The sequence below is a fragment of the Drosophila navojoa genome, chromosome X, assembly GCF_054131105.1.
Source record: "Drosophila navojoa isolate 15081-1374.11 chromosome X, UAZ_NAV_1.0, whole genome shotgun sequence".
Classification (NCBI taxonomy): domain Eukaryota; kingdom Metazoa; phylum Arthropoda; class Insecta; order Diptera; family Drosophilidae; genus Drosophila; species Drosophila navojoa.
Window position 1 is genome coordinate 9,329,719 of NC_142895.1, and position 282,525 is coordinate 9,612,243.

The 282,525-nt window shown below is 41.0% G+C and overlaps 28 protein-coding genes and 1 long non-coding RNA gene across 53 annotated transcripts; 15 read left to right on the forward strand and 14 right to left on the reverse strand.

Annotated features, from left to right (window-relative positions):
• Positions 1-8,881: 8,881 nt before the first annotated feature.
• LOC149090584 (uncharacterized) lies at positions 8,882-14,252 on the forward strand. The gene is made up of 2 exons (XM_089263729.1): positions 8,882-9,861; positions 11,034-14,252. Exons 1-2 carry the CDS (start codon positions 9,502-9,504, stop codon positions 13,383-13,385), a joined length of 2,712 nt encoding a protein of 903 aa, XP_089119855.1. The 5' UTR covers positions 8,882-9,501; the 3' UTR covers positions 13,386-14,252.
• Positions 14,253-14,331: 79 nt separating this feature from the next.
• On the reverse strand, positions 14,332-17,938 carry su(f) (cleavage stimulation factor subunit su(f)). The gene is made up of 9 exons (XM_018109609.3): positions 17,548-17,938; positions 17,166-17,488; positions 16,827-17,102; positions 16,458-16,761; positions 15,908-16,099; positions 15,280-15,693; positions 15,107-15,214; positions 14,749-15,040; positions 14,332-14,676 (listed from the first exon to the last, which is right to left on the reverse strand). Exons 1-9 carry the CDS (start codon positions 17,581-17,583, stop codon positions 14,429-14,431), a joined length of 2,193 nt encoding a protein of 730 aa, XP_017965098.1. The 5' UTR covers positions 17,584-17,938; the 3' UTR covers positions 14,332-14,428.
• Positions 17,939-21,824: 3,886 nt separating this feature from the next.
• On the forward strand, positions 21,825-25,425 carry LOC108657150 (uncharacterized). Its single transcript, XM_089263475.1, has 3 exons — positions 21,825-22,739; positions 24,389-24,474; positions 24,535-25,425. The coding sequence occupies exons 1-3, from the start codon at positions 22,378-22,380 to the stop codon at positions 25,416-25,418; spliced, it is 1,332 nt and encodes a 443-aa protein (XP_089119601.1). The 5' UTR covers positions 21,825-22,377; the 3' UTR covers positions 25,419-25,425.
• Positions 25,426-25,450: 25 nt separating this feature from the next.
• LOC108657149 (uncharacterized) lies at positions 25,451-31,749 on the forward strand. 2 transcript variants are annotated; one of them, XM_030387261.2, is made up of 3 exons: positions 25,451-26,323; positions 28,450-28,652; positions 28,776-30,241. In XM_030387261.2, the coding sequence occupies exons 1-3, from the start codon at positions 25,723-25,725 to the stop codon at positions 28,842-28,844; spliced, it is 873 nt and encodes a 290-aa protein (XP_030243121.1). In that variant the 5' UTR covers positions 25,451-25,722; the 3' UTR covers positions 28,845-30,241. The 2 variants fall into 2 exon arrangements, with proteins under 2 accessions (XP_030243121.1, XP_030243120.1); XM_030387260.2 differs by lacking the exon at positions 28,776-30,241 and adding an exon at positions 31,573-31,749 and having other exon boundaries at positions 25,453-26,323.
• On the reverse strand, positions 31,382-32,637 carry LOC108657151 (uncharacterized). The gene is made up of 2 exons (XM_089263021.1): positions 32,377-32,637; positions 31,382-31,855 (listed from the first exon to the last, which is right to left on the reverse strand). The coding sequence occupies exons 1-2, from the start codon at positions 32,635-32,637 to the stop codon at positions 31,706-31,708; spliced, it is 411 nt and encodes a 136-aa protein (XP_089119147.1). The 3' UTR covers positions 31,382-31,705.
• A 59-nt stretch (positions 32,638-32,696) lies between these two features.
• Positions 32,697-34,703, reverse strand: LOC108657144 (uncharacterized). Its single transcript, XM_018109610.3, has 2 exons — positions 33,859-34,703; positions 32,697-33,795 (listed from the first exon to the last, which is right to left on the reverse strand). The coding sequence occupies exons 1-2, from the start codon at positions 34,596-34,598 to the stop codon at positions 33,060-33,062; spliced, it is 1,476 nt and encodes a 491-aa protein (XP_017965099.1). The 5' UTR covers positions 34,599-34,703; the 3' UTR covers positions 32,697-33,059.
• A 303-nt stretch (positions 34,704-35,006) lies between these two features.
• On the forward strand, positions 35,007-38,579 carry BTBD9 (BTB (POZ) domain containing 9). 3 transcript variants are annotated; one of them, XM_089264115.1, is made up of 6 exons: positions 35,007-35,339; positions 35,420-36,152; positions 36,209-36,847; positions 36,906-37,352; positions 37,413-37,545; positions 37,799-38,579. In XM_089264115.1, exons 2-6 carry the CDS (start codon positions 35,538-35,540, stop codon positions 37,915-37,917), a joined length of 1,953 nt encoding a protein of 650 aa, XP_089120241.1. In that variant the 5' UTR covers positions 35,007-35,339; positions 35,420-35,537; the 3' UTR covers positions 37,918-38,579. The 3 variants fall into 3 exon arrangements, with proteins under 3 accessions (XP_089120241.1, XP_089120240.1, XP_017965097.1); XM_089264114.1 differs by having other exon boundaries at positions 37,413-38,579; XM_018109608.3 differs by having other exon boundaries at positions 35,423-36,152; positions 37,413-38,579.
• Positions 38,580-38,636: 57 nt separating this feature from the next.
• Positions 38,637-42,119, forward strand: LOC108657147 (carnosine N-methyltransferase unmet). Of its 2 annotated transcripts, none has more exons than XM_018109616.3 (5): positions 38,637-38,961; positions 39,232-39,475; positions 40,197-40,396; positions 40,566-40,964; positions 41,298-42,119. In XM_018109616.3, exons 1-5 carry the CDS (start codon positions 38,822-38,824, stop codon positions 41,668-41,670), a joined length of 1,356 nt encoding a protein of 451 aa, XP_017965105.1. In that variant the 5' UTR covers positions 38,637-38,821; the 3' UTR covers positions 41,671-42,119. The 2 variants fall into 2 exon arrangements, with proteins under 2 accessions (XP_017965105.1, XP_017965106.1); XM_018109617.3 differs by having other exon boundaries at positions 38,639-38,961; positions 40,278-40,396.
• On the reverse strand, positions 41,948-44,044 carry LOC108657145 (protein SMG9). The gene is made up of 2 exons (XM_018109611.3): positions 43,873-44,044; positions 41,948-43,807 (listed from the first exon to the last, which is right to left on the reverse strand). The coding sequence occupies exons 1-2, from the start codon at positions 43,909-43,911 to the stop codon at positions 42,455-42,457; spliced, it is 1,392 nt and encodes a 463-aa protein (XP_017965100.1). The 5' UTR covers positions 43,912-44,044; the 3' UTR covers positions 41,948-42,454.
• Positions 44,045-44,314: 270 nt separating this feature from the next.
• Positions 44,315-45,457, forward strand: LOC108657148 (protein KTI12 homolog). Its single transcript, XM_018109618.3, has 3 exons — positions 44,315-44,658; positions 44,733-45,076; positions 45,133-45,457. Exons 1-3 carry the CDS (start codon positions 44,394-44,396, stop codon positions 45,418-45,420), a joined length of 897 nt encoding a protein of 298 aa, XP_017965107.1. The 5' UTR covers positions 44,315-44,393; the 3' UTR covers positions 45,421-45,457.
• Positions 45,458-45,851: 394 nt separating this feature from the next.
• Tis11 (Tis11 zinc finger protein) lies at positions 45,852-67,509 on the forward strand. Of its 4 annotated transcripts, none has more exons than XM_018109613.3 (4): positions 45,852-46,008; positions 47,385-47,958; positions 63,452-63,831; positions 64,871-67,509. In XM_018109613.3, exons 2-4 carry the CDS (start codon positions 47,872-47,874, stop codon positions 65,760-65,762), a joined length of 1,359 nt encoding a protein of 452 aa, XP_017965102.1. In that variant the 5' UTR covers positions 45,852-46,008; positions 47,385-47,871; the 3' UTR covers positions 65,763-67,509. The 4 variants fall into 4 exon arrangements, with proteins under 4 accessions (XP_017965102.1, XP_089120242.1, XP_017965104.1 ...); XM_089264116.1 differs by having other exon boundaries at positions 47,461-47,958; XM_018109615.3 differs by having other exon boundaries at positions 45,853-46,008; positions 47,542-47,958.
• Positions 67,510-71,500: 3,991 nt separating this feature from the next.
• On the reverse strand, positions 71,501-126,856 carry mew (multiple edematous wings). 3 transcript variants are annotated; one of them, XM_089264111.1, is made up of 9 exons: positions 126,264-126,856; positions 81,246-81,373; positions 80,245-80,268; positions 76,154-76,251; positions 75,948-76,081; positions 73,400-74,781; positions 73,101-73,243; positions 71,972-73,027; positions 71,501-71,897 (listed from the first exon to the last, which is right to left on the reverse strand). In XM_089264111.1, the coding sequence occupies exons 1-9, from the start codon at positions 126,452-126,454 to the stop codon at positions 71,658-71,660; spliced, it is 3,396 nt and encodes a 1,131-aa protein (XP_089120237.1). In that variant the 5' UTR covers positions 126,455-126,856; the 3' UTR covers positions 71,501-71,657. The 3 variants fall into 3 exon arrangements, with proteins under 3 accessions (XP_089120237.1, XP_089120238.1, XP_089120239.1); XM_089264112.1 differs by lacking the exon at positions 80,245-80,268; XM_089264113.1 differs by lacking the exon at positions 126,264-126,856 and having other exon boundaries at positions 80,238-80,268; positions 81,246-81,347.
• Positions 126,857-127,846: 990 nt separating this feature from the next.
• On the forward strand, positions 127,847-131,878 carry comt (comatose). The gene is made up of 6 exons (XM_018109975.3): positions 127,847-128,150; positions 128,215-128,303; positions 128,384-128,602; positions 128,994-130,622; positions 130,679-130,837; positions 130,911-131,878. The coding sequence occupies exons 1-6, from the start codon at positions 128,142-128,144 to the stop codon at positions 131,041-131,043; spliced, it is 2,238 nt and encodes a 745-aa protein (XP_017965464.1). The 5' UTR covers positions 127,847-128,141; the 3' UTR covers positions 131,044-131,878.
• Positions 131,879-132,248: 370 nt separating this feature from the next.
• Positions 132,249-136,664, reverse strand: LOC108655685 (centrosome-associated protein Alms1a). The gene is made up of 5 exons (XM_089265127.1): positions 135,133-136,664; positions 134,053-135,071; positions 132,768-133,542; positions 132,546-132,694; positions 132,249-132,474 (listed from the first exon to the last, which is right to left on the reverse strand). The coding sequence occupies exons 1-5, from the start codon at positions 136,517-136,519 to the stop codon at positions 132,412-132,414; spliced, it is 3,393 nt and encodes a 1,130-aa protein (XP_089121253.1). The 5' UTR covers positions 136,520-136,664; the 3' UTR covers positions 132,249-132,411.
• Positions 136,665-137,175: 511 nt separating this feature from the next.
• On the reverse strand, positions 137,176-140,220 carry Usp30 (ubiquitin specific protease 30). Its single transcript, XM_018109190.3, has 4 exons — positions 139,836-140,220; positions 138,410-139,728; positions 138,146-138,348; positions 137,176-138,041 (listed from the first exon to the last, which is right to left on the reverse strand). The coding sequence occupies exons 1-4, from the start codon at positions 139,915-139,917 to the stop codon at positions 137,936-137,938; spliced, it is 1,710 nt and encodes a 569-aa protein (XP_017964679.1). The 5' UTR covers positions 139,918-140,220; the 3' UTR covers positions 137,176-137,935.
• A 368-nt stretch (positions 140,221-140,588) lies between these two features.
• Positions 140,589-145,365, forward strand: LOC108656864 (T-complex protein 11-like protein 1). 2 transcript variants are annotated; one of them, XM_089265128.1, is made up of 6 exons: positions 140,589-140,873; positions 141,556-142,284; positions 142,348-142,832; positions 143,221-143,524; positions 143,601-143,767; positions 144,198-145,365. In XM_089265128.1, the coding sequence occupies exons 2-6, from the start codon at positions 142,037-142,039 to the stop codon at positions 144,464-144,466; spliced, it is 1,473 nt and encodes a 490-aa protein (XP_089121254.1). In that variant the 5' UTR covers positions 140,589-140,873; positions 141,556-142,036; the 3' UTR covers positions 144,467-145,365. The 2 variants fall into 2 exon arrangements, with proteins under 2 accessions (XP_089121254.1, XP_017964681.1); XM_018109192.3 differs by having other exon boundaries at positions 141,710-142,284.
• Positions 145,366-151,544: 6,179 nt separating this feature from the next.
• On the reverse strand, positions 151,545-156,018 carry Lsd-2 (Lipid storage droplet-2). Of its 4 annotated transcripts, XM_018109197.3 has the most exons (5): positions 155,520-156,018; positions 153,762-154,199; positions 153,289-153,336; positions 152,694-152,866; positions 151,545-152,489 (listed from the first exon to the last, which is right to left on the reverse strand). In XM_018109197.3, exons 1-5 carry the CDS (start codon positions 155,731-155,733, stop codon positions 152,346-152,348), a joined length of 1,017 nt encoding a protein of 338 aa, XP_017964686.1. In that variant the 5' UTR covers positions 155,734-156,018; the 3' UTR covers positions 151,545-152,345. The 4 variants fall into 4 exon arrangements, with proteins under 4 accessions (XP_017964686.1, XP_017964687.1, XP_017964684.1 ...); XM_018109198.3 differs by lacking the exon at positions 153,289-153,336 and having other exon boundaries at positions 155,520-156,017; XM_018109195.3 differs by lacking the exon at positions 152,694-152,866 and having other exon boundaries at positions 155,520-156,017.
• Positions 156,019-156,129: 111 nt separating this feature from the next.
• LOC149090585 (uncharacterized) lies at positions 156,130-157,650 on the forward strand. Of its 2 annotated transcripts, none has more exons than XR_016197359.1 (3): positions 156,130-156,737; positions 156,810-157,184; positions 157,289-157,650. It is a non-coding gene; the product is annotated as an uncharacterized LOC149090585 (long non-coding RNA). The 2 variants fall into 2 exon arrangements; XR_016197358.1 differs by having other exon boundaries at positions 156,810-157,180.
• Positions 157,651-161,346: 3,696 nt separating this feature from the next.
• Positions 161,347-163,255, forward strand: LOC108656869 (microsomal glutathione S-transferase 1). The gene is made up of 2 exons (XM_018109201.3): positions 161,347-162,308; positions 163,003-163,255. Exons 1-2 carry the CDS (start codon positions 162,082-162,084, stop codon positions 163,253-163,255), a joined length of 480 nt encoding a protein of 159 aa, XP_017964690.1. The 5' UTR covers positions 161,347-162,081.
• A 245-nt stretch (positions 163,256-163,500) lies between these two features.
• On the forward strand, positions 163,501-165,789 carry LOC108656868 (microsomal glutathione S-transferase 1). Of its 2 annotated transcripts, XM_018109199.3 has the most exons (4): positions 163,504-163,696; positions 163,770-163,805; positions 164,329-164,408; positions 164,475-165,789. In XM_018109199.3, exons 1-4 carry the CDS (start codon positions 163,532-163,534, stop codon positions 164,725-164,727), a joined length of 534 nt encoding a protein of 177 aa, XP_017964688.1. In that variant the 5' UTR covers positions 163,504-163,531; the 3' UTR covers positions 164,728-165,789. The 2 variants fall into 2 exon arrangements, with proteins under 2 accessions (XP_017964689.1, XP_017964688.1); XM_018109200.3 differs by lacking the exon at positions 163,770-163,805 and having other exon boundaries at positions 163,501-163,696.
• Positions 165,255-165,787, reverse strand: Cox17 (Cytochrome c oxidase copper chaperone COX17). Its single transcript, XM_018109203.2, has 2 exons — positions 165,613-165,787; positions 165,255-165,520 (listed from the first exon to the last, which is right to left on the reverse strand). The coding sequence occupies exons 1-2, from the start codon at positions 165,756-165,758 to the stop codon at positions 165,436-165,438; spliced, it is 231 nt and encodes a 76-aa protein (XP_017964692.1). The 5' UTR covers positions 165,759-165,787; the 3' UTR covers positions 165,255-165,435.
• Positions 165,790-166,405: 616 nt separating the features above from the next.
• LOC108655686 (translation machinery-associated protein 16 homolog) lies at positions 166,406-167,093 on the reverse strand. The gene is made up of 2 exons (XM_018107465.3): positions 166,693-167,093; positions 166,406-166,627 (listed from the first exon to the last, which is right to left on the reverse strand). Exons 1-2 carry the CDS (start codon positions 166,931-166,933, stop codon positions 166,458-166,460), a joined length of 411 nt encoding a protein of 136 aa, XP_017962954.3. The 5' UTR covers positions 166,934-167,093; the 3' UTR covers positions 166,406-166,457.
• Positions 167,094-167,653: 560 nt separating this feature from the next.
• Positions 167,654-170,709, forward strand: Dbct (Dihydrolipoamide branched chain transacylase E2). The gene is made up of 5 exons (XM_018109194.3): positions 167,654-167,809; positions 167,877-167,983; positions 168,803-169,462; positions 169,573-169,971; positions 170,034-170,709. Exons 2-5 carry the CDS (start codon positions 167,909-167,911, stop codon positions 170,265-170,267), a joined length of 1,368 nt encoding a protein of 455 aa, XP_017964683.2. The 5' UTR covers positions 167,654-167,809; positions 167,877-167,908; the 3' UTR covers positions 170,268-170,709.
• Positions 170,710-171,407: 698 nt separating this feature from the next.
• Rab3-GEF (Rab3 GDP-GTP exchange factor) lies at positions 171,408-207,762 on the forward strand. 8 transcript variants are annotated; one of them, XM_018109180.3, is made up of 23 exons: positions 171,409-171,780; positions 181,303-181,467; positions 182,420-182,823; positions 182,943-183,462; positions 183,795-184,156; positions 184,458-184,584; positions 186,382-186,414; positions 187,155-187,249; positions 187,339-188,446; positions 188,570-188,773; positions 189,038-189,088; positions 189,681-190,047; positions 190,115-190,500; positions 190,707-191,177; positions 191,906-192,022; positions 192,290-192,547; positions 192,610-192,849; positions 192,961-193,233; positions 193,298-193,465; positions 197,646-197,654; positions 202,194-202,266; positions 202,337-202,383; positions 203,814-204,142. In XM_018109180.3, the coding sequence occupies exons 2-23, from the start codon at positions 181,345-181,347 to the stop codon at positions 204,042-204,044; spliced, it is 5,667 nt and encodes a 1,888-aa protein (XP_017964669.1). In that variant the 5' UTR covers positions 171,409-171,780; positions 181,303-181,344; the 3' UTR covers positions 204,045-204,142. The 8 variants fall into 8 exon arrangements, with proteins under 8 accessions (XP_089120218.1, XP_089120219.1, XP_017964676.1 ...); XM_018109182.3 differs by having other exon boundaries at positions 182,967-183,462; XM_089264092.1 differs by lacking the exons at positions 197,646-197,654; positions 203,814-204,142 and adding an exon at positions 205,071-207,762 and having other exon boundaries at positions 171,408-171,780; positions 193,298-193,474.
• On the reverse strand, positions 183,662-185,384 carry LOC108656870 (tubulin-specific chaperone A). The gene has a single exon (XM_018109202.3). The coding sequence runs from the start codon at positions 185,170-185,172 to the stop codon at positions 184,744-184,746; it is 429 nt and encodes a 142-aa protein (XP_017964691.1). The 5' UTR covers positions 185,173-185,384; the 3' UTR covers positions 183,662-184,743.
• A 1,727-nt stretch (positions 207,763-209,489) lies between the features above and the next one.
• Positions 209,490-212,471, reverse strand: Cyp4s3 (Cytochrome P450 4s3). The gene is made up of 4 exons (XM_018109191.3): positions 212,148-212,471; positions 211,608-212,061; positions 209,817-210,532; positions 209,490-209,748 (listed from the first exon to the last, which is right to left on the reverse strand). Exons 1-4 carry the CDS (start codon positions 212,296-212,298, stop codon positions 209,582-209,584), a joined length of 1,488 nt encoding a protein of 495 aa, XP_017964680.1. The 5' UTR covers positions 212,299-212,471; the 3' UTR covers positions 209,490-209,581.
• Positions 212,472-228,455: 15,984 nt separating this feature from the next.
• drd (drop dead) lies at positions 228,456-239,534 on the forward strand. The gene is made up of 9 exons (XM_018107588.3): positions 228,456-229,231; positions 234,708-234,854; positions 235,654-235,907; positions 236,971-237,259; positions 237,330-237,675; positions 237,777-238,139; positions 238,241-238,557; positions 238,626-238,774; positions 238,845-239,534. The coding sequence occupies exons 1-9, from the start codon at positions 228,742-228,744 to the stop codon at positions 239,088-239,090; spliced, it is 2,601 nt and encodes an 866-aa protein (XP_017963077.1). The 5' UTR covers positions 228,456-228,741; the 3' UTR covers positions 239,091-239,534.
• Positions 239,535-241,164: 1,630 nt separating this feature from the next.
• Positions 241,165-241,925, reverse strand: RpL37a (ribosomal protein L37a). Its single transcript, XM_018107642.3, has 3 exons — positions 241,783-241,925; positions 241,449-241,584; positions 241,165-241,376 (listed from the first exon to the last, which is right to left on the reverse strand). The coding sequence occupies exons 1-3, from the start codon at positions 241,783-241,785 to the stop codon at positions 241,234-241,236; spliced, it is 282 nt and encodes a 93-aa protein (XP_017963131.1). The 5' UTR covers positions 241,786-241,925; the 3' UTR covers positions 241,165-241,233.
• A 191-nt stretch (positions 241,926-242,116) lies between these two features.
• LOC108655778 (uncharacterized) lies at positions 242,117-273,084 on the reverse strand. Of its 3 annotated transcripts, XM_018107576.3 has the most exons (12): positions 272,696-273,055; positions 272,039-272,411; positions 254,915-255,091; positions 250,550-250,762; positions 248,564-249,382; positions 248,323-248,502; positions 247,658-248,053; positions 247,111-247,594; positions 245,375-245,881; positions 244,241-244,342; positions 244,019-244,177; positions 242,117-243,452 (listed from the first exon to the last, which is right to left on the reverse strand). In XM_018107576.3, exons 2-12 carry the CDS (start codon positions 272,139-272,141, stop codon positions 243,239-243,241), a joined length of 3,354 nt encoding a protein of 1,117 aa, XP_017963065.1. In that variant the 5' UTR covers positions 272,142-272,411; positions 272,696-273,055; the 3' UTR covers positions 242,117-243,238. The 3 variants fall into 3 exon arrangements, 2 of the variants coding, with proteins under 2 accessions (XP_017963065.1, XP_017963064.1); XM_018107575.3 differs by lacking the exon at positions 245,375-245,881 and having other exon boundaries at positions 272,696-273,029; XR_016197356.1 differs by lacking the exon at positions 242,117-243,452 and having other exon boundaries at positions 244,160-244,177; positions 245,045-245,881; positions 272,696-273,084.
• Positions 273,085-282,525: the final 9,441 nt, after the last annotated feature.

The following is a 282,525-nucleotide window of genomic DNA, read 5'->3' on the forward strand; positions in this document are numbered from 1 at the left end:
ATACATATATAGATATGTCATATGGCACTCCATGGATCAGTGTGAAATGAGCCTTTAGTCTCTAGGCGAAATCTTTACTATAACCAAATCAGATCAAATCAATCTGCTACTCATATATGTACATATATTATTTCAATACAATCCTACACCATTTACAAGGTGAAATAATCTCAAGTCTCAACTGTTTGCATTGAATGCTTCACCTTAAGGCATGCAATAGCGCAAGTGCTCAGAGCTAAAGTGTATTTCAAATAGAAACAAAGCAACAACAAGAGCAACAATAGCTGAAGTAGGCGACAACAATAACTGCGAATGAGCTAAGTGAGAGCGATGGACAGAGAGAGAGAGGGGGAAAGAGAAAGAGAGACAGAAGAGGAGAGAGAGCGAGAGAGAGCTCAAGCTGACTGCAGCTTGGGGCTTCTTTTGGCTAATGCCAAGTGGCAAACGTTTTGGCCAAGACATGGCCAACTTTTTGCCAAGTCACCAGCGAAAGTTGCCACACAACACACACACACACACACACACACACACATGCACTCGTACACACATTCGCACGCAAGTTGCAATTGTAAAATGTTTTTTAATTTGACCAAAAATACTTTTGCAATAGTCACGAACAAAACAAAAAATACAAAATAAATAAAAATAAAACAAAGCAAAAAGACACAAAACTTGCCAGCCAAACATTTTGACGCTCATATCAAGCACTCTATGCGGGGGCGTGGCAGGGGCGTCAGTTGCTGAATGCAACTTGGGCGACAATGGGCGTGCCGGGCAGCGAACAACACAAAAACACGCACACAAATAAAGACAACAACGAAAACAAAGCGAAGCCGAAATGCTCTAACACGCAAGCTAAGGGAAGGAAGGAGACTTATAGAGATAGCATTATATAGAGTAGATCCGATTGGATGCGAATCGAATATATGTAGATTAAGTGTAGTTCGCTAGGAATATCTTAAATAACTGGAAGGTTTTATACGTACTTTAAGTTTTATGTTATAGATAGAGAAAGGCTAGAATTATGTTATAGAGTTGATTTCAATGAAGATCTTGTTTTTTGGCAAGAGTTCGTATGGAAACTATATGATATAGTAGTTCCGATATATGATATATGTATGATATAGTTCGAATTATGTGTATAGATTTATGTTATATGTAGTATCGATTAAGTATATAGAGATCATTTCCACAAGTTTACCATAAAAACATAAGTTTTGTTCAAGAAAGATCTTAAGTTATAGATATAATGCGGTTATAGATATAATCAGGTCCATAGATTTAATGTGAGTATAAAGATAAACCAGCTTCAGCTATGCAAAATGACTAAAAGTCTTATCAAATCCAATCATTGATTATTATGCTTCGACCTTCTGCAACCTATACCCTAGCATAGTCAATATACCCAATCCATTTCACAATCATGCAAAGGTAAAAACTTATGCAGCCAAAAACTTCAAATGCGAAAAACTGCAAAGCGGACAAAACTGGACAAGGCGCACCGAGTGGGCGGCTGGGGTTGGTCAACGAAAGATGGGGGCGTGGCGGCCACAAAAGCAACCAAAAGTTAACAACAGTGTCTAGGCAGCATGACATGCAGCAAGTTCGGCTATAACAATAAAAATTGCACGTTTCGCTTCGCAGCGAAAGCAGAGAGGGAGAGGGAGCGACAAAGAGGGAAAGAGAGGGCGATGAAGAGCGGGTGTGGAGGGAAGGGGGATTGGGTAACTGCACAGCTGGACATGGCATATCAAAAAATATGTATCCTTGCAACAAGAGCCGGCTAATGTTTATGTATAGAGCAGCAACCAAAAACTTTTCGTTGTTATTTTCAACTTAATGAAAATGTAAGATACACACACACACACACACACACACACACACGCTCACATGCATATGTATGTAGGCAGCAGAGTATACAAAAAGGAAGGTACTCCACGGGAACTCAGTGCAGCGCTCGGATAACGGAGGGAACATGAAGACGTGGCTGCAGCGTGTGCAGTTGCAGATAAACTGGTCAAGTGTTTGCTCTTTAAATTCTCGCCCACAGCTGCAAGATGAGTATATTGGCTTATTGCAATGTTTGGTGGGCCCTAAATATGAGCGTTTGTTGGAGAAGCCCAAAAAACTTGGAGTATATGTAGAGTAGAGCAGGAGTATAAGCGGAGTATAGATAAAGCATAAGCAAAGTATATGGATGGTATATGAAAAAGAGAATAAGGGAAGAGTAGATGTAGAGTAGAGGTAGAGTAGAGGTAGAGTAGAGGCAGGTTAGAGGTCGAGTAAAGGCAGAATAAGTAGTATAGAAGTAGAGTGGAAGTAGTGTGGAAATATAGTATAAGTTGAGGTAATATATAGTATAATTAAAGTAGTAGAGTAGATAAAGTAGAGGCAGGTTAAATGTTCAGTAGAGTATAAGTAGTGTAGAAGTAGAGCGGAAGTAGTGTGGAAATAGTGTACAAGTAGAGTAGAAGTAGAGGTAATGTAGAGTATAATTTAAGTAGTAGAGCTGAGGTAGAGACTTCGCATAAGAGTATAAGCAAAGTATTAGAATAGAGTAGAGTAGAAGTGGAGGCAGAGTAGATGTAGAGGCGTAGCTAATGTAGAGGCAGAGTAGAAGAGAAGTTTGCTAGGGGTAACATAGAAGAAAAGTACAAGTTGAATAGAAATAGAGCAGAGGTAGAACATAAGCAGAGTAATGAAGAGTATAGGTAGAAATTAAGTAAAGTTAGGAAGAATACAAGTATAATATATAAATATTAAGAAACGGAGTCTAGCAAAGTGTTCTAAGCTTCCCTTTAAACAGAACTTGTTTTACCTTTAAACAGAATTTCTTCGTTCATAGCAATGGTAATAATCAATAGTTGTATTTAATTTTAAACGAGTATCAGGCAGTCGGGCCGCATGCGATATTCGTATTCCCTGCTGTTCGTTGTCTTCATTTTCGTTGGGTAGAAAAGGCAGAGCATCGTTATGGCGTGCCTGAAAGTTGCTTTTCAATACATTCACTGCAAATAAACGCTTTTCACTTTTCTATTAAATTCAGTGGAATGTGCTTCAGCGTGTTTTTTTTTAATAAAATATATATGTACACGTAATATATATAGAGAATTTACAACCAACTCTGATCTGCGCTTGAGGTGGAGCAGTTCAAGTGAATGGAATGGGCTAAAACTGTGTTAAAATTTATAAATAGAACAAATTTGCATATAACGTGGAATAATTGAAATTCTGATTAAACTAGATCTATATTAAAGGTATATTAAAGATAATCTACACAAATATCTCCAAGCTTAAAGCGAAATAATTTAAGACAATAGAGAATTGTTTTTATAGAACATTTATTCTTAGATGTATCAATAAGTGAGAATAATTCTCACTTTAGCTCTTCTAAGCATAGAGGTCACAAGCCTACGAAACAAAGTTGATGAAATCAAATAAATAAATAAAACTCTGGCGCATAAATTTAAAAAGTTTAACCAAAGTTGGCTAAAATTGAACTTAAACCGCAAAAGCTTTTAAATTAAATTAAACATAAATATACCTATACATATATAAGTATATATACTCTGTATATACAAATAATAAATTGCGCGGCTAGCCATATAAATTGTTAAATAAATAAATCTAAAAGTTATCTAAGCGTGTCCAAATTCGATTTACAGCTGCAATGAGCGCGACGTCTGCTCGCAATAAAAACAACAAACACAACAAAAAAATGTAAAAAAAAAGTAGAAATAAATAAAAATGTAAAAAAACGGAAATGTAAGCGAAAAAATGTGAAAAAATGTGACAAAATGTAAGCGAATATTGAATGCTCTAATACTGAGGCTTTAGCAAGTATTTATAAGAGGGACAGAGAGAGAGAAAGAGAGAGAAAGAGAGAGAAAAGATCTTTTTGATTATATAATTAGGTGATCTGCTTAAAAAAGTCTGCTTTAAGTAAACTGTAAAAATAATTCACTGATATATTCGACTCTTCTCATACCCTTAGCCGATTCACCTAATTTCATCTTACATACATACATATATGCCATCTACATCAATAAAGAGCAATTATTCTAAAATTTATCTTCAGAGCTCCTATCAGAAAGAGTATTCTCTGATATTTAAACATTTTAATGTCCCAATTTCTATATTAAATACGAACGTAGGTAGCTTCATTCTATCAGCGCTTTAATTGTTTCTGTTTGTCATTTGCAGTTCTGTTATTTTTACCTTCTTTTTCGCCCCCCTCCCATCATATAGAGTACATATATATTTTTACACATTTTTTGCCGCCTTTGCATTGAACATCGAAGATTTATATGTTGGGATTTTTTTATGAATTATTTAAATAAACTGCGAACATCTATCTAGCAAATATTCGCATTGTTTCTGTCGGATATTGAAAAATTGATGGATCCGACAGTTGCCATTCGAATTACAGCTTGTTAATTTCTTAACACAACAAATATTGCAGAGCGGTAACTTTTGAATTTTAAATCTGAAGAGACGTAAAGCGGTTGAAGTTAGAAATTAATTACAGATTGATAAAAGAGATCGGTTTTTGATATATGTATATATAAATTAAGGGAGTAAACTAGGGACTAAACCAAGAACGCTGATAGTTTTACAAAACAAAAGGATTTGAAAGAAACGTGAATATTTGAAGCCTCGGAGTAAATTTTAAATTGATTTATTTTGTAGACAAATTTAAATCATATCAAATAGAAAGAAAATAAAAAAAAAATATATATATATATAAAAAAAATATAAGATAATATATATATATATATATACTATGAATAAATATTAACACTAATTTACGAAAGGAAATTTGTAAATATTTAGAAGGAAAATAGTAGCATACATTTAACCGCCATGATGTCCTCAGCAGCTGCGCTGCCTGCCAACTGACTAGGACACGAAGCGTGCTGCTTTGCAAGAGCCGATGGCTATTCAACACGATAGTGGTGGGTTTAACTGTGGTGAATTGGCTGCAATCGTTGAATGATTGCAGCGTGTGGTTTTTTTGGTTGGTTGATGTCGGCTAGGGAGACGAAAGGAGTTAGTGAGAGAGAGAGAGAGGGAGAGAGAGAGAGAGTGAGTGAGCGAGAGAGAGAGAGAGACTAGTAGGCGCACGTAGCAAACGGCGGCTGTTATTGTTATTGTTGTTGTAGCTATGGTAAAGCTGCTGTTGTTGCTGCGGGCTGCTGTCTGGACGGTTGTTTGCTATTTGTTGTTGTTGCTGCTGCTTGTTTGCCGGTGATTGTTTGTCTATTTATATGCTCATTATGTTTTCGCGCTTGTTTTACCAAGCGCAATGTGCGACAACAGCAGCAGTAACAACAACAACAACAACAACAATAAGAAAGCAAGTCCTTTGAATAATGTGCGGCCATATATTGTGGCAAGCAGCGCCATTGTAGTGGCGTGAGAGAAAGAGGCAGAGAGAGAGGAGCTGGGGAGAAAGGATTGGTTCTTTTGCTGGCAGCTTCCTGGTTTGCTGTCCAAAAGATACAAAAGTGAAAAAACACAACACACACACACACACACAACGGAGCGTCACAATTTGCCAGAAAACTCTTCTTCTTTTCATTTTTTGGCAAAAGTTCAAGCCATTTTTTATACCCTGTAGAAAAAGGAAACCAAAAAAAAAGAACATGCAAAAAAAGTTTGAGATATGGACACATTAAGTTCCGCAAATGTTGGCAACTGTAGCAGGCAGCTCTTAACTGATCAGTTTCACATACACACGGAGTGCGGTGTATGCCCAATTTGAAGAGCACATTTACCTATACTAGGCAAGGGACCCAAGGAACTCGGTCTGTGTGACAGCTAGAGCGTTCTAATTTTGTATGTGTTTGGTTTGATCTGTATTGATAGATATGCTTATAAATTTATATAAGAAATTTATGATTTTCACTTAAAAGTCATAAAGTTTCACCATAATATATTTACCATTGACTTTTGTTTATAGGGTATTCACCTATGTAGTCTTGCGGATTATCTTTCATCAGCTTTAACTTGTTTTTCTGCATCTCCATCAAATCGGTTGTCGATCCCATTAATTTTGTCCCCCATTTCGCACTTTTTGCATTCATCACTTGAAGAAAGAGTAATTATACAGTTAGCTGTGAGTCACAAGAAAGAGGGTGTGGCAAATTACACTGATTTTCAGACGGAAAGCAAAACAAAAACATATGATTAAAGAGTGAAAAGTTAGAAAACACATATATATGTATATATATTCTATATATACATACACATATACATATATATATAATAGATAGTTTTCGTAACGCCACAGAATTTTCAGCTGACCCCGCCCAACGCCCACACGTCCTCTTCCTGTTAGTGTAACATTTTGCTCCTCCATTTTTCCACTGCGGTTTTACTTCATAAACAATTTGTTCATATGTGCTATATGTGTATGCGTGCATATATATTATATGATATACATATATAAACAAATCTTTTTTTCCTAGCTTTTGGTTTTTTTTTTTTTTTGGTAATATTTCGCTTGCACTTCATCATTTTGTTGGCTTTTGTTTGCATTTTCCGTTTTATTTGCCGGAATTACAGTTTCTGATGGGGACACATGACGTCACATGGTAAACCTATTGGGTACAGTTAGCTGGGGCAGGGGCATAGCCAGCAGGAAGAGGTAAGGGATTTTTTGGACACATGCTTTTACAAAGGATCAACTTTTTCTGGGGCTACGGCGGAAAGTCAACGTGTCTGCCAGTTGTATTTGCAAGTATGCGTGATGTGTGTGTGTGCTGTTATTGTTAGTAAGTGTATGTGTGTATGTGTGTGTGTGTTGGGCAAGGCCAGCTGCAGTGCCATGTTTCATGCTTTTAACCATGGCTAGCGGCTAATGTGAGTGTGTGTGTGTGTGTGTGTGTACGTTTGCCACATGCGTTTTGTTTATTTACACATACACACAACAACAGCACACACAGACATACACACACACTCACACAATCAGTTGACAGCGCGAAAGTTGCAGCCAAAGCTCCCTTGGGCCGTGTTTATCTTGCGCTTACACCGAATATTCCCTTAAACTTCGCTTCAGTCGCTACACTGAGAGAAAATGAAAATATAACAATATGTACATATATGTATATTATTAAATAAAATATTTGTAAAGCGATTATAAAGTTTCGCAATAGCGAGCAAGGTCTACAAACATTTTTGTCGACCTTATCTATTAATACTCATTCAATTTTTCTATTAATTTTTTCTGTCAGTGTACGTGCTTTAATAAATGAATTTACTCTGCCTAAAATGAACTCCAAACTATATTCTATACGTAAACAAACCTAAATTACCTATTTTTTCAATATAAAAAATATATTATTTTAAAACAGTCACGAACATTTCATTAGGCGCATCTTAAGTATTTTACAATTATATTTAAAGAGCATGCTCAATTCGACTTGAATTAGCTCATTTCCTTGTCATTATTTTTCCATCCCTTTTTTTCCCCCTTTTTTTTTTGCCTTTGTTTTGCTCTGTTGCAGTTTTTCCGTACTCTTTGGCCCCCAAAGCATTTTATTGCCATTGCACGCGCGCACAGTTTCCATTTTCATGCAATTTGTCTCGAGGTCTGGTTTTTGGAGCTCACTGGAACCGGTCTCCAGTGGCAAAATAATAATAATTATAACTATAGTGACACGACGAAGACAATGCGAAATCATATAGCCCTTGTTTGGGTCCCAGATGTATGCCTATCTGGTTTTATTATTTTATTATTTGCAAATAAGCTCTGAATTTCCTCATGGGGTAACTCGTATCACTTCAACAGCGCACAACCTCTTCTTGCCCCGCTCACTAGCGGCGATCATGACGTCGAATTGTTCTAACTGGGTGTAACTGGTCGACCTTAAAGAAAGAGGGAGAGAGAAAGAGCGAGAGCGCTCAAGAATGTTGTGTTTCGTTCAGTTTACACAAACACATATCGACATCTTGCAGTTGAGTCTATCAGGCCCGACTTGCATCGAACAAAAGTAGAGAGTGAGAGCATGAGAGGCAGATGAGAGCGCAAAAGAATCCAAAGTGCTTCGTCAAGTCTACCGGTTAATATCTATTTCTCTTACACACATTGAATGCATGTGTGCGTATGCGTGCGCGTGCCCATTATTATTTGAAGTATCCTCATTGTCAATGACCAGGGCATGACACTGTCCTTTTGCACGATGATTAAGCTGATTTAAATTGATTTCTTTATGTTGTTTATTCTTTATTTATTTTTGCTATGCAAACAGGTTACTGGTTCTTTCTTAACGTTAATTAACATTCTTCTGTTAAAGACAAATATACATACATACATACAATGTATGTATATTGCTGTCAGTGCTTGCCAGCCCTGGTTCACACACCCCCATTCTCTCATTGCAATGACATTTTAGAATGGAACACACAAGAAGCTCAGCCAAGAGAAGGAAACACGAAGCGCGCTTAGCTAACAGACAATTGGCCGGCAACAATGAGTTTAGTGAATATAAATAAATACAAATGTAAATTGCTGCTCCGGTTCCCAAGCTGCACACATACATACATATAGACACCCACACACTTAGACGCGTGTGAGCAATGCGCGCAGCCGCACAGTGGCTTCAATTGTTTGGACTCTGCCTCTCACTCAGCTGTTGCGTTGTCATGTTTACGTTTTTCTCAACTACCCTGTGGCTATAGAGCATGTGTGTGGCCGGGTATGTTGCCCTAACAAATGTTTGTCGCAGCTATAGTATATGATGCTTAAATATTTTTGTATGTTGTAAAACTATATCTGATAATAATCGATATATATAGAGAATTTATCACTAATAATAGGTGATGTATCTTGCTTTTTCTATTTAGCTTAAGGTACATATGTTCACAGGGCATTTGGCAGTCGGGCAGCCATATGCATGCTTGCCTGCTTACACTTACCTGTTGCCCGAGCGCACTTACACACACGCACACACACACATACACGCAGACAAGCGGCACTTGCAAAGAGAAAACGCAAAGCAAAGCAAGCAACAAGCTAAGCGAACCAAAACCAAGAGCCAAGTTTGTTATTTTGTTTTAGATACATACATATGTGTATGCGAGAGTGTGTGTGTGTGTGTGTTTGTGTACATATGTATATACGTGTGCATACATATTTTGTTGCCCCAGCAACAAAGAATGGCATGTACGACGCTGCCTACGTGTGGGTATGTGTATTTCTGTTTGTGTGTGTGTGTGTATGTGTGTATATATATGTGCGAGATGGCTCGCAACGGGTTTGTTGGCCCGAGTCTTTAGCTCTTTGGCTCTTTGGCTCTTTGGCTCTTTGGCGGTTGTCATTTTTCACATAGTCAGAGGCGAAGAAGCTGCGCAGTCGCAAACGCTAAGCAACAAGTGCGCCGAATCGCAAGCTGGCTTAAAAAGTGACAGTAAATTTAGTTGGCCAACAGCGATAACAACAACAACAATAAGAACTACATTGATAACAGCCATAACAATAGGAATTGGGGCCAGCAATCGATGACTCCATCAGTTGCTGTTGCAGCTGAGGAGCCGCGTCAGCGATGCGGCACTGTCTACACCTGGAACTGCGCCGGTGAGCTATACGGCATCGAGTGTGAACTGTGCGAGGAGCGGCCACTCTGTGCCCTGGACGAGTTCGCCGAGCACATGGAACTATGGCACTCCGATTGGCAGGAGGCGCCCGTTGACGAGCTCATGCTGGAGGTCTTGGCCGAGCAGTCAAGCGGCGGCGAGGAGGTCAACGAACTCAAACAACAACTGGTCCAAGAGCTGAACGCACTGGACACCGCACAGCCGACGCAGCAGCAGCAGCAGCAGCAGCAACAGCTGATCGATCACAGCAAATTCGATACGAATGTGAGTAGAGAGATTGCGAGTGATATTTGTTTACATATTAATGTGCATACATATATGTAAAGGTGTATAAGTATGAATCAGTTGACAATCTAATTAAATCAATATAATAAGTAATATAATATATAAAGTTCACATAAAAGCAAACCAATAGAAAACCCCATATACTCCATATATGCATAAATATACAGAGCATTTATATATCTTAATTTGATATTAAATCATTACTATTCAATATATACATACATATATCAACATTTTTACCTAGATAAAGTTTGAGTTATCTTCGTAAACAAATCAAAAAGTTATCCATAAAAACAAATTAAATAATTCCATAAATATTCAAAAATTGTGGTTTATTTATTATCATGCTTTTATTTATCATGACCCCTTCAATGCAATACCAATTACTTATTAGACGATCCTAAAAGTATTCTAAAAAACTTTGCTTTGTAAACTTAGCATAAAATCATACTGTAAAGGCAAAGACTTCTTATATGTATACATATATACTTACATACATATCAAGGCATTAAATACTTACATATATACAATATATACTTCTAAACCTACAAGTGCCAGCATATAACAAGATTTATAGCTAGGAAAACGTACAGAACAGAGAGCCTATTTCAAGTTTACAGAGCATATCGAAGAAATCCAAACAGAATTCCAAGAAATTTATATACTAAAAGACAAACAACTAATTTAAGCAATCTATCTCCCAGACCATAAAAAACTGTAAATAGAACCGCAAGGAATTATCGAGAATTTCAATCAAACTCCACTGAAAACTATTAACATTAATCCAAACCTGTTAACCATAAGACAAGCTGAATAACAAGATGAAAGTCAAGCTGAAATTCAGCTGAAAGCCTAGCTGAAAGTCTAGCTGAAATTCAAGCTGATTAAAGTCAAGATGAAATTTAAGCTGAAGTGAATGAACCGCTATAGCGCGCTAGCCGAAGTATTTGACAACTTATTTGGCTTGGTTCAGCTTTGCGTTTAGCGGTTTTTAGCTAGCTTCTGAAACGATTTATGTAGTAGTTCCCGCGAAAGTACCTATCCTAATCCCATTCCGATCTTTCTAGTTATTTTCTTAAGCGTCGCGTCCCCCTCTCTCTCTCTCTCTCTCTGGCAAAAACCATCTCTCACTGTTTTCCTCTCGTCAGCAGCCCGCCTTGCCCATAGGGGAGCCACCGAAGCTGACGAGTCAGCACGTGAAGAAACTGATCGAGCTTTATCAGTCGCATCCCCGGCTCTGGGATCAATCGCATCCCGAGTTTCGGGATGTGGATCGCGGCCGGGAGTCGTGGCATGAGATAACCGATGCATGGAGTGCGCATTGCGGCCGTAGCTTCACCGTAACGGACGTACGCATACGGATCTCGACGCTGTGCCAGCGATTCCTCAAGCAGCGCGAGCGTCTGGCCGCCGAGGGCGAGCTGGAGGATTGCGCCAAGTTCGTGCACTACGATCAGCTGCGCTTCCTGTGCGAGCAGCAGTCGCTGCTCAATCGCCAGGAGCACATTGCCCATGAGAACCGCAAGCTGCTGGAGATATACGAACACTATCCCATACTCTGGCACAATGCCCACAAGAGGCTGCGCTGCACGGAGACGGTGCGGAAGCGACACGAGGCACACCGCGGACTGCAGCTGGCTCTGCGTATGTGCGGAGTGAAGCTCTCCGGGATTGCCATGCAGCGACGTCTGCTGTCGCTGCGCAAACGCTACCGGCTGGAGAAGATCAGGTATCTGCACAGCATCGTCGAGGGCAAGCAGGCGGAGTTCGTGTCCACCTTTGAGCACTATGCGGAAATGGAGTTCCTGCACAAGCACATCGATCCGTATGTGTGTGCGGCCTGTGGCAAGATCTTTGAGAACCTGGTGAGCCATCAGGCCCATGTCCAGGGCAGCTGTGAGGAGCAGCCGCTGAAGGAGACGCCGCCGAAAGCGCAGCAGGAGTGCCAGCAACAGCTGGAGAAAGATAAAGAATCGGAGCCATTGGAATTAGTGGAGCAAGTGCAGCCAGTGGATCAGCCGCTGGAGGAGCTGAGCATGCCTAGCCTGGCTGCTGCGGTCCTCCAGCCCGACTATCCTCGCGAGGAGCTCACAGAGACCTCCTCCGAAGAGAGCCCCAGCTCGACGTCGCTGCAGCTGCGCATGCGGCTGAGCGTGGAGCTGACGCACAAGCTCATCGAACTCTATCGCCAGCATCCGAATCTCTGGGATCCCAATCATCTGGACTATCATACAAGGAAGCTGCGCCGCCAGGCCTGGCACAGCATTGCGGCTCAATTGAATGCAGTTAGCGCAGGAACTGCAGCAGGAGCTGTAGCTGGAGCTGCATCGGGAAGGCGCTTCAGTTGGCAAATGCTGCATCGCAAGCTCACGGACTATATCAAGTACTATAGGCGGGAGCGCCAACGCGAGGCTCTGGCTGTGGAGGGCGAGGGCGCGGGCACACGCTGGGGCTTCTACGAGGCGTTCAGCTTCCTGGACGATGTGGTGCCCATCAATCGTGTGCTCCAGAAATCGCTGCAGCAGCGCGACAGCAATCTGAAGATCATTCAGGTCTACCAGAGCTACGAACAGCTGTGGTGCACCACCCACCCGGACTATACGAAGCGCAAGCAACGGCTGCGGCATCTGGAATCGCTGTGCACGCGTCTCCAGGAGGAATGCAATCTGCAGATCACCGTGGAGCGTCTGAAGAGTCGCCTCATCGAGTTCCGTTGCCAGTACAGGCAGTGCAAGGAGGCGCGGCAGGAGGCACAGAGGCGCGGCGAATCATGGCTGCCCAGCTACGAGTACTACGCTCCGCTCCAGTTCCTGGAGCTGCACGTCTCGCCCTTCGGCTGCGGCCAGTGCTCGGCGAGCTTCAAGCGGCGCAGTGATTACCTGCGACATCAGCATAATGTCCATGAGGAGCAGCTGCAGCCGGAGCAGCTGCGTCAGCGACGTCGCACCAAATGCTCCGGCGGCTCAACTGTCAACAATCCACTGGAGCACATCTGCCACATCTGCGCCATGAAGTTCTCGCTGCGCAGCAGCCTCCAGGCGCACCTGCGGCGCCATCTGGGCCAGCGCACGCACTGCTGCAGCGAGTGCCCCAAGAAGTTCTTCAACTCGACCTCGCTGCGTGTGCATCAGCGCAGCCACACCAAGGAGCTGCCCTACGTGTGCGAGCACTGTGCCCGGGGATTCGTGAACGCCAGCAAATTGAATCAGCATGTCAAGCGGCATACGGAGAAGCGGGACTATCCCTGCAATCGCTGCGACAAGGCCTTCTATACGGCCCACGAGCGGGATCGGCATCTGCGCGCCCATCTGAACATCCGGGACAAGGTGTGTCCCTACTGTGGGCGTGCCTTTGTCGTGGGCAGCGCCTATTACGCCCACCTGAATCTGCATCGCGGCGAGAAGCGGTACAGCTGCACCGGCTGCGGGCAGAGATTCGCCCAGTACGCTGGACTCTACAAGCATCGGAAGCGCTGTAAACCTGGCGAAGGAGAGGCAAAATGAATCATTAAGAACTCATTCATTCAATCAGTTGATGATCACTGAAACATTGAATACTCACTCATGTCCATTCATGTCCAAGTATGGCAAGCACTCTAAATCTGAGATGATGGGAAGTGAATCATTGAGTAATCATTCAGCCTGTGCGCCTGCACAAGTGTTGAAAGTGAATTATCGAAAGTCGAAGACGAATCATGCATTCAGATTCAATCAGCTCAGATGATTGACTGTGAATCATTATTGCATTCACTTGCATGATTGCAGAATTATCGCGAAGGCACTGTGGAATATTCACTCATGCACATTCACTCTTACTAATTCACTTACTCTGTGCCTAAGAAGAAATGAATGATAGCTCATATACATACTCATACTCATTCCATTCACATTTTATAGTTGTAGCTAGCAAATTGTTAATCCATGTTTGTTTTTTTTTTTAGTCGTAGTACCTGTAAATTACTCATTCAGTTCTTTGTGCCCTTTCTGATTCGTAATCTCATCTGTTCCTTTTGCATGCCGAAACACTCACTCATACATTCACTTTACTATACCAATTCCATGTTAATCTTATTTCGTTATAGTTATAATTTTTGTTGCTTTAGCTATTATGTTATAAGTTGTAGTACCTATTCCAATAATTCATTTAGAAAACTTAAAATATATTCCTCATAACACTCGTTTTAGTTTTCTTAATTTGCGAACCTTTTCTTTCTTTCATCTCTTTCACCCGTGAAACATATACGAATGCGAGCACAAACTGAACTTTGAAATGAATATGTCTTACATATAAATATACATTTACTACATACATATACATATTCATATACATATTCAAATATTTTCCAATTTCTCAATTAACTCAAATGCTTTCCTAAGACAATCTTTTATATTATATATATATTTATAAAGATGCTTTAAGTGCATATCTACATATATAGGCAAATCGCAATTGTAGATATTTCCTTGATATTATTATTTTCAAAGTGAATGGAATATGTGAAAAACAAAAATCGATTAAAATAAAGAGCGCCATTGCTATAAATAATTCAATTGGACTTGGCGAATCGCTTCAGTTGCCGCAATCGATAAATATCGTTCGTCGGTGGCACCGATGTCTGCAGCTCATCGTCGCTATCGTCGCCACCGGGCAGCAGGCGGCGTCGCCGGGGCGTGTTCGCGGTCACACTGTGCTGCACACCCGTATACGTGCTGGTGTCCACGATCCAGTGCACCGATTTGGCCAAATCGAAGATCTTGGGCGTTAAATCGTTATCGCCATTCGGTTGTGGAGCCGCTGAAATAATAGAACAGACATGATCAGCTATTTAGCTCTGTGTGGCAGTCATTTCAATGTCTTGACACCTACATTCTGGTAAATTGAGGCGCATAAAGATATCGAAGAGCAGCTCCACACTGACAAATGGACCCCGAAAACTATTCGGGGGCGGCAGGGAGGCGCAGAGCGCTGCCAGTGCTGGCGGCTGTGGAAAGACGCCGCCGGCCAGCGGATGGGCGCCGGGATGGGCGCACGATCGAGGCTTGTATGGTATCATCTGTGAAAAGTCTGGACGTGGCAGCGGCTGCGCCGCCTCGCCATCCATATCCCCGTCGCCATTCCCGGTAACAGAGCCCACCTTATTCAAAATGATGCCAACGTTCTATAAAGTGGAGCAAAGGAAGTTTATAAAATCCATTTGCAAATGGAAACAATAAGTCAGCTTTACCTCAGCATAGCCAATGGACTTGAGTTCGCTGCTGGTGCAAGGATATAGATCAAGGAACTTGTAGCGATCCACTAGCTGTGCCGTTTCCTTGCCTTCGTATTCTTTCAGCTGTGACGGAATTGCAGAGGAATACGTTTTAATAACTATATTCGAGTATTAATGGATGCACTCACATTTTCAAAGACCGCACTGCGTCTTCGTTCCACTTTGAGAATGCTGGACAGATCGCCGATGTTCGACTCGAATTCAAGGAACCGATTCCAGACCTCCACACTCTTGTGGGGCGACAGACCGCCGGAGCTCAGGACACGCTCGAATAGCACACGCGTGTTGTTGTCCTCGTTCAAGTGGGAGAGGTAGTCGATGTAGCACATCACGTACTCGGGACTGCCGCCGAATCGTTTCAGACCCAGCTCGAAGATGCGAAATGCAATCTCCTTGTCCTTGGAACAGTAGTACTCCATTAAAGCGGCCGCCACAAATATGTGATAGCGCGACCGAACGTCCTCGCGGGCTTTCTTAAAAATGCTACGAGCCGATTTGATGCCCTCAGCGCGACGAGCGAACTTCATGTACTGCACATAAACCTGGATGTATGGGATGTGATATATGTTATATACATTGGCATATAGATAGATACATAAGAGGAATGCATAAATATGAAACGAAGCTGAAAAAATTTAATAATCTTAGCATAAGAATAAAATATGGTATGAATTAATTAATAATTAATATATTCTGCATTAGAAAAACCCAGTCAAGCAGCGATCAAATCGATCAAATCGCTTCGTATTGCCTTACCAACGTGGGATCGATGTCTGGCAGGGTGAGCAGCTTGTTGTACATGGTGTGCACCTTCTCGTACTTGAGCCGACCCTCCTCGAAGTCCGCGTAGGCGAAATAGAGCAGAGCATTGCGATTGAGCACACCATTGATGGAGCGTTCCAGTATGTTGGCGCATTCGTCTGCAAAGATCTTAGCTGCTTGCACATCCTAGATAGAAGGAAAATTTTAGAAATGCATATATGTCAATTATTTGATATAGTTTCTATATGGAGTTATAGTTCTATTGAGGTTTTTCTATAAGTTTAGGTGGGGTCGGGTTGAGTAAAACGCGTGCGGCCAAAGCCAAGGGCAAAGCGGCAAGTGCACAATGGATTACCAAAAGAAAGTAGAAGGTAATTGTGTTTCGGTTGCCACAGTTGCCACGTGCCGCTTTACCCAAGGGGCGACACTTCACATAGAGGCAACAAAGAGACAGAATTTCGATTTTTTGCTTTGTTTCTATTTGCAACATTTGCGACAAATTGCAGCATCTGTTGATTCTTGTGTTCAATATACGTCTACGCACGCCTTTCTCGGTGAGAGCGCGTGCACTAGTGTCCAGGAACTGCGATGCCTGATGCCAAACAGCTGGATGATGTGTCAGCACCAGCAAACACTGCTCTGTGGCAAACATCACGCGTCGAGTGACGAGCGCCGTGTCCTCTGTGCGCAATGGATTTGACTTCTCATAGGTAATGAAACGTTTCCACAGCTCCACTTGTTTAGTCTCTTCTTTGGTCAGTGTCGGCGGCACAGCGGGCAGGTTGCGATTGAGCCCTTTTGTATGAAATTCCAACTCTTTCGCCACACGACGTGCGTTCATGTAGTCCCTAAAGAGGATAGAGATCGAGCATTAAGATCATATATTAAGACATTAGTCAAGCCATCGACGCACTTTGACCGTTCTAAGCTCATTTTCTCTGATATTATCGGATTGATGTTCTGCTCAAAAGCAATATAATCTTTCCAAAGCTGCTCGATTCCCACTATGGGCGTCACCACCGCCTTTTGATATACACGACGAACAGCTGTGATCTTTTGATTCTCCGCATAGTTGCCAACAGCTTCCACACCACGCAAAAAGTAAATATAATCCTGCCAAATGCTAAACGAATGCAGGTCCATGCCAATCTTTTCCAAAGCAAAATCATATGCTTGAGCCATTTTTTCTCTGCAAAGAGAGATAACGAAGATTAATATTTGGAACAGTATATTGAAATGTATTAAAGCTTACTTGTGGGTGCTGAGACCCGCTTTGGTCTCTTTGACATATGTCAGGTAGAGTTTCCACAGATCAATGTTGAGAATTTTGACCAGACAACGCTGGAAGAGCTTCTCCACTCTCTCGTAGTATCGGCTGCGCATCTCCATTTCAATATAGAGCTTCCAGTAACGCGCTGTTGTGGGAAAAACATTCACCAGGGATTCGTAGAGGCTGCGTACCTCGTGAATGGGCCGAGTCTGTGCCTCGCGAAGCATCACGGACCACGATTCGATGTCGTATGGCCGCAGCTCGACGACTTGCTGGGCGCGCACCAATCGTTCCATACCCCATTCCTGCATAAATGTTGTTGCTGCATTAGTTTCAACTTAAATTGATTTATTTATCCACTTACTATATCAATTTTGATTAAATCCCTTGCAGATGTCATGGTGACAATTCAGATTTTTTTTTTAGATGCCGGCGTTTTGACTTACTTCGTTAGCTTGCTTCAATTGACACTATACACTATACAAATTTTTATTTCAGTAAAATGTTATCAAATTATTTTCTGTATGGCATATTTCCCTAATGGAAATATGTCAACATTTCCTACAATAATATAATGCGGCTTCCTAAAATCCTAAAACTAAGGTGTTGTAGTGCGCTGAACTAGTTCAGGTTGGTGAACTTTAATTTTGCCACAGCTACAAATGCGGTTAAATAATGAATTGATATATACAGCAATTTAATGATATATATTATTATGCCAACAAATGAAACAATAATATAAATATGTTATACAAAAAATTAAAAAAGTTTGATATCATGCAACCATACAAGTAGTACATATGAACCGAAAAAATGCTAAAATCTAGTGAGCTATAAGAAAAAGAACTAACGCAAATGCTCAAAATTGCGCAATATTTCGATAGTTGTTTCGATGTTTCGATAATTTTTATTACCTCTCTTTTTAAAAAATTAACCACCTCCAATTTACAATAGACATCGAATAAAATAAAAAGCATCGAATTTATTGTATAAGATTAACAGATTCAAATGCTGTTAAATTAATTATAGTTCACATGACAAAATATTTCCATACATTTTACGCAATATTTAAATGCTAATGTAGGCACATTAGGGAAACAGCTTGTTGGATTTCTTATGTGGCGGGAACTCAGAACGCACACGTTACAAAAATGTGATGCGCTGCCATACTGCTCGAGCAAATCTATCGGTTTGCATATAAAGTTGGAAGTGTATCGATTTCCAGCGATGCATCGAAAGAAAATATCAAATAACAAAACCAAACGAAACAATCAAGCGTGGCAATCAAACGAAACGAAACGCATTTAACTGCAGACATACAATGCAAATAAAAAATTAACTAAGAATAATTCAAAAAGTTAAATCTGAAAATTGCGGAACAGCCGTTAAATAAAAATGGCTGTGAACGTCAAGTGATAAATTAAAAAAATATTATGCACTAATTGCAAGTGACAGTTTTAACTGCCAAACGGATAAAGAGAGAGTGTACAGACACACATACACATACGTACAAACACATACAAACAAACAAACAAATACACACGGATACGACCAGCTGTTGTGTTGAACAACGACAAAAAGAGGTTAACAATAGCGGTACATTTATTTGCTTGGTAAGCAATCAATAAGGTTTATTTGCGCTTATTTGTTTTGCTATTACACATATATACACTTACTTATACATATCTAAATATATACATATATATTGTTACGCTTTCAATTGTTTCATTAATTATGCGATTGAAATGCATTTGAATAAATTATTCAATGGCTGCAATCATTGTTCATTTATGTCAAGTCCAACACCGAGTTGAAGTGCCCGCTGCCAGTTTCCTGTTGATGGATTTATGTGTGCCTAATTGTTGTTTTTGTTTGTGCTTGTGTGTGCTTGTTTCCTGCATAGCGCCCGCAGTTTATTGACCGTGCAAAGTAAAAAAAAAAAAAAAAAGAACATTAATACATACATACGTATGTGTATTAAGTGCGCACTGGCTGTCTTTGCCTGTGAGTGCCCGTGTGTGTGTGTTTGGGTGATAAGGCATAATAAGTGTGTCACACAGACACAGCGACTAAAACACGGCTTTTGTGTCAAAGTGGGGCAAAAACCTTTGCTGATTGTGATTGTATTTGCTTATGAACAAATACACGTAAAGTCAAATACGTACGTGTGTGTGAAAGGAAGAAAGCTCACGTATGCATGCCTAATACCAACACATACACACTGCCATGCACTTAGCTGTCAGTGTCATTTGACGAAACTTGCTCTCGCTCTCGCTCACTCTCAGGCGCGTTCACTTTCTTGCCTGTCTTGTCTCCTTGTTGCTCTCTATACTGGCTGCTCGTTGCACATGATGACAGCTTTTAACGGTTGTTTTAATTGTGTGCATAGTTTTAAGGCATTTAAGTGGCCATTGCCTACATTCAGGCGCAACATACGCCACCATAGACGTTTATGTATATACATATATGTATATATGTATGTATATTTGCATGCGCATGGATGTGTACGCATGTGGTTAGCGGCTTCTCATCTCCCCCTCCCACTTCCCCCAGCCAACACGCTTGTCAGTGCGAGCAAATAAACATGGCAATTACTCGCAATGGTTACAGCTACGCACACACCAACACACCCACTCACACACGCACACTTAACTAGCAGCGCCTCCTGGCGGATTTGTACGAAGAGCTTGGGGTTTTTCTTGTTGCTTTTTTTAACTGACCGCCCTACCGCCGCTCCACCGTTTTCGCCTGGTCGCCTCGTTAAGGGGCAGCGCAAATTGCTTTCAGTTTTTAATGGCTCGTCTGCAGCAATTACTCATATAATTTCCACAAAGTAGAACACTGCCGGTTCGCGACAGACGGGAAGAGGGGAGCGATGCCGGGGGCATGATTTCTTTGCTGATTGATTAACAAATCGCCAAACCGAAACTGGCAAACGACAGCTGAACAATAGAACGTGCCACACTGCCACATTGCCACGTTCAGCGGCTACATTGTTCACTTTATTTTCCACACACATACACACACTCACACACACATATATATATGTATATATACTTGAATGTCTGGAGCTTTTTGCATTGCATGCTTTCATATCATCATCGAAATCCTAAATTAATCATTCAATCGCATTAGTTGCCCTACAATTCTATATTGCTTATACGTACGAATGTATATATGGAGTACTCTAGCATGATGGGTCTTACTCAAGTGCTCACAGTCGTAATCAATCATTAAATGTTGACTTAAATATATATGTGAAGTCTTACATGTTAACTTTAGTGCTAGTTTGTGGACTAACAAAATGGTAAGAGTTTCGTTTAATACAACTGTTAAGAATTGTTTTCTATTTAGTCAAGTAAAATATTCTAATTGATCTTACTGTTAATAGTTATCAGAGAGTCTTCATGTTAGCTACATTTGATCAACAGACCATGTAAAGATATTTATAAGTAACTGTTAACATAAATGTAAGCCTACAGTCCATTGGAGATTATACTTTACGCGCTGTTAGCTATTCTAGAGTTAGAAATGGAAGTAAAATTCTTTAAATGCCAACACAATACTTTACTCAACTGTCAACAGCATTAAAGCAATTTAGTTAACCTCAAAAACTGAATGCTTCAACATATAAGAAGCGAATCATCATCATTTACAAAAAGTTATCAGAACTCATATTCGTATAAATATTGACGCAAGGCCCTAATGAAGCGCGAATGTAACACGCACAGAGCCGTTTCCTATTATACATATTTTACATATACATACATACAAATATATATACACGCATATATATACATAGTAATGTCTTTAAATTGTAATTAGAGTCGATTTTGAAATACCAAATGAAATTTCATACGCTTGTTATCAGCTGTTGGCTCAATTAAGTCGAGGCCAACGATTGATTGAAACGCCTGCCCGGGTTCGCGCACTTCAAAGTTCTCGGTCACAACACAAACATCATGCCTATATACACTTGTATATAGCAGATCGGGCATTAGCTAACGATTCATAGTAGCGCAACTGAAGTGCAGAATTGCCCAAACGTTAAATTTGCTTTTTATGTATAGCTGTTGTGTTTGTTGACAATATTTGTTTTGCATTTGAATAACATTGTTTGGCTTATTGTTGCTGACGCCAGTAACATGCAAATCGGCCCAGTGACGTGGTGGGGTCTATAGCGATTGGGATTGGAGGATGTACCAGTTACAATAGTTAACGACATGAAAACGACTAATTTGACTATTGGCAACAGCACAGGCTGAACACGCCCTAGACAACTGCTCGCATACCCAGTACTTGGACGAAGCACATCCCAGGAGTCTATCAACATTGCCAAGTCTTACGAATATCTAGTAAAACTATATATAGCTTTACTATATTTCAGTATCTGAAAGAAGTATTAATTAATATGAAGACTTCGGTTCTGTTAGTAGCATGTTCCGAAAACCGATCCATATGATTACTTGATTACTCTAAGTGAATCCAAACTAAAACATTATTATTGATTTTTCGATAACATCATCTAAATCGTTAATGAAAATCTATCGAGCTGAAATTCAACCAGGCCGAACAAACCTTATCGTACATTCATAAAGTGAAACTCAATTCCTGAGTTGTTTTTCCTTGTTGATGCAAAGGTCATTTGATTTCACATTTCGATAAATATCGATTGAAAACTATGCCTTGCTTATGAGCTTGTACTATGATTGTCGTATACATGTTAATATCAGGTTTACATAGTATCAAGTAGCCAAGCAATTACACCCCAAAGAAATTGTGGCCCGGGGCCGTCTGACTACTTGGCATGGAGGTTTACTCCAACCCAATCGCCCCATTGCCAACTGACGTGATAACAAATAACCGCAAATTGTTGCCAGACGGAAATACTGATTTTTGTTTTGTATCCAATCAATGTATAGACAAATGTTTGTACATAATTTCAAGGGACCCCCGCTCCAACCGTTGGAGCGTCAACCCCGCCGCTCCCACTCCTCCCCGAAAGCACTCTGAACTCCTGCTTGACTTAGGAAACTTAAGGCTATGATTAGTTGTTCCATCAATGTCAAGTCTGTAGTTGGCTTCGTTGCCTGCGACCAAACGGTTGAGCCCGCGCTCGATTCTCCATAGATTACATAGAAACACACAAACCTATATAGAGTGTAACAGTGTATAGCGCATAATTCATAGTTCCATGTCCGACTTGGGTGTTGTGGGTCAGCCGCTGCGCGTGGGCTGTAAATTTGAGCCTCGCCTGAGCATGCGACGCATCTACAACAAGAAGTGCTTTCGCGTCGAGCGCTATCAGCATGAGGTGGCCAATCATTATCGCGACATACAGCTGCAACAGAGCCCCACGTGGCAGCACAAACAGCAGCCAGGCGACCGTCCCCACTTGCCCCAGCCAAAGTATCGCCCACGCACTCGACTACGTCCGCTGGCTCCAATGACCGTCAGCACTTCTAGTGTCCAATTTCGTTGCGAACTACCCATCCATGTGCAATACTATCCCAGGTGTGTGTGTGTGTGTGTATGTGTATGTATGAGTGGCTATGTGTCTGCTGATGACATATAAAAATTGTGTAAGCGTGTAGCTTTTTAGACTCGTATAGCAAACTCTGGTGCTATCATAACCATGCGGCATTGCGATTGACGTGAAATTTCCGACACATCTTCAGCTTGAGTTTGCGCCACCCAACCCAACTATCCAAAGCGGCCAACAACCTCCCCCGCCCAACAGATCCGACCCTTGACCGGCTAGCCTGACGTCAGTGACAGCGACTTGATAAGGCATATTGTGTGGTTTTTTCGCTTAGTGGGCTCGCCAGTTAGTTGACAATTGCCCACTTGGGCTTTTCCGCATGCAAATGCAGATAGGGAAAAAATAGAACTTGCGCACATTCACTTGGGGGCTGTATCTAGCGGGATTATGTCATATATATTAAGCGTTAGGTCTCCTCAACTCTTATCAATTGGTTTTATATAGACAAATTATAAGGGAAATTCCCTGTTAACAATCCATCAGCTGGACTAATCAAAATACACCTACTAAACAGAGACAAGTGAGGAGAGAAACGCCCTTTTCTCCAGCCACATAAACTAGAGTTTATTTATTGACATTTAATTATACCCTGGGCTTGCATATAGCTAGAAAAGAACATAAAGTGTATCCCATAAAAACCGTGGAGGCTAGCATTGAGTAGGGAGGGGCAAAGATAATTTGGTTAGGGTAAAATGAATGTAAAGGAATATTATAATACCAGCTAATACAGGTATATTTAGTTAAGTATCAGTGATGGCTCAGACCGTCGACAAGAGACAGAACTGTATGGCTTGCCAATTGTATAAGTGTCAGAGTCAGCAACCAAGGACTAAGCAATAGATAATCACTGGTATTAAATGAAAGAAAACTAAATATATTAAGTATTACCTTACCAGACTGAGGCTTTAAGTCTTACGACCTAAGCCTCTCAGACCAGAGGTCTGCCTGGTGGCATCAGTTGAGTCATTTGACATATTTATTATTTGCTTAATTCACTGAGTTCAAATCTGTCTGGGTGCTATATTCCAGAAGGTATAGAGACATTGATTTTCTCGCAGCTGCTGGGATTTGGCATTGGCATTTCTTGTTCACGTAATCGCACGCAGAGCCAAAGAGCTTAGCTGGCGAATAAGCAAGTACAGTCCCATCAATCATATTGTTTTGCTTTCATTTTCATTTTCTATTGATTTTATGAAACAAGCAGCTTTAGCATTCAGCTGAGCCCCTTTGCACAAAGCTAATTCCGTCATGGGTTCACAACGAGTGCCGCATCATCAGAAAGGAAAAATACAAGAAAAAGGAGCTGCTTCCGCATCGCACTTAACCTAACTTGTTGACATTGCCTATATTAACGATAACGATAACGATAAGTAAATAATAGTCAAGTGGAGCTGGGCGGTGGAAATCGTTATTTGATTATATTAGAGCCAGACCGAGACCCATCAACTGACCCTCGGTGTGCACCTCGTTTTGCTTTATTATCATATTAGCCAGACCCTTTCACTGACCCCACTGGCCTCACCCTCCCACACTTTATTTACCTAGTTCATTGTTGTTTGCCTGTTTGCTTTGTGTTCGTACGAGTGAATACGTTTAATGCTTGGCATTGTTGTAATTAATGTTTACATCAGCCCCAGCCGCTAACCTGCTTGCCTAATTACAGATCGGGCATTACGTATGCGCCCCGTGGCCGGCAAACAATTTGCACGGCGTTGCCACCCGTCGAAATCTACAACGACACAGTGCAACGTATCAGAAGCGCCCAAAGCTGCGACCAACTGAAGGCGTTCGTTCATCGGCAGCTTAACTGACGCAGTGGCGCCGCCAAACGGGGCCGTATACCACCTGAAAGGGGCACGAGGACAAGAGACAATGATGGTAGCCAAGGCAGCGCACGCAGCAGCAGCAGTCGCAGCAGCAGCAGCAACAATTATGAGCAGCATGTACTAAATATTAATACGAGGGAAAGCCTACAACGGCAGCAGCAGCAGCAGCAGGCGAAGCAGAGGCAGCGACGTCGACGCATAGATCTGTACACGTATTTGCAGCTGGCGAGCAGCTACTACGAACGGGGGTTGCAAGCGAATATCAAGTACCTGCAATCGATTGGCCAACGTAATGCAATAAAGCAACAGCAACGGCAGCAGCAGTTGCAGTTACAGTCACAGCCACAGCAGCAGCAGCAGCAGCAACAGCGCCACAAGCAACGACGTCACTCATTGGAAGCCTGGCCGCGACGGCAGCAAGCAGCAGTCGAGCAGCCGCAACAGTTGAGCACGCTTTTGAATAGTTTGCAGCAGGGTGAGCGTTGCCAGACATCGGTGCAGGAGCAGGGCTCGAGCACCGACGCCATTCGAGTGCGTATAACGACCGGGCAACGCAACGTAACGGACATGTGCGATTTTGCCAGGCAGAGTGGTGAAGATAACAGCAACAATAAAAGCAGCAACAACAACAACAGCAGCAACAGCAGCAATAATAGTTTTCACGTGACGGCTATCGATCAACAGCAACAGCATCGAAAGCTGTATGAAATAATCGATAACTTGAGCCAACTGCGCTTGTGCGATAACAGTCTGCCGCTCATTACGCTTACCGACTGTACGCAACAGGTGGCGCTGTATGGCGGCAGCTTTGAAATAGCCGGCAGTTGCCCAATGCAAATACCCAACGAAGCCAGACCACCAACATAATAGAATACTCGAAAACATCGGCAGCAACAACACCAACAATAACAAGTGCAATTAGTTGCCAGAACAAACAACAAAGCAAACAAACAAACGAGCTGCAAAATATATTCTGGAACAAAGCAAAGCAGCGCGCACGTCATCGGAAATCATTTCGTTTCGTTTTTCATCAATTTGTATTTTGTTTTCTGCGTGTGTTTTTATGTGCAAACAACAACGAACCGCAACAGCGACAGCAGTTGTAGGCAGCTTATAACAAAAAGATATATATAAAACGGCTTTTAAGCCAAACTATTACGTATTACGAACAATGGTTGCGGCTGTTGCCGACGTACTAACAGCAGAAGCAGCAACAACAGCAACAGCAACAGCTACAGCAACTACAACGCCGACGTTAGCAGCAACAGCGACGTTAGAGAACGGCAATAGCAGCGACGTACAATTTGCAGCATTAACGGCCGCAAGTGCCAGCGGTTCACAAGCAGCGACCTCCAATTCAAATAGCAAGAATAACAACTGCAACAACAACAGCAACAACGGCAATCGCAACAGCATCAGTATTCATATTGATAAGCACGACGACAACAACAGCAGCAACAATATCAACAACACCAACACCAACGCCAACACCAAAAACAACAACAACATGTCCGATGCAAACGTTGCCGATGCCGCCAAAGCAACTGGCACAACAGCAACGCCAACAACGCCCACAACAACAGCAACAACAATAACAGCTGCAGCAACTACAAAAAGTGCCGTTAGCCAACGCAATGTGGACATCAAAATTGAAAAGTCAAGCAACATGGAAGCCGCCACACAGCAGCTAAGCAAAAAGGTGCTCAAACTCGATTTGGGCGCCAAAAATTTGGATGAATATTCGCTGAAATCGCCAAAATCCCCCATTGCAGGTAAGTTTCATATGTGTGCATAAACGAAAATAAAAGACAACAACAAAAAGCGAGCCCAGCCCCACCTAATGGACAGATAAGTTCTCAGTAAAAAACAAATATATACATATACATATACCAAAAAAAAGAAATAGTAATAAAAAAACAAACAAACAAACAAATAAACAGGGTAGCCCAGCCCAATAGAAAATGAATTTTAAATACGCACATGAGCAACAAGCTGTACAGTGAACACTGCGTAAGCTGAATTAAATAACTAAAGTGTAAAGTTTCTGGTGCATCTTATCAGGCAGTAGAGAAGATCTCTGAAAATCAGAAATATAAATTGAAAGTAAGTCTGAAAACATATCAATTTTCCAGTTACAGTAAAAGCAGCTTATATATTTATGATACCTTAAATAAAACCTGTCCAAAAACTCTTTAAAAAAAAATCGCTGAATGCTATAAATATGGATTTATAGCCCAGAAAACTTCTAATTACAAAGCCAATTCTTAACTTTTTCTTAGACTTTTTTATGTGCCTTGTAAAGTTCATGTTAAAGAAGACACAGTCATCAGTTGAACCTTGTAAGAGTCCAAGTAAATGTTAGCTTTATAGAAGTATTTCAAACATTGATCTAGAATTTAGAATTATATATCGATAATTAGTAAACTACAATTGCCGAAAATCTATAGATTGCTTTTTTAAGCAAATTTGTTATGAGATGACATAGTAGTAGAGAACAGTTACAACTACAATAGGAACAACTACAATAGCTGTGCCTTGTACTAACGGAAATAAAAGCATCGGCTCATACATAAACTATATAAATACCTACTCACAGTGTATAGCTATTGGATATCATATACATACATACCTCTATATATGTACATATGCCTAATTCAATGGGAGCCGATTGCAAAGCATTTCAATTAATTGTGCCGCTTGAAATTGCTTTTAGCCAGTTGCTACTGTAGCTGAAGGGAGGGTACTCGAATGTCATGCGGCTTGAATTGATATTTCCATGAAAACTGATCTAAAACAAACAAACACACACACACATATATGATATAAGCACACACACATATACATATGCTATATATAAATATGCTGTTTATATATATGTATTTCCGTATAACTACGTCTGGCCACAAGCCGCATGCGAAAATTAATCTGAGCTACAGAAGCCTCAACTTGAGGTCTTTCGGTTAACTACAAACTGTAGACAGTGTCCATTTATGTATTTATTAATTTGGATACCCTGCAAGCCATAGCACGCTGAGCACATCGTTACTGGCTGATTGAATGTGACAGTTGGAGAAAATTTAAGGCGTAAAAAATATTTATTTATTTCAATTTCAATTAAGTTTTATAGCTGAACAGTGAATGAAGGTTAAATGATGAATATATGTATGTGCACATATACATATGGATAAATATCAATTTATCTGTATTGTTTACAATATAACTGGAAGTCTTGAAAAGCTGCCTATGCCAACATTGGCTTGTGATCTAGATCCAAATCAACATTGTACCAGAAAACATAAGCAAATCGATAATTATCGATTGAAGGTTAATAGGTTTGTTAAATATAAGAGAGAGAAAGAGGAAGAGAGAGAGATAGAGAGAGAGGGAAGACTACACTTGTTCAATGATTAAGCTGAAGTATAGAAATATATTTTAAAATATATACTTTTACTATCGGTAAAAATCGATGTATTGATTTTGATTGCTGAAACTGTGCTGAAAGTTCGCATGGCTAAAGATACCAATAGGTTAGCTCATAGCAGCTACCTAAGTATATACAGCTCTGGAGCTCTGCTTCATATACATTTCAAGATTGGCATTAAGCGTAGCTCGAAGATTATTAGAGTCCTATAAAATCATATCAAACTAGAAATTTAGACTCATGTGATATAACTTATTGTTGAGCCCGCCTAAGAAGCTCAGAGTAGAGTCTTTTATCAACACAAATTCAATTGCTTAAGACAGCAATAGGGAAATACTTAGCAAATAGATCTAATTATGGGTAACTATTAATCGGGCACTGCCGGCTAGATCAAGCTCACGCTTGTTTTAACGATTGTGTTGCCTTATCGCAATTATTATTACTAATATAAAAATGATGATGATGATTTATTCACAGCACGTTTGCCGCATCAAACATCATTGACGTCATCGGTGGACGTTGAGGATCGCAAGACATTACGAGAGGCCTTATATCAGGGTATATTCCATCGACATCGCCGCACCATATTCGCGGTGGGCAGCTTTCTGCGAATGCTACGAAGCCGTAACTCCCAGTACAATACCATTCGAAGCTCGTCGGAGGGCGAGGATATCGATGAGGTTAGATAAGAATATATATATATATATGTGTATTTTAAAATATATATATGTATATATACATATATACTATTATAATGCAATATGCATAATCATGCCTAATCTGTCATGCATCATAATGTGTAGTGTAACGGCCAGAGACAACAACTAAACACAACTACAACAACTATAACAACAGCAACAACAACCACTTGAACATCATGAATAACAACAACAACGACAATCTGGATTATTATTATGGAATCTGCTTTTTAGATGGAACGTAGTGCCAGCCAATCGCAGATCATGTCGTTCTCCATTTTCGTCAATATTCATCTTTTTTTTTTTTTTAATGTAATAATATACGTATATGATATGGGATGAGGGTGGGGGCTGACTGATCCATGATTGATCCCTGCAGAGCATCGCACGTCTTTTTTTTTTTTTTTTTTTTTTGTACTTAGCAAATATATATTCACATTACATTAGTGCATATATAGCTAAAAAGTCTTTCATTTCTTATAAGCATCGATCTGTCATTACATTCCCCTATTCGTATGTCCTACATTGTATACAGAAACCTGCGAACCAATATTGCTCCAAACGATAATTTTGTAAACTACAAGCCATTACAAAATTTTGAATAGATCTTTTTAGTTTTAAGTATAAATGAAAAAAAAAAAAAAATTTAATTTTAATTAATATTTTTTTTTAAGTTAAACTTTTGTGCCTAAACTTATTTAAAATTATTAAGCATGTTTTTCTTTTTTTTTTAACAAAAAAAAAAATATTCATATATGTATGTCTATTAAAATTACTCGAAATATCAGACTTGAAAGCCAAAAAAGGGTTCGCAGGGGCAGCTGTACTTAATTTAAGACACAATTCATCGTCATTCCACGCCTCCTCATTTTAGAAGTACTTGTTAAACCAAAGTAAGGCAAGATCGAAAAGAAGCAAAAAAAAAATATATAAATATAAAATAAATAAAAATCAGCCCAAAAAAAAAAAAAAAGAAGCAACCATAAGACTAGCCACAAAATGTTGTGTTTAGCATTTAGACAGAGAAAAAAAATTAACGTGCGACAATTTTATTGTGAAATGCCATATTAGTTTGCACCTAATTATAAAAAAAAAAAAAAATTATATATATATATACATGTACATATATAAGTATATATATGGATATATATACATAGAGCATGCGAGAGTTGTTTGAAGACTTAGTTCTGTAACTTATCAGACTGCCCTCGCATGTTGCATTCAAGCATTCCAAATCTACATCAAATCAAAGAGCTTCAGAGTTCACATCGATCCCCATTCCTCATTCAACTCCTTTGCCTTTTTCAACCCTTTCTGCAAGCAAACGGATCTGAAAGACGCCTTATATTAAAAAAAAAAATAAATAAATACAAATAAAAAACCATAAAAAAAAATACAACAAAAACAATTACAAATAAAATTATAAAAGAAAAAATAATAGTTAATTCTAGTATTTAGAATCTTTTTTTTATGAAGTAAGCTAAAATGTGAAACTTGAGCTAAATGGAGCGTTAATATCTATGTACTATATGTATGTAATACTGTAATACTGTCGAAATGAAAAAAGAAAACACAAATCTGTTATACCGTACAACTGTAATATTGTCTGTAACTGTAAACTCGATATCAATTCGATTGCCATCGATAAATTAGCTTAGAAAATTTGCAGAGAGCTAGAGCACGAAATTTTATAATTTTTGTTTTTTTTTTTTTTTTTCAATTATATATGCATACATACATATATGTATAGTCAGTCTGATCATATCTGCCCAAGCACATATCTTTAGCTTTTTTTCACAGAGGCTTGTATAGGCAAGCTTAGATCAAATTTCCATTTCCATTCATCATATAATTTATAGACTTAACCTAAAACTTTGCCTTTCATTATTTTGGTACAGTTGCTACCTGTTTCCTCTTGCCAGAGTTGCCACACATACATCGAAGCAATAGACCAAATAGACCAATTCTAGTATTACTAGATCACACGCCTAACCAGACCAAAGCAAAAATGAACAACAATTTCTGGCTTTCTATAGCGAAAGTGGACCAAAAAAAAATAGAACATATAGAATATAGCAAGCAATAGAACTCAAATTTGCTTAAATATAAAATAGTATTAGGATTTTTTTTTCCATTATTATAATTATAATTTGTAGCTTAGTGTAATGCTCTCTGTAAGTATATTTCGGCATCGGCTAGCCAGATGTTAGCTTTGTTTTTTAATTAGATTCTACTAATTTGTGTTTGTTGAATATTAAAGTCGGTTTTCATTGCAAAAGGGAACAAAACAAATATTGAGAGAAAAACATAAAATAATAAATCAATGTAAACTTTTATGCAACAAGTTGATATACACATGATATGTATAGAGATATACGTATATTTATAGCTCTACATATGTATGTGTTTCAAAGCAAATGAAAGAGAGAAGCCTAGTTATAGTTCCACAGAAACTAATGTATACCTCTTGATTTGCAGTAAACAAGCTATACGTGCGTCTAAGTATCTTTGATATGATATATGATATATGATACATATATACACACACATGTGTATGTGTATGTGTGTGTATATGTATTTTAGAGCATTTTTGTTTAGTGCTAGAGAAAATTTAATGTTTAAAGAGATTTTGTACAGCGATCTATACACATACATATATATATACCCCATGTATACCCTATAAATAACACACACCCCAGACAAAACAAAAATTAAACTGTTGGAAATTGTTTGATAATTACAAATTTCATATGCTACATAGTTTATATATATATATATATTATTACATTATTCATTATTATTATTATTATTATTTTTTTTTTTTTTTTCGAATAAAAATCCAAAGAAATTGCATTTGATTTTGGTATTTTTTACTATCCTCTTCTTCTTCGACTTTTTCCAGTTTCTCAAGTCGCGTCGTCTTTTTAAGCTGCCTCATCTCTTCGATCGCTAACGATCGCAACGAACCACGCAGACTCTCGGATATATCGAACTGCATGCCTAACCTATAAGAAAAATGCATACATATATATTTATTATAACTGAAGCATATAATAAACTTTATATCGGGCAATGAAAACGAAGTTAATGAACTTACCCGGTCGCAACCAAGCTGGCAGCACAGGCATTGGAAGTTGTCCTCCAGCTGCTAGAGGATTAGTGGCTTGACCCAAACTTGATATGAACTGAAAATTTGTCAAAAAGTTTCATCTTAATTCAAAAAAAAAAACTACTAAATCTAAGTCTAACCTAGCCTTCCTAGCAACGTTCATATATACATATACATATAAGTATATACATATATAGATATATGTATATGTACATAGAGCATGCAAGAGTTGTGTGAAGACTTGGCAGACAAAACCTGACTTAGTTCTGTAACTTAACAGACTGCCCTCGCATGTTGCATTCAAATTTTACTTAGCCGTACTGAACTCAACAATAGTGACGTTCGTATCCAATGCTATCTGATAACGGTAAGTATGTGACTCAAATTTGACAGTAGTCAACCAGAGCACAACACTAACTATGGTTAGTGGTGGCACAAATCAGAGCTCTTAGTGATGTCAAATTTTAACAGTCTGTCAACAAAACTGAATGCAATGAAAAAGGTTCTTTTAACAGTGGCTGTTAGCTAAGTAAAAATGTTAGCTTTCTGTTGAGTCTATCATGCTGTAGCTGAACATTCCTTGGCAGTCCAACTCACCTGTTGTGGACTGGCGTCCACCACGTAGGTGCCATCGTTGATCGCCTTTTGAATGGTGGCCCGAAGAGCAGCGACTTCCTCAATCTTTTGCGGCGTCACATTCACCTTGGCCGCCTGCGCAGAGGGCAGCAAATCGGGCCGCATTAGCCACACCGGCTGCACCACCTGGCGACGCAGCCTAGCAGCAGAAACCAAGGATTGATCGCTGCAGCAGCTGCTGCAGCAGATTGTAAAAATGATAATGATGGTACGCGCGCGCATTTCGGACTATTTCGAGCTGCAGTCGAGTTGCAGCATTTAAAATACAAAACTGATGTGCATTTTGATGAGGAAGTAATATTGTTGCTTGTATTTCAGTGTTGGCAGTTGAGCACACGCTAAAACGTGCCGCAAGTAGAACAATATATAAAACAAAACTGGACAAAACACAAAAGGTGGATAAAATAAACAATTTCGGCTGTGAGTGTGTGTGTGTGTGATAATTGGGTGCGACATTTGGGCCAAAAAATTATTCAATATGTATACATATGTTGTTTCAGTTTTTAGTTTGTTTTGTATACAAACGAACTTAGTTTAAGAATAGAGTGCATATAAAGACAGACACAGACATAGACAGAGAGAGAGAGAGAGAGAGAGAGAGAGAGAGAGAGCCAGCAAGCAATCATTGTAGTAACTCTTCTCTTTCAGATTTGCGCAGTCGTCAGATCGGCAGCTGAATCTAGCGGCTCGTCTTTGATATGCACATCATCATCCTCCTGGTCCTCCTTGCTGTTCTCGTGCAACAGCACATATTCCCGCGAGCTAAAGCCAAACTTGATGACATCCTTTTCCATTAGCTCATAGTATTTGCGTGAATCGATTTTCTTATTGTTGAGAAACGTGCCGTTTGCTGAGTCCAGGTCAATAAGATAGAGGCGCACCCGTTTGCCTGTGCTGCCGTCGTCGCGCTCGAAGGGCACCAGGCGATATTGCAGAGCCGCATGCTGCTTGCTGCAACTGGGATGATCGACAGCCAAATCGACTACCTTGCGATCGCGTCCCACCAGAAAACAGCTCTGCCTATGTATGTGCAATGTGGGCAGCGCCGTTTCTCCTTTGAATGGATATAGACGCCACAGACGCTTCGGTTTACGTGCCTCGGGTGGCTCTGAGTATTTAACAACAACACCGTTCACTTTATTCGTATCTTCAGTCAGGGCACCGCTTAGTCCAAAATTGGGTTTCTCCTTATCAATGGGTTCGGCTTCATTGGATGCCGGCGGCTTGTCCTTGTCGCTCGGCTTGCCCCATTCGAAATGCTCGTCGTCGCGATTGCGATTATCATTGCGTGATCGTTGTTGCTGTCGCCGTGGTCCACCTGCGCCGCCTCTGTAGCCACGATCCCTCGGACTACGACTGCGACTGTGACTCCTGCTGCGACTGCAATGGTCAGAAGTCAAGCTTAGACTGTCGACCCTATAGCAATAAAACTCATTTACTTACCGACGTCCATCGGCGGACGAGCGACGTGGTCGTTCTCCCCTTCGCTCATTACTACGCGTACGCTGCTGCGGCTGCTGGCGGCGATCCTTGCTGCGCTCTCGATCTCGTCCTCGCTCTCTGTCCCGTTCCCGTTCCCTCTCACGACCGCGTCGCATTTGATTGTCACGCTCACGATCTCGTTCTCTATCCCGCTCCCTATCTCGCTCTCTTTCCCTATCTCTGTCCCTTTCACGCACGCGCTCTCGCTCACGCTCGCCATCGCGACTGCGACTACGTTTGCGACTCTTGTTTATGTTTTTGCTGGAACTATGGCGCTCTGGACTATCCCATTTGGAACGCTGCTCTTGCACTTTATTCTCCAGTGTAACGGGCTCTCGTTGCTGTTGTTGTTGTTGCTGCTGTGGCTGTTTCTCCTTTGCGTCTTTGCTCAGCTTAGATTTTTTGGCGCGTTTATTTTCATGGGAGGATTTGGAAGAGTCGCTGCTACTACTGCTGCTGCTGCTGCCACTGTTACTACTGCTGCTACCGCTGCTGTCTGAGGAGCTCGAGCTAGAGCTATCGCGCGTTCTTCTTTGCTTACGCGTTTTGCTCTTTTTCCGGCTTGCCGCATCCCCACGCTTCTTAATGGTCTTTGATTTTGCGGACTTGTTTGTGGTGTCGTCATCGTTGCTGTTTGAGTGTACTTCATTATCGCTGCGCGCGGCACGCTCCTTGCTACGCGCCTTGCCTACTTTCACCATATTGACTACGAAAATACCCTAATGCGGCTTATCATTCGAAAAAAAATAACAAACACATTAGAAATTATGCTAGCGATGGCACTCTGCTAATAGGCGGCTCTTAACAGCTGTTTTGTAGTCGACACATTTAGCGCTGAGTCGATGATTATTCGAACGTTTTGTCATCGACTACACGCTTATGACAAATTTATATATGTATTCGTAGTTAATTAGTATCCCTGTTACATTATAATCTGGTTATTATATCGTGTTATTACGTAGCTCATTTCCTAATTTTTTTTTCAAATCTAAATTTAACATTCAAACAAACCCATTACTAGTTTTTAATTTCGATAATTTTGTCTGTTAATATCAGCAACTTAGGCGATGTTAACGGCTGTTTTATTGTTATCGATAGCTAGCCACCGATAAGTGCCTACACTCATCTCAACTTCACTAATTCTTGCAACTAGAAAACATTGACAAATTGCGACAACATAATTGGATTAACAAAGCAGCCGGAATCCTTGCACGTACTTATTTTATAATAAGACGCTTGCCTACTTCGGAGAAATTCAGATGCCAAAGAGTACTGTGCATGGTCAGACAATAAAAAAACGGTACCCAACGAGTACCAAACAAAAAACCTCCGAACAAATAATCCCACACACAGAAGCAAGAGAGGAAGAATCATTTGTTAAGCAGAGTCGCCGAAATTGCAAGCTCTTGCCAAAAAATTAAACAAGCAAACAATAGTACAAAGTAGGTACTCAATATTATCAGTCCACAGCTTATTTTAATAAAGCTATTAATTATCCTTTAAATTCTCTGTAATTTATTAGTAGTTTATTAATATATAAACAAACTAAAAAGAAAAGCAGCACTCACACACCCGCACGTATACAAACACACACACGCGTACACATACGCACACAACAAAATTTATTTAGTTATACAAGAATGAGCAGCCAGGGGCATCACAAAATGCATGGTGGAATCGGATGCAATAGTATGGCAACACTGGCCAATGACAACACCAGTACAGATACTACCACAATAACGGAATACACAGATGAAGTAGATCTGGGGGACCGTTTCTCAGCAGATATAGCCCGGCTCTGCATGAACGAACGTTATGCCGACGTCGAGTTCCTTGTAGAGGAACAACAGTTGCCAGCACATAGAGCCATATTGGCAGCACGAAGCGATTATTTTCGTGCCCTACTCTATGGAGGCATGTCGGAGGCGTCACAGCGACAAATTGCAATGGAAGTGCCGCTGGAGCCGTTTAAAGTGCTTTTGCGTTACATTTACTCCGGCACCCTGTCGTTATCCAGCTTGGATGAAGACGCTATCATCGGTGTGCTAGGCATGGCCAATCAGTACGGGTTTCAGGATCTGGAAATGGCCATATCGAAATATCTACGTAGATATTTGGCTTTGAACAATGTCTGCATGATTTTGGATGCAGCACGGCTCTACAATCTCGAGGAACTCACACAGGTCTGTCTCATGTTTATGGATCGCAATGCCGTCGATCTGCTGCAGCACGATAGCTTCAAAATGCTCTCAAGGGTGAGCGACAAGCAACAACAATTGACATCCTCTATCTAATACAAAATTTCCCATAGGAATCGTTAGAGGAAATACTGCGTCGTGATTGCTTCTTTGCGCCAGAGGTGCAAATATTTTTAGCCGTCTGGAAATGGAGTCGCTATAATCCGAATATTGATATCAAGACGGTTGTCTCCTTGGTGCGGCTGCCACTCATGAATCTGGAGCATTTGCTACAAGTTGTCCGCCCATCTGGAATTTTGGATCCAGATAAAATTCTGGATGCCATCGATGAACTGAGCACCTCCAAGACTTTGCCCTATCGTGCAGCCCTCTGGCCGGAGGAGAATGTGGCAACAGCCAAATTTTCAGCACATTGCATTCATGGCGAATGCCGTTCGTCTTTGTTAGATGGCGACGTCACCTCGTATGACATGGAGCACGGTTATACCCGCCACTGCATCACAGATAGCAGCGATACGGGCATTGTAGTTGAGCTGGGCACCATGTGCATGATCAATCATATACGCATGCTGCTCTGGGATCGCGATAGTCGCGCTTACTCCTACTTTGTAGAGGTGTCCGGCAATCAACAGCACTGGGAACGCGTGATTGATTACAGCGAATACCATTGCCGTTCCTGGCAGTTTCTATACTTTGAGGCACGTCCACTGCGCTACATACGTATTGTGGGCACACAGAATACAGTGAATCGGGTGAGCTGTTATTGTTGCATTGTTTGGCATTCAAAATTTCTTTACAAATGGATTTCAGGTATTCCACGTGGTTGGCCTAGAGGCCATGCACACAACGAATTTTCCCAAAATCGTTGATGGCTTTGTTGCGCCCAAGGCGAATGTGGCCACCATTGATATGAGCGCCATTGTCACCGACGGAGTTAGCCGCACACGGAATGCATTGATTAACGGCGACTTCTCGCGCTACGATTGGGACTCGGGCTATACATGCCATCAGCTGGGCAGCGGCGAGATTGTTGTGCGTCTGGGTCAACCATATTATATCGGATCGATGCGTTTGCTGTTGTGGGATTGCGATGATCGTACCTATAGTTTCTACATTGAGACATCAACGAATCGCAAGAATTGGCAGATGGTCGTCGATAAGCGGAACGAGAAGGCGCGCTCCTGGCAAAACTTTCATTTCACACCACGACCCATTGTCTTCATACGAATCGTGGGCACTCGTAATACGGCAAATGAGGCGCGTCCAACAAAAGTTGAGAATACTTAAGGTAAAGATTAATGAATGTATACTTCACAGATATTCCATTGCGTGCACCTGGAATGCCCCAGTCAGGACAAGAGCTTTTTGAAAAAGATAGCTGAACAGGAAAAGGAGCGCGAACGTGCAGAGACTTTTGAGCAGCAACTAAAAGCAGACGATGACATTGCGAGTACGTCCCGTGCGGCTGCGGCGTTGTCTTTGTCGGTCACCCTAACAGCTGCCAGTCCAAATAGCATGACACACTGGTCACGCCTTTCAGCAGTCAACACCAATTCCTCCGCTACAAGTCTGTCAAGCGGCATGGACTTGCATTGCGAATCTTTTGACAATCTGTCCACATCGGCCACAGGATCCGCAACGACAACGCCATCAACGCCAACAACCAGCACACTGATGGCTGAGCTATCACATCTCTCTCCTAGATCACTATCTCCACCAAAACAGCAGCGTGAAAAGCCGAGGGAAAAGGAGCTGGGACGGGAGACCGAGCAGGAACGAGGTAGTGAGGAGCCTGCAGCATCGCTCGTTCAGCTGGTCTTAGAAGACGTTAAGCAACCAGCATCGACATCGGCAAATGAAAAGTAAAAACTGGGATTTTTTTTTTTTTTAATACAGATATACACATATATCTCAACTCAAAATACTCCTGTGGTCAAAAGAGCTGTTAATTACTTAAATTTGTACAAGCAAGCACTTACCAATTATTTATCACAAGCTATTCAATTTAACTGTAAGCAATAGCTATAATTAATACAAATACTACAAGTATGTACAAGTATGTATTTAAGTATACATGTATATATCAATTTATATGTGCATACACATATAGACTTGAATATATATGTGGGTATGAGTACATATGCACTTATTCACATATATATATATGTATATAGATATCAATCATGATAAAAGACAGCAAACCTCAACATATGGCATCATCCAAGTACCCTTCCAATCACAATTGACAATTGCTTGTACAAATGACTATTCCTTATAAACATATTTATTCTAAATAATTTCGTTGATGCGGTTTTGTTGGAATGCTTGCGCATTGCGTTTAATCCAAAAACTAAAATACAAAAAAAAAAAAGGATTGATGTCTGGTTCATTCTGTCTGAAACGTACTATTTATTAACAACATAAATATTTTGTTACATTTGTGTGAAGCACGCAATAAATTTATAACAGGCATGTTTTTTCAAATTGTTTCTTTTTTATTTAAAACGAAAGGGAAATTTTTTTCAATCGAAAAATTTTTTAAATTCAGCTATAACCGGCGATAGCTTAGTGCAGTATCGATAATTCCAGGGCAATGCAATGACACGATAGTCGTTGATCAACACTAGGTGCTCGATAGCCTGTACATAAAGTCGATAAGTTGCCTTAAGTACTTATTGGCATTTAAGCGCTCATAAATTTGTTCATTTACCATATTTATTGCGGCCATGAGCGACATGGTGCCATCGCTGCCATTTCCCATGCATCCCAAAATGCATGAGGATCAGACACTGGCATTTACCGCCAAAGAGGACGAGGAGGAACGGCGCCACATACAGAAAGTGCAGAATGCCTTTCAGTACTACAGGTGGGTCTTCATGCAATTGTAAACAAACGGTATAAATGCCCAAAGTGCCAATGCAAATTACCCGCACACTCACACACTCAAAACATGGGGAGAAGTGTACATGAATGTGCATGTTTAACAGCTGATAACGAAAATCAATTTAAGCGGTTTGACATGTGCCAACGTACGTACGTGTGTGTGTGTGTGTGTGTGTGTGTTTGTGTGCTTACATGTGTATGTAGAACATCTGCTCTAATCATCAACTTTACTACCACCCGCATTACAAAATAGACGTTACGCCTACATAAGGGTTAACAAAACGGAAGCTTACCTGAACAGCTTGTCCGCTGAAGATCAGCGCCTGCTCAGCAAATATCGTTCGCATTTGGACAACGTGCGGAGCTGCATCGACTGCAATCAATCTGTGATCTGTGAGATCTTGCGCGATCGCGTTCTCTATCCCACAAGCGATGGCGACACGGACATAGAGCTGGATGAGGCGCCCGACCATGTGCGACATGGTGACATGGATCAAGTGAGTGTTGTTCCAAAATCTATAGCTTCTCTAATTGCATGTCTATATCTACTCTTCTTCTGCCTATGCACAGTGGTACAAAAACAGATTTAGGCCATCCATTAGACTAGTTTTTTAGCTTATTCTCTAAAGGGTCTTTGGGCTATGTATACATATTACAAGGCTAGGCAATCGGCTCAAATTTAGAAATCATATACATATGTACATATGTATATCATATCGTATATTTTCATATTCAGTAATTATAGATTTTTTTTCTTAGAGAAGACTGTAATATACATATTTTCATAGTAGAAAATTGTCTACATGTATCTCAAAAATATTAATGAAGTATATTTAAAAATTGATTTATTGATAAATATTACTTATCGATCAGATTCTATATAAATATGAACATTTTCACACAGCGTATAGAAGATAGATCCATAGGCAGAAATCATCTTCGTATATTTTATATAAAATGCTCTCAATAAATTCGAGTTTAGAGTTGTCTTTTGGAATAGACTAGATCTGATAGATAAGATTATCATACTTGGTTTACTATTTTGAAGACAGGCATAATATATAATAATATTTGATATGATACCTTCCCCTCTTGAATATGTCCTTCAGAGAGCAACAGAGCCTAACCACACGCATTGATTGACAATTTGCATTTTTTTGGTTTTTATTAAAGAAATAAACGATAAACTGTACACAACAAAATCTATCTATATCTTAGACTAATTTTCTTGTTGATGGTCATGATGATGATGTTGTTGTTGCTGATGATGTTGATGTTGAACCTCTAAAAATTTTAAAGGCCCAATCCACATTGAAGCTGATCGCACGTGACTGGAGCGCCGAATGTGCCATAGAACGTGAGCAATCCTACAAGCCGATCATCGACAGCATCGAGGAGTATTACAAGCCATCCGATTAGTGAGTATTCGCTATGATAATTGTAGATGATACAAATGTTTTATATATAGGAAATGTTAACTGGTTGAGTCAGCCCTCTACAATAATAGTAATAGTATAGGTAGTTTAGTGATGATATAGTTTTATACATTCATATATAAATCTCTCTCTGTCTCTCTCGTCCCTACAGTAAACTGAATGAGATTAAGATCCTGGTGCCTGGCGCTGGCCTGGGCAGGCTCACCTATGAGCTGGCCTGCCGTGGCTACGCCTGCGAGGGCAACGAGTTCTCCTACTTCATGCTGATCGCATCCAATTTCGTGCTCAATCTGTGCGACTACGAGAACAAGCACGTGCTCTATCCCTGGGTGCATCAGTACGTGAACAATATGCGACGCGCCGATCAGGTGGCCTCTGTGCGCTTCCCCGACGTGTGCCCGGTCAGGAATCCTCCCAAGGGCAATATTGAGATGGCAGCCGGAGATTTTCTGGAGGTCTATAAATCGCCGAATGCATACAATTGTGTGGCAACATGTTTCTTTATCGATTGTGCCAACAATGTTATCGATTTTGTACGCACAATTTACAAGTGAGTTGATGAGCCCTGTTGTTGAAATCTTAAAGGGTTTAACAAAGGTCTACAAGTCTGAAAAGCTGACTCGATTGATTGACTAATCGTTTGATTCATCAGTTCTGCAAAGGTTTCGGAACAATACAATTAATTGATCGATTAAGGAATTACTCGATTGACTCATCTGCTCGCCCATAGAAACATGGCATGAGACATAGACCTTAAATAGAGCAAATTTTTTACCTTTTGTGTAACTTCCGATTTGTTATATCAATTTTGATGAAGTTCAGCTAGATCTTTGTGAATAGCTTAAGAACCCCTATTGATACTTTTGTATATTTCTTCCTGCAGGATTCTAGTGCCTGGCGGCATTTGGGTGAATCTGGGACCGCTGCTCTACCACTACAGCGACATCAATGGCCAGAACAGCATTGAGCCAACGTACGAGGATCTGATCATCATTATGGAGAGCATCGGATTTGACATATTGAGCTCGCGCAGTGGTATACGCACCAAATACGCACAGAATCCGCAGTCGATGAAGCAAAGCGAATATCAGAGCTTGTTCTGGGTCTGTCGCAAGCCGCCCAAAGACTACATGAAAGCACAGCAAACGTCGGAGGCGAGGGAGCGCGACAACAAGGAGCCCCCGGATCTGATTGTCAACCAAAGCAGCGACCACGATGTCGATCTAGAGACTGAGGTGCAACCAAAGCAAACGTGATATCACACACACAGACACATCTGACGAAACATCAACAGCCACGCCCACCGCGCCTACAAATATATATATATATATATATATATATATATAGTATATAACGAGAAAACTACACAAAAGTAGCACAAATAATAATAAAAAATCAGTCAACGAATTTCAAGTGCAAGACCAAAAAACAAAACATAATCTAATATTTAAAAGAAGCAGCAGCTGAGCCGGATTTATAGAACTGTACTAGATATATAACTATAGCTAGAATCTCTACTTCATGCAATCTGTGTAAGCCTTACAAATTTATTCAAAATGTATTCTAAATTAATGATGATATGGAAGTATTTACAAAAGTTTATATATATATGAGCTGACCTGTTCAATCTACTTAAATACCAACTGTAAATCCTTCTATGTCTGACTCCAAAGAGTTCGTTAAATTTATTAAACATACACGTTCTGATTAATATTCTTTAGTTCTTTTGATCTGATCTTGTGTAGGTATTCACTTTTCCATTATATGACTAAATTTTAATACCTCTACACAGCCCACCAGAAATAGCAGTCATACGCTTAATTTAGTTAGTATTTATATATAAATCGATAATTATCGATACATGTACTCTATGTGTATATGCGAGTATATACAAATGATACATCTAACATATATGTAAGTATGTCTAGTAGTCGTAAATGAATGCAGCTCTCTCTTTCTGTCTCCTTCTCCGTCTCTGTTCCTGTCTCTTTCTGTTGCCTGCTCATGCCATCCCGCGCTAATACATGAGCCAATTACAGTTCAGGTAGATTCGCTGCGCCAATTGGAGTCGGGTCGCCACTTGGGCCGCAGTTCGAGATGACACAGCTTGATCTCCGCAAAGATCTGCTCGAAGTGCTGGCCGTCCGTGGCACAGATCTTCGCCGTCTCGGTGAACAGCTCGTACCAAAGCGACTCCGAAAAGTCGTTGCTCTGGCACATGGACGTACGCACGGTAGTGAACACACGATCACGGAATTGACGAACCACCTCCGACGCAGCCGCATGGTGGGCAACAGCCGCATTGCCGCTCAGCTCGGGAAGGAGAAAGCTGTTGAGGACACGCGCCTCGCCGCGCCCCCGGTGGATGGGCAGTCCAGTGCTCTCGAAGAGCAGCGCCAGCTGCTTGTCCAGCTGGTCGCGTCGAGCCGGCTCATAATCCTGGCGCTTGGCGCGCGTCCGCACAAATATCAGTTGTGGCAGATAGTCACGCACGTAGCCTTTGTAGGGAGCGCGTGGACGCAGCCGCAAGGCGGCGTGCAGCAAACGCAGCTGCTCCAGGCTCAGCTCGTCCAAGGCTAGCAACAGGACATGGCAAACGCTGAGCAGGTGCATCGTAGTGGCCAGTGTCTGTAGATCTAAGTGGTCAGCGTCCTTGGACGTGGTGCCAGCCAGCATCGGCGCCGTATCCAGCAGCACAAACCGCTCCCGTGTGATGAAGAACTGCAGACTCTCGGTGCGTGGATTCAGCACCTGCTTGGAGCTGTTCGGCGACTGGTGCTGACGTTGGTGTTGGTGTTGGTGCTGATGTTGGCGGTGCGATTGGCTCTGCTGACTGGACCCATGTCGGGTGGAAAATATGCACTCGTCCGCTTCTGGAGCGAAAATATGCTGGTAGTAATCGTAGTCGTTAGCACGCTCGCTGGCCAGAAGATTGAGCAGCGTGGACTTGCCGACGCCCTGGGCGCCCAGCACGCCGATGACAGCGAAGTCCGTGTTGGTTTTGTGGAAGAACTTGTGTGCATTGGAATTAAAGACGCCGCTGGAGACGTACAGCGGCGCCGATCGTGTCATTTGGGTTGGCAACGATGAGTCCTGGCTGAAAGTGGGGGTGCCATTTGTCTTCTCTTTGGCCGCCGTTGAGCTGCTGCTCAGCGTAGAAGTGACATTGGTCGAAGGCGGATTGCAGCCTTGTTGCGCTGCATCGCTGCGATTAATGATGATCGTTCGAATGGATGTGGGAAGTTCGTTGTAGCTGCCACTGCTGCTGCTGCCCGGATTCGAATCGCCCTCCTTTTTCAATAAGATTTTCGTCAGGACGAGGGGCGTGCGCAAGTCCTCACGACGTGCAATCGTCACCGGCGTTGTTGTTGGAGGACCCTGACGTCCATCTTCCTATTAACAAATTAACAAGACAAGAAATTAACTTCAACAACTACTGAAACTTTCGATATACTCACGCGTTTTTTGTTGCGAAAGCGTCTGCGGTTCTCGGTCATGCCGCAAGCCCTAAACGTGCAGCACACAGTGGAGCAAAAATGTTGGATGCAGTGCAGCAAAGAGGAATCTGAATAACAATTGGAGCCTCGTATGTGCTCAGCTGTGCGTTTGTTTTTCTGAAATCCAGTACTGAGCAACACTGGAAATATATTGATATCGAAAGAACGATAGTTGCCGCTGCATTCAAAATGTTTGCACTAATAAAAATTATAAGACATAAAACAAACCAAATTTATTTTGTTAATAAAAAAAATTAATAAATAATACAACATTGGTATGTATACAAAAGACCATATTTGCAGGCACGCAGTAAATTTGCAATACAAATTGATATTTCGCCAAAACGATAAGCCGATTGCCATATCGATAATAGACAACAGCTTAATCGATGGCTGTCACACCATGTTCAGGCATTGCTCGACATTAGCAGGAGCAGGCATAAGTTGAATTTCAGAGAATGCAATAAATACAAGTTTCAATAATGCCAATTATTGTAATATCTGGCCTACCCGCAAGCGGCAAGTCGTCAAGAGCCCGCGAACTACAAAATTACTTTCTAAGCAGGAACAAAAAGGTCCATCTGATTAGTGAGAATGTGGCAGTGCCTAAAGCGCTCTTCGAGAAGAACGCATATTTTGCCGATTCGCAAAAGGAGAAGATCGTGCGCAGTGACCTTAAATCGGAAGCGTCCCGGCAGCTGAACAAGGAGGACCTTATCATACTCGATGCTTGCAACTATATTAAGGGTGAGCAGAGGACTTGCGTTTGACATTTGGCATTGGTCAACTGAATTGATATATTTTGTTGTATTTTTTGGCAGGCTATCGTTATGAGATATTCTGCATGACCAAGGCTGCTAGGACGACACAGTGCACCCTGTTCACGTGTATACCGAAGGAGCAGGCTTGGAGCTTCAATATACAGCGCACGGATCCGGATGTGCTGACTGATTCAGCCAACGAGCCTCTGTTGAACAACTCGAATATTCCGTATACCCGCGAGATTTTCGATGCGCTCTGCATGCGCTACGAGGAACCGCATGGCAACAACCGGTGGGACAGTCACTTGTTTGTGGTCTTACCAGAGGATATACTCAACTTTGAGAGCATCTACAAGTCGCTCTATGAGACACGCCCCTTGCCGCCAAATCAAAGCACACAAAACGTAAGCAGGCGAAATTTTATTTATTGATTACCTTTTGACTTCATTATATGTTTCAGGCGCCTTTGGGCGCAACGAACTACCTGTTCGAGGTGGATACTATATTGCAGCACATTATTCAGGAGATACTGGGTGCTGCCAAAGTTGGCGCATTTGGCCAACTGTGCATCCAGGGCAGCACAACCAAGGTTAAGGTATCAACGACTATGAATGCGATGCGGTTGAATCGATTGCGGCAGCAGTTTATTTCAAGTAGATGCAGGGGCAACCAGACGACACCGGCACCATTGGATCAGGTGCCGCAACTTTTTGTGCAGTTCATCAATGCCAATACAACTGGTTGTTAAATTATAAATAAATTATTTTAATAGTTTTTTTTTTAAATTTGGCGCATTTTATTTTATGTTAAACAGTGGCCACCCTCTGTGCTGACAGTGCCATTTTAAGTACACTTAACATTAAACGGGCAATACAGCTATCAGCCACATCAGTATTGTTCACAATTAAAGTTAGGTTAACTCTAACAACATGGCCGCCATACATTTTTTTGACACTTACATGATTAGACAAGCTTCAACATGCATTTATATTAACATTTGTCTTTATTTGACTTGATCGCTTAGCCATTAGTAGTCGATTTTCGATAACATGCCCAATTTGAGTTTAAAAGACCGTAAACAGTTCACATTGAGTATAACAGAAGTAAATCGATACTCGCGCTTAGGATCGCTGCAATTATCGATATTGCTGATGCTGCCATCGTTGGTCTATCACCCCTACTGTGGGATAACAGTTCATATTTGTAACATTCATTATTGAGAGCGGACGTGTTTTTTGTTTGCTGCACAGAAACAGAAGCAAAGCGTGCAAGGATATTTGAAACTCTCGTAATTTAAGTTAATATCTGTGCACTCGTCAACGGGATCAGCAGCAAAGTAAGCTACAAGTGTGCGATTGTGCTGTGCTCAGTAAATCAAATTGTATATGATTTATTTTTATTTTGTTTTTTTTTGTTTGTCATAGTTTAAATATTTGAATCAAAGTAGGCGGTGTTAAGCGTTTGTTATTAAACGTTTTTTTTTTTATAATTTTTCTAAAAAATAGTTCTTAAAAAAAAAAAAAAGTAAAAACAAACCAATTAAACACAGCATCAGTGCAATTTTGGTAGCGAATTGCTTTATTTTAAAAATATATATTTTCCTCGTTTTGTTTTTGTTGTTATTGTTGGTTTTGCATGCAATCAAATACTGAATTGGATTTGGAGTGCGTGTGTGTGTGAGCGTGTGAGGAGTGCGCGTGTTTTTGTAACTTTGGTACAAGCGCGCGAATTTCAAAGCGTTCAATGTCTATGTTCGTCTCTGTTTGGACCTCGGCGACAAACGCAAAATTTAGTTTCAAATAAGCGCGCACAAAACAAGCACACGAGGAACAATTCGAATCGGGTAAGGCTATACTAAAATCCCGCTGTTCTATACGATGTGTGTGAGTGAGTGAGTGAGTGTGTGTCTGTGTGTGTGTGTGTATGTGTGTATGACGAAGAGGACATGCATAAAATTGAAATGAAATCAACGACATAACAAAGTCTGCCTGCGTTTGTTCTGCTTGCGCAGCTACAAAATTACACAAAAACACACTCACACACACTTACACGCGACACACAAAGACAGCAACAGACATGTGATTTGAGCTGAAATACGACCACCACTAGACACTCGGCATACAAGCGCATATATATATATATATATATATATATATATAAGTAAAGAATACGATCGGGCAGCGACGACGACAACAAGCTTATCTCTAGCTGTTGCGGCGGCGAGAACGAAAACGAAGACGATAAAAGCAAAACAAACAACAACAACAGCAGTAGAAGCAGCAATCGGCTGTTTTGGAACTAAAAGAAACACACATATTAATATATACATATATATATATAGTACGCATATGTATGTATAAGAAGGGACAAAGCAAACGCGATGTATTTTAAAGTCTCTTCTACTCGTTAAACGCTTAACACATGTGCGTGAAAATCCTTTTTCCTTTTATTTTTGGTTACGGAAAGAGAGCAGCGTTCGTAAAAGTACACACATACGCACATACACATGCAGTGCACGTGTAGCTGTTTTGTTTTTTTTTTTTTTTTTTTTTGTGCCTGCCTGCTCCGCGAGTCGAACAAAATACTTACACACACACACATATGTTTACATACATACATGTATGTATGTACATATATACGATTCCGGAGTGTAGAATTCTTTCTAACGCGCTTCTTTTTTTTTTATTACTTTTCGTATCTCCTTCCTTTCAGCTTGTTGATTGAAATGCAACACGCGCAACGCAATACCAATTCCAACAACAACAAAAACGAACTGTAATTTAACTAGCAATTATCAAAATTTATAAGAAGCCATAAGTACAACAGAATTAATTAATAATCCAAAAATCATTACCAATCGTTTAACTAGTGCAACCAATACAACCAAATCAAAAACTAAAATTCTAAACGGAATATTGTTAAATTCATACAATTTTCAAACCAACAACAGTCAGCGAAAATATAAGAATTATAAATTTAAAGCAACACAGCAATATCAAGCGTCCAGCAAGTAATAACAACAAGAAGAGAACAAGAAGGAGAAGTCGAAGCAAAGATAAAGAATTTGTTTTTGCGTTGTCCAGTGAAATAAAAGAGAGGAGAGCGCACGCTGAAGTAGCAGGGAGAGTGAGAGAGAGAGAAGTGCTGAGTGGGAGAGTGAGTGAGCGAGCGAGCGGAACAACTGTAAACGGCTACGAAAATGTCTGCGACAATTGTGCAAAAATCAACTGGAACTGCAAATATCGGCAATGCACACTATTTCGAATGCGATGAAATATTCCAAGGGGTAAGTCTCCACAAATCTGTACACTCTACAAAGAAAACAATAGAACAGAACAAACGAAGAAATAAAAAAAAAACTGTTCAGGATTTTCACGCAAAACCCAATTTGTGCTCAATCGGAGCGTTTGTTGTTATTCTCTAATACACACACATATAGACATCCGTATACACTCATAAGAATTTGCAATTCATTTCCGTTCCGTTCCGTTACATATTTCACTTTTCCTTTTGCTTTATTTTTACGTGCATCTGTATTTGTTTATTATACGCTGATTCATAATTATTTAGGCCCAACTATTTTACATTTCAAATGCAAAAAATGCAAAAATGTAAAAAATTTTGATAAGACAGAGCGGAGTACATTTAGTTCGTGTTAGTAACTAAGTGAACAGGTGGCAATTTTCCAGTCTTCCAGTCCTGTCTCTGACTGTATAACACATTAAGCATTGCCGTCATCAGACAGCATCAGAAAAACACCCAAAAACAACAAAAAACAAAAGCTAATGATCAAATGTATGTATTTAAGTCTCTGCGACGTCGGCGCCGGCATCGACGCCAGCGCCAGTCATAGCAGCAGCAGCTGTTGTTATTATTTTGTTGGTCGCTGATCGACAACAAATTCGATTAAGTCCGTAAGTTCCGGGTTTGGATTTTCGTTTAGTGATTTTTATTTTTATTTCTTGCCTTTTGCTTTTAAGCTCAGAGGCTGAGCTCTGAACAAAAAAAAAAAAAAAAAAAAAAAAAAAAAAAAAAAACAACACCAACAACAAAAAGAGCTTCAAGTTTAAAGTTATTCGCCTCAACTCGATTGCGGTTACGTGCACAGTTGATACCATAAACAGGGCGAATTGGTGGTGAGCTTGAAGCGGGGGAGGGGGAGTTGTGCTAGCTTTTATTTTGCTGCGTACAAAAAGAAAAAAAAATATGTACATAAAAAAGAATCAAAAACAAATAAATAAGTAAAATAAAAACACGAGTGCAGTGCCGGACGGGTCAAGTAGAACTCAACTACATACATACATATGTACACATGTGAACAACAAGCACTCACACAGACATTTGTCACAGGTTGATGTCCGACAAAAGTTGCAAGTTCTTGTTTTTGTTTTTTGCTTTTCGTATGCGATTGGCCGAACTTTGCTAGCGCACGCAAGAATTATAGTTGGTGCTATCGATGATTGAGCGATTACCCGCGATTGCTATATATTGCAATTCCAATGGAAATTTATTTCGATTTCGGTTTTCATAATCGCAATCGCCTGGCACATTACGCAGCAGTTTTTTTTTTTTTTTGCTGCTGTTGTTGTATTGTTCAACTGCATCAGTCGGTAGAGGCAAGTGGGCAATAGCAGCAAATTGCTGCCGAAAGCGAAAGGGCGCAACTCACTCAAATATACACATATACATACACATGTATGCGCGCACACACTCACACACACATACACACACACACACACACACACACACACATAACTGAAACTGAGACTGCTGCAACAAGCGATCAGAGGTACTCCGGCTGCGTTTGTGCTTTTGTTTTTCTTTCGATCGCTGCTTCTGTTTGTTGCTTGGCCAGGCGACAAGTTTGTCAGCAACGATATCAACGAAATTCGCTTGAGCGGAGCAAGACAAACACGTTTTGCGGTAGTTTTCGTTACGTTACGGGCCAACAAAGATGCTTTGAAAAATGCATACATACATATGTTGTTATAATGTATGCCCATATGTATGTTGCTTAACGCCATACAATGGACTAACAATATACATATGTATGTATGATTATAAGTATTTGTTGGTGATTTGCTATAAGTTTTTGTAATTAAGTGATTGACTTGGAATTGAGGTTATGCTGAAAATGTTTAACCTAGTTTGCAGTTAAAGGGCATCTACTAGTTCGACAATTTTTACTTCTTTTTCCATTTGCATATTGAGGTTGTGTTTTTGTCTGTGCGCAGAAAACGCGTTTACTTCTTTCTATTTTATTTTACTTTTTTAAAATATTTTTCTTCGTCAGGTGGATGAAGCTGCTGCTCAACTGAAATTCACTTTTTCGCATAACTTTTGATTTCGTCGTCGTTGTCTCGTTGTTGTTACTTTTATTATGAAATTTATATGCACGGCTCTATGTTGTTGTTGTTGGCTGGCTGCCTGCTTGCTTGGCTGGTTAATTTGTTTTTGTTTTTGTTGCTGCCGTTTGCGCCCAAAAGCAAAAATGCTTAGTTTGTTATATCAAACTCCTCAGCGCTTCGTAATCATATTACGTTTCATTTCCACATACATTCACACTCACACAAGCACAGGGCAAGCAGGGACGAAACTAAATGCAATGAAATGGGATGGGATGGGACGAGACGAAACGAGACGGGGCACTCAGCTAGCTTGTCAGTTAGTCAGTCCATGCAGCGACCACTTTTTACGAATATAATTCCATTTCCTGCCAAGGCGATAACAAACGCCGTCGCGGCCGCTGCACTGTCGACACACACACATACACACATGTATGCACAGCATACAGTATGTATATGTATGCAGGCATAAACTAAAAATATGTGTGTTTTGTATGTCCCGGCGTCGTCGCCATTGCTGGTAGAGAGGCGACTACCTACCTAAGCAGATGAAGAAGCAGCAGCGGCAGCAACAGCAACAGAATAAGAGGAGGCGAAGGGCATTTTCAGCCTGGAACGTCAATTTATTTCATGCGCTGCGATTGAATACGGTTCGATTAATATGCAGGTCCAGACCTCAGTTCAAGTTGCGTGTGTGTGTGTTGGAGTTGGGCTCACCCGCACACACACACACAGACGCGCATTCGCACACAACAGATCACAGGCGCAGCAACATGTTGCCAAAGTTGCCGCCATATGCAAGTTGCCGAATGTGCAAGCTCTGAGTGAATATGCATACATATGTATGTATGTACATTATTTGTACACATGTGTGTGTGCGTGTTATTTTTTTCTGTTGTATTTCGCTGTTTTGTGTTTGAATGCAAGTTAAACAGAAATACAAATTATAAATAAATTATTTGCGTGCCAGCTACTGACGTTTGCTGCTTATTATTATTATCGTTGTTCAAGTTGTAAAATAAAATAAAAATAAAAAATATAATAAATGAACGGGCAAACGAGCTGAGCGAAATAAATAAATAAATACATGCATACATATGTATGAGCTTGTACGGGTGTGTATGTGTGTATCAATGCTGTGTGTGTGTATCAATACTGTGAACGTCTCTGCTTTTGTCTGCCTGTCTGTCCGTCAGCCAGTGTTGCTGAGTGAGTGTGTGCACTCGTGCGATGTCGTCGCTCATCGTTCGCTATCTCCCACACCAGCAGCAGCAGCAGCAACAACTAAAACAGCTACATATGTATGTATGAGCTCCAGTTGCCTTCTCGCTCACACGCTCTCATGCCGCGCTTATTGAGCGAGAGGAGCCAAGCAAGCGCCTGCTGGCCTGCCATCCATCCATCTATCCACTTCATATTCTATTGTCATTGCCTGTTGCCGTTATTGTTGTTGTTGCTATTGCTGTTATTGTAATCTTAAAAATTGTCTTCATATGCGCTTCACGATGATCATGTTGTAGTTGTTGCCTTGCTAATGGCCGCTCAATTGAGTGCCAAAGTACATACATACATACATACATACAAACGTATGAGCATGCATGTACATATATGCGCATGCGTGTATGTGTGCGTGTCTCTGTTATTTCTTGCGGTGGGGTCGCCGCGGTTTGTTGGGCGCCTTCAGGGACGGACAGACATGGATGGAGAGAGAAGGAGGGGGCCTACGAAAATTGATCGAATCTTTAGCTTAAATGTCATTAACTTGCAAATACTTTGTGGGGGTCAAGCGTTAATGTACGACTACTTTACATACAAAACAAACCGTTTACCGTATTATGCATGCATATGTTTATGTTGTGAGTCGCCCTCTCTCTCTTTAGCTAGTCCCAGTAATCGCTGAGGTTAAGGTTAACTACGGGTTGATTACTTTGGCAATACATTTAAATTAATCTAGAGCTGAACGCAATTGCATTGAAAAATAAATAATAATAAAAGCCGTATACAACAAAAATCGAAATCAATATAATGTATGTAAATGTAAAACTTTAAAAAGCTTTGCCAAGCCTTGCTTTAGTTGCGTCTGTTGCCTTCAACATAACCTCAAATGAAACTGAGTTAACCTCAAAATTAAGTTGTATTGGTTTGTTTTTATTAAACTAAATATTAAAGTTGAGCTGTAAGCAAAGTTTCAAATTAGCATGCTTTGCTTGTATATCTGTACATATGAATAATATATAACGTATATTTATTCAGTTGGATTTGATGAAATTGTTTTTAAACAACGTTTGTCTCTGTTTGGGTAATATGAAAATTGAAATTTAATTTTTGTGAAAGCAGAGTATATGATTTAAATACATACATACATACATGTGATGTTTCTATGTATGTATCAATGAATCATTTAGTACTCACATATACATGTACGTATGTATGTATGCAGGTACATGTTAGATATACATACATATGAACTGTATATGATGTTAATATCTCCATCAATCACTCAGTCAGCATCTAGTCAATCAGCTACCAAAATATTGTTTTATATAGGGCTTTTTTTTTTTTAAATATACATATGGACATACGTGTATACATGTATGCATCGTGGCCCCCGTGCTTAAAAATGTGACCCGGTTTGTATTGTGTGACGCTGTTTATACAGTTTTTTTTTTATTATTAATTTTTTTAGGGTTTTTTTCCGCTGCAATTATGAATTATCATTACAATATGCGAGTATTTATTATGATTATTATTAACGTTTTTTTTCCCTCTGTTGAGGAAAATGTTTTCGAATTAAATGCGGGCTGCACACAATGTTCCGCAAGGGGTGGGGGTGGCGGTGGCGGGGGTTGAATTGTCAGACCCTAAAACCCAGGCAATATATTTATTTTATTTTTGCTTGCAACATCATTTTTTTATTTTATTTTTTTTGTATTTATTTTGTTTTGTATTTTTCTTTTGCTCGTCATTCGATTCGCTTGCCAATCCATAAAAAACAAAGACTGTAAGAAAGAAAAGAAGAAGAAAGAAAAGACAAAAAAAAAAAAACAAAGAAAACAACAACAACGAAAAATCCAATCGCAATCGAATTCGAATCGAATCTATTATATAATGAAGTTGCCGTCTCTTTGCGCAGACGTCGACAGCGACAGCGACGTCGACGGTGACGGCGATGGCGGCAGCGTCTCTGCGGTCGCCGTTTGTTTAGTAGATTTCCATTCACATTCACTGTCGCTTTTTGATTACTTGTTGTTGCTGGTATAGTTGTAGTTGTCGTTGAATGTTTTGCTTTCGTGCGGGCAATCGTCGTCTGCTCTTTCAACTGGTTTTACAGGACGAATAACAGCGATCGAGCGAGAGAGCGAGTGAGAAAGATCTTTTTATGAGAGTGCGTGTATGACTCTGGCGATTGTTGCGTTCTAAACAGCAACCCTTGTTATTGCTCCTTCTCCCCGCCTCCCCGCCTCCCCTCCTCCCACACACATATACGCACTCGTACTCCTATTGTAACTGAGCTCTAGACGTTTTGCCGTTGATTTTGTTTGCCGCTCACGAACGAATCAAATCCGAACCTCCTAAAGACCCGCAGCCGTTTGTGGCTGTTGTTGTTGTGTTCGCCTCTCTTCCCCCGCTTCGTAAACCGCGTTCGGCTGCCCGAGCGACCCGACCACGTGTTCAACATATTCTCAACATGTTGGCCCCGACTTCAAACTCGCCTGCGTTTGTTTGCCTCGAGCGCTGCCCTACACACACTACCCTTCTTCCTCTCTTTCTCTCGCGCTATGGCTGCATAGCCTGTTTTAGCACTTTTGTTGCTGTTAATTTTTATGGTTTTGCCTTTTGCTTAGTTCTCGCTGTTGTTGTTTAAGATTTTTGTTGCTGTGGCGAGTAATCAAATTCCCTCTGTGTGTGTGTCTGTGAACACATGCATTGGCGCGTAGGTAAAGGAGCTGCTGCGGGGGCAGGAAGAATTAACGCTCAAAACCGTACTAACGAATGCGTGTGTGTTTGTGTGTGCAAGCAGCTGCTGATAGTGCATAAATGACGCCGTTTCTTTTTACCCCATCTTGCCTATCCCTAACTCTCAGCCAACCCCCTGTGGGTACTCCAGCCACCCCCACACACACCTCTCTCTCTCTCTCTCTAACACACACACACCCGTTGTCAAGTGCTCAGTTGAATGCGATCCAAATGATTTCTGTATGTATTTACATACATACTTGTTATTGTTTCATTCTTTTACATATGCATATGTGTGTATGTGTGAGCGCATATTGCACTCTATCGAATTTCAATCAAAGCGGAAAACGAAACCACTTGAAGCTGCACTCCAGATGTATGTACATACATACATACATATATAACTGTAATACTTCATTTCTATTTTTACATTTATTAACATGTACTTATTTTTATTTCATTAACATGAACTAAATAAATAATAACTTGAGTGAAGCAAAATGAAAAAGTAAATTAAAATTTTAAAATAATTTAATTAAAAAAATCACTTAAATTTACAACCAAATTTATACTACCATTTGTTTGTTTGTAGTTTGTCTTCTTCCAACTTTCAAGTCTTATCGTCCTTTTGCGCTTCTTGATAAAGTTTCGTTTACTCTATACCCATACGTGTGTATGTGTGTGCTTGTGTTTGTGTTGCTGATCTCGTTGTGTCTTTCCCTGTCCTTTCCTTTCACTCTGCTGCTGTCGCTGGTGCTACCGCTGCTGCTGCTTCTTCTATTTCGCTCACTGTTCAGCGCACAGTCCAACAACAACGACAAACAAGCGAGTGAAAAAAAGAACAGAAAAAAAAGATTATTATTATATGAACTAACTAACCCAATAATAAGTATTCTTATCGAATTAAATCACACATACATATGTGTATTTATATATATACACACAGAGAAAGAGAGAGAGAGAGTGAGAGAGATACTTGTGTGTGTGTTGTTTTGTCCATATGTACGCGTGTGTTAAACAAAAAAGTGTCAGCAAGGGGTCTCGGCGTTGGCAGATAGGCAGATAAAGATAGATAGTGCGGAGCGGCCTAACAGCAAAGGAAGAGAGAGCAAAGAGCGAGGAAGTTTGGAGAGTTTTAATGTGACAACAAGACAGACCAACGACAAAACAAAAACAACAATAGGCGGCAGAGCAACATGTGCACATGTTTTGCTGTTGTCCTCTTCATTATTATTTTCTTGTAAAGCATTTATTTTGTTGTTTGTATGCACTTTGACAGGGAGCGAAAGAGACAGTCGCAATGAGTTTAAGTGCACCCTGAGCGTAAGTGAGCGTAGCCTATGACAGATCAGACGCAACACACACAAGCATAAGCACACATGCACACATGTGCACATGTCGAAAGTGTTGTTGTTGCTCTGGTTTGTTGCTGATAAGCACTAAGAACTTTGATATAGAACAACAGAAAACAACAACACATGACAGGAGTAAATAAAAAAGGTCAGATTAAGCAGAAAGTGAGAGAGGAGGGAGAGCGAGCAAGTACGTGAGGCAAAGCATGTTGTAATGAGAGCCAATAAGCATAGCTTAAACTAATTTATAAGAGAGACACTTATACAGAGCCAAATATAGCCAGAGAGAGAGAGAGAGAGAGAGAGAGAGAGAGAGAGAGAGAGAGAGAAGGAAAGAGCGTAGTAGAAGGAATCTTAGCTTAACGAATTAACATACGGCAAGCATAAGTGACGTATGTATGAGACTTGAGAGAGCAAATGTCAGGCAAAAGTAATTAAATGAAAACAAAAGCAAAAATGCAACAAGAACCGTTTCTGGTTTTCTTTTTTCTCTTTCTTTCTTTCTGCATTTGCATTTGTCGATATGCGAGTAACAAATACCCTGTTTATTGAATATGCAAACAAATGTAATAAAAACAACTATTCAATTGCATAGCTGATTTTTAAGGCTCAAAGTCAACTTTGCAATTAAATATGTTTATAAATTTATTTTGTTTTATTTTGTTGATATAGGAATATGATATTTTCTGAATTTAAATGTCTTCTGTCGATCGAATTATGAATATGCTCGTTAAGAAAGGGGATACACAGGGAAGGGGGAGATTGACACTTGGCTTAGCGTCTGTTATTGAGTTTTTATTTTCGAAGTGGAAGTCGAATTCGATGGCGATGTCGATGTCGATAATGCTGATGTCGTAAATATATGTACATATATATATATATGTGTGTCTGTATATATTCAAAAATGTGTAGCAATTGATGTACATATGTATGTGTGTGCCTGTATTCAGAAAAAAAACAAACAAAATATGTAAGCACGCACTGAGTGAGGCCCCCCGATAAGGTTTGACACCACACTGATAGCCAACGGACAGCAGCAACAGCAACAGCATCGAGCAGCGTTTTGAAGAGGTGTAGGGAGGGAGAAGGGTAGATGAAGGAGAAGAATTCAACTAAGCAAAGTCAACAAGAAATTGATTCTTTGATCGAAAGTAAATAAGGCATATATGTATGTATGTATAAGACAAAAAACACGTGCATGTGCATATGTACGGTGAGACGTCGCTAAGACGAACAGAAGAGATTGTGTGATATAGTAATCCCCAAGTAAAGCTATCCATACATACGGTTGTTAAATACACAACATCTTATATACAAACAAATATGTATATTTGTATATCTGTCGCTCTTATCAGTTTCGTAAAATACATACCTCAATATGATGTATGTATACAACCCAAAAGAAAAGACATGATCTTCTCCATTTTATCATCATCGTCACTTTTGTAGTACATGCGATTAAAGACATTGTCTGGAGCAGATAGAGATGTATGTATGTATGTATGTACATATATAAACTAAAATTATATTTAAAGTAGTAGCTGAGTGAGCACAGTTTTGTTTAAGCATTTTATCTCCTTATCAGATATGAACAAGCATTTTTATTATATTCAAACGGAAACAATTAAAAACTAGCATAAGTTTTAATGCTGTTGTTGTTCATCATATCGAGATGGGACTGTGACTTAAAGAAGAAAAATAAAAATAAAACTTTTCCATGCACAAGATCTGTGATTGATACAGTTTGACAATTTGCATTCCATTTGAAATGCAACTAACCTATATACATAAATACATACGCATACGCACACGCACACGCACACGGACACGGACACGCAGCTATTAGTGTGCAAATCAAATTGACATTTCTTTCCATGCCATTCACACACAGACGCATGCATACGACGTAAAATTCCATTTTTAATTTGGCCTCATTTCGCGTGCCCTTTTTGTTTGCTTCCTTGCTTTCCAGTTTTCAGCTTTTAGTTCCACTCTACACACATACACACACACACACACACTCCATTTACTCACGCAATTTGCAATTTCGATTATAACTTCCAACTCGGAAACTGCAATCGATTGCATAACATTTCCATGTAACTTTGTTTGCTGTGGCTGCTCGCGTGTGTGTGTTGAGTGAGAGAGCAATGGAGAGAAGTGAAGCGGGAGCGGGAGAGTTTTGCAGCAATCCATGCTTGGTTAGCCTCCGGTTTTTAATTGTCTTTGGTTTTTCGGTTTTGACAATTGCAACATTTTTATGTCACTGCCTCTGTGTGTGTGAGTGTATGTGTGTGAGTGGAGGGCAAACCCAAATAGCTAAATGCGAAATCTGCGCAAACGCAACGCTCTGCATTGCGACAGCTCTGTCAGCAGAGCAGCAGCCGCAACAACAGCTCCGGCAGCAGCAGAACGAACAATAACGAAACGTATATTATTATTTAATTTATTTTTGGGTATGAAAACCCTTCGACTTCGACTTTGTGTGGCGGATTTGCTTTTTGTTTTTGTTTCACTTTATTTATTTCTTGTTGGGTTTTTTTTTTTTTTTTTAATGGTTGTTGTGCTCCGAATTTAGCAAGGCCAAGTTGTGTTTTTGTTGTTGCTGCTGCTGCTGCTGCTGCCGTTGCTGCCTGCTTAATGTTTGTGAAGTTTTCTTTTATTGTATTTTATTATGTGTTGTGTTATTATTATGTATTGTGTATTTCGTGAATGTGTGTGTGTGTGTGTTCATGTGTTTTGGAGCCGGCTCGAACAACGACATGGAAAGAGGAAGCCAAGTAAAGTCGACGTCGACGTCGGCGTCAACGATTGGCAATGAAACGAAACTGGCACGACGCGCTGCCAGCAGCGACGCATGCGTTGACGCGTCTTCGCGTCATTGCTTAACATTTGCCTCTCGCTTCCACGCATGCGCGCCAAGCGCTTTTGCTTTTCTGCTTTGCCTATGTGTGTTTACGTATGTATGTGTGTGCGCGCTTACCAAATATTAACAGCGGACGCACAATGAAAACGACACGAAAATGTGAAATGCTTAATTCGACCTAGACCTCAATCGATGGTTGGGCCAAGTTGGTCGCCCTACCTATAGCCTGCCCCCCTCCCCCCCTCTCTTTCTCTTTCTATCTCTCTGTCTTTTCGCCGCCCTTTCGCGCTTGCTGCGCATTTTTTTGTTTGTTACATCTTGCGTTGCAGCCTTTGGCAACATTATGTAAATAATAACGTGGCAATAGCTGCTGTTGTTGTTGTTGTCGTCTGGTTGGTTTACTTTTTTTTGTGTGCATTTTGATTTGGTTTTTTTTTTTTTCTTATTTTTGCTTGGGTTTTTCTTTGACGAAACTTAACGACAAAGCTTGACTCGCATATGCATGTATGCATGTGTGTGTGTGTGTGCATTGCGAAATGTATGCTTACAGTTAGCCAAAATGCTCAAACTCTTGCACTCTCTCACACACATTTAAGTGTGTGTGTGTGTGTGTGTGTGTGTGTGTGTGTGTGTGTGTGTGTGTGTGTGAGCATATGCCTTTATATGTACGTACATATGTATGTATATGCAATATGCATATGCATTGCTTCATTCTCTACTCTTTGGCGATCCTGTTCTCTATAGCACACATACACACACACACACATGCTTGCATGCACACGTACATTTGCAAACGTCACGTCGCATTGTGTGCTTTATCAGTGAGTTGAATTATATTTGACTTGCAAGTTTCTGTGTATATATACATACACACATACATATGTACATATGTGTGTGTGTTTTGTGTGTGCATTGATTACTCGCCAACTGGATGGATGACAGCAGCCCGAGACGACTTAGAAACAGTAAACAACAACAGCAACAATAACAATAATAACAACAACTGCGATTGGACCCAACGACCGACTGTCGATTGATTGAGCAACGTGCCCATATCTCGGTACCGCCTTCATCTCTGCCCTTCTCCTGCCCCCAGTTGAATGCTATGTCATTCCCCACATTTCCAACCCCCACTAAATTGCTGACCAGCTGCTTTTGTTGCTTAGGGGTAAAGCTGCTGCACTGATAGGCAGAAAAAGAGAAGGAGTAGGAGGGGGCGAGGGATAAACAAACGATGGAGCTGCTGGCTGCGTCGACGTCGATGTCGCTGCGAGCGTCCGACTGGGTGCCCCATGTGTTAATTACCAAGTCAAATTTGCCTTGCGACAATTAAAACGATCGAATGAGGGAGACAATAGAAGGGAGTGGAGAGTTGAGAGTGGAGAGTATGAAACAAGGAGCAGAGAGCAGGGAATAGTGAATAGGGAGTAGAGAGTGGAAAGTGGAGAGCCAGCTCAATGGAGTATTATTATATGGTGTACTTTGTGAAAGGAGTGCAGAGACTGGAGACTAGAATGACAAATTGAAGCGATAAGAGATGGAAGAAGTGAGTCGTGTGAGTGAGGCAAAACAATGGCTTCGATTACTGTCAGCTGAGTGGAAACTTTTTGCAAACTTGCGTTTATCGATTAATTCGATTTGCGATTGCCATCGACTTGTGTCGACCTTTAATGCTTTGATTCTTCTGAAAAAGCCCTCACATTTTAATTGAAATTCTTAGAACTTGATTTTCCCATTATTTTCAATCTTTATCCGCTAAATTTGTCGCTGCTGTTGCGGCTGCTGCTGTTGCTTTTGCTTTTCAGTTAAATTTCCAGTTTTGACAGCTACTCGTAACTAATTGTTAATGTTATTCCCCCGCCCCTTTCCAGTAGTCTATCTCTGTATATAAACATGTAAATGAATATAGTATATAAGCGCCATTAGCTTCTCTCCCCCTCTACGCTGCCACGCCCCCCGATTCCCTTTCAGCTTTGTTTAGTTACCTGTTCGTGCAGGTTGTTGTTGCTGTTGGTTTTACCTTAACAATATAAATAACACCTATAATAACTATGTATTCATTTTCAATTCGCAGTTCGTGTTTATGCATGTGTGTATGTGTGTGTGTCGGTGTGGACACCCGCATTCCACCCCCTAACGGCCCCTTGGCCGCCTTCTACCTGTTCCATTAGCTTTGATCTGTGTGCGCAGAATAAAGCGCGAATCTCTTGCCCTCTCGCTCTAACACACACTCACTCTCCACGCGATGCTACGCTTGTATTGGTGTTAGCTCATCGAGGTTATGGATATTGCGTCGTCGACGTCGACGTCGACGTCGCTGCTGTCGTCGTCGTTGTTGTTTTTGCTGCTGCTGTTATAAACCAGTTAGTCAGTCAGGCAGTCTTCAGCATCACACAGACACACACCTGGCTACACATCTGTGTGTGTGTGTGTGTGTGTGTGTGTGCGAACGTGTTTACGAGACAACAACAACAGCAAAGGTAACAGCAGCCAAACCAAGCCAAGTCAATCCAAGCCACAAAGGCAGCAACAACGAAATCTTACCTAACAGCGTCCAATACATATTTTCATATTTAAATACAAACAAACACACGCACATATATATTTAAATATATATTGTAATCGTATCTGTTATTTGTTATGCTAAAAAAAAAAAACAATCATAAAATGTCAATTTGGGAGTTGATGTGCTAAATTGAACCGGAACTTCGTCAAGCTCTCTCACAGCGCAAGCAACACAAAGTGAGAAAACAAAAAACAAATGAAGCAGAATCAAGGCAAGGTCTTAGCAGCAATAAAAGCTCTCAGCTACACAGCAGCAAGCGCAACATGTCTACAAAGCAAATGTTGCCAACGGCATACACACACACACACAACATATACATATATGCATGCACACAGCGTAGAAGCCCGCAGACTGCAAAGAAAAGTAAACTTATTTTCATTTTCAAATGAAAGGGAAATTCTCACCTAGATGAAAGATGTGGCGAGCAGCACACACACATACACGGACGGGCAGACAGACAGACAGAAAACTTGCCTAACCGAAGACACACGCACACACACATTCACAGCGAATGCGTATATAGCGCAAAAAGCAAAAGCAAAAACCACAGCAGCAACAAGCAAGAGTGGCTCAGTTGACGTCGCAGTCGCAGTCGCAGCGGCGCTCTGATCTATTTGTCTGCTTTTTATTGTATAGGCCGGCCACACAGCCTAAGCGTTCGCTGATTGCCGAATTGGGCGCAGGGTATGCGGGCATGGCGGGCCGTGCTCTGTACTCCTGTTTATCTTGTCTTTTGTGCACACACACATATGTATGTATATCGATATAAATATATATATACACAGGCGCACACATGCAGAGCTGAATGCGCGGCCAACTTGAAGTTGTTTTTGAACACGTTTAAGCGTCGCGACGTCGGCGTCAGCGTCGCGCTGCCCCCCCGCTTCCACTCACAAGCGTTTGCCTGTTTCAATGCGTGTGTGTGTGTGGTACTTTATGCAAGCAAAGCTTTAAGAGGCCGCAAATGATGCCGTAAGCGCGAAGTTGGTCATAACAGTCGTAAAAGTTTGCTAACTTGTTGCGCAGACTTGTTGCTGAAGCAGCGTTGCCAGATAGCAAGCCAGCCAGGCAACCAGTCAGCCAGCTGAGCCGCAACATCGCCTTCAATCCAATAAAAGTCAAGTCGAAGACGAAACAATTGATTCCCAATTTCGCGAATAGATAATATTATTTATAAACTACATGATTCAGGGCAAGCGATAAGCTATCTATGCAATCAGTAAGAAACACTCGAGAGTCAACAGAGGCCTCTGATTACACGTATCAACGAGAAGCGTGTAACGCGATCTGCAAAGTGCAAGGCAATTGTCAACGGTCTGGCAACGCTCATCGCGCAAGCCCTCTGGCCGCGCACGCGTCGCAAGCGTCCATGCTGCATGCGAGTGTATGTGTGTGTCTTAAGTGGCAACCAGTTTGGCTAGTTGTTGCTGTTTTATATTTATTTTTTTCCTTAACAACGGCTGCTGGGTTCCAAAAATTAAGTCTTGCTTTTGTTGTTGTTTTTTTGGCCGCGACGGCGTCTTCGTTTGCTTTGCTTTTGGGCCGTTTGCTGCTACGCTGTGTTTGGTGTTCGTGTTTGAGTGCGAGATCGTGTTTGAGTTCGTGTGCGTGCGTTTGTGTGTGTGTATTTTTGTTGGCTTGAACTTGAGCTCTATACATATGTAATTGGCGCTGTTGTTTGTTGTTGTTGTTGTTAGTTGTTGGAAGCCCCTCTCTCTTTCGCTCAGACGAGCTTGCGTGCGTGTGTATGTGTGTATTGGTGTTGGTTGGTTGGTTGGTTGGTTGCATAACGTGTTACAGCATCGCACGAAAATGAACATCAGCAACAACAACAATGGCAATAACAATTCAGAAAGAAAGACGGCAAGAAGAAGAAAAGATGGAAAGAAAAAAAACTGAAACTGATGACGACACACGCCAAGTCTGCGAGAGCGAGTGGGTTGTCTTGCGCGCGCCATACGAAGAGGGGAAAAGAGCAGGAGAGCGAGCGAGAGAGCGGCAAACGGGCAATGCCGCATTGAGCAGCTGGAGAGCTTGCGGCACCGTCGCAGCCGCCATGCCATGTCCATGTCCGTGTGCGTGTTGTTACTGTTGCCATTGTTGTTGTTGTGGTATTGGTTAATGGCTGGAAAATTACATATGGACATATATACAAATGTATAAAAACAACATTTTGGCTGCCATTTATTTATTTATTATTTTATGCATATACATATAATTATATATGTATTAGTTTTTGCAATATCATTACCATTACAAGTGACTGCTGCCGCGGCAGTCCAAAATTAATTTTAGACGTTAACGCAGACGTCGATGCCGACGGCAACGCCGACAGCGACGCTGACGGCAACAGCTAGACAATCAGCAATTGAGCGAGCGCCTTTTGCTTTTGCTTTTGCTTTTGCTTTTGCTCTTTACTCTTTACACTTTACTTATAGGTCAAGTTAAAAGTAAAAGTATTATGTGTGTGCGTCTCTGCCGCCGCTCTGCTTGCTGCGCTCTGTCGTCTCCTTTGCGCACATTTGCTATATTTTGCCGTTGTCTTTGGGCAAAATGTGCGCCCATTTACATGTAGGAGAGACAGAGAGTGAGGTAGACAGAGACAGCGAGAAAGAGAGAGACGCTACGCGCTGGCTTATGCGAAAGCTCGGTTGATATTAATTGTTTGCTTGTTTGCCTCTGTCTTATTGCAGGTTGTCAGTGATATGCAGCAACAGCAGCAGCAACAGCATTCGGATCACATCCTGGATGCCAGCATGGATCAGCACGTAAGCGATAAGGAGCTGCTTCATCATCAGCAGCAGCAACAACAGCTACAGCAGCAGCAGCATCAACAGCTCCTGCAGCAGCATCATCGCCTACATGGACCGTTAACTCGCACCATCTCACAGCCGGCTCAGCGTCTCAGCCAGTTGGCTCAGCAGCAGCAGCAGCAACAGCAGCACCAGCCGCCGGCAGTCGCATCACTGGTGACCACCCTCATTGAGAATCTGAGCAACATATCGTTGCACCGTAAATTGGAGCGCACACAGTCGGAGCCGTTGCCACCCCAGCAGCCAATGAATACATCGCGGTAAGTTGAGCGACAAAAAAACAGTTGCAATTGAACTTGTTGCACATCGAACTTAATCCTGCCGACCCGTACGTTGCATTGCAGTGTGTGTGAAAGTGTTGCAAGAGAGTTTCCAGGTCAACAATAACTTTGAACTGTGCTCAATATAATGAATGTGTGCATCAATATATAGTGTCAAGAGAATTGTGATCAATTACAAAATATATTTATATACAAATATTAGTACTTGGCAGCCCTTAAAAAGCACGCGGCGAGGCTCGATTGTATCCTGTAGTGTGGACAAGTGAACGACGCAACATGTTTGAGGCGAAGTTCGGCTCGCTGCAAAGCATAAAAGATCATCAAAGCAGTGTTGGCAGAATTTCAAAGTTAAATTAGCTAAATTAACTAAATGTCTACAAAAGAAGCTACCTGTAGCTTGAAATTGGCTAATCGGCAACACTAATAGGCAGAATGCAGGCAAACGCAACATGCTTGAGCAGCAAATCGAGCTTTGGTCGATGAAAAAACATTCACAGTGCTGGCAACATTTCATATATTAAAATAGCTAAATGAACACAGAGGAAAAATTATAAAATTCAAATTATAATAAGCATTATCAGCTATAGAAAAAATGTGTTATAATAGAGAAAATGGCTAAATTATATAGGCACAATGTTAATTTACATCAAAAGAAAGCTAGTTTCGGCTATTTTAATGGTAAACAGAACCTTGATGCAGCTGGAAATTGGCTAATGGGCAACACTAATGGAAAGAATGCTGGCGAACGCAACATGTATGCGATCAGTTCGTCTCACTCGCACTCTCGTTCAAGTTCAATTGAACTTGTGTGTTTTGCAACTCGAAATAAAAGCGAGCAATTAGCACGGCGCCATTCGAGCGAATTCAAGTGCAAGTGTGTGTGTGTGTGTGTGTGTGTGTTATTTGAGCTGTCGCATTTAAACACGCAACGTGTGGGTGGCAGGCGAAAGTTGAATTTGAAATTGCAAGTTATATATGCTATAATTCTCCCTCTCTCCCTTTCTCTCTCGCCCTCTAGTTACAAGACGGAATTGTGCCGTCCCTATGAGGAGGCTGGCGAATGCAAATACGGCGAAAAATGTCAATTCGCCCATGGCTACCACGAGTTGCGCAATTTGCAGCGTCATCCCAAGTACAAGACCGAATATTGTCGCACCTTTCACAGCGTTGGCTTCTGTCCTTATGGGCCACGCTGTCACTTTGTGCACAATGCGGATGAAGCGCGTGCGCAGCAGCAACAGCAGCAACAACAACAGCAGCAGCAGCAGCAGCAGGCTGGCAAGACGTTCCAGAAGCCAACGCAACTCTCCAATGGCAACACCATTACTAACAACAACAACAACAACACAAACATTACTCAATACTTTTTACCGCTAAGTCCGCCGCTGAGCATGAGCACCGGCTCGGATCGCGAATCGCCGACCGGTTCGCTGTCGCTCTCGCCCACAAATTCGCTAACAAATTTTCCATTCCACGATGCGGCCGCCTATTTGAGCATGCCCAATGCATGCAACGGCGGCACCAATGCCAATGGGCATGCCTCATCGGCCTCGTCCACATCGTCGGCGTGCGGCTTGGCACCGGCCACGCCACCCGATAGCCCGAATGCGCCCATTTCGCCGGTGCATACGCCGCCGCCGCCGACGTCGCAGTCGGTGCAGCAGTTCGAGCGCAACACTAATAACAACAACAACAACAACAACAACAACTGCAACAATAATAATAGCAAGGGCAGCAACAACAAACAGCTGCTGCAGAAGAGCATCAGTTCGCCGCTGCAACACGAGGAGGCGCCACGACTGCCCGTCTTCAATCGCTTGAGTTCCACAACGGCTCCAGCCACAATTCTAATGCAAAAATCTCAGTCTATTAATCGATATCCGATCATTCCTCAAGAGAACTTCTTGTAAATTTCAACATTTCAAATTCTAATTTATCCCACTTCACTCTCCACGCCCCCCCCCCCCCCCCCCCCCCACACACACACATATACAGACACACATGCATCCCCTCTCCCTTTCTTTAGCCTATTCTCCTTCTTTGACTTTCTCCCATTCTCGCTCTTACTCTCAGTCACTTTCTGTTTTGTCTGTCTGTCCTCTCGCAAATCTATTGCCCCGACGACAAAATATATATACATATATATATATATATCTATCCATATATGTCTATGTGTGTATGTATCGTTATCACTGTATGTATGTATGTATATGTGTACATATCTATATAACAGTATGTATATCTCTATATACATATCTTTATATACATATGTATGTATGTATATGTGTACATACATATGCAATGATAATTTCTTTCAAAATACTGGACCATATGAATACCAACAACAACAACAACAACAACAAGAACAAGACGAATAGAGAATGATAAAAAGAACACGGACTGTACATTCACAAATTTTAACATAAAATATTTACAACCCCGTCCCGCCCCTGTATTTACTGCCCCTATCCCCGTCCCCCAATTTTCCCGTCAATACGATCGGCCCTCAGAGGGTGTTGCTGAGTGGGCGTGGTTGCTCAAATACAATGTGGACATCCACACGCATCTGTCGATACCTATATATCGATACTTATTGACTGCGTCACACCGCACGCCATATGCCGAACCACCCCCATCCCCCATACCCCATCCATGCACAATGCACTCGTCGCACTTTTGTTTAATATTTATAAATGCAACAAATTCTTAGTTAAGCAACATTCACAAAAAGAGTCAGCGCCCGACTATCGATAGCAATCGATAACACGTGGTGCGTGCGCGCGTCTTCCAAACACTAATACAAACAAACAAAAAGCTAGAAAACAACAAAAAAAAAAAAAGAACACAAAAGACAAAATACACACATACACACAATGAAAGGGAATACAAAAAAAAAAATCGAAAACTTTAATTTATTACTAAATTGTATGTAATAAACCAATGTTGTGTACATATATATGTATATCATCTATATATATACCTAAACCCATACATATATGTATATATATCTATCCATATATATATATATATATATCTGTATACATATCTATTGTGAACTGAGCTGCATGCTCTATCGATAGCCGATAGCGATAATAACTATGAGATATATACATATATATATAATATGTGTTATTCCACGAGAGTTGATTTGATATACCTCCAAAACAAACAAATTTTTTTGAAGTTTTTTTGCCGTAAATCTGTAATTTTTTATTTGAATTTTATTTTTTAATTTTAATTTTTATTTAATTTTTTTTGTAAAGAGAAAAACATAATTTATTTTTTCATATATAAATATTTACATACAAACAATTAATGTTAATAATTTATGAAACCAACACACACACACATACGAACATACATACATTTCTTTGACCATTGATAATTTTATTTAATATTGCCCCCAAATATGCGAAAGATCTGCATGTATCGATGCATCGATATCGATAACGATAACAACGATATCCGGATGCTTAAGCATTTGGAACGAATACATTAAATTTATGAATCATGTATAAACAGAGAAAGACATAAATATATATAAATATATTTTTATATATATATAGTTTATTTTTTTTATATTTATTTTACGTACAATTTTTTCTTCTGGGTGCAGTTAAAAAAAAACCAACTATATATATTTATAAATACATATATTTATATGTATAGAAAAAAAAATTAAACTACCTTGAAGTAAGCGATAAAGAGATAAACGATAAGCCGATAAACTGTCTACCCGGCGAGCGATAACTATCGCAAGGCAAAAGCTGTAAAAGAAAACAAAAATCAGGGCAGCCCGTCGTTTATCACTTTTCCTTTTAACTTCAACTTATTTTCAACAAATTTATATATAAATTTAAATCATAAAACGAAAAAAAAACTGAGTACAGTGTTAATTAATAATTCATTATATAATTAAGTGCGTTTTATTTTATTTTACTTTTTGCAAATTTTTTGCATGAGAAAGAAAAGAAATGAAAATGTTCTTTAAGCCCTAACTTAAAATCAATTAATTAAATTAAATTATATTATTTAATTTTTGTAAACATTTTTTACGAGTTGCCTTCAAACTTTAGATATAAAAATACAACTATATATATAAATATATATATATATTGTAATATGCCGATCTACATGAACTGTAAAAAAACTACAATTAGTTTATAGAAGCGTAAAAAAACAACTAAAAAAAGATACACTTATTTAATTAATTTTCCTTTATTTATTATAATTGTTTTATTTTTTTTTTTATCATTATTTATGTCAAAGTGAAGAAGAAGAATTAAAGAAATAGAAAAACAACTTGAAAATGGATGTAAATCAAATTCTCAAAGTGCCTTAAAACTAAAAAATAAATACTAAAAAAATATAAATAAATAAAAAACACAAAAAAAAAAATTAACAAACGAGACAAAGTTAAAGCAACAAGTGCAAGCAGCATATTTATTATTTATTATTATTATTATTATTTTATTATATTTGCATTATTATTATTTTTATATAAATATTTGATATATTTTTTGGTATGTATTTAAATATGAAAAAGGTTACGTTTACATTCTATCTCTTATATACTTATACTATATACATATACTATATATTAATAACAAATACATATTTCTATTTAATATTTTATGCATTTAAGTTTTGGTTCTTGAAAACAAAAACAATTTAAGTACATTTGCTCTTCCCTTTCGCAACGAAAACAAAAAATGTAATATCAAAATTCTGTAAACAATGTCTTCCCTTACACATTGATCGATAACGATAGAACATAGACATATCGTTCTATTGCTTTCCTCACAATGCCAGTTACATTTTTGTTATAAATAAATATAAATTTTTTTCTCGTTTTTATTATATATAAATATATTTAACATGTACAAAAAAAAAAAAAAAAAAAAACTACAACGAAAAAGACAAAAAACTGTATCAAAAATTTGTTTAAAAGGAAAAAAAAACATTTCTAACTGTACTCCATGAATTTTGTTAATGTTGCAACAGTTGCTTCCATTGAACACTAATTTTGTGTGCGTATTCTTATTTAGTTAAATAATTAAATTACAATTATGTGAAGTGAAAACAAAAAAACAATTTAGTTTATGGCGAATTTTAAGTTTCGTAAGCAAGCAAAAATAAAAACCGTTATAAAAAAAACAAAACCAATTTGGATTTTAATCTGGGGGAAAGTGACGACGACGAGGCACGAAAATGCCTGTCGATAGATGGCGCCAATTCAACTTGGCAGTTGGACGAAATTGGAAAATTGCAGCTTTGGGCTGGAATGGATGCGTATTATTGCAGAAAATAGTTTCTTGAATGAATCCTTGAGGCTTTGGAAAATAGAGTCACTGCAGTTTGCCGGGAACGTCCTATGTTCATTTTATATATGAAAATTGTAAGCCTTAATAAGACAAAGCATATATAACTGGTGGGCTTCAATGTATATTTTAATAAGAAAAAATGGCACATCAATGTTAATAGCTTTAATTATATTGAATGTTATCTTCCGCTTGCAACTGAGCATTACAGAAAATCCTCTAGAGGTCTGCGCTATTTTTGATCTATGAAGTCAATTTTCAACAACATTCAAATCATCTCAAATGGCAAATTATTCGGTTGGGCCAAGTCCAAGCGGCTGCTTATCGAAGCTCACAAGTTGCAGTAATGCAAAAGACGTAGCATACTTTTGGGCGGCACCAGAAATTTAGTGACCGCATTTGCGCATAGATGGCGCTACTCCTGATATGATCGTCAATTGTATAAATAACACATTGCGTTTGCTTTAAATGGTGTGTTTAAATTTATTTCAATAAAATTATTGAAGCTATTTACAATTATCGAGCAGTGGAAAGAAATTTATGATTAAAAAAAAAAAAAATTATTATATACAGCTACAAAATATATAATATATATAATATAATAATAATATATATATAAAATAATATACGAATTCTTAGCATTACATGAACTTAATCGAAAATTTTAAAAATATATATATATACCCGGAAGGCGCTTTAACCGTATAAGCTCGCTCATATAAATTTGTCTGCGGACCAGAACTTTCGTCGCAATAACCGTACGGAGTAATTATACCCGGATTCTACTTTATATTTATATGTTTATATGTATATACATATCGCTAATATTATAGCTTAATATATTCTATGCACTTTGGAACATAAACATATGTTTCTCCAATTACAAAAAATTCCTAAATATAAAATTTTTTTAAAGGCATTTTTTCGTTTTTTTTCGGTTAGGTTATGCTTACGGTTTAGAGAATAAAAACAATTTTCGAATGGGGCGAATTGCACTACATATTTGCATAGGCTCAAGAAATGCTCGTATTTGATCGTACATCTCTGTAGTTTGGCATGAATATAAATTTAATACTTTTATAAGTTCAAATAGGATTGGTTTTCGAGAATTTGGAAGCTGGTATTTTAACTAATTTTTTTGTTATTATTTTTTTTTTGTAACGTACTTTCTGGCAGTGATAGTAGTTTCGAGTGGTTAAATTATGGGGTTTAGGTTGGGTATATTTTTGTTTTGTTTTTGCTTTTCGTTTCTCCTTTGAAATAATTTGGAATTATTTTACGTTTCTTACACCTAATCTTCACCTTCACTTAGAGACGAACTTAAGCATTATATAAATAACAATTATGGTACAAAAAGCTGGACTCCTCCCCAAATACACAGGTGTGTGTTCGTAGCATGTTATCAACAAGAGCGGGACGCAGTGAAAGGGCAGGGGGAAAACAGAAGAACGAGGTAACTCTCTGTGGCTAGACCTTCACTCAGGCATCGGTAATATGGTCGACAGCTGTGTGTGTTGCCCGGTCGCGTGGACTGCACCAGTGCAAGCGGCAGGGCAACACGCAAGCTGAAGAAGACAAAATCATAGAGAGCGCTTCCATGGTCACTTTACAATTCGAAAATGTTTCCCCATGTTGCGCAAAGATAAACGTGGCTTGAAGAACAAGCCGCTGAGTATACAACATAAACTTTGACCTCTTATCAAAGTATGAATATAAGCTTTCAATGGAAAGCAGTTAGTATGAAGAGCAAGCTATGCGTACGAGTGAAGGCCAGAGAGAAAAAGAGAGAGGAAGGGGAGACAGCGAGAGGGAGAGACAGAGACAGCAAGAGCCTCAGCTAAGTGGTAAGCGTAAATGAATCTTAGCTTAAAGTTCGATTGATGGGCTCGATCGATGGATTAATGGATTGATTGATTGATTGATTGATGGATGCATGCTGACAATTTGGTCGAAAGCCCTTCATAACTAGTCGTGTATTAACGGACGCTGCGGCCCGCTGGCAAAGGAACTTCCGCTTCCCGTTCCGTTGCCCAGCTGGACGCCCAAAACTTAAGTAAACGTAATGGCACATTGAAAGTCCCGCAGCCAGGATGTGCAGCGGCTACAGGATTGCAATTCAGGCTCAGCTACAGCTACAGCTGCTCACATGTGGCCCCACCAGGCGGCGCTGGCCTGGTAGTAGCCATCGCTGCTCCAACTAACGAAGCTCAGCGGCGGCGGTGGCGGTGTCAGGGACAGCACATCGAATTCCTCCTCGTCCTCGTTGTTGTTGTTGTTGTTGTAGTTGTTGTTATTGCTATTGTTGTTGTTGTTGTTGCTGCTGCTGCTGCTGCTGCAGATGCAGGGCAAATAATGCCGTTGTTGATGTTGCCCATGCCGTTGCCGCCGCTGCTGCTCACAGTGCAGCCGCATCCGGCGCAGCCTGCTGCGCTTCCTCCTCGGCGCAATGCGTCGCACCAGATCCCAGCCGACGGTACCCTCTTGTTAGAAAACACTATGACTGCTCTTGGCCGCCAGGAAGGGCTTCTCCTCGTTCATCTTCTCCAGATTGCCGCTGAGTGTCGGATCCGTTGGCCGCTGTCTCTTGAAGAAGCCGCACTTCCACATTCCATACGTGAAGACGGCAAGCAGCAGCAAGCCGCCCAGCACGGCCAACACAATGATCCACGGCGGGAAGGGCTCCCGCTGTTGATCTAGCAGTTCCGGATAGGCGCGCGTCTCCACCTGAATCGAAGAGGAAAATGAGAGACATTTTGAAATCTCCTTGAGAGCACTGTGGATCATCTGTCGCCACTTACCAAAATGTTATCATTGTTCTCCAGCTGCTCCACATGAAAGTCCTTTGGTATTTTGACCATGGCCGTGGATATGATGCGTACCAGATCAACGCGAGGATATTCGGCGACCAGCGTCGAGTTCCAGAGGCGCGCTTTGAGCGTCACCTGTGCCTCGGTCTTCGCTGGCATCGCATAGAACTCGCACTGAATCTTGATGCAGTGCGCCGTGAACTTGTCGCAATTGAGCTCAACAATTTGTTGTTTCTTGCTCTTGACGCTCGCGTCGCGTCCGTCCATAAATCGTTCGGGCCTCACGATGCGCTCGAGCGTGCTGCGCGGCAGTCGATTCGCTCCGCCGTGCTGCTCCTGGCTGGACTTTTGCTGGCTCCAGTGCTGCGTCTGGCTCTGGCTCTGCGCCTGATTGTAGCTGAGCGTCTTGTTCAGCTGAAACTGGCGATGCGTGGGCGACTTCTTCATGGCTGCCGGCGCGATCATGTAGGGGGCGCTACGCAGATTGCCAGCCAACTTGGAGGTGAGCTTCAGGGGATCGACATATTCGGGTGCCACCGTGCATTCGCCTTGACCCGTCTCTATGCTGGGCTTTTCCTCCAGGTACTGCAAGTACTGTTCTTTGCCCTGTTCCAGATCCTTGTCGTGTCCGTTCTCCAGCATCAGCGGCAGATATATAATCAACTGCACCTTGGGCGCCGCCGAGGGACCCTCGTTGAAGATGGAATAGGTGTGGACCAGCGGCGAGCCCACATCTTTCAGCTCCATGGGCGAATCTTGCAGCGTGGAGGCGCCACTGTAAAAGCTCTGCTCCGGATTGACCCAGCCGCGAACAATTAGCTCCGCTCGTCGCACCACATGCACTAACACATCGCGTTCGGGCTTCTCGGGACCCACCAGCTTCGAGGTGGTGTTCGCAAAGATGTGGAACAACATTTCCGTCTGCTTCAGCTCCAGGCTGTTCGGATCGAAGCGTATCGTCACATGGATCATGGTGCCCCTCAGCATCGGATTACCCAAGCTGCAGACCACCAAGGTCTCGTTGAAGCTGTTGCAAGTTGCATTCGTCTGCGAAGGTTCAAAAGGTTAAAGTTAAATCAAAACATTGCCCGACTATTTCCAGCTCTCTGAGTGAACTTACCGGCTTCTTGGTCGCTATGTAGGAGACGCTCTTCTGATGCACAATGAAGAGCTGAGCCTCATAAGCGGAATCAGCCAGATTGGTCACGTTCACTGTGATCTCTAGTTCCGTTTTGTTGCCCTGTATGAGTGCGTATTTACCATCTGTGGAGGGGAAAGAATACAATATTAATTATGAACTAGTTCAATGAACGCAACTAGTTCCAAAACACAACTAACTCAGCTGCACCTTTTAGATAGCATAACTGGTTTTATTTGTAATGGAACTAGTTCGGCCAATTGCTGACAGTGAACACTTACCCTCGGCCGTAAGGTTCGGCTCCGCGACAAGCCGCAAATCGCTGTCGCATTGATCATCATCGCCGCAGTCCTTTTGGAACGTGCCCTCGAATTCGATGGAGGCCTGCGTCTGATCCAAAATGGGATTGAGTCGTGTCAGTGGTGAATCCACTAGTTCCTGTTCGTCTAGCTTGCATTCCAGGCGGAACCGTATGGGCGTCTGAATGTCTCGCGTATTGGCCTTGATATAGCCCGTGACCCGCTGGCACTCGAGTCGTCCGTTCGTGCGGACTCGCACCTTGTGGGTAATCACATTGCTGCGCTTGTTGTCCCTGTCGAAGTAGACGCGAGCGAACTTCTTGTTGTGCTCGAAGGTCTCCGCCTCAATGGTATAGGTGAGATTGAGCTCGTTGCTCTGCTGCTCGTGTGGATCGATGCTGCTGCATGCCTCGAAGGTGAAGCACGTCAGATTCGTGGTGACATCCTCGCGGCAGCCAGCCCGATTCGGATCGATGTTGCGCAGCTCCGTGCTTCGGTACGACGTCTGAATATTGATGATGGGCCGTGCGAGCAGGACCACAACAGCTGGCGGTGCACCCACCAGCAGGTCCACATACGAATTGTCATCGAGATCCGTATTGGCCGCTATGGAGATGCCAAAGTTCGTCAATGGCTGTGGAAGATTGCGGCCTACCTCGGAGGCTTGGATGCGTTGTGATGGCTTCTCGTTGAGGCCCTGGCGTGAGCCAAGATAGACGTAGACAACGCCATCGCCCTCGTAGGGAGCGCCCACAGCCAAATCGTCGCATCCGTCCTTGTTGAGGTCCCCAATATTGGCCAGGGCCAGACCGAAGCGACTCTCCAGGGTGCCCGTTAGACGCAGAGTCGCCTTCTTGGGCAGCATATCCTTGTCGTTCTGATACACATAGACAGCGCCGCCGTCGTTTTTCGAAAAGTAGAAGGGCGCCGCAGCAATTAGATCTGGCTTCTTATCCCCATTTATGTCTGCCGTCGTCAGCTCGTAGCCGAAGCTCGAGCCGAACTGCTCCCCATCGATGATCATGTGCACGGGAATGGGGCTCGTGTTGGCCTTGTCGAAGATAACCACCTGACCATGGCCATTCGAGCGTGGCGCGCCAGCCGCATACGACATCCTCTCGCCAAAGTAGCGGCCCCCTGTGACGGCCATGCCCAGATAACTGTACTTGTCCACGGGCGATGAGGTGTCCGAGTGGTCACTGTAGTACATGTTCTTGTCCCGCTGCAGGTACTCGCCACCGACCTCTGTCACAAATATGGCGCCGCGCCAAGTAAAGGGGCCCGGAGTGCCAAGCACCATAGTATTGTCATCCAGCAGGGCGCCCGAGGTGCCCACCTGGCAGAAGCCATAGTCCTCGTGTTGCCTAAAAGGATTGGCGACATTAATGAATGAGTCAGCAAGTTCTAGGTTGGGTCTAACCCACTGCCCAATGATCTGTTAAGAGGGATATATAGCTCTACGATTCTTAGTGTTGAAAGGGAAACTTGCACTTGTAGGAATCGAGATGCCTTGGGCTTACTCTGTAGCTGGGATCTAGAACCCGTCACGACTATGGAGGATAACTCTTGGGTTGAGTCCTAACACACTTTTAGTTAAGCCCTAGTCCACTCTTACTTGAGCTGAATATCCCGCTTTTGCACTTTGGGTTACAGTGTATAATGAGTCCAGGGTCAGGCACGCGATGCCAGCGCAATGAAAAATTGCATGTCCAAGTCCACGTCATCTCCATGGGAGCATGTCTCATATATGCCATATCACATCATATAACAATTTATTCATGGTGTTTCCATTTTTGGGTGCGGTGCGAGCCTGTTTACGCAAGGCAAGCCCCCACAGCATAATGCCCCTACCCTTACCTTTCCCGATCCATATCTCACTGCCGTTTGCTTTGCCTTATGCGCTGACATTTAAATAAATTGAAATTTCTCCCCTGCAACGGCGACGTCATCGCTGTCACACCTGACCAGCTATTCCTCGACTTGTCCTTTCCAGTCCCTTTTTGTAGTCCTCCTCCTGCCCCAAACATCTACCGCACACCACACACGCTGCATGCTAATTGGCCTAAACTGAGGCTAGACACGCGCTGAGTTCCCTGTTTTTCGACCTCCTTCCACACAAACCACGCTGACTGAGTTTTGAAATATCTTTATACGCACTTCACCTTGACACTTTTTGGTTAATGGCAGGAGGAGGATTTGTGTTATGCTTGAATCGAACCTGACCATGACAAATTTACCATTCCGAATGGATTCATTTATGACAAATTTATGTTTTTCCCTGTCCGCTTTATTTATTTATTTCGTTTCCGAAAAAATGGAAGTCCTAATTTGATATGTATGTGGACAGTTATTTATAGTTTTTAGAGTTCCGAATCGGGGCTTGTTTTAGCGATATGTAGAAATATTTCTTTCTAGCCGGGAATTCTCTATTTCAGTTTTCTGTAGATTTATTATCTATTCTTTACTTTAATCTCATCTGATCCCAATGAGCACCATAGTCAAATTTGTACGGTTCTCGCTCTCCACCTACCTTTGTGTGGGACGTCCCTTGCACGGCTCGTAAACCTCGTCGAACTCTAAGTCGTTTGTCAGCACATAGCAGAGACCCTGTCCATAGCGGTTCTCACGTTGTATCGTCACATAGCGATGGGCACAGACGAGCACCTGATAGGGTAAGCAAATCAAGGATCCACATACATTATATGGTTATTCGAATGAAGTTGTAGCTGCCCTTACCTTGCTGGCTACTCCTTGGGAGCGTACAGTGACGCCCAACCATTGGCCCTCTTTGATCTCGTCGCTAGATGGCGGTATCAGCTCGTCGACATCATAGGCTGCAGGTGGCAGGTGGCCAGGTGGCAACAGATAAAAAGTGCAAAAGTAGTTTTTTTGTACTTGTTAGCAAATTGTGTGACGAAATTGTAAAAATATGTACGCGTGTATGTGTGTGTGTGCGAGTGTGTGTATCTCTGAGTGTTTGTGTGTGTCGCATCAGTTACAACAACAACATCAACAACAACAACAACATCAATAACAACAATAATAATATAGTATGCAAGAATATGTATTCATATGTATGTATGTACAATTAGATTGTTTTTTTTTTAATTAAAAATATTATACAACAAATTTGATAGTAAAGTTCTAAGCTAAACTCAAATTTAAAGTATTGCAATATTTACAGCGAGCGGGTAAAGGCAACAACTATTGGCGCTGTTAAGCTATTAACAGCTGTTAAATAATACGAGCAAAGTAGAAGAATGACAGGGAGAGAGAGAGGTAGAGCGGGCAAGTAGGGGCAGACCTTGCAATAGCGCACATGTGTAATGCGGTTGCTGCTAGAAGGGGGAAAAGAGGGGCTGCCTACATAACAGCACATGTGCAGCACAGCAGAAGCAGCAGAAGTGGAAGCAACAACAACAACAATAGGAACAGCAGCAAAAAGAGCAGCATAAAACAGCAACAAGTGCAAACAAAATGTTCGACTAAACGAAGCATGAAAAAAAGTTTTAAGGCACCTCTCGTGCTCGTCTGCTCGACTACAAAGTGCTACGCAAAACGTTTTAGCACGATAATAATCAGTAAATTCGTAATCAGATGTGCAAAAGAAAGGCGAAAAATGCAAATTAGAAAATTATTATGGCTCAATAAACAAATCAGACATGCAAAATAAATACATACATACATATACATATGTATATTTTAAAATAGTTAGTTATGAAGCGTGTATACCCCGGGCATAAACATCATTTGCATGCCAGAGAGCATAACAAAACAAGAATGAAACAACAAAAACGAAAAGCGCTGCCAACGTCGCTGTCAGCTTTTGGTAGAATGCAGCCGTGACAGAACAGCGCAGTAGCAGCGACGTCGACATTGGAGTTTTAATGTTTTGCGTCTGCACAAATGCACGCACACATGCGCAATAGAAATTAAGAAACTGAGAGAGTGGGAGAGTAGGCGAATGGGAGAGTAGGAAAGCGTTAATAAGTGTGAAACGTAACGAAATTGATTTAAAATGCATTTTAAAGCATCAAAGTGTTGAAATATGATAAATGATTATCACAGTGTGCCCGCGGCGAAGAGAAAGAGAGAGAGAGAGAGAGCCCACGAAAGAGAGTGGTGATTGACTGAGGTGAGCTGAGCGAGAAGCGTTACGTTTATCATTTATGTTTTCGAATTGCTTGCTAGCGCCTCTGACTGGCTTTTTTTTGGGGCGTGGGCTGTCCTGGCGGCAGCTTTGACGGGTTTGACGCGTTTTAAAACGCGCAAAGTGAAAGTCGCGCTGCAGCAGCTGACAAAAATTAAGCGCGTGGGCCGCAGGCGCGCAGCTGCAGCTAGTTTGACATAGCTGTACATGTGTGCGCTGCGTCTCTCTCTCTCTTTCTCTATTTATTTATTGTTGTCCCAGGCCCAGTGAATTTTGCACTTTGCGACGCGCTTTTGGCATTGACAGTGGGCGGCGTTGGCGGCGTTACCCATGATTACTATGGGTGGTATTTGCGTCCACAATTTCGAGACGCTTGTCGCAAAAGAATTTTGACATGCCACACAAATTTTGCGTTGTGCCACAGCTATTTTTATGCGCGGCTGTTGTTCTCATTTTGCTCCTGCTTCTTCTTCTTTTGCATATTGTAAAATTTGTCACGTTCGGCAGTGGCAGAGGCGTCGACTGAGGCAGCAGCAGTGTCAGTGGCAGCGGCAGCCAACAACACGCTCTGATTGCTGTGCGTTAGCAATTCAAAGGCCAGAAATAACAGCAGCATTAACTGCAAGTAACAGTGCTGTGGAGTGCTCAACTAGCACATACCCTTTGCAATGTTGAGAAGAATGTCGAAAGTTCCGCATACCCGTGTTACTATGCTTGCTGAGTATATCAACTGCAAAACGAGCACAGATGCCGACGTCGCCGTTGTCGTCGCTGCCAAACATTTGGAATGCGAACGACACATTGAGAGTCGCTGCCGTCAGAGCAGAAGGGGGCAGTGGCGTGGGGCCAGAGGCTCTCAGACACAGCTGTTGCAGCAAATGAATTTACAGTACAATATTTAAATAATTTGGAGCTAAGTAAATATAATTAAGGCTAAAGTAGTCACCAATTGGTAAAAATGGCTTCGCCCTCCCGCACACCCACTCCACAGGCCGAGCAAACAAGCAAAGGCGAATGCGAAATACCCTAGCTATTATAATAAAATTGATATGTTCGTAAGTAATTTGCCTTGTAAATGAGTTTTTCTTGCATTATATAATTTGATTTCAATATATATCAGGAATATACATATGTATGTCCCAAAAGCCTGGTGTACCCTCGCATCGACTAAACACTTTGCAGCTGTCAAGCGATTTGGGCATGAAACAGAGGAAATGCCCGACAAGTGATGAAATATATTTCGATAGAAAAAGAAGCAGGTATAAAGAAAGAGAGAGAGAGAGAGAGAGAGAGAGAGAGAGAGAGAGAGAGAGAGAGAGAGCGCTTGAGAGGGCAAATTATCGGATAGTACTACAACATTCCAGCAATGCAAAAAATTATAGCCAACAAGAACTATTTAGCATCAACACTCAACACAGCTATGCAAATCAAATCTAATTGAGCTTGATGGACTAGTGTATACCCTGCAGCTAAGTGGCTCCACATGAGAGCATATGACGTATAGAAACCACTTTTGTCTATCAATATTTATCGATATATATTCTATATATTTTGCAAGATTATACAAGTACCCTATTGCTAAAATCAGTTGAGCTCTCAAACCTTCCAGGGTATTTATTGCATTGGCAAGCTTTGCAGGCATTATTCCACAATCTTTTATTCCCAATTTTAGCTAAAGAATATAATGAAACGACTTCATTAGAAACAAGTTCCGAAAAATATTTATGAGTCCCCGGAGTAAGCCGATAACGTAAGAAGAAATGCAGAGAACCTATTCGAGTCGATCATGAGTTGATGGCAGCATTTCGTCTATGACTTCAGATTAAGCATCAGCTGGATTGCATGAAGTCGGCTGCACTGGAATATGATTAAGTTGGCTGTGCTAAAATTACGTAGCTAAGGTCAATATATATGGGACAGGTCGAACGGCCAGCAAGTTTTTGGCTTAGAGCGAGGCGAAACTAGCCCTAAAGCTAAATACAAAAAATTCCAGAGCGGACTTTAACCTACGATCAAGCGCGCTCCACTAGTTCCACAAGTTCTCACAATGCTGGTGCCGATGATTAATGAACATTGAACTAGTTAATAACGAAATTTGTCAACTAAATTGCTGGTAATAGTTACAAGTGGGTTGTAAGTCAATAAATGTTTAGTTAATCATATGTGGTTTAGCGATATTATTTATATTTTTCAGATATACGATATATAGATATGTACATATATATTTATATTATTATATAAGCTTATATAGCGTAAATGTACATGCAACATATGTGTAATAGAATATGCAGGGCCGCCCCAAAAAAAATGCCGTTAGTTTTGAATTGGCATGCGTGACTGTACATTGATCGATAAGTTATCGCTGATTTATATACATATTGAGTGCGTGAGTGTGACTGTGTGTGTGCATGTCGATAGCAAATGTTTATCGCATGATAAGCTATCGCTGCACTTCGATACAGTTAGACATATCCATATAAATTTAATTATATTTATAGTTACATGTGAGAAATCAATCAAAGCAAATGCAAATCAAAAATTATGTGCTTTTTAAACGATCAAATTAAATGCTCAAAATGTGTATTAGTTTTTTATTTTTTTTTTATCAACAATTTGTTCTTTTTTTTATTTTTATGTGGGCAAAAACAACAACAAATAAAGCACCCATACCACTTACTAGGTTCATAAGCTCCGCCAGATGCTAAATGATATTTTCGTTTGATATATTTTATTTCGATTTTCATTTTGAAAAACATCGAAAATAGTTTGTCAATAATTTTGGTTGAGAGTTTGGGTTTGGGAGATAGGTATATGAGTTTTCCATATGCGCACCGAATATACATATTGTATACATACATATATATATGTTTTTTAAGTTTATACATATATATATGTGTGGTTTTAGGGGGGTTTACGTAAGGAAAGAGAACGAAAACAAAAATAAAGAAAGAAAAGAAAATTAAAAAACGCAAATAAATATTTTGTTGATGTTTGAATAAAAACAAATCGAATGTCACTAAAAAACTAGAGCTATACAATAAAATATTATAAACTAAAGCTATATATATATACATATACACATGTTGATATAATTATGTATATATATGCATATATAGCTCAACTATATAAAATTACCAAAGACATAGAGAATGTTAAAAAAGGTTTTAGTCACATTTGTTTTTTACATAGGATTTTATGTACATAAACAAAAAGCTAACCTATAAATAGGATCTATAGAATATGATCCGAGACTTGAAGACTTTACGCTTAGTGTTAGCTCTGACAGATTTGTTAGTCACTTGGCATTAGGATTTGAAATAAAAGCTGGCTCAAACTTAACTTTAGACTTTTTTTGTTTGGTTAGTTTCCCGCTAATATGGTCTCTGATTATTAAAATTTCCTTATCTGATATTATTATATATTTAATAAAAAAAAACCTCCACCTCTGTAGCACTAGCTGTTTTTCTATTATTATTATTTAGCATTAATTTTATGATTTTTTTCCTATTATTATTTAGCATTAATTTTATGATTCGAAACTTTTTTTCGCCGATTTTTTTGTGGTGCTCAAACTGAAGTCTAAACATAAGCTAATCAAAAATTATATACGTAAAGTTAATATCTAATTATCTAGGCATATATATCGATGTATACATATAGAGTAAGAGTTTTACTTACATCGTCGGCCGTCCGTTATAATCTGTTCGCAATCGTTGTAGTCCGTGGTTATCGGACACATGTATAAAGCTCCCGATTGCGTGGTATTTGGCTGTTTATTTCGATCCAGTGGAGCGCCTACGAGTAAGCTGCAAGTAAAAGAATAAGCGGGAATATTTATAATAAAGTCTTTCAATCAAAAATAACCGCAAAAGACATTGTTAGCCAGGAGGCTAGCACGATCACACGATCGATATTAATCGTCATTGATCGGCTAACGGTGTAATGTGTGTTTGTGGTTTTAGAGCTACATCGAGATAAAGCAGAGATACAGACTTCGCTTTGCGGTTCGCATTGCTCAGGTGTCACAGGAGTTCAATTGAGCCCAAGTGAGGGGGGGTGGGGGGCATGCTAAACGAGCAGTTCAGGAGAGGAAGCGAGAAGACATTTGGTCAGCTAGCAATCAAATCGATTTTGTAGGTGGAACCAGTTCAATGCACCTTTTTTGCTGCTATATGCGCATGCAGGGGCTTGCCGAAATGTAATTACATTAGGAATAAACCTCGAAGCGCAGTCTCGACACCTGAGTGGTCTGAGGTGTAATCGAAAACGAAGGAGCAAGGGGCAGTTGATGTCTTGAATTGGGCGCGTCAACACGAAAAGATGTTGCAAATGAGCTAGACAGGCAGCCAGCCAGATAGCGAGGCAAAGAGTCTCAAGGAAAACTACGTTCAAAGTGCTTAAAAGGGCAGTGCCCGATAAGCAGATACCCTGTAGTTAGCGCTAAGTTGATGTGTCAAGCATTAAAGCCACTTTGTATGATTCTTTGAAACAAATTTCAATTTCTGGCTTTATTATCGATATTTATCGATAGTGAGTAAGTTATCGATATGCGTGTTTTGCTTGCCATATCAAAAGCATCACAGCATTCATTTCTTCTGTGCCAATAAAATTTCTGCTTTACTTAAGTTATATCGCAACATCGTTACTTATCGATATTACGAGAGTTATCAAAACGCAATTGCTGCATGCACATCTCATCATCGTATTCTTTTTATCGCCTAGTGGAGCTCGAAATGGCTCTCTCTATTTTGAATGGTCTGAGGGTATTATTTGGTAAGCAAATGCTGCTTCACCCACGTAGCACAGTGTAAACATGCAACTTCATTATCCTCCAGCGGCAGCAGCGGCAATTGCGATTTTATGGTGGCCATTAAGTGCGGCACCTAGGCACCTACACGTTGCCACATGCCACATGCCGCATGTTGCGTCTTTAAGTGCCCCAAGCCCAACTGCAACAACGACGACAGAAACAACAACAACAACAACAACAGCAACAACAGTAACAACTGGAGACAAGTTAAAGTTGAGGGCAGGTCCAAGTCATTTGCTGTTTGTCGCCTACCAATTGACACTTGGCCCGCACATTACCCAACACTGGCCTCTAGTTTTTACACTTTTTCTCCAGTTTTTACGACATGGCTTTAAATGTTTTTTTCTCTTTCGTAGTTGCTGGTCTTAAACAGCTTTCACAATAATTAGGGGGCATTGCGAACTAGTTCTTTGCCCAATTAGGTGTTGAAAAAGTACGAGAAATAGGAAAGTTTTGGTTGCAAGAGTCAAACTCATTTCAACTTGAACAAAAATTAAATAATGTGAAAGAAGTAAACAAGCATCGTCACTCTCGACTCGTCTCGCCGGGCAATAAAAGCTGAGAACTTGTTCTCGAGCCACAAAATTTATGAACTACTCGTCGGTGCCATCAGTGCGATCGTAATAGCTTTTGAATATCTTAATGCACACCCACTGAACCATCAAAGTGGGTCCCGTCAGCCAATAACTGGCCAGACCTGATTCAGACACTTGCAGACAGGACTGGACTGCGATTGTGGCTCCCCCACTTGTCTGCTTTCTGTCCTGCACCCTGCTCCTGCCCCTGCCCCTGCCCCCAGCCTCCTGCTCAGTGGCAACACTAGTTGCTGTCGTGCGACACTATGCAACACTGCAGGTCGCATTCTCATGCCGCTTTTTATAGCCTCCGCATGTCACGTTTGTGTAAATCGACCTCATGCCTTACTCCCCTGGCCCCGCTCCCACCTCGACCAGACTGTAGGCCTTTCGGCTCTTCGCTGGCTCTCGGCTTTTTGGGGTCGCGGCCAGTTGGCTGATCATTTAGCATGTTTAGTTCCATGTCAGCTTGCGAGATTTGGTAATGAAATGTTGAACAAAAATGTATAACAAAAACATAAACATGTGTTGCCAGTGCGGCCCTGCACGACTGGTCGATGACCTGTAATCTGTTGCAGCATGTTGCTTGAGTGAATATTAAAGATTTAGTAGGTGATAATAGTAGTAGCATATAGTATCATAGTAGTAGTGGATAGTTAGATGGGAGGAAGTTGTCAAAGGACCCTCCTCGACTTTATTTGCTGGTTCAGTTCAAAGAAACAACTCGAAAAACCTGTACAACTTCAAGTATTATATTATAAAATATACCAAACTTATATTACTAATCGCTCCTCCGGTACATTCTATGCCCTATAGGGTATATAAGCTAAAGAGCAACAGAAAAAAAAAATAGCTTTCACATTAAAACTAACAAGGGAAGCAAACAAAGAAGCAGAAGAACCAAATGACGACGACAAATCTGCGTCTTGTTTGCCTGGTAGAACATAAATCTGTGCATAGAGCGCCGACAATCCATAAATCTTGAGTCCCTGCAGTCGAGTATTCCCCAAGCCACAACTCGGAGTCCATAAAACTGTATTTAATGTTGCTGGAATTTTCAAAATTCGGTAAGCTCGCAAAGTTCTGTGTATTTGCTTATATTTGATGTGGAACAAGAGAGTGAGAAAGGGAGAGAAAGAAAGAGAGAGAGGAAGAGAGAGATATATAGAAGTAGGCTGATTTAATGCCACTTGGCACTTAGCTTATCGAATAGTGCAGCTCTTCTTCAAAATAAAAGATTGATAATGATTGGGGCTGGAGATGGAGTAAATTGAGTATTTGGATGTTCCACATGTGGAGTTCGATTGGTCTATAGCCAAATCAATTAGCGTCAAGCTGCACTTGGCTCCACTTGCAGCTTCTAGATGCAATTAAAGCCCGCCTCACACTCGACGCGACTCGTCGAATGCATTTAATTAAATTTAAGCATTAATTGCCGCATAAATGCGACGCGCGTGTCGCTTCAATTGCTGCAGCGCCTGACTCCGCCAGCTTCAGGGTAAACCCTTTCAAGTGGCATTCGGTCAGGGCAATCAAGACACGCCCCGCCCACCCTCTTAACGCCCTCCACACCCGTTTAACCCACTCGAAACGGCCGCGAGTCGCAGCGGGCTGCCCGCAGCTTGAAGATCTCATAGAAATTTGATTGCTCTCATCAGAGAATTATATTTAGTATAATTGAAGATTCTATTGAATGTCATGCGAAAATAAACGGCAGACATTTGAGTGATGTGCAAACGGAAGCAGTTTACAGCTGTCAGCATATAATACGCTGAATTTATTCATTTAATTAGTCTAACTAAAGTAGAGTAAAAGACTGCTACCCAAAAATGGAACTGGTTCTATTCATTAACCGATATAAACAACAAATTCTGGATCATCTTTGGGCGTTTCTGAGCTTTTCATACTCTGTAATTGTTGGCAGTAGAAACCTTCTCGCGATTCTTAATTTAATTAACTAATTGAGGTATTGAGTTTGATAAGTTCGCATTATCGACTGCTCTTATCCCAGTCTCTCTCGTCCATCACAATCAATCATCAAGCATTTTTCCAGTACAGCTCAGTCAAATGAAAGCAATTTGAATGCGATTTCTTTCGATTTTCATCCAGCTGTAGATGTTTGTTGTCTCTCGAGCTGCCCCCCTCGGTCGCGGCCGCAGAGCAATGTCTGTTTACAGCTGTGTTTGTTTTTAGCTGCTGCCGCTGCTTCTTCTTCGTCTTCTGCATATTTTCAATAATACTCTGTTTTATTTGGATATTTCTTTTTTCTTTTTTTTTTTTTCCTTTTTTGGGAGTCATTGGCTGGTTTTGTTTGTGCCCCTTATTAGTCATCATTATCACAAGTGTTCCCAAGTGCCGGCAGCCCTTCAGCCTCCTTCTACTTCCCTCTGAGCCCCCTTCTCTCTCTCTCTCTTTTTTTTTGTCTGTCTCTGTCACACTCAGGATGACTCTGTGTTGCAGCATGCTTGCCGCACCCCTTCGAACAAATTCCGAACACTCTTTACAATATTTATTATCATTTGTCCGCTGCCATAAGAATTTCATTTCACTTCATTTTCGAGTCTTTGGATTTCTTTGTCTGCAATAGTTTCCACAGCTCCCCTCCTGCCGCCCCTTGCCATCGTTGTACCCCAGCTAATCCGCTTTTGCCGCCCCTGCTCGGGTTTATATAAATATTTATGCTTGAATTGGAGACAACAAGAATGCTGACATCGTCTGCCCCACGCTCTAACACAGTCTCTTCTTCTTGTTCGATTAATGAATGGAATTTCCGTTAGTACTCATTGATAATTCCATATTGGATGACACATATAATATATACTTTTTGATAGTAATTTCATTGTGAATCATTCCACAAAAAACACACATCCAAAATAACTAAATTTTGTCTAAAATTTCCAGTGAATTTGGTAATTTCTAGCTACTTGAATTTGGTATAGAAAATTTCAATTCAATTTTTAAATAAATTATCTAATATGTTTTCAGAGAAGTTTTCATTTGGGTAAACCAACAGTTGAGAGATGTTTGATGATGATGCCATTTGAAGCAAATATTTGATAGAATATAGAATGTAATTTTCAAGGGAATGTGGAATTTGAATAGGTTAAAGTTATTCTAATAGCGACAATGTGAACAGACTTTACTTAGTTACATTTATTCATGCTTTTTCCCAACATAATATCTCTCTTATTTCGATAAATAGTTCTATGATAATCTCTAAGTCATTTCATATGCAGACAAACCAAAGATGTTTCCTGCTGCTGCTACTCGAAACTCGAAATCGTGACGAATATCTCAATACCTCAACATAGTCAAACACTCACGGACTAACACACACACACACACCCACCCACATCAGATGCCAATTGCCAATACGAGCAGTTAGCAGGAATTAGGAATCCTGTTGAGCTGTGCGTAATTATGGCCACGGGCCAATAAGACTTGGTCACGTTCGTTCGACTTGTGCAGGGATTGTTTGCCCTGACAATGGATCAAACAGCAGGCAAATTGAATAGCGCGATTCCATTGAACTCACTGCAGGCCGACAGCCAGGCAGGCAGGCAGGCAGGAAGAGCCAAGCAGCAGCAGCAGTCAGACGCCTGCGGGCACTTCCTGCTGGCAGGATTCAGTGCCGCAGCCGGCTTGTTAAGTAAGTTATCTAGGATCCTACCTGGCAACTGCTTGTTACCTGTCAGATCGAACGCGGCGATATGATGGTGTCTGGTGTCGTTTACCTGCAGCTGCCGAATGCCGGCATCTCCTTTGCTCGACGCACTCCTGCTAAATGGCAATGCCAGCACGAATAGGCAAATTGGAAAAAAAAAATGGAAGCTGCAGTGTTTGGTCTAGCCAAAATAACGAACAGCGATAGCTAGGACAACAAGAGAGCTCAAGACGACTCGGCAATACCCTGGGTAAAGGTAAAAAGTTTTTTTGTGCAATGAACTAAGAGAGAGAGAGAGAGGGAGGGAGAGAGAGAGAGAGAGAGAGAGAGAGAGAGAGAGAGATAGAGATAGAGATAGAGATAGAGATAGAGATAGAGATAGAGATAGAGATAGAGATAGAGATAGAGATAGAGATAGAGATAGAGATAGAGAGAGAGAGAGATGAGCAGAGAGACGAGAGAGAGCGAGGAGATGAGAGAGAGCGATGAGAGAGAGAGAGAGAGAGAGAGAGAGAGAGGGAGAGGTACAGATCTCTTGCTCATATATGAATATAGCGCCAGTCAGAGACACAATTTCATAGCTTCATTATGCCCCGTCCATGTGACACCCATTTGCAGTTGCTACAGGGTATGAAGTGTCCAAGTGGCTAATTCAATTTGCGCCCTAAGATGACGCCAATAAGCAGACCCCTCTTCACCTAACACGCTCCGAACAATGTATTTGAATGAGGATTTGAGTGCGAGTGTGAGTGTGAGTGTGAGTATGAATGTGAACGCTGATTGACAGTCTGGAATGTCCAATGCCAAAGTCGCGCTTGAAACTGTGCGGGCATAGTACACCAGATGAAGGGTATGGAACCATAAAAAAAAGTTATAAATTGGGAAATTTATAGACTGCACATCTTCAGTAGATGCTCAGCAAATGCTTCTAGCAAAGATATTGAATTGGATGTAGCCAATTACAGGGTATGTGCCGGTCGGCTTAGCCGCTTCTATTCAAAACTTAAAGCGACAAAAACAGAAACCACAAAAGCTGGCATTAATTCCTAAGAGATTTGTCAAAAAATTTGCCTCGTCCAGTAATTCAATAAATTTGTTGTATTTTTTTGTCGTATTTTGTTTTTGTCTTTGAATATATTTTGTTTTTTGTTTTATTTATTTTTTTTTTTTTTGGGATCAAGTTAAAATTCAAGACAGGCAGCGAATGCGCATAATTTGATGGGGATTTTGGTTAAGTCATTCAAGTGTGTGCGACAGGGTTGCGGCTTGGCCCTCGCAGTGGGGTGGGGTTGTCAAGGTGTCAACGCATCATGGCTATAAAAAGATATTGGCCCACACCCAAATACAAAAAATCATGAGGTCATAGGCCAAGGGCCATGGCTCTCTCGGCTAGCTCATTAACTTTTCTTCATATATTTTTTTTTTATTTTCATTAATTTTTTCATGCATTTGGCGCATTTTTCACAACAATTTTCCGGCTGGTGTGACCCGAGAGAGAGGGGGCAGGCGTTGGTAGTGGTTTAATGTCTTCATTTGAGTTGGCCAAATGCGCATCCAGCACGCGCTTCCGGCCAGGTTTTCAGGCGAAAGGAAGAACAATAATGCCCCCATTAAGTTGGCCAAGAGAAGACAAGAAAACACAAAATATAGATATGAGGGATATATGAGTAATATAACCAAGTCTGAATACTCTATACTTAATGAAAGTCAAGATTCCTCAAATTTTTATAGGTCAATTTTATTATGGCAATAATATGATATGTTGCATAGATTCAGCTGAACTACTTATAGGTATATTTTCCAGTTAAACCAAATATTTTGCTCTAAATCACTAATATCTATTATTTGGAAAATATTATAGAGACAAATATACTTGGTTGTCCAGTTAATATATATTATAGTACTTCATATATAGAGTGTATTTGACGACACAATTTTATCTTCACTGAGAACTGAGTTCAAATAGAATAATCGAACAGCTCTATAATTACCTCTCACTGTCTACGTCAGGTGAACTAAAGTGTACATATGTCGCTAAATAAAATGAATTACCAACTAGTCGAAAGTTCTTGTAGGGTATTACGAACTTTAGACAAGGCGGACGACGTCAGCAAATTCTATTTATGTTATGTATATGGTATGCATGGATGTTAATGGCGCCGTCAAGAAGTGTGGAAATTGACATAAAAAGCTATTGAGAGAGTGAGAGAGAGAGAGAGATAAAGAGAGACAAAGAGAGAGAGGTAGAAAGAGAGTGGTAATGGAGAATGAAATAGAAGGGAGGGACTTGAAAAAGCTCCGATTATGTGCGTCGCATATCTAGCAAAGTTTGGAATACGATTAACAGTAGCACCGGCCTCGCTCCAGTTAACCAAGTTTGGGGTCATAATTCACGGCTCATTAATGTGGTCAACGAAATGAGAAATTGAAGTGCGCTGCACAGCAGGAAATGCAATCGACCAGACAGACAGACAGACAAGCAGATAGAGAGGCAGACAAACGGTCAGAGGGACAGTCAGTGGGGCAGATAGGCCAACAGCCAGCTGGACAGTGGCACCAATGTTGGCTGTCAGCTTAGCCAACGGCTCTCTGAGCCGCTCGGCCCACGTGGCAACGGCCTCGCTCCAAATTTGAGCTGCCAGCTTGCAGCTGATAAGATTACACACAAGCGAACAAAAACTCAAAAGGCGAGAAAAAGCTCAACTAACTTTCAGAATGCAGAGTACAGGGTATCAGCTGTATGGACGGGCAGATACTCTGCGGCCGATCAGCATTTAATAGAAGTACGAGTTTTGGGCTTTACAGGCACACACTTCCAAAATGAATGTGAGGTAATTCAAGTTATCAATTAATCGATATTTTTGATAAATCGTAATATATGTATGTATATAATTGTATCCAAATATATCAGCTTTGCTGTTATTAAAATAAATTTATTGGGGTTTATGAAAATGATAAATAAATCGATATGTTAGGAGCAAAATGTCCATCGAACGTTTTTATCGAGTTTAATATTTCTCTGTAACTTTTCATATAAAATAACTGGATGTAATAAAGTTAATAGAAATTCAGTAAATATTTCCAGCAATTTAAAATGCAACAGCATTTAATCATTTCTCGTGACACGCGCTCATCTCTATCAGTGACTGAGTGACCCATTTATCAGCTGCTTACTGGAAGCATTCGAGCGTCAAATGGCTACCAGCTGTTGAACTATCCAGCAGCTTATACCCTATATTCCTTTGCGCCGACCACGCCCACTTTGCTCACTCACGATCGACTGCCCCCTCCTCTCTCCCTATACGACTAAAGTAACGTAATAAAGTAGCACAAATGGCGGGTGTTCAGCTTATCGCCGAAGCAGCAGCAGGAGCCTAAGCAAGGGAAAACAAGCGCAACAACAAATTGTTTTCCATTTTCATTTCCATTTCCATTTCCATTACGAAAATTGATGGCAAGGTCAAGCGCGTGGTTCATCGCGTAGTGCGCAGGCGCAGCCGCAGCCAACTTCACGTATGCCTTTCTCTGTCACGCTCGTCTCTTGCTATTGTCATAAATTGTTTAACCAGCTACATTGTGCTGTCGTCTTTAGACCTCTCGACATGGGTATTATAATTTTACCATAAAATGTGTTCATATAGAGCATACATCTTTCCTGATTACAATAAATAGCTGACTTGGAAAAGATCAAGCTAGAATATAACAGAAATACTTTGGCAAGTTTTCTATCGGAATAAACGAAATATTTTTCCCTAAGACTTTAGGTCGATTAGAGCATTTTATATTCGGTTTCTATTCACTGCTCTCTTCACCCTACAATTTCTCTCTCCCCCTGTCTCTCTCTCTCTCTCTCTCTCTCTCTCTCTCTCACACTCTGTCTCCAAGTTTGTGTTTTGTTGTTTGCCGCCAACCATGTTGCGACGTTTGGAAGATCGATGGCATGGATCATCATCAACGTTTGAACCCTTGCGGTCGCAATGCAAGTGTGTGTGTGTATTTGAAGGGGGAAAGAGACAGAAGACCTGTGTCTGTGTGTGTGTTGCGTAAGAGTGTGGGTCGCCACGTTCATTCAAAGCGAATACAAATGATGCCCAAAGACCATAAATTATATATCGAAATGCTTGTTAAGCGTCGAACAGCTCTGAAGACTAGGCACTCGATTAAGTTAGGTTAGGTTCGAGACAATAAATTCAAGTGTCTCGCAGCATAATAGATTGGGAATTAACTTTTAGTAGGGCTAGGTTAAACGGGTTGCCCTAAAACAACATGAATTATGGAAGCACATTTCAAAGTCGGGTTAGATTATACAGAGTAGTTTACGACTGTGTAATACAAATTGCTATGGTACAGTCGGAATTTCAACTATATCATAGAAGACTTGACCTACGATCGAGTGCTTACATTATAAATATATATCTGCATTTAATGTATTCTTCTTCATTTTTGTGTACTCTATGCAGGCATATCAAATCAAGTTTTTAGGTCAAGCCTAAACAGCTCTCTCTCTCTCTCGCTCTGCTAATCCATATTCACGGAAACCAGTGAATTGAACAGGTTCGCAACTTCTACGAAAAAGTCAGTGCATATTGTGAAATTTCAACATGTTCCCTCAAGAGAACTATTTGCACTTAACATTTCGGATACCTGTTGTACAGCTCGCTATGGAAATTACAAAATTGTCGGCAAGGTCAAATTTGCAGCACCTTAGGGTTGGTTTCTTCTTCAAATTTTACTTTCGAAATACCTTTGCGCAGCTATTGTTTGCTCTTGAGGGCTGGGCCCGGCGACCAATCGCCCAGGCGGTGGGCTAGGTCAGGCCGAATCGAGAAGATGGAACAAATGAAGTGTGTGTCGAAACGATGGTTGGAATACGGACGTTAATGATGGCATAAAATCGTCTGACGACAATGAGACAACGGCAATAAAAATCGTAAAACACGCCTCGGTCTCTGCACCAGACAGAAACTGAACTGTGAGTATTTGTTTTATGGTCTCTTTGAACTTGTTGTATGAGATGGATGATAGTTGAGAGAGAGCAAGAGAGAGCGAGAGAGCGAGAGAGAGAGCGCAAGATAGAGCAGATAAGTAGTTGGGCAAGTCATTGGCATATTTAAACATAATTTGGTATTTTTATTATCCTTTTATGCCAGCACAAGTCGCCGCTTGGAGACAATGACGGCTAATAGCCCGGGCCCAGGCCCAAGCGTTAAGTGGGCGCCCGACCAGGGACTAAGGTACAAAGCGTACGAGGGATCGATTGTGTACAATTCTCCCTTTTTCCTCTACCTCTGTCTCCATGTCGCTCTATGTGTGTGTGTGTGTGTAGGTAAACAAAAACACCGTGCAGGTAAATTACAAAAGGATACGAAACGTGCGCATAAATAAACAGAGCTCGAGAGCTGAAGAACTCAAAAGAGCGGGAGAGAGAGCGAGAGGGGGCGATCGAGGGAGAGTGGAAGAGAACGAATGCGGACTGGCCTTTGTTTTGGTTTCGGTTTCGGTTTTTGAATTTGAAAGGAATTGGCATAGGGCCCGCTGGCTAACATGACCATGCCACACAAGTTGCGGCAGAGCGCAGCAGGTAACGCTCCATGCCACATGCCTCAACACTGCGGGCTGGAGCTCCACAAGTTGAGGCGGGGGCGTGCTCCATAGAAATTGATAGGCGTCCCTGGACGCCTGCCCAATGCATATAACCTCTTTTTTTTTAAAGATCCGTTCACGCACACACACACACACACACACACATTATGGGCTGGGTGTCAAAAGTTGAGTTCAAGAACGTGTTTAAAGAGCCTCTTGGTAGCAATGCGTAGGGAAATGTGAGAGAGAGACGTAGATAGAAGTTAGAGAGAAGATATGTCGCATCGGAGCAAGTTTCCATTTCGAGTACTTCTGATGCTGTGGAGATAGATGTATATATGTTCAAAGCTCGACCTGCAACACTGTAAATGAAGTGTCAGCACTGATTAGTCAACATTGACTAATCCAAAGCAAAAATGTGAAATATTTCTAAGCATAATAAGCTGTATATTATTTACTTATCGATAAATTTAGTGTGATAAGATATGATTTTTCTATGCATAGCGATAGACACTGAGTGAGCGATAGAGAGAGAGAGAGAGAGAAAGCTAGGTATAAGGATAGGGGGCGAGAGGGGGGAATGTCAATGTGTTTGTAAGCATGATCGATTGGTTCCATGCGTTGCCTTGTCGTTGTAATTAGCTCTATAATTGTTAAAAGAAGATGTGAGAGAGAAGAGCTAGAGAGATAGATAAATAGCGAAAAATAGCTAGAAAAGTCGCTAGAAAGGCAAAAAAAAACGCTTTATATATAGCATATTGATAGTTTTTGGGTCGCTTAGAAGGGGCATATCAGAGAACTGCTTCGCATTAGGCGACATCAAATGTTGCCAGGTGTGATAAAAGCTACCTTTTAATTGGCTATAATTAATCACAAATTGATGGACTGTTGAGTTTTCTATAAGTAAATTCATATATGTATGTATACATAGAGAGAGAGAGAGAGAGAGAGATAGAGATAGAGTTAGGGAGGAACAGAAATGGGATCTAGAATATTGATAATATATCTGATTATCATATACGATTTTAGCTAGTTCCTGCTCTTTATTACATAAAACCGCCCAAAACTCTTTTCAGTACGGCATAGGCCTTTCGTCTGGGTGCCATTCGGTGCGGATGCGGGCGTTGCCATTACTTTTCCATAATTGTTCGCATTGCCATATTGTTGTAAACGATCGGGCATTGTCAAATAAATTTTAATTATGTCACCATAAACTAAATGAAGTCCGATGCCAAATGCTACGCCCCTCTATCTAGCTCTCCTCCTCGCCCAACCGCCCACCCTCCCGCCAGACCATTTTCCAAACTGCTGTAGGCAATATTTTTTGCCAGCCTTTGCGTTTTGTTCTGTTTCGATGTCTTCTCTTGTTACCAGTCGCTTCATTTCTGTTGTGTGCGCATTTAATTTGCATAAATTACATGGCACCACCAGCACCACCAGCACCACCAACCACCATTGTCGCCGAACTTTGAAGGCCTTTAAATCATTATGTTAATGAGTTTTAATTGAAGAGCGAAAAACACCAACGATGTATTATACATTCCAAATTAAATATTATCAAAAATTATGAAAAACGAATAAACGACGATGAAACATAACATGTGGGGCTTGCACCACTTGAACTGGGACTTTTTGAAAATTTAGTAATTTGGGGCTTCTGTTCTGGTCTTGGCCGATGTACCCTCCCACTACATCTTGTCGCATTCCGTCCAATACTAGTTGAAGTAGTTGAAGAAGGCCTTCAGCAGCCGCTCCCATAGCTTGGGCGCACGGTTGAGCTCTTGACAAGTCCAGTTGCCGCGATGCATACGTCCGGAATGCCACTTGAAGGGCACATTGCTCTCCACCATATACTTGGCCACTAGCTCCGCACGTTCCAGGTGCGATTCGTTGGCAAACACCAGCTCCATGCCGCCGCCGGGCACGGGATGCATCTCGGTAACGGGCACAAAGTGCCTGAAGATCTTCACGATGCGCAGCTCTTCCTCCAGCTGATAGCCAAAGCAGCTCAGGCAGAGGCAGCAACAGTTGGAACTGTGGCAGCCGCAGTGGTTAGCATCGACAACAGATTGCTGATTGGCTTCCAGGTCATTGAATTTCTTGAGCGCAGACGCACCAACAGTTTTGTCAGACATGCTGCTACGAGAGATCTATTTAGATGTGTCGTAAATATACGTAACTGTTAGACTTCCACTCGGAACGGCTGTGAACTGAATCCAGTCAATGAATCCTAAGCCTATGCCTGCTTTGCTGAAATATTCACAATCGCCTAGACCCCTATGTTGTTATACCTAGTTCTCGAGTCGTGCTCCGAGTTTATAAGTAAGGGGTATAGATAATATTAGCTTTGGTTCATCAAATTTCAGCTATCGATTTTTATTGTCTTGAGTGATGAGCGTGTGTTGGAATGAAAATTTTCAACATCTTTTGCTGATGGCACATAAAATATATATATTAAATTTGAACTTTATGTCCTTTCTAGTTTTCGCGATATGCTCATAAAAAACTTGAATATTTATCGATATTAAGGAAATGCAGAGAGTTATAAAAAGTCTGAATCTTCTGCTCCATATGGTGCCTGAGAGTATTTATAACTTTAGCTTTTGAACAACTGGGGCAACTATTGGGTACGCGCAAACTATAAAGAGAGCGCAAGAAATGAAGAGAGAGAGAGAGATAAAGAGTGAGGGAAAGGGCAATGCTTATCAGCGCAATGCTCTACAGCTCTTTTGTTGCCCTGATCCACATTTATTGGATTGATTATATTGGTATTGCTTATTGCTATTGAACTTTATGGAAATACCCCGTTTTTAGCTATGCAGAGGCGAACGGAGTGGGGAGTGCAAGTACATTGGCAGCTGGCGGCGCATGAGCTTGCGGCTTGCCCTTTTGCCCCACGAATTATGTTGATACTTGACGAGCGCGCAGAATAGGGTAACTACACTACAAAGATTTTAAGCAAGCAAAGCAATTTAAAGAACTAAATTTTCCAGTTATTATAATGAATAATTCTAAGTTAGAGTTAAGAGTTAGAGTTGCATAGCTAAGAGGGTTTATTTCTAAGAGAATATTCCCATAGACTATATAAACTATTTCATATTATCATGTGAAGAATAGCAAGCACAGCTACAGTGCGTCCTCTCTTGTTTTCTACCTCACCCTGAAATACATCTCAGTTTACAGAGTATCTCACAGTCTCTAGCACTCTGCACATAACTGTTTGCTTGGGAAATTGTCGAGTTTCGTGTTGCAAGCGCTGAGATTACAGTTCGTAGATTCAGATTTCCCATTCGATTCGATACGAGACGATATTGGCTGCACTTCGTTTTTATTGCTCGCCTTCCCCTTCCTCTTCAAAAGACATATGTACGTAACTTTATCTTGGAACATTCTGATGCTAGTTGGTTTCTAATTAAAGATGACATGAAATTACATTAAGGAAAACAAATCATTTGCTTGTTGGGAAATGCTCAAAATTAATAAACAACTAAAAAATATAATAATAAGAAATCGTCATCAAATTCAGTTGAGCAATTTGATATGGCTCAAGTTCTCGACGCTTTCTCAGAACCAGACACATACTCAAAAGTGTAGAAAAAAATATTAAAAGTTTTATAGCGCAGCGTAATCATTAGGTTTACGTTTTAAAAGATTTCGAATATTTCATTTTGTATTTACATAATTTTATGGAAATGTCTTTTAATGAATTTGAAATCTAAAACTGAGATTTGACAATTTTGATTACATTATCATTTAAAAAATATTTTTTTTTGTTTCTTTCTGTAGTCTCTTTTGGTTTTACTTTTTACTTCTCTCTCTCTCTCTCTCTTATATTTTTTTTCCCCTGCGTTGTCTTCCCTTTATTTTCAATTTCAGTTCTCTCTGTCAGCTTATTGCTCTTCTTTCACTTAATGCAAATTCCATTTGACGTTTTTATATACCCGCGTCAAGTGCTCCTCTTTGCTTCTCCTTCCTCGAACTCTGATCCATATGCAGTTGGCTGTCACGTGTAGCCAGCTACGCTTAATTTGCTTTTGGGATACCCTCTAATGCAGTGGCCCAATATGGGGATTCTCAAATATCTAGCAATACATATGGAAGAGATCAGGAATGTTTTCAACATCTTGCTTGAGAATATATTTTGATTGTTAAGCTAATCCATACCAAAATCGAAAATGATCGATTACTTCGTTTAGAAACGGTTTTCGAATGCCATTCAATACTTGGACTCAAAATCGATAACTATCGATGAATAAATTGTAATTTCGTTAGCAGCGATCTCAGTTACGATTATTGCTGGCTTTTAATAGGGTATCTATTCGACGAGCACTCTAATAGACGTCACTCTCACTTATTTCTGTTGACTTTGCATTTCGATATATGTATAGCTTTTGCTGTCATCGATTGACGCTGATGGCAACGCCTCGGGCGAAAAGGGCGCAGACATTGCAGCAGCAACAATAACGACGACAGCAACAGTTGCTGCTGCATTAACTGGCAGCTGGAATCTGATATTTTTGCATGGTCAATTAACTTTCGGAAATTCATTCGCACAGACTGCAGCGTCCACCACAAAATTCATGCGAAAAAGTGTTACTGCCAGTGGCTGACTCTGGTTGGCTGTGGGTGCATTGAGCATGTATCGCCTTGCTGGAGCTGTCAGCCTGATGAGCGTCTACATGGCACTCGAACAAGTCGGCTGCCTCCAGACTCTAGCTACCACTCCAGCGGCAGCAGCAGCAGCAGCAGCAGTCGGAGCTCCATTGTCGCCGCAAACAATGCCCAGTGGTTGCAGCTACAACTGTGCCTGCTGTCCACTTTAGTTGTATTCACCACAAACTACAATCCACACTTGCCCCCACAGCAGCAGCAGCAGCAGCGAGTCCTGTTCCACCGAGAAAAACCTCGTTAAATGTTTAGCTAAAAGAAGTAAATGCAAAGAAAAAAAACTCCATTTGAAATTCAAATTGCGTTTTGCCAGTTGCAGTTGCGGTTGCAGTTGTTGTTGCTGTTGTTAGACTTTTGTGGCGACATTTGCAACATTGCAACATGCCACGCCTCTCTTGCGACTGCACGGTTTGGCCAGCGTCTGCCTTGTCAGCGGAAGTGTTGATGAATTCATTTGTCAAAATTGTGTTTTATGAAGTGAAGCTCATTTAAATAAGACATCATGTGCGTGCGCGTGTTGCGTGCTATCGATAAACGATAACAGTATACAAATGTTCTCAATAGGAATGTATACAATATCTTGGTATTGAAACTCGATTGTAAATCGAATATGTGTGTTAGTTATTTATATGCCATAACAAATCGATCTATCAACTATCGATATTTTGTGCATTTACATAAATTCTATGACGCATTAGTCTATATTTTCTAATTGACTGGAACTCTTCATGTATGCGATACTCCTAGCTATATCAACCCTCTGCAGTGCATATATATTTTTCATTCGATATATCGATCATATTTGAAATGTTTATCGATAGATATTGTAGTTCAAGTACACTTTGTGTGCTTGACAGCTGTTGAAGGCAATGCTGGAACAATACTCCTTTCGCTAAATAAATTGTTAAGCAACCCCCGCAGTCACCCACGCTTTATCCCTCGCACACCTCTAATTGTCTTTCTCGCACACACACACACACATGCACATCCATATATACACATCAAAATGTCTGTCCGCTTGTCAAAGTGTCGCTGATTGACATTTAAATGGAACTGTCAGTGTTGTTGTAATTGCAGTTGTTGTTGATGTTGTTTTTGTTGTTGCCCCCGTGATCGTATTCGTCGCACAAACGTGTGCCCATTGTTAGCTGCTCGGTGGGGACTATGGGCTGGGGGAGGCCGAGGCCGGGTCGGAGGCGGAGGTGCAACAACAATGCTGCTTTATGTACCTATCAAACTGTTTTGTTATTGTTGTTGTTGTTGTTGCAGCATCTGTTAATTAATCACAAATCTCTGAAATGGAATCACGGTAAAGCAGCAGCAGCAGCAGCAGCTGCTGCCTCAGCTGAAGGGTTTATCCAACATAAAGCTGGTCAAAAGAATCTCTAGCGGACATACCTGTAAAGATACCAAGGAAGAGAGAGATCATTAGTAGGGAAGTAAAGCGAGAGAGAGAGAGAGAGAGAGAGAGAGAGAGAGAGAGAGAGAGAGAAGGAGAGAGAGAGGTAGAGAGTAAAAGCACAAACAAATATAATTAATATGAGTGGAAAATTGGCGCAAAAGTTCAAAACACAAGCAAAGAGAGGGTAAAGCCCATAAAGAACAAACAAAGAAGCCTCATTCAAAATAATCAAAAAGTAAAGATAGAAGAATGTGGACTGAATCGAAGTTGAAATACTCTACTTAAATGATATACAGAGATTACAGGGAGAGAGAGATCAGTGGAATTTAGCATATAATAAATAATATGATAATGATATATCATCATTATAAAATTTTATTGAGACTTAACGATCTTCAAACTCTATTTATATATTTATAGAGCTTATAGCTCGAGTAACTACAAGTCAATACGATTTCTATTTATTTTTATTTATATAGATAATTTTAGATATTTAATACTTAATAATTAGCCTTAAGGATCTTGAAATGCAAATTGAAATGTATAAGCTCAGAGCTGTATAATCGTTGGACATTTTATAAATACTCAGCATTCACATAGGGAAGAATACAGTCTGACCTTATCCGCCCCATTACAAACTGAGTCACACAACTAATATGCCCAATGCAAGGCCAGCAGAGACAGTTGGCAGCCTTTCAGCCGAACTGAGATCTCGGGGCGCAGGAAGACGAAGTAAGAAAGCCGCAGCAGCCGTCGCCGTCGCCGTCGCCGTCGCAGCATCTCGTGATTGGACCTTCGATATCGTTTGAGGGCATCAACAATGGGTATTGGAACAGGGAGGTTGAAGTGGCGGCTGATTGGGAGCAGGAGCATCGTAAGGGGAGGGCGGAGAGTGAAGTGCGGAGCGGGTGGAGCTGGCATATTGCAGATGCGGCAGCCGCCAAGAGCAGCTAATTTAAATTCAAATTTAAATTGTTTGGCGCTCGTTTGTCTCAGTTTTTCCTCTTTTTTTTTTGGCAGCGCTTGCAGTGCTGTGAACTTAGCCTTTTAATAGCCAAAATGTAGTAGCATCAAGGAGAGCCACCGCTACAGTTCATCTTTCAATATATATTTTGTTATCGAGTAGATACATCGATAAGTGTGCTTATCTCTCGATTTGCAACAGATTAATGTTGGTATAGACCAACGTGATATATGTACATATGTATATGTGTATGCATGCATGTCAAGAATATGCTTAAATTTAGTCTTAACATGCCCAACTCAGTGACCTAAGAACATAAAAATCTCGCTATGGTAATCCAGCGCGATAAACTTTATCGAATTCAATTTCCGATAAATTCGCTATGAAATTTATGCTCTACTCGGCGGTCTGCCCATATTTGTAGGTATTTATTTTATTTGAGTCGCCGAATGATAAGATAAAATAGTTACATGCTACACGTGTGCCTTGCCTGATAGGGCCAAGGCTGTGATAGGGGGGAGTGGTGATTAGTGGATGGGAGCAATGGCTGTTTGGCCAGATCCAACTCGAGTTGGCAGCACTGTTGAGCGTGCTGCCAAACGCCAAAATGTTGCATGCTGACTCTTGCATGTTGCGGGCGCATTATGGCAACACGTCTGGCTTGAATCTCAGATGCACGCCCCGCGATTGCCCGCGCATCAGGAGAGGCGGCAAAAGCCAAACAACTTCGAGTGTCGTCAATTGAGTATGCACGACTATGACGTACTTGCTAAGGATATAAACACCCCAGCTCTATTTGCTTTGCCCAAGGGGTTCCAGCTGTAAATCGACAATCGATAACAATCGAACTAGGAAATACTTTAGATATTGCTAGATATTTGATTCTGGGTTACCAGAACAGTTACCTATAGCTAGTGCACTGGATATCAGTTTAAGTATTGTCATATACAAAGTTCGACAGTTATCAATGTAGTTGAAGAGTTATCTAGAACTTATCGAGAACTAGAACTAATTTCAATGTTATGAAAAATATACTTTACACTAACAAACAGCAAGCCAATACACCCATTGTCTGGCAATGTCAGTGAGTGTTGGGCTCTAGAAAGAAAGCCAGCCTAAACGATAGTCGGGTTCTGGGCATTTTCCCCCTGGATGGGTTCGCCCACGCAGCATCAGCAGTGGCGGCCCACGCGTCAATAAATTTGAGGAGAAGGTATATATAAATATTATTTATGTATATTTGAGTTAATTGTTCGGCAAAGACGCCCACGCCCACACTCACGCCCACGCCTAGGGCCTTGAGCGAGCTGTCAATTAGAGCCGAGCGCCGTTTGGGCAATCGCTTATCGTTAATCGTGCGAGCGATATCGATAAACCTATTGGGCGCTGCCACCGCTAGACAAACGGCATGCCGCTCATTAGAGTGCGAATGCTTGCAGCGTCGTCGTCGTCGTCGCCGTCATGGATTGCCATTTTTGGTATTTTCTGCCAATTAGCGGCGCAAAGGCTAAAAATGTTAAGTAAAAGCGAAACAGGCGCACAAAACGTGGCCAAGGAGCAGACCCAGCCAAACAAAACAAAGCCCAACAACAACGAAGACAACCAGACAGACAGACAGACAGACAGACAGCTAACCAACTGGAACTGGAAAAGCAACTTGCATTTTTAATGGCACCGGGAATGGTGCCGGGAACGGGCCCAGGACCAGGCGCGACTCTCTGTGGATGATGCTTAGCTCAAATTGTCATAGTGGCCAACAAATTGTGGGCAGACAGCATCTTGCTCTGTTAGAGATGAGCGCATGGCATGCGCTTCGGAGTGCTTGAAATATTTAGTCTTTGCAGAGCTTCCTTCCAATCTATAGAACTCAGATCCAAAAGGAAATACTCAAATCACTTAATCGCTTTTACGCCCGTTAAACTTATAATTTTTATACCATTTCCCAGTATGCATATTTTTCTGAATTAATATCAATCTCAGTTAATAAAATCCTGTTTTAGTATGAATCAGAACTGTTTTCTATTTCACCAGCAATTCTGATTAGCTATGAACTATGATACTATGCATGCACTTGATTACGTAGTGAAATAAAATTATGTCGGTGCGTCAGTTAAGAGAAGAAACGAAATGAATCAGCATAGAGTATATGTATTCCTCATTGATTGATTACGAAGGCAGTGATCGAAAATCAAAATCGATATTGTTATGAATAACTATCGTTTCACTTAACAGACTAATATTCGACTGCTAAAGCTTTCAAAGCTATCGTTATCGATAATAATGATTAGAAATATTACAGCTATGTGCAGAAACGCATATTGCTCTTCACTCAGCTGTCATTGTCGTTATCGATCCACAAAATGCAGCTAAGGATTGCTTGCTCATACTTCAATTCACACAAATGATCGATTAATCGAATCGACAGCAGCGCTCGTGCTGGTTGAGTGCACATCGCTAGGCTCGTTAACGAGCGCCCAATCAAATGAAATTTATGCGTTTCGAGTCTTAGAGATGGCCCTGCACGCCGAGCGACAACTGTGCCAGAGTGGCCCTACGACCAAATATGGCCTTGCCCCGTTTGGCAGGACTTTTAATGAAGCTTTAAATGTCATTGATGAAATAACTGCGCGTCGAGCTGATCGCTGGCTGCCAACCGCCAACCGCCAACCGCCAACCGCCAACTGCAGGCACTGCCGCCGCCAACTGCTAATTAAAACTGACCATCTATGGTGGGTGAGTGTAGAGGTATCCCCATCCTTCCCCAGCCGCCTGCCACCTAATATAGCTGGCCGCTCCGTCTACTCCCCTTACTCCCTCCCCCCTCCCTCTCTCACTATCTCTCTCGCCTGACTGACTGCTCAGTAATTGGACAGATTTCTGCACAGTAGCGAAAGTGACGACAGTTGCGAATTGATATTTGGCGGGGGAGTGAAGCGGAGTGCAGAGGGTTGTAACTCAATACTCTTCTGGCCAGCTAATTGGCAATTGGGCTATGCTTAATGGATTTTGACGCCAAACGCAGCGCTTGCTTCCGTCATGGCCCGTCTGACGCGTCAGTTGATTTTTCCCAGCGATTGGGCCCGCACAATGGACCACGGAATTGTAGTCGATAACAGATTTTGGTCAGTTGGTCAATTTGTGCACAGCTGGACGAACAGCGATTAGCCAGAGGGCGAAGTGAAAGAAGGGCAAGTCCTACATATATACACACATACCTACGTACATACATATATCTAACAGCTGTGCGGGATTTTTTTTTTTTTGTATTTTGTATTTTGTTTATGTTTGCATTGAAATGTGATCGATCTGCGCGGCAAGACAGCTATGTGATATAATATATGATAAGAGTTTTGATAAGAGTTGGTAGGAGATATCTGAAAACTAAATAGAAAGAACATTCTGTAAAATTTGCTGTTGGCGGTGTTGAATGACTGTTAAATAGTAAATAGATCTATTCATGAAATGAATGAAAAGCCTACATTACTGTAGAGTAAACGGAATTTCATATAGAGTATATGATATGAAGAATATTTACGCATATCCCACTCGAAATTAGGCTTAGGCTTCTTCAACAGATTTTTGTTTCTACTATGAAGAACATTCCGAGTCAAAGTGCTGAAAATTGTAAATGATTATCTATGCAATACTTTAAGCAACTTTTTATAAAAGTCTCACTTGCTTAGCATCTCTTGATTCTCTAACAAATAAAAGCTTTCTTGATGATTTACAGGGTATTTATTTTGTTTACATATTCATACATCTTCCTCTTTTATATAGTTCTGTTGTTTGTTTCAGATCGTTGCTATAAGATAAAGTGGCTTAAGCTCTAGATTGCGCAAAAAAACTTGTCTCTATGTCCTAAGGTAATACAACGATTGAGAATCATATTCATTTAATTACAATGCGAATTCGATGCGAATTAAAGCAATTGAAATTGAAATGTTATGCCCTGTGGCAGCACTGCAGCATCTGCAGGCCATCTGGCAACGCTTGGCGCGACCTTGGACGCGCCTTGGAGCATGAAATATGTGCGCATAACTCATCAATTTGTTTTTGTTCGTTTTTTGTCTTTTCTTTTCCTTTTGAAGCCGCAAATTATGACTAAATAAAAAAAATACGATCCTGCACCCTAAAGCGTGTGCTTCAACTGGCTGTTGTTGTTTTTTTGAATAAATATTGATATGGAAATGAAGAAGAAGAAGAGGACAAATACGAAAAAAATATGAAAGATCTTGCTAAGGCGCGTACGTCTGAGAGGGATCCGAGCAGACGAAGGTGCAACGCCCAAATAGTTGTCGCACATAAGAAGAACAACAACAACAACAACAAATACGCCCCAAATGATGCTCAGAAAGGAGATGAAAAAAAAAAAAAAAAAAAAACAGGAAAGAAACAAGAATGAATATAATAAAAAGAAGAATGATTTAGTTCAACAAGTCGAAGTTGAAATACGCTAACCCTAAACAACTGATCTTAAATAAAACTATTTAATTGAGACAAAGATATAAGTTCTATTCAAAATTTGATCTGAATCATTATAATTTTCTCGGAAAAATCTGGAGTAGTTCTCTGAAGAATCTCAGACTCTACACTTATGACAATTTTTGAATAAGATTCTAAAAATAAATGCTGATGAGGTGATAAAGATGTTGATCTATTAAGGTACTTCAATATGAATCATAAGAGATTCGCAAGAAAACGAAAGACTCATTAAACAAACTTCAGATATGATATTCACAATCTATTAAATAGGTAGATAAAGATGTTTTTAGCGATATCATAAAAATCGCAAATATTGCAGAATGATAAAGATCTGCCAGTACAGTTGCTGTACCTTATCTTGGCCAGCGGCATATGTAGGGTATACGATGCTCATTAGTCAGCGCGTACCGGCGAACATGATGTGACAAAATTTGAATACCCCTAGCCAGGGTATACAAAAGAAACACAAAACAAGATAAACTGTGACTGGCAATGGAAATGGGAATGAGAATGGGAGACGGGAGATGGAAACATGGGAATGTGCAGGCGAATATGGAGTGGGAATTGGGATTAGGACAATGATTGTGTAGGATAGTGAAGGCAGAGAGTGCATATATGGATAGAGAGAGAGAGAGTGAGAGAGAGAGTGAGTGAGAGAGAGACGAAGTGTTTGAATTTATGAAGTTGGCGGAATGTATCTGTATCTACAGATCGTGAGGTGTGTGCGTGTGTGTGTGTGTGTGCGATAAGCAAAAGGTGGGAAACAAACAAGGAGCTCAATATATACAGCGAGAGAGGCGCGAAGGCAAATGCTATAAAGGAAGAGCCAAAACGGAAAAGGGCGAGCCGCGGAGCAGGGGCTAGCACCGGCTGAACAGGGTATGGCAGAGGTCCGATATCGGTTATGAGTTGACACAGCAAACGCACATAAAACCGCGTACAAACATGGCTAAGATAAAAAGCGCGAGAGAAAGAGAGAGGAGAGAGAGAGAGAGAGAGAGAGAGAGACACAGATCGAGATAGAGAAAAGGCCGAGCTATGACACCAAATGGTAACGAGGTGAGAAATTATAGTTGCTGTCGCACATCCGCTGGCAGCAAGGCGTGGCAGTTGCTGCTTTGGCTGCTGCAACCGGAACAGTTGCTGCAGTTTTCCCTCACAGCAACATTTTATTTTTTTTCTTTTTGTATAGCTCACTCGCCGATGGCCCCCACTCAGCGCCCCTTCGAGCGCATTTGGCCGCATTTTCGCGGCTGGCTCAAGGCTAAAAGGCGCATCGAAGCACAGCAAGCGGCTAAAACGCAAACCGTTAGCACAACTAACTGGCCGCGGCTCAGTTTCTATTTGTACTTTCTCATTTAGACGCTGTGCTTGCTATACCCTGTATGCACTGCAGGCGGGGTAAATTGGTTGCTGTTCATGGAAGCCACTGACAATTTCACTCAGCATAACGATATGGGAAAATATTGTAAAACACCCATTATATATCGCGTTATATATCCATCAATATCGGCATCGATAACTATCGATTGTAGGCATAAGTAAACGCAACTTTTCTATAGATGTGCTGCATCTCAGTTGCGGAGCATCTTCCAGTCGGTCACTGCTCAAGCTGTAGCACTCTCACTTGCTGTTGTCAACAACAACTGACGCATTTCAGTTCAAGTGCAGCTGCAGATTCGCGCGAGGCCAAAGACGACAATCAAGTGGCAGTCTGGTCAGCATCATCCATCTCCATCTCCATCTCCATCTCCATCTACTATAGTCTCTATCTCCGTCCCCGTTGCCGTCTCCAGCTCCAGCTCCATCTTTGGCCTCATCTTCGGCTCGACCAACCAACGCTTCTTCATCGCCTATAAAGTAAAATGTTTGCGCAACTCGCTCCACAATCGCCACAAAACAAAGTGAAAGACACAGCACAAGAGCTGCTGCGGCTTCAGCTGGGGCTGCCAAGTCAAGTCAAGTGCCAAACAAATTGAAATTGCGGCACGCAAAAACATCAACCAAAAGCTGTCCACTTTAGTCCACTACGACCCCCCCAAAGGCCCAGCGAACAGTCCATCTCAGCTAGAGATGGGTGTCATTAGTGAAAAGACTCGGTCCACAGCAAGAAACGATCACGACAATGGCAGCTTGGTCTAATGGAAATACTTGCTGGCACTTTCATCAGTCATTAGCCATTGCTCATTAGAGATAAGCATTGATCATTAGTCATTGGCATTGATATATCATCATAGTTTTCGTGCATTGCTTCGTGTCACGTCACGCGCTCATCTCTGACTCGGCCACTCGGTCCAGTTGATCATGTTGCATGCTGCATGCTCCATCATCATCAGCGTTCATTAGCGTGAGCGAACCACATCGTGATCTGTGTTCGGCCAGAGATCTGTGAGATCTGCGATATCTCTGCTGCGGCTGCCAGCTGTGGCATCAATTGCTGCTGCTGCTGCTGCTGCTGCCCTTTGTTGCAGTTACATGCAGCAACTTGCTCATGAATGCATCTATTCATGACGCGCAACGGGCAACAACAGCAGCAGCAAAAGCATCCGCATTGCACTGTCCAGTCCAGTACGGCGCCCTAGCCACTCCCTTCTGCAGCCCCTTAACAACTTCGCCATTCCCTTAGCTTCTTAGGTCACCGGAATCCCTTCCCCCCTGGGCCAATGCACGCTGGGCTATCGCTTTGCTAATTTGCAGTCTCAATTATGACAGCGTTGCAAAAAAAAAACCAAATACAAAACAAGAGGACTATAGACTAGACTAGCAGTACTTATAAGATACCCTGTAAGCAACAATTAGTTCAGATTCTAAAGTCAAATCTAATCTTGAATCAGTTTGATGTGTGCACTTGATTTTTAAGATATTATTATTTGGAAGTTTTCCTTAAAATAGATATATATCGATAACAATTAAATTGAAATAGCTATAATATGAGATTTCATACCTCATCGTGTTCAATCTTAAATATGTTTAGCCTCTAAAATATTATTGTAAAGCTTTTAAACTCGACATATATCGATAACAAATAAATGGAAGTGACTATAGTAGGAAAGCTCAGCTTAGGGCTATGGGGTTTATCCATGAACTTATTTCATCTTTATATTATTATAAAGATTGCCTAAAGATTGATATATTTATATATATTAATGCCAAGCAAATGGAAGCAGCTTTCGTATAAGATCGACAAACAGTCCAACTCTGTTTGCGCCCATTCCGAAAGGGTACACAAATAAGATAAAAGATAAACAGCTGCTCAGCTCTTTCAGATTTCATGGAAGCTGGACAGGCATGTGTGCGGATGCAACGCCTTATCACACGTCTCACATGCTAGACAAACTGTCCAAATGGAATTTAACCCAAGTGACTTGAAAAAAAAAGAGAGACAACTTTGCATTTTTTTCAAAAACATTTGCTTAGCCAATCTTAAGTGTATGCGCCTCATTGACTGGGCATTTCTTGGGGAATATTTCTTATATATAGCGCTTGTTGGACTCTGACAGCGGCACAGTTCCTCGAAAGATTTTATTAATTATTATAGAAACGGGTTTTGGCGACATAAGACCGAATGCCAAGAGCCTAAGCTAGTGAGGTTCGAATCGCTGCAATGCGTTTCATTCTCAATCAATTGACAATGATTGATTGATCGATCATATCGATTATGCATATGCAAAAAAAAAGCCAGACTGCTTTAGCATTATAAACGTACATATATGTATATAGACGATAAGTATACACTCCTCCTGCTTAAGCAATATACCATTTCTAGTTAGGGTATACAAACGCTGAATCACTTAGCTGAAACCATCAAGCTGCAATTGCAGCAACAGCTAAACATGAGCAGCAACAACAACAACAATGACAAATTCCTGGTCAAGGTGCTACAATAGCTGCGAATTCCATGAACTTGCTGGGTGGCTGAGGCCCCCTCCCACGGCGAGGGGAGCCAGGCCAGACTGCAACTCGCTCACGGCAACAGTTGCTCGTTGCCCGTTGCCGGTTGCTGGTTGCTCGTTGCCGGTTAGCAATTGCTGGCATTTATGCAGATGAGGCTGGGTCCAGCGGATGACTGTGATTATCGTGATGCTGGCTCCGGCCTCCGTCTGACCCCCAAGGCGCAGGGCGTCCTTCAACTTTAGGCTCTAGCTCTGACTCTGACTCGGGGGCTGGCTCTTGGATTTAGCGTTCCTTTAATAAATTGATCACAACAAATTGCTGACAGCTGATGGGGCGCGGCTGCCAGTTGCAACAGCAGCAGCAGCAGCATCAACAACAAGTTTTCAATCAATGCAGCAACAGGTGCAGCTAAATGACAGACGAGTTGGCTTGAGTGTGGCATTGGCCAGGGACAGCCGTCAAGCTGCTGAGCTCAAGACTCAAATCTGAGAGAGAATAAAGCCTCAACCTCGGCCTCCACCTCAGTTGCCGCGCCACAGCTTCACTTGCAGTTCAATTTGATTGGAATTTATTGTGTGCAGCAGCAACAAAGGAATCAGCCGCAGCAATTTGAGGCAATTCAACAGCAGCAGCACCAACAACGACAACAACAAATTGCTGACATTCAATGAGCGATGCATGCAAATGATGCTGCATGTGGCAAGGAGCCGCATACGTGCAACGGCCCAAGGATTTGCCTGCGGCCCCGGCAATCAACGTCATTTACGTACGAAGCGTTGAAAATGCCAATGAAACGGAAGCCGAACGCAAATTGTGGCAATCTTTGGCAATTAGAGCAAAGTCTGCACCAGGGCTGCACTAGCTGACAACAACAATGCAGCAACCAGCCCTGAGAACTGTTGCAGCTGCACTGCCACCAAGGCAACATTTAAATGGCAGAAGTTAATAGTGACAACAGGGACTGCATCAAGCTAAGGCATATCGATAATTATCGATTATGTCGTATAATGCAAAGATGAAGTTAAGAAACTATTGTTGCACTACAATGTGCTGCATATCGATATTTATCGATACTGAGCCATGCAGAGCTACTAAGCAAACTTACCTAATCTAAGTTAAGTTTCTCTCTCTTCAAACTGTAAAGATTTCATGTCATAAGCCAATAATTCAATCTTTATCGATCCTGCCAATTCGAGCTGTTTCACTTTTTAGTTTCCAAGTGATTATGATTTATGACTAGCTGCCCATCAGATTCATTTACATACACAATTGGGATATAGGGTATCAGAAGCTGAAGCCGATCCAAACCGATCCACTCCAAGCTAAAGTTAAGTCAAGCGCGTGGGCAGCAAACTCGACTGTCCAGCTGGCAGGTTCGCAGCATGCAGCAGGCAGCATTCTAGTTGGGGAACTGCTTGAGCGGCCAAAAAACAAGTTCTGAAGAATGCGCGCAAAGTATGCGCCTGGCCATTTGCCATTACAACATTTGAGCCAAATTACAATATTTGGCGTAAAAACAATTTTAATAGCGCCAATTCGACAGCAGCAGCGGCAGCAGCACTGGCGATGCAAACATGGCGTATGCGTAATATTTATTTCAATTCAATTTTCAATTGCATTCAAACTGTTGGCCTTTTAATTGCCAGCCAGCGGGTGAGCCACCTCCTAACGGCCTCTCTGGCCCCCAATGTGTGCGGGGGCGTTGCCTAGCCCAGTGGCTGCTATGTAAATATACGGCTAACGCCTCCTGCTGGTACTTTGCCAATTGCTCTAATTATTGTTGGCAATCAATGGAACCGACACGACCGACCGGATCAGCAATGCAATTGCTTGAAGGATATATGTAGGATACACATGTTTGTTAAATGTCTATAGGTGCAGTCAGTCCGGGCGGTCATTTGTGGCACTTGAAGTGCTCAGAGTTGGAGGCGAGCAAAGCACTCGAGCCGCTCCCATAAAATTAAGCTATTTAGCGTATTATTATATTAGCTTGTTTTGTAAGCAACTAAATACTAAAGTGGAAATTACGACAGCATTCGGAACTAGTTCGGAACTAGCACGAAGCGTAACTATCTAAGAAATCTCTTACAGAACCAAATATGTTTGGTATATGCCTTTCTCAGCAAGAACTATAGCTTGCTACGCTAATAGAAAGCCTAGTTCATTGATTGAATGTCCTGAATCTAAGTACAAGTGTTGCTTCACAGAACTAGTTCATCGTGCACGCAATTTCAATGAAAATTGCACTCATCCCTAGCCTTAGGACTATTCAAATTCGTTGCTCTTGCCACACAATTTCCAACACGAACCGCTGGCCCAGTTGAACCAGTCGAGGTTTCTTGTGCTTTGTGGAACTGGAAGGAAACGCTTTCACACTGAGCTGAAGCTTAGCAGCCAGTTTCCATCGCTGAACCAGTTTCGTTTTGTTAATCATTAAAGCATCTTAATTGGAACGCCCTCAGGAAGTCGTTAAGAGTGCCTCGCAAATTTGCCAAAAACAGTTGCTGAAGAAAACCCGAAACGAGGCTGGCAAATTGGGGAGCTCATTTCATTTCATTTCATTTTATGTTGTTGATGAGTTTTTACCATTTCGATGATCGACAATTATTTTCCGTAGAGCTTCAAAATTCGGCCATTGTCGCATTTTCCAGAATGGAGAACTCAACGAACCGTTGCCAATTAATTGGGCATAGCTGAGCAGCCAATAAAGCGACCTGGGCCAAGTGATACATCGGGGCGTGGCATCGAACGATCGATCGATCGCATTTTTCGACATGTGACATAATTTCTAGTCAATGCGTTACGATTCGATGCGTTCGTGCATGCAAATCCAGATGATTTGATCAATGCAAGAATTAATTAAACTATGCCTGCGAGAGGGCGGATATAGCAATGAAAAATGTGTGAACAGATTTTGTTCAAAGACAGAGAGAGAGAGAGATAGAGAGAGAGAACCACTCGCCTCTGCCGTGATATCCGGGTGAGCCTCACTTTCACTACCAATCGACACAACATTCAAACGCTATGAAACTAACCGAAACGAAACAAAAGCAGCCCGGCCTACGCACAAGAAAAATCCACAAAAAAAAAAAATAATAATAATGAAAAAGGCAGAAAATGAAAAAAAAAAAAAAAAAAAAAAAATCATAAAATGAAAACGTGATTTGCTTTTTAATTACACCGAAATCATAAAAGTATAGTTAGAGGGAGAGCGAGAGGAAAACCTACGAGCTTTTCCAGTTGCATGATTAACAAAATGAAATGTGATGAAAACCAGTTCGAATAACCAACTGCCAAATACTCTGTTCTGCGTTTTGTAGACAATAGAGGAAATACTGTATATTATTTGAGTTGATCTACAGTTAAGATCTTGTCCACTTGTATGATATATCATGGGTGTAATCTAGTATACCTGAATCTGCTTTATTTTAATGGTAATTGGCCTAACTCAAATCTAATCTAGTCTACTACAGATTCTAGTCTAATCTAGTCTAGTAGTTTGTTTTATTCTGGTTGCTTTCTCGACTGCTACCGTCTACGATCGTCTTTGCCAATACTCTAGTGCGTTAACATAACTACCCTACACTGAAATTTTGTTAACTTGTTTGTGTTAAATGACAATTATGCCCTAGACCTGTCCTATTCCTTAGACTACTTTCTGTCATCTGTCGTCGTTCGTCTTCTTCTAACATTGTCTACCATACTCTAATCTAGCCTATTCCAGCCTAAGGTATCCATTCTCATTTAGTATACTTTCACACATTTAAATCCACTCAACATCTCATCTAGTCCATTCTACCTGAACAATTCTCAGAGCATGCGCAACTTTCGCAGCTTACCTGCGCACTAGTGGGCCATAGGAGTATGAATAGAGTATGACTATGTAGGCCATAATACGCACACAAACATACACTGCCCAAAAATGTGCATTGCATCAATGGATATGCCCGCTTCCAAGCGTGTTTACAGCGTATGTTTGAAGAGAGAAAAATATAGGCAGTCAACGACTTTGATGTCAGCATTCTCGCTGGTTCATAAATTTCAAGTCTAGGCGTCACTCACACACACAGACATGCACACATGCACATGCATGAGTCCCACGACTGTGTGACGACACCCACTCGAAGAGCAGAGGGCCGGCGCACAGTAGCTCCTCCAGCTCCACGCTGCAATTATGCTAATTGAATGGTCTATGAACTGCCTAGATGTAAGCTCAAAGAGCGAGCCGAAATTTAATAACCGTTATTAATGCTGGCTCTTAGCTTTTCGGCTGGTTCATTATTGAATAGCTGAGAGACTTTTCGGTATTGGCTCGTTGATAGCCAGTAAAACATTTACGAAAGCGACACAAAAAATAATTAAGAGAGAAAGGCAACGAAAGTGTGACCGCAAGAGAGAGAGAGAGGGAGAGAGAGATGAGCTACCTACTCTACATTTTGTAACTAGTTCAAGCAATACAGTAGGCAGTTGAGTCAGTTCACTAACCTAGCCAATTAATTCATATATTGTAACAAGGCATCCCAATATTGAACAAAAAAAATAACTAGATCGTTTGACAAGTTAACCGATTGATTTGACAAATTAACTAGTTGACATAAAAGAGAGCTTGTTAATGGCTTAAATAGAAAATCAAACAAGACAGTTAATTAGCGAGCAACTGAATAAATTCACGCAGCTCATAAACATGAACAATCCACTCGTGAACTAGTTCGAAGTATTGTAATATCTATTAGAAGCTTAAGCTCATTCATAGCTAAAGGGCTAATCAAATCGAGGAAAGCGCAACGTTGCGTGTCAAATGAACCAGTTCACAGCACGATCTTTTTTCTTTTACTATGCTTGACGCCCCCAGTTTGGTAACGCCCCCCATTAAAGGCTCGCAACGCCTCACAAATGCAAAAGCAAAATAGAACTTATCAACTGAGCCTATGGGAGATATTTCTGTTGTAGTTGTTGTTGTTGTTATTATGTATGGTAGACAAACAAAAGCAACAACAGCAACAAGAAAGACAAACACTGCCTTGTCGCCAGATAAACTGCATTTCCATCAGTTGTTGCTGGCGTGGTATTACCTGGAAAATGGAAAAACAACACGAGAGAAAAAGGAAAAGGAAAAAAACACAGCAACAATCAAATAGCTAGCACCTCCGCCTGCTATCGTACTCCATCCAGAGTCGACAGCAAAGGTTTGAAGAAAAGTAGAACGAGCCATACCCTAGCGCTACCAGAACCAGTTCCCTATGCATAGCTAAAAATTGTATCCTAGTTAATTATCAGACATATGTAGCTCTTTCATAGACATACCCAGGATATGCTATAGGCTATTGTAAAGTGATGTGAAACATTTCCTGAAAACTTCAAGAAATATTTGCACTAGGTTGCAATCAGCTCGCATAGCCAAGAACCAAGTTCACATAGAACATTGGGCCATCATATGGCCTAGCTGATATACCTCCAGAGAGTTAGGGCAACGGAAAGATAAAGAGGTCTGGAAATGATATTGTATGGAGAGTGCTGCAGGTCTACGACTAATACAAGTCATAAACTGGAGCTCTACTACATAAAACTAGTTGTTGTTGTTGTTGTTGTTGTTGGCAGTTGCTGCGTCGCGCCGCAAGTTTGTCAACATCAATGTCGCCTGTTGGTTGGTTGTCTGTGTGTGTGTGTGTGTTTGGAGCTCAATTCTTATCAAGAGCTGTGTCGCCAGCGCCTTTGGCCATGTTGCTAGAGCGAGCCTCGATGCCATACCCTATATAGTACATACTTTGGGGGTAGTTTGTTTTTGGCTGATTAAAATGAGTTTTAACAATCATATATTTATATATTTACAGACTTATATGTGAGATGATATCTATTGATAACTTTTGTCAGTCGATAGTCAAATAAATTTCTTTCATTTCGATTACTTATCGATAACCTTTCATACTAACTAACATTGACTTTTAGACTTGCTTTATTGCGCATAGCTCGAATACTACTAACATGCTAAAAATGATATATTTGTACTCCCTAACTAAAAATATAAATACATATGTACATATATATACATATATATTGTATAGCTAATCCAAAATCTTATATCCAAGCAATTAAATAGCTATCAGAATTTGTATTCTGATTGGATCTTTCATGATCTACAGGGTATTCAACTAGTCGCGCGCGCTGCTTCACTCTAGCTAGTTGGTTTAAAACTTATTTTTTTTTTAGTTTTTTTTTAATGTCAATTTGTGGCGCCCACACGCAGCCGCTTGGCTACGGCCCGTAGCGTCGCCGTTCAAAAATTCGTCATATACCTATGCAACATGGGGTAAATGGCGCGATGGCGATTGCGAGTGCAATTGGGCTTGGGGCATGCAACACCCACTTGCAAGTGGCTGCATGGGCGTGGTAGGTGTGGCAGCTGTGCGCGACAGGATTTCTAGCAATTGCACAAATAACGCCCAAAATCCGACTGCCACACGTGGCATGCGGCATGCGGCATGTGCCATGTGCGGCAAGCAGCGAGCAGCGAGCGGGCATTTATCGAAAAACATTTCTCAGTTTGCGGCCAAAAAGCAAACAGAAATGAATGAAAAAGGCGGCAAAAGTAAACGGCTGCCCACAAGTGGGCGTGGCACAGCTGCAGACGCGTTTGTTGAACTTTTGGTGGCAAACACAAAGCAAGAAGAAGCACACGAAGCAGTCGAGGCAGCAACAAAACTTTGAAGGCAACTAATCAATCTGCCGCGAGAAGCAAAGCCATGTGGACACACACACACACACACACACACACAGAGAGATGTGAGAAACCTAGCTGCCAACATCTGTGGCAGCGGCAGCGGCAGCGGCAACATAAGCGACTGGAACTCAAGTAAAACAAAATAAATAATCATAATAAATAAACGAGCCACGAAAAATCTCACAGTTGCATGTGAAGCTGTTGCGCTTGTCGCTGCTGCTCTACAGCAGATTATTTTCAGCTCGTGAAAATGAGGAGGTAGCCGAAGAACAACAGGAAAAACCACAGAGAAAATTACTCAGCAATTTTGTGCATTTGGAAGAAAAACAAAATACAACCGAAACACGAAGGAAAAACACCTCGAAAAGCGCCAAACACACGAAATTCTATTGTGAGAGCCTTTCAAAAGCTGGCAAATTTATGGCCCAGAACAAAGCAAAGAAGTTGAAGCAGGAGAGTCGAAAATAACGTCAAGTCGAGAAGCGGAAGAGCCAACGGGGCATCTGGATTGAAGAGCGCTGGTCAGGCTGTAGATGAACCAGACGAACCCAGGAAGCAATTGCCAATTGAACCAACTCCAAAACATCTCTAAACAGCAAATAACTTAAGCAAGCAGAAGGAAACTTGAAGTGGCATCGCTGCAGATGTACTGCAACAGATTTTCAAACAATCCAACAATGGAAATAACCCAGAGAGCTATTACTTGTGCTACAAGCAACACTTGGTTTTTGGACATACGAACAACAAGCGAGATTCTTTAAGTGGTTCTCTATATTTTCGAATAATCTGACATTGTTAAGCTCATGGATCAATTGCCAAGCATCAAGTGGTTTCCGGGGGGAGGAAACCTAAACCGTGAATGATGATGATGAATAAGATTATAAAGTTGAGCTGCATTAAATGGAGTTACCAAAAACAGAAAGCAGCATCAAATCTAATCTAATTTAAACACTTGAATTAACTCTCAACAAGCTACAATTGTGAAAGCCTAGAGAGCTTTGATTCCGATTCAATTGGGGGCTCGAACCTGGAATTAGTTGATTCAAGTTTAAATGTTGGCATATGCTCATTTTGTCAAACTGAAATCAAAGTCTTCCTTTGATAATAACTGAGAAGCGCAGAGAGAGGCGTAAATAAATACATGATCATATAAAGAAAGCGAAGCTTAGCTCGCTCTTCACATCAACAGCATCTATAGAAAACAAATCTATAAAAGTTGTTGTAGAGTGAGAGAGAGGGAGAGAGAGTCTACGCATTTCGATACTCTTCTACTCGTCTCTCTTCATCTCTCTTGCTGCGCAGAAATGCGGTCGCAATGGCAATTGGAATAGCAAAAACATAGAAGAAGAGACTTCAGACGATGCCCAGAGATCTCACGCAATGTGCTCGCAAAGGCAAAATAGTTCGATTGCGGCTAGAGCAAGGAGCTGGAGGAGCTCAAGGGGGAGACGCGCAGCCGCGGCCGAAGCCGATGCTAAAGAAGAGGTAGAATAACAGAAAACCCAAACCGAAAAAACCGAAAACAACTTAAATTACCAACACGGCGTCAATTTTCATTAGAAAAGAGTCAGACAGCACGGCCAGCATGCCCGGCCGGCTCGTCCCGGCCCGTCTCGTCCCGGCCCGGCCAGGCCCGGCCAGGCCAGGCCAAGTCAAGCCAACACGATCCGGATTCAAGCAAACAACCAACTACCAACAACAGCCAACAGCCAACAACAAGAAGTCAGCTAACACAAGAGCCTATGACCAAGGCTGTAAGCTGAAAGCTGAAAGATAGAAGCTGGAGACAACCACAGCAACAAATCCCAAGTTTCAGCTTACGACAGCAGCCAAAAGGCGGCAAAGAGGTAGGCTAATGTTGGCTAGAGTAGGGCAGAGTGGTGCCAGGGTACAGCTGAGAACCTGGCTTTCATATTGGCAACAGCATCGATCTGTGGCGCACACACACACACACACAAACACACGCACATGGACAGAGAGATCTGTCGAGTGTCGTGGATTTTGGTTTTGGTAACGAGTTTCATTCGCACAAATTCGAACGCCTCGAGGCGCAGCTACAAGAACCCCAATCGATGGAGCGGTAGAGGCGGCTACTAGGGGGGGCGGGCTGCGTCTGGCTGGGCCTGTGTATGAGCGATTTGCTTCATAAATCTGAACAATGCGAGGGCTAAAGCCCATGGGCGCAAAATGTTGGATGCTGCGTGCGATGAGATGAGTTTGTGTGAACTGGTTCCCATTTCCCATTTGCCTTTTGCCTGCTGTCTGCGCTTTCGCATGCAACTCTTGATTTTTGGGTGTGTCTCGGGCACACAGCCAGTGAATACCCTGCACGCCTAAACGAGGGGCTGAGTAGCCGATAGGTAGACTAAAAAAGTAGTGGATGGACAAATAGAAATTGTGATTGACTGATTAAGTACAGACAAACATAGAGAAGAGGAGGACATGCATATGTAGATAGTGCTTTAATTGATAGAGCGACTGACTAAATATTTGATTGAGCAGAAACGTGATTGATTGATTGATAATCCGATTGACTGAGTATTTGCTAGTCGAGCAGCTCTGCATAGCTCTGTTCATTTTCTGCCTAGCCTGCGGACAATTTGTCAGGCCCTGAGATTAGCCGTAACAGCAGCCACGGTTGCATTTTCGCTTATTGATTTATCGATATATAATTTCGGATTTTTTTTTCTGTTTCCTATTTTCTCCTTCGTGTTTTCTTCGCCTCTTCTTCGCATCTCGGGCTGTGTGGGCAGGCGAAGCGGCAGCAGTTGAAAGATTGTTGCGCCGACGCTTCCTGACGACAATCGCAGCGAATTGATTGCGTGGGCCACAACGTGACAGAGCTTTGATTTGGCAAGGGGCACGAGGAGGATCGGTGATGGGCGAAGGTTGAGGGGACGATCTTTGAGAGGCAATGCCCACACGCGCTCAACGAACGCTGATGAATGGGGCACTCGTTGGCTGTTGCTGTTGCTGCTGCTTCAGTTGCTGTTGTTGTTGTAGTTGCTTATTGTTGTTATTGTTGTTGCATGCTGTTGATGCTACAAACTTCAACCTCAGCTGACAGCGGCCTCATCGCAATTGGCAATAAATCATAACACCCACATGCTAACCCCTTCAGACTCCACCTCTGGCCCGGCTACCGCCTCCCCTCAACTGTCCGCCCACTCTAGCTGTAAGTACTCATGAGCTTTACCTCCATCTCCTTCCCTCTGTCTCTCTCACTCACTCTCTCTCTCTCTCTCTCTCTCTCTCTCTCTCTCTCTCGCTTCCTCTCCTTCACTGTGCTTGATTGCATTGGAGAGCAGCACTTGGAGCCGAGTCTCATTAGTGCATACAAGTGCCACACCCCCCCAACCACTAAGCACCGCCCCCCTTACCTTTGGCTTACCTGCCGCTCGCCGAGCCATGAAGCATCTCGCAATCTTTGGGCATTTCCCCCATGCTGTATCTTTCAGATACATTCAGCACTCGACAGCTGCTAGGCAAGTTTGTAATCGCTTTGCAACACTTGCCAGTATTAGCTGACTCCACAAAACGTTTTCCCACACCACACACACACACACACATGCATACACACATATATATATATACATATATAGACAGTGAGAACAGCATTATAGTTCGCCCCGTTCAACTTGCGAGTCAAAAATTGAAAAAAAAAAAACGAGCAATTTTTCTAGCGCTATAAATACGACCGCCTCCTTTTTTCCAGTCGCACCCAAACGACCGCCTACCACGCCCCCTCACGCAACAAAAATCAATTGAATTTTCACGCATGTTTATGGGGCATGTGGCATGTGCCACAGTGCAACTTGCCCAAGGCGGACAACAATTGGAGTCTTTGACTGGAACTCGTTGAGAATTACAAAGACAAGAAAGTAGAAACAAGAATTTAACTATTTAAATAATTATATTTTATATATGTATGCACATTTAAACTATGTATACGTATAGCAAACTATTATATATATCTATATAAATATATGCATATCAGTGTATCAATATTATATAAACATTCTATATCTAAACTTGCATTTTAGTAGAAGTCCATTCAGATCTTTGATTTCATCATTTCTGATCTAAAGTATTTGATATAATCTTATTAGCTTCCTGACATCTCTGACAACTTCCCAATACCCTATGCTCGCTATGGTACATCATAGACCATGTTTCACTGCAGTATTGCGCATAATAGATATCTGCCAAATGTTTGTCTGGGCATTTCCTTGTCTAGCTCTCGTATACGTTATTTCTTTCTTTTCCGCTTTAATGCGTGTGTCGTATATCTCATTTGTTTATGTCTTTCGACCCGCCAAAAGCCAAAACAAGAACAAGAAGTAAATTAAAAAGAGGAGAAAAAAAAAAAACTAGAAACAAGAAGAGAACGAAAAAACTATTTTGCATGTGGCACGAAGCACTAATACGAATGCGAATACGAATGCGTATGGACGTATTCTATCGGAGGCCAGCTAGGCCTCAGTTACAACAACAACAATAACCATTAAGTGCCCCACTCGTAGCGCCCAACCTTACTTCCCCTGCTCCGCCGGCTCAATGCCCCCTCCCCCTACCGCCCCTGCTCAGCATTCAGCCCTCGCTCCGACTCTCTGGCGTCTGTTGACCTCATTTTCGCCGAAATATTTTGGCGCACTTTCCGAGCATAGAACCCAACAGAACTATTAGATAGAGCCAACCAAAATATAAGAAAGAGAACAAAAAAAATACAACATATGTCCGACAGGGCACACATTCAGCCAAAAGGCGATAACAAAGCGAGTGTGCACGACTAGTCCAATACCCTGTCTCTGTAATCAATTCGAATAAATATTTTCAATAGATATTCATTATATTTAAAAATCTTGTATTTTTTCAGTGAAGTCAGCTCACTTCAATTCAAATTACACGAAGATATCTATATCTATTCCTTACTGCATTTCAAATACTCTCCTCACTTAAACACGTCTTCTTTATGGTTTACAGGGTATCAAAGCTTAGCCCGTTTGACACACACACACACACACACTGAGCCACGCATTTGTGGATACATTTTTTACGAGTCTTTTTCGAAAAACTGTCCCAACAGCATATCTTAAGCAAGCCCCAAGAGTTATGTATGCTAATTATGGGGAACTACGAACTAGATAAGATTCTCTGTCTGGCAGCGTAGTTCCCTGCCCTGGCTAAAACGTTCGTCAAATGCTTTTCGTGCGTAATGTGAATCACATTTTGAACATATTTACGTTGATTTGTTTACAAATACATATTTGCACTAAAGGTGTGCACAGCAATAACAACAACACCAACAACAACACAAATAATAATATATATAGAGAAGAAAAATAATAGTTGAAAAATTACGAGCCATAAGATTCCATATGGAGCGTCGACAGCGACACGTGGAATCCCGTACGTATTTGTGTTTGTATTTCTATTACTCAACAATCTTAAACAATTGAATAACAAAGTAGGGATCGAAGCACGCCTGAATAGAATGCCAGATACCCTAGAACCTGGCATGGCTTAGCCGATAATTGAGAAGTTAGCTTTAAGCTCTTGGTGATTCTTGATTCTTGATTCATCTTGAGCATTTTCAGGCTTGAGTACTTCCCCTCTGCAGATCGATATTTATCGATCCAAACTAATACTAATGACAGCCTGCAAGAGCTAAGCAAATGTCTCCTTGAATACAAGCCAAAGGTGCCGTCAACCTTTTCTCCAGAGGGGCTATCGAACAAGAATTGTCGGCATTACCTGAACACAATTTGCATTTGTTTATTTGCAATGCGAGCGATACACACAGCTCATTAACAAAGCAAATTGGCGACACGAAACTACAGTAAAACCAAAAAAAACAAGTAAGAAAGCTCTAGTCGAGACTGCTCGACTACGAGATCCCCTGAACCCTACAAGCAACTGATATTTCAATAATAATTAGCACCCACACACGCACTCATACAAACAAATACACGCACACACACACTCACATATATGTACAGGCGATTGCGCTTGGGTTGCGCTGCAGTGTTGGCAATATTAGGAGAACTTATTTGTTGAATAATTTAATTTCTAGACGTACGATCGTAATGAAACTTTCAGAACGTATTCATATTGTTTAAATGTATGTGTATACCGAAGTACAAGTCTCTAGTATTTGATATACGACTTTTACAAAGATTAGGGTGAGGGGGTGGATTTGGGGGTAGGGGGTAAATTTTAACAAAAACCGAAATTGTATGACATGCGTCTTAATATACATTTTAAATTTGGAGACTCTAGCTTGAAAGATGTAGGAGATACAATTTTTTTAGTGATCTTCGATAAGGTTTTTATCGATAAAAAAGTATCGGAATGAGTTATCGTTTTTTAGTGGTAAACTCGATATCCGCGTGATATATACGGACATTTTAAAAAAAAGTTGAAGTCTCTAGCTCTTGTATCTTCTGAAATCGACGCGTTCAAACATACGGACAGACGGACGGACGGACAGACAGACGGACAGGGCTAAATCAACTCAGCTCGTCGCCCTGATCAAGAATATATATACTTTGTGGGGTCTGCCACGCCTCCTTCTGCCTGTTACATACATTTTAACAAAACCATTATACCCTGATTTCCCATTTTCAATGGGTTCAGGGTATAAAAAGAAGTAAATAAAAGTATTAAATAAAGAAACAAAAATAAAGTAGTCTAACTCAATTTCAGCGAAACAGAGCCTCTTCGGAGGGCCTGACCTCGCCCCTCGCAATCGCAGAGTTCCGCATGAGACACGCTCATTGAAGGTGCAATAAATGCCAAATCGAGCTTTTGGCTTTTTACAACTTGACAGCAAATGTAAATAAGAATCACGTATTTCTCGTAATTATCACTTTCGCACTTTTCGCCCCTATGTAGACCCGTGAATCACGAGGCTACGCTGAGCATACTTAACTCTTTTCGTTCATTCCAAAGGTAAGGATTGTTTTTAGGATTTTCGTATCCGCAAAAGCTTATAAAAAGCTAGCGATATTTACAGTTTTAGTCAAATTATTGCCTATGGACAGTGAAAGCTTGATTGTAGACTATCTAAAAGCTTGCTTCTAAAAGACATATCTATAAATATAGAGTCCTTATTAGAGGTCAGTACTTGGTTGTTGCATATCTATTGAGTAACGTGTTTCACAATGGTTAGCCTGCATAAAAAAGCTCTCAAAAAACCCATGGAATGTAGAGCTTGAACTCTTTTACACGTTGCGCACGCGTGACCATTGCAATTGTAAGAAACTTATGCTACCTGGGTCCATTCTATGCTCGACCGCACAGATCGCGTGAAGCGCACGTTCAAGTGGACAACGGACTGACGGATTGACGGACAGACGTACAAACGGACTGACAATCGAGACGGACAAAAACATGACGTACCTGACATCCGTTTGCCAGCCGAACAGAAAGCTAAATGCACTCAGTGCACATGAAAAAGGAACTGGAACTGGAATTGGAATTGAGACTTGGGACGGACAACGGGCAGGCAGATTTTGGAGTTACACTCGAGCACTAAATTTCGTCGGAACTTTGACTTTTGAATGAACGTGTGAATGGCTTTTTGATTGCCGGCGGTCGCCTTTTGAGGTTTCGTTTTATTGGACTTTTGGGGATTTTGCCTCTCACACGTATGTAAATACATACATACAGATATTCTAGAGATACACTGCCAAAAAGAGGGTAAGCTAACAGTGTGTTAATCGCAAGACACATATAGCCGATATTTGCCAACAAGAGTCGAGAGTTTTCCGGGCTCAAGAATGTTTGCTTAAGTGAAGGAAATTTTGAAGAGGTCATTAAATACCAAATATGGGTCTTCAAATGTAAATAATATTGTTGTAATACACACATACATATATATATATATATATAGCATATATGTATTGGCTATTTTTACTTTTGCTCTTCCGCATATCCTATAAGCCGATTTCGTGTGGATGACTTGCAGTGGTCGCTGTTAATTAGAGCATTTCCTCTTCGGCTTGCCTCAATTAGCCCGCTGCAGCCTGTTTTTCTCTTGCTGCTCTTATGAGCTTAGCCTTGATCATGGCCAAAAGCTGTCACATCGCGGCTTTATGGCATTCATTTTAGTTATTGTTGTCGCTGCCGTGTGTGAGCCGCATGACAAATGCAATCAGACAGAGCGAGCGGGCCCAACTGCCTAATCATAAATGCACGACCGGCAGCCGAATGGAACATGTGTTGAGCCACCACAAATAAATTGCCCAGATATTTGCTTCTATAGACACCTTTAAATCCCAGCAACAACGAGTGCTAAATGCTTTTGCCAATTCCAAAGTGTGTCAGGCGAAAGGTTTCAATTTTTCGCCTTTTCTTTTCACTTGCGAAATTCCAAACGACGAAAATTACAAAAAGTTTTCACAAACGTTTTCTCCACGAACCATTCAAATATGCTTTTCAGACTCGAGATCCTTTAGCTAAGACTAAATCGATCTTGGGAAAGTCTATTTTGATGATTTTTCATTTTACTTTTCCCTCTTCAAATGTCAACTCGGATATTCTCTCTGCTCTATAGAGTCGAATGTATCATAATGATATTATGCAAATATTTGACATAAGTGAACTCTTTAAGGCTTCAGCCTTAACTTAAGCCATGCCATAACTGTGACAGTTCTCAACGGAAAAAGAATTGCGTATGGGGCTTGCAGCTTTGGTCTGTTATGAAGAAGCGACCTAATTGCTTTGACCCACTGCCACCCAAAAGTGGGCAAGTTACTTCCCCAGACTGAATGGCGACCATAACAACAGCAACAGCAACAACAACAACAGCAACTGAAATACGTGGATTCATTGCTCTTGTAATACATTTTTTTATGGCTCCATAAGCCATAAGACGTCTTGGCCAGCTTGGCCGTCTTCGTCTTGGATTGTCTTCAGCCAGCACCGCACCCAAGCCCCTATCATACTTTTGCATTGATTTTCCATTTTCAATTACACTCACATACAATCGAGCATATTAGTGGGCTGATAAATCCTGATCAAGTTTAAGACTTGATATAAATTTTAACCGGATCGAGAAAGATATAAAATATATCTATTTCTGAAACGTTTAAGTATATGGCATAAAGAGAAAAGGACAAACAGCGGAAGACAGACAGAGAGGGAGACAGTGCCAATGCTTACAAATCTGACATAGAAAACAGTCAGGACATTGAGAGAGAGAGAGAGAGAGAGAGAGGAAAACAGATGCTTGAGAAGCATTGGTAGGCTTATGAAGTTAACTTCGAGCGGAATGGGGACTTCAAATTTAGCATTGATTTAGTGTCTTGTTAGCGTATCGAAAATTCGTTCTATGGCAAGTGGATGGCTACATGTTTCTGATGTCTGTGATGTTTTGTCATTTTATTGGCATTGCGATTGGCTCCGACTTGTCTGCCGACTTTGGCGTGAGGATTGCGAACGAGGGTTGGATAGAGGAAGACATGGAGACGCGGGACACAAAGACAGACAAAGCTGTTGCCACAAACAGTTATTCGGTTAGTTGTTGTTGTTGTTGTTGCTGTTGCGTTTGCCATTTGTATCGGCAATTGCTGTTGAGCACCTTACAATCATGATTAACATTAGTTTTAACATGATGATTAAACACTTGATAATCCATAATGAGCGAAGCATATAACAGATGTCTATATACGGCATAGCGAATTATTAAATATCCGTTTCATGCAAATCTACTAAGAAAATTATAATAAAATAATAATATATAGGTCAATATCTCTCTCTATATATATGTGTGTAATATATATTTATAATCTAAATATTTTTACAACTGCAGTTACTTGAAGGTATCTGTGACTCTTCCTGTGACCCTCAATATATATATATATTATATATTTATACTATGTTTTATTATAATAAATTAATAATATATAGGTCAATATCTCTCTCTATATATATGTGTGTAATATATATTTATAATCTAAATATTTTTACAACTGCATTTACTTGAAGGTATCTGCGCGTCTTCCTGTGACCCTCAATATAATAATGTCAATACATAAATCTTTATATATTAATACTATGTATGTGTATATTCGTGTTATCAATAAATACGCACGCAAAAACAGCGGAAATTGATACAGAGAAGAGATGTGAATGACGAGGAGATACCCTAAGTGATTGTTTTTATGACTTTACATATACGGAATATTTTAAGATATTTATCGATAAAAGACAATAAGAACGATATTACTTAGCCGCTCCTTCATTCTGTTCTTCGTCTTCTTTTCTTTCTCCGCTCTTCCTCATCCCCATTCTTATTTATCTTTCGCCTCCTATTTCTCCACCACATTCAAACTAGACACAAGTGACAACTTTTAATTACAGGGTATAAGTATAATAAAATAAAAATGTTTTATATAATATAATAATAAAAAATAAAGTTTACTGTATTAAATTAATGCTACACCAGGAAACATATTGTTGAGAATATCTTGCCAAGTAAATATTGTAAATGCACACAATATCTTATCAGAAAAGGGCCTAAATACACACACATGCACACAGATGATTAAATATATTCGAATATTTGATTTGTAAAAAGGGGCGCTCAAATAGAGATAATCAAACATATTTTTCCGGGAAAAAAAATATGTTTGTATTTACTGTGAATCATTCGCATTTCGGAAATCCGATTTATAAAGGTATTTATTAAGATATTTATGGAGTTCTTCTAAAGATACGAAACATAATCCCTACAAATCAAATTAAAGGTTATAATAATTATAATAGTATAATTATTAAATTATAGCAACGAAGTCATTAGTTTACTATCTCTATTTCTGCTTCTCTTTCAATCTCAATTACTCTGTATCTCTCTCTCTCTCTCACACACACTCTCTCACTACCTTTCTCTCCAGCTTCAAAATCAAAGAAATTTTTGATCTCATATCAATTTAACGCTTTGTCCTTGGCATATTTCTATCTCTATATGCCTTTGAACCGAAAAATAAGAATACTTAAAAAACGAACATTGAATAATCGATGATATTCATTTTTGATAACTTTCTCTGGTAGTAGTAGTAGGCTCTTCAAATTTGTTTGCAGATGTATTCAATTTGCTCAACGATATCAACTAAATGGACAGCGAAATGCTAATGGAAAACACATGCTAGATCAAAACCTTCATGTGAGAGATGTGGCAATGTGTATGTGTGTGTGTGTGTGTGTGTGTGTGTTTGCATATCATCATAGCATCATCTTTATAAATAATCAATATTCATTTTTATTGTATTATATGGTAATCGAACAGCAACTGCGACTATTAACTAAATATTGAAACAAGTTTCGTACATTAACAACAACAACAGCGAAAATAAGATGAAAAAAAAAAATGGCAAATGCAAAAAAAAGCCAAACACGTTTCTGTTTTTTGTCGTCTTTGTTATTACTAATAATCAATATCAGTTAATTAAGGTAAACAAAACGAAAAGTTTACTATCTACCCGACTAAATACATTTATGATTATATATATACTTTATAGTAATTCATTTGGAACAAAAATTTCAAGGCTCTAGCACAGCAGATCCATCATAAAGGCTTTAATATAATATATTACAATATACACAAAAATGTACCAAAATTTATTCTTTAATTTCGGAAAGAGATAGAGATAGATAGAGCTTTTAGCGAGATCAATTGAAATTGAATTTTTATTTTGTTACTAGCTTGAAAATGCATTTATCAATAAATTCCAATGTCACGCCTCCTACGTCACGAATTCGTTATAAAAGTGTAATGATTTATTCACGTAAGTGCAGTGCGCGAACTTAGCCATGTTTACTATGACAGCAGACAACTAACGTAATTAGTAGCCAGAAGTCTGTTAACAAAGGCAGATCGGCGTTGTTTGTGTCGATCTCTGCTCATGTGCAGAAAAGTTTGGATTCTGACTTACCATTTTGTCTTGTTGGACGATTTGATTTCGCCGATTGTGTGCGTGGCCAACGAGTAGCCAAAATATGAATGTGGATGGCCGTACTTGATTAGCGGCTGCCGTTGCTCCAAATTGAATGTCCAGGCGAGGGCGCAAAATGTTACCAATAGAAGACAACGACCAATGTGCCTAACGCTCACAGCCGGCTTCATTTTTATTGCTGTTCCACTCTGGTCAACAACAGCGATTGCAACAACAACAGGTAGTCAGCGCTGTTGTCGCTGTTGCTTTGCTGGCTTCTTTCTAAATATTGTTGTGTTGTTGTTGTTGTTGTTGTTAATATGCACTTGTAGCTGCGGCGAACTTCTTGTTTTGTTTTCAAATACCGCTTAAATTGGCGGTCTTTTTTTCGTCCGGCAAATAGCAGACACAAGAGACTTTTCAGCGAATACCTTTTTTAATTTTTGCATAACAAACTCGCATAGATTACAATACTTATAAAATCACTTAACAATAAAAACAATAACAAAAAAATTTTTACGATAAGCACGACAGATGGAAAGCGTTCACGTTCCGTTACGACCCGTCCACAACGTTCGACGTCTGCAGTGGCAATAACGATTGTTAACAGAACAGTTGTTACGCAAAGCGCTGTTCTATTATTTTAATGTTAACTAACAGCTCTGTTGTGACGTCACATTTTCAGGTTATGCTCTGTTATCCCGGCAGTAGTTTTGCGGGCACTTCAGCAGAGATCCGCCAAATGGCCCAAAACAACTAAAATTAAGTATGTATATATAAGTAAATATTGACAATATTAAAAACCTTAAAAATTATCAAGCACTAATTTTATTACTCTAGAATAAGGAAACTAAGCATATAATGAAATTAGCTGAGAGGCCTCCCGAAAGCAGCAAAGATATGTCCAAAGTATCCAATTTGTTTGATTATAAGTAGTGAAGCCTAAGGAAACATATTATCAGCCTGCATCAACTCCAGAAACCTTGACAGAAGCTAACAATGCTGCGTATCATCTATGGCCAGGTTCGTAATATAATGACTGACATTAGTACATATGATGATGCGGACTGATGGGAAATGCATAATGCTTAGTAGGGGTTTAGTAGTTTAGATTTAAAAACAAGCTCTAATATTATAAAGCTAAAGCCATTCTCCGCGAAAGTAAACGTGATGAAAGGATTGGGTGATCAATATATGCCCAGGAAACAGCAAATTAGCAATAACCCTTATATTGTCAGATTGTTGAATCTATGTAGCACTTGTGATTAGCCGCCCAGCTCATTTTATTTAATCAACTAGTTTTAAAACAAATAACAGTGTCGAAATTGCTTGATTTTCATACAAATTCAAATGCGCGCCCAACATTTTCTGAAATAATGACGTCACGCTGTTAAAACAGCTGTTCGCTTTGCATAACCTACTATCACTCAATCGTGCTAGTTGTCTAGTCTATGTGTTGTCTGGTCAGTGGTGTTAGTGATCATGGTCTTTTAACAGTGTGCATATATTGTCTCTTAACAGTGACAGCTGCAAAGCCTGTTAAACAGCTGTTAGGCCTGCCAACCGGTTTCATTATATTTAAATTCGTTGGCAGGTGCGTGCGCGCATTATTTAAGCTGCGCAGCAAAATTTTGTGAAGAAATCAATGAAATAAAATTGGTGCAAACTTAATGTGCAGCAGAAAGCAATGCAGCATAATCAAAATACAAGGAAGTGGTGAACATTGAAATAAATTAAAATTGTGTCTAATAGGTAAAGCCCGATATAAGCTTTAAATTGGGAAATTGAAAAACTTGAGGAATCAATAAGAATTATATTCAAGCTTGGGCTGAGACTGTAAACAAGAAACAACCCTCACCACATAACCAGGCAGCAAAAATGTCTTATGTGAGTTGTGTGCTATATATATATAATCTCTTCTATTTCTTATATAAACATAACAAATTTGCAGCGTTTGAAGGCTACGAAGTGTCCCACGGACGAATTGTCCCTCACTAATCGAGCGATTGTCAATGTGGCCGATTTTCCAGATGATGTGAAGTATGTGTCCCATTAAAGGGGAAACATCACGATATATTTATATTTATTTATTTATGCATATATATCTCACTATTCTTCAGGTATGCAGATATTTCACCCGCACCGGGTCAACATTTTATATTCGCATTGGAGAAGACAATGGAAGTGCCCAGAGGATATGTAGGCTTCTCTCTCGTGCAGCGCAAGTGGGCGATGCTCTCCATCAATCAGGAGCTGGATGTGCGCCCCTATCGCTTCGATGCAAACTCCGATGTCATAACATCTGTATCCTTTGAAACCGATTTTCTCCAAAAGAAGACGTAAGTGTGCAAAATGTGAAAATATAGCTTAATTTGTTTGTTATATAACAGATATACATATGAGGTTCGACCAATTATTCAAATCTGATTTCTACCAGTACCAGTATTAGATATAATTATATAAATTTAGTACCTACTAATAGCTAAAAGTAAGGTTACCTTAAACAAATTGATGTTAGTTATAGAGACAAAACTAAGGCTAGGTAACCAGGAGGTAAAGTTAAAATATTGTTTCATTACTTCCCAGCTGTAAGTATGGCCAAAATTGGTTTCTGAGAAGACTTGCGTAATAAGTTTCATTAGTTCCTGCTCATTCCTGATGATGATTTCATGATATATTTATTTATAAAATGGAACCGTCCTTCAATTTCAATTTAAATTTCCCCCGCAGCGTTTCACAGGAGCCGTATGACTCAGATGAGATGGCCAAGGAGTTCATCATGCAATTCGCTGGCATGGCCTTGACTGTTGGCCAATCGTTGGTCTTCAATTTCAAGGACAAGAAGCTACTCGGCCTGGCCGTCAAGGTGCTGGAGGCCATCGATCCGAAGAGCCTGGGCGAGGGCAAGGAGCCAGCGATGCGCAACGTCCGTTTCGGTCGGATCTTGGGCAACACGGTGGTGCAGTTCGAGAAGGCAGAGAATAGCTCCCTCAATCTGCAGGGCAAATCGAAGGGCAAGGTGGTGCGCCAATCCATTATCAATCCCGATTGGGACTTTGGCAAAATGGGCATCGGCGGCTTGGACAATGAGTTCAATGCTATCTTTCGTCGTGCGTTTGCCTCGCGTGTCTTTCCACCCGAACTGGTCGAGCAGCTGGGCTGCAAGCATGTAAAAGGCATCTTGCTCTATGGCCCACCTGGTACGGGCAAAACCCTGATGGCTCGTCAAATTGGAACCATGCTGAACGCCCGTGAGCCGAAGATCGTGAATGGACCGCAGATATTGGATAAATATGTGGGCGAATCGGAAGCGAATGTGCGACGTCTGTTCGCCGAGGCCGAAGAGGAAGAGAAGCGTCTGGGTCCGAATAGTGGACTGCATATTATCATCTTCGATGAGATCGATGCCATTTGCAAGCAGCGTGGCTCTGTGGCTGGCAATAGTGGTGTCCACGACACCGTCGTCAATCAGCTGCTGACCAAAATCGATGGTGTGGATCAGTTGAACAATATCTTGGTCATCGGCATGACCAATCGACGGGACATGATCGATGAGGCGCTGCTGCGTCCTGGTCGCTTGGAAGTCCAAATGGAGATCAGTTTGCCCAACGAAGAGGGACGCGTCCAGATCTTGAACATACATACGAAACGTATGCGGGACTTCAACAAGATCAGTGACGATGTCGACTGCAGGGAGATCGCAGCGCTCACCAAGAACTTTAGCGGTGCAGAGCTTGAGGGTCTTGTGCGAGCAGCACAATCGAGCGCCATGAATCGGCTGATCAAGGCCGATGCCAAGGTCACCGTCGATCCGGAGGCTATGGAGAAATTGAAAGTGAATCGTGCTGATTTCCTACATTCGCTGGAGCATGATATTAAGCCAGCCTTCGGCACCGCCCAAGAGATACTCGATAATATGCTGGCACGCGGCGTCGTCAACTGGGGTCAGCCCGTTAGCAATCTTCTAGAGGATGGCATGCTCTATGTCCAGCAGGCCAAAGCGCCCGAGTCCAGTGGTCTTGTCTCGGTTCTGATTGCTGGTGCTCCAAACTCTGGAAAGACGGCCTTAGCTGCCCAACTAGCGAAAATGTCCGATTTTCCGTTTGTCAAGGTCTGCTCGCCGGAGGATATGGTCGGCTATACGGAGTCGGCAAAATGCTTGCACATTCGCAAGATATTCGATGATGCCTATCGCTCCACACTCAGCTGCATTGTCGTCGATAATGTGGAACGTCTGCTCGACTATGGACCCATTGGACCGCGATACTCGAATCTAACGCTTCAGGCGTTGCTTGTGCTGCTCAAGAAGCAGCCGCCCAAGGGACGCAAGCTTCTCATTCTCTGCACCTCCAGCAGACGGTAAGGAATGCCATATCCTTATAGCGAAACTCGAACTAATTCTCTACTGCTTACAGTGAAGTCTTGGAGGAAATGGAAATGCTTTCAGCCTTCACGGCGGTGCTGCATGTGCCCAATCTATCCAGTCCGGAGCATGTCATCTCCGTTCTCGAGGACACGGACATCTTTAGCAAGGGCGAACTGCAAGCCATTGGCAAGAAGATGGCTGGCAAACGGTATGTATATAAGCCGATGATGCCACTGACCCGTTCTACATTCATCTATACAATATACTCTAAATATTCACAGCGTCTTCATTGGCATCAAGAAGCTACTGGGCCTAATCGATATGGCTAGACAGACGGAACCCTCTCAGCGTGCCATCAAGTTCTTGACAAAAATGGAGGAGGAAGGTGGCTTGGATATGGTAGCACGCAAATAAGTTGATCAAGCGAGTGAGATCGGAGCTCGTCTAATTGCAATCTCAATTATTAGCTTTTAAGAAACTAGTTTTCGCCGATATACTAACGCGTTGTTATCATATATATATATACATATATATATATATATTGTATATATATATAAATATTTAAATTTCTATATACATATATTCCCGATCTGTATGCAACAGTTATTTAATCGAATATAATCCCCACACATACATAACCGACTTTAACTGCTTCGCATTGTTTTGTTGGTCCAGTCCACTAATCGATTCCTATTCCAATTCCAAAACGTTCCTAACCTTCAATGGCGAAAAAAAAATCAAACAAACCAACAACAAAATAAAAAGAACAACCTTCCACTATACTTCGATCTGTGGCAAAACAGAAATGTGAGACCTGTGACCTGATTTGGCATTGCGGCTGGTATTACAAATAACATAATCCTATTTATATATAAATACATACATACACATATATATATAAATTAATTGTTTACATTATAATTACAATCAACACTTATATCTCGATAAACGATAAACACCTATAAATAATATGCATTTGTAGCTGCATTAAATTAGTTAATTCATATTATTTAATTGTTGTTTTTTGTTCACATTTTGTTATTCAACTAAATGTTTCGATCTTGTTAATCTTAAGAATTTTCCTTCGAATAGAGAACACCAAAAACATATTTAGGAAATTAAACGTTGTTTAGCTTGCAAAGAGTTTAAATTAATTACATAATATTATACAATTAATACGCAATATTGTTAATCGCCAATGTTATAAACTTAAATAAATAAAATCCAATCTAAAAAAAAAAAAAAAAAACCCATCCTGGTCTTTATTTATCTAATCTGGTAGAGCCCAAAATTGCACTGAATTTTTCGGTTTTGTATTTTCACTTTATTTTATATATAAATTGAGCACAAACATTAACTTTTTGTAATCTAAGTTTCTTTTATAAAACATGCATATTATTAATGTTCTATTTTATTGATCCATTTGATCAATAGTTCTGTTCAATATAAACTTTACTTATTCCTATATAACATTCCTAGCTAACATTTTACTTTTAATTATAGATTGAAATTATAAAACCAAATTTAAAACTCTTTTATGGCAGATGAAATTTTTTATCGGTCAACAGAATCAAATCTAAATTCTACTAAATATGACTTGACAAAACACATGGACAAAAAAATAGATGTATAAAAACTAAATTAAAATATAAAATCGATTTGACATAGAGCCTTCAATAGCATGCATATAAAACTATTTGATTCAGAAAACAATTCTATATGGCCGATTTATATATAAGTATATATATTTTGCAACTGGCACTGGTTGAATTGCTGGCTGTACTAGATAACGGTGCGACTGTGATTGAGTGAGAGCTTGCCACAGCGAACGCGACGCTGCAAACGCTGTGAATGAGAAATGCAATTAGCAATCGAGAGTCTATAGAGAGCATATGTATGTGTGCAGTTTGGCATACCCGATTGAAGACGTCACGCAGTATACGATTGCTGCGACGGCGACGCTCCTCGCATTCACGCTTTTGTGCGGCAATCACCTCGGGCAGTTTCTCGCAACGTTTGCTGGTCAACGCCTTCATCTCGCGTGTGGAAAATATGCGAATGCGAGCTGCAGGAATAAAAAATAAAATATCGAAATATTACTGAAAACTCAACGGGAGTCTGGGTAGCACGGCACTTACAGGCGACAGGTGGTGGCAGCTGCTTCAGTCGCTGGTCCAGCGAGTCCAGGCTGCCGTGTTCGATGAGCTGCTCGAGTTCTTTGCGGCGTGCATTGCGCAGCAGCTGCATCTGATTGAGAATCGCTTTGCGCTGCTTGGACTGAGCGCAGAATTGCGGGCGAGCACGTTGCAGATGATCCTGCAAGGACAAGAAGTCCGGTGTTTCCTCGACGGTGCCCGTAGTCGAACTGAAGTGTATGACATAGGCAATGCCACGTGGCCTCACTTGCAGCACATACTGTGATTGCCTTTGCTCCCCCTCCCAGCACTGCTGCTGCTGCGGTCGCTTCTGCTCGCTGGAACTGGAGGTGCGCTGCGATTGACGTCGATGCTGGCGCGGCTGCAGCTGCTGGTGGCACGCCACATCGTCATACTGATGTGTTGTTGTCGTTGTTGTTGTCGTCGTTGCCTCACATGCATTGGCCAAACTCAAAGGTATGGACATCTCCGAGCTGATGCACAACATGGATGAGGTGGAGTTTGTGGTTGCGCCATTGGTACTTGCTGCAGTTGTTACTGCTGCTGCTGCTGCTGCTGCCGCAGTCGTCGTCACTGTTGGTGCCGCAGCATGCACATGACAAGGCGAGGCATGTGAGTTGACCACCTGATAGTAGATGGGGCCCTCATCCAGGCAGCCAACAGTTCGAGTGTATTGCATTTCCGTGTATTGATTTTGTTGCTGTTGTATTGGTTGTTGTTGTTGGCGTTGTTGCAATTTATTATACGGGCATCGTTGCTGTAAGATAAGCAACGAAACAATAGCAATTAGTTGATTTGATAAGGCATAGCTATAGATCAGATTATAAATGAATTATCACTAAGTATTGTAATAGGGAATTTCCCTGTGATTCTTGTATAGTTATTTAACTCTGAAGTCTACGGCTGAAACATTAGATTACAGACAAGTCTGGAACTCGAACATATATCAACATTGTTTAAATGATTGGGCCAATCCAATCCGCCCCCTCTCTCTCTCTCTCTCACTCTTACACTTTAGGGGAGATCTCGATTGCTATTCAAACTCTTATCATAAGATCTGTTTGGTTTTTAAGTGAAGCCTTCGACATCTCCCAATCTCTATTTCTCTTCCTCTCTATCCATATCTCTCTCTCTCTTTCTAATCTATTAGTTCATAAACAAGTAAATGAGTGATTATCTCCCTCCCTCCCTCTCTGTTCTTGTCCCTCTTCCTCTATACAAGCTTCAGCTGTAAGTAGAATCAGTCTGCATTAAATTTAGATCTCACCATGTGGCACGTGACATTATAATCGTGCTGCTGTTGCAGCTGCTGCTGTTGCAGCTGCTGCTGTTGCAGCTGCTGCTGCCGATAGATGACGTGCTGCTGCTGTTGCTGCTGTCGCAGGAGGAGCTGTTGCTGCTGTTGCTGCTGCTGCTGCTCCAGACGTTGCTGTTGCTGATTTTGATAGTGGGCCATGAACTGGCGCTGTCGCTGCTGGACAAAGGAGCAGACGCTTTCGGTGCTGCCCGAGTGCTCACTGAGGCCAGTGGGCGTGGCCATTTTGCTGCGCTGCTGCGGCGCACGTGGTGGTGGTGGAGGAGGAGGTGGAGGAGGTGCTGCCGCTGCACCTCCAAGGCTACGGGGAAATGTTGCAATGGGCGCGGCTGGGAGCGCTGCTTTTGGTGCATTTGGCATGACCTGAGGATGCTCCACCGCCATCTGGATGGGTATGCGCACAGATTTCGCACTGGATGGGGGCGAGATCACGCTCTTGGCAGCGTTGGTCAATAGATGCTGTAGCTTGCGCAGACGCAGAATTTCCGTTTCGATCCAATTGAGCTGCGTGCGTCGCTCTGAGTCTAGTTGGACGCGTTGCAATCGCTTCTCCTCATACTCAATCTCGCTCTGCGTCATGGGATTCAGCCATTCCTGCACGGCTGCCTGCTCATCGACAGCGTTGACGGTGTATCTAATCTGTACATTTGTCTTTTGTGTGACCAGCTCATTGGAGGTGGCGCTGCTAGTGGATGTATAGCTGCTGGGCAGTGGTGTGAGTGCGGGCGTGGCCAGGCGTGTGCGAGGAGCAGGCACGGGAGCAGCCAAAGAGACGGGAGCACACTCCGTCGTGGCAGTATGGATGGGACTTATTGTTGCTGCGGCACGAGAAGCAACTGGACTAGGCACAGCAGCAGGCGCAACTGCTGGAGCTGGCGTGGTTGCAGCAGGCACCGAATGCTCCAACGAATTCCTTTTACTTGTATTGACGCTCATGTCCTTTCTGAGAGGCTGGCTATGGCGCAAGGTATCTACAGACAAAGGGAGTATGGTATATAGAGCTAACTCCATTGAACGATAAGTGTATCATACCTGCACCGCCAGCTATAAATTTCTCTCTTCTGTGCTTCTCCTTGAGCTGCGCGTCCTTGTACTGGACGCGCTTGACATCCGTTCGACCGTTGAGGCTACTGCTGCTGCTGGCCGTCAGATCAAGGCAGGCCAACCGCTTGGCTATATCCCGAATTAGCTGTTTCTTTTGGCCATAGCTGAGGCTGCGCTTATTGACCAGCGAGCAGAGCAAATCAATGCCCAGATCCAGATCGCATTTAGCGGGCGAACTAGTGGCGCTCGAACAGCTAGAGATGTTTTGCTGCTGTTGGTGCTGCGGTGGCTGTTTATTCTCCTTGTTCTCTTTGTTTTCCTTGTGCTCCCTCTTTTCCTTGTTCGTGTTGCGTCGGTTGCACAGCACCTGCTCCAGCTGCGCTGCATATTCACGCTCTTGACGCTGCTGTTCCACATGACGCAGCAGCTCCTCGGCGCTTAAGCTTCGGCTACGGCTGCGGCTGCGGCTTTGGCTTTGGCTTTGGCTTCCACTGTTGCTCTGACTGGTCGAGGGACGCGAATTATGCTGATAGTCAAAGCTGCTCACGGCGGATGTGGCGCAACTCTCCCTCCGCGAACTCTGGCTGGGCACAGGCGTGGGCGTGGCCACGGGCGTAGCTGTAGGCGTCGCCTGTGGCTGACTACAAGTGTGATTGCCTGGGACAAGGGTGCTGGAGGCAAGCGGTGCAGCTGGCTTCTGTTGATTTAGCTCCTTTTTGCCCTCCTGCTGCAGTCGATTCAAATCGGTTTCTGAATGATTGGGTCGATCCGCTCCTGGGCATCTAACAGCAGGCTGTATGACCGCTTCCAATACAGAGCGCTCTAATGTGCTAATATTGCTGGTGGAGGCAGCACGACCATAGCGATAACCCACATCAGCGGCGGGATCCCATTCGAGACGCTTGTGCGATTTGAGCGCCGATTCCGGCGTTTGAGTTTTGCGGGTTTTTATCATCGGCGTTCGCGTCTGCGTGCTTTTAGTTGGCGTGCGAAGATCCTCTACCGAGGCGGATGCAATGCGTGGACCACTTCCCACTTTGTTATCCATGACAATGGGTATCTGCTTTACGTTCTCAGTTGACGAAACGCATTCCTTTTGCTTTCGAGCGATGGTCTTGGCAGCTGCGCATGCAGCTGTTGTTGCAACCCCCAAGCTGCTGCTACGGCTACGGCAGCGGCTGCTTGGCGCGCCGACGCTCACGTTGCTGCTCGTTGTGGAAGTGGTTGATGAGAAAGCCATGAAGCGTTCCAGGCCCAATTCACGATCGTTGGACAGTTCCGCCAGATATTCTCTAATTTTGGGCGTAATGCGTGAGGTGCTCTGTAATTTTCCATCATAATGTAGTTTACGTTTTGTACTATTATTGTTTGACATTGCTTCACATAGCTTTTGAATTTCGAATTGTACACAAGTGCGAGCCAGAAGTACGCAATGGCAAATGCGCAGCGTCAGTGTGTACACACGATCTAATGTTGGTGCATTCAAGTTTATCGATAGGCGATAATTGCATTGATAACATAGATTAATCTTTAAAAAATTATTAAAACGTTGACATTTGCATTAATACTTAAATTAAATTACAATTTTACTATTTAAAATAAAAATATGCAAATTATATACATTACGAAACATACATTAATGCTGTTTTTTGGCCAATGCAGCATTTGGCTGATTTGGCCGATAGACTATATTAAGCTGTTAAATTTGAACTATGCGAAAGTATATCTGATTTCATGATCGCAATTCAAAATGTTCAAAAATTATATTTGAGAGTGAAAACTTTATTGTAATTGGATATATTAGATGAAATACTATTCAAATTAAGTTAAGGCTATAGAATGTATATAGTAACATATGAATATGCATTGCGTGCATTTATAGCATTGGTTACTGATAACATTCTTAGTTCATTATCAGTATGTTAGACTGCAACAAGACTGTTAAATTTAAACCAATTTTATCAAAATATAAGAATATAAAAAACGATCATAGATCACCACAAATGCTCTGTAAAATGAAAATAAACACAATTTCTTTGTAAATATCTATCCGAACTTTATTAATAGGGCGTTTAACATAGATTATTATTGTTTGGGCGATTGGGTTGATCTATCATGTACATAAATCGCTATTATTGTGGTAGGCTAAGGGTGTATATAGACACTGTACCGATAAATGCAAAAGCCAATCGATTTTTTTCGAATCGCTTGACGCCTAAAGAGCGGGAAGTACATATATAATATATATATATATGTATATATTTATTTGAACAAATTTCTTAAAAAAAAAAAACGATATACACTTAATAATTTTGCTCGCGGTAATACCCCTAGCATTAATTTTTTGTTCTTGATCTATATCGCTAAATACAGACGTCTAAAAAGCACATGGCGTGAATTTTAAATTCAATTTAAAAATTTTTAAATGCAATAATGTAACAAAATTGTATATATGTGTATGTATGATGGAGAAACACCTGCCCAGGTGTGTGTATGTGTGTGTTTTTTTGGTGCTTGCTGAGACCTTTATTTCCTTTCGCAGTTCCATAAAACGGATTTTAAATCTCTTCTTCTTTTTGTTTGTTTTGTTGTTTTTTGTTTTACTTTGTTGTTTTATGTTTGTTTTTGGAGCTGTCTGGTATGGCCACCGTTCGATTATTATAGGGTATAATAACTTGAATTTCCATCACAACGTTGAGAAGATATTTATAATGAAGAAATGACTAGGCCGACGAGCTGGTTCTTTGGGGGACTCGGAGATTAGGATTGTGACCGGATCATGGACCGGTGCTCAGCGCCGCTGCTGGCCACGATCGTAGAACAATAAATATGCCGGCACACTGAGTACCTCATCAATTGATACCTCGCGTACAATCGTATCCGATGTATAGAACCAGCTGAAAGTGTGAATATTTATAAGGTATAGAAATATATAGAAATATATATACATATATATATTTATAGATATGTATACGTGTATGGCTTATCACCAATCACTTACCGATGTGCATTGCGTAAGGAACCGCGTCGATAGGTCACAAAGTGTCCGCTGTTCGCTTCGCCGGAATGTACGACCACAGCGAGCAGCCGATACAGATTCTTTGGGAACATGGCACCGAAGCCTTCACCGCCTGCACCGCCGCCATTGTTCATGGGCAGGCTAGAGGAATACAGCGACATGGTCGAGCCCCAAGGTGTGCCCGCCTAAATGGAATACACAAATGCTTTCAGAATGGGAAGAAAGGGCAATTTCGGTTAAACTCACCTGACTGTTTAGATGGGGCTGCACAAAGCTATATGGCGCCATGGACAAGCTCTCGGGAAAATGCACGTAATCCTGTCGCTTGCACACCTGCCCGGTGGGCAGCCAAACGGTGCGCGCAATGTGTATGCACAGGCAAGCTGGAAGCTTGGCAAAGGTCACAGATTTGGTGTGCATTGTTGTCTCATTGCATGAGTCGCATTTGACATCGCTCAAATCCTCGGAGGTGATGTACTCGCTGAGTAAGTGGCCCAAGCTCAGGCCAGAGCGCCGCTGTGTGGGCAGATTTAGTGTGATGCTATCGAATTTATCATAGCGCACAGCGGACTTGGAGCCGCAGCCATTGCAAACGATTTGGGCGCCCATTGCGCCCTGAAACGGATGCGCCACCTGGCTGGGCATCATGCTCGACCAAATGGATACACGGCCAGGACCGCGATTCAGACGCTCCAGCGAACGGCAGGAGCTCGAGACGCGTCGATTGAGGCCCTCGCCTTGGTGCTGCTGTTGCTGCTGTTGAGGTAGGCGAGGGCGTGAGAGACGCTCGTTGCCCAACATTGGCGAAACGTTCAATGGCTCCGCCTGCGTCTCAAAATCCAAGCCATAGCCGAATGGCATAAAGGTGGAGGCGCCGCCAGCACCAGCCGCTGCTGGTGTCATAATCTCAGAAGTTTCACGTTCACACACCGAGGCTGGTGAATCCGGTGTGTGAGCCTCGGAACGGACCAGACGCTGTAGGCTGGTCGCTTCATCATATTCCATATTGAGGAAATCGGTTAGCATGGCACTGGATGGTCGATTGGGCTGATCGCCAATGCGTTGGCCAGCCATGTTGCAAGTGCGATAGGCTGCAGCTGCGGCTGTCGCAGCTCCTGTGCCCAAATCCAAGCCGTCGCCAGTGTCGTTACCAGTGTTCATTTGATTGCTCGCTGTGGCCGGCAGCAGTGCATCGGACAAGCAGCCCACCTGCTGTGGCCGTGTGGCCTCCTCCTCCAGTGATGAGAGCAGCACATGGAATAGCTCATGAGCATCATGCTCCTCCTGCGGTATTACCCAGCCAAGTGTATTTAGGGCACGCAGCACTGCGCCTGGTGAATGGGGATCACCGCGCAGTGTGGCGTGCGTGCCATTCACCACCTCCAGGGTGCTCAGCATGGAGCTGATCAAGCTCTTGCGATCAGGCGTGGCACCATTGTACAACTGCAGCCAGGCAATAAACTGTGGACAAGCAGCCAGAGCCTGAAGTAGTGTATTAAGGAAGCAGGTGCGGCCAAAATTGTGTAATCCAGCAATTTGGCCGCGGCGCTGACGTAAACGAGAGCCTGACGATAGCCAGAAGAGAAATGGGGATAATTAGTGTGAATAAATGCAGCCAGTGTTGCACAACACTAAACGACAGAGAGCGACAACAAAATCGAACCGAACTTACCTGATGGGCCCCAAAAAACGAAGGCGCCGACAACGGCGGCCACCGTAACACCGGCAGCCATCAAAATCTTCTCACTTTCCATTGTTGTGATTCAGAAACAGGGCTATGGGCGGGCAGGTAGGAGGGGATGGGCGGGAGGCGTTGCACACACTGTGTTTAGCACTACAACATCGATTGGCATTAACAACAAACACACTGCACTTGGCCAATGTTACGCTGAGGCTGCTGCTTCTTTTGGTTGTGTGTGTGTGTTTGCGAGTGTGTCTCTCTTTTACCACAGCTGTTATATTTGTTTTTATAATATTAACATTAAAGCCTAGAAAAAAAAACCTGAAATTCTTCTATACTATTGTGTGTCTGTCTGGTGTCTGATGTTTAGTGATTGGCCCTGCCACATCGTCGAATTATGCACTCGACTTTTGCCAGACCGTTGAGTTTTCTACCAACGGTCTGGCAGCATATCACATAAGCTGAGTCTGCTGCAACAGTCAAAGCTGGCATAACAAATTTTGTTCGTTCTATAAACATGCTGTGAAAAAATATATCAAAACGAATTTTGTGCTTGTCGGAGTCAGTTGACATTCAGTTAAAAATTAGTTAATAATTTTTGTAAATCGTCGAAAATTTTGTGAACAGCTGTTGATATGCATATATAGATACGGATACGGATATTTAGTTTTTTGCTTGACCATCTTATGCAGTGAAGTGCATACTGGCTTTTATTCTCGAATGTTGTGGAACATATGCGAATAACAACAACTGCACTTACAACAACAAAAACCAGAAAGCAAACACAACAAACAAAGGTGGCCTGTGCTTAGTTCAAATCGAAATCGTACATTCATAACAAATTATTACTCACATTACAATTTGGACATCGTAAGCATGAGCAGCGTACGGGCAAAAAAATGTTTTAAAATTGTGGAAATGTGTTAAAAAAAAAAGAAAACTTAAGCAAAAAAACTATAAATTAAGTGGTATTCAACAAATTCTAACTTTGAAGAAAAATAGCATCAAATTACACAGTTCCTATTGGTGGTAAGTCTAATTGGTGCAATCAATTTGTATATATTTGTGTATTTAGTGAGAGAGAATATGTATTTGTAAGTGTCGCAATTGTTGTGCCATCCCTTTTGTCCCCAACCACCCAATCGGGCCGTCCTTGTGTCCATTTCACAATATAATACGCACACGCACATGTATGCATGCTTGTGCACACACATACGCACATATACATGCAGACACACAGCTGCTTGCTGCGCAATAGTCGAATTCTCTTCGTTTCTGTTTTCATTGGCTGCTTTATTTGCGCCTCTTTGTTTATATCAGTCTTTCGCTGCCCGTTTGTCGATTGCCGTTGTGCAATTTGCTTCGCTTTTCCGTTTTAATTTTGGAAACTGTGTCAGCGCCTCAGATTCAAATTGCAAGAAATTTTCTTATATGTACATATATATGTATGCATGCATAAATTTTCTTTTCTCTGCGTTTTGATCTGTGCTAAAGATTTGTATGCTCCCCTTTGCATTTGTGTGTGTGTGTGTGTGTGTCTGTGTTCGCGCACGTAAAGTGGTTGGATTACTTTGTTACTGTTTTCGCTGCTCCTTTGTCTGTCAGAGACAAACACACACGCATATACATACATACATTGTACATGCAAGCTCACTCACTCACATTTAACGGTTATTGGCTTGCATTCTGTTTCAACGTCGCAATTCATCAGCCTTAGACGCAGTTGACCCTGAACTAAAGCCAAAGCCAAAGCCAAGCTGTGCGCTTTGCAAACCTCTCTTTGTGCGCTTCCTTTTCGTAAACACGGAAATTGAGACGCAATTGCATCAAATAAGGAAAAACACGCTTCAATTCCATATTTGCAGAAAACCAGTTGCACGACAGCAACAACAACCAAAACAACGGACAACAAAGAACAACAAAGAAGCCAATTGCAGCGACCGCAGAAACAAACTTGAAAACCATAAAGCTGGAAAATCGACAACCGATCCGAACATTTCTCAGTTATTCTATATTACTGTATACTAAATATATTACTGATTAACTGAAAAGTCTGGAAATTCCGAGCATTTGGAGAAAGTGTGCAATCAAATAAGAACAGCTGAAGTCCAGACTGTTAGTCAAGCCAATCAGAAAAACACTCGTCCCATTGGGCATTAGGTTCAGCTGTATATTAAAAAAAGGTCAGCAAAATGGAGGCCAAAGACAACAACAAGGAGCAGCCACAGCAGTCGGACAATGAGATACGCACGGATAGCGAGAGCTCAACAGATAGCATGATGCGCTTTGTGCTGCCCAGCCTGGATGGTAGCCCTCCAAAAGTGGTCACCATGGACGAGGTGGCGGGCATGCTGAAGAATCTCAAGAATATGGAGCTTGCCCACGAGATAGCACTCAACCCGGAGTTTAAGCTACAGCCATACGAGCCGCCCATGAACAGGTGAGCTTGCTCGGTTCTCACCCTTTCGCTCTCCCTTTCTAACTATCCCTTAATCCCCGCCAGCTTGGAGGGTCGCATCAAGGCAATGGTACACAAAGCATTTTGGAATCTGTTGCGTGAGCAACTGGAACGTGATCCGCCATCATATGATCAAGCCATCCGTTTGCTGAGTGAGATTAAGGAGGACTTTCCGCAGCTTCTCTCGCCGAACAATACAAACGCCTTGTCGCGCATCAATGCGACACTAGATGAGGCGCTCATCCGTCAGCAGGCGGAGCGTGGAACTCTAGATTTTAGGTCCTATGCCAATTTCGTGATCAATCTGTTGGCCAGCATGTGCGCACCGGCACGCGATGAGGCAGTGGCCAAGCTGCGAGAAATTGACGATGTGATTGATACCTTCCGTGGCATACTGGAGGTCATGGCCCTGATGAAGCTGGATATGGCCAACTTTATGGTTTCGGCAGCACGCAATAATATAGCAGCAAATTCTGTGGAGTATGAGAAGCAAAAGTTTAGTACATTCTTGCGCGAATATCATGGCACTGGTGCGTATACCCTGTAATTAGTTAGTAAATTTGATTAAGAAAGAGTGTGAGAGAGATAGCTTAATACCAATTGGGAAGTGTAGCAGGTTAGGATAGGGTATGGACAAGATCTCTCTCAATCTTGAGGCTCGATCTAAAAAGACTTGTTCGTCCCACATGATCTAAAAATTACCTGTCATTCCTTAAATTTGTAAAACAACTAGAAACTTGAAGAGCGAGAGGGATGAAGGATGACTTGATCTAAAAAAAACACATTTTCGACCTAGTTGATCTAAAAAATACCAAAACTATGTAGTTGAACTCTCATAGCTTCCATACATAATAATAATACGGATTAGGCTCTCTTCTACAAATGCATAAAACTTATTGGCTTTTTCCCTTTTTCCAGTTGGATTTCCCGCCACCGAGGACTGGCTGCAACGTGCACGCGCCGGCTGCAACAACAACGAGGAGATCCTCTTCAATGCATTCAAGCAGCTGCTGAACTATCCGGCAGACAAGGAATTTCCCGAACTGTTGCGCATCGATAAGGAGCGCTTTGAGGGCCTCAGCTGGCGTTGTCAGCGTCTCATTTTGTGCGCTGCCCTCATATCCATTGCACAAGGTGTTCCAATCATATCGCAGCGCCGTGAGAATCGCATCGAACTGGCCAAACAGTTGGACATAATCGTTCAGCATGTCAAGCAGCAGGAGTGAGTGAGATGCACGCACTACTGTCGAATCATTCACTCATCTTGCTGTCTCTCTCTCTCTCTCTCCCTCCTATAGTCAGCTAAGCTCTGCCATCGACAACTGCTACGAGCAGATTCGCTCGTTCATAAACAAATGTCTGGAGAAGGAGAAACTGCCGTTACTCAGCGAATCGCAAGAGACACAAATCCAAAGCCAAGTCAAGCAGTTGATCAACAAATCGTCACCTGTGCGCACACTAATGGGTAATAGAACCACACAATCTTTAAGAGACAGGGGCTCACAATGTGCATAATATATTCTTGTTCCAAATTTAGTTCTGGTATGGAAAACTTGTTTGTTTTTCCTGATAAGTTGATCCGATTTTGCCAATATTAAGGGCTGTATGTAGGGCATATGTATTTATAAAATCTTATTCCAATCGACATACAATATTATTATAGGATTCAAATGATATAAATTTAGTTCTAGTATGAACATTGCCAAAGAATCAACTTATCTTCTACCGAACACTTATGCTACTTTTCTGTACTTTTTGATGGCAATTCGTACTGCAAATAGATAGAGAAGAGAGGAAAGAATATATGCACTGCTGAGCCAGACTATTTCAACTGCGGCACGCCGTATTACACTTTACGCTTCTGTTGCTAATTTGTTTGTCTTGTTTTGTTGCAGCGAATCGTATGGACGGTTTTGTTCGAGTTGCCTTGCGCTCGAATGGCAACATACCGCCGCCGCCCGCTGGCTTCGCCGACTTCGGGGAGGAGCTGGTCGCATTTATTGCATCCTTCCGTCGCTTGGTATCCTACAATCACGCCGTATTTGGAGAATACTTTGTGCAGCTGCTCAACAAGCAGCGCAATAGCGCTGAGCCAAGTGCGGACGCTGGCAACAGCAGCAGTAACAGCCTCTCGTCTAATCTGGCCCAAACAGCCAAGCCTTAGGCAGAGAGCGTGATACTACATGTCAACGGAGGCGAGAGCGAGAGAGTGTGTGTGCGTGTGCGTGTGTGTGGGGAAGATGCAACAAAATATATTTATGTAAGCAGGCTGCTGGGATTAAGCGTTGGAGCACATAGAAAAAAAAAAAAAAAAAGCAAATTCAAAACAAAATGTTGAACGTTTAGGCTATCCGAACAAGAGCTAGCCTCTAGTTGATAGCCAACCAATAGACCCAAACAAATAACACTAACAACGAAGACAAACAACAGATGAAGGAGATGAATACGTTTTATGCTGCGAGTAGCAAAATTTTATGCACTTGGCCAAGTGATGAAAACCATCTACGAAATAACAACTAATGTATACTTGCACACCCATACACTCAGAAACCAGTGCGACTACACACCCCCACACACCCACACACCCATACAACTGCACACCTGTTTGAGGGCTGTCTGTGATAAATAAGAATCTGAAACAACTGTACGAAAGCAACTGCTAGCTATATGAGTATGTTAACATACAGACATATATGTATGTATATAATGTAAATGTACATATGTATATGTTTGTGTAAGGACACGTGGGCACGCCCTCACTAAATACCCAAAAGAACAATAAACCTTAAATCAACAATTGGCAGCTGCAAATGGACTTAAAACACGTTTAACATACAAATTTTATTTAAAAAAAAAAATCAGCTAATTTTTAACTACAATTTAGAATAGAAAACAAAATACAACTGTATTAACATTAAATAAGTAAACATAATAAAAAAAATACATATACATATATACAAATTATACACATATACATACATACACATATACATATGTATGGATTAATATAGATATATATAGAGGGAGAGAGCTCTATATATATAAATGTGCTATGCGACTGTATTTAGTTATTGGTTCTAATTAAATGATCCACCGTCTGAAATGTGCTAAGATCAAAAGAAAAACGTTTATAGCTGTGCTCATGGAAATAGTAGTTATATCATTGAGTATTGCTATTATTTTCATGAGCATATCTACATATATACATATACATATGTCTCTATATATATAATAAAAAGATTATTAAAACATTAAATAATTGTATTCATTAATTTAAACGGTAACTGGGGGCACAGCAAGTAGTTCGCTTGGCTTTACCGTTGCATAGTTCTGGACGGTAAGAGAGCTACCTCCGGAGAGCTACCTGCCTGGAAGGGAGAAGAGTCTTACCAATTTAGATGAATTTTACTTTATTATGGCCTGTTTGCCGTGCACCAGTATTATTATAATATTCAATAATAAGCTAATCCTTAACTGCTGACAGAACGAGTCTTATAAAGCAGCTGAAAGAAGGAGAGAGAAAGAGAGAGAGAGAGAGAGTGTGATCCAGACTTAGCCAAGTTTCTGACCAGCACTAGCCTGGACTCGAACGCTAACTGCTGGCTAGCCGAATTTCAATCATTGAATTTCATCATTGCCATCAAACCAAATCTAGAAAACTTCATGAAATAAAAATATTAAAAAAAATTAAAACAAGTAAATAATCGACTACGAGATTCCCTGAACTCTTCGAGCAAATAATAATTCGTACACACACACACACACACACACACACACACACACACACACACACACACACACACACACACACACACACACACACACACACACACACACACACACACACACACACACACACACACACACACACACACACACACACACACACACACACACACACACACACACACACACACACACACACACACACACACACACACACACACACACACACACACACACACACACACACACACACACACACACACACACACACACACACACACACACACACACACACACACACGCGCGCGCGCGCGCTTGAGCTGCGCTGCAGTGTTGGCAATATTATGAAATCGACGCGTTCAAACATACGGACGGACGGACAGACAGACAGACGGACAGGGCTAAATTGACTGTTCGTTGCCCTGATCAAGAATATATGCATGTATATACTTTGTGGGTTCTGCCACGCCTCCTTCTGCCAGTTACAGTTTTCAACAAATAGGTTCAGGGTATAAAAATTATGAAAAAATTATATAAACAATGATCACACGCTGGATTCGAGCCCAGGTATTGTTGTGTCGTAGGCCGCAGCTTAGCTGCAACGCCATCATAAGCCTCCGTGTGGGTTGGCAGTACGGTAGGTGCGAGGGTGGAGTGGAGAAGTCAGCGAATGAAAAGTTTATATAGGTGCCACTAAGTTGCCTGTTAAGAAGTAGCCCATGGCGTAGCTGATTAAGCCGCTGCTCCTGGGGGCAGCTTGCATTGCTCCACGCATGAAGGAAGGATGGGGCTCGAACGCGGCTTCGAGACGCGTCCGTAAAAATTAAAATGTGGTAAAAATAGAAAACGTTGCCCGACTCTCTGAAACTCAACTTCTTGCTGCACCTTAACTGCCTTAAAATGGACTTACATGTATATAGTTGTAGGGAAAAATAGAAGAAAAATTGATATGATTAAAATGAATAGAATTCATGAAGAAACAACGACTGCGAAAATATCGTACCACTGGAGACCATTAAAAAACAATAATAAAATCACTCAATATTTCTACAAGCTGAGTCAGCGCCAATTGGCGGGTAGTCGAAGCTTGACTTCGTTGCTGCTGTGGGTCTGCCGCAAGCTGCGGATCGTGCCATTGCATCTGTTCATCTGTGTTGCGACTCAGTCGGTAGACAAGAATGGACGAGCCGTCCAAACGCAACGGATTTACGGGGTATCGGAGGGCAGTGCTATCCCAACAGATGGTGCGGTAGTCGGTGATTGGCTCCATTTTCCAGCCACTACACCGGGCTATTCAATCAGCACAAGTACAGTTGATTCTGATCTAGCGCATGATTCAGCGCAGAGCTCACTTGTCTCTCACACTTTGAGCTTAAAGCTAACCGAAACACAGCTTTGTGCAATGAACAAACTAATTGAGCGCTGCCAACTAAATTTCCATTACAAACTGGTTGGCAACAATTGTCAGAATGTTGCGCACGATATCGTCGAAATGCTGCGCAGGCCGAGCTATAGACCTAACTGGGTGTCTGTCGAGAGTCATGATATTTATACAAGCGAATTAACTTGAACAGTGCACACAGCATTGGGAAAATTTATTTTGTTTTGTTTTGCTTGCTCGTTCTGAGTACGCAGAGAGCTTTACAGAGATTGCAGTCGAGACATCAACCCGTATATTGGTTAGGGTTGCTACACAGACTAAAGCATGAATTGCTTATCCTTAGCCCACACCCTGGTTGGTTGTAACCTTTGCTAATTCAGATAGCGCGCATCGCAATGGCGCTCAATGCCGATGCTCACCCGCTCGATTGAGTGCAACTAAAAGCCCATCTCACGCACACACCCGTATAAATATACTCAAATGCTGTGTGGGCATTAATAATAATAAAGAGAATAATAATAATCACGCCACTTGCTGTACTTTAGCACTTGAGACGACGACGCGTCGCAGTCGCAGTTGGCATGTTGATTGCGTTGGACAGCGGACCACGCCCGCTTCCGTTGCGCCTAGCTTCATCCTGATGCCTTATCGCAGCTTGAATTGCTCCATTTTACTCTCTTCCACACTCTCTATGCCAGCCTACACCGGTATTTATGTTCGTATGCGTATGTGAGTGTGTGTGTGTGTGTTTGCCTGCTTGTATTTCATGATTTGATGTTTCAGTTGTTGTTTTTTTTTGCTTTCTTTCTCCATCATTTTGTTTTATGGGCCGCTGATAAGAAATCTGCGTCGTCTACGTTGCTAACTGGAAACTTCACTCCGTCCTGCTTTGCCTCACCCTCTCTTTCTCCATTAAGCATCATTCTGACGTCGCGACGTCAAAGGCAAGCAGCTCAGGCAGCCACAGTGGCTTGAGAGAGCGAGTGAGACGGAAAGGCTTTGCTGTGTTAAGCTCAAAGTCCATTCAGACAGCTCCCTGATTTTTTTTGTATGATTTATTTTTATGTAAATACACACATCTTGCGGTCGGCCCAGCCTCATCATCATCGTCATTATCGGCGTGATCATTATGATTTTACGGCAAAAAGTAAAGTCCAACTGGAAACTCGCTCTACCAGTACGTCGAGCGAGACAGGAGATCAAAAACAAAAAGAAATAGCAGACAGAATAAACCAAGCAGTTAGAGAGCCGCACTTGAAATACCCCGTACAGATTTATGCGACTGACTATAAAATGTGAAATTAACCAAGAAAACTGTGTGAATGCAATTAGAATATGAGGAATGAGCGTTTTGGCCCATTAAAAAGTAAAAAAAAAAACGATTTTATGAATTCGTATATACATGTATAAATATCAGTTTTTTATAAATACTTTGAAAAAAATTTCGTTCCTTTCGATTACGAAGACTGATCGGTCTTACCCATTAATAATACATGGCATATATTTATATACCTAGGTATACATATATACGATTCACCCATAACAAAGTTTGCGTCCAGCCTTATCATGAAATTTTAGAGATAGCTGTAGAAATTCCAAACACTAAATTTCACTCAGCGCTGAGTTCCAATAGCACTAACACATTCATTTGTACATGAATTGATAGTAAAAGTAGAAACTTGTAGGACGATCATCAAATGCATATACCCAACTTGGGAGCATTCATCAAGAATTTATATGATATGTACAACATGCTGAAGAATCTCTGTTCGAACATCGGGAACTTTTCGGTTTTGGGCATAACACATACATATTGATTGATCCGATCCTTAAATGCTTTCGTCTGGACTCCGATTGGCATCCCGACTATGCGACTGAGCAGCTTCCATGGCCAAACCGAAAATTAACTTAGATGCCGGCGGGCATATAAATGAGCGAAAGCGAACTTGAAATTCACTTTTCGTATTTTTCTTTCATATATACATATATTTGATATTTTTTGTATTTTTCGCTTTGGCTCATTATCGAAATTCTCGAAATACTCGAGAGAATTCGCTGTTGCGAATAGTACCTCGCCCCGCTTGTGATTAGACGACCTGTACCCTATGCTCTGTCGCTATCTAAGGCCCCGCTCTATAAATAGGTACCCAATTGAACTTCACATATAGAAATTGGCACTCCGGCACCAGGTGAGCGAGTCCCTGATAAGAAAACGATTCGTAACCGTGCAATTTAATCACGAGCAAACAAGAGCACACAAATCAAAATGCTGATTGCACGTCATTCGCGAGACAGTTATATATGTTTGTACATCCAGATGTACTCATATCTCAATCTGCTGCTAAAGCGATTGACATTCCAGTCGATTGGCTCAGCCAGTCAACAAATCCTAAGTTTATGAATGACACAACCAATAGAGCTTTATCAGTAATCAATAGGTTCTAGCATTACATAAGTCAGTTGCATGGTACGATACGAACTATGGCATGACAGATAGCCCATCAATCAGTTAATCTGTCAATCAGACTATTCATCTAAAAGTTATCTAACCTATAGAATCTCTGAGTTCCTCTATCTATCTATTAGTCAATAATGCCCACTGGCAAATATACACATAGGTATGTAGATACATGATATGATAAATATGATATATATATGTATACGGATATTATATATAACTAAATAGATAGAGTTTAGCCCCTGGCTGGATCTCTATAGAAAGTAAGGACTGAAAAAAGATACAAATACATCTTCAGCTTTTTGCGAATGGATCTGGATGTGAAATTTAGATAGCTGATCGAATGGAAATATTTTAGTCTGATCCAAAACTTAAGTATGTATTTAGAAAGCTCGTCAAAAATAGAAAACTTTTTCCACTAGTTAAATGAACGCAAATAGAATTCTAAATATAATATAAAAAGGCATAGAGTATATAGTGCGAGCTATGCCAAATACAGATAGCTTCTTCAATCCAATTCCACAGACGAGACATATAGCCACTATAGTATATAGTATATTACTGATTTACGACTAAGCAACCACTAAGGAGAACTCCAAAAATTTTGTTTATCTGATAAGGCAAAGGTTGTAATTATTATTAGGTTTTTTTTTTCTGCACAAAAATCAAATTTAATTTGAGTACTACGTGTTAAACTGTGGCCCAGTAAAGTGCACGATAAGTGATATGAAGGGGGGCTGAGGGAGTGAGCGAGAGCGTGAGGAATTTGTACCTTTGATAGGTTTTCCATTGGGACTCATCGACTGACTTCATAGAAAGTGCCAAAAGAAAAGATAAGTTAAACAAATTATAGAACAATTATATCAACTGGCATACGGCCCGTATACATGTATATGTACATATATACCATATAGAGAGGCTATATAACTAGGCGGGCCTTATCGCCCTGGAAAACAAAATGCAAAAGAACTTTGGAATGGGAAACGGAGCAAATCGAATCATTTGAAAATTGGGGCACCGACCAACTCCAGGCACACCACACGCACACTCCTGTATAACAGTATAACAGTGTGCGTGTATAACGTTTATCTGTTGAGTGGTTACTCTGAACTGATATTTAATGCCATTTGCCTGATAAGTTTTTAAGACCCCGTCATCAACTTATCTGCGCCTCACGTTCATAATTCATAATTCACCATTTTCATTAAATTTGTTTTTTTCCACATTTTTTTATTTTTCATTTTTAATTGTATTTTGTTGTTGTTGTTTATGTATATTTTATTTCTGTTTTTGTTAGCTCAAAAGGTATTTATATAATTTGTATATATATATATGTATGTATATATACTTTTCCATATATTTAAAGCATAATTCATCAGCTAAGAATATGTTATATATTAAGCATAATTAAAACATCAGTATTACATATATATATATGTATAAATATATATGTATGTACATATATATATATTTCATTAGGCGAGCTCTCTATCTCGCTCTAGCTACATATAAACTATAATTCAGTTGTTTATCATTAAATAGTATAACGCGTAGGTTAGGAGGGGGGGAGTTGGCTTTAGATATATATATATATATATATATATATATATATACATATATATATACCTGCGTATACATACGCTATATATGTATAGCTAGCATAATTTCTGATCAGAATTTGTTTTGATTTTTTTTCGTATTGGACTTTCTCTTGTTATATTCTTCATTGAATGCATGTGTGTGGCACATGGTCGCCAGGTGGCGCTTTTTAAGTTTTAGCACAGCTAAAAAAAAATTGCGTTTAAAAACGTTTAACAACTACAACTTATATCGATATGCGTATATATGTGTGTGTATATATGTGTATGTGTGTGTTTGTGTTTAGGTGTGTGTGTGCGTGTGCGTGTAGAGATGTGTGTTACTTCAAATAAATATTTACAAAGCAATTGCTTTTGTGTGTGTGTGTGTCTGTGTGTATATGTGTGTGCTTAGGCCACTTCTTAAAACAAAAAAAAAAAAAAAATATATTTAGTTAATATGCAAAGAAAAGAGGCATAAAATATATAAAACTAAAAAAGAAAAAAAAAATGAGAAGCGTATAATAAGGTGGGCCGGTTGTTAAGGCGTATTTCTTTCTTTTCCCCATCTTCTTCTGGGAAAGAGAGACGACGACTTAAATCAGAGCCAACCCGACAAAGAAAAACCCCATTGGCAGCTGCACATCTTTCTACTGTACGCTAGATGGCGTTGCAACGGCTACTTTGCTCTTGGCATTGTTTGCGCTGTTGCTGTTGTTGCTATTGATGTTGTTGCTGTTGATGTTGGTGTTGGCGGTGCTGCTGTTGCTGTTGCTGCTGCTGCTGGGTCCATAGGGTGTACAGTTGTCGCTCGATAGCGTCGACTGCTCCACATTAGTGCCCATCGATGAGTTTATGAAATTGATATATTGATGCAGCTTCAGGGCGGCTATCAGCGAGCTCAGATAGTCGTTGATGTTGCCTTGTTGGACCTGTTTGATCTGTCTGGAGACATTTCTATAGACGCGACGCGAGATCTTATTGGATAGGCGGCCGACGGTCTGGACTGTGTGTAATACGGGGTCCTCGCTGGCGGGAACTGGCACTAAAACGACAAGAAGAGGAAGAAAATGCAAATTAATTTCAAGATCAAGATCAAGCCAAAAAAGAGTTGAGCAAATGCTTGAACTGCTTGCGAATTATAAGCTAAAGTTATTTGTTCTTTTTAGTATGAGAATATTCGTGATATTTTGGTTATTATTATTTTTTTTTTTAATAGTTGTTATTGTGCTTTGTGCTTTGTGCTTACCATTAGGTTGTTGATTTCCCTATCGATAATGCCTACGATCTCTGGGTTTCTTCTAATGTATTCAACAATTTCGGTTATGATTTTCAACGACATGGACAAAAATACCGTCGAGGCGGCTATTAAGAATCTAGTGTCAATCTCTTGATCATAGTCGGGCTCCCCAATACCATTAACTACAAGAGAGCAGATAGACAGCGACAGAGAAGGAGAGTGTGAGTGAGCGAGAAATAGCGAGCAGACAAACATAAAGAAAGAGAGAGGGAGAGAGAGAGATAAGATATGTTTTTAGCAAATTAGTCAACACTGCATGCTTAGCTAAGGACAATTGCTTAATCACAATGTGACGAATATCGGATATGGCCCTAGGGAGTTATGCAATTTGAGACCCACTTGAAACTAAGTCTGAGAATCGATTAGAACTATGCACCAATTTCGTTAACAAGCAGACATGCTTAACATTAAGGTTTAGGTTAGGTTCAGGACTAGGGTTAGGGTTGGGGTTAGGCTTAGGGCTTAGGTTGGGTTAGGTTTGTGTTAGGTTATGTGTTTTGTTTTTGTTTGGATTAGTTATAGGGCGAGTGTGGCTCACACTTACTGTCATTCTCAGCACTTTTGCCATTTCGCACGACAGCTTTTTGTTTATCTGTGAGAATTAAAAATATTTACGCTTTATTGAGGTCGGGAAGTGGGGAAACCCGAAACTAGAAACAATTATTGAAGACAATGTTGTGGGCATTTTCCAGGGTTTGCTAGGAAACTTGAGAAATCTATTTACATGAGACTGAAAGTTGACTCTGGGAAAAAATTCGAGTGTGCAGCGGAAGTATTTAATGTGTAATCTATATTTGTTTATTTGACCCAATTACGAGTGTTATTGATCTATCGAAATCTGAGAGTGAACAATAATATTCCCATAGATAAAATTGAGTTAAGGTATTTATTTACTCTGAGATATGCTCTCTCTCTCTCTCTCTCGGAAGATCTATCATACTTGAGTCATACCCTGGAAATGCCCTTTTGCAGTCTGTAGTACAGCTAAAAGTATCTATCTTCTCTGGATTTACTCACCATTATCCTCCTCGATGTCCGAATCGCTTTTGGGGAAATAGTATTCGAGGAGACGCTCAGCCAAAGCTGTGGTCGTATCGACCCCATTGACAGCGAGGCTGCCGTATTGGGTGGCCAGCACCTCATTGGCCTTCTGCCAGGCCAGATCCTTGAGTGAGGCGGCCTTCTGTTGACCCGCTGCCTTGAATTTGACCACACGATCCAAATGAGGTTGAACAACATCGATGACCTTGTTCTTGGCCTGGGCATAGATCTCCTGCGGTGTGTCCTTAATGATCGGCGCCTTAACCTCCAGCGTCTCGATGCCCTTGACCAGTGTCTGATCCACATAGGCGATGGGCCGGTCCAAGCGGTTCACAATTGGTGCAGCTGTGGTTACGGCGCGTGCAACGCAATCCTCGGCCGCATTCAAGGCCCAATTGAAGACGCGATTTTTGCCTGAGAGAGAAAAAGGGACAGAGAAAGAGAGAGAGAGATAAAGAAGACTATTATTTATGAAACTATCTGAATATGTGTATATAAGATATATATATGTATAAATATATGTATATAAAGGCTTTTTAAACAGTGACAATTGAGCTCTGGCCCGACTGATAAGCAGCTGCAATACCCCGCCCCCTGTTCACGCCCAGAGACTCTCGGCTCGAGAACTGTGCCTTATCGCCAGTTGTTGGCGTTGCCTGATTGATAAGCAACTGCGCAGTTGCCAGAGTTTTGTTTTTGTAGTTGTTATTACTGTAGTTTTTAGCTGTTTGCTATTAGTGAGACTTTGATAGCTGCTGCCCATTTAGTCATCAACAACAATTTTTGATCTCGTAGGTAGCACAAAACAAATCAAATAAAACGCAAAACAAGTCAAAAGTCCAATGCTCACAGCTCAATCATGCTCTCTCATTCGCCCTCTTCCTCCCACTCTCTTTCACAAACATACATACACACACACATATATGTACATAGTTGAGCATTTGTGGCGACAATTTGTGCGCGCGCCCCCTATCGGCCACGCCACTGACTGCACTTTCCTAAGTTATTCATAGCATACACACATACAAAAACGCACAGCGAACACACACGCAATTAAAATTGAAAGACTCAAAATATGTTGGGCTGGCAACAAATTGTCAAGTTATGTAAATTTGGTTGTTTTTGCACTTTGCACGCTGTCGCAGAGCCGCGTCATGAGTGAAAGAATCTCGCCCGCTTTTGACGGCAGGTCATGGTGGTTGTTGTTGTTGTTGCTGCTGCTGCTGCTACGGCTGGTGTTGTTCTTGTTTTTGTTGCTGTTACCGCTGCTGCTGCGGTTATATCGACTGCTAGTTCAATTGAGCTTAATTGGCTTCAATTTGGCAATGGCCAATTGCAATTTGCCGGCTCAATTAAACTTTTTCGAGTCTCGACTTCACGGCGAATTCGTCAAGCAATATTCACACTCAAAATGGCGAACTTTGCACTCGCATTCGCCGTCTCTGTCGCTATCGCTGTCGTAGTTGAAGTCACGGCTTTGGGTGTGCTCAAGCAACGGGGATTTGGTTTCTGCTTTTGAATGCTCTTTCGTTTCGTTTTTGTCTTCTTCTTTTTTTTCTCGAAGTCGTCTACAATTACTCGCACTGCGATTGATTCGCCGTTAGTCAACCGGCAGCTAAACTCGAGTTCAATGCACTTGCATAGGCCAAACACATGGTCGCTGATATGCACTACAAAATGTAGAAAAGGGGCGAGGGAAGGGTAGATGGGGAGAAGAGGTGCTAAGACACTTACCCTTCACTTTGCCATAGACATCTTGCGATTTATCCCAAGCGGCATTCACCACAGGCAACTTAATGATGCGCTCCAGCGACTCCAAATGCGGCAACAGATCCTTGGCATCCTTTGGCGGCTCAGTTGGCTCGGCCACAGCGTTGCTATTTGGCTTTATTGTGCCGTTGTTGCCGTTGGTATTGCCTGTTGCATTTTTTTGCTCTACACTTGCCATGTTGCTTTTAATATATGTATGCTCTTTCTTTTGCTTCTTGCTTAATTTTCACTTTTTTGCTTTTTAGTTTTATTTGATTTTATGCTTTAGCACGGCACTTTTTTCGTCTTTTGTGGCACCAAAGAAAAAAAAGGCAGACAATTTTATATGTATTGTTAAGTGTGTATACGTATGTGTGTGTATGTCAATTCCACGAGCTAAAGAACTCGAAAAGGGGCTCTGTATATGTATGTGTGGGGGCCTGTATGTATATGTATATATACGATCTCTTCTACACTGGGCACGTCTACTCGCTGTCGCACTCAACGCGTTTCTGACTGACTTACAAGCTGCGCGGCTGGTTTATTATGAGGGCCTCTCCTCCAGAAGACGACGACGACAACGACGACGACGGCGACGCCGAAGCGAGCGCCGAAACGTATCGTAAGCGTGTGAGCAACAGAGAGCCAGAGACGTCGAGGCAGACAGAGATGGAGAGTGCGCAGCGCTCTCTCTTCGCTGCCTTTTGAGTTTTGGACTTGCGGGCACGTCAGCGCTGCTAACGCCGACAGAGCTGCACTGCAATACTGCACTTGAGCGACAGTCGACAGCGAAAGTCTGCGTCTGTTGCCGGGCGAATTGAGAGGGAGAGAGAAAGAGTAGCAAAGCGAAATGATTAAACGAGCAGAGGAAATCAATTGCAAATGTAGGCAAAATTCAATTTGATATTTCTGATGAGAACAAATTCGATTAATAAAGTTGTTCTTAGCAATTAAGTTTGACAACAATATTGCTCGCTTAGAATGTTAATTGCTTGACCGTTCACTGTTCGCATACACTGTGTGCGAACGTCTCATGCAAGCGGTGTTGGTAAGCGTCGCATTGTTACTTTGGACTTGAATTGAATTTCAACATGGGAAAATGACGTTTCGAAATTGGTGTAATCACATAAAGTGTTTATTTGCATTTGCAATGGGCGTGTACGCTGGGAGGCTGGTTGGCTGCTAGACTGAACGGGCGGTCAGGTGAATGTGATACAAGCGAAGCAGCATGCAATTCCAATTGGCATTTGCATAATTGGAATCACACCGAACCAGATGCTGGCAGATGGCGCGAGAGCATCTAAATGAGAGTGCATGCAAAGAGAGCAAACTGACGAGAGAGGGAGAGATAGAAACAGAGAGAAAGAGAGAGATTGGGAGAGCGAGAGAGTACACGCTTGAGAGGACGGGCCATGCTTGACAACTAGATTAACACGCAGAGCGCTGGCCCTCCATCCCGCACACAACCATTTATTATCAATTGTTTTGCTGTGTTTGTGTGTGTGCGTGCATGACCTTTGACCCAACACAGAATGCTAGAACATACTGCTGCGATAACACGCAGTGCAGTCCGCTTGACCAACACTAACAGAATAGAAGATCATGTCATCAGAGACGAAGATGGCGCCACGGCTGGCGTATTACAAGTGCGTCTGTACCTACACACAGACAGACACACGCACACACACACATACATCTGTATGTACTTAGCTTATACGTATACGTAATATTTGCTCAGCTCAATGTAATTGCAGCGCAGTTCCAAAGTTCAAACAACGGGTTCTGACTAAATGACTTGTGCTACAAACGAACAACTAAACGTTGAAGTGCTACAGTGGAGACTACACGGCTAGCAAATACCCTACAGCGGAAACCTAATATGAACTCAGACTTACACATGATAGATATGCACAGATATTACATAAAATATCAACAATTCAGTGTAAACAATATATTTATCGAATAATCAACTATTCGATAAGAGTTATAGATCATCTATAAATCGGTTAACTGTGCCTCAGGCGGCTAACCCACGCAATTTGTAAGCGATTATCTAGTTTATAAATCCATTTTAAATTCAATTTGAGGTCTACACAGCGTAAATTTGTGGAAGAAAATGGAGTGTTATCGATAACATCATGATATGTCACATATAGAATAAAATATACAACACTTCAAATAGATAGACTCATATAACTGTATAAGATCAGCAATTAATAAAGAAGTTATCGATATTTATCGTTTCATCAAAATGAGCTTGCATTACGGAAACAGCTCGCTCATAACTAGTGGGTATACCATAGACATGTTGAACTGCCAGACCCTAGCCCAAAAGCCGTCTGGGTCCAAAGATAAGCCGTCCCCAGACGCTGGCCCGTAAGTGAAGTACGCCCAATCAGTCGTCTGATACGTGGCCCAGTTCCGTTCGCCGACTTTACTGTGCGTCGTCTGGCCACAAACCGCATTTGGTATCACCGCCTGTTCCAAAGTTCAGCTCATTTGCGTTGTCATCATAGTGGGGATTGCGCTATAATCCAATCGAAGTGCTAATTATCGATGCTTATTACCGATATCGATATCTAAATGATTATACAGATAACGCTATTTCCCTCCCATGGACGCCCTCTCACACTTATTCGTTTGTCATTCGGTCGACTTTGAGCACCGACTTATCGCACTTACAAAACTACGTACCCCATTAAATATTTACAACATTGTAAATCAAATCAGACAGTTAAAAAAGCCATAACGGTACCTTGTAATTGTTTATGGACGTCTACAAAAAATACGTAATCAAAGCGTGAATCAAAACATGTTCACACAATGTCCGCTAATATTTATTTTATTTCGTATTATATGGAGTTTTTATTATCTGATGGAACCATTTTAGAGATCTTTCGAAATTCAAGTTTCTGAGAATTCCCTTTCCTCCTGGGACTTGATTCACTTTTAGATCATTCCAATTAGCAATCAGAATCGAGAATTGAAATCAGGACTCAGATTGTGCTTAGGAAATACCGGAAAGTTTTACTTTTCAATCGAAGTGCAACGCACTTTAGAAAAATTAGAAGTACGTTTAAGAAAAAAGGATAGAAGATGGAAGATGTAGAATAAAAGAGATGACAAGAGGAAACCAGAGCCAGATGAAGAGTACTTCGAATGTCAGCAGGAAGCAGAAGGAACTGGAGATGAGAAGGACGCAATTGAAGGAAGCAAGAAGAAGAAGTTGCTTTCTTAAGTAAGCAATGAATGGAGAAGAGAGGAAAGAAAAGGATAGACATGCATTGTGAAGACATCATAAAGCGGTCAAGTCAACAAAGCACTGAAAAACTGCACTATCTATACTATATCTATACCTGCATATACCCGCATATACATATGTATCTTTATCTTACTCTTACATAAACATCAAATCTAACATTTTAGTTAATGACTATACGATGTAGTTTATATATGTATGAATACTCTAACTCTACAATGTAGTGTCTATCTATCTATCTACCTCCTTTTGTTATATGTATGTATATACGTATGTCAACTGTTTAGCCATATGGCAATTACGTTATATTATCTATGGATTACGTCGTAAGGCAACCACACATCCCAATATCAAATGCACTCGCTACAAATAAGCATTGCGTTGTCGGTTATTGACACTCATCGTTCTTATCGTGCAATATACATGTACATAAATGTATATATATGAGTACATAGAAATCTAGTATATGCATATACTCTGGGGTCCATAGTATCTAAAGTCCAGAGTTTATTAGCAGCTGACTTCATTTGCAATTCATATGCCAGATGTTGCAGCATGTGTTGCGCTGCCAAGGCTTTTCCTATATATTTACCTAAATATGTATGGTGTATGCCTATATATATGTACATATACTAGTACTACTATTAACCCAATTCAGTGCCAACGTGTTTCTGTGTATCCAAAAATGAGAATGAAATAAAAATAAAATGATGATAAATTTGGACTTTGTTCGGGTAGAAATTCCGGCACATTCATTACGCTAATCATGCGTAATTTGGATGAGTCGTTGGCAAGTTCATTGTTCTTCTTCTTCCTCTTCGACCAGACATTATCGCACTTGCTAAAAACAACAACAACAAAAAAGTGTGTACCCAAAGCTCAATTTTGATAAGTTAAGAAAAGTTTTTTTTTTTTTTTTTTTTTTTTTTTTTCTTCTAGTTTAATTATATCGTAATGCTGAATGTCTGTCAAAACACAATTCTTATCATATGATGATATATAGTGCTCTTCAGAACACCATTTTTTTTTTTAGATTTATTTTTTATTTTATGTTAAGTGCTTAAGCGTCGTGACTATCTAGTAATAAAATAACCACGCTTTGTTGCTTTATAAATTAATTTGTATTCAACTGAAGACTTAGAAATGTTTGAAAGCTTTATGAAATCGCTTCGCAAGTACTCGAGATATAGTAAGTACGTATATACATACATATATGTATGTATGTATAAATGTACGTATGTATGTCGAGTGCAATTTGAATGCCAGATGTTGGCTACCTGTTGAGTTTCCAGAGACTATTACTAAAATCCAAGGTGATATTTTAGTTCTATAATTCATTTTTCGTTCTAAACAGCTGTGGATATTGTTTTTTTTTTTCCAGAAGGTAACTATTATGTAGAAACTAAGTTTAACAAATTGCAGAACACATCTTAAAAAAAACATATGTATGCATGTACACAATCTTGCTTACTTACATATTAACTTAGAGAAATTTAAATAAACGCTATACAATTAATGAGAAAGCTTTCAACATTAGTCCGAGCTCCATAGATGGCTTAGAACTCAAGTTACTTTGGCCTATTTTTATGCAAGCAAACTTAATCGCATGCAAAAATTTCAAATTAACTGTTAGGCTCGGCTTACTGTAAATTATGATCCTTAAATACAAAACACATGTCTGGCTCTCTTTGGCTTTCCCCTTCTGCCACGCTCTCGCTCTCACTCTCTCTCCTTCTTTGATTGCCTCGTTTAAATGTTAAACGCCACTCGTCATAAAGCAGACCACAGGAAAAAAACACCAACAACAAAAACAATAGCAGCCGCAACAAAAAAAGCACCCAGACAGTTGGACTTTGAACGCTCTACGTGTCGCGGCTAGCGTCGCCGTCTGCGTGGCTAGTGACGACGACGACGCAGCAGCGACACTGCCGGCGTCGCGCTGAAGCGTTGAGAAAATTCGATGAGTGGTAGAGCGCGAGTTTAATTTGTTCGGCAGCAGCAGCAGCAGCAACAGCAACGCAAAAGCACAAACAAAAAAAAAAAAAAACAAAAACAAGCATGAAACTCTTTACTCTTTTGACTAAATTTAGACAAGAGCAAAGACCAACTCTTGGCGTACGTCACATCGCACATTGTACATACACGAATACATACACATATACATATATGTATACATATACGCATGCCATTAGTTGCCATCTTGGGGGTACAGTTTGACATGCCACACGCGTCTACAGCTCACGCAGTAGATCAACATGAGTGCAGAAGTACTTGCAAAGACACATACACAGACGATTTACACACACGTACATAAATATACTCGCATACTCGCACACAAATATCTGTGCGAATTTGTTTTTGCATTTCATTATTTGCGTTGTGGTGTTTGACAGCTCGCTGCTTGCTCAATGACAAACGGTTAACTAAGCTTTGCATGAAAATATGCCCTGATAGTTGTATACATACACACACATACATATTTATATACTACATGTGTTTGAATGTATGTATGTATGTATATGTATATACATACTGTTAATTCGCCGGCTGAACTTTGAATTTAAGCAATGCTAATTTCAGCTCTTATTGTTGTTGATTTTCTCTTCTGCTGCTTCTTATTTGGACGCTTCCGTTGCCGTTTGAATTCTTGATTTTGTCTATTATAATAATCTGTTTGTCTGTATGTCAACATGTATGTATGTGTGTGCGTATCTGTGTGTATGCATACACATCTGTTAGCGCAAGTTTTTTTTTTCATATTTATTGTTTTTGTCTTTTGTTGTTTGTTAAACGCAACCTTGATCTTTTATTTTTGGATGTGCGAATTCTAGATCTGCTGTCTGTGTGCAAGTGCGTGTGTGTGTGTGTGTGCGTGTGAACTGCAGCAATAAACAACAAAATTTGATACGATTTGTATGCTGGCGACAATCCAATCCCCAATCCAATCCTAAGAAGGAGATAGATTGGATTAATTGACTGACTGATGAATTGACCTAATGAATGCATTGAACTAGCTGCCATAATTTCGCAAGCAAACAAGTGAGGACAGAATCATGAAAAGTTAAAACAAATAAGTTATTAATTTAATTGTTGCGATAAATAATGCAGGTGAGAACATGGCATGGTACACATTCGATTCTATATGGTCTATTGGGTCAGGTCAGAGCCTTGATTGTGGCAGAGGCGGACACAGCGGAGGGGGTGGGACTGTGAACGCGAGCAGCTGTTTTCGCCGTTATATGTCCTTAATTATAACGGCCCCAAAAGGATATTCAGTTCCAGTCGAAGATGGAGACCGAAAGCATGCCCGCAGCTCCCTTGCTGAGCAAATCGAATTCGGTTTTTTGCTGCTATCTATTTTGGAGTAGTCTGCTCATACTTAAAATGCTATGCATGTCTCTACTGACAGCCAGGCAGCGCATTAAAACCAAAACGTTTGCTAATCCGGAGGATTTGCGGGTGGGCCGATGCACGGATGTGCGTTTCAACGATCCCAATGTGGAGCGAGTGCGTCGGTAAGTGCAAACAAGTAAAAATAAATACATGCATTTGTATGTATAGAAAATAAAAGATAATCAAAAATTCCAATTAAATGTGTTATACAATGCCTGTACATATGTACATACATACATGCATATGTGATCATATGTCACGTACGTTCTTAAAAGCCATTAAAAGCTCATTAATGACGTCACGCAGTGATCCACGCTCCAGAAGCAGCGCATCATGCGATCTGCCGAATATTTAGATTGTGACCTAAGCATTAAATATTATTTAATTTAATTGTATAATCTAATATGCAATTCATTATCATGATTGTCCCGCTTCAAGTTAATTGAGCTAAAAATCCACTTAATTGCTTTGCCAATATGTATGTATGTAAATATGTAGTGTGTGGGCCACACACTTTCACTCTCGCCTTGCAGTTTGTTGAGCGCTTGTCCCACACACGTCATAATTGCACTTGAGCAGCTTCGCTATAGAATTCAGTTAGGCTATGAGCAATATACATATATGTATGTATGTACACATATTAAACAAAGTTATCAATGTTTTTTTATACAATCCTATGTATGCAAATGTATAATATATGTATTATAATATTAATTACGATATTTTGTGCTGCTTGAATGTAGTGTGTGGGATGCTTTTTCCTACTCTCTTGACCTCTCTCTCTCTCTCTCTCATACTATCTATTTCTTATTGCAGCGCTCATCGCAACGATTTGGAGAATGTGCTGCCCTTTTTGCTAATGACCCTCGCCTATGTGGCCTGCGGCCCCCACCCATTGACCGCCAAGCTGCTGATACGCATTGGAGCCAGCGCTCGACTGTTGCATACGCTTTTCTATGCTGTGCTGCCGCTGCCGCAGCCGACGCGAGCGATCTGCTTCTTTATCACGTTCAGCATTGTGTGCTTCGAGGCGGTCTATGTGCTCATCTGTTCCATCAAATATATCTAAACGGAAGAGACGAATGATGTAGAGCGAGAAAGAGAGGAGACGGAGAGGAAGATGTTGGATTTATGAGCCGTTTAGCATTTTATGTTTTGCCTAGTCACCTAGTCAGTAGCTTCTCTAGTCGCACGCACACACACACACAAACACACACTTATGAATAGTAGCTTGGAACCAGTTTGACTAGTTGGCGCTGCGCTGTTTGAGTTGGAACTGGAACTCCACATTGGATCACTTGCCAAAGTACGCTTTAGCCGCACAGACAGAAAACAGACGCTCGACATGTCCAACACATCTGCTCCTACGATGCATGATAAGCTGACAAATATGGAGCTGCTCACACTGGACAATCCTGTCTTCTGTTGCTATCTCTTTTGGGCCACAGTGTTGGTGGTGAAGATGCTGCTCATGTCCCTGTTGACGGCGTTGCAGCGCTTCCGCTACAAGGTAAGTCCTGGATGTGCCACACACAGTCACACACACACGTCTGCAGCTCATTCTGCGATTTCGAAATTCACAGCTGTTGGGTCTGGTGCCGCTGGCAGTGCGGCGCAAGGTAAATCCTGCATGCTTAAAATAGTCATAATGTTCGGTGTATGGGACCCAATTGGAACTCTGCTTGCTTTTTGAATACTTTCGCTCTTGCCATCCACATTGCTTCGTAGTGTATGGGACGAAATTTCTCATGAAGCTTCATATTTCCATTCACGATCCTGCTCTCGCTCTCATCAACAACATTGGTTCTATAAATACCAAATGCAATTATATTCTTTCTACGTATTGGAAACTAAACGGTCACACATACTTATGCATGTAAATATGTATGTACATGTATACATATAAATTATAAAATTGTATACATTAATGCATACACATGCCTGTATGTATGTTTGAGCTGTTTGACAACATTTTGCAAAATTGGCAATCGCACCGTCTCATTCACTCAGTTATTTTTAACTGATGTTCTTTACTTTCCCTCTCGCTTGCACTTTATTTAATGCGTATAGTATTAAGTGGAAGTGGTTACCCTTCCAGCCAGCGCCTTCCATTAATTCCATTGGCCTGCCACCATATTTCAGGTCTTTCCCAACGAAGAGGATCTGTTTTTCAAGAACATTGAAGTGCAGTTCGATGATCCACATGTGGAACGCGTGCGAAGGTGGGTATGCAAAACAGCCAACTGAACGAGATTGACAGCATGCTCTCTCCCTCTCTCTCATTGTAGAGCTCATCGCAATGATATGGAGAATATTTTGCCATACTTCATCATGGCCTTGATCTATGTGTGCACCAACCCCAATCCTCTCGTGGCCTGCAATCTGTTCCGCGTGGCTGCTATTGCACGCATTGTCCACACGCTCGTCTATGCTCTCTACCCAGTGCCGCAGCCATCACGAATTTTGGCCTTTGCCACAATGCTACTGATTACCTTCTACATGGCTGCCGTTGTGGCATTACGTACATTGCGTTTCATTTGAGCGTACGAATTTCAAAAGTGGCGCCATAAAAGCTTGCGCGCGCTGACTTCACATAGTAACATTGGCCAGGGCAGCACAAATAGGTTTAGGGTTGAAGAGCTTAAGTGATTTTTTTTTGTTTTTTTAAATATGCTGCGTTACATAATAAAAGGTAACACTTGACGAAGCTCACTTTTTTTGAAGGCATTACAGCTGTGGCGTTGTCTGTTAAATTTTTCTGCAGTGCTTACAAAATAAAATGTTTCTATGACAGCAAACGAGTTGTCAAGCGAAAGAATTTCTGACGTCACAGTTACAGGACAGAAACGCAAGATCTCTCGCTGCTCTCGCGTCACGATTTGTTTGTACATGTAAACAAACCATGAACCGGACACTCGTTCATTTAATCTAACTAGCTGATAACACGGAGGATGACGGCGGGAGTTGAGGAACCAGTTAAGAAAAGCGCGATAATCTCTGACGTCACAGGTGCTCTGTATCGCAATTTAAGCACTCTTACGTGCAAAGAATGAAAGCGAAAATTTGCGTTTGGTTTCAATAAATTTTGGCTTTTTGTTTTTTTAAATTAAATTAACTATAATTAGCTTGAGATATAACAAACGAAAAAAAAAAAAAATTGGGATATTAATTTAAGTTAACGCGCCAGTGGGTGGGGAGATGCCGCTTTTGTATGCTAAGTAGTATTCCACCGACCCAGCATTCAGCTTCTTAGATATTGAAGCCAGCATCTCGCATGCATTGCTTGTGTGCCTCGATCAGCTTTGTGCAGTTCTCCTCCCCGTTCTCCACAATGCTGCAAATTGCAAAAGCACAAATTGATTAGACTACAGAAAGCAAGCGCAAATGCAACATCAAATTTTGTTGCGTCATCGCATTTTTACTTACCACTGGTCACGTGCACGCTTCGTTTCGGGGCAGGCACAGCAGGCTTTGCACTTGGGTTTGTCACCGCCGGCGGCGGCTGCATTTGTCGCTGTAGTTGCGGCGGCGGTCTCCACGACTCCGACTCCCTTTGATGAACTGCTGCCCATTGTTATATTGTATGTTAATTACGCAGAGACTGGGATAATATAATAAAAGTGGGTTTTAGGTGAATTCTATGCACTTCTGCTTGTGATGGCATTTGTTTATGTAATAAATCTTACCTAAATTAAAAAATTTGTGCAGTTTATTTCACCACAATTCACACGAATAACAAATTTCAAGTTCACACACACACGCACGCGACGAACAGCTGATTGTTTATTTGCCTATCGATAGGCGTCGCTGCAGCACACGTGCTCAACAGTGTTGTCAGCTCAGCTTTTTTATAGTCAAATTTTGAATGCACTCTCAATGCAATTTATATCGTAAGCCGTAAGTGTATTTTGTAGTATGTGTATGTATTTAATGTTAAATATATTCTGTATGCTGTGTGTGTATTGAAATGCAATGTGTAAAGAGTGACAATTATTTCATAGAAAGTATGATTTAGAAACAGGCAGGCTATTTATAAGCGATATATATATATCCATAGTGGCATACATATATATGCCTATTCGTAAGCATGTCCAAATATTTAAATATTTTTATATGTAGCTCCTTTGCTACGGCTGGCATCACTGTAAATAAGCGCATAATGTGGGTCAACTATCGTTGATACTATCGATATGCAAGCTACTTGGTGTATTTCCACCTCTACTGTTTACTACATGTTTATTGAAATTTGTTTATATTATAATGAATGGTTTTTAGACTGTTTCCATTTGATCCGCGCTGGTGCTGGCTGGCGCTGACTGCTTCAGCCGCTGCAGCATATTGTGTGACACCAAATCTAGTTTTAAATGCTGAACGCTTAACGCGCTGCCGTCCCAATCAAGCAGCATTTTGAATTTGGCCGGATCGCATAGGTTTAGCAATTCTGTTAAAGCAAATTTTTGATATGATGTATTTAAATATATAATTTATAGTCTGTCTTGCTCTTACCCATGCCGCCGCTCTGGTACTCATTGCGCTCCCTTTCCAGTGTTATTCTGATGACATCTTGTCGCGCTGCGTGCTGATTGGCGCGGTTTTTGCCTATCGATTGCTTGAGCGCTATTTGCTGCAGTTCCTCGTCGAACCTATGCAGGTACAGCTCAATTAGCTCCTCAAATTCCTGTGGGCTCAACGGCGTTGTGCGCTCCTCATCAATGTGGCCGAGAAACCAGCTCAGCTTCTCGCCCATTATGTTGCTTTTAATTGCATGGCCGAGGCGGGTTTTGTGCTTGTTATTCTGTCTGCGCGCCTTTTTGCCCAACGCCTTAGTCTTACGGCTGTTGGGGTGTTTGCATTTCTCCAGTTCTTTACGTAAATTTGCCTGCAATTTTTTGAAATTGAATTTATTTATTTACTTTTTAAGATGTTGCTGCGACTTGCCATCTTGCTGCTGATCACGTTGTTTTTGTTTGCTGTCACAGCTGCTTGGTAGCTAACGATATTTCAACAACAGCTGTTGTCGCTAGAGGGCGCCAGTTCCGATTGGTTTGAAAATCTTTTCAGTGTTGTGCACGTCAGCATTTGGCTACAAAATATTTAGCCTTTTTTGTAACAAAGTTATCAATTTCTCCAATACTGTTATAGAAAAAAAAAGTTTTTCTTCTTTCAAACGCATTTTGACATTTTCATGGCTAGCACAGCTGTTTTGAGACACTTTGCTGTAATAATTTGAGATAAGAGACAATTATGTAATAGAACTAAATATTCACTGTGTCTTTCTTATTTCTAGGTTTCAATAATAATTTAAAAGATTTTCTGGACAATTCTATATCACCAGCAATTTTTAGCTATTAAGTTTGATAAGTGATTGACATTCTGTTAGCACTGCATTAGCTAGTCGCTAGATGACGCTAGCTTCAATCGATTTTCAAATTCCTTATCGATGTTGGACATTTGAAAGATGTTTTGAAGCTAGGTGGCGCTAGAGCAATGATCAGCTCCACCTGGCAAACAGCTGGCAAATGCAAAACAAACTGACAACCAGAAGTTCGCTTGATAAGGGCGTTCATTGGGGGCAGTTGAGTGGATTTTACGCATCGACTCACACATTTTGCAGCATTTAGAGGTATTTTATACGGAATTAATAGCCAACCAGGACAGAACTTAACTTTAACGGTATTTCACAATTACAGGCCATTACCAACAAACATTCACCAAATTGGCCATGGCAACACATTTGCTACGAAATGGCAGCACATTTTGGCTGCTCAAAAATTGCCAACGCTCGATGCCATTCATAGTAAGTGGAGACTAATGACCAATAACTAAGTTCTTTGAACATCTTTGATCAATATTTGTAATTTATGAGCGGCGAAAAGTATAAAAGCAACGGACACACGAGAAAGTCGCGATGTTCTGCGATGTTCTATTATGTAATCGAATTCGCACAACAACAAGTGGCAATTCGTTTGTCCGACAGCATGTGTGCGAGCGCGATAGCATGCTTTTTACGCACAAAACGCGCAACAGGTGCGACAGAGCGAGCGCGAGGGAGAGGGAGAACGCACACGATTTGTTTCGCTGTTCTCGCATTAATACCGAAAGGGGGCGCATGCCTGTTTGACTTTACCATTTAATGTGCTCAATCAATTGAATAAGTTCGCGAATCGGGTATATTGTGTTTTTGCAAGTAGTTGCAGCGGGAGAATGTAATAAGATATAAAATAGTGTATATATGTATGTATATATAAGCATTGCTATATGTGTAGAGTTCAGTCTTACTCTGTTTTAGGAGATCTGTTAGAGCTTTTGTTGGAGCTTATTTCTAATGGAAGCTCATTGTTAATAAGGTATATGCATATAAGGTATATACATATATATAAATTCATATATTTTCTTCAATTTTAACCTTAATTAGAACTGTAACACATAACTAATATCGATAAATATCGATTTGCATAAGATTCGCTAGCATATAAGCACTGACTATATATGCAGGGTATTTGTGAGTCACACAAGTTATATTTCAGCATTTTCCGCTTCATTTGCACTTTGTCTTGAAACGTGGATTTTGATATTTGAAATTGGTGGCATTTGAATAACTTTGAGCCCTTTTCAGGTGTCGCGCTGCCTGCAATTGACGCCTCGCCTGGAGAAGAAGATCGCCTTCAATCTGAGCGACATTGGCGAGGGCATACGCGAGGTGACCGTCAAGGAGTGGTTCGTGAAGGTGGGCGACACCGTCGAGCAGTTCGACAACCTGTGCGAGGTGCAGTCGGACAAGGCATCGGTGACCATCACCAGTCGCTACGATGGCAAGATCACGCGCATCTACCACAACATCGATGAGCTGGCTCTGGTGGGCAAACCGCTGCTCGAGTTCGAGGTGGAGGATGCGGAGGAGGAAGATGACAGCAGCAGCAGCAGCAGCAGCAGCAGCAGCGATAGTGATGCGCAGCCTAGTCCAGCAGCAGCAGCTGGCGGTTCGTCCGCTGGTCGTCATATAACACCCGCCACGCCCGCCGTCCGTCGCCTGGCCAAGGAGCACAAAGTAAATCTGGCCAAGGTGCCGGCCACAGGCAAAAATGGACGTGTGCTCAAGGGCGATGTTCTCGAGTATTTGGGTCAAGTGCCGCCCGGCACCAATGTGCCCCATCCCAGCAATACGCAAGCCAAGCTGGCTCCAGCCGCCACTCCGCCCTTGACGGCGCCAGCGGATCGTGTGGAGCAGCTCAAAGGCGTGCGCAAGGCCATGCTCAAGTCGATGATGGAATCCCTCGTAAGTAATAGAAGGACGTACAAACTGAAGTTTCTTCTATGCATATGCACATTGAAGTGAAGTCCCGTTTTTCCACATATATGTAATTATGTTTCCATTTCTTTTCATAGAAAATTCCACATTTTGCGTACAGCGATGAGATCGATATGTCGAATCTGGTCAAGTTCCGGAGCCAACTGCAAGCGTCTGCTCAGGAGCAGGGCGTGCCCAAGCTAACCTTTATGCCGTTCTGCATTAAGGCCGCCAGCATTGCCCTGACCAGGTATCCGATTCTGAATAGCTCACTGGATTTGGCTAGCGAGTCGATCATCTATAAAGGCGCCCACAACATTAGCGTTGCGATCGATACGCCCCAGGGTCTGGTGGTGCCCAACATCAAGAACTGTCAGGCGAAGAGCATCATTCAGATAGCCAAGGATCTGAATGCGCTTGTCGAGCGCGGACGCACTGGCTCCCTAGGTCCCGCGGACTTTGCCGACGGCACCTTCTCGTTGTCCAACATTGGCGTCGTAAGTGATCTATGTCTATAAATAGAATTGGATTGGATCTGATGTAATTCTTGAACTTTCAGGTGGGCGGCACGTATACACATCCCTGCATAATGGCGCCCCAGGTGGCCATTGGCGCAATGGGACGTACCAAGGCGGTGCCGCGCTTCAATGACAAGGACGAGGTTGTCAAGGCATACATCATGAGTGTTAGCTGGTCGGCGGATCATCGTGTCATCGATGGCGTCACTATGGCCAGTTTTTCCAATGTCTGGAAGCAGCACCTGGAACAGCCGGCGCTCTTTTTGCTCCACTAAACCAGGCTGCGAAGCTTCCATCGATCAACCATTAAGGCTGTTCTCTTGCATTTATTTACAAAACAGAAAGATAGAAAACAAAAATGAAAGAAAGTGAGAAAGAAAGCAAACAAAACCTTTGCAACTGTTTTCAGTGCCTTATGGCCGCCATGTGACGCTCAACCCAAATTATCCCCTCTCCCCTTCAGAATGTGCATTTATAGCGGACGCCGCCCGTGCGAGCTCCTCTTTAGCTTTAAGCTCGTTGCGCACTTGGCTGGCCAATCAAAAAGCGACTCCCAATCCCATACCCCTTTAATTCAATTGTTATGATGTTTAACGCTGCTCACAGTTTAACTGTAAGTTGCATATTTTAAATATATGTACATATATACACATAAGTATATATTATATGTACTCCTGTTGTAATTGGTTGTCTAAATAAATAAAGAGCCTTTTTTTTAGCTCTGTAGCTAAATTTTGTTCAACTCTTAGTCAGGATAAAGCTAAAATGCTATATTTTAGTTAGTGCTGTCAGTGTAGCCAGTTTACAGCTAGATTTAGCTCTTGGTGCAGCTAAAATATAAATATGCCAACGCTCTTAAGCAGCAACGGTGAGAAAGGCACATAAATATTTATATATACTATGTATATATAGATAGATATAGATTTTCTTATCTTTATAAAAATATGAGCGTAAAACATTTAGACACACACACACGCACTTCTGCACATTTATTTTTTGGCTTTCAGCTTAACTCACAGCTATTTGCGCCTGCTTCCAACAACACAGAAAGTCACTTACTCACTCACGCATAGTGAGCCTAATTGCCGTTGTTTTTGCATTGGAACGCACGTGGCTGACAGCAGTCATGCGCAGTGCCTGGAAGCGGAATCCAACAAGTGCGGCATACAAATGAGCCATAGCAAAAAAGAAAAGAAAAGTGGCTAAGCAGAAATCTGTCTGACTGGAGCGCATGGCATTTCCAGTCTGCCAACGGCCGTTGGACACATACACATACAGGCATACTTATGTACATATAGGAATTTCAACATGCGGCCACACAGCGGCCCACCACTACTCACCACAATCCACCACATGCCACCACACATGTTTGAGCGCTCTCTCACACACACACACAATGGGCACCGCGTCCTGGATGCTTATTAGTCACAGTAATCAGTTATACCACGGACAGCGCGCAGCACAGACGTTGAAACGGCAATTGGAAATATATCCTCTTAGTCAGTTGGAGCTGCAGTTGAGCAAAACGCTGGCCGTGCAAAGCAAAAGAGTAGTAGTAAATAAATTACAGTTTTAAGAAGCGTTCAGCGTGAAACGCGCCTTTTTGTTATAGTTGTTGCAGTCTGTTCTTTTTTTTCACAAAATATATTGTTGCTCTTTAAATAATATTTTGTATGGTGTGTGATTTACTGTTATACACTCTTTGCGCCCATGCAGCGCAACAATTGTAATAAAAGAAAAATGTTGACGCATTAAACTGTGTGAGAATAATAATTGCCTGGCGAACTGGTAAGTAACACAGTGCCAAAAGTGTGCTATGTTTTTTGTTATATCTTATTTAAGCCAATAAAATCGGCTGTGTGTGTGTATACTCCTACAATAGCAAAAACAGCTAAGGTATCGACATATTCATTGCTGCTGCGGCTGCTGTTGTTGTCATTGCTGTTATTACTGCTGCTGCTGCTGCTGCTGCTGCTTAACGATTTTTCCAGTGACCTTGTTGCGTACGCGAACGCCCGCTACGAGCGTGCCAGCGCGTGTGAGTGAGTACGCATGCTGTGAGTGTGAGCGTGTGTGTCATTGTTACTCTCGCCTTGTGTCAACCCACCTCAGCTGCGTCGCGTATTTCTGGAAGTCCCAGCTGTAGGCGCAGCGACGTTCATTTTGTTTTTGCTTTTACGCTGCTATTCCTCTCTTCTCTTCATTGTCGCTTGTAGCACAGTTTTGAGCGCAATTCGCATTAAATGTGGGCATATCTGAGCGTGTGTGCGTACGTGTGCGTGTTTGCTTTTGATTGTGTTTGCAGTGTTTTTTTTTTTGCCCCTGGTCTTGGCTTTACTTAATTTCCAATGAATTTTTTATGTAGCGCTTTGTTGTTTTGCTGCCCATTTTGCATTAATTGAATTTGCCCAACGCACATTTCGCGCTTGTTACTTTTGTGTGTTGTTGGCTGTGTGTGATAAGATTTGACAGCTTGACTGTCGCATTTTGTGGCCTTGATGATGTGGCTGGTCCGTTGGGTTTGCTTTTTCTTTTTCAGCTGTCTCTTCCTCTTCGCGCTTCTTTTTCTGTGCATATCCCTATCTCTTTCGCGCTGCTTGTCTTTGACCATCAGCTAGCATAACGCAATGCAATTGCCGAGCCTTTTATCGATTTTATGCCCCAACAGCTAACAACTGGGCACGTGCGAATCAACAACAACAACAACAACAACGAGTCATTCACACCACTCGACGGGCCCCAGGCAACACACACTGACATACACACGTACATACATACATACATATGTAAAAGAAGACGCATAGCGTCAAATTAATTGAAATAGCAACGCCCGAGAGACGTTGCCTCAACACTCGAGTTCTTAAGTAAGTGGCCCAGCGAGCCGTACCAGGAGACATACAGAGGAAGTGGCGAGGGGAACAGGGTATGGAGCACGGAGTTGCAGTTCGTCCAGCTCTTAAAGGATTTGCCGTGCAGCTGATTTAACGTTGTATACTTTTGTGCTGCACTGAGACCACGAAACGAACACGAAGCGAACAAACAGACACAAGCACAAAGGGACAAAGGGACAAAGGAACGGACAAAGCTAAAGAAAGTGTAGAAAATGGAAATGCAGCGAATTTGTATACTCTTTAAACGAGTGGGAAATAGGGATTAGGGTTAATACAAAAAGAAATAGATTGAGGGACATATCTCCCTTACGATATATCCCTTATAGAGAGAGTTGAGTAGTTAACCCAGGCTCTTGTTAATTATCATTTTTCTATCATAATCTCAATCACAGTATGGTGACAAACTAGAATACCCTATAGGAATTGATATTCGTATCGCTAAAGTGACACAACTTAAAGTAACTCATCTGACCCACATCTTCCTCGTTGCCTTAAGTACATATTTTTCTTTTTCCAATTTTCAGTTCAACTTTTCATCACTTGTTAGGATATTTCTGCCATCTACCTCATTTGTCGTCTTATAGTTTGTCATCTTCTTTATGCGCAGTTGCTTGCATTTGAGTTTTATTGTCAAGCTTATTGTGACATATTTCCCGTATTTTCTTTCTCTCTCTCTCTGTTGCTGTTGCCCATTCTTCTTCTTACCTTTGCCGCTTTCCCTGCTTTGCCTGCTTTTCCTGGGTTTCCTGAGTTTCTTGTTTGTCATTTCCGTTTCGCTGGCAGTCAGAATATGTTTTTGTCAGATTGCCGTTATTGTTGCAATCGTTTTCTTCTTCTTCTTCCTGTTTCTTGTTTTACCGTTGGTTTTCTCGTTTCAGTACTGTGCTCTGTGCAATGCGGCCATTGGAAAAGTACCTAAAAGACTTTAAGAAGCTTGCAAACTTTTCATTTACTTTTCGGACTATCTTTAAATTTTCTCCTTCCATTAGCTAATGATGCGATTAAGTTTTATTCCTAAAGCGAACTGGCTTCCGGGAATCTTTAATATGATTCGAATGTGGAAACGGTTTGACTTCAAAGAAGCTTAATGAAAAAACAGAATTCTATAAAGCATTTTAATAATGCTTTTGTCTTTTCGGTTTCTTGTTTGCCAGCCCACTAGAAGGAGTTCTGGCAGACCCCATGAAGTACACACGAGTAAAATTCTCAGAAAACGGAGGGCTTACGTGTGTTATATTAAAGAAATCATTAAAGGAATGGCGTAGCATCTGTGCCCAGGGCACGGTCGAGCACTACCGACTGAAATACTCTTACTTGCTTATTATTGATGCATGAAATCATGGGAAAACCCATTTAGAGTTTCACTTAGTTCAACATATGTGTGGCCCTTGTATAGCCCTTACTCATAGTTAACTGTAAGCAATTTAATTCGACTTGATTTAGGTCAGGATTAATATTTGACTAGTTCGACCCACATTTCGTGAAAAGTTTCAAGGGAGAATTTTTTTTGACAACGCATTTAATATTGATGATGTGAAAATGAATACGGCTCAGATTAGGCCGGCATTATATTGACTGAGGACAGAAAAATGGGCTTGCATTGAAAATGTGTGTAATATAACACTAAAGTAGTTGGAGCATGGGAATTTGATATGGGAATTAGCAGCTAAAAATAATTATTATTTTCCTTTTATATTCACATGGGTAAACATTGATTTATAATAAAAGGTTATACGATATATGTATATCTTGTAGTTAAGCAATGTATATCTTGTAGTTAAGCAATGTAAAGGGCGCAAGTCTTTGAGCGGATTTAATGGGCATGGCTTGAGAGTTTGTTCTAATTAATATGACACTAAAATAGTTAGAGTATGATGGAGTATGAAATACGTTTTTGTGGCTACAAATATTTATATCTTTACGTATATCGATAAATATCGATTTGCAATAAAAGTTTATACGATGCATATCTTGTAGTTTCCTCAAGTTCTCAGGCATTTGCAAGTCGTGCATTCCCATTAGCCTGGCTTTACTTGCTAGTATCTGGTTGTATGGTGGTTAGAGTATGGTGGTTTACATCTTTACGTATATCGATAAATATCGATTTGCAATAAATGTTTATACGATGCATATCTTGTAGTGCCCTTAGGTTCTCAGTCATTTGCAAGTCGTGTATTCCCATTTGCCTGGCTTTACTTGCTAGTATCTGGTTGTATGGTGGTTAGAGTATGGTGGTTTACATCTTTACGTATATCGATAAATATCGATTTGCAATAAATGTTTATATGATGCATATCTTGTAGTTTCCTCAAGTTCTCAGGCATTTGCAAGTCGTGCATTCCCATTAGCCTGGCTTTACTTGCTAGTATCTGGTTGTATGGTGGTTAGAGTATGGTGGTTTACATCTTTACGTATATCGATAAATATCGATTTGCAATAAATGTTTATACGATGCATATCTTGTAGTGCCCTTAGGTTCTCAGTCATTTGCAAGTCGTGTATTCCCATTTGCCTGGCTTTACTTGCTAGTATCTGGTTGTATGGTGGTTAGAGTATGGTGGTTTACATCTTTACGTATATCGATAAATATCGATTTGCAATAAAAGTTTATACGATGCATATCTTGTAGTTTCCTCAAGTTCTCAGGCATTTGCAAGTCGTGCATTCCCATTTGCCTGGCTTTACTTGCTAGTATCTGGTTGTATGGTGGTTAGAGTATGGTGGTTTACATCTTTACGTATATCGATAAATATCGATTTGCAATAAATGTTTATACGATGCATATCTTGTAGTGCCCTTAGGTTCTCAGTCATTTGCAAGTCGGGTATTCCCATTTGCCTGGCTTTACTTGCTAGTATCTGGTTGTATGGTGGTTAGAGTATGGTGGTTTACATCTTTACGTATATCGATAAATATCGATTTGCGATAAATGTTTATATGATGCATATCTTGTAGTTTCCTCAAGTTCTCAGGCATTTGCAAGTCGTGCATTCCCATTAGCCTGGCTTTACTTGCTAGTATCTGGTTGTATGGTGGTTAGAGTATGGTGGTTTACATCTTTACGTATATCGATAAATATCGATTTGCAATAAAAGTTTATACGATGCATATCTTGTAGTTTCCTCAAGTTCTCAGGCATTTGCAAGTCGTGCATTCCCATTTGCCTGGCTTTACTTGCTAGTATCTGGTTATATCTTTACGTATATCGATAAATATCGATTTGCATTAAATGTTTATACGATGCATATCTTGTAGTTTCCTCAAGTTCTCAGGCATTTGCAAGTCGTGCATTCCCATTTGCCTAGCTTTACTTGCTAGTATCTGGTTGTTGGGTTGGAAAGGGTAAACTTATCTAACAATGGTTAATTGGCCACATCATCGAGAAACCCTTTTGCCTCAACGAATATGTTTCAATTGCGTGGGCTCTGTTGGGAGTTTCCTTTCGTATCGTGCCATCCTCATTGTGCTCGTTTGTGTGAGATGAAGATGATGATTTCATAAGAGCGTGTTTTCTCTATTTTTTTTATACCCTGAACCCATTGAAAATGGGAAATCAGGGTATAATGGTTTTGTTAAAAGTATGTAACAGGCAGAAGGAGGCGTGGCAGACCCCACAAAGTATATATATTCTTGATCGGGGCGACAAGCTGAGTCGATTTGGCCCTGTCCGTCTGTCTGTCCGTCCGTCCGTCCGTCCGTCCGTCCGTCCGTCCGTCCGTCCGTCCGTCCGTCCGTCCGTCCGTCCGTCCGTCCGTCCGTATGTATGAACGCGTCGATTTCAGAAGATACAAGAGCTAGAGACTTCAACTTTTTTTTAAAATGTCCGTATATATCACGCGCAGATCGAGTTTATCACTTAAAAACGATAACTCATTCCGATATTTTTTTATCGATAAAAAATCTTATCGAAGATCACTTAAAAAATTATATCTCCTACATCTTTCAAGCTAGAGTCTCCAAATTTAAAATGTATATAAAGATGTATTTTATACAATTTCGCTTTTTGTTAAAATTTACCCCCCACCCCTAAATCCACCCCCTCACCCTCATCTTTGTAAAAGTCGTATATCAAATACTAGAGACTTGTGCTTCGGTATACACATACATTTTAACATTATGATTACGTTCTGAAAGTTTCATTACGATCGTACGTCTAGAAATTAAATTATTCCACAAATAATTTCTGATAATATCGCCAACACTGCAGCGCAACCCAAGCGCAATTGGCTGTATATGTATGTATGTGAGTGTGTGTGTGCGCGTGTGTTTGTTTGTATGTGTATGTGTGTGCGTGTATTTGTTTGTATGCGTGTGTGTGTGTGCGTGTGCGTGTGTGTGTGCTAACTATTATTGAAATATCAGTTGCTTGTAGGGTTCAGGGGATCTCGTAGTCGAGCAGTCTCCACTAGAGCTTTCTTTCTTGTTTTTTTATATTTTTCTTATTTGGTTAATGACAGTTTTGCTGTTGGCTATTTTTAACGTTTGGCTTGGGGCAGGGACAGGGACGGGGACAGGGGCAGGGGCTGAACAATTGAAATGCGTTGCTGGCAATATTCTTGGCGCGAGTCCTTGATGACGCCAGCACTCGAAAGCGTTGGCGTTTAGCTTCCAGTCAGACGTGGAGTCTGTGTCCATTAAATAAAATTGACGATAAAATTGGCGAGTGGCATGTGGCATGCGGCATGTGGCATGCGGCATGTTGTATGTGGCAAGTGGTATGCGATGCTGGATTTGGGAATGCTGCAGCTGCAACGGCTTTGCCAACTGCCAGAGAATGTGAGAGAGAAACTGCAGCCTTGACATGATTAGCCATGACATGTGCCACGACATTTGCGGTTTTCTTAGTTTTATTGCGACGCCGTTCGCCCACACATACCGAGCGAGGTTCGCATCCGTTTGGCCTTGTGCTGCAGAGCATAAAAACTTTGCGCAGTAATGAAAATTGTCAGCTGCAAGGCTAACACGCAGTTAGTCTTCAGCTCGACAACACCCAGCCACCCATTTGCCAGCTCTCAGTCTCCTAGTCGCCCCCTAGCCCCCTAGCGCCGATAATCCTTGAGAGTGCATAAAACATGCTGCATAATAAAGTTGACCAGCGGCGCAGAGGGGGCGCAGGGCTCGCATCTGCGCTCCGTTGAAGCATACATAAACAGTGTGGCACAAAGTAACGCGTTGATATGCATAGCTATAAATAACATTACGATAAAAGGAGATGGAATGTATGATAATCCCCATTACTTTGCTCGATTCTCTCTATATCCTTATCATTGAGAGAAGAGTTACAGCAATCTAAGGCTCAAGTTTCTCGCTTCTTTTTCCTTATGGCCTAAGCTTCTCTCTTTTGTTTTTATGCTGCTTTAACTTCTTTCTACTATTTTCATATTTCTGAAAATTTGTTTTTGGCATTTCGTTTGCCTTCATCATAGGTCAAGTTTCTTTCTTTTCTTTCCATATTATTTCAGCTTCTCTCTTCTAGTTCTGCTTTGCTTCAACTTCTGTTTTCTCATTTCATGTGCCTAAAGTTTATGTCTTTTCTCTTCTTATTGCTTAAGCTTCAGTCTTCTCACTTTTCCTGTGCTTCAGCTTCTCTCTTCTTAATTTCATATTGAATAAGTTTCTCTCCTTTCATACAATATTGTTAAAGCGTCTCTCTTCTCTTTCTCTCTTCTTTCTCTCTTTCGTCTTTATATAACTTATGCTTCTTGCTTCCGATTTCATATTCACCCTTCTCTCTTAGCTTAAGCTTCTCTCTTCTCTTAGCATATTATCTGAGTATCTCTCTTTATATTATAATATTTGTATATTTCACTGATTCTGTGGGGCATGAGCAAGTTCTCATTTATTTCATATATGGATCTATATATGTTTTATAGGGTATACTGTAGTTGAGCGATTTAGCTTTGACTTTACCTTAGCTCGTAAGGTTTTACGCAATGTGGCATGAGCTGTCCTTGAGACTGTGCTAAGCTAGTCAAGAGTTTCTCAAGGTCTCATTCTCTGGCACATGCACGTTACGCTCTCCCCACATCTCTTCCACTCTCCCACTCTCTCTCTCTCTCTTCTTCCTTACTCTATCTCTGTTCCGCAGTGCATCTCCCTTTGTTACTGACTGGAATGCCAATCATGTCAAATGAATTTCTCTGCCGTGCCAATCATCAAAGTCACATAACTCTCGAGCTGAGCTCGGCATTTGTATTTGCATTCGCATGCCACAACTTGTGCCTGCCTGCCTTCGCTTTGTTCACTCCCATTCCCATTTTCTTCATTCAATTTTCAATTTCGCATTACTCGTTGCTCATTTGCCGGGACCAGGGCTCCATCTGTTAGCCATTCGGCGGGGACTGACGTCAATGCGATTGCCAATTTGCAATTTGCGCTGTAGAATTTTATTTATTTTATTTTGTGCTCTCGGCCTTTGGCTTTGGCCTTAGCTTTAGCCTGAGCCATCCTGAGCTCTATGAGGCAAGGTCATTAGCAGGCCACTGACTTGATATGCTTGGTCCTGGGAGACTGATTGATTTGACCTGGCTGCACAGGTCGTTGGATTTATGGATGGATTGATTGATGAACAATACAAAAAATCAACTGGAAAGTCTTCCCCTGGCTGAGTTCTGTTTGGGTTTCGATAAAGCCGCGGCGGAATCCACGCAACTGCACTGCCCTTTGCTCAGGCCAACTTTCAGGCAACGCCCAACTACGCCCACTTGAAGATTTAGCAAATGCAATAGGTCAAACTTGTGCGGGCTCTGAGCAATCAGAAAGAAGCAAATTTCCTTTGGCTTTGCCTAGGCTTTTGCGCGTCAAAGTTTTCCGTTTTCTATTTTCCTAGAAACCCGATTGACGCACATTTATCTCCCTGCTACATTCCACAGTCTTCCTCTCTCTCTCTCTCACTCTCTCTCACTCTCGTTCTCTCGTTTAGTACAATTTAAGTATCGTCTTGCATTGCGTTATTAAGGAAAATCCCATCAACCGATGCAGTAATTGGGGGGAAATGTCAAGCCGTCGGTTTTCAATTTCGCGCCTTCGCTGGCTTTTGCATTGCAATTATAAGAGATTTAATTGAAAGCTTCCCATCTGATGCACTTAAAACTTCAAACAGTTTAAGTGAATGGATGGATTTTACGGATAAGTTTTCGGAATATGGACTTTATGGCTGAGCAATTTGTTTTACAGTTTAATGGGCGGATTATCTGGCCGAGTGAAGCAGCGAGTGCTTAATGGCAATAAGAATAATAATAATGATGATAGAAGTGATAATTCTAATGAGTAAGATAATGAAAATGTGGATGATATAATATTGAAGATGCTCATGCTTATCAAAATTATCATTGGGATAGTACTGATGAAAGATAGATATATTGATAAATACAAATATAATGACAAACATAGTCGAGCTTATGATATTGATGATAATGATAGTAGCGAGAGATATAAAGATAATGACAGTGGATATCAAATAGATAATGATGATCTTTATGATAGTAATAAAAATGATACAAGTAGCTATTTCTTACAGTTAAGGTAGATAAGAATGCGTGATGTACCGTTAGTCAAATGTTTCGAGAGTCGGGAGCACGTAGTGCCTGCTCTATATCTGTTGTGCTCGGGTCTGCATCTTTGAGGTCTTGAGTTCTCCTTTAGATTGACTTGGCACGAACCATTTTGATCTTCAGGTATGTCCCTATTTGTCAGTATTGGCAGAGATTAGGGATTGACAGAGATTAAGGAAAATTTTGATTGATAATTGTTAATATGCTAATTGATATGTAGATTTTTAAATTCCTACGACTTTTAAAATAGGTCTATCCAAAGTATCTCATATCATATGCATAGCTCATACAAGAAATTTGTAAATTCGCAGCTCGAGGATATTTTTGGCTAACCAAGTTCACTTGTTTATTCCGAGATTAAAGACTATTAAAATTTGATAATATGCTAATTGATATGTAGAATTTTAAATATGTTTAATATAGGTGTATCAAAATACTTCATATCATATGCATATCTCATACAATTTGTAAACCAAGTTCACTTGTTTATTCCGCAAGTTTTCATTTGAGGCAACTTAATTTCATTATATTTTCTATGAAAACTCCTCAGCTGCCCGACCCCGACCAGCATTTACACACCCAAGGACATGTTGCAACGGCACAGAGAGCCTGCCTTTAAGCCCTAATTGCTAACATGCGCTTGCGTTGAGCGGTAAATTGAATTTACGGCTTAGTGTAAGGCAGCCTTGTGTGTAGCTTAACTTGATTACGCGTTGTGGCTAATGGATTACGGCCTTGCCTACTCTGCTCCCCACCCCCCTCCAGCCACCCACCCACACACACACACACACACACACACACAAACACACTAATTGCTCATGTTGTTTATCTTTGATTTCATCTTGTGACTTCTTTCGTACTTCCAGAATCCCAGCGAGCGAGGGTAGTGCGTAGTGAGTATACCCAAAATGTCGGATCAACAGCGCGCCTCATTATGCCCGCGCCTCGTCGACTACATGGCCATTGTGGGTGCCCACACAACGCCGCCAATGCCCAAGGGCATGCAGGGCAGCAAGGCGCCGCCGGTGCAGGTGAGTCTGTTGATTATACATACATACATACATACATATCTAGCTGCTCTCAAGGGTGCATAATTTATGACTTATTATACCCTCAACACTCATTTGAATATCATAATGTTCACGTAACGCTGCAGCCATCGATAGCGTCTCTATGTTGCGCACTTTATCAAAATCAAAAGTAGAGAACTGAGCAATACCTGGCGCAGACTAATTTGATGTGTGTGTGTGTGTGTGTGTGTGTGTGTGTGTGTGTGTGCCCAAAGCAAATATTGTGCTTTTATTTTTATTGAAGCCAATTACCTAGCCCGTGGCTCAAATCTCTCAGAGCTTTCAGCGCTACGCATACGAAATTTGATTTGCAGATTTTCATAAACAAATTAAACAAATTAAATTAAATTAAATTAAATTTTGTATATATCTTTTGTTTATATAGACTATCGTAAGAAATACTAAAGAAATTTATATATACAGTAGAATCCCGATAGTTCGAAGTGGCAAGGGAAACATTTTTATTTTTTCTTTTTTCAATTTACACATAAATTGAAATTATCGGAGCGAATTTCTTTCAAGGGGATAGAATTTTTGGCGATTTTCGATTAGGCGGGCTACGAAATAGCGAGGCTCGATTATAGCCTTGAAAGAAATTCGCTCCGATAATTTCAATTTCTTATAAGTATAAATAATTATTTTATAAGTCCCTTAGTCCTTCTCTCGTATTTCTAAATTTTAATCAGAGATTCAACTGTTACTATTATCATTAAAATATGTAGCTTATGCTTACCGGTCATATTTTAAAGACTCTAAGACCTATAGACCTGGTCCTTGAATAGCTTATATCCTACAAATCAGCTCTACATATATGAAATAAATCCAGTTCACAGCTTGAGCGCAATGTAGGGCATCTATAACTAGTTTCCACTCCCACTAGAGTAATCTGATCTATTCTCTGTCTGCTGTTTAGGTGCCCGACTTGCTGCGTCGCTATCCGCCGTCGGATCATGCGGATTTTCCGCTGCCACTGGACATGGTGTACTTTTGCCAGCCGGAAGGCTGCACCAGCGTGGGACCAAGACGCACTGGCTCCGCCATACGGGACATGACCTCGTTTGTGTTTGCGCTGACGGACAAGGATTCGGGCAAGACGCGCTACGGGATCTGCGTCAATTTCTACAGGCCCATCGAGCGACCTTGCTCGGGGGCGGGCGCTGAGCGTGGCGGTGCGGCTGGCAATGGTGCTGGGGGTGGGCATGGTGCTGGCGCTGGTGGTGGTGCTGGTGGCGGTGGGCGTGGCCGGCGCTCATCCGCCTTCCGGCGAGAGTCGTGGCGGAAGAGCATGGAGCGCAGCTCCGACTCGGCGTTTAGCAGGCAAGTGTGTGCGCAGCGCAGGCAGACAGGCGGCGGGGTGCTGCTGCTAATGCTGGTTGGCTATATATACGCTTTTGGCTTTTATGATCTAACCGATTTTCAAACCACTTCCATAATAGTTACGGCCTCTTAACTACTTCTAGCGACTACAGAAGTAACGTAGCGCCCAGTGATTCGGATCGTGAACTGACCTCGCGCCGCGACTCTGACCAGTTGCGCCTACATTCGCATCATCATCCAGCCTCCTCAGTGCCCAAACTGGGCCTGATGGCGCCATCGGCAGACTCGGAATCGGGCGGCAGTCATTCACCATCGCCACGGGCGTCACGTAAGCGCACCAAACTGCGCAATCAATCGCTAACATCCCTCTGCATCATATCACATCATCCATTCTTCACCACCTTTCGCGAGTGCCTCTTCATTCTGAAGAAGCTCATCGACGCCTGCAACGAGTCGTCGTCGCCGAAGCGTGTGGGCGCCTCACAGAAACTCAATCGGGACAATGTGTGGACGGTGCTGACGGGGCACGTCAGCGAGGCGACACCCTCCATTGTGCTGCACGATGTGCGGGAGATCGAGACGTGGATATTACGTTTACTCTCTACGCCGGTGCCGGTGCCAGGCTCTACGCGTGTCGAGGTAAATATCAATGTTCGGATGATTGAGGTCGATAGAACAAGAGATATAGATAGAGATAGAGATAGATAGATAGATAGATAGATAGATAGATAGATAGATAGAGAAACAATAGAACTGTCTGATTGTAGTCCTTAAAGCCTCTAGCTAGATCTATTTTTACTAGATCTATACCTTTGAGCTATTCAATACGCAAGTCGACTGAAATGTGGTCGTTTCTCTATTTTTGACATAAAATATCTGTTTACAGAGCACTCACTACGTGTTTAACAATAGTCACTACAATTATCTATTGGGCTTGCTATTAATTCATGTGTTTTCTTATCTCCTTGTAGGTGGAGGTGCTGTCGCCCACTGTACACGAACCGTTGCTTTTTGCATTGCCGGATCACACGCGCTTTTCGCTCGTTGACTTTCCGTTGCACTTGCCATTGGAATTGCTGGGCGTGGAGACCTGCCTGAAGGTGTGGACACTGATAATGCTGGAGAATAAGGTGCTCTTCCAATCGCGCGACTATAATGCACTCTCCATGTCGGTAATGGCGTTCGTAACAATGCTATACCCATTGGAGTACATGTTCCCAGTCATACCGTTGCTGCCCACATGCCTCAGCTGTGCCGAGCAGCTGTTGCTCGCGCCCACGCCCTTTGTCATCGGTGTGCCAGCCTCCTTTCTGATCTATAAAAAGAATTTCAGGTAAGTGCTTGGTAGTGCCAGATATAGTGCCCGATTGCTGTCGCTATAGCTGATGGTACTTGGTAGTGCCAGGTAATGTCTGGTAAAGCGTAGCTATTCAAGTAGTGACAGTCGATCCTTGCCTGATAGTACCCGGTAGTGCCTTGTAGTGTCCAATATAATTAGAGTCTGGAAGTGCCCGGCACTGCCTGGTAAGATATGTTAGTGCCCGGCAATGTCTGGTAGTTCTAGGACCCTCTAAGAGTATTGCTTCTATAGTATCCGGTGTCCAGAACGAATATAGTCATCCCTTAACTTGCAGGCTGCCCGATGACATATGGGTTGTGGATTTGGATTCTACCAAGCTGACACCACCAACGGGTGGCTACGATGAGATACCTCCCTTGCCCGAACCGGAGGGCACTATATTGAAGAATCATCTCAAGCAGGTAAGCCCCTACATGGGTTCGCCGAATCGATTGGATTGAAATACATTGGGACATCTACTGGTTGGTTGTGAGTTGGGGCAACCCAATTATTGGCCATGTGTGCGTGCAGTGGGGAGTGAGTTTGCGTGGGAGTATGCGAAAACGGGAGTGCGACCATGTCTATAAAGTTTCCTCCAGATTATTCTTGCACAAAATCAGTAACTGCAGACCTTTGTCATAAAGAGGAAGATTTATGTATCGGAGTCCCTTCTCTCTATGCAGAAAGCGCTCGAATTTGTCGTACTCGTTGCGCAGCTTGAAGACAAGGTTCGGGAGCATGCTCTGCACCTTTTTCACCACCTGCATTTGCACGCGAATGCGATTATCCTTGGCACCCTCGCACCTGAATCGCTCGAGCCGCAGCTGCTCCATGTCGCGCTCCTGCTCAAAGTGGCGCTTCTGTTGCAGCAAATGCTCCAGCACGGAGCTGTACACAACCAGCTGGTCCAAGCGCGGATCCATGGAGTTGGTGAATTTTCGTATGCTCTCTGCATTACGGAGAGATGTGCCCTCAGCTGTAGACATGGTGGCAATTCTATGTCTTGACATATTCAACTGTATCTGTAACTATTTCTTCTTCTTATTGTTTTTGCTCTGCTCGTTTTGGTTTGTTCAACTATCGGAAAATTGGCTATTTCCGACGAAAAGAAACAATACCACAAACAAAATTTCTAATGTTACGTATGCATTTGATCTGAATGGGGGCGGGGGAAACGGAAAACTGACAGAAAAGTCGTGCATGATTTTTCATAAGACTCAATTGAGCAAATGGTTAAGGAAGGGAATATACTTTATTCAAATCGATTTATTTTAAGTGATGTATGTAAAAGCCCTGCGCCCATTGAAATTGGCGCATTCATTAACCGTTATGATATGGTATCTGATATATACCTCCATTTATATATATATATATATATTTTCTTAATCTGTTTATAATCCTGATGTGAAGGAAATATGTAAGATATGTACATATTCCTAATCTGTATGTCTTAAGGTCTTGAAGATCAAATATGCGATGTATGTATATGTATCCTATATCTATGTACATATGTGGGCGCAGGGTATTAGCTAGTCGGACATCTGCGACTAGAAAAGTCGCTTATTTTATTATCTGATTGTTAACACACACTTTTTCGAACCTGCACAACCGCTTAAACCTATTGTGTATATACATATGTATATGTGTATATATATGATGTCATATATCTTGAAATGGAAAACGCTTTGATCGTCTATATTAAAACCTTATCGATATGCGATGTATTGCATTTCGCATATCGATTGCTCAGCGGTTCAAATCGTTGATAAACTGTACTATTTAAATATGTTTTGCCTCTTCTACCCGATTTTGTATGATTGTGCTCTAAACATATGTATATCTATATATAATACTTGTCTATATCGCCTTGGAGTTACACTTACAGAGAAGTCCATACATATATATGATTTGAGCATAAATTTTCTTTGTCTTTTTCTTATACTCATTTATTCTCATACTCTTATTGCTCTACGTCTCTCTCTCTCTCTCACCTTCACTGCCACTCAATTTCTCTATCTCTCTCTCTCTTTCTTTCTCTCTCTTCGTCCCGACCACTCTGTATTTGTCTCTATCGTTTTGTGGCTTTTACTTCGCTAATACGCTGTACTACTCTACTTCTAACATTCATGCATTAACTGTTATACGAATTTGTTAAACTTGATCACAACAACAACAACAACAACTACTACAACAACAACTACTACTACCTACTACTGCAGGCTATGCTACTTATGGATGAAGCTGGACTTGGTGTAAATATCGTTCACATATGTTAAATAACATTTTTACGTTTCTTATAACATTTTATCATTTTCATATTGAACATTTGAGTTACATGCGTTCTGTACATACAAATAACTATCTATATAATACTGCTGTCGATTGTTGTATTATACTATAAACAATACCTATACCACTAACCTGTCTAATCTGATCTATATACATACATATAAACAAATGCATGCATACAGTCATATGTTATACTGAAAAGGGACTAACATATATTCCCAAGAAATATTATTCTTTCGCAACATTAACTAATTATATAATAATAGACCCATATGGATATTTCTAGAAATTATTTAGTTTGGAGATCTTTGATTTGATTTATTTTATAGAAATATCCATATACATCTATATATGCTCACACTCTCTTCTACAAATCTTCAACTCTATCATTGAGCCTTAATCGGATCCTCATTATAACAGTATAAAGTCTCATTCTCTCTTATCTCTAACTCTCTGGAGTGTTTCTTCTCGTCTTCTGCTGTGTGCATGCTTCTTGAGAAAAGTTTAATTATAATATTAACTCTCTATATATTTGTATATGTATATATATATAGATAGATCTTGTAACTAGCTACTCCCAAAGGACCTACCCACCCTATCGCTGTAATCCTTCTTATAGTTAGCCAATTTTAAGTTTGCAGCCAAAATGTCTTCCTATCTTAGTTGAGCTCACTAAATCGACTGCTTTGATTACTCGTCACAGGCTTTGACATCGATGACAGCCTCCAATCAGGCTGTCTCATCCCAGCAGCTGCTGCCCTCGGTGCGGGATAGTCTCCAGGAGCCGCCGTTATTGGGGTAAGTCATTCAAATATATACATATATATATATATATATATATATATATGTACATCTATTGAGTTTCTTCATCCTCGTCTTTCGTTTAGGGTTTCCCAAGTGCGTTTGCCTTTGCAAACACCTCCGCACTCCGCCCATGCCAGCCAGCGTAATTCGGTGTCTGCCCAGGGCGCCATGCTGTCCCGTCAGCCTAGTCCAATGAATTCGCCAGCCCTGAATCCGTTTGTCTATGGCACCGATGTGGATTCGGTGGATGTGGCCACACGTGTGGCAATGGTCCGGTTCTTCAATGCCCAGAATACGTTGGCTAACTTCGCTGAGCATACGCGCACGCTGCGCCTATATCCTCGGCCCGTTGTCGCCTTCCAAATCAATAGCTTTCTACGTTCACGTCCGCGTGCCTCGATCTTCCTCAATCAGTTTGCACGCACGCAGGCCGTTGAGTTCCTGGCGGAATGGTCGCTAACTCCCACAAATGTTGCCTTCCTGCGCGTGCAGACGGGTGTCATGGATCCCATGCAGGTGGGCGATAAGCCCAAGTGGTTCGCCCACAGTCTAACGCCCATACGCTTCTCCGTGTGGGACGATGGCAGCTCGTTGAATGGCGCGCTGCGCTCTCTCAAACAGCTCGAGTGCCAGCCCACGGATGAGAGCGGCTCGGACTCGGAGGGTGCCGACAGCAGCAGCTCCTCGTATAGTTCGTTAAGCGATTTCGTCTCCGAGATGGCGTCCTCGGATCTGTCGCCCAGTCTACACGACGTATTCGGCTCCTACAATCGGCCGCATGTCGTGCCGCAAACGTTATCCTCAAATCTGGATCCGGCTCTCGTTTATCATCCGCCCAGCAAGCTGCAGTATCCGGAGGGTCTGGCCGGACCTGCGAAAAGCAAGAACGATGAAGAGCGAGCCGATTCGCCAGTGTCTTCCTCATCTAGTCGCTCGGACTTGAGTTCGCCCAGCTTCAATCGTGACTCGGAGTTTGACTTCCAGCCCAAGTCGGGCCAGCAGCCAACGACAGCTGCACCGGGCGCCTTTGAGCTGGCCACACCACTGGCTATGCGACTCGAGGCGACCATCAAGATGGCCAGTCTGGAGGCGGAATCGGATACAACCTCCACGGTGACCGGCAAGAGCATAGCCAGCAACAAATTGCAGCGTAATACCAGCGATTTGGAGCGTGCGGAGAAAAAGATACCGGTAAGTGTGTGTGTGTGAGCGAGAGAGAGAGAGAGAAGGAATCGTTTGACTAGGTCGTACATCTGACAAACTTGGAAACTATAATCATGATATAAAGTTAATGAACATATATAATCCTTTCAGCCGCCGCTCACACCGCCCGTCAAGCAGCCGGGTGTTAGCAATATCCTGGCTCGTACTGGCAGTTCCGGTTCCAGTTCCAGTAGTCCGGGTCGCCAGAGCTCGCAGAGTTCGCTGTTCGAGAACTTTGCCTCCCATGCCAAGGAGCTGGTGCGCGAGACGACGCGTCAGAGCAGCCAGGAGGGTCTGCTCGCCCACGTGGACAAGGTGAGTTGAATGCTTGATAAAGTTTTGGTATATTTTTGTATATTGTGCATCCATTGTGGAACTCAATGTGTTGTTGTGCTCTTTGTGGTTCATGTTTTATTTATTTATTTAATTTTCTTTTACAATTTTTACTCTTTGACTATATGATAATCGATATTTGATTATATGAAAATGCAAACGGTACGTTTGTCATCGATATCGATAAACTCAAATCGCACGTTCTTTGTGTCTACTTCGTGTTAACGAATGTGTAACTAAGTATAGCATGCACTGGACGAAGATCTAGATGACAAAATGCGACACACCTTCGAAAAGGTTGGTACCCAGCCACTCACATGTCACATAACCCATATACAGTTTTCATTAACACGCACACACACACACACACACACACACACACACACACACACACAGATACACACGACAATCGCATCGATAGCTCGCTTCCTTGATAACATCTATGCTCATGTCCATGCTTGAAGTATTCACAGTCTAGTTCAATTTAGTTGTGGTGCCTCCTGTCTGATAATCTGCCCAACTGGCCGATTATATGACCCCTTCTAACTAATAATGGGTTAGATTAGTTATTAACGCGCTTGTTTGATAACATTACTAACTAATCTAACCTACTCAAAAAATATTTGAATATGATATTTCATATAAGATTAACCATTGACCCCATTAGCTTCGCTGAAGCTATTGCTTACGGCCTGTGGGAAATAGTTAGCTGATGACCCTGAAGCTCCTTGTAGCTAACCCATATAGTCTCATCCTCAGTATTTAACATAGTTGCCTTGGCTGCCATTAACCTGCACTCTGCGCTGTTGTTTTGTATTAGCACTGAAGTAATCGCTTGTCGTACTCAAATGGATCGATAACTAAATTTGATTTGCTATGCTGTCCACAGTTCACGCTGCATGCGAAGAAGGCGGCAGGTGAGGCCTCCAAGCAGGCGCTGGAGGTGTCCAAGCAGGCAGCTGGCGTTAGCAAAAACACTTTGGAGGATCTCACCTATGTGGGCAAGTCGACTCTGGGTGATCTAACCAAGACGGCCAAGGAGGCGGCCACCAAGAAGGGCATCATCAAGATTGACGAACATGGCCAGGCAGTGGCTGGCACTGGCAATGCACCCTCCATGACCAGCTCACAGCTGGCCACACAGAAGCAGGTGCAACAAGCTGGCGGAGGCAACAATTTCTTCTCCTCCATTGGCACCGACTTCAATGGATTGGCCTCCTCTACAACAACCATGTTCTCGGGCATGTTTGGCAAGAGTATGTTTTCTTTTTAGCTCCAGTTAATTTCAATCCAATTAATTTGTGTATTTATGCCACCCAACAGAGAATCAACAGAAGCAGGCGGCAGTGCAGCATAAGCCGACAAATGCATCCTCGCCCAAGAATAAGGCGGGCATCAACTTTGATCCTTTTCCCAGCCGCAAGGGACTCGTCGAGCGTACGCCTCTCATTAAGCATGCGGGCCCTCGACAAACGCAGGAGGATCTAACGCGTCAACAGAATCAGGAACGTTCGCATAGCAATGCCGAGAATCAGGCGTTCCTCAAGGATGTCACCACCCAGGTGCTGGCGGGCGAGGGCATTGGTTGGCTAAAACTCAATCGCTTCAAGAAACTGATGGAGGATGAGTCCTATCGCACGCTGGTCCTTAGCAAACTCAACAAGACGCTGGACAAGAAAATAGCGCCCGATGATCATATTGATGATGTGGTAAGAATATGGAAGGGCTTTTAAATAAGATATAATGCATTGGAAGGTTTGTGAATGAGAGATGTGATGGCTTTCAGAATAGGGAAGACTCTTGTGTATATGAAAAGATGAGTCCTAACACGATTGGAGATAGAAGATATTTAAAATGATATGATAGGAGTTGTTGCAGTAATATTAAACAAAATTTTCTTTACCATTTCCCATAGTGTGTCACGAAGCCCGTGTGGAAGGGCATGCTGAAGTGTGTGCAAGCCATTGCTGGCGGTCTGGATGTGACATTTAGCAATTTTGGACTCGGTGGCATGGCCTCGGTGTTCCAGCTAATGGAGGTGGCGCACACACATTACTGGAGCAAGGAAATCAATGAGGGCAGCGATATGTCATCTAGTTTGCTGTCCAGTCATGCGGCCAGTCCCATGGGCAGTCGTGAGAATCTACGTTCGCCGAGCAGCCCGAATGGCTCACATTCGGGGCTGGGCAGTGAGTGGGCTTCGCCGCAGGAGTCGCGCAAGAGCTCAACGCATACGGCTCTTCCGAGCTCGCAATCAACGGCTGCAGCGCGTCGCCTGTCGTCGGCTGACAGTCAGGATGGGCAGTCGACCACGGAGATGTTCAAGGACATGTTGTCGCAGAAGAGAAGTGCCTTGAAGAATATGCTGACCTCGTTCGATTCAGATGTGAGTGGCAGCGATTAACAATACCTATATCATTCCATATTTTATCGATGCCCACCAAAATATTCAAAAATACCCACATACATAGATACATATCTGTAATAGTATATACACACATACATATATTCACATAATTAGCAAATAATTGAATCATAGTCGCCACGCCCCCATGCCCACGTCCATTCAGTGTATCAGCGTCAATATCGTGCATCGCTAATGCTATCGCAATCGTAATCGTTGTCTAACTATATATCGCATAATGAGCTTATCAGTATATTATTAATCTGTGTAGTCGCATAATCGGGCTACGCTTCGTATCGTATCGTCAATCGTATAACGCATCTTACTATATAAATGAATTTGTTGTATATCGTTAATCGCATACAATATATTATGTATTGTATAATGTGTACATCTGTATATCGTATATCATATATCGAATATCGTATGTATTTAATCTTATATCGTATATCACATATAGTATGGCGAGTAATGTGTTTCGTATACCGCATACAATATATTGTGTATCGTATAATGTATATCGTATATCGTATATCGTATACCGTATATCGCATATGGTATATCGTATGTCAAAGTGTTTATCGCTTAGCCTATTTCATATGCCGCATAACGTATATCGTTTATCGTGTAACGTATATCGTATATCGAATATCGAATACCGTATATTCGTATCCACTTATATATAAACATATGTATATCGTAATTCGTAGGCTGCTGGCTCCACGGGCGCGCTATCCGTAGTCAGTGATCTGCTACCAGCTGGCAGTTTGAGCGTTCGCATGCCATCCAGCTGCCGTTCCACAGTCTCAGACACCGAATACGAAAATGTAAGTACACAGTGGATGTCCCGTTTGATTCATGGATCGATCGATTAATCGATTAATCGATCCCCGTCAACTCGTCTTCACCCAAGAAACCCGAGTCCCAAACACATAGCACATAAGGAACGCACTTATCAACTTGTTGTAGCTGTTATTCTCTCACCTTTTGGCTCAAGATCTGCATCGATCATCTATATACGATTGAATTGGCTGCTCTCTGAACTTTCGATTTGCATTTAACACTCGTTCGCATTGCCTGCTGATCTTCCACAGACCACCACATCGAAGGACTCGAAAAAGAGCACCGGAAACTTATGGTCGGGCAAGTCGACGCTTAGCGCTGGCTTCCGCTATACGGGCGGACATTTAATAAATACCTCGTCCTCACCATCACCCGATAGTCCGCGGGTTTATCTGTTTGAGGGCCTGCTAGGCAAGGATCGGCTCAATCTCTGGAATCAAATGCAGTTCTGGGAGGATGCCTTCTTGGATGCTGTTAGCCAGGAGCGCGATATGATTGGAATGGATCAGGTGAGATCAGAGAAATCTTTATCTTAATCATACTGATTATAATTCCATTCCACTCCATTCAGGGACCCATTGAAATGATGGAACGATATAAGTCACTGAGTGAGTCGGAACGGAAACGTCTCGAGCACGATGAGGATCGTTTGCTGAGCACCATGCTGTACAATTTGACCGCCATCTTGGTGATGTTGAATGTGCCCAAGGATGAGATAAGACGCAAAATTCGCCGCCTCCTGGGAAAGAGTCATATAGGGCTGGTCTATTCGCAGGAGGTGCACAATGTGGTCGATCAGATCAATAATCTGGTATGTTTGAAAAGGAGTATATCTATTCCTTACTGCAATTTTATGCAGAAGAATTCTACATAATGCCATTCTATGCCTATTTATTGAATATCTATAACTTCTCCTTTGTAGAACGGCAATGACATTGATCTGAAGCCTTTGGGCTCACGACTGCTGCACCGTCAGAGCTTTACGGTGCATCAGGGCATCGATGTGAACGGTCCGTTGCGATTCATGGAGGTGCGCGACGATGGCCTGGTGTTGCGCTCGGTGGATGGCACAATTGTGGAGCGTTGGTGGTATGAGCGTCTGGTCAATATGACCTATTCGCCAAAGACCAAGTTGCTCTGTCTGTGGCGTCGCAACGGCGGACAGACGCAGCTACATAAATACTATACACGCAAGGTGGGTCATATTGACAGTCTCATATAATATATTCATCAATTATGTGAACTGTTTAATATGACAGTGCAAGGAGCTGTATAATTGCATCAAGGAGGCCATGGAACGCGGCGGCACGCCCACAAATGTGCCCGAATTGGGCGGTGAGTTTCCTGTGCAGGATATGAATACGGGCGAGGGTGGATTGCTGCAGGTCTGTCTCGAGGGTGTCGGTTTGTTGTTCTCCAACAGCAAGGTAAGTGTCGTTCTCTTTCTCTTAAGTACACACACGCGCACTCCAGTAGACATAAACACGTACATATAGATACCAACACACACACACACACACCAACACATACACACACACACGTACACCTACACATATACATATACCTCGCCGCTCTCTAAAAATACTCGTTTTGTGTACAACTCTCTGCATCTACATAAAAAAAAAAGAACCATAAACATATAAGCATCAAATCTACCCGAAATACGTAAAGTCTCGACCCAGATCCCAACTATTCCCATTCCCATATAATAGACACATAGTAACATCAAAAGCTCAGACATAGTAAAACAAATCGAATTCATTACGAAGCCTTTCGGAGTCACACTCTCTCTCTCTCTCTCTCTCGCTCTTACTCTCGCTGTCTGTATCTCTCTCACTCTCTCAGCTCAGCTCTTAACATATATAACTAAAGACATTTACATACATAAATGTATTATCTAACTATGTATACCCGATATCAATATATATACATACAAATATATATATATATATATATATACATATATATTCGTCATGCCCGGCAATTGGTGCTGTCGTCCACCATTAGCCGCTAGCCCAAAAATACCAATAAAAAATTTTCCGGTAGACCAAATACAACGAACAAAATTCCCAAGAAACGAAAATGTCCCTATTGTATTCTATATATTTATATATATATATATGTGACTGATATATATATATATATGTATATCCAACAACATAATATATATATTTTCCTTTCAATGAACATACTAAAATAAGAGAAAGTACAGTACAAATTCCATATAAAGAATATACATACTAAAATACTAAGTATTCACATTTTTGGGCGAATTTTTGATTCTCATTTTCGTTTTCATTTTCGTTTTCATTCTCATTTTCATTTTCGTCTTCGTTTTATCAACTTTGTCTGTGTATTGTTTCACTTTGGTCTATTGGTTCTTTGTCTAATTGTTTATTTCCTTTTATTTATTTTGGTTTTCTTTCTTATTCGTATCGTTGCAAGGCAAATTAATCTACTATATATACATACATTGGTTTTACGTAATACAAGGACCTTCTCAATATTTACATTATTTTAATTTGATTACATGTAGGATATTACCTAGCATAAATTAGGCTGAACTGAGCTCCATGGAATTACTACTTGGTCATTGTAGCTGGACGATGTGCCAAGCCTGCCTAGTCTGATTCGTAGAACCCATCAAGGCGTTTGCCTTAAAATCTCTCTAAAACTAAATAAATAACTAATCCGCCCGAGTATCCCGATTATCCCATATATGTATATATATATGTACATATGTATATACATATATATTGAAGTCTGAATATGTAGTATTGCATACAGATTAAAAGTTAAACCAAATCCTGGGATTTTTTGTTATATAATTTTCGATTTCATTTATCCTCAAGCCCGAGTCTAACCCCTTACAAATATCGATAAAATATATATACACGATTCCATTTAATCAAATACTTTATACATTTCGTAACTCTCTCATGTTTCGGTTTATTCGTGTGTTTTCATTTATTTATTTTGTCATATTCATTTTCTCTCGACCTCCTATATAAATATATCTATTTACTTGTCTAATGCATATGTAAATGCGATAAAAAGAGCAACAATCAATTAACATCGAAACCCCTTTCGATCGGACTAAGCAATACTAATCAAAATATTAATAATTAAAAAAAAAAAAAACAAAAAAAAAAAAAAAAATACAACCATATATCATATAATCCATATATTGTGCTAGTGAATGTACTGAATGCTATATTCATTATACTCTCTCTACTTTATTTAATTATTATTCTAATCGATTCGATACATTTGCTAACATCATCTTATTATTATGCTTACTATATATATTAATCTGGGCATTATCTTTAAATATTTGTTGACTATTAAGTTCTATTTGTTTTTTGATTATTTTATATCTTGGTTTGTATGTTTTCTCTTTTTATTCCGTCTTGAGCGATTTCAGATAAATTTTCTTCATTGTCATCAAATTTTTTTCTCAAATTCTTTTCGCTACTTTTTTGTAATGTGTAAAATTTTTTATTATAAACAAATTAACACAACTATTACAAACAATAACCTAAAAAAAAAAAGGAAATATCTACTTGACAGCGCTATATATAAATATTATAAGAGTCTTTTATATATATATATTCAGCCTTCATATTGAGAGATCGTGGTGTGAATGTAATTTCGAATCACTTTTTTCTTTATTTTCATTTTTGCTTTTCAGTTATTAATTTGTTTTTATTTTGATTTTTGTTTTTTTACATTGTGCTGTACTTAAATTAACAGTACATTATAACACGTATGCAGCTATGATCTATGGCTGTTATACTGTCATAATTTGTTTGACTGTTATTGCCGTTTTCTTGTAAAACTGTTCTACTTTTATAGCAGCTATACTGTGAAAGTGTTATACTGTAAAGCTGTTATACTCTAATACTGAAAAGCTGTTATAATATTACATGTGCTGCAACGGTCTTTGCTGTTATACTGTAAAACTATTACATTGTGAAGCTGTTATACTAATATAAGTATCATAGTGGTCATAGCTGTTATACTCCTATGACTATTATACTGTAATATCCATATACAGTTATACTGGCATACAGTAAAGCGGTAATATTGTTATAAACATAATCATTTCAATTGTAAAACAGTTTAACTGTGAAGCAGTTATAGTTGCAATGCTATTATACGTTTATAACTGCTTTACGATTTAACTGTTATACTGTTATACTGCTATGCCGTTATCTGTATATTCAACGAACAGCCGCCGCCCAGCTTTATTTCGTATGTCCTTGGCCGAGGAGACGACAGAGCACGTGTCTGTCTATGTGTGTGTGCGTGTGCGAGCGAGTCGGCTAACCGTTTACCGTTCAACTGTTTATTTTCCTATTTCTTATGCGTTTTTCTTTACATAATTTGTTTAATTTTACCCATGCTATATTTGATTTGTTTTTAATTATATTTAGGCGTAACGCCGTCCCCAATCAAAAAAGCAAAGAAATAATCCTATGTAAAGTAAAATTAACATATATAGCATATTTACATATATATGTGTGTATGTACAAAGTTGTTTTTGTGCATATACTAAAGCTGGTCACTTTTGAGATGGTCCTTGTGTATATTTGCGGTTTATCGTTTGTCTCTAGAGCTCCTTGATTTATCTCTGATTTGCCTTAAATATCCGTTATTTTCATTTATTTATTCGGTATATTCGGTATTTGTATTTTACTCTCTCTCTCTCTTTCGCTCTCTTCCTTCACTTGTCTTCTATCTGCCTCTCTCTCTCTCTCTCTCTCTGAGTCTCTTTCATTCTCCTTCTCTTTCTGATATACAAAGTTAGCTTTTTGCAGCTCAAATTTGTAACATTTAAATTTTTTCTCAACTTATTTAATTATTTAGTTTTCGTCTTTGTATACAAGTATTTTTTGCTCTCAATTTTTTTTATATCTTTTCTTGGTCTTCTTGTTTTTCTTCTTCTTCTTCTTCTTCTTATTTTTATGTATGAATAATAAACCACAACAACAACAACAGCAACAACAACAATAACTAAGATTTAGCTGCCCTTCCCATTGTCCCAAATTACAAAAATTACAACAAAAATTAAGCAAAAAAAAAAAACAACAACAAAAAATATATATATATATAATAAAAAAAAACTACGACTCTTTACACAACAACAACAACAACCACATTTCATATCGTTTCTCCCTAGTGTGCTACAAAACAAAAACAAAAAAAATATATAAAAAATACGATAGAAATTCTATTTTCAATTTTGAAACAGAAATAAAAAAAAAATACAAAAAATATCTAAAAATTATAATCGAAACAAAAGCGTTTTGTCAACTTTCTTTTTATTTAATTTTCTTTGTTGTTTGTTTAATGTTTTTTGTCGTACGTGGAACGCTGCTCCGTTGCTCTCCCATTTGTGGATATTGATATTGATTCAATCACGTTCCCTACGAATCGAAACGTTACGAATAATTCGAATGATTGGTCTACCTCACTTACATGCCAAAAAAAATAAAATTGAAACTAAAATACTAAACAAAATACTGAAAACAAAATTTAAAAAAAAAAAAAAAAACGAACCGAATATTCACAATACGAACTGAAATATATCGTATACGATAAAAGGATTTCGAGGTATTGCAATGAACAAATTTCTTGTTATATTTGAATTTAAATTTATAAGCAACTATACTTCTTTGTTATGCCCCATGTCCGCCCTTCCCTTCCCACACTCCCACCTTGCCAAACCCACCCCTCTTAAAAGCCAAAATTTTACGTTTAAAAATTACAAAAATATTTATGATTTCCTTTCTCCATATTTCGACTCACTTTTTGCGTTTCCATTTACCGTATTCTGTTTCAAAACAAAACTAAACAAAAATGGCATTAAATTGTTAAAGAACCGAACAACAATTTGTAGTTGATATATTTTTGAATTAAATAATATATATAAAAAAAATTAAAAACAAAGAACTATGTATATTATTTATAAGATTTTGCGTTTTTAGATTATTTTGTGATCGAAACTGTTGGTTGGATGGTTGGTTTGTTTGTTACGTTTGAAACAGAGCCGTAAAACTTCTTGTTCACGTTTTCCCTGACAAAATTCTTTCTTGCTGTCTCCCTCTATCTCTCTCTCTCTCTCTCTTTCTCTCTTTATCTTTGTCTTACTCACTATGATTTTGAATTCGTTTCAATTGCTCACATTTTGCGTTACGTTTCCAAAACCCTTTTGAGGAACTAATACAAGCATTAAAGATTTATACGTACATAACATTAAGTATATCACATATATCTGAATGTTTGTATTGTTCTACAACATTTTCAGTTATCTCCGCTCTCGATCTCTATCTATCTGCCTCTCTTTCGCTCTTTGTCTATCTACCACACTCAGCAGCTACACATTGTTTATTTGTGTGCGTTTTTTTTTCTGTTTTTTTTTTTGTTGTGGGGGGTGGGGCCACTCAACCAGTTCTCAGCATGCGCTGTTCGATAATCATTTGCTATCGATAATCATAACGATAACGACAACGATAACGATTCTTTTGCTGTTTTTGCTGTTGTTCCAGTCACACAATGTACAGCACAAATGCCCGGCTGCATACATATATATTTTTGATACTATTTTGATTCAATGTCAGTCTGAGCTATGTTTACATATGTATATGTATGTATGTTCAAACAGCCTTCTAACTGGACGTAAATCCGCGCATGCTCCACCTGGTTGCCAAACCCCTGCACACACACACACACACATACACACACACACACACACATACATACAAACGCACTCACACCCACACCCTTTGTGCCCTTTGCAGAGGTAGAGCACTTGATGTAGAAAGAGGTTCCAAAGCGTTGTCGCTTCTTGTCTGTCTAGCAACTTGTTTATCAATCTATAAACAATTTAAGCTTCCATATGATCTATTTATAGCATACAGAGCATAGTATATTTTTTATAATATCTAAAATTTTACTAAAAATATGTTGTAAGAAGTTCACTTCTTCTAACTTAAAAGCTTTGACTCTAAAGAGGCGTTCATAGCTTGGAAAATAGTAGTATATTTTTTGGTATTTTATCACCATCATCAATATTATTATGTTCTAGTTGTTTGCTATGTCAAATAGTTGTTCTATCTTTCCTTAAAAAGCAATAATGGACTTTTTCTAGTTTAAAGATTTCCAATCCTATCCTCTTATCTAGATTTATTTCATTGCCAATACTAAAGTTATAGATAGTCTGCAAGGGTATTTCGGCTTCGGTTTGACGGAGATAGTGGTTTGTTCTTGATTTTATTTGACTTCTGGTTGGCACTAGTTGTTAAATGTTAACACACATACACACATCTTCATATACTCACACACGCACACACACACACACACATACACATCTGTTCACACCGAGCTATCTGTCCTACTAAACAGATCTGCTCACCAATTTATATATATATATATATCTATATATCTATATATATATACTTATACATACATATATAAATATATACATATATAGTTTGTAGCTGTAGCTGGTAGCTAAAATCGAAAATCTATAAATAAAATGTACCCCAAATTAGTTGGGAACTGCTCGATGAGCAGCTAAATTAATTACAAACTTCAATATCAATATCGTTAGCTCAGTTAATCAAATGATTTGCTCGGCTTGCCGATGAATTGCACCACTAGATACTAGTTTGACGGCATGGAGTTCCAATATTTTCCAATAAACCTATATATACATTAATCCTAGCTAGTTCGTGTTTCAGATCATGTATAAAATACAAATTCGAAAAAAAAAACAAATACCAAAATGAAAGACCCCTAAAAATTTGATCATATTTGTTTTACGTTCGTTGAAAGTGCGCTTGCTGGTTGCTCTTTGAAACTATCGAACCATACCACTAAACTGTAGCGTAAACCCCGAATTCCTTCTTAAAAAAAAAAACACACACAATTATATAAAAATACTTTTTAATGTTTATAATTTTTGCTTGTGTAGTTTTAGTTGAACGCAAACGTCTTAAACGCAAATTGTAGTTGTAGCTGATAAGTTTATAAACACTACAAAAAATACCTAAAAAATCCAAATGCAAAATGAAATACCAAAGAAATATTATATATGAAAAAATTGAAATCTGATTATTGATGAAATAAGATAAGATTCAAATTAAGGTTTGGAACCTTGAAATTCGTTTGCTATCTCAATATAATAATTATTTTAAGCTTTCGTTAGCTTCACCTCCTCGTTTCTCCCACTCTCTCTAACTAGCTAGCTAGCCCTTAATAACTCTCTCGCTCCTACCGCTATCTGTCTCTCATAATAAATATCTTCTTTTCATTCTCTCATTCTCTCTCTCTTTCTTTCTGTGACACTCTCTTGTCTTTCTTTTTTGTTTCATTCCTGCGTTCCACTTATTTTGCAAACGTTTCATTTTGTTGTTGATTTTGGTTTTCTTTCAGCCATGACAGTAGTCGAAATATCTTTAACCACCAAAGTTATTCTAGCGCCCTCCCCTATTTCCTCTCTCTCTCTATCATTCAGGAACGTCGGTTCCGTTCGACATTAGTCAAGGCATGCTGTTAGTCGAAACATATAACATATTAGAATAAACCCAAAAAAAAAAAAGAAAAGATAATCACGCAATCAATTATAATTTTATTTTAAATATATGTTATTTCTCTATCTATATATAGAGAATTGGACATCTGTATACATATGTACACCAGCAACTGTCTCGCATTCTATGAAAAGCCTAACCCGATTCCTGCTCACATTTGAGATCTTTTTGTTTCCATTCGATCCACTTATATAAACTAAATATTATTATTATTGAATTCACGCATACGTATATATACACACACACACACAAACACACACATTCTAGTTCTTTTGTATTAGTGCAATAGAAAAGAAAATTGAATTGAAAGTGAATTCTAATTGAATAGTTTGAATACTTCAACCCCCCGCCTATTAGATTATATATATATCTATATAGTTATATATTTATAGTTATATATCTATATTTATATACATATATATTCAATTTGAAACCCAATTTATGAACGACCATCTCACAAGTGCTAATTAGAACATTAAACTTAGTGAATCGATATTAATCGATCAATTTATCGACTTGCAATAACAACAAATTTATTCATATATATATATATAGACTATATACTGTGCATATATATAAAAATATGTATATGAAAATGAAAATCGTTTCACTTGTTTTTGTTGCATTCTCATTTCGATATGCGATTCCAATCGATTTGTTTTCATTGACCCAATGTTTCATTTACGTCTGTTGCGTATTAATTTATACAGTTTTGTTGCATTCGTTATTTTCTTCTTCTTCTTCTTATTTCTCTTTGTTTTCCATTCGTTTTCTTTGTTCACTCTGCCCTCTGAAAAAAATACCGTACGGCCCACATGTTTGCTCCCCGTGTATAATCGAATGTACAGTGTCACTAACCGTTAACTGCTAGCTGGCTGCTATGGCACTCGCTGTTGATTTTTGCTTTTGCTTGTTGGCTGCTTGCATGTCTGCCTGTCCCGTTGCCTGCTTTTTGGCTGTGCTGCTGCCTGCGTAGCATTTAGCTTTTGTTTGCCAGTTTGTGTTTCAATTCCGTTGCGTTGCATTGAATGTTAGTACCACCAACACACACTTGAACAACCCACACACACACACACGAATACACGCGTACACAAGACAACATGATCAAATGAAACCGAGTATAAGAACAAACGTTTTTACTTTCCTTTACCATATTTATCACTCTCTCTCTCTCTCTCACACACATTATATGCATATATATACATATGTATATAATATAAGTATATATATATATATTATATATACATATATGCATCTGTTATTTATCCTATCCGATACTTGATTATAAAATATTTTCCACAAACTCTAATTGTGTGACAAGAAATGAACTGAAAAGTAAAAAAAAAAAATACTCTTTGTTTCACTGCCGTTGTTTTTCCCCCGATCCCCCTATTTATCTTTATCTTTTTGTTTTTGTTTTTTTTTTTCGCATTTCGTTTTGTTACATTCCGTTACGTTACGTTACATTTCGTTCCACTTTGTGTTCAAAATGAATTTACTCGAAAATATATTTTCATATATTTCCCATTTTTCTTCCCAAAAACGAAATTAATTTCAGTTCTTTGTGCGTTTGGATCATATACGCAAATGCTTTACACAAAAGGGAGGCATTTTCGTACTGGAGGAGTATAGTAAGTAGTTGACAAATATTTCTCGATCTTAAATGTTTCACTAATTTCAATCGTTTCACTCGTTTCACAGATCCCAAGACACGCAATCTCATACAGCGTAAATATCAGTCGAGCATGGTAAGTGTCTATGTACATATACATATATATTGTATATAAGTATATATGCATATATGTAAATGTATATGTACATACATATATATATATAAATATATATAAGTATTCCAATTCTCGCTCTGCACTACATGCATTCAAACAGCACCATAATTTTAAAATTCCTATATATGTATACATATATATATATTTGCTATATATGTATGTATATATGTATATAAAATTTTGGAACAAAATTGAATTAATAATGCACTTTGTTTGCACTTGAATCCACATCACATCACATCGCATATGTGTGTCTGTATATATGTATGTAGGTATACATACACTGCTTCATTTTCTTCTGTATATACATATACATATGTATATATATATTTGTAGCATAACAATATATATATATATAAATCAATATATATGTATATGTATGTATACATATAAAGTATATTTGACTATGTTTGATTTGCCTTACCTTTTTTCTATTCGTTCGTTTCGTTCTTTGCTGCCACTTTCGTTTCGTTACCTTGTCAACATTTCTATGTATACGACCAACAACAACAACAACAACTACTACTACTACTACTACTACAACAATAACAACAACAAACAACATGCCTGCAACTAACACAATCACATCACACCACAAATCAATCCACCAATCATTCACTGCATCAACATGAACACACGCTGCAACAATTGTACAATCCTCGAATGAAACATGAAAATGAAACAAAAACAATATTATTTGTAAAAATAAAAAAAAAATTTCAAATAAATGCTTTAAATTGAATATATAAAATTCTATAAAATTAAATAAAAATAATAAAATAATTAAAAAAATATATGTACATAATTATAAAATTAAATTTAAAAATTATTTATTAAAAACATATGTACACCCAATTTAAATAAATTGTTTACATTATATTTATAAAATTTAAACTTAAAATATAACATAAAATTTAAAATAAATAATGTAAAAATATAAAATACAATTTGAAATAAATAATGTAAAATTAAACAACTAAAAAATATAAATAAATAATAATATTAATAAATAAAAAAATAATAATCAAAATAAAAAAATTGTTAATTAATAATAAAATTAAAAAAATATACAAAAATTTAAAATACAAAATTTTATTTCAATTTTTACCATATGATAATAAAACTTAAACTTAAAATATAAAATAAATTATTAAAAAAATAATTAATGTACAATGAAACAATTTAAAAATTAAAAATAAATAAAAATAATAATAATAAAAATAAAAAATCCGAAAAAAACTTGAAACTTAAAAATAATTATTCAATCAAATAATTTTTTAAAATATTTTCTACAAATTTAATGGTTACAAAAATAAATAAAATAATTCACTAACATGTTAAATTCAAAATAATAAATTCCAATATTAATACATCGAATCAATCAAATAAAGGCCTCTGAAATTGTGCTGAGCTTTCATCGTGTGACGTCCGTGCGCTTCGCATACATTTGTCATCTGAACGGTAAGCAGGAGCAGCGGACGCTGGTGGGTCCCGGGAGCGTTGGGGACAGCGAAGCAGCAGCAGCGTCAATGAAACATGGCCAACAAGCGACAGCATCGGGCACAGCAACGGCAACAGCTACAGCAACAATTTCACATGTTCCAATCGAAAATACGAACTAAGCTAAACAACAACAACAACAACATAAAACATAAATAGTGAAACAAATTAAAAACCAAAATATATTTTGTAAATAAAATTTATATAGCAATTGTTAAAACACATTTATTTTTTGTTTCTTATTTTCTGTTACGCTGTTCACATCGATTAGAGAGTTTTGATTACAGTTAGCTTACAGTTTGACAGGCCAAGTTCTTAGAGCTTACAGTTTGCGAGCAACTGTTAGTTATGGAGCTCAACAACTCTGTTGCATACTTTAGCTTAAATTGTATATGTTTTGGTTACTTTTATTCCCATTGGGTAAACTATGTTAAAGTTTGACAATCACTAGCTATTTACGCAGTTTGAGAGTCGCTGGGGAAAGTCAAAGTCCAAGTTAGCTTATGTAATATATTATAAAACGTTTTCATTAGAGTAGGAATAGCTTTAGACTCAAGTAACTCAAGTTTACAGTTTGACAATCACATAACCCTAGACCAGCCAACTTTACAGTTTGACAATCACTATTCAATCAAAACTAAACAATCAAAACTCTCTGATCTCTGTTGTTCTTGTGAAATGTGAACAGCGTATGTGTTAGTCGGTTCGATTCGTTCAAATTGCCTTGCCTTTGTATGTATCTGTGTGTGTCTGTGTGAGTGTCTAACAACCACAGCAACAACAATAACAACAATAATAACAACAACTACAGAATCACAACATTCACAAGTTGTACACAAATTGTTGTCAGTTCTCTCATGCTCACAATTTTTGTTGTGTTCCATTCCATTGTTCCAGTGCATGCTTTTTCTATATAAATGTATATATAACTATATATATATATATATATTCGTATGATTTTTATGGGTTCCGTTGTGCGTTCGTTGGTTTTTGTTACACGTTGTGATCAAACACCTAAATATATATACACCACTGAGCCACTGAGCCACCCAACCACCCCAACACCCAACCACTCAACCACTCGCCAAAACCAATACCAGCCAAACCAAACACAGTTAACAACAACTAACGTAACGTGTGTCATGCAGTCGGATCAGATATGCTACTCGGTGCTGTGCGTCTTCAGCTATGTGGCCGCTGGGCAGGATCAGAAGAAGAATCCGGTGGTTATCACACCGCAAATCCAGGACATACATGCACAGCAGAAGCAGAAGCATCAACAGCAGCAGCAGCAGCAACAGCAGAAGACCAATGCAACAGCAGCAGCAACAACAACAGCAGCAGCAACAACTGCAGCAACAACAGCAGCAGCAGCAACAACAGCAGCAGCAGCAGCAACAACAACAACAGCAGCAACAACAGCAGCTCCGACAACAGCAGCAGCAACCACAACAGCAACAACGAGTGCTGCAACTGCTGGCAGACAGCAGCCGGGTCATATAACCATACGGCATACGGTGCCCATGCAGAAGCCCAGCATCACCATGTCCACGGTGCAGCCGCAAGCGAAGCTGCCAGCGGCAATGGCCGCGGCCAGTCCGCAGTTGCCGCAGCTGCCGCCGCGCGTGCCCTCGCAGGCCTCCACAGAGAGCTGCTCGCCGCCAGCGAAGCTGCGCGGTCCGCCGCCGGGGCCACCACCGGCCATACCGCCGCGCACGGGCGCCATAGCGCGCAGCGGCTCGGTGCAAGCGTCGCCGAGCCGCAGCTTTGTGCGGCAGGCGTCGGCGAACTCAACGATGCCGCAGTATACGCCACAGCCGCCGCCGCCATTTGTCATACCCAAGCGCTTGGCGCGCGCCTCGACGCTGACAGCTGCCACGCAGCACCACCAGCAACAGTCGCAGCACCATCAGCAGCAGTTGCCGCTGCACCAGCAACCGTTGCCCGAGACCGGCTCGGGCTCCAGCTCGCACTCGCCTCAGGCCCATCGCAAGCACTGACGAAGGAGTTCGTTCTTTAAGTTCAGCGGTGCGGGCGGCGGAGGCGGCCCCACTGGGGAGGAGCCGCATCTGGAGCCGCACAGACGCGACGTCTGTCGCACCATTTGCATACCCTGGCTGTAAGCCAGCCAGCGAATCGGGCGTGCACAGCCAGCTTCGGCCAGTCGAAGCTTTCGTATCCTTGCAGAGTTTCATTCGATTAGTCGAGAATTTCCTTATTTCGCACACTTGATGTTCCTATAAGGCTAACAATCGTCCGATATGTAAGAATGTACACATACATATATAGATAGCATATATACCTTAGCTTAGATTCGGTTCAAGTTGGTTTTAGCTGTGTAGCTATATATATGTATATGTTAAGAACATGTTCCAATGCTATTGATAGCGCTGTATGTACTAGACAGTTCGCCTATATATGTATATACATATATACGAGAATTTCGCTTCTAGAGCACAGCTCTGTGGGTTTGGCTTGAATTGGATTTCGATTCAGAGAACTTTCCTAGTTTGATCAATGAAAGTTCATTCTGAATATATTAGATATTCCTAAGATATTCCATATATAAATATGTGTAAGCGATATAGTTGTAGATTTCTGTTATACTTCATATAGCTGTCGATAGATGAGTATTTTGATATTGTTCAGTTAGCTGAACAAACAAATTTGAATTTATACGAATATTAGATGCGTATTCCCATATATATCAGTTTAGGATATATGTATATGATATCGCGTTTTTAATCTTTTATTTTTTCCGGAGGTTTTTAATATTTTCAGAATATCTTAAGAGGTATTCCAGATTCTCCAATATCTCCTACTGAATTCCATTTCGGCTTGAAGTATATCTATATGGTATAGGTTTTAACTTATTTGTTAAATATAGATGTAACTGACATCCATCTATTTTAGACGAGCTGCAGTTCGAACTCTCCATACTCTCCACCCGCAGAATTAACTCTAAACTGTAGCACTTAGTCATGATTCCAGAAATTTCTGAAATTCCTGATGCTCGCTCTACAAAATATAGATATAAACGATCCGAACCGATTCGATTTCATGCGATTCAGTGTCTAAGCCCTCGCTTGTTCCTACGGCAGCTGTCGATCCGTTAGCTATGAGTTATCTATAAAATATAACAAATTTATACATATACATATATGCGATTTATTGAGAATATTGTTAACTATATAAATACTTGTTAAAGAAAAGAAAACTATTCTAACTAACCTGCTGCAAGGGTATTGTTGTTAGCTAAATTTAAGCGAAAGACAGAACCCCCTATTCATGCTCTACGTATAGATATATAGATGTACAACTATATATATCTACGATATTTGATGTTAATCAATACTAGCCTAGGCTTATCATATCATATACAACTCGCAACACACTCTTTAGCTGGGCGATGTATGTATATAAGTAAATGGATATATAGATAAATCGAATATGGGCACAAAAAATATAACAACACAAAAGGTAATTGAAGGCAATCTAGATAGGGAAATGTAACATACCAAAAGAAAGAAAAAAAAAAACACAGATAATAATAAAGATATATACCTTATACATACATAACTAATCCAAAGGGAAATGCAAGGGCAGCAGCAGCTGGCTGAAAAGGACTAGCAAAGGAAAAATATATATATATAGATATGCCTATATATACATACAGTATAGCTTAAGGAATTGTCAGGGAACACACTATATGGTAGCATCAAGCCAGCTAAGTTAACAGAGCTTTTACAGAGTTGGACAGCAATATATATGTGTATGTGTGTATGTAACAGAGATTTAACAGAGTTCAGCATAAGTATATCTACAAATATCTACATATATTGATCTATATAATCCATAACCATGACAAACTATCTATATATATGTACATACACATATAACCCTAAATATATATATAAATATAAATATATTTTTTGTTGTTGGCTTTAGATGTTAACTGAGTCACAATATTATCCAAAACATATATACATATATATACACATATATATATATATATGTTTATAACTTATACGATTATGTCTTATCTTACATTGAATAAAACATATATAAAATTGTATTTTCCATAGTTCAAATAAAGAAAATACCACAAAAAATAAAAAACACAAAAAAAAAATTAAATAAATAAAATTAAAAAAAAAATCAATAATAGCAAATAGTTGTTATTTAGTCTGGTATCTCCATTAAACTTTGAAACAATAATAATACTACATATATATTCGATTTCCAGCATATATTATAGTTTCAGCTTTATTTGCATATTTTGATGATATTGATAAGCCGTCGCGACGCGCCCTCGTTCGTCTGTTTCACTTGCCTTCCCGGAATCAAAGTCTAAAGTGTTGACTTCTCGTCGTCTCATTGAATAATTTTGTTAAAAAATGATTTAATTAATTGTTTATACGAAATAAAAACAACGAGAACACAAACAAAAAAATGAAACAAAAACAACATTCATAGCCTTTGAGGTGGGTGTTTTTATTGGCTTGTGTTAGCCTTTGCCATAGTCTATACTAAATACTAAATGCTATTGTCCAGCCGAGCCTCTTATCACAGCTAGTATGAGGCCAATTATTATTGTGAATTGTGATGAGCTACATTTCGATTATAATGTAGCAGACAGATAAATGGGCGAACGACTTTGGTCATGCAACTCTGCGAGATAAGTAGATCTTTACTCATTGAACTCAGCTTCCAGTTGAGCTAGAGCTATCAAATTTGGGTTAGCTGAAAAGACCGAAGTGGTCGATATACAATATATCTAGGTGTATTTACATAAGCTTCTTATAATGTACATTATATTTCCATATTACACAACTATATGTTGAGTTAGAGTTATGAAATTTTGTAAATATTTATTATTAAATATTTATATATCGCATGTATCTATATACGCTCTTTAACACTCCTCAAATATTTCCACTTTACCCAACGAACTCAGCTTCTAGTTAGAGCTATGAAATTTTTAATTTGTTGAAAAGACCGTAACTGTCAATATATATATATACATATATATATTTCTTTATTTATTAAAATTTACATAAGCTTCTTATAATAGCCCATATATTTGCTTATCACCTAACAAACTCAGCTTCTAATTGAGTTAGAGCTATGCAAATTTACATTTGTAATACTCCACACATATTTCCAGCTTATTCATACATATATATTTATATATAGGTATATCTACTAATTACGACTCTTCAAAAATTTCCACTTTATCTACTCCACTCAGCTTCTAGTTGAGCTAGAGTTACACGAATTTCTATCGTGGTGACTTAGCAATAACCAGTTTTACGAACTCTTAACGAAACATCTTATCTTGACAACTAACCCAACCAACTCAGCTTTTCGTTGAGCTATAGCTACAGAAAGCGTTGTAAAAGGCAGTTTGCCTCTATTCGCTTAAATAATCAACTGATTCGACCTCCATCTCTAGCTTCTCTCTAGCCGAAAAGAGTTAGGCTAACTTAGATAAACATAAAGCATTGTCGCAAAGAGTTTGAGTAGTCTCAGCTCTATTAGAGCTTTCGAAGAGAAACATCGTAAGGTTATTTGGTCTAAATAGTTTATTATTTTACAACTTAAGAATATTAGAAAAAAAAAAGGAAAATCAAAACAGCTGTAGATTCATAGACAGGGACTAGTTCGATTGTGGGCGTGGCTGTATGCGAACCTGAATGCCATTGCCGCTCTTCATGACCAGCTCGGCGAGTGGCATCGGCTGATGGTCGGCAACGGGCAGGAATTTGTAGTGTCTCAGGAGCATGGCGAGCGTGCACTTCAGTTCGAGCATGGCAAACTTTTGACCTGCAAGCAAAGTGAACAAAATATAGAGTCGGAATGGCTGGAGAGCTGGGCTTGAGCTCGTCACTGACCTATGCAATTGCGCGGACCCGCACTGAAGCCAGCAAAGGCGAACGGATGCAGTTTGTTCTCGTTGAGATAGAATCGATCCGGATCGAAGCGTTCCGGATCGGGAAAGCTGTCCGGATCGCGATGCAGCATATAGACGAGGCAACTGACTGACGCACCCTTTGGCACCGTCACCTGGCCCACCTGCAGATCCTCGAGCACGCCGCGCGAGAAGAATGGCACGGATGGGTAGAGGCGCAGCGTCTCCTTGATGACAGCCTCCAAATACGGCATCGACTCCTTTTCACGGCCCTCCAGCTCCACAGCCTCCTCGTAGACACGCTGCTGCACATCGGCGTGCTTCGATAGCAGACTGATGGCGAAGGCAAGCGCCGAGCTGGTCGTGTCGTGGCCCTCGAACATGAACGTGTCCACCTCCTCGCGTATGTCCACGTCGCTCAGCTCCGAGCCGTTGCCCTCCATCTGTGCCAGCAGCAGCATGTCCAGGAATGCCAATCGCCGCCTGCCACCCACATCGTTGTCCTCCTGCTTCTGTGCCGTCCCCTGCTCCACTTTGGCCAGCTGCAGCTGCTTGCGGCGCTGCTGGATCACGCGATTCGTCTCGCCATGCAGCACGCGCAACGCCGCATTGCGCTCCTGCCCCGCCGCAGATAGATTGAACAGAATGTTGAAGCGCTGCCAGAACGAGAAGCTCTGATGGTGCAGAATCCGGCAGATGCTAAGGGAGTACATCAAATTCAATTAACCAGATGATGAGATGAGATCTATTCACTCAGTAAAAGTATCGCGACTATATTCTATAATAGTAACTCATACTAAGGTATTCAGGGTACACTGAAATTCATCCATTGTTATCGATAAAAAGGAACTATGTCCTATAAGTAGAGGTAGGCTCCATAGCTTTGTTACCAATCAATGCCGTCATAAAGATGTTTAAATATAATAAACAAATTCCAGCTTATCAATGGCATATTCACAAACATGTTGAGCTCTGTCTGGGTGAATTGCCAATTAGTCTATCAACAATAATAGACTTTGTAATCAGTTTGAACACCCACCCCGTATTAGTTGTACTTTGTCCATTGATAATAAAAATAATTTTGAAAAAAAATTTCCAATATATATATATATAATTTCTTTTCCATATGCTCCAATGGAATACCGAATATAGATACCCAATATCGAATACTAAATATTTTTATATGCGATAAGCAGCTGAAGAAGTGATTAAAAGCTTGATAATTCGAGCTCGAAAATTGAGGCATCACATTGATGATTTATTTTGTTTTTCATTATGCCGAGCCTCCAAGAGGCGTAATCTATAGAAGACGACGCTCTACAGCAGCTTGTTGTTTCTGGCCGTAGATTATCATGATTGAGCCACACCCTCTGGAGGCGTAGCTACATATTAATAAAAAATATTGTTATCTGAGTGCTCTAGACACATGTATATATTATATTCCTCATTTCAATTTTTAAGCACGCCCCCATTGAGGGTGTACAACAGCTGTCAAATAGTTGGTATTTTGTGCAAACGGACGGAGTGGAGGAAGACAGATGGACGGGTAACAAGAAAGCCTTTATATAACCTGTTCATATTCTGAAAAGAAAGTTTTATGCCCTGTTCATATCATGATCATATTTTATGTTTGATCTTTGATCTCTGAGATTTGATCTTTGATCTTTGATCTTTGTCTAATTTTCGGTTTTCTAACGTCTAATTTTTTAATCTCTGATCTCCAAAGTTTCTAAAATCTATAAGGATGTGTACTTCAAATTCTTCTCGTACTTACGTCTGTACTGCTTTCACATATTCGGAATCGCTTTGCATTTGGGCGTTCTTCTTGATGCCCATCGCCGTCTCGCAGATGGCGTCCAGGGCGAAGAGCGTGATGTAGGGATAGATGTTGAAGGGCTCGCCATTGGCATGGGCGCGCAGGCGATTGACCAGAATGCGGCAGTTCTCCTCCATGGGCTCCTTGAACTCGCTGAGGATGCGGAAATGGAAGCCCGGAGTCAGCAGCTTGCGTCGGCGATGCCAGGACTCGCCGCTGTTCGTCAGCAGGCCCTTGCCCAGCCAGGGCTCCAGCAACTGATAGTTGCGCGACTTGCTCAGCAGCGTATTGTTGCTCAGCAGCGTTTTGATGTCTTCGGGCGTTGAGAAGAACACCACCAGATCTTTGCCCAGCCAGATGCGAAAAACGGGTCCATGCTTCAGTCGCAGCTCCTTCAGCCAATTGAGGATCTCTGTATGAAAGCGATAGAAGAAGAAAAAGAAGAAGAAGAATGTAATTCGAGTTTGCTAACCGATTGCAAATCTCTATCGCTCTTACGGCCTTTCTTAACATTGGCTATCAGCTCGCCCACCGTGGGCCCAGGCAATGTACGCGAGAAGCGTTGCAGCTTCAAGAAATTGAATATCCGTGGCAAAAAGCGCATGAAAAGCGCCCACACAGCAAAAGCAAACAACACCCAGGTATTCATAATGGGGGGAACAAAAATATACGTGTGTAAAAAAAAATAAAAGCAATCTGTTTTTTTTTTTTTGATTTTCTGCTTGTTCAGCAACGCGATATTTGCAACCGTTCACTTCTCGCTAACTTGCTAAACTGAAATCACTTTAGAACTCGAAGCCAGCTCGAAGAATCGTGAACTGCGCACTATCACTGACTGAATACACTGACACGAACCGATCTAGCGATCGTGATCATCTGAGAAAGCTTCCGATAACCATTTGCTCTAGAGAAGAGAACAAGTTGAAGCTGTATGTGTGAGATACAATATTGCGGTATGTGGTACAAGAGTCGTGATAATAAAGATAAAAGATGCAAGCGTATGGGTGAGATATATTTTGATTTTGTGCTCTGTAAACCATAATGGATGTAATAAAATAATAAAGATAAAATAAAAAGATTCAACTGTGCGTTATAATATGAGGTGAGCTATGTAGAGCAGACTTGACAAATGTATCTGTGAGATTAAATATAACAGGTTGGATTGGTATATGCTAAAGAAGATGCAAATGTATCTTAAAGAATGCCAATTTATCTGTAAGATTCAGTATATGAGAGATATAGATTTAAGAGATACTAATGAGAAAAGATACAGATTATAAAACAAAAAGTATACCACAACAAAAAAGCTCAGACAAATAATATAATATACAGAATATTGGACTCACTGAAATACCATTATACATATATTGATTATATTTTATATTTATTTATTTTGTATATATATGGTATAGGGTATATATAATAATACAAGAGGTAAAATATGCAAATTGATAATGTACTATAGAGTGTGAACCGAAAGATAAGTATAATATGAAGATACGTCCTCATAATATGCTATATTAAGATACTCTATGATATATGTACACGGTGCTTAAAAAAACTAAATTTGAATGTTATCTTTAAGATATTAAATATATACATATATATATTTATATATATGAAATATACTAGCCATATTTATAAAGAAAGTAATATTAAAGGATGATCTAGAGATGATCTACAATATGTACTCTGTACTCTATAAGCTGAACCCTATTAGCCGTAGAGTCTACAAAAATGGACATCTATATTGAATCGCAATGCTGATCAATCGCAAGCAGTGAGTGACGATCTCTGGTAGGCATAGAGTATTCGAGCAAGTCGATTGCTATGCACATGATGACCATAAAAATGAAAAGCCGTATGAAAACAAACTGAATAAATAAAAGCGGCGCGACTGACCCACATGAAAATTGCAAACATGTCTGGGCAGAAGGCCAATGTGAATAGTAGTTACTCGGCTGTAAGCTCTAAGAATAGCTAGAAATGAGTTACTCGATGAGCCAGAGCAAGAGAATGAGTGGAAAAGTGAGAAATAAGAGAAAAAGATAGCATGGGGAGAGAGAGAGAGAGAGAGACCAAGCTTCTGTTTCATTATAGCAGTCAAACTAGATTGAATAGACGATGCTCAAACCTGCTTTCCTCGTTTGTAAGAGCAAGCTCACTTGAAATAGACTGGGTTTACTCACAAGCGTAATCTCGTTGTTTTTCCACACACCCACTAGCATTCATAATAAGCACGGGTTCCAAAGTTCTTTTTGCTCAACACTTTATTACGTCGCAACAAACATCATGATATCTATGTGCGTTGTCTTCCTTGGATTAGGGCGTGACTGGAGATATTCAACTAGCCCACTCTATTCAAGTCAAGTCAGTCAAAGAGGGTAGTCTATCCATCAGTTAATATATCAATCAAGCACGTAGAGAGCAATCAAGTCAGTCGAGCAGCTACCGACTCAATTGGTTAGGTAGTCCATCAATCTGTCAGTCAATCAGTCATTTATTGAGTTAGTCCGTGAGTCAGTCAATGTTAAGATTCAGTCAATCAGTCAGTGAGTCATTCATCAGTCAGTCAATCAATGCCTCTGCTAATAATTCACTCAATCAATCAAAATAATTTATGAACCAATATACTTCAACTGCTTTTCGCTGTGATATACTCGTACAGGGTATCTATATGGTGCATATACATACATGTTCCTTATCATTATCATCACCTGTCGCCTCTAATGATGGCAATTTAAAAACGTTTACAATAGTCAAGTTTACATGGTTAAGAACTAGAGCGACGATAAGAATTGATATACATTTGGACTTTCGTTTGACCCATAAAGATGATTTTACTTTGTATATTAGTATATCTATTCTACAACTTGGCATACTTTTAGGCTACCTAGTTATATCCATAGTCAAGAATTGGTAGCAGTCTGTTTAGGAAGAATTTAAATCAAAATATATGGCGAGAAAGAATTTTGAATAATTTTTTTTTTTATATTTCTGTGGAATTTGAATTGGATCAGTTCAGTGGTTCGTGCCCAAATTTTTAGAATTTTGAAGACTGTACCAGAGACTAATTTTACTTTATTGATATATTAAAGATCATTTTTAATTTGACATGTTCGAAATTTAAACAATTTTCAGTTTGAATAAATTCGTCACAAGAATACTCTGGATTTCCATTAGGCATACGATTTCTGGGGATCAACTTTATCTGAAAATTTGTTGTCGATCAAACTGAAAACAAAATAAATGAATAAAAAAAGAAAAATTTAAGGAAAATAAAACTATAAATAGACATTCTTACTCATTTTATTGACTGTACCTAGATCGTATTAATTTTCAAAAATTATTCAAGTATTCTAGTAGCTACTATCAAACGCTTAGTCTGTTATAATATTTCTTAAATGGTTTTGTCGATTCCAAAATTAGCTTCAATCAAGGTTCGTTCATTGAACATTTTACAAAAATATTGTTTGTTTTGGGAAATGTTTTAGCTACGCAGAAAGTGCGCAGTTTGCAAACTTTGGCCCAGCCAAAACGGGATCAAGGTCGTCGTTCGATTTGGCACTGTCCACGGCGATGGACAACACGTGTGCCAGTTGTCAGCTGTCAGCTGTCCATAAACAAGTTGGGGGTCGGGCTGGCTCGTCGCTGGATCCAACAATTGCCCAATGTCCAATGCTCGAGCTCGAGTGTGGATTACGCACTTGAACGTGTCTGCACGAACGTGTTGCCCGTTCGAGGTAGAGCCTAATAGAGTGGCCAATAAGTGTAATAAGTCCAACGCGTTGTATTCACTTGACATGCGCTTAGTAATCGTGTTTAGTTAACTAGACCAAATATTGTAAAACGGCTAAATATGAGCCGGTTCGCTACTGTAAGTTACCCTGTAAATAACAAAAGATTTTATAGATCTACAGTAGAGTTTGGTTGCAGCGACGCTCGTTATATTAGTCATATAGAGTTTACTCAGATAAGTTTGTCTAAGGATCAGAACTTTCATCGCAATAACCGTACGAATACTTTAAGCGGATTCATTATAGCCGGATTCTACTGTACTTTTATTTTGGAATATATTCTTTGTTTTACACACACTTATATACTAAGGTTCCTTGGCATTGTTAAATGGTATGATATGGTACATTTGGCACTCATATTACTTATAAACTGATAAATTAAATTGGCATACCGTATACCATATATATGTATATACAGTCGAGTCTCTATAATTTGTACCCCGATAAATCGAAAATTGCGTCAAATCGAACAAATTCTATCCACTTAAACAAAAAAACGTTTTCGATAATTATCGATAATCTCAATTTCTGTGTATATCCAATTATAAGGTCTCGACTGTTATAGAATTACATGAATCATGCTATGCTAAATGTCAATTAATTAAGGTACGTAGTACACGTTATGGTATATGGTATATTTTGATAGTTCACATATGTATGCCTCACAAATATATAGCACATTTGTTGGTAGCGATAGTTGGTAGTGCTACGTGGTACGGTACATTAATGGTGCTCATGATCTACATGTTTAGTGTGGGGCATACTATATTTCAAAGCTACATATCAAATGCGTACTGCACGTACTGCCCAATCCTAAGATCAACAAATCAGAGAGAAAAACCCATAGAGCTTCCACTATATAGTTGACATCTTAAGATCAGATGCTTGAGGTATTTGTTGAGTAGCTGAATAAAATATACGTTATGGTCACCGTTTAATGGTCAAGTCGACCCATCGACCCATTAAGCGCTCCCCTTTGTACACCCAATACCTTGGACTTCGCTTAGTTCAGCACTAGTGCTATATATACATATTAAATTTGTATATTTATATTATTGTATATTTGTATTTAAGTTGAAATGAAGTTTTTATTTTTTGTTATTAACCGCATGCTAAGTAGGTTAGATCTGAGAAATGTCACATTTCAGTGCTGAGACAGCAGTTAACCCCTCCCCTCACAGCGCTGCAACAAAAAATTGTTAAAATTCAGTTTCAATGTGAATGCATCCAAACTACATCAACATCAATAGCAGCAGCAACAACAACAACAACAACAACAACAACAGCAACAAAGCGTCGCATCGGACTTTGACCTTGGCATACCAAAAACACTGAACAAACAGCTCACGCTCCACAAATGCAGCTGCTGCCCAGTTGGGGGCGGCATCAGGGGAGGCGGTACAGCAGTTAAGCAGGCTGGGGGCTGGCTGCTGCAGTGGAAGGGGGGTGTGGCGGGTGAGGGCATTTATCAATATGTTGACGATTTGCATGCGTGCAGCAACAATAGCCAATCTATGACCCGTCGAAATGAGCGAATAGCTAGTTGACCCAATCTACATGTCTCGACTACTTGTCGAGTAGACGAGAGTCGTGGTTGCCCTGTAATTGAAGCAAGAGAGTCTATGGGTGCTGTGCTAAAGAGTGAAGCTGTTTGTAGAGGCAGTTCAGTACAGCTCTTTCTCTCTCTCTCACTCTCACTCTCTCTCTCTCTCTCTCTGTCCCTCTATCTCTCTCTCTGTCCCTCTATCTCTCCATCACACTTTCCTTATGTTTATCTGAATTAGAGATTTCACATTAGTTTACTTTTTCGTTCAGGTCCGTCTCTCACTCTCTCTCTCTCTCTCTCTCTCTCTCTCTCTCTCTGTCTTCCTCTATCTCTCTCTCTCCCTCTCTCACACTCTCTCTCTCCCTCACTCTCTCTCTCTCTATCACATTATCACAGTATCACATTAGTTAACTTTTTTCTTCAGGTGCGTCTCTCTCTCTCTCTCCCTCTCTCTCTCTCCCTCTCTCTCTCTCTCTCTCCCTCTCTCTCTCTCACTCTATATCTATCTCTGTCTCTCCCTCACACTTTCTTATGTTTATCTGAATTAAAGATTTCTCATTGGTTTACTTTTTCGTAGCTCTTCAATTACAGGGTATCTTCGCATCACACCCTAGCTTAGCTCTCCGGCTGTAGCATCTGTGGGCAAACCTGTTTGCATTTGACTTGATGCATTTACAACTATTTCTGCATTCGTTGGCTTATCACACTTTTGACTGTGCCTGGCACAAAGCACATCCAGCGACAATGGCTACCTGACAATATCATATATAACAGATAAAGTACTATTTGATTGGCTATTTATGGGAATCTAGCCTTGGCTTTCGTCTATAAGTATACATATGTATATGCATAAATATGCATACATATTTAACAGTTTTCCCTCAATTATTATTTATCTGGGAAATCTGTGTAATGGATATGGAAACATTGTTATTCCAATTGGCTTCACTATGCATGCACTACTGTATCAGCTGTGTGAAAAAGGCCTTGTCAAAATGTTAAATCAATGATATTATATGCGAAATATTTCGCGACTCTAAAGTAAGTACAGTGAAACGTTCAAAAACAACTGCTGAAAGAGAGAGAAGAGAGACAGAAATTTCCTTGATTCCCTTAAAATGGAATCTAAATATTTACCTATATGATCTCTAGGTGCTCGCTCAATCAGTCAATCATTAGCTCCCATTGTTGATTGAAGTCATTTATATCTAAACCTTCGCCATTCCCACCATTAGCCTTTTCCATTAGCTTCTTTATTTGATATTTAAACCTTTCAATTCCTCAATCAAATTTGTTCTTCGCACCCAATTTTTGATGCTCGCTCGCACACAAAGCGAGTATATTAGCCGATTACTTCATACTTCGAGATGCATACGGAAATACAGAAATGCAGTGATATTTGCAATAGAGGTGTATCAAATCGAGAAGAAGAGGACAATACCTTCACAGCCTACAAACGACATGTGATATATGTAGGACCATAGGTAAGGTACACCTTTAAGCTAATGAACTAAGCTTACGATCCATAGACTGACATCTAGTTTACTCCAGCTTTGTAGATTGTAGTCGATCGATATTGGATTCTTACGATATTGGAGTAATTTGTTATGAGAATAAGTAAACACGAACGGGTATACCCAGAGTTGGTTACGCTCGACCGTCACGTTCAATAACTTTAATATCTTCGATATTTCCTGAGTACTTGAATCTCATTTGCAATTGAAGTACCCGCTGCCCGCTGTCCCCCCTCCCTAGCCGGGTGAGACCAGGGCTTGTAATATTTGACTAGTGCGACAATCCAATTGACGGCTCAGCGTTTCGCCAAATAAGTTGCTTAAATATTTGAAGAGTCCAAGCATGTTGGACAACCGCCGAGACGAAACATTCACAGAGAGTGTGGGGGGATGGGGGTAATATACAGCTTAGTTGGGTCAACAGTTGCACGAGTGGACATGAGTTGGCACATTTCGATGGACACAGGGATAGGGCGGGGTCGGGAACGGGCGCAGATCAGCCGTCGGTCAAGCTCCATTGCGATTAGTTTATCCGCAACAGTGAGAATATATACATATATATTTTTTTTTACTCATAGCCAGTGTGAATCACAATTCGTGTCTAAAGTTCAATATCTGTGGAATTTGGATTTCGGGTGGATCTGTTGACGCACGACACGCCTCACTGCCTCTGCATTTAGTTCCGGCCAATGATAATGCATATATCACGATTGCCCCTTCAGTGGATAAACGCAAATACCGGGTGAGCTGAAGGACGCCGCATTTAGATTTCAATTTGGCCGTACAATTCGAGAAACACTTGATTACACTGCGCAACATTTGACTTGAGACAAAGCCACACAGAGGCAGAGAGCCGCAAAAGCTAGACCAAAGCTAACCTATTTAAATGAGGAAGAATATTGAGTGATTATCTAGTAAAAGTTTGCCTAAATCTATGCAAAATTAAAACTAAAATTATGTCAGCTTTTTGGCTTTAGCTTAAGACTTTATATTTTTGCAAACAAACCCGATTCGTAGTATTAATTGGCATCAACTTTTGCTTGGGAAAGTAAAGAAATTGAAATTCGTATTGTCTTCGTACCACTTGAAAACAGACTTAAGATGATTCCCAAGCAAATGGCATATCTAATTCCAGCTGCTGAAAATACTATAGATAGCTTTAAAATCAACTGAAATAGTATTACGCTTGCCCATGGAGCTTGGTAATCTGACGAAGACAACAAGATTTTCAAGGAAATCGCATGGCACTTCTATCTAAAACGCAATTAAAGAAACAAACAGCAATAAAAAATTGTAAAAATTAAAAAAAATTATGCAAATGTCAATTTGCTGTGGACTTCAATTAAACGCAGAAAAAATATGTATAAAAACACATAATCAAATTATCTTTGAAACAACTTTCAGCAGCATTAAAAGCAAACACATCCTAAGGCAAATAATTGTCCATTTGCTGCTCAGATTATGATTAATTAAGCAGTCAGAAGAGTTCGCTGATAATTTCTGGAAACTTTAGCAACCGTCGAGCCTTTCAATGAGCTCAATGAACGACTCAAAGGTCGATCCATAAGAGGAGAACAGATAATAAAAGACCGGCCGGACAGCCGGTTAGAGGGCGATTGGCTAAGAGACAAGAAGAATTTATGTAAGCCAGGTACAAGAAAGAACGACTAAAGAATACCCCTTTAAATGATTTCTTTTGATTTTATTATTTCTTTATAGTTTTTGACTATGAGAAAAGTTGGAAATATTTTGGGAACAAATTAGACTTTGGTTGAAACGACTTCAAAAATGTGAATCTTTTATTAAACAACATATATTTATTTATATTATTTGTATTTTTTACACCCACTATATTCAACCCAATATACCCCACTTCAATATCTTGCAAGTAGAGGGTAAACTGTTTAAATTGTTTTTCGGTATTTTAATATAAACATTTTATCATAGTTATTTCTTTATTTTGTTCCTCTCGATTTTTTTTTTTTGCGCTTTGCAAATTGTAAACACAAATCTTTGTTTTTGTGTTGCGGTCGCCTTGAACTTGGTCAGAGCCGAACAGCTGGAGAGGAGGGAGGAGCTGAGCGGTTCGATGGTTAGTTATGGTTAGTACAGCGATGAGCATATGTTTAAGACAACGCACACACATACGTACGCACACCACTGCATGTGTGTGAGGCGTTAGATATGCGCACATAAATCGTTTTTATGGCATTCAAATGGATGTTGACTCGACTTGTTGTTGCTGCAAATAGCTTACATTTGCTTATAGTAGCTTTATTTAAGACATATTATAAACGAAGCTCTGGCAACCGACTGTACGCACCGATTCCTCAAGTGCTCTCACTTGTTGTTTCCTTGTTCTTCAGGTGTGAAGCACAATCCAAACAACAAACGCAAAGTTAAAGCTGAAGCTAAAGACAAAGAACGTCTAGGGAAATCGCCAACAAAGGGGACAACGTAGCTGTTAATTGAACAGGTTCTGCAGCTACTTCTAAAATTCGTTGAGGACAATTTATTTGCCCATCGCTCAAACAATAAGCCAGCTGGCGTATAAAACTGCACGAATTTCAGATACGCTACTATAATTCTGATCTTAAACATATGACAGTTGTATTACAGTATGAATTTTTAGCATACAAGTGAAGAGAACATAAAATACAATTATAGCAATGACAGCTAACGCTATATAATAGTACTAAGATTCCTCATTGAATTAAAAATGTTAGGGTATCTAAAGCCGATAACCTTTGTCAACCTCCAATTCGAAAAGAAAGTTAAACAAGTTTTGCATTCTTAAAGCTCAATATTGATGTCATTTCGAATTTGTTAATAGTTGAAAACAGTTATAAATTCATATATGGACATAAAGAGAAATAGAGAGAAGGTGAAAGAACAAGCTGGGCGTGGATTTTATATGCCACACTTCGTGCGTATTTTGTTATTCTTTTTTGTTTGCTATTCTTCTTTCTCTGCTATAATTTCCTTTTACAGCATCAACAAATTCGACCCAATACTGATAGACTCATCTGTTTTGAATTTAATTGCCTTCTAAATCTATGAGTATCAAATTCGAGAATCCCACTGTAAAGTCCGTAATTAAATTTAACAAGCGAAGTCATTTCAAATAAATTGGGGAAGATTTAATACCCTAGCAATCATATAATTTAATGTTGATATTTTGATGGTTATATCATTAATTTAACTGTCAGAAACCGGCTGGGCTGCACTTGGAGTTGACACTTTGCCCAGAAATATAACACTTCAAACTTAATTGAAATTTAAAGAATATTGATCCGGTATTTTAACTGCATAATATTAAGTATTAATTCTAATAACACTATCCCAGTATGAACCTGTTATACGTATAGCCAATTAATTTAATATGGAAATTAGTGGTGTTGCAGTATAACAGTACAAAAACGTACAAAAGTATAACAGTTTACACCAGTAATCATTATAACAGTGTAACAGCATTGCAGTATAACAGTGCAACAGTACACCAGTAGAACACTATTACTGTATAACAGTATAACAGTTTGGCAGTATAACAGTTTCACAGTATAACAGTTTCACAGTATAACAGCTTAACAGTATACCAATACAAGAGCATCAGATTATATTAGTATAAGAGTATAACAGCATAGCATAGTTTTACCGGCTTGAAACACATTTTAGTGGTCCCCAGTAACACTTTTGTTCCGGATTGACGTTACAAAGTATTTGACTCGCCTTAGCATACCCATTACATATAATTAACTTCGTCAAGGCAGTGCACAACTATTAAGAAAACTCATTTAAAATTCTGGATGCTTTTTAAGAGCTACTTTATTTTAATTTCAATTGGCTAGTTAATTGCGCAGCGCAATTTAGATTTGTATTTGAATTATGGGTATTATCGCAGTGACTTGTTAATTGATCAAAGAGCTGAAATTAAGACAATGCCCAATTATGACGTCATCTCTGGGTACGACTGGCTGTTGGGGTGCCGAGTCCGGCTGGGAGGAGGGGCCGCTTAATTGGACTGGATTGCGTTGAGGCACACGTAATGCCCTTCGAAGAGCCAACCAGATGGATGTTCCATAAAGCGTATAACACGACTCGGACAATCGACACTAACAACCGAGCAACGACAAATGGGAGTTGGGGGCTATTTAAAATTCCAGATACGAATCATTGCAGTCGCGACTATTATAAATGGCCGAACAATTGCCAAGGTCGTTGCAAGACATATCGAAAAAACTACCAAATGTGCATATCAAATAAATATATCAATGGATAAATTGCAGGCAGACGCGAATGCCGGCATGGTACACTTTCGTTAAAAAAACGAGATATATAAAAACCCAAACAAAACAAAAGACTTAAGCGAGCAACTTGACAGTAAAAAGACTTAAGCGAGCAACTTGATAGCAAAATGACTTAGGAGAGCAACTTGTTGGCCCGCTGACCAGATGTGCATCCATTATCAGACAGCTGGGCGGGCGAATCCCACCACATGCCACACAACATGCCGCACCCAGCCCGCCCTCCTCCCCCTTTCCCCTTGCCCGCCCTCAACCTGTTTCACTGCCTCGTTTCCCACGGCTTCAAGCTGTTGTCGCCACGTCTTCACGTTGAGTTTCGAAAGTTCTGTGTTTTCTTGGCTCTTGGCAGTTGGCTTGCAGCTCGAATGCATTTCGAACGTCTCTATTTTTGTGGGTTTTGCAATGGATGTCGTCAGGCCGTCATCGAGTCTGATGCGGCCTAGACATATAATTTTACTCATAGTATTTCTTTTTCTTGTTTTTGTTTTTTTTTTCTGTGCATCTTTTCATTTGAGCTTAAGCCCATCTTGGGATTACCAAATGACATCGTTTAGGATTTCATGCGCTAGCCATATATAATTTAATTGCATTTTTTAAACTGTACATTTTGATTGAATTTTTAATTTAAGTCTTTCCAACACTTTAATCTTGAAAGTCATCAAACAACAAATTGAAATTTTACAGGGTATCCACAGTAAATAAAGCAAATGTTAACACGTTGCGTATCTGCCCGCAAAACTTTAGTTTTTTCTCCCTTTTTTTTTGGCGGCCTGTCACGCTGCGGCTTTTGGTCAAAAGGTTTTTAACGTGAAAAGCAAATGCAAATGCGAATGCAAATGCAAATGCTGAGCCCTTTACAGCAGTTATAGCATCAGCAGCAAACACAAATGCATTTGAAAAGGTCGCAGCTGTGAGCAGGGAGGGGCTTTGTGGTAAGCGAACAGCCCCGCACGCAAATTTGTTTTGGTCTATTTGGGCTACAACGAGCCATAAACTGAATTTCTGTGAGCGCCATAAAAAAGCCAAGCAATGTCGTCGAAACCAAAAAAAAAAAAAAAAAAAGAAAAGAAGTAGATCTATTGATCTAGGCAAATAATCTCACTGCAGTGTGATATTTTGTAATTTCTTATTGAAGTATAGCCTGGACAAAGGTAAGTGTTAAAAAATACTTTATATAATAATAGGGCAAAAGAAGTGGGAAAGATCTATAGCTGCCATGATAAATGCACAGAGTTCACAGATCCCCAGCTGAACAGATCTTATCTCATCTATCATAGCAGATCTAGCAATAGGACAAAAGTAACTCATGATGGCGTGCTTGTTCTCTATATATTTAGAGCACTCTGTACCTAAAAATTCAGTTCTTGATAGGCACGGAGCACTGAGACAAGGCTTATCAAGAACTGCCAAAATAATACCCAAATTTGTAGTCGATCCATAGATATACAATTCCCCGATTACTTCTACCTACAGGTCACCTATTAGTTGAGCATTTGGACAGCTTGGTATGCTGTTGCGCCACATGTTTTATTAGCTAAGGGGCGTGGCCATGAGGTGCGTAAGTCTCCCCCACCCGCCAACTGTAAAATGCTGAAGATTTGTAGTCGAGGAAAAGCCGCGACACGCTTTGGTCAATTGCATAAACATCTTAAAAGACAGTTCCGAAAACTGCAAATTGCCACAAAATACCGACAACAACAACTATTTCAATTGGCAATAGCAGCTTGCCTAACAGTTAAGAAAAAAAAAAAAAGAAACGTCGAAAAAACAAACATGAATAAACAAGAATGAATCGCTTTAGCAGAATACTGAATACCCTGGTCAACATGGCGCTCTCAAGGGGTATATGGGCAGGCAACGAAAAGGGAACAAGTTCATTCAGATCTAGCAGAGCTTAAGCTGGGATTCTTAGCACAAATAATATTTAACTAAATTTTCGAATATTATTTTTAGATTACTCCCACTTAAATTAAGTAAAATTAAAAAAAAAAAAAAAAACAAAATATGTAAAATTTTTTTTAAAAATGCCTCAAAAATTATTTGAAAAATTCTTATATATTCCACTAAGTAAACCTTTTGACACCTATTGATTTATAGTTCCCATTGCAACACGCAAATCCTTGAGTTTCTAACTTTTCCAGCCGAAATAGTGCCCCTGGCATATGAGTATTATGTAAATGGCGTGGCTAGGCCTTAGATAATGCATTGCGATTCTTTGTCTATATGTAAATTGCATATATATGCACATATAATGAATGCTCTATAGCCACCCATACATGACTCTAGAGCGCATTTCGGTGCACTCTACTCCACAGCAGCTCAATACATTCACTGACGCAAGTCGCATGCCCCCATCCAAGCAGCAAATACGCAGCCAGGGGCAGCTTAAGAAGCTTAAGTGGAGGCGAGGCTAGCCGGGCAGGATGACTGGAAGGGGAGGGGGGGGGGGGGGGGGGGGGGGGGGGCTGTCTGGCTTTGCTTTGGCAACAAATGTGGCCGCAACTAAATCAAGTCGCTATTGCAGTTGCATTCACTGGACGTTGGCTGTTGCCGCTTGCTGCTTGCTGCTTGCTGCTTGCCACTTGAAAAAGTGTGTGCAACAGCAGTTGAGCAGGCCGACCGTACCCCCCCTCCCCCCGCCATCGATTGCATTTAATGAGTCGCTGGTTCCGCGGAACCGAATTGAAAAACTGGTTCAGCATTCGGAGCGCGCAATTGCCACATTCCTTCTTGCGGCCCAATTCGCAGCCAGAAAGAGAATGTTTTGGCTAGACTTGCGCTTGGCGCTTGGCGCTCGGCTTCACTTGGCTTGGCGGTTGCTGGTTCCGTTTGCAAGCAGGCAACAACAACAACAACAACAACAACAACGATGACAACAAGATTTAACAGGGTATTGCTGCCGTTGTTGTTGTCGTTGTTGTATTTAGCTTTTTATGGCCAAGCGAGCTGCAAATTGTTGTTGGCAGGCGCTTGAGTAATTTGATATTGGCAACCAGAGGCTCACTTTCAATGGATTTGCGTCAGTTTTTCGTTTATCACTATGACTCTTAGCATACCCTGTAATGTGGATGGGGTAGCATGGCTGCGCAGTTGCAGAAATAGCAGATGACTGAAGATTGAAGCAATGTCTAGCAATTTCTCAGTACGCCTTTCCCATAACATAACGTTATCGAAGGGTATATAGGGTATATAGGTTTCATGTCTCGATATGTAACAGCTAAACAATCCCAATCTTATCTAGCCTAGCCATGAATCGCTATGCATCGATAGTTATCGATCTTGACTCAATGCCATTTTTAGACTATCTCATAGATCGAATGGCTTAAATATTTATTTGCCAGATTTAGTATTAAGTGTTACTCTTTTGACAGCTTGTCTCAAAAACGATAAATAACGATTTTGTTTTTTGCATATTTTATTGGTCATAAATCTTAGTTGCCATTAGGGCGGGTCTTTGTTACATGTATGTATATACAGATGTATATATTTGCTTAATGTGGATTAACTCTCTATTCTCATATATCGGTATATAAAAGAAAGCTATTTACAGGGCATCTGCTAGTCGTGCTTCCCCTCTCTCTCTCTCTCTCTCTCTCTCTCTCTTGCTGTCATTCTCTGTTTACCAGAGACCACTCTTACTTCTGTTATCTCATTGAGCACAAGTGACAAGTCACTTGCCACCTGCCAACTATCACTTCTACTGCTGCTGCTTTTTCTACTTTATAGTCTTCTACATCTTCTTCTTCTTCTCCTTCTTCTTCACTCTGCCAATTTACGAGCCCGTTGCCCAAGCCTAATTAGACAGCTTAGACGCCACGTCATCCCGCAAAGAAAGAAAATAAATTTACTAGGCAAACAACATCCATAGGCAAACATTGAACGATTCTCTGACAGATCGTATATACCCAGCTATTGGGTATATCGTTTAAGGAAGTTTGTATGTAACATGTGTAAGTTTGTTGGTAATAAATATAGATATATTTATGTATACACTACTGTATATAAATACATATTTAACTCAATTGTGAATACCCTAGTATCAAGAACTTTCTAGCCATATAACTCTCCATGCTATATAAGCCAAGCAACATTGGTTAGGGTATTCAAGTGGCTGCTTAAGTCCTTCCTATAACTCTTCTCGATTGGAAGTTGGATTTTGTTTCTACTTCTACGTAGGCGCCGCAAGAAGAAAAACAAAACTAGTTTCTGTTGGCCAATATCTTGGCTATAATTATTTGTAGGCATTTTGCTAGTTGAGCGATTCAAGCCAAGCCGAGCCGAGTCGAACCGAGCCGAGCCCAGCCGAGCCAAGCCGAGCCGAGCATTTTAGCCAATTGCCAAATCGCTTATCAACGCTTGGGGAGACCTAATGCCTGACAACTTGCTCAGCTCAACTGAACTAATTCTCCAATCTCCAGCTGGCAGCTCGCTTCTAGTTGGCCTAAATATGGTTAGCTGGCGTGAGTTTCAGCTGTCGCTGTGCCTGCAATAGTCACACATTGGTCTAATTACATAAGTAGAGCTCCATTACGCGATCGCCAATAATGAAGTTTGATTCAAAATTTTTGTTGCAAAAATGGTTTGGTTGTTCTGGACAAAACTTTGCACTTTGAAGAATTTCAGAGTATTATGCTTTATACCTGATATTCAGGTTATATCAGCTTTAACAGTTGAGACTTGAGTACATTACATCTAACTGTCAAATGCTAGATCCAAATATGCTTTTATGAGTACGAATATCTTAGATCTTTTATAATGTGCATGGGTAGATGTGGATAACTCTTAAATGTGGGTTAATATATATAAGGGACAATCTGAAAATTCGAAATGTTTAAGGCGATTGAGAATTCCACAGATTTCTGCGAGATCTGTTGGTCCAAGACTCGATCACGCTCATCGAGTCTATTTAGCAGTGTGTCAGAAGCCTTAGTATTGTGTGGTTACAGCAGCAATTACGTGAGCTATGAAATTGAAATCGAATAAATGAATCGTAATGAGAATTGCATAATAAATAAATGATCAGAGTATGCTCAAGATGCTCCCGTATCTATTCTATATAGGATGAGAGGCAAAACTCCCATTATTGTGTTGCATATACACACACACATATGTATCTATATGTGTATATATGTAAAGTATAGATTGCTGCGAGACTATCATTGCTCGATCTGTGAGAATGAAGCGAAATCCATGTAAAAATTGCTTTGAGCAAGGGATGGGGGCAGGTGGTTGATGTTGATTGGGCTGGAGCTGGCCAGTCGGGTACTTGGCTAGTTGGTTAGTTGGGGAAGCTTTGACTAATATATAAACAAAAAGCACGAGTTTCGCATTCGCGTCACGCAGCACAATGCAATCGACGACGACGACGACGACGACGACGACGATTCTTGACGAGATGTGCAGTCGCTCAAATTCGGTTTGCATTTGGTTTTGAAATGTTTTTTTCGGTTGGCGGCTAAAAAAGACCAGCGCGAAAAACACACCGACAGAGACAAACAGACAGAGAGTGCGAGAGAGAGAGAGACACACACACACACACACACACACACACACACATAGCCACCTGTTGAGCCGCCGTAAGCGCTTGGCTGAGCGGTCTTCGTACGCTTCGCGGCACTTGGACAATCAGTTGACGTTGAATGTTAGGTCTTGGCGGTCGCTGAATTATTTCGCTGGCAAACAGCAGCAATCACAACTAGCGCGCCGCTTCGAAACGAACCGAACCAAAATATTGAATATATCAATTTCGAATCGACCAAGAATTCGGCTAAAGAAAATACAAATTGAGTTTTGTGTGGCAAATTCTATTGAGATTTTCCGTTTGTGTTCTCGCCGCGTGTGTTCGATTCAGTTTTTGTTTTTTTTTTTTGTTATTTTTTTACATTGATATTATTTGCGGTTTGTGTTATGTGCAGCTGATTGGCTGATTGCATGCGCAAGGAACACATTTGCAGCGCTAGATTCGGTGCCTCGTTTCCTGCTGGGATGCGTTGCCAAATGCTGGCGCTACTGGCGCTGCTGTGCAGCTGCCTGGGCACGCGTTGCGGCTGCTGGGCGCTAGGTGGCGCTGCCGCCGCCGTCACACATCCCACGTGCAATCTGAAGGATAATTGCAATTTGGGCGAGAATCTACTAGCCGTGGCCGGCGATGGTGATCCCGTTGAGACGCACATTGCCTCCATTTTCGAGGATAAGGTCAACTATAGCCTCAAGCTGTTTGCGGACGATGCCAATGCGGCAACAACAACAACAGCGGCCAGCAACAGCGCCACAGCCACAACGGTGCTGGACGTGCTGCACGATGCGCTGGCCGCGGGCAATCTCAGTGAGCTCCATCATCACGCCATCAGCAACTACACGCTGCGGCAGTTGAGTGACAGGCGTGTGGAGGAGCAGGATCAGGCGGAGGAGGAGGAGCGCGGTAAGTGAAGCAAGCTGAACTAGAAGAGAGAGAGAGATGGGGAGAGGGGGGGGGGGGGGGGGGAGCAGTGTGCTGTAAGCCTGACAAATTTATGTTATTTTGAGGTAGATTCTCAGGAACTGGTAGATATTTATATTTATTTATATAGAAACTAATATATTTTTTCATAAATGCGCTATAGAGTTAACGACAAAAGCTGCAATAAAACTATATTAAATTAAAAAAATATATATATATTTTTTTTTAAAATATATTTTTATGTTAAAATATATTTTAGATAAAGTCTTTAATTTTTTTTTTTTTTTAGTAAAAACTGAAATTCCATTCCATTTCTAATAGAGCAATGTTTCATTAAATTTCGACAGCAACGCAAACGTTAAATTTCTGACAATCCCAAGTAACTCAGGAAAAAGTAATGTTAGAATTTGGTATATGGGTTTTTTTCGGTATTTTTTTTTTATTTAACAAAATTTTTTTATAGAACAAGTGAACATTCTATGCAAATTGTGTGTAAGACTTGAATGGGAAATGGGAATATGTCTGTGCATACACATAGGGTTATATTTAAGGAGCTCATGACTAAGGCTGACTTCGGCTACATTTCACTTCTGACAGATCCCAGGGTAACTTTACGCACAGCATTTGCAAATAAGAGAAACATATTTCATATGACTAAAAGTTGTTTCCACTCGGGACTTTCTCACGCCACCCACGTCGCACTTCACGCAACAAGCCGCGGGCGAAGTTGGCGATTCGATTTCAATTACAATTGTCATTTGTAGCTGTTAATGTAGAGAGAGAGATAGAGAGAGAGAGGGGAAAAGAGCGAGAGGCGAAAACTTCGAATGGACAAAGCCATCAACGGAGTTCAGCTGTCCCTTTGCGTATTTTTGCACAACACAAATGTTGCATAAAAGTTGCGCGTGCGTCAAATAAAATCAATTGCTCGATTACATATATATGGATGTACATACATATATCCAAGAGAGATAGAGACAGTCGGAAATACAACAGCTCTTGGCCTGACCATTCGTGGTTTGAGTCTTTGTCACAGCTGAGACCTAACACGTCCGCCATCAAGCCAGTTTAATGGTCACAAAGACCTCCAGGGTCAACTGTACGTGATCAAATCGAACCCTTGAACAAGAGCCACCCACAGCCCAATTCCAGAGAGCTCATCGTCGTCACATGAATCGGAGTTACGCGAATCGAAGTTAGCCAAATGCAACCATCATCAAGTTTATTTCTTGAGAACTCTGCTATTTCGTTTTTTAGGTCGTAAATTCTTGCACTTATTTCACCAGTTCATATACCATATGAGGTTAAGCTATGTAGATGATATTCGTATGGATTACTTATACTGATATTCATACTAGGAAGGTTTTAGAGAGGCTATTTATCAGATTTCAGAGCTCTAGCTATGTCAGTTTACACTTGGATTTGGATATGTTTTATAAATTTCTATATGATTATGCTATAAGTATGTGAATTGTTTTTATTTTCAACTAGGGTTTCTAAGTATAGGCATACCAAATTTCAATGCTCAAACTTTCCTAGTTTATGAGTTATAAATAGTTAGGCGCAAGTTATAAACACCCTAACTTTGTACACATTTATTTATATACAGAAGTAACGTCAGAATTTTCCATAAACTCAGCTCTCCAAGTCTTATTGTTTATTCTTTTCTTCATAATAAATATATCAAGATGTCTATACATACAGATATGGCATGTATTTATTTTCCTGCTTGTAGAGTACTTGATAATTTGCATACCAATTTTCAGAGCTCTTGAATTTAACGAGTCTTAAACTAGAAGCTACAATAAACAAAATTATCTCTTTTTTATAACTTCTTGGGTAGACCACATAATATACGAAAATTGTCAATAAGATGATATAGCGTTTATGATAAAGGGCACAAGTGTGATAAAAATGCTGATGTACGTACTACGTAGGTACGCTTGTACGTAGGCCGAGCCACTTGTTTGGCCTCAACTTCCGGCTCGATGCGTCACGGCTCTCCACTCACTTAACATCTCCAATTGGCTGGGTCTCTCCAGCTTCGTCTCACTCAGCCTCAATTGTTGCCTACGAATTCTTGCTAAAAGGTTCGGCCTCGCTGTTAAGTCTTAAGTCAAATAAGCGCAGTGGAAAGAAGCATTGTGCATCGGACCCGACATGGATTTAGTTTATTCTATATATTTATCTGTCTATATGTGCATATGTAGATCCCCGCATTAAATATTTAGCTCAACTCTCGAATTGCAAATAAGTGATCTAAGAAATTCGTAAATAAACAATGAACCAATTGTCAAATAATCACAGCTCTCTTTCTCTGTCCCTCTCTCACTGCCTCTCTCTCTCTCTCTCTTTCTTTCTCTATAAATTTGTATATAAGAGAAGTAGACAAAGCCTTTCTGTCTTTTTAGACATAGCCGATCATATTTCTCTCGCTCTTTTTCTCTCTCTCTCTCTCTCTCTCTCTCTCGGTTTGTTTGTCAGTATTTCTCTGTCTCTATCTCTCTCACTTTCTCTCTCTCTTCCTCTATCTCTCTCTCTTTCTCTTGATCTCTCACTCCCTCTCTCTTTCTCTCTCTCTCTCCCTCTCTCTCTCTCCCTCACTCCCTCCCTCTCTCTCGCTCTCTGTATAGATCTTTACATATCTAAGTCTCTAAGTTTCACTTCAATCCATATGTAAACACGAATATTCATTTATAAATAAACACTACCCACTCTTTTGGCGTTAATCAACACTAGATTGAAAGACCAAACTCATGTTACATGCGAATCTCAATGCTCAACTGTTGACCAAACGCTGTGAGTCACGTAAATGGCCAACTAATTGTTGGCAAACATGGTTTGGTCTGTTTGGCATTAAACAACACTGGACAAACATTACATGCAGCTAGCCACACGCTCAGCCTCGCAACTGCCATCGTGACTTTGGGCTTTTGAGCTGAAAACTAGTTGCTCAGGCATCGGGTCATAAAGCCTCAAGAGTACTTCGTCTCCGACTCTTTGATTATTGTTTACGATGACAATTACCATTTTATTCATGATGATGATGGCAATGATGATCCGGCAGAATGGTTGCTCAACACTCAGGAGCTCATCAACTGCAACGTTTATTAACCATATCAATCAGCGTTTAGATATTGCAAATAGAGTACTCAGAATGCCCATTCATAGTGAATGGCGATCGTAACAGTTGCTATAACTAATTGAGTATTGCCAAAGATAGAGCACACCCTGGTACGAGTCTACCATATGGTATTTAGGATTTTGGCTTGCAAAATTTACAACTTTTCGACTGAATAGCTCTTTTAATTTCTCAATAAACATGAATAAATTACATATAAATACTTTTTTCTATAGGGTATATCAGCTTAACTGCAAATTTCTTTAGTAAATATGCTGTTTTGGAGTAATGCTAATTGGCAGGCAACATAACAAAAACAGAAGAAAAGACAAAAAAAAAAAAAAAAAAAAAAAAATTCATTCATTTGATAAATCCACAGATCGATAAACAAAAAACAAAAAAATGCGTTGTCATGATCCGTTGCTAAAAAGAATTTGCAATTCTTGTATCATAAATCAAATAATGTAAGAATCAAGAGATGATAAACATATGGGAGAGCCGGAGGCAGAGATTGAGAGAGAGAGAGAGAGAGAGGAATAAAGACAATAACATAGAGAGAGGGCGATTGCTGTTTATGCTACGTTTCATATTCTGAATATCGATCGATATAGACCTAAAGTAAATATGCCATTATAATGCTACAATTATGAAACTGATAGTGATCCATCGATGCTGTATTACGCAAGCTGCGCTGTGCTCAGTTAATTAGCATTTCTTTAAGTACATTTGCTTCGTCTGAATTTTCAACTGACTAGACAACAGATGAGGATGACGAAGAGGCAGAAAAAGCGGGTTTAAAATCTTGTTACGATAGCAGCGATCGCATTTGTCATGCAAGGCACATTGTTCGGTCTGCCCAAACTAAAGATTTACGAGTACCGATTGGCCATAGAATACTCAATTCTTCCTTGTCTAAAAGTCTATATAGATGTACATACATATAAATAGTCGGGAATGAATATACAAATGCCTACACTGTTTGCATAATTCAGAGATCTAGGGCTTTGAATTACTTAGAAAATTAAATGAAAACAGAAATAATATTTCGATTCATATACGCTTAAATATCGATCTATATCATCATAACTTAAAAAAAAAAGTAAATAAATAAAATTCAACTATGCTGACTCTATAATAGCCCATTTAATTCTAGATAAAAACTATAATATTTCGATCAAATTATCGATAGCTAAATAACTATCGATCACCATTTTCATCACACCATGGATCCGGGCATACTGCAGTCGCTTACACCCGCCTAGTGGTCGTGTGTCCGTCCATTCGTCTGTCTGGCTCACAGCTGCTATTTTAGATTTCATTGCGGATTATCGCATATGCATATAGAATATGACGACAGGGGCTTAATGAGATTCCGCAGTCTTCGCTTGTCGTCGCGTGTCTGACGCATTTTCACTGTTTGGGAACTGCCCAGTTGAGCAACAACGACATCGGCAGCCTGCCATCTCCCCAGACCCTCGTTTGGTTGCCACGCCTGGCGACTTCGACAGCCCCAAGACGGATGCAGGCGGGCAATATAGCTGACAGATTTGTCGAAGCGACTCGCATGGAATGGCAAATGAGTAGCACGCTGAAGATTTTAAGCTTAGAGCATAAATGAGCTGAATAAGAAGAAGAAGAAGAAGCAGCAGCAGCAAGCAGCAGCAACATCGACAGACGACAGTTCAACAATGATAATGATAATGCTAATAAGAACAAAGCTCAGCGATTGCGTACTGAAATTCGAATTCGAATTCAAATTCGAATTTGAATCGAAATTGGGCTGGGGTCTCCGTTTAGCGTTGGCACGCACGCATGCCATAGATAATAAATAATAATAATAATAAAAAACCCAAAACATTAATGAAGGCAGCAGCCGAAGCAGAAGAAGAATAAGTTTAATGGCAGCCAAATTGCGTGGCGCCTCATTAGCAACAATTTCTATGCAGTCAACAGCTGTTGGCCTGCAGCGTCTCGGCGTCGCGTTGCCAACTGCGGTTGACATCAGTTCGCTTCCTGTTTGCGGGCACGCGTCGCTTTAGCCAAAAAGGCTGCCAACGATCAATCAATAAATTTATCAATGAACTAAGCGTAATGCATATAAGAGAATCATAAAAATAGTAATAAATGCTTTTTCAATAGCAAATTGCCATTAATTTATTTCTTTATTTCAAATTTGAGCTCCTTTGGCGCGCTGTGATAAAGTTGGCAGCTCCTTAAATGCTGCAAATGTCAGCCAATCGCAGTGCCCGCCGCTAGAGGGCGGCACCTCAAACATGACTGCAAATTCGAATTAGCTTGGAATTCATTTTAAATTTTATGCTTTTATTTATTTTACAGTTTATTTGTACAACATTGGCAAACGCTTCTTGGCCTTTTCGCAGCCTTTCGATGCCGCCCGTAATCCGAATGCCTCGCCCCTTTGTCGCGCCCACATGCGACGATATATGCAGGCGTTAAACAATTTTGATCTGTGGGCCTTGAAAAGTAAGTATCCGAGTGCACTGTGAATATATGTATATGTGTGTGCGTGTGTATGTGTGCGCTTTGTGGCAGCTCGGCTCAGAATTCGAGTCATTGCCAACCGGGCTAAGAGGCTGGCGAGAATCGCAGACGCGACGACATGAATTGAAAGAGTGCAAAGTCAAATGAATCAAATAATCAAGTTCTGAAATTGTAAACATATATATAAACACACACACATGTGTGTGCATATGTGTGTGTGTGTGTCGTGCGGCTAAAGTGAAGGTCAAGCGTCGAACTTTACCCACATTTGCGCGAATCAAGCAGCGACAGCAGCCCCAATGTCAAACGCAACAGCTGAATTTAAGCCAACTGCAGCAAATTGCAGTAGCAGCAGCCGCAACAACAACAACGACTGCAACATAACAACAAAGACTGTGCGAACTTGGCCCCAAACTGCGACCAGCTGGCTGCATAGAACTAGAGCCGAGCGCGTGACACGTGAAATGCACGAATGATCGTTAAGTTGTAGAAATAGACAAATACTACAAAAAAAAAATAACTGGCAAATTCTATATACATATGTCTTAATATTGATTCCATATTAACATCTATATATTTAATTACATTAATATACAAATTATTTAATTTTGCTTGCGTGCGTGCTATCGGCTCGTGTATGTTGCTGTCCATCTCCAATCAGAACGCGATGCGCTCGCGCGCTCTCATTGAAATCACAGTCAAGGTCGCAGCTTTGTTGTTGCTGTTGTTATTGTTGCCTGTGATGATGGGGCAGTCTCAACTAATAAGCTCTTTCTTGCAGTGCACGACGCTAGCGGCAAATTGAACTCGGGCATTCTCAATGGCAACATCAACCAGCTGGGCGACTTCGATCAATGCATGGGCATACAGCAAACATTCGATGACGGCACCGATGGCAGCGCGGCGAATTCACCGCTGCGCGGCCAATACTGTTTGGCGTATGCACAGCCAGTGCTGCCACACAAATCGAAGCGTCTGCAGGCATTCTTCGAGCTACTGCAATCGCACGGGCCCTTCCGCAGCGAATTCAATGACGTAAGTAAGGCACGCGGGCGCCATATATGGGACATATGCAAATGACGGGTAGCAGTTGACCGAGTGAAAGCGACAGATTAGTGTCGCGCTCGCTCATTTCAATTTAATATTGGCATGACAGTCATTTACAGATTCTCGGCTTATCTGGGCTTAACCTAGGTTTTTATTAGTACTTATAACTACTTACATACATATACATATTTTGTATGCCTTTTATGTGCATCGCTCAAGTTCGTTGGCCAATTGATGCATTCGAAGTTGCGCGGCTAGCACGTGACTGCGATTGCAATTGGATTAAAGCCAATAATGGCGACTATACTCAGTTACAAACACACACACACACACATACAATACATATACATATGTATGTATGCTTATACATGTTTATTTGTATGGTATGTCTACTTAGGTGCGGCACCATTTATATGTATGTACATACATATACATATGTATATGTATGCATACACATAGTATATAGAAATTATCTCAGGATAGATAGTTAGTTGCGCTTTCATTCAAACGATTTCGCCGCGTCGTTGGCGTAAGCGAGATGGCAACAACTTTGCGGCAAGTTCGACATTGAACTTGGCGAAAAGTACGAGCAAAGCAAAGCTAAATATTCGATTTGATGTCGCCACTCAAAAAAGCTAAATAGAAAAAGCGTAGAGAGAAAACGCTGATTGTCATAATATGTTAATCAGCGACCAGCCAAACGGCTTAGGTTCAGTGAACCTCATAAAGCGGTTTCTATTTCTTATTAAGCCTGATTTGATGACGGTTTTGATCTGCGTTGTAAGAAATTCTTGTAAATTTAGCATCGGAATCCAAAAATTCTTGGCCAGTAAACTTAATGATGCGCACATATATCACATATGTATATTCTATATACATACATGTCTCTCTCTCTCTCTCTCTCTCTCTCTCTCTCTCTCTCTCTCTGTGTCTTGCCTTCCTATTGGCAAATATTTCGATTTCAAAACGAGATTAACTGTGATACTGTGAACAGGATGTGACTAGACCCACTCATTATCCGTCTCTTTCATTCTCTTTCCCATTCTCCCAGCCTGGACATCGTGTGCCTCGCTATTCATTGGTCAATTGGGGCATCTGCGTGCCATCGGGCTGCACGCATCGGGACGTCGAGTACAGTGTGGCCGAGTATTTGCGCAACCAGACGACCGCCACGGGCATCACGTTCCAAGTGCGCGTCGAGCCGAAGATGTGCCAGGTGCGCGATCCCCAGCCCTGGGACCGCAACACCACCTGGGCGGTGCGCTTCTTTGTGCTGGTGCTCTGCGTGGCCGTTCTCTCCACGGTGTACGATCGCAGCACCAAGACGCAGGCGAAGCAGAGTAAGTGCAGCAGGCCATCAGATTCTATTTACATCGATACTATATATGCTGCCACTGTATATCCGTGTAGATGAGTGGTGTACGGCCTTCTCGCTGGACAAGAATCTGCGCTGGCTGTTCAGCACGAACAGTTCGCCAGGCGACATCGAGGCCGTGCATGGCATACGATTCCTGAACGCCATGATGCTCATCTTCTCGCACAAGTCGATGGCCATGTTCTTCAATCCGTACAACAATCGCACGGCCATGTCGGAGAGCCTGGGCCAGCCCTGGACGGTCATCGGACGCGCCGCCTCCCTCTACACGGACCCGTTCCTACTCTTCAGCGGCATGTTGACGTCCTATTCGCTGTTCGGACGACTGATGAAGCACCAGCCGATACGCTTGAAGAACGAGTACATCAGTCGCCTGATGCGGTAAGTGGGGAGGACTTCATACTTTACTCATCATGGCAGGGTATTTGCTAGTCGACTACTTGGAATCGTTTTCATATTTTGCAATTCTCTTATCTCTCCAGCATCGTGCCGCCTCTGGCTGCATTGATACTCTTCTGCACCTATGTCCTGCCCCTGTGGGGCTCCGGACCGCAGTGGAACCTGGTGGTGGGGCATCATGCGGACATTTGCAAGCAGCATTGGTGGCGCAACCTGCTCTTCATCCACAACTACTTCGGCTTCAGCGAAATGTGCCTCACCCACACCCACCATCTGGGCATCGATACGGAACTGTTTGCCGTGGCGCCGCTCTTCATCTTCCTGCTCTGGCGCTGGCCACGTCGCGGCCTGCTCGCCCTGCTGTTCCTCTGCACGATAGGCACGGCGGCCCGCTACTATACGACCATTGTGAATCAGCTCTCCAACTATATATACTTTGGCACCAAGTGAGTAACGGTTAACCCTATACATATTGCTGATGATTTCCCTTCCTATACTATATATTGACCTCTCTCTCTCTCTATCTCTCTCTGTTTGTCTCCGTCAGCATTCAGCGTCTGTTCCGTACCGCGGACTACATGTACTCCTTCCCCCCGCACCGCTCGACGGTCTACATCATGGGCATCCTGCTGGGCTACGCGCTGCGCAAGTACCAAGGCGTCCAGCTGAGTCGCCTGCAGCTGCGCCTGGGCTGGCTGGCAGCGACCGTCTGTGTGCTCGCCTCCCTGTTGGGACCCGCCCCGATGGGGCATATTAGCTACGTCTATAACTCGACCCATGCGGCGATCTATGCAGCCTTTGCTCCGATTGCCTGGTGCCTGTTCTTCTCCTGGATCGTGTTCGTCTCACACAATGGCTACAAGAGTGAGTGAATTGGCATGCAGCCCCTCCACATTGCTCGACTAAACAATACCCTGTCTCTCGTAATACAGATAAGCTAACCAGATTGTTCAGCTGGCGCGGCTTTCAGGTGTCCACGAAGCTGTCCTACGCCATTTACCTCACCCAATTCCCCGTCTTCTTCTTCAATGTCGGACGAAGACGTCACATACATCACTATTACAACTTTATCTCGATTATTGTGAGTAGATGCTTGATCTATTTATTCGGGAATAAATCACTAATCTCCTCCTCTTTTTCCACTCTTTCAGCTCGATACCAACGAATTTATCTCGATCTTTCTGGCCTCCGTAGCGCTAACGGTGCTCTTCGATGCGCCCTTCCAGAACCTCAAGAAGCTGCTCATCAAGCGCCCAGCCAGCAGCCCGGCGATCAAGCCCAAGACGCCGGCGACGACGTCCAGCACTGCCTCCCAGCTCACGGATAGCCCACAATTGCAGGAGCATCCGTCAACAGATCCGCATTCGCATTCGCATCCGCATCCGCATGCCGATTAGCCAAATGCCGTCGGCGTGTGTTTGTATTTTGTAAATTTGTCTTAGCATTTAGTCGCAATGTATTTAATTCGCCTAAGCCGACGCCCGTACACCCTACCGCCCATTCCTGTGCGCATATACCCACTGCCCGAACACCCTACCCTTAGTGATAGTGAAACGCTTTATACGTTGTAAATTGTACTTTTAGTCATTACGAAAAGAGAGAGATAGCAATAGCTTGTTCTTTTTTTTTCATAGTCATAAATTAACCGATCGCTGCTTTTTTTTTTATTGTTTTACCATCATCCTGCTTTGCTATAAAGTCTCTATATATATATACGATATACCTAATTGTAAGCCAGGTCGAAAGCGCTTTATTTTATTTGTACTTTAATTTTTACTATTTTGTTTCTCCTACTCTAATAAAATCGTGCAGCACGTACATATACTGTACTTTTGACAATATCAGAGTTGTTGTTTTTAGTGGAGTCTACTGTCGGGCGCAATTCATAAAGTGTGGCCTGGTATTTACGTACATGCGTATATGAAATTGCACTGCTTGCAAGCAGTCATTATTTTGGTTAATTGCTCAAGCAAAGAAGGTACCTGAGATGTTATGAATGCATACATTAAAATATCAACCCCATTCCTTGTACAGCGTACCTACTATTTATAGCTATGCCGATAATATCTCAGATCAAAAGCATAATCGTTTGTCGAATCAGTTTAAAATATCAGATCGGTGCTTCAAGCGAATGAATATTAGCATCAATTGTCCACAGGCTCATATTATATTCGCCATTACACCCCATCATCCAATACAAAAGTTTTCTGGACTGAAAATAATAATAATTAATATTGAACTTACATCTAAAGACAAGAAAAAAAAATCAAATAAGCTCTAGCAATTCAGCTTGAGGTTAAAAGTCACATTTCCGAATTGAGCAAACAAGCTGATACTAGATTAATTCAGCCAAATGTTTCGTATTGCTGCCAAGACCCACTCTAACAAACTGTGTATACTACAAGTAAACAGATTGACGAAGAGCATACATATATTGAATATGCCTAAAAAACACAAAAACTGGACCTGGCCAAAGAATACCTCAAAGATCTAGCCTCCTAGGTTTACTAGAAAACTAGACTATACGAAACACGTCTAAAATCAAATTTGAATGACGATATAAACATGAGCTATACATTATAGTTACCTATATCGAAATGTGAACATCAACAGGCACTGAGACAGAATAGAAATGCATAACACTCATATATGTATGTATAGTATTAAATGAAATATGTATAGTACTACAAGAAAGCCTCCATTCTCGTTTATCTGCTTCATACATACAATTGGCATACAGCTCCCTAAATAGATAACAATATCACAACAAGCAGTATGTTCGATTTGTTTAACTAGACAAACTGTATTACAAAGTAAGTACCAGGGAACCACTAAATCCAGTGTCGATTGTCCAACTGGGTATTGTCAACGAATCAGAATGCAAAGGCACCAATTGAATTACAGTAAATGCTTCCAAGCGCCAAGGCAGTGCGAGCGAGCCAGCAACATCATTGCTTTTTACAACATGCTCACACATACAATTAAACAGAATTCGCCGCGATGTGCTTATGCTTCCAATTGGATTATTCCAGGCATAGCAACAGTTGTGGAAGGTAGCCAAAAATGTTTTCCTATTGAACGTGTCACAACTTGCATGCCCTTAAGCTCTGACTCTGCTAATCCAGTGCAGCTGTAAGCCAGAGAAGGTTGCGTAGCATGGCAAAAAAGGGTGCCGCAACAACGAAGCACGGCCAGCGTAAAGCCAGCCACGGTGCTCAATTGCAGCTCACAATAAAAAAAAAGGAGCACAACAAAAAAATAAATCAATATAAATAAAAAAAACTAGTCAAATTCAATTAGCACATTTATATAATTTTTAGCTGTTTTCACTTGTTGTTGCGGCGCCTTTTGAGCCTGATACATTTCAATTTTTCTTACACAATTCCACAGAAAAAAATAAGCACATCTTTTCACTTAAAGAAAAAAATTAAAATTTATTGACTCCAACCGATGATTGGGCATTTTACTGTACTGCTGCTGCTGATGCTAATTTGTTGTAGTTAATTAGAGCGTTTGCGGCTAGCCCAGTTAGCTTTGCGCCTATTTGCCGGACTGCGCCTTCTTGGGCTTAGCCTGGGTGCCTTCGCGGAATCCGTTGCGGAAACGACGACGAACAACCTTCAGATAGCTCATGCGGCCAGTGCCAGTTGTCTTCCTCCTCTTAGCCTTCACGGACCAGTTGTCTAATAAGATTGACACATAATTAGTATTGGCCATATAGGAGAGGGGGGAAGTTGGGATGTGGGTGAACTTACATGAACGCAACTTGGCTGCGGGGTAACCACATTGGGCGCAAGTGGACTTCTGAATGTGATAGGAGGATCGGCCACAACGACGGCACAGGGTGTGCGTCTTATTGTGGCGTTTACCAAAACTCGAGGTACCTTTCGTCTGTAAACAAAGAGTTGAATTAGTATTTTGCAGCACTTTATTATTAGTTGTGCCAATTTATCAATTTCAGTAGAAACACTTGGAGCGAATTTTGCACCAAATATATGTTTGGTTTTCATTTAAAAATATCCCCGGATGCTTAAAGAAATTGACGATTTTATTTTGGCTTTGAACGTGGATAAATTTTCGTTGACGTACCATCTTGTGTGGCGAACGCTCGTAGAAGAAAGAGCGAAAGAGAGGCGAATCAAGCGAACGTCAATTTGACAGCAGCTGTCGCACAAACATGGCGTGCTAACAGGGTTGCAAACGTTACGGCGTCACCTATCGGACAACTTTATTTATCGATAGTGCGCAGGCATGAGTGCGCTTAGTCTAGTTGGAGCGCACAGCGCCTTTTTACGTTCTTGGACAATAGGTGGCGTGCTAGTAACCAAGGCGCGTAATTCAAATTTGTATTCGTTTGCTTGCTGTTAAATGGCTACTGGCGCTCAATTCAAAATACAAAATCAAAAATCAAACAAGCAGACTATTTAGTTAAAATGATCATTGTTTTATTTATGAAATAAATTATTATTATTTACATTGGAAATAATGCACGAAATACAAATAATATTGCATACTCAGCGGCTTTTTGCATTCAATATACATACATATATAAAAAAAAACACAAATCTTTCGCCTAATCCAAAAAAAAAAAAAATTACGCACTCAAAACAAAACACGTTAATTACACATATGAAAAAAGTAAACTATATAAAGAAAATGTATGTGTGTGCGTGTAAAATGGAACTAAGTGCAGAGATAAATGTAAATTGATTTCGAATATATTTTAGTGGAATATTTTTTGTCGTTTGCTTTTCTTGCCTTCAATGGCACGCGTACTACAATATTATTTATTCATCTTGTGATTTGTGAGCAATGGTTGGGGTTCTCTAGGGTATGCTACGTAACTAAGTAAGAAGTTGCGACTATGCGCAAGTCGATTTGGCCTAATTGCTTTCGCGCTTTAGGCTAAACCAAGTTGCACATAATTTCTGCTGTGGTCTAAGGATCGGTTGAATTCGGTATATTATTTACGGTGCATCTTCTTACTCTGCTCTTCAACTAAATACTAAGTTATATAAAAAACCGCGCCACGCCTCGCCTCGCCTTCATGTACCTTCGCTTCTTCTGTTTCTTTTTTATCAACTAATTCATAAAAAATTTTAACTAAAAACGAGAGGGGGACTCAATCGAAAACTAGTTATGTTTATATATAGGGATCTTCGAGTACACATATATATATATATAAAGATATAAATATGTATATATGTATATAGTAGCTATTGACTTTTGCAAAAGTTTCAAGAATTCCTTAGGCTCTAATATGTATCTCCCACTTCTGCTTTTCTTCCGCTTTCTCTTTTTTTTTCCTTTTTTTGTATTTTTTGTTGTTTTTGTTTTGTTTCTTGCTATAAACAGAAAGTTTTGAACTACAATCGAAAGCTCAATTCGAAATCCGACAAAAAATTGCAAGCAAAAAAAAAAAATTATAATAATAGAAATTTGTTCAGGCTCCGTTCGCTTCGATTGTTGCGATTGCTACGATAGCTTTCGATAGTTGCTATCGTTTCTATTGCTCCTCCACGCTGATGGTGATGATCATGGTTGGTCAATAGTGTCCGCCACCACCGCCGGCACCGCCCCCGCCGCTGTGCCTGTGGTGCTCGCGCCGCCCGGCGGACTGATCCCTATCGCGATAGTCGCCGTTGCGTGAGCTGCTCTTGTGATGATGGTGATGATGGCGCTTCTTCTCGCCCTTCAGGCACACATCCGAGACGACCATCTCCGAGTTGTCGCGCATGCCGTAGTTGTCCCGGCCGCATCTGTCAATGGAAAGTTAATTTTAGTTTTATTTTGTGAATCAGCGTGAATCGTACTCGAGAGCTTAACATGCAGTTTGCCATACAGTTTAACACAGAGATTAGTGATTTGTCAGTCTGTTAATGTTTATTTTAGATAGTAATATTTATTTCTTAACTGAAAGCTTGGAATGTACTTTAACATATACGTTAACATGAAGTTGCATATCCAGCATTATATTTCGAATTTAATGTGTATTTAGATAGTTCTGGAATTGAAATTTAGTCTGCAGTAAGAGGTAGTTTGTCATTCAGCTTGTTATTCTCTATGACATGCACTTTGAAAGGCAATTTGACAGACAGTTAAAGTAGTAGTAGATAGATCTAGTGGAACTACATACTTGAATTTGAATTTAACGTGTACTTTGGCAACTACTTTGACATCTACTTCTTTGCATTTATAGAGATGTCCTCAATTTAACTTTAACATGCACTTTAACAAGTACTTCTATACAGCTCACTTCCGAAACACTGAGCATAAACTGACTTGACAGTTTATCCATTGATGGCAATAGTAGAAGAGCACTCACCTATCCAGATTCTCCCGGGAGCGTTGCATATTGTCACGCAAATTGTCGCGAGAGCGCGTCATGCTGGGCGGATCGAGCGTCTCCTTGCGGCGCAGCGCATTGTGTGAGCTGTTCTTTGAGGCGGATTCGTGCAGGTTTTCCCACGCCTGGCGGTAATATCTAGAGAGGTAGAGAGACGCTATAGCTGTGAGCATTTCGAGTGGTTTTGAGTGAGTAACAAACCTATTGAGGCCATTGCGGGAGCCGGAGGTGGAGCTATCGAAGCTGGCGACCGTGTTGCAGTCGGGTGAGGCACGATGGCGATAATGCTGTGTGGTGCGGTTTCTAAGATACCGAGAGTGAGAGAGAGACAAAAAAAAACGAGAGAAATAGAAGAAATATTTTGATTAGTTAACGTTCAAAGTTAGAGCGACAAGTGCGAGAGGACGCTACGAGGAACACAACTAAAGGGTGTTAGTTACACAAAACAGACAAGGAAAGACAGAACACACAAAGACAGAGAAAGAGAGAGAGAGAGAGAGAGATAGTGAGTGAGATATTGAGAGAGAGAGGGAAATAGAGTGTGCAGGAGATTAGATACAAATAACATACAACAAAGTGAGCAATGCAAATGAGATGAAAGAGATCGACGGAAAGTGCGTGCAGTGTATGAATGAGAGAGATAGGCAGACGAAGAGAAATATAGAGAAAGACAGAGAGAAAGTGCAGGCGAGTGTATGATTGTGTATGAGTGTGTGTGTGTGTGTGTGTGTGTATATATGTGTGGGTGTGGCCCGACAACAGCTTGAGTTTGATTGACTGAGTGATTCATTGATTGATTGATTGATCGATTGATTGATTAATGATTGACTGATAACAGCAAATGGCGGGCAGCCCTCACAGCACTCATTTCCGATGCTCCAAATGTGTTTGCTATTGTTGATTGATTGACTGATTGATTGATTGAGCCTGTTGACTGAGCGTGTTTTGTATATTGTGTGGAGAGTATGTGTATTGTTGTTGTTGTTCTTGTTGTTGGCTGCTTACATTTGTGTGTTAATATGGCCGTGTTGCGGTTTGATTGAAGGCACACTCTTTCGTTTCGATTGACTGATTTGATTGATTGAATTGCTTTGATTGAATTGCTTTGATTGATTGTAGTTCGTCTTTGGCACACGTTCACATTACGTTCGCAGGTAGTCTTCGGTTTTGGTTGCTTCATTTCACATCGTTTCGTTTCGTTTCACATCGTTTCGTTTCATTTCTATTTATCATCATTTCACTTCTTTGGTTTGAGCTAATTTCCTCTCGCTCATTGTTCTTAGGTTGTTTCTATCTTTCTCTTTCTCTCGCTCGCTCGCTCGCTCGTCCATTCACATGTGACTGCTGCTAAAGAGGCCCGCTCGCGCCCTATAGCCACGCCCATAGGTGCTCAGCTCCCGCCTCGCCAGCTTCTGGTCCTCGAAGGGCAGCGCGAGGACGCTGTACCACAGCGATGGTGGCGCCTCGCAGCGCGTGCTGGAGCTAATGCTGCCATAGCCATCGCCAAAGAGTCGCATGTGGTAGCCGCCGAGCAGGCCGCCACCCGCACCACCTGCACCACCCTTGCTGCTGCCGCGCGTCAGCTGCGCTGTCGAGGCATAGCTGGTGGCGCTGGTGGCTGTGGCTGTCGCATAGCTGGGCAACCGATTGGGTGGTGCAGCACGGTGGTGCGACTGCGACTGCGACTGCAACTGCTGCTGCTGACGTTTGTGGTGCGGATGGGATCTCGACTGCTGCTGATGATGCGGGTGGAGCTGATGGTGCCGCTGGTGGTGATGGTGGTTGTGTTGATTGTAATTGGTAAAATGTTTGGCGAGGTGGCGCCGTTTGCTGTTCGGGGTGCTGACGAATGATATTTGCCGAAGAGACAGAAGAGAACGAAAACGAAAACGAAAAAAGAGAGTTGTACAACAAAAGAAAGAGAAAGCGTATCGATGTATGTGTCTGTGTGTGTGAGTGAGTGAGTGAGTGAGTGTGAGTGATGTGTGTGTGTGAGTGGTGCAAGTGTGCGTTGGACTGAGAGGCAGAAAGAGAGAGAGAGACAGAAGGAGAGAGAGAGAGAGAGTGAGAGCTAGCGCAAGAGTGTAAGAGGGAACTCTGCTCTACTCTCCGAATATGTACAAATATGGGAGATATACAAATGAGAGAGAGAGAGAGAGAGAGAGAGAGAGAGAGAGAGAGTGCAGGAGCGAGGGAGAGCTTAAAAGCTGGATGAGATAGATAGAATGATAAAGAGAGAAAGAAAAAGGGACAAACAGCCAGAATGAGTGAGAGTGAGAGAGGGGGAGCAAGGCCAGTTATAGTAGGTGGAGAAGACAACAACATCAACATCAACGACAACAACAACAAATCGCATTTTGAGTTTGTGAGAAAACAACACTGGAGTGGAAGCAGTTACAATTACAGGGTATACAGTTGGAAATGGAGTATATAGTTTGGTGTAAATTTTTGTGTGTTTCTTATTTTATTTTCTTTAAAGGGAACTTAAAAATATAAATAGAAATACTTTAAAATATCAGCAAAGCGCAGCCTATTAGTCTCTCCATGGCTTATGTAAGACCTATCAAATAATATGCACTAAGCTAGGATTAGTTAAGCTTTTCATATTCATATAACTTGTTCTCATTTCATTCAAGATTTCTTCAATGTCTGTTCAATACTTTAATATCAATATAAAATTTAAATGAATTTTATTTAATGTTCAGCTTTTCATTCAATTTATATTTCAATTTTATTTGAAGTCTCTTTAACTGAAAAGTGAATACTTGAATTTTTACTCTCAATTGCCGCATTCAATATTTTTTCTCTCAATTTTCATTTCAGCTTTCAATTCCTGCTTTCAATATCTCTATTCAATATCTGCTTTCAATTTCCATTTCAATTGTGAAATTCGAGCTGCAAAATGAGAATTCATATTTTAGTTTCTGCTCTTCAATTTCTGCTTTCCGCTTTCAACCTGGTTATCTATTCAATTTCGCCTTCAATTTTGGATGATTTCATAGACTTGTGACTGATTTTTCTGCTCGAATTCGAATTTTTATCAAGTTTCAATGGACTGTTTGGGCACTCACCTTCTGACCAGGATGACGATCGTCGTGATGACAGCAGCCAGGAAAACGAAGCCACCAAAGGCGCCCAGAGCCACAATCGCTCCAAGATTGAGCTTGGCCTCTTTGGTCTCCTTGCGATCGGGATTGTCGACGGCAAACGGAATGTTGACATTGGGCGATTGATTCTGTCGAATGTTGACGCTGTCCGCAATCTCATTGTCCTGCGGATGCGAGTTGAGTATGATCTGCTGGGTATTCCGCGTGGTCGTCTCCAGCGTGGGTCGAGTACGGGCCGGAGTCGGAGCGTAAGTGGACACGGGTCCAGGCGCATGCTGTGTAGTGCTGCTGCTGCTGCTCGAGCTGGAGCTGCTGGTGCTGTAGCTGGTGGGTGGCGTGCTGCTGGGCTTCTTGGGTATGAGCACGGGTCGAACGGTGCGGCGGGGCGGAAACTCTTCGCGCACAGTACCGGGCACCGGCACATTGACAATGTCCTCTTCGGAGTCGACTGCGATGGGAGGAAATACAGAGATGACACCGCCTCTTTCTCTTGCTCTCTGCCGTTACTCACCTTCGCCATTGATCTCCACCTGTGGCGTGCTGTGTGGATAGCTGGCGACTGTGCTGGGCGTGGCACTGCTGCTGCTGGTGCTTGTGCTAATGGGCGGACGGTAGGCGGGCGTGCGACTCGTGCTGGCCGTGATCTTGGGCCTGAACGGAGGCAGCGAGGACGTCGCAGCCGTCGAGGGCGGTGACGGTGGCGTGGCCAGCGTAGAGGGCTCCAGTTTGATGCAACGCGGCAAGGCGCTGCTCCACTGGCCAGTGGCCAAGCAGGTGAGCACACGCGGTCCCTCCATGCGGTAGCCAGGCGGACAGCTGATCTCCGCCTTGGAGCCGTAGTAGGTGCCGTTCGGGGCGCTAATGATCGTGTTGTAGTAGTTGCCCGGCAGCGTATCACACTCGACAACTGAGAGAGAGATAAAGTGAGAGAGAGAGAATGAGTGAGTGAGTGGGAGTAGTGGTAGAGATAGAGCTAGAGGTAGAGGTAGAGGTAGAGGTAGAGGTAGAGGTAGAGGTAGAGGTAGAGGTAGAGGTAGAGGTAGAGGTAGAGGTAGAGGTAGAGGTAGAGGTAGAGGTAGAGGTAGAGGTAGAGGTAGAGGCAGAGGTAGAGGTAGAGGTAGAGGTAGAGGCAGAGGTAGAGGTAGAGGTAGAGGTAGAGGTAGAGAGGAGCCTTACTCTCGCAGCGTGGCGGCGGTCCGTTCCAGCGCTCGTCAAAGTCGCAGGTGAGCAGCGCGCGTCCAATCATCTCGTAGCCCTCGTCGCAGGCATATTTAACCAGGCTGAGGTATCCGACGGTTCCATTGAGCAGTGCATACGAGCCGTGGGCAATGCTGGCGGGCAGACCGCATTCAATGTCTGCAAGTGGACGGTGTTAGAGTATAGAGTATAGCTATAGGAGCAATGTGGCTCTACTTACATTTGCAGACGGGCGGAAACTCGTTGTAGAATCCCGTTTCGAGGCAGGTGCGCGTCGCCGGTCCCACCAGCAAGTGGTTCGGATCGCAGCTGTATTTGATCTGGGCGCCCACTTCGTAGCCGTTGAGTGCGATCATGGTCGAGTTGGGCGGCTGCTCGGGTCGGCCGCAGGTCTTGGGCTGATGCTGGCAGATGAAATTGAGCAGAGTATTGCAATTGGTGTCGCTCCAGAGCCAGCCCTTGGAGCCATCGAAGCGGGCGCAGTCCTCGTCGCCGCCGGGATGATTCCAGAAGGAGACGGTCAGCTCATCGCCGTTGACCCACTTCCAGCTGCTGCGGTCGCTGCCATCGCGCACAGCGCCCATCCAGTACTGGGAGCTGACGTCGCTGCGATGGCGACGCCACAGCTCCCAGCTGATGAAGCCCTGCAGGGCCGGGTTGCTCTCGCTGATCAGGGTGCCGCCGCGCGAGCGACAGAAGGACAGCGCATCGAGGAAATTCAGCGGCTGGCGATTGTAGAAGATGTAGCATTTGCCATTGTACGAGGCCAGAGCGCCGGGCGGCTGGTCCCGGAACGTGGGACAGCGCTCGATGGGCAGCGCCTGATCCGTGTAGACGAACGCCTCGCATATGGACAGCGGATTCGGTGTGTTGTTCTCCAGATGCACGCTGACAAAGGCGCCCGGCATGGGCGGATTGCAGGGCAGGAAGAGCGGCTGGCCGGCCTCGAGGAGGCCGGTGAAACGATTGCATATGGGATTCGTGCCCAGGTCGGGACGATTGTTGCCCACGCGCACCACAATCGTAGCGGGTTTGTTGCCTGTGGCAATGAGAGCAGAGCAGAAGACACAATCAGATGGGCAAGTGTGTGGCATGCAGCATGCGGCATGCAGCATGTGGCGGGTCAGCCAAGTTCAGTGCGCAGTGAAAGTAATCATAAATATTCGGCTTGCGTTTGTCTCCCCTCCCCTCCCCACATCCCCCATCGACGTCACAGCCAGGCCCTGCCAGGCAGCTGCACCACTGAGCCACTGCAAAATCACATAACACATTTTTTCGTCTTCTTCTGCTTCTTCTTCTCCGTCGTCTTCTCGGTGGCTGCCACAACTTGTTGCAGCCAAGTGAAAGCATTTGCCTGACTTGTTTGTCTACCCTTTCTCCCTGCCACTCTGTCCACCCCTCTCCCTCTCCCTCTCGCTCTCTGTCTCTGTCTCTGTCTCAACTAGCTCTGACAGTTGTTTGCCTTAGCCGTGGGTTTTTGGGGGCTACCCTTTGTGGAACCTGCGAACCCGTCAGGCGACTTCGTGCCGCATTCGCCAGCGCCAGCGCCTTCGCCTGCGCCTTCGCCACCAACTGAAATCGGACAGCTAAGTGAGCATTCAATCTGGTTGACTGTGCTCCACTTGAAGTGGATTCAATTTCGTCTTGAACTCAAATTAGAATACTCCAATTGAGCTAATCGTGGCAATGGACATAATAGTTCTTCGCCAAGGAACTCATTTTACTTCTGCAAACAGTGGACGTCAGACTGGGACTTACTCCTATATTATCTGATGAATCTATGAAATATATGTACTCTTTCTTCTTTTTATAGTCAACTCAACTGTCTGACTATATTTGCTCTACTCTGTTGAAATTTCTTCAACTCCAACTCTACTCCCGACTCCTATTGATTTATAGACCACTTCAGGTCTTGAGCATGCTCCTTTCGAGAAAAATTGTGCTTCCAGCTTGGCAAAGCCAAGACTCATCTAACGTCTTAGCTTCCTTTTATGAGTACCCAACAGCTACGAGCACCGTCTGTCAACAACTAATATAATCATTATTGCTTACTCTATAGCTACTTCAATAGTAATCTCTGACAGGAAAGCTTTTGCTTAGTTCTAAAGTTCTATTTGTCCCTAGCACAAGCTTAAGCTCTCGTTAACTGCTTCAGTCTTAATGTTATATCTGTAAAATCAATTTTTTTTTTCGGCAGACAACTTACCGCAACAGGATTTGCCAAAGTCCAGACGCACCAGCTGCACCATATAAGGCTCCAGCAGATTGACATACCACCAGGGCGAGCGTTCAGGTTTGGTTAGCGAACAGGTCTCCGGCGTGAAGAAGGCGGAGGTGGAGCCATCGATGGCCTTCTGTGGTGCACCGGCGCCCTCTGTGGATATCTGCATTGGCGCCTTGCCCGCGGCCACGTTTAGCACTAACGAGATGAGAAATAGTTCAAGATAGTTGAGATTAAATCGATGGCGAATTAAGATTTCAAAGGTTCTTCGAAGAGTGCGTTGGGCACTCAAATCAAAGGCTTTTGTCTTATTGTTTTTATTTCCCAGACCCCGGCAAGGTCCATAGAAGTTTGGCCAGGGCTAGCTCTGTGCATGGCCCTGACACGCTTTCGGTACGCCAACAAAAGCCAAAGACCTATACAAGAAACAAAAAAAGTTCTCTCTACCTGCAAAATTTGTCAAGTTAAAGTCACAAACTCGACAGACCTTCTAGCTGGCTAGTAACCAATTAGTGGCTAGAACCCAGCGAGTGTTACAAGGCCCAAAGCTAATTGTCTGTGTGTGTAAGAGATTGGCAAACGATAAAAGTACCCTCGAATTGAATCGTATATCTAGGGGGTAAATGAGATTTTGTCTATCAAATTCAAGGGTTTGACTTATGCATCGATAATATCTCATTGGCAGAACATAATTTTCAATAATCGTTACTTATCGATAGTGAATATAAAGATATGAGCATATCGATAGGCTTTTCTTATGATCAAATAGGAAGAGTTATATCAAGTTGAATGAGTCACGTTGCTCTTGAGCTACCTTTTCTATATCCCTTATCACTGCTTGGCTGCTCTCAATCTCTGGCCAAGCGTCTGCTCACATGTAGTTTATCCGTTGTTTAATTAGTTACAGGGTATCACACTTATTTAAGCAAAAGTGAAATTTGGACTTTTTTTTACCAACTTTTTCTTTCAACTGCTTGTTGTTGCTTGATCTTAATTACATTGCTACGCACTGTGTGCGAGTGTGTGTGTGTGTGTGGCAGCATTGAGAGATTCATTAATCAGATGCATCTGTCGGATAAAGAAGGCACACCGGCTCACTTGGCTCCACAGCTAGGCAGTCAGCGGCTCATGACGCGCTCTCAGATCGCAGATCGTAAAAATCTTCTGTAGTTATTTTTTTTTCTCTCTCTTTCATTTTATGTATTTTATTTCAACCGACTTTCTACAGTGAGCAGCAACTGCTGCGAGTTATCTACGCTTATCTGGCTGGCAGGTGCCGCTCTTGGTGGCACTTCCAGCTCCATTTCCATTTCCATTTCCATCTCTATCTCCATTTTCAGCGTCAGCTTCGACTTCAAGTTCAAGTTTCAGCGTTAATTAAGTGCCCAGCTGAAGCGAGTTGTTTGTTGTTGACAAATGCCTTCGATTTGGTTGAACCACTTCGTTTCAATTTCTTTGTGATCCGAGTACTTTTAAAATTGTTGTTGCTCACGCAATTAGTTTGCATTTTTGACCTAGACTTGACTTTCGATTTCAATTTAATATTAATTTTAATTTAATTTCAATTAAGTTCAACATATTATTCAACTAAATTCTTATGATTTCTTTGACTAAATTGAATTGTTCTATTCTGTTCCATTCTATTTTTATTCAATTTCAGTTGCAAGTTTTAAAACAATTTGAACTCAATTCAATTTACTCAACGTGCTGGTCAACGCCTGTTTCACATTTCAGCTTACATTTGGAACTAATATGATTTCAATTAATTTTCAATTCGATTTCCCGGCAATCTTCAATGCAGTTTACTTTTATATTCTTTGACCTAGTTCGCATTTAAAGACTTAACCTCTTCAGTTACTCTTTCAACTTTAAACTCACTTTTCAAGACTTTCCAACTGTGACAAATGCCTGTAGAAGTGCGCCCTACTTCTGTTTCAATTTCGATTTTCAATTAACCACAATTTCCAATTTGATGTTGGGCCTCTAGCTTTGGAGTTTTGCAGCACCGCCTGCTGTGTCATCAGGTTCCCAATCATTGCGTTCACATTCAATTTGGCGCTATGCTCTTTCGATTCCCATTCAATCCAGCCATTGTTCAATTAATCAATGAAACCGACGATTCGTACCGCCGGCTGTGGATTGCCATCATTCAGCCGGCTGCCGCAAGCAACGCCAATTTGTCTGCAGGGCGCAATTTACCACTCGAAAATCAGTGACAGCCGTAAGTCAACAAAACGCAACGAACATAAAAATAAAACCGTTAACGCTCTGTAAGCAAGTCTTACAAATCTGGGAAACGTAATGACAACATTTGACATACCGACCAAATCGAACTTTGAGCTCACTGAAAACCGAATCCAATCGCCTCTATTAGCAATCAACTCAGTCGATGATCGATAAGCACAACTTGATATTGGCCTGACCAAACATGTGAATGTAAGTGGCTAACATATTTACAGATATCCAAAAGAATTTTCCCTAGTTCTTCTAGCATCGGCATCATCTGCTTGCCTTGCTTTTCATTCAGCTGCAGCAAACAGGCAAACAGGTTCGCCCAGCGACGACCAAAAATATGCCTCTAAACAGTTATGTAAACTATTCATGAGCAAATGAAAAACTAGTTTCACATTGCGTGGGCGTAGGTAGCTAAACGTTGCGTTGTGAAGAACCATTTGTCAGAGCCCGTGCTTGGAGAAGATGGGCTGCCTAAGTAGCCATAGAAAGGTTCAAGGCTGACAGACAATGAATTCGGATTTGATTGAAATTGAATTCAATTCTTATCTCAATTAAATGAGTTACTCCACTGATATACTTCAATTCAAGTTACTTTAAATTGATTTTATAAATGAACAATTTTTGAAGTTTTTATCTCAATTTCAATAAGCAAATTTCAAATTTAATTTCAATTGTGATTCCATTTCTATTCGACTTTCGTTTAATTTCGTAGTTATTTTGTTTTATTATAATATTACACTTTACATTGATTGCTTTCGTAGCTCATGTTAATATTATCATGTTAATATTATTTTTTTTAAATTTTCAGTCGATTTCCATTCAATTAAAATCACATTTTAAGCCATTGAATTGAATTAAAGTTAAATGACTTAGTTGTTGGACTTGTTAGTCTAAATCGTCAATCTAAACAATTAAATCAGAATTTTATCTGATATTCAACTCATTAGTTTTTACATTTAATCTTATTAAATTTTCTTACAATTTCCCTTTAGATTTCATTCAATTTGCACCGAACTTAAATTTGAATTTAATTTCTATTCAATTTCAGTTCAACTCTGTTTCAATTGCAGCTTTCATTTCGATCAAAATTTAATTGATCTTAAGCTACATTTGAAACTAGTTTGACTTAAATTGAAATTTCTATTTTGTATTCCATCCATTTCAGTTTCGATTCGAGCACGACTTGCGTGAGCCGTGGCTGCTGTCAATCAATTTTCACGTTGTTTGCCTAACGGGCGGAAGTTGCAGTCTAGTCTAATTCACTTAGAACATTATTTTTGTTGTGTTTCGTTTTTTTTTTTCCATACAATTTTTTCGTGGTGTTTGAGACGAGTTAAAATGAAAAAAAAGATCAACAAACGAACTACTGAAAATGTGGGTCAAATCGTTACGTTCAATGTTCAACTCGCATTTCGATCGGACATGTTGCTGTTGCCGTATGTTCCGCCTTTCATCGAGAATACACACACACACATGTGGACACACACACACACTCATATACAGGCCAAATTGTGCGTCGTGTTAATCATGTTTCACTTTGCATTTGGAATTGGAATTGGATTTCGGTTTTTTTTTTTTTTTTTTTTGGAAATTGGAATTCCGATGGCGCGTGTATCATTGAGAACGTTGTCGTTGTCGTTGGTGAAAGTTGTGTGCACATATGGAGAGCACATGTGCCTTCGTTTTGGGCAGTCAGCTAGGTTGAAGATGCCGAAAAAGATGTTGATGATGAAGCAGAAGGTGCTAATTGAAGCTCCAAATGCTCAACGGGCCAATTGACTGCGGCAAGTTTGTGTCTTAAGTCTTTTGTTTACAGCAGGCACTTCACAATTGAAAAGGCCTAGAGGGTGGGGTCACGCAATCGTGCACTATATGGCAGTAGCAGACTCCTGCATACCCTGTATAATTTGCATACATGGCTATGATCGACTGTGCATGCATATTATCAGTGAGTGGGGTATTTGGGGTATTATACATAATGCTTAGCCTAGAAGGTTTATCACATAACAAGTCTTAGAGTTTTCTTTTTAGGTTTTTAGGGTATGTGCTAGTCAATATCATATGAGTTGCCTAGTGGGCTTTGTGTAGGGTAACTGTTAGTGTAGCTGTACTTACCACAGAACGGTATACCCTCTGGCACCCATTGACCCTTGTCGCAGACACGTCTGGCGGGTCCCAGCAGCTCAAAGCCACGCTCGCAGCTGTAGGAGGCGACGGTGCCCTGCGTTAGATTCGCATTCGTGAAGACAACACTGCTGTGCGCCGGAGAGCCCGGAAAGCTGCAGCCTTCATCTAGAAAGAGAGAGAGAGGGAGAGAGGGATATTAGTTAAGCTGAAGCATATTTTGATAATATTTGATTGAGCATTAATATTCATTTATGCAAGAGAACTTTGAGACGCATATTAAAAGTTCATCAATAACAAAAAGATCTTCGGGCCTTGGGGTCTTTAAACAGTTTCATTTAGGGGTCTCTGATTGATTTCTTAATTTAGCTGATTAGTCGATGGCTTAGCCTAATTTTGAATTATTATTGAAATTATTATGGGAATCATAGAGGAGACTTAGGGTAGCACAACATTACTAGATATGCTTTCGATGGGTTGACCCGAGCGCCTTGCAGCCTAGAGCACATCTGGATAGATCCCTCTTATACAAATCTTTAATCGAAATGGGCGATGGATGTGTTAGCTCAGGCATTAAACTTGACCCTCAGGTTAGCCCATCAAGTTGATTAGCTAATCTAGGCCTTAGGCTGTGCAACAACCAGTTCAAACATATTTCACGTGTATGACTTAACAACATTCAACTATCGGATCTTGGAGGAAAACTTCTACCTCAGACAATCGCACAATTCAGATGAAGCTTTGCTATTCGAAGTGCAAAGTAAAAACTCCAGCGTCTATTCCATTCAGCTGCTGCTTGGACCGCTCAGCTGCATAGAGTCTTAACTGCAGATCAATTAACACATTTCTGTGGCCGGGCCAACAAAAACCCAGATTGTGCGAAACTAATTTCATGGCGGATATTATTTCAACAGGTGTTCGGCATTCAAATGCATTTCCAATGCAGATCCTACGGGCTGCTTAGCTGTGGGTAACTCATAAAATGCGACGATGTCGACATTTGTCGGCCAACAACCTGTCAAATTCCCAAGCTGGTCAACTAGCCAAGCTAGCCAAGCTGGCCAAGCTGGCCAAGCTGGCCAAGTTAACTGGCTAACTGTGGCCAGAGCTCCCCAATGGCTTTGCGCTGGGCAATTAAGCAAGTTCCGTTCCAGTTTGGCTGTTCTTCTTCTTGTTGTTGTTGCTGTTGTTGTTGTTGTTGTTGTTGGGCATTTTGTAGCTCCACTCGCTGGCGTTAGCGAAACGCCTCAAAAATGCCAACAATTCAGCATTGCAAAATGTTCTCAGCTCGCCGTCGTTGTCCGCTTGCAATTGCTGTCAATGCAAAGCGTGAGAATATTGCTGCAACAACAACAATAACAGCAACAGCGACAACAGTGACAACAACAACAACTGTCAAGCACAAGGCGAAAGCTTGCCAACAGTGCAATACCATATGAATAGGGCTGCTGTGTGGGCGTGGCTGGAGCGCATTATGATTGCATAAATTAGAAAACATTAAATATTCGTGCTCGATTCACATCATTGAACATATTCACATATCGAATGACACTTGAGTGGAATCGAAGTGATCTAAACTGAATACCCTGTAAAAATAAGAGTGAGCAAGTGGACTTGTAGTAGCCCTGATGATGATACTGATGATGGCGTACTGTGATAAAATATATATAGTTAATAGATAGTCTCAACTGTAGCTTTAGTTATATTTTATAAATTTTTGTTAAAATTGGAAAATTTTTTAAATTGAAACTCAATGAAATCTTTAGTATGGACTTGAAATTTAGAGATTTTTTAATTTTATTTTCACTTCCATTCCACTTCAAGTCGTGGAAATGCTAGTTCCAACTCTCAAGAGATTATCAACAGGAGTTCCTAAGAGATTTCCAGCAGAAGTTTGTACTAGATATTTACCAAGAACTTTGTTAAGAGATATAGGGTATCTCTTATATCCATTGCAACATTTTCAAAAGAATTATAATGAAATTCCATTTAAATTCCACGCTTTTAGGTGGAAGTTAGGCACGTCTAAGAGCGTTTTTATCTCAGCAAATTTGATTGTTGGCAAATTGTAAATTTTTATGCTGATTGACAATTAATCTTAGCGTCTTATCAAGTGTTATAAGCTAAGATTTCATGGCTATTGTTGCTGTTGTATTTGTAGTTGTTGTTGTTGCTGTTTTTAGTAAATAAAAACCTTTCTTACTTCATTAGCAAGCAGCCAACAACAGGCCTGAATAACTTAAGAGCTGTGAGATTTGCCAACAGCGTAATGTATGCAAAATGTCTAACAATTGTTGCTGTTGTTGTTGTTGCTGCTGCTGTTGTTGCTATTGCTATTCAGTGATTATATTTTCAATTTAGTTAGTTCCCAGGCGCATTTGCATGTCATGACGTCTGAGGCGTCTGTTCATCATTCGGCTTTGAATTGCTGCTGACCGCTGGCCATAGATCATGATGTTGTTGCTGTTGCTGTTACTGTTGCTGCTGCTGCTGCTGCTGCTGCTCCATATATGAGTCAGTTAGATGTTGCTGTCGTGTCGACTGCAAATTCCAAGCTAAACATTATCATTCAACCGATGCACACTGCTGAAGCTGAAGTTCTGAGCAGTTGTTGTTGTTGCTGCTGCTGTTGCTGCTGCTGCTGCTGTTGCTGTTGCTGCTGTGTATGTCATTTCATGCTGCACACAGCTGGCAGCTCATTAGGCAGCGCTTGCTTTATGGACTGTGCACAGTCTTGGGCATTCAGTCATGCCATAAATGCTCGAATAACTGCAGCATCATTTGACCAATGCAACTTTCCAAGCAGCTGCAGCAGCAGCAACAGCAGCAGCAGCAATAGTTGCTGGCGTGCTATGGCCAGTTGCAAGTGGCAGACAGTCGCCGCTGCTTATACAATCAATGTCGAGCAATTTCATCATAACGGTTGCCTATTGCCCGTTGCCTGCCCCTCACCCAGTGCCGCCTGTTGCTGTTGCAAGTTGTCTGTTGCTGTTGTCTGTTGTCTGCTGCCTGCTGCCTGTTGCTGGCGGCACTAATCAAATCAGTGCAGCTAAATTTAAATTCATAAAACAAAACAAAATATAGCGGAAAATGAACAGAGCTAAAGATGGGGAGAGATGGAGAAAGAGAGAGAGAGCGAGAGAGAGAGAGAGAGAGAAACTGAGAAAAAGCAACAACAAAATTAAGAAATCAAGTTCATGAATTAATTTTCAATTTCAGTTTCAGTTACACAGCCAGGCTTCACTGTAACTCCCACGCTGTGCGCTCAAACGAGCCGAACACAAAACAAAAAGCAACAACAACAGAAAAGCGCAAAGAAATTGGAACTGGAACTGAAGCTGGAGCCGGTGAACTGCTTCCCGATGTGAGCTAGGAAAAAGGTTGAGCCAAGGCGTCAGCCAAGCATGGAAGCAGATGTATATACCTATACATACTTATCTACATACATATATATATACGTGCTTCATAGGGCTAGTTGCTGTTGCTGTTGTTGTTGTTACCTGCCGCAACGTGCAACGTTTTGTTGTCAGCTTTTTGTTTGGTTTTCGTTTGTTGCCTTTGCTTTCATTTGGCTTTCTACGTGCGCCAGCCTAGTGAAAGTGATAGCCCGCATATAAAGCTATAACTATATATACATAAATATATACATATATAAGCAGGCACACACACACACACACACGCTAGTGGGCAGTGACAACAAGAGCAATTTGTTGAAAACAAAAGACGCAGCAACAACATTTTTCGTTTTTCTTCCACGTTTTTCTTTCGAGTTTTTCGTAAATGCAATAAAAATCAACGCATATTATTCATAATAAACACAATAAACGTCATAATAATGTTAATCATGCTAACAATAATAATGAGCCATAAAAATATAACAGTTCGAGGCAGCTGCGTCTGTTGTTGTTGTTGCTGCTACGAATTGACCAACAGCAACAGTTGCTTTGCTGCATTGAAATATCGAATTGTTTGCACAAGCCCAAAATAAGTTGTGCGTGTGCTGGGAGAGGAGGGCATGTGGGGGGGGGGGGGGGGGGGGGGGAGGTGGGTCAGATGGGGCACTGGGCAGTCAGTTAAACAAATTACAGATAAAAAGCATTCATCAAGCTAGAGAAGCACAAATAAAAAGCGAAAGCTTCGCACACCGGCCAGCCGGGTCAGCAAGGCCACAAACAATGCAGCAGAACATGTGGGGAGGGGGAAGGGGGGGGGGTGGCGGCCAAAGGGGTATGTATAGCTATAGCTATTGCCATTGTTGTTGCTGCTGTTGCTGTTGCTCTTTTCGCAGGTGAAATGTTAATTGAATGTGAATTGAATTGCACGTTGATCAGTCAGTCAATTAGTTAGTGTGAACTGTGGAACTAGTTCAATGAACTATGCGCCCAACTGTGTGAAACGCAACCGGCTGTACGATGACTCACTCAGTCAATCTATGCAATGAGAGGTATGAGACTCACTCCAAGTTCAGACTAGCAAAACGGAGCTAGAACAAAGAACTAGTTTAGTTGAACATTATTGTATTTCGCAAACTGGTTAATTTAAGCAAAAGGTTTTAAGCGGAAGAGTCACAAGTTTTGCAAACAGTTAGTTTGCCAAGAATATCTGCAAATGAACTAGTTCATATGAGCCAAAGATTAAAACTTTGCTGGTTTGGCAAAGAGAATAAAAATTGATGCAAATTAAGTAGTTGATTGAAGTCGGTGAGCATTCTAAGCTTGTATATGTAAACTAATGAACTAGTTCTATCACTTACTAACTATAGTGAACTAGTTCCAGTTTGGTTGAAAAGCAAAACGAATCTGTATAGGAAATATATGCAATTTAGTTCAATTTGGTGCTTAGAAAACAACAAATTGAGCAGAAGAACTAGTTCATTTGAGCTTTCAACAACAGCCACTCCTCAGCGTGCATTTTTGAGCATTTTCTGAGCACTGAACACTGAACTTTAATAAGCAGCTGTGTGGCTAGAGCCATTTAGCCCCCTCGCTCCCCTCGTGCTGCAGCCACTTCATAAGCTAATTGCTGACTGCACGACGCTTTCCATTTGCAGCCAAATGGGCAGTGCAACTTGTGGCTGAGACTCACAAAACAATTCGCATTCCGTGCGACGACGACAACAATTTGCGTATGGGTCGCTAAATTTCAACAACAACAACAACAACAACAGCAGCAGCAACAACAATAAGAGAAATGCAGCCTAATTGCCTGCAGAGTGGATAATGAGCGCGGGGGCAGGGGCTGTCGTGGGGAGGGGGGGTGGGTTGGGCTAGGCGTAAGTGGAGCTGTCTCTGCCTTGCAATTAGCATATTTTCTGGCCGCTGTCTTCGGTTTGCGTGTGAATTTGTCAGCTCGCTTGACCACGCCCACCTCGAGCTAATAAGATAGGGGACCCACTTAGACAGTGTGTGTGTGTGTGTGTGTGTGAGAGAGAGAGAGAGAGGGGCGCTTGTATGTCGAACTGAGGGCAACTGCTGTGCGACTTGCAGTAGGTCGCGTCATGCGCTGATTGCTCAACGCCCACGCTTCGGTTGCTGCTGCAGAAGCGGCACAAAAAGTTTCAGTTCCGCTGCCTCAGCCTCAGCTTCAGCTTCAGCGTCTTTGGCGTCTCTCTCTCTCTCTCTCTCTATCATCGTTTTCTTCGCTGTGTGCTTCAGTTTCTTCACTGCTGGCTTCAATTACGAAATTGAAAAGTGCAAGTGCGGCCAAAGGAAAGCAAACATTTGCCTTGGCTGATGACCCAATTGAGATAGTTCAGCAGCAACAGCCAAACGGCAACAGCAACACACAGCAACAGCAGCAGCAACGGCGGCAAGTGAAAAGCGCAGCATGTCCAAAAAGATGCGCCCATTACAAAGGTTTTCCCTTTTCTTTTCTAGGCTGCCCACAGTCGGCTCTCTGCTTAGCTGAGGCCAGCAACGCATTCGGGCCAGGGAACAGAGGGAGCTTTGCTTGTAAGCCGCAATGATTCATGGGCCAACTAATTTTGAAGATATCGTGCTGAGCTGCGCGCGCAGAGCAGCTGGGGGCATGAAGCATGCAAGACTAGCGGATGCCCTGGGAGAAGCCATGGGAAAGACTCGAACTACGTAAAGGATTAATTGGCATTATTAATCAGCAGCCTAGCAATGTATCATTCATTGCTCATCTCATTATCATCATCATTATTATAATTGATTATAATTATCATTGTCAATAGCATTATTATAGTCATTATCATAATCATTAATATTTTTATAATTAATTCCAAATTTATTATGGTTTGCATTGACATTATCATCAGCTTCAATTTGATTATCATTATCATGGGCAATTTCAATCTCATTAAGACAAAAATCGATTTCACTCTCATTATCATTATTATCATAATTGACAACTATCAAAATCACAATTGCCATTAACATAAACATTATCATTATCATCAGCCAATCATTATCAGTATCATTGTCACAGTCAATCTAAATATCATATCATTGTCCTGCTCACAGTCAATTTCATTATCATTGTCATTGCTAACTTCATTACGATTATCATCATGATTATTAATTTCTTTATCATCCCAACTATGGCCCCTAGCTTTCAGTTTATATAATACCACATCTATAAGGCCGTTTGGCGAACCGGTTGCTCCTTTTTCATTAACCTAATTACAGAGAACTCTTCTTACACAGTTAACACTCGGAACTTGGTCATTTAAGCGTATTTTTCTCTACCAAATGCTACGAGTTATATAAGAACATTCAATGATTCTTCAGTGCAATGAGCTCGGAGCGTTTTAAGTTGTTTCTCGAACTGAATAACGAGGCGAAGGTGCTTGAGGCTGATTAGCACAGAGCTTCTACCTACCAGAGCATAGACCTTCTACCTAGTCTATAGGGTATATGGAAAATAATTTTCCTAGGCAATGCTAGCTAGCTACGCGCTTCAGCTTTGTGTATTCATTCCACTTCGAATGCGGCTGCTGTTGTTGTTTGTCAAATCAGAAACGGTTTAAACCGTTAGACTATCAGCGCTCATAATGATGATAATGATGACGATGCTGTTGCTGTTGCCGTTGCCGTTGTTGCTGTTGTTGCCGTTTGAGGCTGATTGGTTTTGGATTTACATAAATTGGCGCGTTGCTTCACTTGGCCGGTTTTCGAGAATTTCATTTAAGCTGCTTCTTGAAGCAGACGCTGCCTGACCCAGTTAGTAGAAGTTGTTGTTGGTGGTGGTGGTGGCACTGTTGCTGTTGCTGCTGCAGCTGCATTTGGTTGCTGGCGGGCAAAAAAATTAGCAGCAGCTCGTTAAAAAACCATTTCGCAATTGCCTTTTGTTTCTTTCTGTGTGTGTGTGTGTGCGCAAGTAATTGCAAGTTTGTTGCCTAAGTCTTTTGATTTGTACTTCCGCTCAAGTTCAGAATTGAGACATCAATCGAGAACAACGCACAGAAAGAGAGCGAGAGAGGCAGTAAGAGAGAGAGAGAGAGAGAGAGAGAGAGAGAGGGCTAGCTAGTCACTTTGTAGCATGTCTAAGAGTCGTTGTCCGGCTAAAAGCTGTTAAGCGCATTAAATAAACATGCGCTGACTTGTCTTGACTTCTAGCCGTCTTCTTCTACATTGTTGTTGCTGCTGCTGCTGCTGCTGCTGGCTCTAGGCATTTATGTAACGGTACGCACAACAACAACAGCAGCAACATAGGCGGCCAGACGCAGACAACAACAATAAAATTTTCATGCTTAAACAGTTATATAAAACGCACAGACTAAGAACCAGCAACAGCAACAACAACAGCAACAGCAATAGACAATGACAGCATCGAGCACAGCAGCAACATCTTTCACCTGTGCCACAACTGTTGACAAGGTCTCGCTCGAAAGTAGAGCCCAGACAGCACATGAGAGAGATGGATACAGAGAGACAAACAGAGGCAGAGACAGAGAGAAAGAGAGAGAAAGAGAGAGAGAGAGATGGGCAGGGAGAGAGTGATAGAGATGGGTATATGGGCATATAACAGGTTCGATACGATTTTGCGGCACTTTTGCCGCCAAAGGAAACGCTTGATTGCCGCTAAAGCAGCAAAGCAAGGCCAAGCAACGGCAACAATTGGCTACGACATTGACCAAAGCTCGGTTGCTGCTGTTGCTGCTGCTGCTGCTGATGCTGTTGCTGCTGTGGCTGATGCTGTTGGTTCTGCTCGCAGCCGTTTGCCAGTTGACCGCATTCCAAGTCAAGCCAGCAAATCAATGTGCAAGCGCGGAAAGAAAGGTGTTGGCAGCAGCAACTGTTGCTGCTGCGACTGCGGCTGCGACTGCTGCCTGCACTCGTCCTTCTCTGACACAAACTGGGTCAAGACGAGCCCAAATGCACGCGTATGTGTGTGTGTGTGTCTGTGTGTGTGTTTGACAGCAGCAGCTGCGAAAACACCTGCAATTGCAGGCAGGCAGCAGCAATATCTAAGCTCAGCTCACTTCACGGCTCGTGCTCTGCGTGTGTGTGTGTGTGTGTGTGTGTGTGCTGTTGTTGTTGTTGTTGAGAATCGTTCTCGTTGCAGTTGCTGTGTGTGCCGCATTGTTGTTGCTGCTGTGCGCTAGCAATATATCATTAGATGTTGCTGTCTTTTTTTTTTGAATTTATTTTTGGTTTGTGCCTAATTTGTTGCACACGCCGCAAAGATTTTTTCGCATTGTTGTTGTTGTTGTTGCTGTTGCTTGGATACTTTTTTTGGTTAACTCTTGACTTTTTGCTGCTTTTTTTTTTGTCTCCTGGCATTTTTGTGGTTTTGTTTTGGCAGGCGTCGCACAATTTTTTGTTTTGTTTCTCTCCTAAATGTGGGAATGAGCAGCAGCAACAACATATACGAATTTGACTGTAGAACTTGCTTGGCTTGGCTCAAATCATTTGCATAAGAGTCAAGCAAAAGGCATTAAGAATTACAATAGAGAAAAAAATAGGCAACAGCAGCAACAACAGGAACAACAGCAGCAACAGCAACCACAACAGCAACATAAATATAACAAATGTGTTTTTGTTGTTGTTGTTGCTGTTGGCCTTTCTCCTCGGCAAAGTTCATAAAGTAAAAACTTTTTGTCAACGCGCGCTATGCAAATGAACAACAGCAACATCATTTACAGCAACAACAGCAACAGCAACTGGCAACTGGCAACTGGCAACGCCTTGGAGTGAAAATTAGAAGCAGTTTAGCAGTCAGCGGACGGCGTTTCGAATTATTATGAAAATTTCACTTTAGTCACTGTTGCTGTGGTTGTTGTTGTTGTTGCTGTTCTTGTGTTGCTGGCGTGCCTTGATTATAAAACAAATGTTATTTCGCTGCCATCATTGTTGCTGTTGCTGGCGCTTCGGTTTTTGTGCATATGCTGTTGCTGGCATTCCAATCGTTCGCTATTTACCGCTAGACAGTTGCCGCTGGCAGCAGCAGCAGCAGCAGCAGCAGCAACAAGAGCAAACATTATGAAATCAACAACAACACGCTGCTGTTGGCTGACTGCAGCTGAACAGACAGCAGCAGCATAAACGCCCCACAAGCAGCAGCAACAATTGCTCATGTGTGGCAAGTGTTGTTGCCGCGTTTATTGATTGGAAGCGCAGCGTCATCCACACTTCCGATTGCTGTGGATAAGCCAACGGCCATTGAACTTGCTAACATAATGAACAACAACAATCATCATGATTGTGATGATGATGATGATGATGATGATGTTGCAGTGCAAAAGCAATTGCTCAGCATTAGCCATGCATTAGCTAGAGTCCAAGTGCAAGAGCATGTATGCAATTAGTCGGGCACATGCATGGGCATATATGCATACACACACACATACACAGCACACACACACACATACATACATATATGTATACTGTAATGCACTTCTTAAGGCAACGTCCCATTCGGGCGCTAATCTATGGCAATTGTTATTGTTATAGCCCGAGTGGCTCAAGCAGCAGCTGCTGCACAGTGGTGCAAAATCAATGGGCCTATGCTAGATCAAGTTATGGCCATGTCTAGTCACTAGTCACATGTGTGCGACTCTGTGTATGTGCGAGTGTTTGTGTGGCTGTGTGGCATGGGCTTGGCTTTCACCCACAACAAGTGCGGCCCAACATTCTTCTGGCATGTGTGTGTGTGTGTGTGTGTGTGAGTGTGGGCGCTGCCTTCGCATTGTTTCTGCATGTATATGTGTTTATATATAAATATATAATTTATTTATGTTTTTTATTTGAGTTTTTTTTTTGCTACCTGTTGTGAAAGTTGCGATATCGAAAGATCTTGAGCAATGCGAAAAAAAAAAGACATAAGAGCGAGTTCAACTCTTGCCGAATTCGAAATTGAATGCTTTTTGAGTGAAATAGGTTTTGACTGTTTCTACAAATATAAACAAAAGGTATGACTAGTATTTAGCTAGAGAAAGAGCCATTTAGATACAGCTATTTATCACAAAATTATAAGCAGAACTGTAAACGTTTATGCTGAAGATCTGCAGTTTTTTGGCAGGCGGGATCGACATTTTTTTGTTCTCCTGTTGATTAGAAGTCACAAAGCTTTGTTTATATGCCAATTTCGACTTGGTAAAAAATTGAATTAATAATTATGAATTTTGGAAAAAAGTTGATTTAAATATAAAATATTTTAATTCGAATTCAGCTAAGCTCGAACAAAACTGAGATGAAGACATTGAATGGAGACTGAGCCATAGGCAAAAGTTTAGAGCAAATAAAATATGTGATTATGAGTTGCTTATAAAATATTTAAGTCAATTGTCCAAAAGTACAGGGTATTATGTAGTCAAGCACAACTCATTTTTGCCATAAAAATGAGTTAAGCCTCTGTCAGCTCAGATTCAAATTTGTGATGGTAATTGGCGAAAGATTTCTTTTACTTCAAGTGCCTGCATTCATTGCAATCGATAAATATCGATAATTGTAGGCAGCTGCTGTGCCTCAACTTCAGCTTCAGCTTCAAGTTCAATTTTCAGCTGCAACGCATTTGGCAGTCGATTTTATGGCAATTGCAACAGCTTTGCTTTGCTTTTATTTTTATTTAATTTTTTAGTTTTTAGTGGGCCAGTGACGAAACGCACACACACACACTCACACACACGCACGGCGAGCATTTAAAGTTATTAACAAAAGGCAATTATTTATAACAATTTCGATGGCGTTCGCCTTGTGGCATTGATGGCTGCGAAACGAGTCATGAATCAGGTGCCACTCAGCCAGCGGGCCAATTGTTGCCAGCTTATTTCAAAATGCCAGCAACAACAACAACAGCAACAACAACGACAACAAAGGCAACAACAGCACACACTCACATTCATTACAATTAATTAAATTAAAAAGCGCATAAATTCTGTCGTCCAGACATAAGCTACACCTCTATTTTTTTTTGCCTTTCAGCTTTCATGTTGCTTGTTGTTGTTGTTAATGTTGTTGTTGTTGTCATTTAAATGCGCTACTAATAGCAAACAATTTCATTTATTTATTAGATGCTTAGTTTCACTTTCCGCGCATTTCACTGCGACACACATTACAATTTCTTCGCACAGCGCCAAACGAATGACTTAGGCAACGAACGCGAAAGTTTTACTATGCATGCGTGTGTATATGTCACTCGCTCTGTGCGCAGGTGTGCATGCGTGTGTGTGTGCTCATCGAAATAAATATTCAACTGCAGCTGATATTTCATATGGCTATAATGAGCATTCCATACAAATGAGCTGCACCTCACAAAAATACAAAAAAAAAAAAGAAAAGAAACAAAAACAAAAACCTAAAACTCGACGGAATGCAAATGCATAAGCTCATGTATATAAATATGTATGTATATATGTATACCAGTAATATATGTATGTATATGCATTAAATCTTCTTCTCTAGCGAGTTGACGTAAGTGCAGCTTTGTAGAAAATTTCTGTCTGATAATCTGGCAAATAGCATATATTATATGCAAACCAGAAATTTCTATGAAAATCTATTTATAAATATTCCATGATCGTTAAAACAGTCCATTCGAATTTCACTAGTCTATAATGAAAACTACTTAATCAAATTTGATTTGTATTTATTACAATTTTATTAAAGTTTCTAGAGTTAAATTTAGAAAACTTTTACATTCTATAAATTATGCACATATGTATATAACTGTTTAGTCGTACTATGCTAACATATTAAGTTTACATAATCTTCTGAAAACTCGTTGAGCATCGTTACGTAAGATTGATCGTTACTGTGATCTTTGATCTGCATGAACAAAGACTACATTTGTATAACTGCTCGAGTTTTCATTTATTAAAGCATTTCTATGCATGGCTTTTGTCGAGCTGACAGACTGATCGTGATTCTTTTGATCAGTGATCAATGTTTCATTATGTCCAGCTTTGATTTTTATAGGCTTTCAACGCTGATTGTCTAACTTGTATTTGTATTTGTTTCTTCTATGAGTTCAGGTGTGAAAAGAGAATATTATGAAAAGGCAAAGACTTTTGATCTTCGGGTCTGTTGATCTATGATTTTTCGATCGATCGATCGGCTTCTCATAGAAGAGTCTAGCTGAAGTTGATTTGACTGAACTAGAGTGCTTTCCCGCTGCCATCTTTTGCATTAATCTGTAACTCTCCATAAGACTAATCCCACTCGCTCTCTCCCTCTAAGACTTGACTTCGTCTCAATCAGCGACCCACACAGACTGTCAGCTAAATAAGTGACGTCTTGTTTCTCTGGTGTCGAGTCTCTGGCAAGGCCACTTTGCAGCTTGCGCAAGTTGTGCAGTGCCTCATTTCCATTTTCATTCCACACTTGCCCCACTCCACGCTCTACACACACACACACACACACACACACAGCATAGAGCGTGCCCCACTCCCTCGCTACGTGCCAAGGCGTCTGAAGATTGCACCTGAATTTAATTCAAAAGCCGAAAAATAACAAAAATGAACTCGAATTGCGTAAAGTTGTGATGTCGAACATGCGCGACTATTGAGAGCCAGTCCATGGAGCAAGTGCGCGACAATTGCGCAAAGCTTGTGCCCTCGACACTTTGTCGCACTCCCCAAATGAGCTCATTATCAATGAAAACACTAATCAAATTCATTAAGCGCTGATTAACGTAACTCCCGCAACTGAAACATTGAAGCGTTGTGCAAGGTTAACGAGGGAGCGAAGTGAGCTAAGCGCAAGTTCGTTCTCATGGAACCGAGCATCCATTAAAGTTACAGCTATCACAATTTATATTTAAAAAGCGTATAAAGAGATGTGGTTAAGCAACTTATTGGAAAACTGATAATTTAATGATTCTCACTAATATTCTCAGAGAACTCAGGATCTGCTTGAGCTAGAGCTGCGAATTTCGGAATGGGAGTAATGTGTAAAGGTATACTAATACTTTGTAATGTAAGTTTATTTAAAACTCGATAATATATGTGATTATCAATAATGTTCTCAAAGAACTCAGCATCTATTTGAGCTGGAGTTACAAAATTTGATATGTGAGTACGATGTGCAGAAGTTTTTGCAATTTGCTTAAGATTTTCAGTTGAAGCTGCTTATGTTCTCAAGAAACTCTGGATATGTTGGAGCTAAAGCTATGGAAATTGAAGTGGGTAATACCATTCGAATATTTAAGTTAACTTATACGTTATTCCCGAAGATAAACAGATAATATTTGTGATTTTTAACTAATGCAGAGTCAGTGTTCCCAAGAAACTCAGAGAAGAGTTCTGAAAATTGATATATCAATGTTTGCGAAGTGGAATTTGATTTTTTTTCTAACAGAATCAAGTTTTTATTCGTGATCAGCGAACGAAAGAATATTGTGAGTAATAGCCATGTAATTCGGTATGCGAAAACTGTTGAGATTTTTACAACTAGGCAAATAGTAATTTATGAACATGTTAAGCAGATAGTTAAAACTTTTGCGTATGTTTATTCGTGCATTGCATAACAGATGGCTTATGCAAGCAACTAGCTGGTAATGGATGAGGGGTAAAGGATACTTTAACATCTGGTCTGAGGCTTATCCCCGACACTCGTCTGGGTTGCGGTGGCCGCCAGAGAGAGAGAGAGAGATAGAGACAGAGACAGAGAGAGAGAGAGAGAGGGAGATCGAGAGAAACGCAAGTGCGGTTTCTCTGACTGAAGTGCGTGATACACGCCTACGGCTGCCGCCTTTTTGGCTTCCTCGACTCGGTTTATTTAGACTTCCTCGTTGGGCCAGTTTGTTGTTTGGCCGCGCTTATGTAAGGGCAACCACGGGCAGCCGCCGCCTCGTTTGGGAGAGTTTTTAGCCTCAGACCACAAAAATAATATTAATAATATGATGAAAAGCAAAAGGCTGATGCTTGCACGCATGCGCGCACAATGTGCCACGCCTCCAAATGTGTGTGTGCATGTGTGTGGTGTGTGTTGTGTGTTGCACAAATGAGCCGTGGCATCGACATGGAGCATCAACATAATAGCTCTAGTGAGTTATGTATCTTTGCATTGGTTAGATGCGAGCTTCGCTTTTCGCATTGCAATTAAAATCGCCCAGCTTCCGCAATGCAATTTAATGATCATTACGTTAATGATCAGCATGAGCTGTGGTACATCAGCCCTGGCCATTATCGTATAGGGAGACCCATAGCAGCCCAGTCATCCCATCATCTAATGTGGAGGGTACGTAATGCGCCGCCTCAGCTGCTGCTTCTTCCACAATGCTTCAATTTTTCCCCTCGTTTGTTTCTTTTTCTCTTATTTTTTGCCTTTTCACTTCACTCTGTTTGCACTTTTACTTTTCTTATTGTCAACACAATATGAAATACAATTGTGCTGAGAAAAAAAAAACTAGATACACACACATATATGTATATATCACTATAAAAGTATATATCATATATATTAAAAACTTTCCCATTTGACGCAAATACAACAATAACAACAACAACAACAACAACAAACTTGAAGCTTTTTCCTTGTGTTTTGCTGTTGTTGTGAAATTTTTTGGCTGGTCGTAAATTTTATTTTAATATCTTGTACAATTTGTTATTGTTGCTGTTGCTATTAACGCTCACAGTATTTTTCATTTTTCACTCTTTTTATTTCGTTTCTTCTTGATTGCTTTAGCATTTTCTTGCGGGCTTTTCCGTCTCTTGTTTTTTTGATTTGTAATTTAAATTAATCTCCTACAAAGCATTTCCCACCGTTTTAGTTTTTGTGTGTTTCCCTGCCTCTAACGGTAATTCGGCCTCGCTGATAAGATTTGAATTTTTGGGACAGTTTTGTTCTCCAGCTCGAGGTACGCTTAGCGTTCCTTTGATTTCCTTTTATGCTGCCACGGCTATTGAGTTATGCCTTAATGGACTCGTTACGAACCTCCCCAACAAAACAAGAGAAATCCAAACGCTTTTTGTTTTTTTTTTTCTTTTTGGATAACAGTAAAAGTTAAAGCGATCGTAAGTTGTTCTTTGTTCTCAAGTTCAAGGCGTCGCACTACGCCCCGCCCACCCTGCCTGTCGCGCAGCACGTTTAACTGTAACTCGATCTGTTGCCACGTGCAGCAGCTCGGTTTGGTAATTGGAGACGAGAACGGCACAACAGGTTGCGCTGCTTGCCTCTCAGGCAGGTGACGCTGCCACGTGCAGCACCAACAGCACCAACAGCAACGACAGCAAGTTTGTTGCCCAAGTCTTTTGTGTTTTTCCTTCTCTTTCGCTTGTGACACATTTGGTTGTCCAGCTCTCAGTCGCTGCTGTTGCAGCTATTTCTGCTATTTCTGCTTGCTGACCCAAACAAACATCCGTTTCCTGCGGTCAACATTGCCGGGCACGCCCACTAGCCAAATAGTCGGGGCATACGTAGTATGCACAGTGCACACTGGCTAAGACGGCAGGAGAAGCCAGTCAAGAGACTTGTAATATCAATGGCAAAATGAAGAGAATAAAGCGAGGAGATCTATAGATAATTTTAATTGAAACTATATGTGCAATGGACTGGATATAGAGACTAGAAATAGAGAGACGGAGAGAAGTGGATAGATGGGAAGAGAGAAGTTTCTTCAATCGAGACTATGTACTATAGACTACATAGAGATATACTACATATATGTATGGAAAGAGTACTATCAAATGCTTTAATTGGTATTGCATATTATATTGACTAAAGTCTGTCCCATCTTGACTATGCTTATAAACTCTCTAAATCCCACAGTTTCCTTAGTATATAATCTATCTATAAGTTCTCATTATTCCAGCGATATTTGCTTAGATTTCGATCAAATTTTGTAGTAAACTAAATAAAAAGTTTACTCAAGAAATATCGTAAAACAAAACTGGAATGGAAAACTATGAAATGATATGTCCCCCATTTGCTGGCATGCTTTTGAGTATGAACTGTAGGTAGACAGGTAAACAGAGTCAATATACTAAATATATATCTCCAAATATTTTTCACAGGATGTTTACATTATATAAGATATTTACTGTACGCATACACCAAATAAATGTGCTACCCTTTCCTCCTCTCTCCCTCTCTTTCCCTCTCTGTGAAACTCTTCACAGTTTGTTTAGGTTAGCGTGTGCCCACTGTACTTGCAATATGCATATGAGTCTCGGGGCAGTTTTGGCCGTTTCTCCATTTCATTTGTCGCGCGTATCCCACGAAACAATTAACGAGCACAAAAGCTGACCGATATAAAGCGAGCGGCAACAATAGCAGCAACAACAACAACAACAACAAGTTGACCAGTCGCCGGCACTTGACTGGACTCTTGATGTTGTTGTTGTTGTTTTTATTGTTGCTGCTGCTGCTCGGTTTATGAACGTGGGAAAAAAGGTGCACAAGCTTTTGTTTCGACCAGAACCGGAAATCCACAAAAAAAAAAAAAAAACTCGGCGACAAAAGTGTATGCAAAAAAATTGACTTTTGAAGTCCCCCTGCCCAAAAAGTAAACAGAAAGATGAAGCCGAAAGCAGCAGAAGCAGCCAAAGCAGCAGCAGCAGCCGCAAGAGAAAATTTGTTTGGTATTTTTGTTGTTGTTTTTGTTGTTGGTTTTTGCTTATTTTGTTTTTGGTATTTTGCGTCTTGGCAGCTGCTTCTTGGTCTCGCCGCTTCTCGGCTTTTCGTCTTTTCGTCTTTCGCTTGACACACTCACCTATATTCTGCGCCTGCGCCTGCGCCTGCGTCTGCGTCTGTGCTGTCGTTAGCAGCAGCAGCAGCAGCAGCAGCGGCAGCGACTGCGACTGCGTGCGTTGCATTTTGTCGCTCACTTCACTTGATCTTCAGCTGTTGCTGCGTCCTCCTCTTCTGCTTCTGATGTTTGTTTTAGTTTCGTTGTTGTTTTTTATTTTTTTTTTGTTTAGGAAACTTTTCTCCTTCTTAGAATTTGCAATTTGTTTTCACATTAATTTGTTGTTATTGTTGTTGTATTTTGTTGTTGCAGAATTTAATTTGCTTTGCTTTGCGCTGACTTTGCTTACACGAAACTCGTTGTTAAATGTGCAAATGTTATAAATGTTTCAACATGCCTGGGTAAAGAGAGAATTGGTAAATGGAAGAAGCACAGGAATAAGTCCAAATTGAGTACAATTTGGGAAAAACAGGTGTGCGCGCGCGCACCTGGAAAGTGTGTCAGTTCGCGCTCAACTCGTTTATCCTTGGCACACAAAAAAAAAAAAAAACTAAATAAAAAAATATATATTTATATATATCTTCTTTCAAATATATGTACATATATAAATAAAAAAAAAAAACGCAAACAAAAAGAATTGGCAATTAAATGAGCACAATTTGTAGATCACCAGGCGCGTACCGTTAGGCGCGTCAGACCGTTAGACGCGATTGAAATTCGTGTTCAAAATGAGAAAACAAGAAAAAAATTAATGGAAACTGTGATCGAACAGCCGCGATGTTCCGTTCGCTTCGCGTTCTGCACGGCAACTGAATTCGTGGTCGAAGCCGAAGTCGAACTCCAAGTCGAAGCTGAGCTTAAAGCGATTGCGTCGCAGCTCTCAGCTCAAGCTCTCCCTCCCTCTCTCTCACGCGCTTAAGGCGAAGCGACACACGCGCAACCGCAGCTAAGCCGAAGCCGAAGCCGAAGTTGTAGACGAAGACGAAGACGAAGACGAAGACGATTTCTTTCACTTTTCACGTTTCGCTCTCTAGACTCTCTTGCTCGCTCGCTCGTTCGCTCTCTCTATATAGTTTGGCAACTGGTGCTTGGTAGAAAAAAAACCAACCGTCGTCTTGTGCAGCTCGAAAGCAACTGAAAGTTTGCGCCGTCGCGTTGTGCGTCTTGTAAGCTGTAAGCTGTGAGCTGTAAGCGTCGCACTGACTGCAGGCGCAGCGCTGCCAGCTGCGCTGCCAGCTGCGCTGCCACTTGCTGCGCTTTTTTTTCTTGTCTTGTCTCTGTTGTTGTTGTTGTTTTTGGTTTGCTTATTTTTTTGTTTTTGGCAAGTGGCAAAGCTTGCGTGCACGAAGCTTAGGGCTTTCGATGCGTTTGGTCTATCGATCAATGGCAAATTGTTGGAGATTCGCTGGCCAAGAAAGTTGCCGTGGATGCCACAAAACGGTAATAACAACTAATACAGGTTATGCAACTGTGGCAACTGTGGCAGCCGCTCGCCAAGTGCACCAAATTGCAGTTGCAGCTCAAATAATTCTTGGACTCTAGCAGATGCTGCCCACCGCATGCCGCATACCGCATGCTGCATGCTGTGATGCCGTTGCACAAGCATTTGCATGCCACAACAACGGCTCTAAGTATGCCAAATGGTCAGCAAATTGGAGCAGCAGCCATCGATGCCACAAATTGGATCGTGCCACAAATCCCGGTTCAGCCGACGCACAATTTTCGTCGTATGTGGGCCAGCTGCCCCCTCAGCCAACCCACCCACCCGCTGCTAATATGAATGCCACCGCCTCGCAGTCGAAAACCCAAAACATGTTGCCAAACATGTTGCATGACCATAAATGAACTGATTTTGGTTGCCTGCATTTGTAGCGCCTTTTGGGGCTCAAATGGGGCAATGACAGCTGCTTAGAACTTTAAGCGAACTGATTAAGATACAAGACAAGCAGATCTTACGAAGATTAGAAAAACTTCTATTAACTCGCTGCCTGAGCAGAGAATCGCTCGCATAAACTCGAGGAGGATGAGAATATAAGTGTTTACTTCTCTGATATACCTTATATATCTTGTTCTATCTATGTACCTTGACTTTAAGTACTCGGAATGGGGCTATACAATATAACAATATAGTACAGTCTTTGCCTTTAAAGTTGTATTTAAATAATTAGGTGATTCGTCTTCTCTTAGTTGAAGCATATAAATAATCGAGTGGTTGAAACATTGGCAAGTTAATTGGAATTAAGCCAGACAGCTTACAAGGCAGATAGATGTAAGACATAAGTTTTGTATAATTACAGTCCAGCTGCAGCGTTTCTTCGTATTTTAGTCCAAGGCTATAAAACAAAATATATATATATGTACACACACATATACATATATACACATATACATATAATAAAATAAAATGTATACTATTTATATATATAGGCAAATCTATTTAGGAGATGTAATTTCATGATCAATCTATTAGTTATATGAAAATTTGTTGAAAATTCATTTACAATGAAGTTTGCCAGGCAGTTTACAAGACGGTTAAGCTACAAGTTTTCAATTGTCTTACGCCTTTCTTCTACATTTATAGAGCTTATACTGTTTATAATAATTGATATATTGTAAAACCTATTTGCAATGCAGTTTACCAGTCAGTTTGTAAGGAACTCTTATATGCCCAGCTTTAACATTTCCTTTGCCCATAAACTTGCATTAACTAATATGCTCTCAAATTAGCATAATCGAAGGTTTAATGTTTGAATTACTTGCAATGAGGTTTGTCAGGCACTTAGTTAACAAATCGCATATATGTTATTCTATGGTATTTTTTCTTTTCCTTTGCAAGCCACAGCAAAGAACCTCACCTGCTTCTTGTCCAACGCATTGAGAACACACACACACAGCGCCAGCTACTCCATATGAGCAACTCTGAAACGTACTAGAACTTCTTGTGCTGCCAAAGCGCCGACTCATTCCCCCTTCAGAGATCATCTGTCATTTGATTGAGCTAATGTGCCAAGTAACTTAGCTTAGTTTATATTACGGGCTGCTCTATTCTGTTCTGTTCTGTTCTGTTCTATGCTGCTGGATCTGTTCTAAGAACAGGAATGAACCACATCATGATTTGAGTTGAGTAAGTGAGTTTTGCTTGGATGTGTCTCTGGCTGAGCTCTCAGCTCTCAGCTCTCAGCTCTTGGCTCTCGGCTCTCGGCCTGGAGCTCTCGAGTCGCTTGCTTGGCGAATTGTCATCACATTTTTGCGTGTCGTTTGTGCTTTTAACCCAGTTTAAAATGCTGCTGCTGCAGCGAGACAAAAATAAAAAAAAAGCTACACAATGACAAAGTTGCCGCAAGTGATGACAACAACAACAACAGCAACAATCGCCTCGTTGATTGCAACATTTTGCTTAGCCAGCAGCCACTCATCAAGTTGTCCAACTGCCAATAGAACTGGGCGCAGTCGCTGCTCTATTTCAGTGTTAAAAGTTCGACGAAGAAAAGCAAACAAACAGAGAAAAAAGTGTTCTTCATTCGATTCCAGCCTCATTCTGCGCTGTGGCGCCACCTGTTGTGCATCAAGCCAAACTATATAGAAGAAGGTTACGTTTTTTCAGTGTAACTACATGACAATCGGATTGTGGGCCATATTAGAAGTTTCCAGTTCCAGTTCATTCCTAACCTCAATTGGTAAGTGGCGCCCTCTGTTGCGCAGCATGCTGAACCTTATGCGATAAGGCTGACATGTGTCCATTAATTCTCACTAAAAATTTAAGTTTGTTTTGAAAAAATGAAGTACTTTGTATATATTCCATTCCAGGCGTTCCTAGCCCTAAAAAGTGGTATGCGATGGAATATCCAAAACACATTCTATAAGCTCTGATAATAAACTCTTCTTTTATTCACAATTTTAAGGAAACTTGATTGTCTAAAAACCAACAGCATGTTTCAATTCCAACCGTTCCTAGCTTCGATAGACTTCAACTGTCGTATGAAATTAACTTTTATAAATGTGGCCATACTCATCCTCAAATCACATCACGAATATATCAACTCCTCTCATTCCAAACCTCATTTATGGCATATTGCATTACATCTCGTTTCATTGGTTTCACTCGTTTCATATTGTGCGCCTTAACCTTAACCAGCTACAACCTTACATCTAAGTTTCAGAATTTACAGAGACTGCTCGACTTATCTTAATTATTTCAACGTATTTCAATTTCAATCGTTTCTAACCTCATTTACACAACGAAGAAGAAGCACATTCTTCGTCGTTATCTTGACTCTGTTATGCTGAAAATCTGATTTTGGGGCATTTAACAAAGATTGCTCATTGAATCGAACAATGGAAGAAATTTGCATTCAGGCTGATTCCAAGCTGATTCTAGTGCGTGGCGCCACCTGTTGTCGGCCGCATAGGTTGAGGTTGGGCACACTGAGTGCCCAGTTAACAGTTAACTTATCAAACTGTGTCAATGACTGCAGATCCATTTAATTAGACAATGAGGAAACGTCTTGGTAACAGCCAAGTGGCAGGGGGGAGGGGGGTGGGGCCCAGAGGCAGGCACTGTTGATGGGCTGGTGGTGCCACCGCCCAATTGTTACGCTTGGCATACTGTTGATGGTGGTGGTGGTGGTGGTGCTGCTGCTGGTGCCGTTCAGTGGTCAGTGGTCAGTGGTTGGTCACTGTGGTTGTCTGCAGTCCACCACGTGCGCCCATCGACGCCCACCCAGGAAATCAAGTGAACTGCGCACGCAACATCTTTTGGCCAAGAATTTTAACCAAGACCCACTACAAGCTCACGCCATGCCTTTGCCCCACCTTGCGCCACTCGACTTTGCCGCAGCCGGCGAAGCACAACGAATTGCTGCATTTGCGTTCACGATGCTCAATTAAGAGTAAGCCCCGTTTTTGACTTTACAACTCTCCCTACCTCACGCTCTCTCTCTCTCTCTCTCTCTCTCTGTACCCAGCAAAAGCGGGAGACAGAGAGATAGAGAGAGAGAGAGAGTGAGTCCCCCCCTCTTTCAGCCAATTCCCGCTTCATTTTCTATTTAGTGCTTTATTATTTTTAATTTCGAGCAAAGTCTGAAGATTAATGTTCTGAGTCGCTGCCTAACAGCTCCCAACTCCGACTGCCTCTGCTACCAGATCTGCTTCTATAGATCTGCTTCTTCTTCTAGTTCTTCTTGACTGTTTCTCCCATGGCTGCATGTGCAACAGCAGCTGCCCTGTAGCTCCACTGACTGCATTGCCACGAGCCAAATGCTTTCGGAGAAAAACAACAAAAAATGGGTTTACAATGTCTGCTCCATTTACATTTCCATTGTGGGGAGGGGGTAAAACACTCATCGAAACTATTGTGAATTGTTTTGTGGTGCATTTAAAATAGATGGTAGACTTCGCCTGAGGCAGCTTATATCATAGCTATTAAAATAGCGAACAATACAAGACAGAACTCTAGAATATATGAGGTATATGTTAGATATTTAGAGAGCTCTATAGTATGGAAGTTTTAGTGTTGAACAATGCCGCATGGACAGTGTTGAGAAGATGAAGATGAAATAATATGCATTTCGAATATTTTCATTAAAGTCAATCACTCAATAAGAATTGGGGATAGAAATGCATTAGAGCGGAGTAGTTGGACATGCTCGACGAGATGATACCCTGACGTGCTGCCACGAAAACCTGAGGGATAGACTGAGAGAGTGAAAGAGTGAGAGAGAGGGCGTGAAGGAAAGAAAGATAGATAGTGAAAGAATAATAAACACAGAAAGAGAGGAAGAGATATATAGAGGTAGAGATGGAGAGAGGAAGATAAAAAGAAAACGGAAGACATCAATACAGCAATAGAGAGAGAGGGAGAAAGAGGCAAGTAATCAGTATGAAAGAGACAGAGTGACTGAGAAGGAGAGAGACAGCTCTAGGGGAGAGAAAGAGTGAGAGTGAAAAAGCCTAACGAACAGATGGACATACAGAAATATAATAAGATATGCACACAAACACAAAGACGGATAGACGGCTAGGCGGAAGAATGGGAAGAAGGTTAGACGACAGGACGAACGGAAGAACGAACAAAGGAAGAACAAACCTGTGAAATTAAAGAAACAGATAGACAGATTGATCACGCGAACGAATATTACATAAATGAAGGAAGGAACAGAAAGATGGACAGCAAGGAGATTGGTAGATCTACATATATAGACAGGCAGCCGGACAGCCGTACAGTCTGACGAACATAGAACGAGGTTGAGTGATGTCTTGATCTATATAATCCAAGGATGTCTGCCACGCCTTCTTCCGCACATTACACACATCTCGTTGCAGATAACCTATGCCTGTTACAGGGTCTTGGGGTATAATTACTCCAAATAAAATTGGAAAATCACAAATTTGGCTGAAAGACCTAATTAAAGCTCTAAACAGTCTTCACATGAGGTAAATTGTTATGGACTCGCGCTTTTGCACCACGGTGCGCCCACAATGTGTGGCAAGCGATTTGGCCGCACTGTGGTTGCGTTGCCAAATTCCAAATGCCAAAATCCAAATTGAAAATTGAAATTCAGAGCCACAGCTTCCCGGTGGCTGGGCGTGTGCTAAAGTGGGGCCAACTCAATGTGGTTATTACTTAAACAGTTTTTTGGTGAGGCAGGAGTTGGGGGGAGGAAGGAGGGTGGCTTGTTGGTTAGTGGAACTAAAACCCGAAAAAGTGACTGCACTTTAAAGAGCAATTGTTGCACAAAGCCCATTCAAGTGAAATGAAACGAAAGTAAAAATGTTATTATTGCTTTTTGTTTTCCTTTGGCTAGGCCCTAAACAGCAACAACCACTGCACCACTGAACCACTCGAGTTGCCTGTTACAGTTGTAAGTATTTGCAAGCATTTTCAGCGTTTGGACAGCGGCACTCGAGCAGGCAAACCACCCAAGTGAAATGCCTGCCCAGCGCAGAATTCAACAGTGGTTACATAAACCACCACAACAGCAACAACAACAGTAACAGCAGCAACAATTGCGTGTGACAGCGACAACAATAAACAAAACATTGCAAAAATATCATAAAATAAAGTAGGCAACAAGTGGTGCAGAGTGGTGCTGAGCCACCGGCCGGCTGGACAAATCCACAAGTTGCGTCGGAGTCTAGATTGACTTCAAATTTTGCAGTGGTTGTTGTTGGCAGTTGTTGGTTGTGTCATACTTAATAATGGGCCAAGCAACTGTAACAGCAACTCATTTCATTTCGAACAAAAAGATGACATTTTTTTCTTCTTTTTTTTTTTTTTTAGTTTTCTTTTCTGTTTCTGTTAGCTTTTGTTTTTCTTACACAAACAAATACCAGAAAAGAAAAAAAAAAAACATAAATCACATTTAAGAATCAAAGACAGCGCATTGTGTATGCCCTAACCCAGAGAGTGAGAGATAGAAATGGATGAAATATATGTAAAAATGTATTTTATAAAAATAGATTTTATTTATATGTCAACAATATTACAAATTCAAGATTTATGCTCATTGTAATTTATGTTTGCTATCGATAAATGGCGCACTGTATATGCCCCCCATCAAAAAGAATTAGATGGGAGTATTTAGATGTAGAATAAATATATATTTATTATTTGTTATAAATTCATGACTTTTACTTATTAAAAACAACTGTAGGTTGTTATTGATAAGTAGTCAGAACCTAAGCCAGAATGAAATGCAGTAGAATCTCGAGAGTTCGAAATGGCTAGGGGATCAGCTTTGTTTTTTTCTATTTACATAGAAGTTTAAATAATCGATAATTATCGAGAACATATATATCAAGATTTGCCATTTAGCGGGGTACAAATTATGGAGACTCTACTGTATATCCATAAAAATAAATTTTAGCTATATAAGCAGTTTTACATGAATGCTACAATATTATAAGTTCAAGACTATTGCTTTGTATAAAATTTATCGATAAACGTGAGCTGTGCCCATACCCTGGCTCATTCTATTTTTCTTCCTTCAATATACCTATAATTATGAATACATGAGTTGAAGTTTTTGAGATCTTACAAATTCCTTCTTAAGACTTAGCATACAGCTGCTCAATATAAAATTGAAAGAAAGTTATCGATAAAGTTGCGCTGCTTTCAGCAATGAAAGTGTTTTCTCACGGGTTCCCCAATATTGAATATACCATGTTTGCTCTTTACGATGATTCAACTCCAAACATATGCATGTATATATGCACTATATGAACTATACTCTGTCTGTATATATATATATATATATATATATATATATATATATATATCATATATATGTGCTATATGTGTAGTTTGTCTATCTCTCTGACATTTCACTCGTTATTCAGCTGGCAAAATCGTTGCAACTCGCTTCACTTGCAACAAGTTGAGGCATTTGCTGACAGCATTCGGCTTCGGCCTGGGCTTGGGCCTTAGCTCTGGCACTGGCCTTAATCATGGCTGCGATTCTTTGGCTGGCCAGGAAACTGGCCAGCTGAGTGCGGCGTAGGCTCGCTCAGTGCAAGTTCGTTGCCTCAGTCTTTTGTTATTTTCATACTTATTCATTTTGTTGCCTTGTTGTTCATGCTGGGCACGTGTGCCACGCCCCAAAAAAATGCCAGCTAGCCGTTTAACCCCTATGTGCGGCACGGCTGTTGCCAATTTGACAATTTTATTGATGTGCGGCTACGTGCGGTTCGGTCGACTTGCGTCCAAACTTTCATTTCGTTTAATTCAATTTGGTGGAATGAAAATATTTTTCACTTATTTTAGAAATTTTTCGTGCAATTTCTTTAAGCACTTTTGTTGCCAAATTGTTGTTACGGCCATTGTTGTTGTTGTTGTTGTTGTTGCTGTGCCTAGTTAGAATTTATGGTTCGTTAGGCTGGTAAGTGCTTGGGCCCAGAGCTGAGTTATTGGACTGCCAACACCTGATGCGATCTGGCCGCGCTTCAAGCTCTGCAGCCTAACTGTTTGTTTTTCATTTCTTCTTCTTTGTTTTTGTTGTTGTTGTTGTGTTTGTTCATTTCTTTTCGCTTTTTATTTGGTATATTTCTGTTTTTTTTTTTTTTTCTTTTTCTGGCTTGGTTTCTGGCCAACTGGCAACTGGGCAATTAACGCATTCCACGCATTGCCCAGTGACCCGTGCCCCCATATGGCTCGCCCGGCACGCCCCCCCGCCCATGTTACTCTTGAGCGCTCAGCATTTGCTTGAAAACTGTATGAGATCAAAGCAAGTGCACTGTGCGAAGTGTGCACGACGGGGTGATACCCTGTATTTAGCAATCGGTGGCTGAAGTCGTGAGAGTAACTGTGGATGAATTTAACTCTGACAAGAATTAAGAATCGTCTGTCTTATAGAGTATGCCTGACTAGGTAATACCCTGTAATACCCCGATAGGGATACAATCTACAGCTATGTATGTATCTTTCAATATTGCTGAGAAGTCATCAAAATAAATGTGTCTTACAGAGTGTGCACGACTGAATAATACCCTTTATGTATGCACAATGTAGTGCATGACAGACTGGAAGCATTTATAATCACGAATCAAGCATGTTGTATATAAATTCAATGAAAAATACGAGATGAACCAAAAAATACCCTGTGTAGAGGGTGTGCACGACTCAACAATACCCTATAATTTAAGATTTGGCTATGGGTTTCTATTGGCTAGGTTGTTGAGCGTTTTCCCAAGTACTTATTAATATATATACGAATATATCATACCCTACAAGTAGGTACCAGAGAGCGCTGTTGGCTGTGAGAGAATTGAGAGATATGCCACAGCGACTACCTGTGTATGCATCAGCATACCCTGTAATAATGCCAATGTTTATGAAAAGGGGGCATACAAAGAAACATGCAAATAATTTTGATATTGCGTGTGTGTGTGTGCGTGGCGAGCTCCGCTGCTTGCTGCCTACTTGGAACTTATGATTATGGCCTGGCCAAAAGGCAATAGCAATAGCAACAACATGAGCCACAGAGTTTCTAAAAGCTGCTTTTTCGGCGCTGCTGTTGCTGCGGGTCAATAGACGCACGTCAAGCGACAGCAGCAACAACAGCAACATCAGCAGCAGCAGCAACAGCGACAGCGACAGCAACAGCGACAACAATTTGTGTGTCAATAATTTATTTTAGGAATCGGAATTGGAATCGCGTCGAACTAAACGAGGTCGGGAGAAAGTCACTGCACAGCAGCAGCAACAACAACAGCAACAACAACAGCAAACACTTGTCGCTTGTTGCTAAATTGGCTAAAATTATGATTAGCTGCTGCTGTTGTCGTTGCTGCTGCTGCTGCTGCGCCGAGGATTGCAAGTTGTCAGCGAATCGAGACGTGTGACGAATGGCCTGGAAGTGCAGCCAGTGCAGCCAGCTGGAGGAGCAGCAGCAGCAGTAGCAGCAGCAGCAGCAATTGTGATTGCAACATTTCCGCATCGGCAGCCGTGAAAGCTGCAGCTGGAGATGGGCCGCAAGGTCAGATGCAAAATATCCCGTTGCCAAAATGTCAACGAG

What these genes read in the sequence shown, in the direction of transcription:
- LOC108657149 (XM_030387261.2), top strand. Translation starts at nt 25,723, where the DNA reads ATGGTTGCGGCTGTTGCCGACGTACTAACAGCAGAAGCAGCAACAACA. An exon ending in GCCAAAATCCCCCATTGCAG is followed by an intron (nt 26,324 to 28,449) that starts GTAAGTTTCATA and finishes ATTTATTCACAG; the next exon opens with CACGTTTGCCGCATCAAACA. An exon ending in AGGGCGAGGATATCGATGAG is followed by an intron (nt 28,653 to 28,775) that starts GTTAGATAAGAA and finishes CATAATGTGTAG; the next exon opens with TGTAACGGCCAGAGACAACA.
- LOC108657148 (XM_018109618.3), top strand. Translation starts at nt 44,394, where the DNA reads ATGCCAATTATTGTAATATCTGGCCTACCCGCAAGCGGCAAGTCGTCA. An exon ending in TGCTTGCAACTATATTAAGG is followed by an intron (nt 44,659 to 44,732) that starts GTGAGCAGAGGA and finishes ATTTTTTGGCAG; the next exon opens with GCTATCGTTATGAGATATTC. An exon ending in CAAATCAAAGCACACAAAAC is followed by an intron (nt 45,077 to 45,132) that starts GTAAGCAGGCGA and finishes TATATGTTTCAG; the next exon opens with GCGCCTTTGGGCGCAACGAA.
- BTBD9 (XM_089264114.1), top strand. Translation starts at nt 35,538, where the DNA reads ATGAGCAGCCAGGGGCATCACAAAATGCATGGTGGAATCGGATGCAAT. An exon ending in GCTTCAAAATGCTCTCAAGG is followed by an intron (nt 36,153 to 36,208) that starts GTGAGCGACAAG and finishes AATTTCCCATAG; the next exon opens with GAATCGTTAGAGGAAATACT. An exon ending in CTCGTAATACGGCAAATGAG is followed by an intron (nt 37,353 to 37,412) that starts GCGCGTCCAACA and finishes TATACTTCACAG; the next exon opens with ATATTCCATTGCGTGCACCT.
- LOC108657151 (XM_089263021.1), bottom strand. Translation starts at nt 32,637, where the DNA reads ATGCGCGCGCGTACCATCATTATCATTTTTACAATCTGCTGCAGCAGC. An exon ending in TGGACGCCAGTCCACAACAG is followed by an intron (nt 31,856 to 32,376) that starts GTGAGTTGGACT and finishes ACAAATTTTCAG; the next exon opens with TTCATATCAAGTTTGGGTCA.
- Lsd-2 (XM_018109195.3), bottom strand. Translation starts at nt 155,733, where the DNA reads ATGGCAAGTGTAGAGCAAAAAAATGCAACAGGCAATACCAACGGCAAC. An exon ending in TGTCTATGGCAAAGTGAAGG is followed by an intron (nt 154,200 to 155,519) that starts GTAAGTGTCTTA and finishes TTTCTCTCTCAG; the next exon opens with GCAAAAATCGCGTCTTCAAT. An exon ending in GGACATCGAGGAGGATAATG is followed by an intron (nt 153,337 to 153,761) that starts GTGAGTAAATCC and finishes TAATTCTCACAG; the next exon opens with ATAAACAAAAAGCTGTCGTG.
- LOC108657147 (XM_018109616.3), top strand. Translation starts at nt 38,822, where the DNA reads ATGAGCGACATGGTGCCATCGCTGCCATTTCCCATGCATCCCAAAATG. An exon ending in GACATGGTGACATGGATCAA is followed by an intron (nt 39,476 to 40,196) that starts GTGAGTGTTGTT and finishes TCTATATCTTAG; the next exon opens with ACTAATTTTCTTGTTGATGG. An exon ending in TATTACAAGCCATCCGATTA is followed by an intron (nt 40,397 to 40,565) that starts GTGAGTATTCGC and finishes TCGTCCCTACAG; the next exon opens with TAAACTGAATGAGATTAAGA.
- comt (XM_018109975.3), top strand. An exon ending in GATTTTCTCCAAAAGAAGAC is followed by an intron (nt 128,603 to 128,993) that starts GTAAGTGTGCAA and finishes TTTCCCCCGCAG; the next exon opens with CGTTTCACAGGAGCCGTATG. An exon ending in CTCTGCACCTCCAGCAGACG is followed by an intron (nt 130,623 to 130,678) that starts GTAAGGAATGCC and finishes TACTGCTTACAG; the next exon opens with TGAAGTCTTGGAGGAAATGG.
- LOC108655778 (XM_018107576.3), bottom strand. Translation starts at nt 272,141, where the DNA reads ATGCAACGCACGCAGTCGCAGTCGCTGCCGCTGCTGCTGCTGCTGCTG. An exon ending in GGCGCAGGCGCAGAATATAG is followed by an intron (nt 255,092 to 272,038) that starts GTGAGTGTGTCA and finishes CTCTCTTTCTAG; the next exon opens with ATGAAGGCTGCAGCTTTCCG. An exon ending in CTCTTTAGCAGCAGTCACAT is followed by an intron (nt 244,343 to 245,374) that starts GTGAATGGACGA and finishes TCGGTATCTTAG; the next exon opens with AAACCGCACCACACAGCATT.
- Usp30 (XM_018109190.3), bottom strand. Translation starts at nt 139,917, where the DNA reads ATGGAAAGTGAGAAGATTTTGATGGCTGCCGGTGTTACGGTGGCCGCC. An exon ending in CGTTTTTTGGGGCCCATCAG is followed by an intron (nt 139,729 to 139,835) that starts GTAAGTTCGGTT and finishes GGCTATCGTCAG; the next exon opens with GCTCTCGTTTACGTCAGCGC. An exon ending in TCCTTACGCAATGCACATCG is followed by an intron (nt 138,042 to 138,145) that starts GTAAGTGATTGG and finishes TCACACTTTCAG; the next exon opens with CTGGTTCTATACATCGGATA.
- Rab3-GEF (XM_089264092.1), top strand. Translation starts at nt 181,345, where the DNA reads ATGTCGGATCAACAGCGCGCCTCATTATGCCCGCGCCTCGTCGACTAC. An exon ending in GTGCGGAGAAAAAGATACCG is followed by an intron (nt 188,447 to 188,569) that starts GTAAGTGTGTGT and finishes TAATCCTTTCAG; the next exon opens with CCGCCGCTCACACCGCCCGT. An exon ending in GTAAATATCAGTCGAGCATG is followed by an intron (nt 202,384 to 205,070) that starts GTAAGTGTCTAT and finishes TGTGTCATGCAG; the next exon opens with TCGGATCAGATATGCTACTC.
- LOC108656870 (XM_018109202.3), bottom strand. Translation starts at nt 185,172, where the DNA reads ATGTCAAGACATAGAATTGCCACCATGTCTACAGCTGAGGGCACATCT.
- LOC108656869 (XM_018109201.3), top strand. Translation starts at nt 162,082, where the DNA reads ATGGAGACCGAAAGCATGCCCGCAGCTCCCTTGCTGAGCAAATCGAAT. An exon ending in AATGTGGAGCGAGTGCGTCG is followed by an intron (nt 162,309 to 163,002) that starts GTAAGTGCAAAC and finishes TTCTTATTGCAG; the next exon opens with CGCTCATCGCAACGATTTGG.
- LOC108657144 (XM_018109610.3), bottom strand. Translation starts at nt 34,598, where the DNA reads ATGGTGAAAGTAGGCAAGGCGCGTAGCAAGGAGCGTGCCGCGCGCAGC. An exon ending in TCGTCCGCCGATGGACGTCG is followed by an intron (nt 33,796 to 33,858) that starts GTAAGTAAATGA and finishes TGACCATTGCAG; the next exon opens with TCGCAGCAGGAGTCACAGTC.
- RpL37a (XM_018107642.3), bottom strand. An exon ending in CGCAGCCAAGTTGCGTTCAT is followed by an intron (nt 241,377 to 241,448) that starts GTAAGTTCACCC and finishes CAATCTTATTAG; the next exon opens with ACAACTGGTCCGTGAAGGCT.
- mew (XM_089264111.1), bottom strand. Translation starts at nt 126,454, where the DNA reads ATGAAGCCGGCTGTGAGCGTTAGGCACATTGGTCGTTGTCTTCTATTG. An exon ending in CCCAAGGAGTAGCCAGCAAG is followed by an intron (nt 76,082 to 76,153) that starts GTAAGGGCAGCT and finishes TTACCCTATCAG; the next exon opens with GTGCTCGTCTGTGCCCATCG. An exon ending in AAGGGACGTCCCACACAAAG is followed by an intron (nt 74,782 to 75,947) that starts GTAGGTGGAGAG and finishes CAATCCTTTTAG; the next exon opens with GCAACACGAGGACTATGGCT.
- LOC149090584 (XM_089263729.1), top strand. Translation starts at nt 9,502, where the DNA reads ATGACTCCATCAGTTGCTGTTGCAGCTGAGGAGCCGCGTCAGCGATGC. An exon ending in ACAGCAAATTCGATACGAAT is followed by an intron (nt 9,862 to 11,033) that starts GTGAGTAGAGAG and finishes TCTCGTCAGCAG; the next exon opens with CCCGCCTTGCCCATAGGGGA.
- LOC108655686 (XM_018107465.3), bottom strand. Translation starts at nt 166,933, where the DNA reads ATGGGCGAGAAGCTGAGCTGGTTTCTCGGCCACATTGATGAGGAGCGC. An exon ending in GTACCAGAGCGGCGGCATGG is followed by an intron (nt 166,628 to 166,692) that starts GTAAGAGCAAGA and finishes TTGCTTTAACAG; the next exon opens with AATTGCTAAACCTATGCGAT.
- Dbct (XM_018109194.3), top strand. Translation starts at nt 167,909, where the DNA reads ATGGCAACACATTTGCTACGAAATGGCAGCACATTTTGGCTGCTCAAA. An exon ending in AACGCTCGATGCCATTCATA is followed by an intron (nt 167,984 to 168,802) that starts GTAAGTGGAGAC and finishes AGCCCTTTTCAG; the next exon opens with GTGTCGCGCTGCCTGCAATT. An exon ending in CGTTGTCCAACATTGGCGTC is followed by an intron (nt 169,972 to 170,033) that starts GTAAGTGATCTA and finishes TTGAACTTTCAG; the next exon opens with GTGGGCGGCACGTATACACA.
- drd (XM_018107588.3), top strand. Translation starts at nt 228,742, where the DNA reads ATGCGCAAGGAACACATTTGCAGCGCTAGATTCGGTGCCTCGTTTCCT. An exon ending in TATATATACTTTGGCACCAA is followed by an intron (nt 238,140 to 238,240) that starts GTGAGTAACGGT and finishes TGTCTCCGTCAG; the next exon opens with CATTCAGCGTCTGTTCCGTA. An exon ending in ACAACTTTATCTCGATTATT is followed by an intron (nt 238,775 to 238,844) that starts GTGAGTAGATGC and finishes CCACTCTTTCAG; the next exon opens with CTCGATACCAACGAATTTAT.
- Cox17 (XM_018109203.2), bottom strand. Translation starts at nt 165,758, where the DNA reads ATGGGCAGCAGTTCATCAAAGGGAGTCGGAGTCGTGGAGACCGCCGCC. An exon ending in AAGCGTGCACGTGACCAGTG is followed by an intron (nt 165,521 to 165,612) that starts GTAAGTAAAAAT and finishes TGCAATTTGCAG; the next exon opens with CATTGTGGAGAACGGGGAGG.
- Tis11 (XM_018109613.3), top strand. Translation starts at nt 47,872, where the DNA reads ATGTCTGCGACAATTGTGCAAAAATCAACTGGAACTGCAAATATCGGC. An exon ending in GCGATGAAATATTCCAAGGG is followed by an intron (nt 47,959 to 63,451) that starts GTAAGTCTCCAC and finishes GTCTTATTGCAG; the next exon opens with GTTGTCAGTGATATGCAGCA. An exon ending in CAGCCAATGAATACATCGCG is followed by an intron (nt 63,832 to 64,870) that starts GTAAGTTGAGCG and finishes CTCGCCCTCTAG; the next exon opens with TTACAAGACGGAATTGTGCC.
- Cyp4s3 (XM_018109191.3), bottom strand. Translation starts at nt 212,298, where the DNA reads ATGAATACCTGGGTGTTGTTTGCTTTTGCTGTGTGGGCGCTTTTCATG. An exon ending in AGCCAATGTTAAGAAAGGCC is followed by an intron (nt 212,062 to 212,147) that starts GTAAGAGCGATA and finishes GCTTTCATACAG; the next exon opens with AGATCCTCAATTGGCTGAAG. An exon ending in GGGTCCGCGCAATTGCATAG is followed by an intron (nt 209,749 to 209,816) that starts GTCAGTGACGAG and finishes CTTTGCTTGCAG; the next exon opens with GTCAAAAGTTTGCCATGCTC.
- LOC108657145 (XM_018109611.3), bottom strand. Translation starts at nt 43,911, where the DNA reads ATGACCGAGAACCGCAGACGCTTTCGCAACAAAAAACGC. An exon ending in GCTTTCGCAACAAAAAACGC is followed by an intron (nt 43,808 to 43,872) that starts GTGAGTATATCG and finishes ATTTGTTAATAG; the next exon opens with GAAGATGGACGTCAGGGTCC.
- LOC108656868 (XM_018109199.3), top strand. Translation starts at nt 163,532, where the DNA reads ATGTCCAACACATCTGCTCCTACGATGCATGATAAGCTGACAAATATG. An exon ending in TGCAGCGCTTCCGCTACAAG is followed by an intron (nt 163,697 to 163,769) that starts GTAAGTCCTGGA and finishes CGAAATTCACAG; the next exon opens with CTGTTGGGTCTGGTGCCGCT. An exon ending in CGCTGGCAGTGCGGCGCAAG is followed by an intron (nt 163,806 to 164,328) that starts GTAAATCCTGCA and finishes ACCATATTTCAG; the next exon opens with GTCTTTCCCAACGAAGAGGA.
- LOC108657150 (XM_089263475.1), top strand. Translation starts at nt 22,378, where the DNA reads ATGTCCGACTTGGGTGTTGTGGGTCAGCCGCTGCGCGTGGGCTGTAAA. An exon ending in GTATGTATGAGTGGCTATGT is followed by an intron (nt 22,740 to 24,388) that starts GTCTGCTGATGA and finishes GCCTAATTACAG; the next exon opens with ATCGGGCATTACGTATGCGC. An exon ending in CTACAACGACACAGTGCAAC is followed by an intron (nt 24,475 to 24,534) that starts GTATCAGAAGCG and finishes GGCAGCTTAACT; the next exon opens with GACGCAGTGGCGCCGCCAAA.
- LOC108656864 (XM_089265128.1), top strand. Translation starts at nt 142,037, where the DNA reads ATGGAGGCCAAAGACAACAACAAGGAGCAGCCACAGCAGTCGGACAAT. An exon ending in CAGCATGTCAAGCAGCAGGA is followed by an intron (nt 143,525 to 143,600) that starts GTGAGTGAGATG and finishes TCCCTCCTATAG; the next exon opens with TCAGCTAAGCTCTGCCATCG. An exon ending in ACCTGTGCGCACACTAATGG is followed by an intron (nt 143,768 to 144,197) that starts GTAATAGAACCA and finishes GTTTTGTTGCAG; the next exon opens with CGAATCGTATGGACGGTTTT.
- LOC108655685 (XM_089265127.1), bottom strand. Translation starts at nt 136,519, where the DNA reads ATGTCAAACAATAATAGTACAAAACGTAAACTACATTATGATGGAAAA. An exon ending in ATTTATAGCTGGCGGTGCAG is followed by an intron (nt 135,072 to 135,132) that starts GTATGATACACT and finishes CTTTGTCTGTAG; the next exon opens with ATACCTTGCGCCATAGCCAG. An exon ending in TGCGTGACGTCTTCAATCGG is followed by an intron (nt 132,475 to 132,545) that starts GTATGCCAAACT and finishes TCTCATTCACAG; the next exon opens with CGTTTGCAGCGTCGCGTTCG.